General features: G+C 43.2%; 2 protein-coding genes across 4 annotated transcripts; both read left to right on the top strand.

The window, feature by feature from the left end:
• The first annotated feature begins 222 nt into the window (after positions 1-222).
• LOC149443754 (mucosa-associated lymphoid tissue lymphoma translocation protein 1-like) lies at positions 223-131845 on the top strand. 2 transcript variants are annotated; one of them, XM_089655274.1, is made up of 16 exons: positions 223-457; positions 69961-70059; positions 74470-74588; positions 78020-78173; positions 81855-82033; positions 85803-85899; positions 87536-87583; positions 93860-93886; positions 94918-95121; positions 99201-99378; positions 107624-107698; positions 114129-114256; positions 119893-120033; positions 123755-123906; positions 125694-125813; positions 125903-131845. In XM_089655274.1, the coding sequence occupies exons 2-16, from the start codon at positions 70050-70052 to the stop codon at positions 126218-126220; spliced, it is 1950 nt and encodes a 649-aa protein (XP_089511400.1). In that variant the 5' UTR covers positions 223-457; positions 69961-70049; the 3' UTR covers positions 126221-131845. The 2 variants fall into 2 exon arrangements, with proteins under 2 accessions (XP_089511400.1, XP_089511401.1); XM_089655275.1 differs by lacking the exon at positions 223-457 and adding an exon at positions 24327-24534.
• A 26344-nt stretch (positions 131846-158189) lies between these two features.
• On the top strand, positions 158190-224430 carry ZNF592 (zinc finger protein 592). Of its 2 annotated transcripts, XM_089655277.1 has the most exons (12): positions 158190-158344; positions 170895-171020; positions 171605-171763; positions 194296-194344; positions 195453-197767; positions 204693-204871; positions 207474-207650; positions 208945-209104; positions 215007-215270; positions 215536-215645; positions 220933-221083; positions 223829-224430. In XM_089655277.1, the coding sequence occupies exons 5-12, from the start codon at positions 195473-195475 to the stop codon at positions 224294-224296; spliced, it is 3804 nt and encodes a 1267-aa protein (XP_089511403.1). In that variant the 5' UTR covers positions 158190-158344; positions 170895-171020; positions 171605-171763; positions 194296-194344; positions 195453-195472; the 3' UTR covers positions 224297-224430. The 2 variants fall into 2 exon arrangements, with proteins under 2 accessions (XP_089511403.1, XP_089511402.1); XM_089655276.1 differs by lacking the exon at positions 171605-171763.
• The last annotated feature ends 39469 nt before the right edge of the window (positions 224431-263899 follow it).

A 263899-nucleotide genomic window follows, 5' to 3' on the forward strand; every position in this document is an offset into this window, starting at 1 on the left:
ATAAAGAAAGCCATAAAACAACAACAGTAGCATAAAACCTAAATATAGCGAGCTGTAATTATTTGTTCACACCCAGCTAATAGATGACAGATGCTACAAGTGCTTTATGTGGATCCTGAAGCAGGGACTTCACGCTGGGTCACATGCTCCACTTTGTTCTCTAGTTTCACTTTCACCAGGGGAAGCGAGCTCATTGGTCGGCCTGTCGCTCACTCTCAGTGAGACAGATGAGGAAGTCACACTGCTGTTTGAAGAATCATGATTTGTTGTCTGAACTGCTTTCTGGATCAGTCCTGGGGCGAGTCCTCTGTTCCCTGTAAATTGAGTGACAAGAAAAAGCTTGACGATAAATACGTACTGTATACAGTTTTGTTAGGGGCTGACGAAACAACCGGAGGAGAAGCAGGGAAAAGCCCCCAGCAATAATCAGGAACCAGCAAGAACCACAACACAACAGGTGAGGGGAATGTTGAATTTAATTTATTATTATTATTATTATACAGGATTTATATAGCGCCAACAGTTTACACAGCGCTTTACAACATAAGGGCAGACAGTACAATTACAACACAAAATAATACAGGAGGGATCAGAGGGCCCTGATCCATAGAGCTTACAGTCTAAGAGTTTTAAAATCAAAAGCCTGATGCAAACTGGGAATACAATTCAACAGTGTGCAAAGACACAACCAGATTTCAGTGGATGGCACATCCGATTGTGTTGGCCATAGACTACATTGTAGTTACAAGCGACCAATGTAGCACCTGATGATGCAATTATGTAACACAAGATCCTGAGCTTGAGGATCAGCTGAGAGCTGGAAAGGCCCTTGTGACAAATGTCACCATTCCTTTTCTATAGGTGAAGAAAGCAACAGTTGTTTCTCCTCCCTAAATCACAGATATCAGCTGAGAAACTAAAGCTTCATTCCCACTGGCACTGTCAAACCTGCATTTCTTTGAACAGAAGACATAGAACACATATAAGAATATGTAATGATATTTTAATGGTGCCATTCACACGGCGTTCACCAGCGTTTAAGTGTGGTCAGTTTGACTGATTTAAGACTACCTTCACAATTGTGAATGTGCCCAAGAGCGTTTACATGCGTGAACCCGGTGATTAGATGCTGAATGCAGCCCCATTGAAAGCCATGGAAGACTGCCAGCTCCCACAGTGGCAGCTTGCATGTAATTGCTATGCAGTGATCACCTGCAAGTGATTGACCCTGGGTGCAGATTTTCTGACACTCGTAGGTGATTGTTGCCTATTATATTTAATATTTTATATATGTAATTATATAGCGCTGTCATTTTACGCAGCGCTTTACATATATATATTCTGCATTCAAATCAGTCTCTGCCCTCAAGGAGTTTACAATCTATGGCAGTGTTTCTCAACCTCTTTTCAGTCAAGGCATCCTTTAAAATTATGAACAACCCCAAGGCACCCTTTAAAATTATGGACAGTCCTGAGGCATTCCATTCTAAAATGGGGTGCCTCTAGACTGTACATAATTTAAAAAAGGCACTCCATTCTAAAATGTGAAAAACTATTCTAATAGTTTTATATAGCCCGGCAACATCCACACATGTATGACACCCAACATTAGAGGTGATTTATTCTTCCAAAGCAAATACACTTTTGCACACGTGTACTGACTAGTATTCCAGTGTTTCTCCTGTCACTCTGTTTTTATCAATCACTGAGCTAATGTGACCCCAACACTGATGGAGAGGCAGGGAAGGGTCAAACTAGGATGCTGTGCAAGCAGATAACTTATCAACTGATGATGTCATTGGTTGTCAGGACGCTGGTGGCTAGAAGGTCATAATGGTGCACAATGAAAACCTGTGCCTTTGTGTAACTAAAAAGGCAGGCTTGTTCCACCCACTGGCTTGTATACAAGTTTTGGGCAATTTTTAGACATTTTGCCAAGGCACCCCTAAAGAAGCCTCAAGGCACCCCAGGGTGCCTGGGCACCCTGGTTGAGAAAGGTTGATCTATAGTAGCAATAACATGCAAGTGGCCACTATTAGCTGTGGGAACCAGCAGCCTCCTATTGCTTTGCTTTCAATGGGGCTGCCTCCTGCAGCTAACCGCGGGGAACCCTACTGGGGTTCTCCTATGTAAACTCTGTTGGGCACATCTGTGTGTGAATGTGACTTTAGAGAAAATAGAATTCTATGCATCCAGGATCTGATTAGAAAGCTAAGTGTGGCTAAAAACACCTAAACTCAAGTAAAAGCAGCAAAAACCTAGAAGTATGTAAAACGCAGGAAAAATTGATTTGGGAGGCCTACAAGTTTATACTTCCCAGACAATTTCTGCTGCATTTAGATTTTAAATGCCAGTGCCAGTGTGAAGGAGGTTTAGTGGTAAGTGTCAATCTTGTGAATTATCACTTTGACCCCTGGTTCACACTAGTCAGCCTGCATTTGCACGGGCATGGCAGTTCATTGATTTGAATGGGCTGCTGTGACCGTGTTTCATGCAAGGAAAATGTGCATGCACCTGTCCCAAAATGCATCAGTGCAGAAACCGCATGGTTGTTTTGACCATGAGGTTTCCATGCGGTTCTGCATTGCGAACTGCGGGATGAGATGCGTTAATCCACGTGTCTTGCAAGAGAAGCACAATGAGGTTGCAGCTATCGCATCGATACCCATGACCAGCTTGCAGTGTGTGGGCTAGTGTGCACCTAGCCTTAATAATAGAATCATGTAACTTTTTGCCAATCAGTTTTTTTCATGCACAGTGGCTAAATGGTTAGCATTTCCACGTGGCAGTACTAGGGTCATTGGTTCAAATCCCAGCCATGGCATGTTCTCCCTGTGCCTGTGTGGATTTCCTCTAAATACTCCGGTTTCCTCCCACACACCAAAGACATGCTGGTAGGTTAATTGGATCCTGTCTAAATTGGCCCTACTATGTGTATGCATGAATGTAAGCTAGGGATCTTAGATTGTACGCCCCTTGAGGCTTAGGGATTGATGTAAATGTACAATATATATGTAAAGTGCTGCATAAATTGACAATGCTATGTAATACCTGAAATAAATAATGAATTTATCAGGTTTACTAAGTCTAGGTTCACATCTGTGTGGGTGGTGCCGCTGCGGATCCGCACGAAAATCCGTGCAGCCACATCACCCGCACAGAGAAATGCGGACCTGCAGGCGGGTGCCATTAGTTCTAGTACCATGCTGCCCGCTTTAGAAAACACAACCGTACTGGGAACTGAGGTTCCCATGCGGGCTGCATTTTCAGAAGAAGTGCAGGGACTTCTTCCCTGCGCGTCACGGGGCATGGGAGTCCATTTAAATGGACGCACGTCCGCATATATGTGAACCGGGGCTAACCGCATAGGTAGATCCAGAAATGCCTCTCTGCTTTTGTATATACCAGTTGCTCGATAAGAGGTCTCTTCTTATCAGTTTCAGATAGCATATGGAATGGCAAAAATGTCTGTCCGTTTTTTTTATTGCTATCTGTCCCTGTTAGGGAGATTTATCCTCTTAATTTGTTCTGGTCACACTGTCACTGGGACAGATAGTGATGGAAAATCGAAAAATTTGAAATAGAAGACAAAGAGAGATCTTCCAGTGGAGACACTTGATCCAAAAACAACTTCCTTTAGTTTGTAGAGCATTTCTCTCTCTCTTAGGGCTCATTTACATATATAGCTGTCATTTCCACCACCAAAGCAATAGATTGCCTTTCAGAGGTATTTAGCAGGGAGACTGAAGGTGATATGTTTCCTCCTCACTGCCCGTGTTAACTACTGAAAACCTCCAACACTACGCAGAAACTGCATGCATTACACGTGGTTGCAGAGTGGTTGGGATGTAGTCCTACTCAGTTGAATAGGTTGTGTTTGGTAGTGATACTGCCTGCCACAACCACAACAGTGTGTACTTACATGGCCGCTGGTCATGTTAACCCACAGCCCTAATTAGTGAATGGACACACATTGGCTGTACATATATATTCCCACTGCCGAGTTTGACAGGTACAGGGGGATGGGTGCATGGACACTGAAACAGAGCCATTGCAACCAGGGCCTTTGTAACTGTTAAACTTGTTGAGGTGAGTCCCTAGAGCCAATGCAGGACCAGAGGCGGACTGACAGCTCATGGGGCCCCCGGGCAATAAGAGATCATGGGGCCCCTGTGTCCTTGCTCACACTCAAACCACGCCCAAATAAGCCTATGAAAGGTACCAGGGGCATCTCATGGGGCCCCTACTGACCCCGGGCCCTCGGGCACTGCCCGAGTTCCCAAATGGTCAGTGCGCCCCAGTGCAGGACCAAGGGTTGCTTGCACGCAGCTCAGCATTAGAACAGAAAGGTAAAAAAGGGATCCTTGCACTGTATGGAGCTGAGCTCTTGTGTAAATGAGAACAAAAGTAGACCTGCCCTCCCTTTCACTAAAATTCAAAGGCTGTCAAAGCCATACATTGTTTTAGCAGAGCAATGTCACTGCTGAGAAAACCTGTGAATTAAAATTTGGTTCTAATCTTCATAGTTCTGTCACGTGGGCTAGAAAACATCTATTTCTGTCTACATGGAAGACACATTTTGAAAATTAAATCTGGGAACACCCTGCTGACCATGTCCATGTTTACAACCATGCCCACAAAATCACTCTCCCATTTTTTTTGCCACACCCACAAAATTGGACCTTCATCTGTACCAATTGGTCACAAACGTTTGGTACAGGAGGCAAGACATTTATGGTGAGAAGACAAAATTCTTTGGGCATCAGGAATAGAGGAATGATGTGTGGGAAGGATTTAAAGGGGTATGGTTAAATCAGGTTCAGAGGTAAGTAATGCACAAATTACAGAGGTCAGGAGTAAGTAACACACAACAGAAAGTGGTCAGAATAAAGTAATGTAGACAGTGCAGGAGTCAGGATAAGTAACTCACACGTTGCAGGGATCTGGAGTAAGTAATGCACGGTTTGCACAGTTAGGGCCCTCTGTGGGAGGTCCCAATCATGTGATCACTGATTGGCCAATCAGTGATCACATGAATAGCAGTAAGCAAGATGTCACTTGCTGACATCATTGCTTACTACTAGTGAAATCTGTGAATGATCACAGAGATCACATGGTACAAGGCTATTCACAACAGCCTTGTACCATGTGACAAGCTGTGACCAATCACAACTCTCACAGTATTTCTCAATGGCTGCAAGAATGCAGCCAGAGAGAAGGAGAAATGATTGCTTTTACAGCCTTTATGGGTGTAACACCAATCAGTGTATAAAAAAAATAAATAAATCTTCATTACCCCCCACAAGTATTACTATGCTAGGGTGACAGCATGTTTAAAAAAAAAACAAACTAAATAATATTTTTTTAAAAAAAGATAATTTTCGATTATAAACTAATTTGGGTTATTCTTTTTTACTAATAAGATAGCTGAATACAAGATTTATGAAGAAAGATTATTTATTTGCAAAATGTTATAAGAAAAACACTTTTTTTTTCAAAATGTTTGGACTTTTTCATTTATATAGCAAAAAAATAAAAATCACAGTGGTGAATAAATACCACCAAAATAAAGTTTTATCTGTCTCAAAAAAATGCTAAAAAATTCATATGGGTAAGGGGTTGCATGACCGCGCAATTGTCATTCAAAGTCTGATAGCACTGAAAGCTGAAAAGTGGCCTAGGCGGGAAGGTGGTGAAAGTGTCCGGACTTGAAGTGGTTAAGATCTAGTAATAATTGAACTGGTGTGATAGAATGCTTCTACTATGCTTCACAGATGCTTGTTTTCATTGTTAGTTGCAGCTGTGAAATTGCCTGCCTACATCAACCTAATTTTCTGATTATGATTACCTGGGTTTAGCCAGTGAATTCTTGTAAAGGCCTTGGATTTCCAGGCTAATAAAATCACAGGCATTACAAGCTCTTATTGTGCTCAGTGACTGACAGTATTATGTGTATCTCTGCTGCTTATGATGTGTTGTTCAACTGACTTCTCTCTATGACTGCTCCAGTCTTTTCCCCATTCAAGTGACGAGATCAGGTCTAGCCTGATTAGAGAAAACCAGCCCATGTTACTCATTTCAGTATCAAAGTTTACCAACTGTAGAATGATGGAATTCTCTATTTATGATGTAGGCCAGTTCCTCAAAGAGCCCTATATTCAAAGAACAGGAAACCAAGTGAAAATCAGAAACCAAAGCATAGTGACTAAATCTGATCAAATACAGCTGACGTTTTGATGCATCACATTTCACATTTCAAGCATAGATCAGCAGAAACATTTTTGTGCTCCCAGTGCTGTATTTATACCCTCTAGGCATGCTTTGTTATGACATTGGTCAAATTCTACAAGTGTATTCAGAATTTAGTAACATTTGTGATAAATATTTGAGTGTGTACACTAGTGGACTGCCTGTTCCTAAGACCTCACCATTCCATCATTCGTGAAAAAAGTGCACTACCCAGTACTTCTAGGAAGATGCGTGCATGCTGGAAATGTTGGTTTCAGATGTATTCGTTCATTGAAGAATTTAATTTTCTTGTTGAACTGCTTTACTTTTGGTTACATATCTTTGGCATTCATTTCATTTGTTGGTCTGGGTGGATTTGAAAATTTAGCAGTTTTTCAAAAAGATTGCTATATATATGATATATAATTGAATTGGATGGATTTGAATCGGCAGGATTCAATATTTTAGGATGCTACTCCAACCCACCAAGATAAATGGCATGAGCAGATTGGACATGACTGGTGCCATGTGCATCCGAATTAATGAACGGAATCCATTCGTTATCCAAGTTATTGAACAAATTTGAAAATTAAATTTGTTACCCCATGGGCCTGAACTACTATCGCATCATGGGAAGTCATCCGAATGAAACAAATGCGTACATTCATTTTGTTTTGTTTTCCTTTTTTGTGGATTCGTTGACATTTGTTACTATGTCCGTTCAGAGATTCATATACATCAGAATCTCCGAAAATGAAATTTTCAGCCAAAAAATTAATCGAAACGAAACACACATGTCTACTTCTAGGTATGGGTGAGCATCGTAGCTCACTCCTCTTCTCCAATGTGACAATGCTAGTTGCCTCAAGATTCGGCCAGCATTGTCAAATGGGGTAATAGAAGGAGTCCATAGGCCTGTGTATGTTCCATCAAGTTGGTTTGAAGTAGGAGCACTAAAGATTATGATTGTGATCACTGTTTAGTTTTAATAAATACTATCACCATAAATCCCTAGTAGTGGCTTATGACTGACACCAGCTCTCAGTATACATACTATCAGAACTGAATGCATACAAAAATGGTAATGTATTAGTTCAAATATAAGTATTAAAAACACCTAAGTACACGTTTAAAATAAGAAATAGCTAACAAACTATTTAATATTCACAGTACTGCCTTCCATGTATGACCTCACTCAGAAACCCGCATTCAAATATACAAGTCTATAATATGGGAGGATGTAATCTACAAGTGGACATGTCCTTTTTGAAATGACAACTGCCAACACATATAATTATCATTATCTGTGACTTCACAGTATTCAAATATGGAAACAAATCCAACATATGCCAAAGTACACCAGATGTCTTATATGCACATATCCTCTTGGAGCAGTGACTGCTTCCACAGCCACAGAAAATGGAAATATTTCTGAAACTGCTTACAACCTTATGCCACTGCAACTATTGTTACTCCATATAAATGCAGTCAGACAGAGAAAAAAGTTGACATTTTCCAACTGAAATAGTTATCTCCACTTTAAAGACCCTTACTTATAAATAGATGTATAAAGAAATACATAATCTACCATCCAAGCATGTTTTGCTGTAGTAATTATAATATCACAAGAGTAGACTTGAGCTATCAAGCTGCTGGTAGCCTTGGTAATGTTAAAAAGTTGGCTATAGGCGATTACAAACCTTGTGGGTTTATATATCTGAAAATAATTAATCATATATGTGTATCTCATCCACCTATTTGGCTCTTTAAGGCCTCGTTCACCTGGGTGTACCTAAGTGTACACCCATGTGAGGGCCATGTTTGCCTGTAAAAGATGTACATAAGGTTGCCACCTCATCCCTTTAAAACCGAACACATATTAATTACACAGGTTCTGAGGCTAATTCAATGCAGATAAGGCCCTAAGTGAGTTTAATTACCACCTTAGGTGTCCGTTTATGAACCAGCAGTAATAGCTCGCTGCTCAGTTCTCCGGCATTCTCTGAGAACACAGTTCTCCTGTGAATGCCTTTTATGAAGCAGTTCTCCGAACGATGGGAGAACGGTCTCCAAACGCTGGAAAACGGTCTCCAAACGCTGGAAAACGGCTCATTTTAGTATAATCTTGTGAGATTACAGTAAAAGATCAGTTTACTAAGCAGAGATAAATTATTGCTGCTTAGTATGCGGTCCCTCCGATTCTCCAGCTCTGGGCTGGAGAATCTGGAGGGAGAACACAGATTGCCAGTGAAGAGCTGAACAGTTCTCCACTGATCTCCTGAGTGTCATAAACTGTGAATGACCAGAGAATAGCTGTGATCCCCTGAATTGCAGATATTCTCTGTGTCATAAACGGACACCTAAATCAGCCCCAGAACCTGAGTAATTAATATGTGTTTGGGTTTAAAGGGATGAGGTGGCAACCCTAGTCATGTACAGGTGTTCTGTGCATCCATGTGCAGGTAGTCTCATTCTTGTCAATTGGGATGCAATAGTCGCACGGGCACACTCCCAATTTGACATCCATGCACCTGTGTATCCCATACAGGCAAAACACAGCCTTCATATGGCATGTCACTTTGACTTCTCAAAAAATCTTAACTGGATATCTCTCTGTACTCGATATTCAAAGAGCCTGCTGGAGCCTATTATGTTTTCATAAAGTATACATTAAAGGTTTGAAGTGAAATCTGAATGGAATTTATACTCTTATTTCTCAATAAAACTACATCTATTCAATAAATCACATTAAACAGTATATTCCATATACAACTTTGATGTTGCAATGGTAATTAAATGCAGATATATAGTATACTACAGTAGGGGTGGTGTAGGAATAAATGTCAGTATCTATAGAGTAGTAGCAATTCCTCTGTTACATTAGGCTGTTCCGTCTAAAGCAAGTGGAGATTGCAACTGTTATATACTGGTTATTGTTGTGTTTCAGTAGGAACACTAGTGTGCTCTGTTAGTCATTGTCTGGTATCAACATGGCAAATTCTGCTGCAGAGAGTGACGGATATATGTTTAAAACAAATAGTCTACATGGCCTTGGCCACACATTTGTAGATATATTATAGTAGGGAAGAAATACCGAGTCCCACCAGAGAAGCTTGTTAAAGTGTTACTAAACCCAGGACCCTGCGTTCACTATATCTGGTCACCCACGGTACACAGAACATGGAAATGCAGTTATTTTAGTAAATATAAACTGCTAAATACCTTTTCTCATCAGCAGTTTGAGCAGTCTTGTGACTTCAGCAGAGCACTGGTTAAGGCTTGTAGGAGGAGTTTTCTCTCTGGTCTAGGAGGATGTGAAACCCCCTGACCCTCTGTCTGAACAGTGCTGATTGGCCCTGTGCTGGTCACATGCACTCTCCAAAGAGGAAGAAAACCTGTCTAGCAATACACACCAAACTGAGCATGTGTATGTGACTACGGATTCAGTCTGTATCAGGTGGTCATTTGAACAAGAGGAGGGTCAGAGAAGAAAGGACCAAACAGCCTTTTTACACAATGCAGAGGATTAACCCCTTAGGTTCCGCAGTGAGTATAACAAGCGTGCTTTACTGCATATACAGGCTGATTTTACTGTTGTGGGTTTATGACATGACGCTATGCTAATTGTGAAATAAAAAGAGTGATCTACATTATTAGCTGCATATGTGGAATGTTATACATTGGTAAAACAAACAGCATGTTCAAGGGGAGAATTTCAGGTCATCTTTACTATAATAATTCTGGCAATTTTTATGTCACCAGTGCCTATTTATGTGATCTTAAATCATGATGGACCACTTGAGAAAATAAGATTTTGTGTCCTGGACAGGATACAAAAGAGCAAATAAATGAACATTGAGATTGCCAAATTAGAAAATCTAATCTGCCATTTAAAAGCAAGTGAACCACCAGAGATAAATGAGACAATTAACATCAGCTACTTTATTTAAACTGGTAAAATGTTATTAATTAACACAGTTTGTCAGTTAATAATAAAACCAGAATGGAATAGTCTCTGACCTTTTCCTGTTCAGTCATTTTGTATCTTGACCAGTACTGAGATGTAGGATCATTATTGTTTTTTTAAGGAACCGATATAGTTTCCCATCATTTAGTCATTGATAAAATTAAAGTGATACCAGAGGCTATTTTTTTTATTTAAATAAAAAAAGATGTTGTACTGACCTGCTCTGTGCAAAGATATTAGCCACAGTGATCCCCTACCTCCTCTTTGGTGGTTCCCCACCAGTCCTGTCTGCTCCTTCTTCTTCCAAATACCTTCTCAACAAGCCGGGTGCTAAGGGGGCTCACTCATGATCCAGGCTGCGTGTGTCCACAGACCCAGATAGCCCAGGCCACGCCCCCACTCCCTATTAATAGGAGTTTGACTGACAGCAGCAGGAGCCTATGGCTCCTGAACAGGTGATTTTTTTTTTAACCTTAATTCAAGGAATGCATTAAGGTAAAAAACAGGTTGAGTTTAGAACCACTTTAACAACTTCCCATCTGCCTTATAGCAGAAATACTGCTACAGGGCGGCACGGATGCGCAAAATCACTTGTATATACGTGATTTCACATTTCTAGGTAGGGGGCGCGTGCGAGGCCTACCTGCACTGCCATTCAGTGCAGTCCAGGTCCCAGCCGGTGATTACCCACTGGTGCCCGGTGATTACCAAGGATCTCCGACGGTAAGGAGGGCTGCTTTGTTTACTAACAGTCCTCCTCCCTGTCAGCTTGGGCACACTGCTCTGGATGGCTGTGCACAGCCATCCAGGGCAGTGTGCTTTCAGTGAAGCACCAACACACCACCCCCCAGTAAAACACTCCCAGCACACAGTTAACCCTTTGACCGCCCCTCATGTTAACCCCTTCCTGGCCAGTGCCATTAGTACAGTGTCAGTGTTTTTTTTAACACTGATCACTGTATTGGTGTCAATGGGGATGTCAGTGACACCAAGTTGGTTCCCCCCAGTGTCAGAATGCCTGCTGCAGTCCTGCTATAAGTCGCTGATTGCCGCCATTACTAGTAAAAATACATTTTAAAATTCCAGTATATATACCGCCATTTGTAAACAATATAACTTTCATGTAAACCAATTAATTTACACGTATTGAATTTTTGTTTTAGCAAAGACATGTAGCAGAATACATTTTGGCCTAAATTTTTGATGAAATTAGATTTTTAAATTTTTTTTACTGGACTTGTTTATTAGCAAAAAGTTAAAAATATTGTTTTTTTTCTCAAAATTGTCAGTCTTTTTTTCCAGTAGTACAAAAAATAAAAAACGCACAGGCGATCAAATACCACCGAAAGAAAGCTCAATTCGTGGGAAAAAAGGACATAAATTTAATTTGGGTGCAGCTTTGCATGACCGCACAATTGTCAGTTAAAGTAATGCAGCGCCGTAACGCAAAAGATGGCCTGGTCAGGAAGGGGGGGAAATCCTCAGGAGGGCAAGTGGTTAATATGAAACTGTGTGTGTGTATGTATGTATGTGTATGTGTATGTATGTGTATGTGTATATATATATATATATATATACAGTCATGGCCGAAATTGTTGGCACCCTTGATATTTCTCCAGGAAATCATGTATTTCTCACGAAACGTATTGCATTAACACATGTTTTGCTATACACATGTTTATTCCCTTTGTGTGTATTGGGACAAAACAAAAAAAGGGAGGAAAGAAAGCAAATTCGACATAATGTCACACAAACCTCCAAAAATGGGCTGGACAAAAGTATTGGCACCCTTTCACAACTGCGGATAAATAAGAATGTTACAAGCATGTGATGCTCCTGTAAACTCACCTGGGGCAAGTAACAGGTGTGGGCAATATAGAAATCACACCTGAAAGCAGATAAAAAGGAGAGACGTTCACTTAACCTTTGCATTGTGTGTCTGTCTGTGCCACACTAAGCATGGACAACAGAAAGAGGAGACGAGAACTGTCTGAGGACCTGAGAACCAAAATTGTGGCAAAATATCAACAATCTCAAGGTTACAAGTCCATCTCCAGAGAACTAGATTTGCCTTTGTCCACAGTGCGCAACATTATCAAGAAGTTTGCAACCCATGGCACTGTAGCTAATCTCCCTGGTCGTGGACGGATGAGGAAAATTGATGAAAGATTGCAACGCAGAATAGTCCGGATGGTGGATAAGCAGCCCCAAACATGTTCCAAAGACATTCAAGCTGTCCTGCAGGCTCAGGGAGCATCAGTGTCAGCGCGAACTATCCGTCGACATTTAAATGAAATGAAACGCTATGGCAGGAGACCCAGGAGGACCCCACTGCTGACACAGAGACATAAAAAAGCAAGACTACAGTTTGCCAAAATGTACTTGAGTAAGCCAAAAGCCTTCTGGGAAAACGTCTTGTGGACAGATGAGACCAAGATAGAGCTTTTCGGTAAAGCACATCATTCTACTGTTTACCGAAAACGGAATGAGGCCTACAAAGAACAAAACACAGTACCTACGGTAAAATATGGTGGAGGTTCAATGATGTTTTGGGGTTGTTTTGCTGCCTCTGGCACTGGGTGCCTTGACTGTGTGCAAGGCATCATGAAATCTGAGGATTACCAAAGGATTTTGGGTCGCACTGTAGGGCCCAGTGTCAGAAAGCTGGGTTTGCGTCCAAGATCCTGGGTCTTCCAGCAGGACAATGACCCCAAACATACGTCAAAAAGCACTCAGAAATGGATGGCAAAGAAGCGCTGGAGAGTTCTGAAGTGGCCAGCAATGAGCCCAGATCTAAATCCCATTGAACACCTGTGGAGAGATCTTAAAATTGCTGTTGGGAAAAGGTGTCCTTCCAATAAGAGAGACCTGGAGCTGTTTGCAAAGGAAGAGTGGTCCAAAATTCCGGGTGAGAGGTGTCAGAAGCTTATTGATGGTTATAGGAAGCGACTGATTTCAGTTATGTTTTCCAAAGGGTGTGCAACCAAATATTAAGTTAAGGGTGCCAATACTTTTGTCCAGCCCATTTTTGGGGTTTTGTGTGACATTATGTCATATTTGCTTTTCTGCCTCTGTTTTATATTTGTTCCAATACATACAAAGGGAATAAACATGTGTATAGCAAAACATGTGTTAATGCAATACCTTTTTTGTGTGAAATACTTGATTTTCAGGAAAAATATCAAGGGTGCCAACAATTTCGGCCATGACTGTATATATATATACATACACACAGGGGTTAGACAAATCATTGAAATACTATATGATTTGCCAGTGTGAAAGTGATGACATGTTTCATATTGAAAGCTTAAGTGATGTAACTTCTTTTGCCGAAAACAGAAAACTAAAAAGAAACAATGTTTCATTTTGTATCTCTCTGTTTATTCATCTACAGATCAAAGGAATGAACTTCGATCTGCAGATGAAGTCAGTTAAAGTAACAAATACTGTAGATGCTGACTTTTAATATTAGAGCATTTACCTGTCCAGGGATCCAGTGGTGTCCTCACCCTGAGCCGATTCTTCAATCAGCTGTCAGGTGCTGGCGCTGCTAGCTTGACTAAGGAAAACCAGCAGTGAAGCCTTGCGGTTTCCTGCTGCATATGCGCAAAGCATGCTGCACTTTGTGAATGGGCCGCAGACTTTTCGGACCTGTGAAGTGTCCCAGAAGACTACATGGAGAAGGAGAAGGAACAAACTTTCGGCTCAATTCAATGTAGTGAACTCAGCCAGAAGTGGTAGAGGGTACCTGTCAAAAACAGGTACCTGATTTCCCCTCCTCCCTACAAGGTGCCAAATGTGGCAGTGGAGGGGGGCAGATAAGCAAAGATTTCAATTTTAGGTGGAATTCCGCTTTAAAAGCAACCTGACAAGTAAAAAAAAGTTGTTGTTTTTTAAATTAAATGTTCCTCTGTTTAACCCCTTATTAACCCTTAGTTTACGCTAATCAGCCCTAATTAACTCCTTTATTCTCAATTTCATTATTGTTTTTCTGCTGATTTTGTTTTTGTTCATTTCTATTTTCTAAACCATTAATAATTAAATAAAACATTTTTGTTTGCTTTGTTTGTTATTATTTTTACACCTTTAACATATATTTACCAGTTTGACATTAAAAAAGCGCAAAGTTGAAAAAAAAACTTCTTACAGCGCGGTTTTAGATTGGCTAGTCCTTCGGTCATGAGTTTGGTGAGAAGGGCTGGGGTCTGACGCCGCGATCGTCACATGTACTACTTTAGAAATTGGGGCAGTTCCGACCAAGTTTAGTGGATAATAGGGTGCGACTTGGCCTACGATTTGCAAGTCACCTGGCATGCAAATTGCATGCCAAATTGCACCCGATGTGACCGGAGGCTTATTGCTAAAGCTTAATTGAACAAGCTGAGGTTAGAAGCTGGTTGGCTACCATGCACGGGTGCACCAGATTCTGAATGAATCAGCTTTAGTAAATAAACCCCACAGTGACAGGGCAGAATATGGTAAGTCAGTAATGGGGAATGCTCAGCTGCAGGGAGACTACAAGCAATATTGGTGACTGGCCCTCTGTCTGCCTTTTGTGGTCACAGTTTTAAGAGTTCAGTTCCTCTTTAATTGCTAAGTCCATCCAGAAGTAAAAACTCGTTTAGATTAAAATGGGAATGTTAGAGCGTCTAATACCTAATTGGCAGCAGAAGAGAGATCTGTCCCAAACTGTCATACGAGAATCATTTTCTGTCTTACTTTAAGTTGGTGTACAGCAGTAACCCTCCACCCACTAATTTCTTTCTTTATCCCCATGATGCAAGGATTATTTCTTATTCCTAGTGTGACATGCATGAAATCAGCTTGGGTAACCATGATAGTATATTAAACGTACAGTCCATGAATAAGGCCAAATATGTTTTAGCTGGTAGAAAAGGCTATGTTGAGGTTTCTTTATTGATCAGGAATAGGAGACCAAAGGATCGGAATCTTTTTAAAACATTTTTTTAAGGTTCAGAAAGTACTGTTTGTCAGTTTATATTTTACTATGTCCCCTTGGGGAGTTTTCCTTTACTTCCAATCCTGGAATTGAGGGATTTCCCCTCTTGGGACAATTTTCATCTGAATAGTTGTCCTCATTGAAAGATTTTCCTTCACTGTTTGTTCGGGTGACAATATTGTAACATTTTATTTTTTCATTTCCTATCACTTTCCATCTAGGTGGTAATGGTCACCAACACAAATAAAGATAGTGAATCTACCCAGTGAAAACCCAGACATTTATAAACAAAGCTAGCAGTCTGCCAGTGTGCAAGCTTCACAATCTTTATAAAGCGGTACTAAAACAAAAAAAAAAAAAAAAAAAAATATGTTCAGAAAAAAAGACTGTTTCAATAATGCCATTGACAGTATTATACAGTGGATATAAAAAGTTTACACACCCCTGTTAAAATGTCTGGTTTCTGTGATGAAAAAAATGAGACAAAGATAAATAATTTCAGAACTGTTTCCACCTTTAATGTGAAACTGTACAACTCACTTGAACAACAAACTGAAATCTTTTAGGTGGAGGGAAGTAAAAATAAAAAACTAAAATAATATGGTTGCATAAGTGTGCACACCCTTGAACTAATACTTTGTTGAAGAACCTTTTGATTTTATTACAGCACTCAGTCTTTTTGGGTATGAGTCTATCAGCATGGTACCTCTTGGCTTGGTAATATTTGCCCACTCTGCCTTGCAAAAACATTCCAAATCTGTCAGATTGTGAGGGCAGCTCCTGTGCACAGCCCTCTTCAGATCACCTCACAGATTTTCGATTGGATTCAGGTCTGGGCTCTGGCTGGGCCATTCCAAAATTTTAATCTTCTTCTGGTGAAGCCATTCCTTTGTTGATTTGGAATTATGCTTTGGGTCGTTGTCATGCTGAAAGATGAAGTTCCTCTTCATCTTCAGCTTTCTAGCAGAAGCCTGAGGGTTTTGAACCAATATTGACTGGTATTTGGAACTGTTCATAATTCCCTCTACCTTGACTAAGGCCACAATTCCAGCTGAAGAAAAACAGCCCAAAAGCATGATGCTGCCACCATCATGCTTCACTGTGGATATGGTATTCTCTTGGTGATGTGTAGTGTTGTTTTTTCACAAAAAATATCTTTTGGAATTATGGCCAAAAAGTTCAACCTTGGTTTCATCAGACCATAACACATTCTCCCACATGCTTTTGTGAGACTTCAGATGTGTTTTTGCAAAATTTTGGGCTTGGATGTGTTTTTTTATAAGAAAAGGCTTCTATCTTGCCACTCTACCCCATAGCCCAGACATATGAAGTACACGGGAGATTGTTTTCACATGTACCACACAGCCAGTACTTGCCAGATATTCCTGCAGCTCCTTTAATGTTGCTGTAGGCCTATTGGCAGCCTGCCAGACCAGTTTTCTTCTCGTCTTTTCATCAATTTTGAAGGGACATCCAGTTCTTGGTAATGTCACGGTTGAGCCATATTTTGTCCACTTGATGATGACTGTCTTCCCTATGTTCCATGATATATCCTTTTCTACCCTTCTCCTGACTGATACCTTTTAACAATGAGATCCATCTGATGCTCTGAAAGCTCTCTGCGGACCATGGTTTTTGCTGTAGGATGCAACTAAGAAAATGTCAGGAAAGACCTACTAGAACAGCTGAACTTTATTTGGGGTTAATCAGAGGCTCTTGTATGTCAGATGACAGGTGTGTATGGACTCCTATTTAACATGATTTTGAATGTGATTGCTTAATTCTGAACACAGCTACATCTCCAGGTATAAGAGGCTGTGCACACTTATGCAACCACATTATTTTAGTATGCTTTTCAATTGAGTTGTACAGTTTATAGGTCACATTAAAGGTGGAAAAAGTTTTGACATGATTTATCTTTATCTCATTTTTTTACATCACAGAAACCTGACATTTTAACAGGGGTGTGTAGACTTTTTATATCCACTTTATATATGTAATTTTGCCTTTAGTACCACATTACCCTGGGTTCACACATATTCGGATTTCAGTACATTTTTCAGTTTGCAGAAACTCACTACAGTCCATACAGTACAGTTTCCTAAGGATGTAGTTCACATCTGTGCATTTTGGGCTGGTGTTATTTTTTAGAAAGGGTCAGTGACTTTTCTCCCACAGCAGATTGCATTTTACATGCAATAGACTTCAATGGACCTGACCAAAAATGTGTTGCATTTTGCTGGGTTTTTTTTTTTTTTGCTAATATGTAAAGTATGACAGTTCTGTTCATGTATGACTTTACATTCTCTGGTACTCAAAGTGGCATCAAAGTCACATCAAAGTTGCACCAGAGTAGTGCAGAAACCTGTGTCCAAAGTGGCACGTTAGAGTTAAGGACTAGGGTTTGGATTAAGGACATTTAACCCTAGCCTTAACATTTAGCCCTAACCCTAGCCCCTAACATGTGACTTTGGACACATAAAGGTTTCTGAACTTCTTTAATATGGCTTTGATGCGACTTTGATGCAACTTCAGTGCCAAAGAGTACAGTTGCATCAAAGTCACATTACATGAACAGAACTATCATACTTTCCTATTAGCAAAAAAAAAAAACCATTAAAAAAAGCATCAAAAACACATGTTCAAAAATTCAAATCACACTGGAAAAACTCATCAACCACAACCTGTATAGTTGTGAACCTAGCCTCAAAGGCCCTTTCATAATGATGCGCTTTTGATGCAATCTTATTGACTTACAATAGAAGATGATCTTTTGTTGCGCTTTTGAAAAACTGCACCTGCAGCATGTGATCTAGTGCAGAGCGGGGGCCCTGCCGCAGTAAAAGTACATAGAGTGGTCCGCATGTGATTAGTCTGAGTCGGTAAAAAGCTTTCAGGCTGAAATAAAGAAAGCCCAGCAGGCTTTGGATGCTATATAAAAGCTTAATAGGCTTTGCATATTAAGAGCGTCTAAAGCAGTGATTCTTAACCTTTTTGGAGGTACTGAACCCCACCAGTTTCATATGCGCATTCACCGAACCCTTCTTAATTGGAAAAATAAAATATGATTTTTAAAATTCAAAACATAGGTATATATTTATACATAGGTGCACAAAATGAACAAAACCATTAAGAACAAAGAACAAAACCATTAAAACATGATTTTCACACAAAAACAAAATAATGAATATTTACCGCAAATCAGTGTGACTTCTGCTGTTGTCTTTCAGAGGCCAGTTCAGAAATGCGCGGCATTACCTTGGCAAGTGCCACTCTCATGTCATTTTCGCAACAAAGTCTGTTCCTTTTCTTCGTCTTTATGTCCAGCATCCTCAAAAAGGATTGCTCGCAAAGATATGTTGTAACAAACGGTATGAAAATTCATCCCCCATAGTAATTCATCCCCCATATAGTAATTCATCCCCCATATAGTAATTCATCCCCCATATAGTAATTCATCCCCCATAGTAATTCATCCCCCATATAGTAATTCATCCTCCATATAGTAATTCATCCCTCATAGTAATTCATCCCCATATAGTAATTCATCCCCCATATAGTAATTCATCCCCCATAGTAATTCATCCCCCCATATAGTAATTCATCCCCCCATATAGTAATTCATCCCCCATATAGTAATTCATCCCCCCTATAGTAATTCCTTCCCCATATAGTAATTCATCCCCCATATAGTAATACATCCCTCATATAGTAATACATCCCCCATATAGTAATTCATCCCCCATATAGTAATTCATCCCCCATATAGTAATTCATCCCCCATATAGTAATTCATCCCCCATATAATAATTCATCCCCCCTATAGTAATTCATTCCCCATAGTAATTCATCCCCCCTATAGTAATTCATTCCCCATATTAATTCATCCCCCATATTAAGTCCCCAAGTCCCCCCTGTGTCAATTCACTTACCTTTGCTCCGCGCGTTCCTCTCGCTGTATTCCCGCGCCGTTCCGGTCTTCAGGGCGGACTGTGAGAGGAGCCTAGCTCCTCTCACGTTCGTCACGCTGCCCCGCCTACACACATCCTGACAGCCAATCACTGGCTATCAGGATGTGAGTGGCAGCGAGACTGGCCAATCATTGCATTTGAGTCCCTGCCGCCCGAGAGGAGGGAGGGGAGCGGGCGCCCGGCACACAAGAGCCGCGGCTTGCCGACCACTGGGCATGTCATCACAAATCATGAGTCGGGTGTGGGTCACCTCCGCCGAACCCCCGAGACTGACTCACCGAACCCCTGGGGTTTGATCGAACCCAGGTTAAGAACCACTGGTCTAAAGGGTTTATTAATATCAAGCATGCTCACTGTAATAGAAAGTTACAGTTACAGTTTGAAATTGAGCAAAAACCTCAGATTATAAGCTCATAATTATAAAAAAAATTAATTGAATAAACGATGTAAAGGGTGACAGATGGGTGTGGTTTGTAGAGCAGGAGGCATACAAGTGATTGCTTGGAGCTGTGTTCTGCCCCACTTGTATCTCATTTTTCTGTGTTGTATTGAATCACATCAGGTTATTTGTTCTTTTGTAGAATGCTGATATCTAGTGATGGTTTTGGGTCACTACAATGTTTACTAGCTTATTTTGGTACTGTCTTCCCATCCTGTTTAGTGCTAGGTAATTTAGTCTTAACTAGACCCTCCCCACTTCAACTATATTCTCTCAGTCTGTGTTAGTTATTCACAGAGACAGGGTTCTAGAAAGTCTGTCTTCTTACACTTCAAAAGGCTTCAAAAAGCATCCCCTCTACTGCAACTAGCTAAGGTAAATTTTGTTGGATTCAACTTCTGTGTCTTATTGAAGATATAAGCTGACTATGGATGGTGTCAATACTATGACCATACTGTTCGGACAGACTGGGTCAGTGCGTAAATTGTTTTTTCAAGCAGAACACCTTTCATGCATTTCTCATTGGTTTTGTGTGGTGAAATCATCAGGGGAGTGAAAGACGCCCAAGGGTGGGTGGAACATGGAGTGCCTGAATGATGGAAGAGGCCATTCATCTCCAGAGAAGTGGCATGATGGTAAGAGGAGTAGGACAAGGTAACCTGGGGGGAGAGAGGTGAGGCCAGGCTGAGTGCACAGCAGGTGCTACAGTTGGATGCAACACCCAGCATGACCAGGCTGGAGGACGACATGACAGTATGGTTCCCAGTGTGATTTCCAGTGCGGTCGGTGTGCTATTAAGAATAATGGTACCCAGCCGCAGGTCCTGTGTTTTGTGTGTTTGCAGCTGTGGGACGAAGTGCGACGAAGTGTCCTGCAGCTGCTTCCACCCGCACTAGTGTGAACTGAGGCTTACAGAAGACAGTGGTGTTACTTCCCCACCTGCACCCTGTTGATTGGACAACAAAGGAGCAGTAACACACTGATATGTTATTAACTGTGCTCACTCTGCTTTCTCCTCCTGTCAACCTGTATCCTATATCTACCCTTCTCTCACCTCACTCACAGTACTGTTGGGCAAAGCATAACTCAGGCTGAATATGCTAGTTGTATGCAATAATCATACCTGGGAATCACTGAAACTTATTATTCCTGGACAGGGCTAATAACAACAAATGTAGTGCACCTATGCGAATAGTGATTGTGGCAAAATTGTCAGGTGCTAAAAATGTGAACCTACATACAGTGTACAGGGGTCAAAAGGCAGTAATGTAGAGAGTGTAGGTGTCAGAAGTATGTAACATACATAATTTAGGGTTGTGAGGTGGATCATGTAAATAGTGCAGACTTCAGGTTCAGGAGTGGCTAATGCATAGAGAGAAGGGCTTAGGTGTATGCAACGTAATATAATGCAGTTTAGGATTCAGAAGTATATACAGGCCAGCACGCTGCTCCCACTTTGTTTCTTTTCACCACCACCCTCATATACATACACAGCAGTAGCACCTACACTATTGCCAAAAGAATTGGGATGCCTGCCTTTACACGCACATGAACTTTAATGGCATCCCAGTCTTAATCCATAGGGTTCAATATTGAGTTGGCCCACCCTTGGCAGCTATAACAGCTTCAACTCTTCTGGGAAGGCTGTCCACAAGGTTTAGGAGTGTATCTATGGGAATGTTTGGCCATTCTTCCAGAAGTGCATTTGTTAGGTCAGGCACTGATGTCGGACGAGAAGGCCTGGCTCACAGTCTCTGCTCTAATTCATCCCAAAGGTGTTCTGTTGGGTTGAGGTCAGGACTCTGTGCAGGCCAGTCAAGTTCCTCCACCCCATACTCCCTCATCCATGTCTTTATGGACCTTGCTTTGTGCACTGGTGTGCAGTCATGTTGGAACAGGAAGGGGCCATCCCCAAACTGTTCCCACAAAGTTGGGAGCATGAAATTGTCCAAAATGTCTTGGTATGCTGACGTCTTAAAAGCTCCCTTTTCTGGAACTAACAAGCCCAACTCTTGAAGAATAACCCTCCACCAAACTTTACACTTGGCACAATGCAGTCAGGCAAGTACCGTTCTCCTGGCAACCACCAAACCCAGACATGTCCATCGGATTGCCAGACAGAGAAACATGATTTGTCACTCCAGAGAACACGTCTCCACTGCTCTAGAGTCCAGTGGCAGCATGATTTACATCACTGCATCCTACACTGTTCATTGCGTTGTACAGTTTGCTTTGCAGGAGCAATAAAGATTATTGCTCCTGCAAAGCAAAGTATAAAAACAAAATCCCTGATAACCCCGCCAGAGTTGTACAATGTTACTAAGTTAACACTGTACCACTCTGATGAAAGTATTTTTTTTAATAATAACAAATAATGTAAAAAATAAATAACAAAGTATTGAGAAAAACATTTTTCTTACACATTCTTAACCACTTCCAGACCGGACACTTTTACCCCTTCCTGACCAGGGCAATTTTCCGTTTTCAGCGCTATCACACTTTGAATGACAATTGCGCAGTCATGCAACACTGTACCCAAATTAATTTTTTACCATTTTTTTGAGACAGATAAAGCTTTATTTTGATGGTATTTATTCACTGCTGGGATTTTTATTTTTTTTGCTATGTAAATGAAATGTCCAAAAATTTTGAACAAAAGTGTTTTTTTTATAAAATTTTGCAAATAAATAATATTTCATCATAAATATTTGCCAAAATGTATTCTGTTATCTTTTTAGTAAAAAAAAAACAAAACAAATTAGTTTATAACCAAAAATTATAATTTTTAAACATTTTTTTTACAGTTTTATTTTATTTGTTTATATTATTTTTTTTATTTATTTATTTTTTTTACATACTGTCACCCTAGCAGTACAGTGTCACCATGGTGACACTGTACTACTTGTGGGGGGTGATGAAGATTTGTTTTTTGTTTTTTTTACAATGATTGCTTTTACACCCATATAGGGTGTAAAAGCAATCATTTCTCTTTCTCTCTGTGTGCATTCCTGCACTCATTGAGAAGTACTGAGTGAGCTGTGATTGGTCACAGCTTGTCACATGGTACAAGGCTGTTGTGAATAGCCTCGTACCATGTGACCTCTGTGATCATTCACAGATTTCACACGTAGTAAGCAATGATGTCAGAAGTGACATCTTGCTTACTACTTTGCATGTGATCACTGATTGGCCAATCAGTGATCACATGATCGGGACCTCGTACAGAGGTCCCGTCCGACGATTGGTGTTTCACTGTGTCCGGAGGACACAGCGGGCACTGGATCGCGGTGCTGCGCGCTCCCAGGGAGCGCGCACAAGCAGGGTGCGGGGAGGCCGTTCATAAACGGCCACCCGACCCTGTACTGCCACCGTCCAGCCATTTATATGCAACGGCCGATCGGGAAGTGGTTAAGGTTTTTTTCTTTTTTAATTACTTGCCAACTACCCACCCACAATGTGCAGGCAAGCGACGGCTCTGGGCAAAGTGACATAGCCTTATGCCGATTTCTATCTCCGAGTTTGAGCGCGCGCCCCCTACTGCTCCCCTTGTTGGTCCAGAGAGAGAAGAGAGAACACCACACTGTAAGTAAAAGCACTACATTTTGCACACACATGTTAGATTAACACATTTAACCCTTTGATCGCCTTATTAACCCTTTGATCGCCCAGACAGTGCCATTAGTACAGTGTCATTATATAGAATTTTGCACTGATCACTGTATTAATGCCACTAGTGACATCAGATAGCGTAGGGGTCAGCTAGCATTAGATTGCCCACACATTATCGTACTTACGCTATAGGTCGCTGATCACCACCATTACTAGCATAGTGTTTGTATGGATCAATACATTGATCATGAACAGAACTATACTAGTGCCCCCTTAGTATAGTGTCCCCAAAAATGCAGGGTTAGCAGGATCAGCCCTGTTTGATGCCAGCACTAGCATTTAGCCACAATTAGCTAAATACGTAGCATTTAGCCTCTCCGCTGTTATTCACAGAAGATTTGTAACAATTGATTGTGGGAAAAGCAATTTATACTCACAACAATACTCACAACAATTTAGCTCTTGCCAGACAATTTGCATGGCAACCTATCACAGTTTTCAAATTTAAAACTTTTTTGGGCCTAACCATCAACATGGGCATTACAAAAAAGAATGCATTGTGGTCATATTGTTCCATAGACCCAACTCAACATACGCCAATGTTCTCTGTTGTTACATATATGCCCAACAAGGACCAACAACATATTGGTACGTCCCTGGACTTTAAGTGGCTGTACCAGGATGTTGCCTGCAGCTATAGGCATCATCTCCCATGCTTGCGCGCAAAGGTGAGAACGCAAGCATCGGTCCTGTGTCGGTATGTAAACAGAGATTGTGTAAGGGAATTCCCATGAGACCGCTGGTGAATAGATGTGCGCATGTGCACAGAAATGCTCGAACGCATCCGTGCACATGCACGGCAAACATTGGCGCCAGATGGACTATTTAAAAGGTGCCTCTGCCTGTGCTGAGTGCTGACTGGTCTTCAGCTGTTCCCCATTTCCTGCTCGTTCCTGTGTGATTTCCTTGTTGCTGACCAGGCTTGTTTCTGACCTGACTCTGATTGCTCTCCTGCTTGATACTTGTTCCTGACTTCGGCTCTGCTCCTGACTTTGGCTTGCTTATGATTTGGTACCTCGCTGTCTGCCCGTTGATGACCCCGGCTATTCCTAAGACATTGCTCATGTCTCCCATCCCAGCTTCCTGTCTTACTCTGGTGCACACCTGGCGACCTACCATACTAGCTCTGCATATCACTACTGTTCCTGAATCGGAGGTTCGCCAGTCTTTCAAAGTCTCCAACTGCAAGAGCTGCAAACAACATCTGCTGGTGCTCTTGTCCCCCTGGTCCCTAGACACCCTCTGTTCCACTTCTAGTGACACAAGTGAGGCTGACCTCGTCATTTCAGTCTCCAATCAGGTACGTGACAGTTTGCACCACGTATGTGCGGTATCACCACGAACATCAGATCAAGGGCAGTAATTCTAACACTAGCCCTCCTGGGTAAATCTAAAGTGATAACCTTTAAAGGCTTTTAAAGCGTTGCCTATGGATAATAAAAATGTTCATAATTTGTCGCCCTTGTATAGGTGTGCAAAATGTTAAAGCATGTCATGTTTGCTATCTGTATACTTGGTGTAACATCATTCTTTATATTTCATCAAACAGTTGGGTAATCTATTCTGTTTCTGTGCATCAAAATTAAAACATTTGTATTTTATTCAAAAAAAAATTGTGTTTGAAAAATCGTTGTGCAAATACTGTGTGACATAACAAAATTTCAACACCCACCATTTTAATGTCTAGGGCCTCTACTTTAAAAAAAAATATATAATGTTTGGGGGTTGAAAGTAATTTTCTAGCAAAAAAACTTTTTTCCATGTAAGCAAAAAGTGTCAGAAAAGGCTAGGTCTTCAAGTGGTTAGACGAGTGGGTGGTGTGTGGCATAAGCTTCTAATGTTGGCCCTGAAATGCCAGGATAGTAGAAGCACTCCCCCCAAATGATCCCTTTTTGGAAAGTAGACACTCCAAGGTATTTGCTAAGGCTCATGGTGAGTATTTTGTTGATCTCATTTGTTTCCACAAGTTTTTGGAAAATGAAGAAAGAAAACAAAAATGTTTTTTTTCTTTTTCAAAACCTTGTGACAAAAAATGATATCTGGAAAATGCTCACCATGCCTGTTTTCAAATTCCTTGGCATGTCTACATTCCAAAATGGGGTAATTTGCGGGGTGTTTGTACTATCCTGGCTTTTTAGGGCCTCCGAAACTGTGATAGGTAGTGAGGATGTGACTTGAAGAAATATGCTCTTTGAAAGCCTGAAGGTGGTCATTGGATTTTGGGTGCCTGTATGTGGTTAGACTTCCAAAAAGTATCTCCCATGTGGTACTCGGGAGAAGCAGCAGAATGTGTTTTGGGGTATTTTTCCACAAAAACCCATGGCATGTGTGGGCAATATATCATTTAAGTGACAACTTTGTGTAAAAAATAAATAAATAAATTTCTGTCATATTCCAAAAATTTGTGGCAAAAAAATAAAATCTTCCATGGACTCAGCATCCCTCTTAACAAATTCCTTGGGGTGTCTACTTTCCAAAAAGAGGTCTTTTGGGGGTGTTTGTACTGCCCTGGCATTTTAGCACCTCAAGAAATGTGATAGGCAGTCAGAAAGTAAAAGCTGTATAAATTCCAATATATATACAGTACCATAGATTCTAGATGCTAAAATTTTCACACATACCCGTATTAGGATTTTCTTTTTTTACCAAAGACCTGTAACAGAATACATGTTGGCCTAAAATGTATGACTAAATCTGAGTTTATTGGATATTTTTTATAACAGAAAAGAGAAAATATCATTTTTTTTTTAATTTTTCGGTCTTTTTTGTTTATATCACAAAAAATAAAAAACTCAGTGGTGATCAAATACTACCAAAAGAAAGCTCTGTTTGTGTGAAAAAAGGACATTTTGTTTGGTTACAGCGTTGCATTACCATGCAATTAGCAGTTGAAATAGCGCAGTAGCGATGTCCTGTCCAGGACGTAATGCGTACTCTGTCACCCGTGGCTTTCTACGGACCGGCTTCATCTCACTGTGTTTGTGAGCTCTTTATATGCACCTTTTAAGTGCCATCATTTGTAAGTGTGATTTTATCTTTGCCAATATTAAACTTTTATAGCAGAGACCTTTTTTTAAATTTCAAATTCCTGCGGAACACACTGCAAGCATTTGAGGAAACAGGAGACCATTCATCTACTCATGACTAGAGGAAATGCGCATTATGACTTACCTGTTAGTTCGGGGGTCATATTAGTGAGATGAGTGGCATAGTTACCCCTGGTGGTGGGATTGAGCGCCTTTACACCTGGATGTTTGATATGCCACTATTTTCAATCACTGGATCGCTGTTTCTCTCCTGTTGATTAGCAACATTTGGATTTTATATTGGACTTATTTTTATTTAGATTTATATATATATATCACTGCACTTTATATGTTTTATAGTACTGAATAAGAGGTTGTGAATTGTGCCTTGAAGTGTGCAGCTTACAATATAGATTTTATTTATTCTATTTTGTTTGCGCTGATTGGTCGTTTTTAGTTATATGAATAGCAAAAAATGGCCTGGTCAGGAATTGAGGGAAATCTTCTGGGACTGAAGTGGTTACGTTAATTCATATGTTTGGAGTTTAAGTGTGCTAAATGTTCTAAAGAGCTCTGGAGAACAAACAGCTATAAAAAGGAAGTGCACTAGTCTGAAACATAATGGAGATGGTGATTCAGGTTAACTGGTTGTTACACCATAAGGTAAACAAGGGAACTGTGAAAACATCAAACCACTGTAAGCATTTAATCACTGTGCTCTTATTGTTAATCTCCTTCACTCAACACTGAACATACTTGTTTCTGCAGCCAACCAAAATAGCCTGCTTTGCTCACTTTTTATTGTAGGTCTCATCCTCAAAGCAAAGTTAAACCCAAAATCAAAAATGTAACATATTGCAGCTTACCAATTATTTTACATAAATAAAAGAGGATCATTGTAAGGGTTTGTCTCAGTCCTTTAACTACTACTTCTGCAGGACAGCTTGTTCTCTTAAAAAAACAACACAGACTTACTGGCTGGATCACCAGGTAAAATAAAAGAAAGAAAGCCTAAAAAATAAAACTTGTGCAACCATCACATCTAAGAATTAGTAAGCTGTAATATAATACAAATTTTCTTTTGGCTTTAATACAGTTTAAAGCTACATGGTAGAGATCTGCATGTGGCTATATCTACAAAAGCATTCCATATTATGAACGTTCTATGTAACTTCAATTGCTTCACAGTAGGATAGCTTTTTGTAGACCCCCCTTGGAGTGGAAAGAAATGGCATTCAGTGACCTAGGATGAAGGATAAGGAGATTACAACTACACATGGCCCATATAGCTTACCTGGCCATGTCCCAACACTCTCTCCATCATTATCATTTTGAGATGATTATTAGAGATGAGCGAATCGAACTAGGCGAACCGGAATTCGAGTCGAATTTCAGGAAATATTCGATTCGTGTCGAAACCGAAATTTTGCCTACTTCGGGTGCGCGAATCGAACATTTCCCGATCAGCCGGCAAAAGTGTCCCTGCAGTGAGCTCCGCTATTTCTGACAGTTCTCTGACAGAAGGAACACATGTTTAGCGGTTGAAACATTGTATCTATTAGTTTACATTTAGGATACAGATGTTTCAACCACTGTACATGTGAAGAAGTTGTGAGAGAACTGTCAGAAATAGAGGAACTCTGCACATACACTTTTTGCCGGCTTGGAATTATTCTTCTTTTCATCCTACTTCTTCTTCTTCTTCATCCTCAGAAGAAGAGGATGAGGATGAGGATGAAGAAGAAGAAGAAGAAGAAGAAGAAGAAGAAGAAGTAGGATGAAAAGAAGAATAATTCCAAGCCGGCAAAAAGTGTATGTGCAGAGTTCCTCTATTTCTGACAGTTCTCTCACAGCTTCTTCACATGTACAGCGGTTGAAACATCTGTATCCTAAATGGAAACTAATAGATACAATTTGTATCTATTAGTTTCCATTTAGGATACAGATATTTCAACCGCTGTACATGTGAAGAAGCTGTGAGAGAACTGTCAGAAATAGAGGAACTCTGCACATACACTTTTTGCCGGCTTGGAATTATTCTTCTTTTCATTCTTCTTCTTCTTCCTCATCCTCATCCTCATCCTCATCCTCTTCTTCTGAGGATGAGGATGAAGAAGAAGAAGAAGAAGAAGTAGGATGAAAAGAAGAATAATTCCAAGCCGGCAAAAAGTGTATGTGCAGAGTTCCTCTATTCTGCAGATACACTTAGAGGAGCTCTGCAGATACACTTAGAGGAGCTCTGCACATACACTTTTTGCCGGCTTGGAATTAATCTTATTTTCATCCTACTTCTTCTTCTTCTTCTTCTTCATCCTCATCCTCAGAAGAAGAAGAGGATGAGGATGAGGATGAAGAAGAAGAAGAAGAAGTAGGATGAAAATAAGAATAATTCCAAACCGGAAAAAAGTGTATGTGCAGAGCTCCTCTAAGTGTATCTGCAGAGCTCCTCTAAGTGTATCTGCAGAATAGAGGAACTCTGCACATACACTTTTTGCCGGAAACCGCTGTATGGAGTGAATGTCCCAGAACTGTCAGAAATAGACTATTTATGACAGTTCTGGGACATTCACTGCATACAGCTGTTTTAACCGCTGTATGGAGGGAATGTCATGGAACTGTCAGAAATAGACTATTAATGACAGTTCTGGGACTGTCCTTCAATGCAGCGGTTGAAACATTGTATGTATTTGTTTCCATAAATGGATCCATTTATGGAAACAAATACATACAATGTTTCAACCGCTGCATGGAAGGACAGTCCCAGAACTGTCATTAATAGTCTATTTCTGACAGTTCCATGACATTCCCTCCATACAGCGGTTAAAACAGCTGTATGGAGTGAATGTCCCAGATCTATCAGAAATAGACTATTTATGACAGTTCTGGGACATTCACTGCATACAGCTGTTTTAACCGCTGTATGGAGGGAATGTCATGGAACTGTCAGAAATAGACTATTAATGACAGTTCTGGGACTGTCCTTCCATGCAGCGGTTGAAACATTGTATGTATTTGTTTCCATAAATGGATCCATTTATGGAAACAAATACATACAATGTTTCAACCGCTGTATGGAAGGACAGTCCCACAACTGTCATTAATAGTCTATTTCTGACAGTTCCATGACATTCCCTCCATACAGCGGTTAAAACAGCTGTATGGAGTGAATGTCCCAGATCTATCAGAAATAGACTATTTATGACAGTTCTGGGACATTCACTGCATACAGCTGTTTTAACCGCTGTATGGAGGGAATGTCATGGAACTGTCAGAAATAGACTATTAATGACAGTTCTGGGACTGTCCTTCAATGCAGCGGTTGAAACATTGTATGTATTTGTTTCCATAAATGGATCCATTTATGGAAACAAATACATACAATGTTTCAACCGCTGCATGGAAGGACAGTCCCAGAACTGTCATTAATAGTCTATTTCTGACAGTTCCATGACATTCCCTCCATACAGCGGTTAAAACAGCTGTATGCAGTGAATGTCCCAGATCTATCAGAAATAGACTATTTATGACAGTTCTGGGACATTCACTGCATACAGCTGTTTTAACCGCTGTATGGAGGGAATGTCATGGAACTGTCAGAAATAGACTATTAATGACAGTTCTGGGACTGTCCTTCAATGCAGCGGTTGAAACATTGTATGTATTTGTTTCCATAAATGGATCCATTTATGGAAACAAATACATACAATGTTTCAACCGCTGCATGGAAGGACAGTCCCAGAACTGTCATTAATAGTCTATTTCTGACAGTTCCATGACATTCCCTCCATACAGCGGTTAAAACAGCTGTATGCAGTGAATGTCCCAGATCTATCAGAAATAGACTATTTATGACAGTTCTGGGACATTCACTGCATACAGCTGTTTTAACCGCTGTATGGAGGGAATGTCATGGAACTGTCAGAAATAGACTATTAATGACAGTTCTGGGACTGTCCTTCAATGCAGCGGTTGAAACATTGTATGTATTTGTTTCCATAAATGGATCCATTTATGGAAACAAATACATACAATGTTTCAACCGCTGCATGGAAGGACAGTCCCAGAACTGTCATTAATAGTCTATTTCTGACAGTTCCATGACATTCCCTCCATACAGCGGTTAAAACAGCTGTATGGAGTGAATGTCCCAGATCTATCAGAAATAGACTATTTATGACAGTTCTGGGACATTCACTGCATACAGCTGTTTTAACCGCTGTATGGAGGGAATGTCATGGAACTGTCAGAAATAGACTATTAATGACAGTTCTGGGACTGTCCTTCCATGCAGCGGTTGAAACATTGTATGTATTTGTTTCCATAAATGGATCCATTTATGGAAACAAATACATACAATGTTTCAACCGCTGCATTGAAGGACAGTCCCAGAACTGTCATTAATAGTCTATTTCTGACAGTTCCATGACATTCCCTCCATACAGCGGTTAAAACAGCTGTATGGAGTGAATGTCCCAGATCTATCAGAAATAGACTATTTATGACAGTTCTGGGACATTCACTGCATACAGCTGTTTTAACCGCTGTATGGAGGGAATGTCATGGAACTGTCAGAAATAGACTATTAATGACAGTTCTGGGACTGTCCTTCAATGCAGCGGTTGAAACATTGTATGTATTTGTTTCCATAAATGGATCCATTTATGGAAACAAATACATACAATGTTTCAACCGCTGCATGGAAGGACAGTCCCAGAACTGTCATTAATAGTCTATTTCTGACAGTTCCATGACATTCCCTCCATACAGCGGTTAAAACAGCTGTATGCAGTGAATGTCCCAGATCTATCAGAAATAGACTATTTATGACAGTTCTGGGACATTCACTGCATACAGCTGTTTTAACCGCTGTATGGAGGGAATGTCATGGAACTGTCAGAAATAGACTATTAATGACAGTTCTGGGACTGTCCTTCAATGCAGCGGTTGAAACATTGTATGTATTTGTTTCCATAAATGGATCCATTTATGGAAACAAATACATACAATGTTTCAACCGCTGTATGGAAGGACAGTCCCACAACTGTCATTAATAGTCTATTTCTGACAGTTCCATGACATTCCCTCCATACAGCGGTTAAAACAGCTGTATGGAGTGAATGTCCCAGATCTATCAGAAATAGACTATTTATGACAGTTCTGGGACATTCACTGCATACAGCTGTTTTAACCGCTGTATGGAGGGAATGTCATGGAACTGTCAGAAATAGACTATTAATGACAGTTCTGGGACTGTCCTTCAATGCAGCGGTTGAAACATTGTATGTATTTGTTTCCATAAATGGATCCATTTATGGAAACAAATACATACAATGTTTCAACCGCTGCATGGAAGGACAGTCCCAGAACTGTCATTAATAGTCTATTTCTGACAGTTCCATGACATTCCCTCCATACAGCGGTTAAAACAGCTGTATGGAGTGAATGTCCCAGATCTATCAGAAATAGACTATTTATGACAGTTCTGGGACATTCACTGCATACAGCTGTTTTAACCGCTGTATGGAGGGAATGTCATGGAACTGTCAGAAATAGACTATTAATGACAGTTCTGGGACTGTCCTTCAATGCAGCGGTTGAAACATTGTATGTATTTGTTTCCATAAATGGATCCATTTATGGAAACAAATACATACAATGTTTCAACCGCTGCATGGAAGGACAGTCCCAGAACTGTCATTAATAGTCTATTTCTGACAGTTCCATGACATTCCCTCCATACAGCGGTTAAAACAGCTGTATGCAGTGAATGTCCCAGATCTATCAGAAATAGACTATTTATGACAGTTCTGGGACATTCACTGCATACAGCTGTTTTAACCGCTGTATGGAGGGAATGTCATGGAACTGTCAGAAATAGACTATTAATGACAGTTCTGGGACTGTCCTTCAATGCAGCGGTTGAAACATTGTATGTATTTGTTTCCATAAATGGATCCATTTATGGAAACAAATACATACAATGTTTCAACCGCTGTATGGAAGGACAGTCCCACAACTGTCATTAATAGTCTATTTCTGACAGTTCCATGACATTCCCTCCATACAGCGGTTAAAACAGCTGTATGGAGTGAATGTCCCAGATCTATCAGAAATAGACTATTTATGACAGTTCTGGGACATTCACTGCATACAGCTGTTTTAACCGCTGTATGGAGGGAATGTCATGGAACTGTCAGAAATAGACTATTAATGACAGTTCTGGGACTGTCCTTCAATGCAGCGGTTGAAACATTGTATGTATTTGTTTCCATAAATGGATCCATTTATGGAAACAAATACATACAATGTTTCAACCGCTGCATGGAAGGACAGTCCCAGAACTGTCATTAATAGTCTATTTCTGACAGTTCCATGACATTCCCTCCATACAGCGGTTAAAACAGCTGTATGGAGTGAATGTCCCAGATCTATCAGAAATAGACTATTTATGACAGTTCTGGGACATTCACTGCATACAGCTGTTTTAACCGCTGTATGGAGGGAATGTCATGGAACTGTCAGAAATAGACTATTAATGACAGTTCTGGGACTGTCCTTCAATGCAGCGGTTGAAACATTGTATGTATTTGTTTCCATAAATGGATCCATTTATGGAAACAAATACATACAATGTTTCAACCGCTGCATGGAAGGACAGTCCCAGAACTGTCATTAATAGTCTATTTCTGACAGTTCCATGACATTCCCTCCATACAGCGGTTAAAACAGCTGTATGGAGTGAATGTCCCAGATCTATCAGAAATAGACTATTTATGACAGTTCTGGGACATTCACTGCATACAGCTGTTTTAACCGCTGTATGGAGGGAATGTCATGGAACTGTCAGAAATAGACTATTAATGACAGTTCTGGGACTGTCCTTCAATGCAGCGGTTGAAACATTGTATGTATTTGTTTCCATAAATGGATCCATTTATGGAAACAAATACATACAATGTTTCAACCGCTGCATGGAAGGACAGTCCCAGAACTGTCATTAATAGTCTATTTCTGACAGTTCCATGACATTCCCTCCATACAGCGGTTAAAACAGCTGTATGCAGTGAATGTCCCAGATCTATCAGAAATAGACTATTTATGACAGTTCTGGGACATTCACTGCATACAGCTGTTTTAACCGCTGTATGGAGGGAATGTCATGGAACTGTCAGAAATAGACTATTAATGACAGTTCTGGGACTGTCCTTCAATGCAGCGGTTGAAACATTGTATGTATTTGTTTCCATAAATGGATCCATTTATGGAAACAAATACATACAATGTTTCAACCGCTGTATGGAAGGACAGTCCCACAACTGTCATTAATAGTCTATTTCTGACAGTTCCATGACATTCCCTCCATACAGCGGTTAAAACAGCTGTATGGAGTGAATGTCCCAGATCTATCAGAAATAGACTATTTATGACAGTTCTGGGACATTCACTGCATACAGCTGTTTTAACCGCTGTATGGAGGGAATGTCATGGAACTGTCAGAAATAGACTATTAATGACAGTTCTGGGACTGTCCTTCCATGCAGCGGTTGAAACATTGTATGTATTTGTTTCCATAAATGGATCCATTTATGGAAACAAATACATACAATGTTTCAACCGCTGCATGGAAGGACAGTCCCAGAACTGTCATTAATAGTCTATTTCTGACAGTTCCATGACATTCCCTCCATACAGCGGTTAAAACAGCTGTATGGAGTGAATGTCCCAGATCTATCAGAAATAGACTATTTATGACAGTTCTGGGACATTCACTGCATACAGCTGTTTTAACCGCTGTATGGAGGGAATGTCATGGAACTGTCAGAAATAGACTATTAATGACAGTTCTGGGACTGTCCTTCCATGCAGCGGTTGAAACATTGTATGTATTTGTTTCCATAAATGGATCCATTTATGGAAACAAATACATACAATGTTTCAACCGCTGCATGGAAGGACAGTCCCAGAACTGTCATTAATAGTCTATTTCTGACAGTTCTATGACATTCCCTCCATACAGCGGTTGAAACCGCTGTATGGAGTGAATGTCCCAGAACTGTCAGAAATAGACAGAAACTGTCACAGAACTGTCCTTCTTCTCATCCTTCTCCTTCTTCTCATCCTTCTTCTCATCCTTCTTCTCATCCTTCTCCTTCTTCTCATCCTTCTCCTTCTTCTCATCCTTCTCCTTCTGCTCATCCTTCTTCTCATCCTTCTCCTTCTTCTCATCCTTCTCCTTCTCCTTCTTCTCATCCTTCTCCTTCTCCTTCTTCTCATCCTTCTCCTTCTCATCCTTCTCCTTCTCCTTCTCATCCTTATCCTTCTTCTCATCCTTCTCCTTCTTCTCATCCTTCTCCTTCTCCTTCTTCTCATCCTTCTCCTTCTCCTTCTCATCCTTCTCTTTCTTCTCATCCTTCTCCTTCTCCTTCTTCTCATCCTTCTCCTTCTTCTCATCCTTCTCCTTCTTCTCATCCTTCTCCTTATTCTCAGCCTTCTTCTTCTCATCCTTCTCCTTCTCATCCTTCTCCTTCTCATCCTTCTCCTTCTTCTCATCCTTCTCCTTCTTCTCATCCTTCTCCTTCTCCTTCTTCTCATCCTTCTCCTTCTCCTTCTTCTCATCCTTCTCCTTCTCCTTCTTCTCATCCTTCTCCTTCTTCTCATCCTTCTCCTTCTTCTCATCCTTCTCCTTCTCCTTCTTCTCATCCTTCTCCTTCTCCTCATCCTTTTTCTTCTCATCCTTCTCCTTCTCCTTCTTCTCATCCTTCTCCTTCTTCTCATCCTTCTCCTTCTTCTCATCCTTCTCCTTCTTCTCATCCTTCTCCTTCTTCTCCTTCTTCTCATCATTCTCCTTCTTCTCATCCTTCTCCTTCTTCTCATCCTTCTCATCCTTCTTCTCATCCTTCTTCTTCTCATCCTTCTCCTTCTTCTCATCCTTCTCCTTCTCCTTCTTCTCATCCTTCTCCTTCTTCTCATCCTTCTCCTTCTCATCCTTCTCCTTCTCCTTCTTCTCTTCCTTCTCCTTCTTCTCATCCTTCTCCTTCTTCTCATCCTTCTTCTTCTCATCCTTCTCCTCCTTCTTCTCATCCTTCTTCTCATCCTTCTTCTTCTCATCCTTCTCCTTCTTCTCATCCTTCTCCTTCTCCTTCTTCTCATCCTTCTCCTTCTTCTCATCCTTCTCCTTCTTCTCATCCTTCTCCTTCTTCTCATCCTTCTCCTTCTTCTCATCCTTCTCCTTCTTCTCATCCTTCTCCTTCTCCTTCTTCTCTTCCTTGTCCTTCTTATCATCCTTCTCCTTCTTCTCATCATTCTCCTTCTTCTCATCCTTCTCCTTCTTCTCATCCTTCTTCTTCTCATCCTTTTCCTTCTTCTCATCCTTCTTCTTCTCATCCTTCTTCTTCTCATCCTTCTCCTTCTCATCCTTCTCTTTCTTCTCATCCTTCTCCTTCTCCTTCTTCTCATCCTTCTCCTTCTTCTCATCCTTCTCCTTCTCCTTCTTCTCATCCTTCTCCTTATTCTCAGCCTTCTTCTTCTCATCCTTCTCCTTCTCATCCTTCTCCTTCTCATCCTTCTCCTTCTTCTCATCCTTCTCCTTCTTCTCATCCTTCTCCTTCTCCTTCTTCTCATCCTTCTCCTTCTCCTTCTTCTCATCCTTCTCCTTCTCCTTCTTCTCATCCTTCTCCTTCTTCTCATCCTTCTCCTTCTTCTCACCCTTCTCCTTCTCCTTCTTCTCATCCTTCTCCTTCTCCTTCTTCTCATCCTTCTCCTTTTCCTTCTCCTTCCTCATCTCCAAGGGCATTTAAATTAAAGGTACAGTGTTCTGCACTAATTTAAAGGCTCTCTGAAGCCTAGAAACCCTTTAAATAAGTCATCTTCGTAGCGGAGAAATTCGCATCGAATCGAATTTCACACTGGAATTCGCCGAATCAGCCGAATCGAATTTTTCATTTCTTCGCTCATCTCTAATGATTATAGAAGTTGGGTGGGTTAGGAGCAGATTTGGGATTATGAGGATAGGTGATTTTAGCTGTTAATTGTAATGAAGTGGACATATTATCTAAGGAGCAAGTTACAGGGCTTCGGGATGTTAAAAGAACAGTGGGTAAGGAATTAAAGCTCAGGTCCCCTATCTCATACATTTTACCAAGATAAGGACCAGATTTATGGAAACTACACAATGAAAACCAGACATAAACCTAAGGAAAGAAATAGAGTTTATTATAAACACAAGTGACATAAAACATAAATACACAAACCAGTGAACACGTGAAAAGAGGAAAAACCAACTAACTACCTAACTAACCATATACAGATGAGAAGAGAATCAGACAGAGCAGGCAGAAGTAGGACGTATCAGGGAAAGACAGGTCAGGAACAGGGGCCAGACCAGGTAGCAGGTTCAGGGAGTAAAGCTGGGAATACATTGTTCAAAATTCATTGGATCCCTGCTGGCTGAGCTGAAATTGGAACAGTATATGGCCTTTCCAGCACCACTCATTTGACAAAAGTTAATTATTCAGTTGACTTTTGTCAAAAGATCTTGTTGCAAAATGGTAGGCCAAACAGCGTCTGCATCCAATTATTATTATTATTATTATACAGTATTTATAAAGCGCCAATAGTTCACTCAGCGCTGTACATTACAAAGGGGGACAGAACATGTGACAGAACAATACCAATACAATGCAAAACATGAGTGGATCGAGGGCCCTGCTCTTTCGAGCTTACAATCTAGAAGGGAGGGGATAGTGGTACAGGAGGAGATAGCTGTGGGGGATGGAGTGGTAGGAAGAGTGGAGGAGGTCAGCAAGTTAGCAGGGGGTGAGGTAGGCTTCCCTGAAGAGATGGGTTTTCAGGGTGCGCCTAAAGGAGAGGAGAGTAGGTGATAATCTGATGGGTTGGGGCAGGGAGTTCCAGAGGATGGGTGACACCCTGGAGAAGTCCTGGAGGCGGGCATGGGAGGAGGAGACCAGGGAACTAGAGAGAAGGAGGTCTTGTGAGGAGCGGAGTGTGCGTGCTGGGCGGTACTTGGATATTAGGTCAGTGATGTAGTTCGGGGCAGTATGGTGGACAGCTTTGTACGTCAGTGTTAGGATTTTAAATTTGATCCGTTGTGCAATCGGAAGCCAGTGGAGGGATTGGCAGAGGGGGGTGGCGGAAATGGAGCGGTTGGAAAGGTGAATGAGTCTGGCAGCCGTATTCAGGATCGACTGAAGCGGGGATAGCCAGCGGCGAGGCAGGCCAGTGAGGAGGGAGTTGCAGTAGTCGAGTCGTGATATGATGAGGGAGTGGATGAGCTGTTTAGTGGTTTCTGGGGTTAGGAACGTGCGGATTTTGGCGATGTTGCGGAGGTGGAGTCTGCACGAGTTTGTTAAAGATTGGACTTGGGGCTGGAAGGATAGGTTGGAGTCCAGAATGACACCAAGTACTCTGGCCTGCAGAGCGGGTTTGATATTGGCGTTGTTGGATGTGATGTAGAAGTCAATGGGGGGTGGGGTTCGGGCTGGGGGGAAGACAAGGAGCTCGGTTTTGGAGAGATTCAGTTTAAGGAAGTGGAGCGACATCCAATCTGATATGTCGCTCCGTAGGTGTGTGATTTGGGCAGAGACCGAGGGGGTGAGGTGGGGGGTTGAGAGATAGATTTGTGTGTCGTCGGCATAGAGGTGGTAGTTGAAGCCGTGAGAGTGTATGAGTTGGCCAAGAGAGGAGGTGTAGATGGAGAAGAGAAGGGGCCCAAGGACAGAGCCTTGAGGGACCCCAACAGAGAGGGGGAGTGAGGGGGAGGTGGTAGCATTATAGGTAACGCTGAAAGAGCGTTGTGACAGGTAGGATGAGAGCCAGGAGAGAGCAGAATCTCTGAGGCCGAGGGAGTGTAGTATTTTGAGGAGGAGGGGGTGGTCAACTGTGTCGAAGGCCGCAGAGAGGTCAAGGAGTAGGAGCATTGAATAGTGGCCATTAGCTTTGGCGGTTAGAAGGTAGTTGGAGAGTTTGAGTAAGGCGGTTTCGGTGGAGTGTAGGGGGCGGAAGCCAGACTGTAGGGGATCGAGGAGGTTGTTGTCGTTGAGGTGAGACCATAGGCGGGTGTAGACGAGGCGCTCGAGGAGTTTAGATGTAAGTGGGAGCAGGGAGATGGGTCTGAGGTTGTTCGGGTCATTGGGGTCCAGGGAGGGCTTTTTAAGTATGGGGTTGATGTGTGCATGCTTCAGTGGGGAGGGGAAAGTGCCGGAGGAGAGGGAGAGATTAAAGATGTGGGTGAGGGAGCATAGGATGGAGGGGGAGGGAGGTCGTAGGAATTGTGAGGGGATAGGGTCAAGGGGGCAGGTGGTGAGGCGGGCATCAGAGAGGATCTTGGAGACTTCCTCGATGGTAGTAAGGTCAAAGGTGTGGAGTGTTGGGGGAGCTTCAGTATGAGGAATGTAGGGTGGGGTGGGAGTGGAGGTCAGAGCAGTGGTGGGGCCGTGGGAGAGGGGTGATGAGGGGGTAGCTGAGTGAGGGGGAACGGGGTTGGAGGGAGTTTGAGCAGTGACGAAGTCCCTGCGGGTAATGTCGAGGGGGAGCGGGGATGATGGGGTAGCTGTGTGAGAGGGGACGGGTTGAGAGGGCGTGTGAGTTGCGGCAGTGTCCTTGCGAATTGTGTCAATCTTGTTTTTGAAGTGATTGGCAATCTCAAGGGCGGTGAGTGAGGTGCTGGGTGGAGGTGGGGGTGGAGAGAGTAGAGAGTTGAAGGTGGAGAAGAGTCGGCGAGGATTGGAGGAGAGGGCCTTGATGAGGGTCAGGAAATAGGCTTGTTTGGCTGCGTGGAGGGAGGAGGTGTAGGTGCGGAAGGCAGATTTGTAGCAGGTGAAAGCTTGTTGGGATTTTGTTTTGCGCCATAGTCGCTCCAGGGCACGACTGCGTCGTTTGAGGGTTTTGGTGTGATCAGTCTGCCAGGGCTGGAGCGGTCGGAGTCTGATGTTGCGTGTGGTTAAAGGCGCTAGTGAGTCAAGGGCTGCTGACAGCGCGTTGTTGTAGGCAGTCATAGCCAAGTCGGGGCAGGACAGGGGGAGGATACGGTCGTGGAGTTGATCAGCTGCAGAGTGGAGGGGGGCAGGGTTAAGGTTGCGGAGGTTACGGCTGGTAGTGGTGTGACATTGTCAAGGTCCTACCTTTTTCCTGTGGTTATGTTACTTCATGTGCTGGTGTCCATCTTGGATTCTGCTGTGCATGATGGGAGCCCTTTTATGCCTTCAGGTTTCTGTGGTCCATCCTCCAGAGGGGTGTGGCTGATGACATATAAGCCTGTGGCCCGCACATGCTCTTTGCACTTGTGTCTTGTGTCTTTGTGTTGCTGTTACTCTGTTCTGACTCTCGTGACTCTCCTGGTATCTGATTCGGCTTGTCTTGACTATTCTTTGTATTCTCCTTTGATCTGACCCTCTGTTGCTGAACCCGGCTCGTGACCTGTGATTCTCGTCTGCTGTCCTGTACTGTTCTGTCCTGTTGTTGTTGACCCCGGCTTGTCTGACTACTCTTTTGTCTCTTCCACCAGCTACACGCCATTGGCGGCGGCCATTACCGCAGCTGAGGTGTCTCGGGGGCCGCGACCTGGTTCCTGGCTGCGTCAAGTCCATCCCCACCATCAGGGGCCCTGGTGAAGGGCAGCCTGGGACTTAGACTCCGCGCCCTGAGGGACTTTGGTCTGTGGGTGGTGGTTGTCGTCAGCCAGTGCGTTACATTGTTAGGCCTGCCTGTCCGTTCCTCAGCTCCTGCCCTGACATTACACAAGTGCCATGAACCCTGACGGTGCAGGCACGCCTTCGCTCCCAATGCTAGTCGCCAGACTCGATCAACAGGATCACCTGTTGGATCAGTTCGCTCAGGCGTTGCAAACTCTGCTTGCACGCACCGCGCACCTTACTCCTGGTGTTATTAGGCCGGTTGTCGCTCCGGTGGTCGCTTCCGATGCCGTTCCGCTTGCTGTGCCTACCGCCGCGGCTGATGCGGCACCCGCGGTGTCCAGAGGTATGACCGGTTCAGCCCCTCTTCCACAGCGCTTTGGGGGTGAGCCGAGTCAGTGTCGTGGGTTCCTCAACCAGGTGGGTATTTATTTTGAATTAATACCCCACGCCTTTCCGTCTGAGAGGTCAAAGGTGGGGTTCCTCATCTCACTACTCTCAGACAAGGCCTTGGCCTGGGCAAATCCCTTATGGGAGAGGAACGACCCGGTGATTCAAGATTTTTCTGGTTTTGTCGATGCCTTCCGTAGGGTATTCGACGTACCGGCTCGTTCCGCCTCGGCGGCCAAGCTGCTCATGACCATGCATCAGGGTTCACGGACCGTGGCCGAGTACGCTATAGAGTTTCGTACCCTGGCGGCAGAGGTCGGTTGGAACAATGAGGCTCTGGTGGCTGCGTTTTCCCATGGTCTTTCTGACTCATTGAAGGACGAGATTGCAGCTAAGGAACTGCCTGTGGTGTTGGAGGAGCTCATCTCTTTCCTGATCCTGATTGACACCAGGCTCAGGGAGAGGCCTTCACTCAAGGAACGCCTGCGGAGGCCTTCCAATCGACTGGCACCTGCGTTTTCTGTCCCACCCGTTCCTCCCTCTCCTCCCACACCTCCTGGGGATGGCTTGTCTGGTGGGGAACCCATGCAGCTGGGGTTTGCTCGCCTTTCCGAGGGGGAGCGGGCCGCTCGGCGTCGGGAGGGTCGCTGCCTGTACTGTGGCCTCGGTGGGCACTTTCGGCAGTCTTGTCCGGTCCGTCCGGGAAACGCTCGCACCTGAGATCATGTCGGGGACAGATCTTGGGTGGAGTTTCCTCGTCCCCGGCGTCCCGCAAGGATAAGCCACTGATCACCGTGGTCCTTTCTTGGACAGGGGGCTCGGTGACGGCCCAGGCGTTGGTAGACTCTGGGGCCGGTGGGTTGTTCTTGGACTGCTCGTTTGCTGCGCAGCACTCCATTCCCCTGCAGGCTCGTGCTGCCCCATTGGTTCTCGAAGCAATAGATGGCAGGCCCCTGCAGCCGCCGCAGGTTACCCACGAGACCCTGCCAATAGAGGTAGCCATTGGGGCTGTTCACAGGGAGTTGGCCTGTTTTCAGGTGATTTCTTCCCCACACTATTCGGTGGTTTTGGGGTATCCCTGGCTCCAGAGGCACAATCCAACCTTCAATTGGCAAACAGCCGAGATTCTCTCATGGTCTCCACAGTGTGGGGCCGGGTGCATCCGGGGGCCGGTTAAGGTATTGTGTGCCTCCTCAGACTCTGCGTTGCCCACCGACTATGGGGAATACCGGGACGTGTTCGATAAGGTACGCGCTGGTACCTTACCACCGCATCGTCCTTACGACTGCGCCATATCCCTGCAACCCGGGGCCACTCCTCCACGTGGCAGGGTGTACCCTCTCTCGGTTGCGGAGAATAAGGCCATGGAGGAGTACGTGGTGGATGCGCTTTCCCGGGGGCACATTCGTAAGTCTACTTCCCCAGCAGGAGCGGGGTTTTTTTTCGTAAAGAAGAAAGGTGGGGAATTGAGGCCCTGCATCGATTATAGGGGTCTCAATCGGATTACCATTAAAAATGCATATCCAATTCCTTTGATTTCTGAGTTATTCGACCGCCTTAAGGGAGCAACGGTCTTTACCAAACTCGACCTTAGGGCGGCGTACAACCTCGTACGGATCAGACAGGGGGATGAGTGGAAGACCGCGTTTAACACTAGAACTGGGCACTACAAATACCTGGTGATGCCCTTCGGATTGTGTAACGCGCCCGCGGTCTTTCAGGAATTCATAAACGATGTCCTTCGTGATTTGTTGCAGCAATGCGTAGTGGTTTACCTGGATGACATCTTGGTTTACTCTACCTCCATGGAGTCCCATGTCCAGGATGTTAAGCAGGTGCTGCAACGATTGCGTGAGAACGGACTCTTTTGTAAACTCGAGAAGTGCGAGTTCCATCGATCCCAGGTTGCCTTTTTGGGCTACATAATTTCCGCGGAGGGATTTTCCATGGACCCTCAGAAGGTTGCGGCAGTTCTGCAGTGGCCTCGTCCCAATGGTCTTCGGCCCATTCAGCGCTTTCTGGGTTTTGCCAACTACTATCGGAAGTTCATCAGGAACTTCTCCACATTGGCAAAGCCTCTCTCTGACCTAACCAAGAAGGGGAGTAACCCTCACGAGTGGCCATCCGAGGCCATCAGAGCTTTAGAGGCTCTGAAAGCTGCCTTTGCTTCGGCTCCGATTCTTTCGCATCCCAATCCTGGGTTGCCCTTCGTCCTCGAAGTTGATGCTTCCGAGACGGGAGTAGGGGCTCTCCTGTCTCAGCGTCGGTCGCCCGATGGACCCCTACTTCCCTGCGGGTTCTACTCCAGGAAGCTTTCCTCGGCTGAGTGCAACTACCAGATTGGAGATCGGGAGTTGTTGGTCATCATTCTGGCTCTCAAGGAATGGAGGCACCTGCTCGAGGGTTCCGCGGTTCCGGTCCTCATTCTTACCGATCACAAGAACCTGACTTATCTTTCGGAGGCCAAGAGATTGACACCCCGCCAGGCCAGATGGGCTCTGTTCTTGTCACGCTTCAACTATGTGGTTTCATATTTGCCTGGTTCCAAGAATGTCAGGGCTGATGCGTTATCACTAGAGATGAGCGAAGAAATGAAAAATTCGATTCGACTGATTCGGCGAATTCGTGGACAATATTCGATTCGAGTCGAATAAATTCGCTGTGAATTTAACTTAAAAAAGGGTGTTTCTAGGCTTCAGAGAGACTTAATATTAGTGCAGAACACTGTACCTTTAATTTAAATGCCCTTGGAGTCTGCTGGGGAAGAGAAATAATACTGTCTGTCAGTATGACATGCAGATGAGTGCCGTCGATCTTAGAATCACTGCACACTTCACTCCTTTGGCCAGTCACGGGGCCAAAACCAGTGTTTGGAGCCACAGTGTGGCGGTGGAGGCAGCAGCAATGGGAGGCCATACAGCAACCTATGACAAAATGGAAACCAGCAGGAGCGTGAGGAGACCTGAAAGTGGCACATGGCAGAGTGGGAGCAATGGGAGGCGGTACAGGGACCCAGGTCACACTATGGGCCCAGCAGCAGCGTGACCAGGCGGTACGGGGGCCCATGGCCGATATGGGGCTTGGTGGCACCTATGGAAGGCCTGTAATCTGCCAGCAACCTATGACAAAATGGACAACCGCAGGAGTGTGAGGAGATTTCAAAGTGGCACATGGCAGAGTGGAAGCAATGGAAGGCCGTACAGGGACCCAGGTCACACTGTGGGACCAGCATCAGCGTGAACAGGCGGTACGGGGGCCCATGGCCGATTTGACCTCATTCATCCCATAGTCCTGCCGACTCACGAATAGCGTGGCCTCCTCAAAGGGCCTGAGCAAGCGCAGGTGTCACACATGAGCTGCCAATGGCTGACATCTAAGTTACACAGGGAGTACCTTTATCCGCTTTTAACATCAGGAAATCTGTGATGGCCTTTAGCTGTTCGTAAAGGCGGTCTAACATATGTAGGGTTGAATTCCACCTTGTTGCAACGTCACAGCATGAGGAGTCGGTACGGGGGCCCATGGCAGATTACATGTCTGGCAGCAGCTATGTGAGGCCCGTAATCTGCCTGCACCCTATGTCAAAAAATTTAACACACCAGCAGTGTGAAGAGACCTGAAAGTGGCACATGGCAGCAGAGTGTGGCGATGGAGACAGCAGCAATGGGAGGCCGTACAGGGACCCATGAGAGACTCTGGACTTGGCAGCAGCATGAGGAGGCGGTATATAGGGGCCCATGGCAGATTAGGGGCCTGGCAGCAGCTATGTGAGGCCCGTAATCTGCCTGCACCCTATGTCAAAAAATTTAACACACCAGCAGTGTGAAGAGACCTGAAAGTGGCACATGGCAGCAGAGTGTGGCGATGGAGACAGCAGCAATGGGAGGCCATACAGGGACCCATGACAGACTCTGGACTTGGCAGCAGCATGAGGAGGCGGTATATAGGGGCCCATGGCAGATTAGGGGCCTGGCAGCAGCTATGTGAGGCCCGTAATCTGCCTGCACCCTATGTCAAAAAATGTAACACACCAGCAGTGTGTGAGGAGACCTGAAAGTGGCACATGGCAGAGTGTGGCGATGGAGACAGCAGCAATGGGAGGCCGTACAGGGACCCATGAGAGACTCTGGACCTGGCAGCAGCATGAGGAAGCGGTATATAGGGGCCTATGGCAGATTAGGGGCCTGGCAGCAGCTATAGGAGGCCCATAATCTGCCAGCACCCTATGTCAAAAAATTCTACACACCAGCAGTGTGTGAGGAGACCTGAAAGTGGCACATGGCAGAGTGTGGCGATGGAGACAGCAGCAATGGGAGGCCGTACAGGGACCCATGAGAGACTCTGGACCTGGCAGCAGCATGAGGAGGCGGTATATAGGGGCCTATGGCAGATTAGGGGCCTGGCAGCAGCTATAGGAGGCCCATAATCTGCCAGCACCCTATGTCAAAAAATTCTACACACCAGCAGTGTGAGGAGACCTGAAAGTGGCACATGGCAGCAGAGTGTGGCGATGGAGACAGCAGCAATGGGAGGCCGTACAGGGACCCATGACAGACTCTAGACTTGGCAGCAGCATGAGGAGGCGGTATATAGGGGCCCATGGCAGATTAGGGGCCTGGCAGCAGCTATGTGAGGCCCGTAATCTGCCTGCACCCTATGTCAAAAAATTTAACACACCAGCAGTGTGAAGAGACCTGAAAGTGGCACATGGCAGCAGAGTGTGGCGATGGAGACAGCAGCAATGGGAGGCCATACAGGGACCCATGACAGACTCTGGACTTGGCAGCAGCATGAGGAGGCGGTATATAGGGGCCCATGGCAGATTAGGGGCCTGGCAGCAGCTATGTGAGGCCCGTAATCTGCCTGCACCCTATGTCAAAAAATTTAACACACCAGCAGTGTGAAGAGACCTGAAAGTGGCACATGGCAGCAGAGTGTGGCGATGGAGACAGCAGCAATGGGAGGCCGTACAGGGACCCATGAGAGACTCTGGACTTGGCAGCAGCATGAGGAGGCGGTATATAGGGGCCCATGGCAGATTAGGGGCCTGGCAGCAGCTATGTGAGGCCCGTAATCTGCCTGCACCCTATGTCAAAAAATTTAACACACCAGCAGTGTGAAGAGACCTGAAAGTGGCACATGGCAGCAGAGTGTGGCGATGGAGACAGCAGCAATGGGAGGCCATACAGGGACCCATGACAGACTCTGGACTTGGCAGCAGCATGAGGAGGCGGTATATAGGGGCCCATGGCAGATTAGGGGCCTGGCAGCAGCTATGTGAGGCCCGTAATCTGCCTGCACCCTATGTCAAAAAATTTAACACACCAGCAGTGTGAAGAGACCTGAAAGTGGCACATGGCAGCAGAGTGTGGCGATGGAGACAGCAGCAATGGGAGGCCGTACAGGGACCCATGAGAGACTCTGGACTTGGCAGCAGCATGAGGAGGCGGTATATAGGGGCCCATGGCAGATTAGGGGCCTGGCAGCAGCTATGTGAGGCCCGTAATCTGCCTGCACCCTATGTCAAAAAATTTAACACACCAGCAGTGTGAAGAGACCTGAAAGTGGCACATGGCAGCAGAGTGTGGCGATGGAGACAGCAGCAATGGGAGGCCATACAGGGACCCATGACAGACTCTGGACTTGGCAGCAGCATGAGGAGGCGGTATATAGGGGCCCATGGCAGATTAGGGGCCTGGCAGCAGCTATGTGAGGCCCGTAATCTGCCTGCACCCTATGTCAAAAAATGTAACACACCAGCAGTGTGTGAGGAGACCTGAAAGTGGCACATGGCAGAGTGTGGCGATGGAGACAGCAGCAATGGGAGGCCGTACAGGGACCCATGAGAGACTCTGGACCTGGCAGCAGCATGAGGAAGCGGTATATAGGGGCCTATGGCAGATTAGGGGCCTGGCAGCAGCTATAGGAGGCCCATAATCTGCCAGCACCCTATGTCAAAAAATTCTACACACCAGCAGTGTGTGAGGAGACCTGAAAGTGGCACATGGCAGAGTGTGGCGATGGAGACAGCAGCAATGGGAGGCCGTACAGGGACCCATGAGAGACTCTGGACCTGGCAGCAGCATGAGGAGGCGGTATATAGGGGCCTATGGCAGATTAGGGGCCTGGCAGCAGCTATAGGAGGCCCATAATCTGCCAGCACCCTATGTCAAAAAATTCTACACACCAGCAGTGTGAGGAGACCTGAAAGTGGCACATGGCAGCAGAGTGTGGCGATGGAGACAGCAGCAATGGGAGGCCGTACAGGGACCCATGACAGACTCTAGACTTGGCAGCAGCATGAGGAGGCGGTATATAGGGGCCCATGGCAGATTAGGGGCCTGGCAGCAGCTATGTGAGGCCCGTAATCTGCCTGCACCCTATGTCAAAAAATGTAACACACCAGCAGTGTGAAGAGACCTGAAAGTGGCACATGGCAGCAGAGTGTGGCGATGGAGACAGCAGCAATGGGAGGCCATACAGGGACCCATGACAGACTCTGGACTTGGCAGCAGCATGAGGAGGCGGTATATAGGGGCCCATGGCAGATTAGGGGCCTGGCAGCAGCTATGTGAGGCCCGTAATCTGCCTGCACCCTATGTCAAAAAATTTAACACACCAGCAGTGTGAAGAGACCTGAAAGTGGCACATGGCAGCAGAGTGTGGCGATGGAGACAGCAGCAATGGGAGGCCGTACAGGGACCCATGAGAGACTCTGGACTTGGCAGCAGCATGAGGAGGCGGTATATAGGGGCCCATGGCAGATTAGGGGCCTGGCAGCAGCTATGTGAGGCCCGTAATCTGCCTGCACCCTATGTCAAAAAATTTAACACACCAGCAGTGTGAAGAGACCTGAAAGTGGCACATGGCAGCAGAGTGTGGCGATGGAGACAGCAGCAATGGGAGGCCATACAGGGACCCATGACAGACTCTGGACTTGGCAGCAGCATGAGGAGGCGGTATATAGGGGCCCATGGCAGATTAGGGGCCTGGCAGCAGCTATGTGAGGCCCGTAATCTGCCTGCACCCTATGTCAAAAAATTTAACACACCAGCAGTGTGAAGAGACCTGAAAGTGGCACATGGCAGCAGAGTGTGGCGATGGAGACAGCAGCAATGGGAGGCCGTACAGGGACCCATGAGAGACTCTGGACTTGGCAGCAGCATGAGGAGGCGGTATATAGGGGCCCATGGCAGATTAGGGGCCTGGCAGCAGCTATGTGAGGCCCGTAATCTGCCTGCACCCTATGTCAAAAAATTTAACACACCAGCAGTGTGAAGAGACCTGAAAGTGGCACATGGCAGCAGAGTGTGGCGATGGAGACAGCAGCAATGGGAGGCCATACAGGGACCCATGACAGACTCTGGACTTGGCAGCAGCATGAGGAGGCGGTATATAGGGGCCCATGGCAGATTAGGGGCCTGGCAGCAGCTATGTGAGGCCCGTAATCTGCCTGCACCCTATGTCAAAAAATTTAACACACCAGCAGTGTGAAGAGACCTGAAAGTGGCACATGGCAGCAGAGTGTGGCGATGGAGACAGCAGCAATGGGAGGCCGTACAGGGACCCATGAGAGACTCTGGACTTGGCAGCAGCATGAGGAGGCGGTATATAGGGGCCCATGGCAGATTAGGGGCCTGGCAGCAGCTATGTGAGGCCCGTAATCTGCCTGCACCCTATGTCAAAAAATGTAACACACCAGCAGTGTGTGAGGAGACCTGAAAGTGGCACATGGCAGAGTGTGGCGATGGAGACAGCAGCAATGGGAGGCCGTACAGGGACCCATGAGAGACTCTGGACCTGGCAGCAGCATGAGGAGGCGGTATATAGGGGCCTATGGCAGATTAGGGGCCTGGCAGCAGCTATAGGAGGCCCATAATCTGCCAGCACCCTATGTCAAAAAATTCTACACACCAGCAGTGTGAGGAGACCTGAAAGTGGCACATGGCAGCAGAGTGTGGCGATGGAGACAGCAGCAATGGGAGGCCGTACAGGGACCCATGACAGACTCTAGACTTGGCAGCAGCATGAGGAGGCGGTATATAGGGGCCCATGGCAGATTAGGGGCCTGGCAGCAGCTATGTGAGGCCCGTAATCTGCCTGCACCCTATGTCAAAAAATTTAACACACCAGCAGTGTGAAGAGACCTGAAAGTGGCACATGGCAGCAGAGTGTGGCGATGGAGACAGCAGCAATGGGAGGCCATACAGGGACCCATGACAGACTCTGGACTTGGCAGCAGCATGAGGAGGCGGTATATAGGGGCCCATGGCAGATTAGGGGCCTGGCAGCAGCTATGTGAGGCCCATAATCTGCCAGCACCCTATGTCAAAAAATTCTACACACCAGCAGTGTGTGAGGAGACCTGAAAGTGGCACATGGCAGAGTGTGGCGATGGAGACAGCAGCAATGGGAGGCCGTACAGGGACCCATGAGAGACTCTGGACCTGGCAGCAGCATGAGGAGGCGGTATATAGGGGCCTATGGCAGATTAGGGGCCTGGCAGCAGCTATAGGAGGCCCATAATCTGCCAGCACCCTATGTCAAAAAATTCTACACACCAGCAGTGTGAGGAGACCTGAAAGTGGCACATGGCAGCAGAGTGTGGCGATGGAGACAGCAGCAATGGGAGGCCGTACAGGGACCCATGACAGACTCTAGACTTGGCAGCAGCATGAGGAGGCGGTATATAGGGGCCCATGGCAGATTAGGGGCCTGGCAGCAGCTATGTGAGGCCCGTAATCTGCCTGCACCCTATGTCAAAAAATTTAACACACCAGCAGTGTGAAGAGACCTGAAAGTGGCACATGGCAGCAGAGTGTGGCGATGGAGACAGCAGCAATGGGAGGCCGTACAGGGACCCATGAGAGACTCTGGACTTGGCAGCAGCATGAGGAGGCGGTATATAGGGGCCCATGGCAGATTAGGGGCCTGGCAGCAGCTATGTGAGGCCCGTAATCTGCCTGCACCCTATGTCAAAAAATGTAACACACCAGCAGTGTGTGAGGAGACCTGAAAGTGGCACATGGCAGAGTGTGGCGATGGAGACAGCAGCAATGGGAGGCCGTACAGGGACCCATGAGAGACTCTGGACCTGGCAGCAGCATGAGGAGGCGGTATATAGGGGCCTATGGCAGATTAGGGGCCTGGCAGCAGCTATAGGAGGCCCATAATCTGCCAGCACCCTATGTCAAAAAATTCTACACACCAGCAGTGTGAGGAGACCTGAAAGTGGCACATGGCAGCAGAGTGTGGCGATGGAGACAGCAGCAATGGGAGGCCGTACAGGGACCCATGACAGACTCTAGACTTGGCAGCAGCATGAGGAGGCGGTATATAGGGGCCCATGGCAGATTAGGGGCCTGGCAGCAGCTATGTGAGGCCCGTAATCTGCCTGCACCCTATGTCAAAAAATTTAACACACCAGCAGTGTGAAGAGACCTGAAAGTGGCACATGGCAGCAGAGTGTGGCGATGGAGACAGCAGCAATGGGAGGCCATACAGGGACCCATGACAGACTCTGGACTTGGCAGCAGCATGAGGAGGCGGTATATAGGGGCCCATGGCAGATTAGGGGCCTGGCAGCAGCTATGTGAGGCCCGTAATCTGCCTGCACCCTATGTCAAAAAATTTAACACACCAGCAGTGTGAAGAGACCTGAAAGTGGCACATGGCAGCAGAGTGTGGCGATGGAGACAGCAGCAATGGGAGGCCGTACAGGGACCCATGAGAGACTCTGGACTTGGCAGCAGCATGAGGAGGCGGTATATAGGGGCCCATGGCAGATTAGGGGCCTGGCAGCAGCTATGTGAGGCCCGTAATCTGCCTGCACCCTATGTCAAAAAATTTAACACACCAGCAGTGTGAAGAGACCTGAAAGTGGCACATGGCAGCAGAGTGTGGCGATGGAGACAGCAGCAATGGGAGGCCATACAGGGACCCATGACAGACTCTGGACTTGGCAGCAGCATGAGGAGGCGGTATATAGGGGCCCATGGCAGATTAGGGGCCTGGCAGCAGCTATGTGAGGCCCGTAATCTGCCTGCACCCTATGTCAAAAAATTTAACACACCAGCAGTGTGAAGAGACCTGAAAGTGGCACATGGCAGCAGAGTGTGGCGATGGAGACAGCAGCAATGGGAGGCCGTACAGGGACCCATGAGAGACTCTGGACTTGGCAGCAGCATGAGGAGGCGGTATATAGGGGCCCATGGCAGATTAGGGGCCTGGCAGCAGCTATGTGAGGCCCGTAATCTGCCTGCACCCTATGTCAAAAAATTTAACACACCAGCAGTGTGAAGAGACCTGAAAGTGGCACATGGCAGCAGAGTGTGGCGATGGAGACAGCAGCAATGGGAGGCCATACAGGGACCCATGACAGACTCTGGACTTGGCAGCAGCATGAGGAGGCGGTATATAGGGGCCCATGGCAGATTAGGGGCCTGGCAGCAGCTATGTGAGGCCCGTAATCTGCCTGCACCCTATGTCAAAAAATTTAACACACCAGCAGTGTGAAGAGACCTGAAAGTGGCACATGGCAGCAGAGTGTGGCGATGGAGACAGCAGCAATGGGAGGCCGTACAGGGACCCATGAGAGACTCTGGACTTGGCAGCAGCATGAGGAGGCGGTATATAGGGGCCCATGGCAGATTAGGGGCCTGGCAGCAGCTATGTGAGGCCCGTAATCTGCCTGCACCCTATGTCAAAAAATGTAACACACCAGCAGTGTGTGAGGAGACCTGAAAGTGGCACATGGCAGAGTGTGGCGATGGAGACAGCAGCAATGGGAGGCCGTACAGGGACCCATGAGAGACTCTGGACCTGGCAGCAGCATGAGGAGGCGGTATATAGGGGCCTATGGCAGATTAGGGGCCTGGCAGCAGCTATAGGAGGCCCATAATCTGCCAGCACCCTATGTCAAAAAATTCTACACACCAGCAGTGTGAGGAGACCTGAAAGTGGCACATGGCAGCAGAGTGTGGCGATGGAGACAGCAGCAATGGGAGGCCGTACAGGGACCCATGACAGACTCTAGACTTGGCAGCAGCATGAGGAGGCGGTATATAGGGGCCCATGGCAGATTAGGGGCCTGACAGCAGCTATGTGAGGCCCGTAATCTGCCTGCACCCTATGTCAAAAAATTTAACACACCAGCAGTGTGAAGAGACCTGAAAGTGGCACATGGCAGCAGAGTGTGGCGATGGAGACAGCAGCAATGGGAGGCCGTACAGGGACCCATGAGAGACTCTGGACTTGGCAGCAGCATGAGGAGGCGGTATATAGGGGCCCATGGCAGATTAGGGGCCTGGCAGCAGCTATGTGAGGCCCGTAATCTGCCTGCACCCTATGTCAAAAAATTTAACACACCAGCAGTGTGAAGAGACCTGAAAGTGGCACATGGCAGCAGAGTGTGGCGATGGAGACAGCAGCAATGGGAGGCCATACAGGGACCCATGACAGACTCTGGACTTGGCAGCAGCATGAGGAGGCGGTATATAGGGGCCCATGGCAGATTAGGGGCCTGGCAGCAGCTATGTGAGGCCCGTAATCTGCCTGCACCCTATGTCAAAAAATTTAACACACCAGCAGTGTGAAGAGACCTGAAAGTGGCACATGGCAGCAGAGTGTGGCGATGGAGACAGCAGCAATGGGAGGCCGTACAGGGACCCATGAGAGACTCTGGACTTGGCAGCAGCATGAGGAGGCGGTATATAGGGGCCCATGGCAGATTAGGGGCCTGGCAGCAGCTATGTGAGGCCCGTAATCTGCCTGCACCCTATGTCAAAAAATGTAACACACCAGCAGTGTGTGAGGAGACCTGAAAGTGGCACATGGCAGAGTGTGGCGATGGAGACAGCAGCAATGGGAGGCCGTACAGGGACCCATGAGAGACTCTGGACCTGGCAGCAGCATGAGGAGGCGGTATATAGGGGCCTATGGCAGATTAGGGGCCTGGCAGCAGCTATAGGAGGCCCATAATCTGCCAGCACCCTATGTCAAAAAATTCTACACACCAGCAGTGTGAGGAGACCTGAAAGTGGCACATGGCAGCAGAGTGTGGCGATGGAGACAGCAGCAATGGGAGGCCGTACAGGGACCCATGACAGACTCTAGACTTGGCAGCAGCATGAGGAGGCGGTATATAGGGGCCCATGGCAGATTAGGGGCCTGGCAGCAGCTATGTGAGGCCCGTAATCTGCCTGCACCCTATGTCAAAAAATTTAACACACCAGCAGTGTGAAGAGACCTGAAAGTGGCACATGGCAGCAGAGTGTGGCGATGGAGACAGCAGCAATGGGAGGCCGTACAGGGACCCATGAGAGACTCTGGACTTGGCAGCAGCATGAGGAGGCGGTATATAGGGGCCCATGGCAGATTAGGGGCCTGGCAGCAGCTATGTGAGGCCCGTAATCTGCCTGCACCCTATGTCAAAAAATTTAACACACCAGCAGTGTGAAGAGACCTGAAAGTGGCACATGGCAGCAGAGTGTGGCGATGGAGACAGCAGCAATGGGAGGCCATACAGGGACCCATGACAGACTCTGGACTTGGCAGCAGCATGAGGAGGCGGTATATAGGGGCCCATGGCAGATTAGGGGCCTGGCAGCAGCTATGTGAGGCCCGTAATCTGCCTGCACCCTATGTCAAAAAATTTAACACACCAGCAGTGTGAAGAGACCTGAAAGTGGCACATGGCAGCAGAGTGTGGCGATGGAGACAGCAGCAATGGGAGGCCGTACAGGGACCCATGAGAGACTCTGGACTTGGCAGCAGCATGAGGAGGCGGTATATAGGGGCCCATGGCAGATTAGGGGCCTGGCAGCAGCTATGTGAGGCCCGTAATCTGCCTGCACCCTATGTCAAAAAATGTAACACACCAGCAGTGTGTGAGGAGACCTGAAAGTGGCACATGGCAGAGTGTGGCGATGGAGACAGCAGCAATGGGAGGCCGTACAGGGACCCATGAGAGACTCTGGACCTGGCAGCAGCATGAGGAGGCGGTATATAGGGGCCTATGGCAGATTAGGGGCCTGGCAGCAGCTATAGGAGGCCCATAATCTGCCAGCACCCTATGTCAAAAAATTCTACACACCAGCAGTGTGAGGAGACCTGAAAGTGGCACATGGCAGCAGAGTGTGGCGATGGAGACAGCAGCAATGGGAGGCCGTACAGGGACCCATGACAGACTCTAGACTTGGCAGCAGCATGAGGAGGCGGTATATAGGGGCCCATGGCAGATTAGGGGCCTGGCAGCAGCTATGTGAGGCCCGTAATCTGCCTGCACCCTATGTCAAAAAATTTAACACACCAGCAGTGTGAAGAGACCTGAAAGTGGCACATGGCAGCAGAGTGTGGCGATGGAGACAGCAGCAATGGGAGGCCATACAGGGACCCATGACAGACTCTGGACTTGGCAGCAGCATGAGGAGGCGGTATATAGGGGCCCATGGCAGATTAGGGGCCTGGCAGCAGCTATGTGAGGCCCGTAATCTGCCTGCACCCTATGTCAAAAAATTTAACACACCAGCAGTGTGAAGAGACCTGAAAGTGGCACATGGCAGCAGAGTGTGGCGATGGAGACAGCAGCAATGGGAGGCCGTACAGGGACCCATGAGAGACTCTGGACTTGGCAGCAGCATGAGGAGGCGGTATATAGGGGCCCATGGCAGATTAGGGGCCTGGCAGCAGCTATGTGAGGCCCGTAATCTGCCTGCACCCTATATCAAAAAATGTAACACACCAGCAGTGTGTGAGGAGACCTGAAAGTGGCACATGGCAGAGTGTGGCGATGGAGACAGCAGCAATGGGAGGCCGTACAGGGACCCATGAGAGACTCTGGACCTGGCAGCAGCATGAGGAGGCGGTATATAGGGGCCTATGGCAGATTAGGGGCCTGGCAGCAGCTATAGGAGGCCCATAATCTGCCAGCACCCTATGTCAAAAAATTCTACACACCAGCAGTGTGAGGAGACCTGAAAGTGGCACATGGCAGCAGAGTGTGGCGATGGAGACAGCAGCAATGGGAGGCCGTACAGGGACCCATGACAGACTCTAGACTTGGCAGCAGCATGAGGAGGCGGTATATAGGGGCCCATGGCAGATTAGGGGCCTGGCAGCAGCTATGTGAGGCCCGTAATCTGCCTGCACCCTATGTCAAAAAATTTAACACACCAGCAGTGTGAAGAGACCTGAAAGTGGCACATGGCAGCAGAGTGTGGCGATGGAGACAGCAGCAATGGGAGGCCATACAGGGACCCATGACAGACTCTGGACTTGGCAGCAGCATGAGGAGGCGGTATATAGGGGCCCATGGCAGATTAGGGGCCTGGCAGCAGCTATGTGAGGCCCGTAATCTGCCTGCACCCTATGTCAAAAAATTTAACACACCAGCAGTGTGAAGAGACCTGAAAGTGGCACATGGCAGCAGAGTGTGGCGATGGAGACAGCAGCAATGGGAGGCCGTACAGGGACCCATGAGAGACTCTGGACTTGGCAGCAGCATGAGGAGGCGGTATATAGGGGCCCATGGCAGATTAGGGGCCTGGCAGCAGCTATGTGAGGCCCGTAATCTGCCTGCACCCTATGTCAAAAAATGTAACACACCAGCAGTGTGTGAGGAGACCTGAAAGTGGCACATGGCAGAGTGTGGCGATGGAGACAGCAGCAATGGGAGGCCGTACAGGGACCCATGAGAGACTCTGGACCTGGCAGCAGCATGAGGAGGCGGTATATAGGGGCCTATGGCAGATTAGGGGCCTGGCAGCAGCTATAGGAGGCCCATAATCTGCCAGCACCCTATGTCAAAAAATTCTACACACCAGCAGTGTGAGGAGACCTGAAAGTGGCACATGGCAGCAGAGTGTGGCGATGGAGACAGCAGCAATGGGAGGCCGTACAGGGACCCATGACAGACTCTAGACTTGGCAGCAGCATGAGGAGGCGGTATATAGGGGCCCATGGCAGATTAGGGGCCTGGCAGCAGCTATGTGAGGCCCGTAATCTGCCTGCACCCTATGTCAAAAAATTTAACACACCAGCAGTGTGAAGAGACCTGAAAGTGGCACATGGCAGCAGAGTGTGGCGATGGAGACAGCAGCAATGGGAGGCCATACAGGGACCCATGACAGACTCTGGACTTGGCAGCAGCATGAGGAGGCGGTATATAGGGGCCCATGGCAGATTAGGGGCCTGGCAGCAGCTATGTGAGGCCCATAATCTGCCAGCACCCTATGTCAAAAAATTCTACACACCAGCAGTGTGTGAGGAGACCTGAAAGTGGCACATGGCAGAGTGTGGCGATGGAGACAGCAGCAATGGGAGGCCGTACAGGGACCCATGAGAGACTCTGGACCTGGCAGCAGCATGAGGAGGCGGTATATAGGGGCCTATGGCAGATTAGGGGCCTGGCAGCAGCTATAGGAGGCCCATAATCTGCCAGCACCCTATGTCAAAAAATTCTACACACCAGCAGTGTGAGGAGACCTGAAAGTGGCACATGGCAGCAGAGTGTGGCGATGGAGACAGCAGCAATGGGAGGCCGTACAGGGACCCATGACAGACTCTAGACTTGGCAGCAGCATGAGGAGGCGGTATATAGGGGCCCATGGCAGATTAGGGGCCTGGCAGCAGCTATGTGAGGCCCGTAATCTGCCTGCACCCTATGTCAAAAAATTTAACACACCAGCAGTGTGAAGAGACCTGAAAGTGGCACATGGCAGCAGAGTGTGGCGATGGAGACAGCAGCAATGGGAGGCCATACAGGGACCCATGACAGACTCTGGACTTGGCAGCAGCATGAGGAGGCGGTATATAGGGGCCTATGGCAGATTAGGGGCCTGGCAGCAGCTATAGGAGGCCCGTAATCTGCCAGCACCCTATGTCAAAAAATTAAACACACCAGCAGTGTGAGGAGACCTGAAAGTGGCACATGTTTGAGGCATGATTCATGGCGGATTTAGTCAGTTGTGTCAGGAACTGGTGGTTTGAAATCCAGACTAATCCACGCCTGATTCATTTTCACAAACGTGAGTCTCTCCACACTTTGGGTGGACAGTCGTGTCCTCCGCGGAGTTACAATACCTCCTGCCGCACTAAACACGCGCTCCGATGCCACGCTACTGGCCGGGCATGACAGCCTTTCAAGGGCAAATTCAGCTAGTTGGGGCCAAAGGTCAAGTTTCGTTGCCCAGTAGTCAAGGGGATTGTCTACCTCAGTTGGCAGGGTGCTGTCCAAGTAGGCCCAAGCCTGTTGTTTGAGCTCCTGCTCCAGGTCCACCTGATGCTGCTGCTGCTGCTGCGGCTGGTTAGTAGTTTCCTCACTGCGCTGGTGAAGAAAGCTACTCATCATCGACTGCAGACTGAGGCAGCCGCTGCTGGTGGAGCTGCCACTGCTCCTACCACCCCACCCCTCCCCTGCTGCCATGCCAGCGGAACGCGAGCGCACAGGGCCCACAGTGTCTGAGGATGGACGTTGGCGCACAAAGGCAGAGACCAACTGACTACATAGGTGGTTTTTATAGTACGTAATTTTGGCCTCCCTCTCAGCAGGTGTGAAAAAGGCCACCATTTTGGACCGGTAGCGAGGGTCCAACAAGGTGGACAGCCAAAAGTCATCCCTCTGTCTGATGGTTATTATTCGGCTGTCGCTACGCAAGCAACCGAGCATGCTATGGGCCATTTGTGCCAAGGAATGCGAGGGACTCCCTGCCTCCATCTCCACAGCATACTGCCACGGTGCGTCTGGGTCCTCTGTCTCCTCCTCCTCCTCCTCTACCAGATGCTCCTGCTCCTCCACTCCTGTCCGCTGAGTGGAAAAACCACCCATTTCACTCAATAATTCCTGAGCACAAATGTCCTCCTCTACCTCCTCCTCTTCTTCCTGTCCTGCCCCCACAGGGGTCATGTGGCGTTGAGATCTGTGCGCCACGTCTACCGCACCCTGACCAGCCATTGTTAACAGCATTTGTTCCAGGACGTGCAACAGAGGAATGACGTCGTTCATCCCATAGTCCTGCCGACTCACGAATAGCGTGGCCTCCTCAAAGGGCCTGAGCAAGCGGCAGGTGTCACGCATGAGCTGCCAATGGCTGACATCTAAGTTACACAGGGGAGTACCTTTATCCGCTTGTAACATCAGGAAATCGGTGATGGCCTTTCGCTGCTCGTAAAGGCGGTCTAACATGTGTAGGGTTGAATTCCACCTTGTTGCAACGTCGCAGATCAGGCGATGCTGTGGAATTCCGTTCTGCCGCTGCAGCTCAATGAGGGTGTTCTTTGCGGTGTAGGAATGGCTGAAATGCATGCACAGTTTACGTGACATTTTAAGGATGTCTTGCAGTGGGATGGTGGATTTTAGGAACCGCTTGACAACCAGATTGAACACGTGAGCCATGCATGGCGCATGGCACAACCTTCCTTGACGCAGAGCAGACACCATGTTCTTTCCGTTGTCAGTCAACATGGTTCCGATTTTTAGTTTGCGCGGAGACAGCCATCTGTCGATTTCTCTGTTCATTACACTCAGCAGTTCCTCCCCTGTGTGACTACGTTCGCCAAGGCATACCAGGTGCAGCACAGCGTGACACCGTTGCGCCCTGCACATGTGATATGCCGGTCGGGTAATGGGACTTGGCACGGGGGTGGCGGCTGAGGACACGGCGGAAAAAGAGGTGGTAGAGGCGGACATGCTTGCTGGACCAAGGACGTGCAAACGTGGAGGCAAAAGCGTCGTGACCTGTCCAAGTTGCTGGTGCGGCTGTGCCGGCACCACGTTCACCCAGTGGGCCGTAAATGACATGTACTGTCCCTGACCGTAGTTACAGCTCCACACGTCGGCGCTGCCGTGCACTTTGGCAGAGACCGACATGCTCAAAGACTGGCCCACCATCTCTTCTACATGTGAATGCAGGGCTGGCACTGCCTTTTGGGCAAAGAAATGACGGCTTGGCACTCTCCACCGCGGCGCGGCACAAGCCATCATTTCTCGGAAAGGTGCTGAGTCCACCAGTTGGAAAGGGAGGGACTGCAGCACCAGCAACTTGGACAGGAGGACGTTCAGCTTTTGCACCGTCGGGTGCGTGCTCGCAAACTGTTGTCTCTTGGATACGGATTCCAAGAAAGACTGTTGACGGAATCCGAGAAGAGGAGTAGCAGGAGAAGGAGCATCTGAACGAGCGGAAGATGCCAATGAGCGACAACTCCCCTCAGCAGAGGTGTTGGAGCCTTGACTGGCTGATAGAGGGCGATTGACGACGTCGGGTGACGGAGCAAGTAACGGAGCGGGTGATGGAGCGGGGGCTGGGGCAGGCAGAACCGCCGTATGTTTATCACGGTTTTCCCAGGCCACCGAATGGTGACGCTGCATATGCTGACGCAACGCTGTAGTCCCAACATGGGCCCCCTGGCCACGCTTGCATTTCTGGCCACATAGTCGACATACGGCTACGTTTACTTCCTCGGGCGGCTTGAGGAAAAATTGCCACACCACCGAGTAGGAAACTTTGCCCCCGCTACTCTTCACTGGCTGACTGCTACTTCCTCCGTGCGCACCGGCACCACTACTGGCCGTGGTGGTAGGCTGCAGTGGAGCTGGTGCTCTACTCCGTGGACGTTTGGCTCCACTGACACTGATGCGACCCTGCTGCTGTCTCCTGGGCAACCCACCGACTGTTTTGCTCGCTGCCAAGCTGCCACCCTCTTCTCCTGATGATGCGGAAGAAATTGCCTGATGACGACGAGGCTGCCAAGTGCGATCAACCTCCTCATCATCAAGTAGGGTCTCCGCCTCACTACTAGCCCCCTCGGCTGCGTCTGGGTCAGGAGACAGACCTGTCTCTAGACCGGCTACCGAGCCACTCTCCTCGCCAGTACTTGTTCGCTTGGCTGCTGAAAAGGCCGATGTCTCCCCCCGTTCCTGACCGCCCTCTGTTAGCTCTTCCTCACTGTACAGTGGGGCTGAGCCCACAGCATGCGATACTTCGCTTGGTGAGGGAACAGCAAAGGACAGGGGCAGGTAGAGGACACGTGATTTCAGTGGGCTTGGTCCCGGGCCATGCCAACTAACGGTTGTGTCTGACGTACCCACCGACCGTTGGCTGTAGGTGTCAGAGGTGACCTGGGAAGAGGAAGACGACCGAGCCAACCAATCAATGACGGCAGGGTTGTCGGTGGAGACACGACCGCTGGATGACACCGGGAGCACTGGCCTCTGGCTGCGAATACTGCTGCCTCGACCCCTTCCTCTGCTGCCACGTCTGCTCGCTCCTAAAACATTGCCTCCTCTGCCACTCCTCTGCATGTTGTCTGACATACTATTTAATTCAACGATTAGGTGTCCCTGAGTAACAATTCTCTGGCACTCAGTAACAATTCTGTCTGTCCCTGAGTATGAATTCTGTGGCCCTGAGTAACAATTCTGTGTCTGTGCGAGTAACAATTCTGTGTCTGTGCAAGTAACAATTTTGTGTCTGTGCGAGTAACAAATCTCTGGCACTCAGTAACAATTCTGTCTGTCCCTGAGTAACAATTCTCTGGCACTCAGTAACAATTCTGTCTGTCCCTGAGTAACAATTCTCTGGCACTCAGTAACAATTCTGTCTGTCCCTGAGTATGAATTCTGTGGCCCTGAGTAACAATTCTGTGTCTGTGCGAGTAACAATTCTGTGTCTGTGCAAGTAACAATTTTGTGTCTGTGCGAGTAACAATTCTCTGGCACTCAGTAACAATTCTGTCTGTCCCTGAGTAACAATTCTCTGGCACTCAGTAACAATTCTGTCTGTCCCTGAGTATGAATTCTGTGGCCCTGAGTAACAATTCTGTGTCTGTGCGAGTAACAATTCTGTGTCTGTGCAAGTAACAATTTTGTGTCTGTGCGAGTAACAAATCTCTGGCACTCAGTAACAATTCTGTCTGTCCCTGAGTAACAATTCTCTGGCACTCAGTAACAATTCTGTCTGTCCCTGAGTAACAATTCTCTGGCACTCAGTAACAATTCTGTCTGTCCCTGAGTATGAATTCTGTGGCCCTGAGTAACAATTCTGTGTCTGTGCGAGTAACAATTCTGTGTCTGTGCAAGTAACAATTTTGTGTCTGTGCGAGTAACAAATCTCTGGCACTCAGTAACAATTCTGTCTGTCCCTGAGTAACAATTCTCTGGCACTCAGTAACAATTCTGTCTGTCCCTGAGTAACAATTCTCTGGCACTCAGTAACAATTCTGTCTGTCCCTGAGTATGAATTCTGTGGCCCTGAGTAACAATTCTGTGTCTGTGCGAGTAACAATTCTGTGTCTGTGCAAGTAACAATTTTGTGTCTGTGCGAGTAACAATTCTCTGGCACTCAGTAACAATTCTGTCTGTCCCTGAGTAACAATTCTCTGGCACTCAGTAACAATTCTGTCTGTCCCTGAGTATGAATTCTGTGGCCCTGAGTAACAATTCTGTGTCTGTGCGAGTAACAATTCTGTGTCTGTGCAAGTAACAATTTTGTGTCTGTGCGAGTAACAAATCTCTGGCACTCAGTAACAATTCTGTCTGTCCCTGAGTAACAATTCTCTGGCACTCAGTAACAATTCTGTCTGTCCCTGAGTAACAATTCTCTGGCACTCAGTAACAATTCTGTCTGTCCCTGAGTATGAATTCTGTGGCCCTGAGTAACAATTCTGTGTCTGTGCGAGTAACAATTCTGTGTCTGTGCAAGTAACAATTTTGTGTCTGTGCGAGTAACAAATCTCTGGCACTCAGTAACAATTCTGTCTGTCCCTGAGTAACAATTCTCTGGCACTCAGTAACAATTCTGTCTGTCCCTGAGTAACAATTCTCTGGCACTCAGTAACAATTCTGTCTGTCCCTGAGTATGAATTCTGTGGCCCTGAGTAACAATTCTGTGTCTGTGCGAGTAACAATTCTGTGTCTGTGCAAGTAACAATTTTGTGTCTGTGCGAGTAACAATTCTCTGGCACTCAGTAACAATTCTGTCTGTCCCTGAGTAACAATTCTCTGGCACTCAGTAACAATTCTGTCTGTCCCTGAGTAACAATTCTCTGGCACTCAGTAACAATTCTGTCTATCCCTGAGTATGAATTCTGTGGCCCTGAGTAACAATTCTGTGTCTGTGCGAGTAACAATTCTGTGTCTGTGCAAGTAACAATTTTGTGTCTGTGCGAGTAACAATTCTCTGGCACTCAGTAACAATTCTGTCTGTCCCTGAGTAACAATTCTCTGGCACTCAGTAACAATTCTGTCTGTCCCTGAGTAACAATTCTCTGGCACTCAGTAACAATTCTGTCTGTCCCTGAGTATGAATTCTGTGGCCCTGAGTAACAATTCTGTGTCTGTGCGAGTAACAATTCTGTGTCTGTGCAAGTAACAATTTTGTGTCTGTGCGAGTAACAATTCTCTGGCACTCAGTAACAATTCTGTCTGTCCCTGAGTAACAATTCTCTGGCACTCAGTAACAATTCTGTCTGTCCCTGAGTAACAATTCTCTGGCACTCAGTAACAATTCTGTCTGTCCCTGAGTAACAATTCTCTGGCACTCAGTAACAATTCTGTCTGTCCCTGAGTAACAATTCTCTGGCACTCAGTAACAATTCTGTCTGTCCCTGAGTATGAATTCTGTGGCCCTGAGTAACAATTCTGTGTCTGTGCGAGTAACAATTCTGTGTCTGTGCAAGTAACAATTTTGTGTCTGTGCGAGTAACAAATCTCTGGCACTCAGTAACAATTCTGTCTGTCCCTGAGTAACAATTCTCTGGCACTCAGTAACAATTCTGTCTGTCCCTGAGTAACAATTCTCTGGCACTCAGTAACAATTCTGTCTGTCCCTGAGTATGAATTCTGTGGCCCTGAGTAACAATTCTGTGTCTGTGCGAGTAACAATTCTGTGTCTGTGCAAGTAACAATTTTGTGTCTGTGCGAGTAACAATTCTCTGGCACTCAGTAACAATTCTGTCTGTCCCTGAGTAACAATTCTCTGGCACTCAGTAACAATTCTGTCTGTCCCTGAGTAACAATTCTCTGGCACTCAGTAACAATTCTGTCTGTCCCTGAGTAACAATTCTCTGGCACTCAGTAACAATTCTGTCTGTCCCTGAGTAACAATTCTCTGGCACTCAGTAACAATTCTGTCTGTCCCTGAGTATGAATTCTGTGGCCCTGAGTAACAATTCTGTGTCTGTGCGAGTAACAATTCTGTGTCTGTGCAAGTAACAATTTTGTGTCTGTGCGAGTAACAAATCTCTGGCACTCAGTAACAATTCTGTCTGTCCCTGAGTAACAATTCTCTGGCACTCAGTAACAATTCTGTCTGTCCCTGAGTAACAATTCTCTGGCACTCAGTAACAATTCTGTCTGTCCCTGAGTATGAATTCTGTGGCCCTGAGTAACAATTCTGTGTCTGTGCGAGTAACAATTCTGTGTCTGTGCAAGTAACAATTTTGTGTCTGTGCGAGTAACAATTCTCTGGCACTCAGTAACAATTCTGTCTGTCCCTGAGTAACAATTCTCTGGCACTCAGTAACAATTCTGTCTGTCCCTGAGTAACAATTCTCTGGCACTCAGTAACAATTCTGTCTATCCCTGAGTATGAATTCTGTGGCCCTGAGTAACAATTCTGTGTCTGTGCGAGTAACAATTCTGTGTCTGTGCAAGTAACAATTTTGTGTCTGTGCGAGTAACAATTCTCTGGCACTCAGTAACAATTCTGTCTGTCCCTGAGTAACAATTCTCTGGCACTCAGTAACAATTCTGTCTGTCCCTGAGTAACAATTCTCTGGCACTCAGTAACAATTCTGTCTGTCCCTGAGTAACAATTCTCTGGCACTCAGTAACAATTCTGTCTGTCCCTGAGTAACAATTCTCTGGCACTCAGTAACAATTCTGTCTGTCCCTGAGTAACAATTCTGTCTGTCCCTGAGAATGAATTCTGTGGCCCTAAGAATTCTCTGGCACTCAGTAACAATTCTGTCTGTCCCTGAGTAACAATTCTCTGGCACTCAGTAACAATTCTGTCTGTCCCTGAGTAAAAATTCTGTGGCCCTAATAACGTTTCTGTGGCCCTAAGTAACAATTCTCTGGCACTGAGTAACAATTCTGTCTGTCCCTGAGTATGAATTCTGTGGCCCTAACTAGCGTTTCTTTGTCCCTAAATAACGATTCTGTGGCCCTCATTAACAAGTCTGTGTCCCTGAGTAATGGTTCTCTGTCCCTAAGTAACTTCTCTCTGTCCCCAATTCTCGTTTCTGTGGCCCTAACTCTGTCCCTGTCCCTAGTACAGAGCGGTCTGCCTCTGTTCAATGACTGCAGGCAAATGAAGATTTCCAAAATGGCCGCTATATATACCTCGACCATTACACAGTGCTGGCTGGCTGGCTGCTGATTGGCTGATGCGATCACATGTCGTTGAGGAATGCATTATGGGGCAGCGCGCCTTGTCTGCGCGCCTTCCCCGACATCCCCGCTCCGTCGCCGCACATGTCAGCCGCCATTTTCGGAAAAATTTCGATTCGCGCGTCCGAATTAGGCTGTTTTTCGGATTCGGCACGAATCGAAATTTTTCCGATATTCGACTCGAATTCCACTTCGGATGCTTCGATTCGCTCATCTCTAGTTATCACGGCAATACTCTGAGTTGTCCAGGGAGGACTCTGAGCCAATCTCACTTATACCTCCAGATCAGATCCTGGCTGCCATTCGCACCAGTCTGACCTCTCTCCTTGGGGAGCAGATTTTGGCGGCTCAAACTGATGCTCCTCCCGGGAGGCCGGAGGGTAGATGTTTCGTACCCGAGGGATTGCGCACCCGCCTGCTGCGTACCTACCATAACGCCAAAACTGCCGGGCATCCAGGGAAGAACCAGCTGTGTTGGGTCGTCTCTCGCTTATTCTGGTGGCCAACCCTCCGTGCCGACATTGCCTCTTATGTAGCGGCATGTTCGATCTGTGCCCAGAATAAGTCTCCACGGCATCTCCCTTTGGGTCTTCTGCAACCCATTCCCAATGGGGAGCGTCCTTGGTCACATCTAGGGATGGACTTTATTGTAGACCTCCCGGTGTCTCGGGGTCATACGGTCATCCTCATGATCGTCGATCGGTTTTCCAAGATGTGCCATTGCATTCCACTCAGGAAATTACCCACAGCGCAGGAACTGGCCACGGTCTTTTCCAGGGAGATTTTTCGCCTGCATGGGTTACCTAAGGTGATTGTCTCAGACCGCGGGAGTCAGTTCGTGTCCAGATTCTGGCGTGCCTTCTGCTCCCAGTTGGGTATTAGTCTCTCCTTTTCATCAGCCTACCACCCGCAGTCCAATGGGGCTGCGGAGCGTTCCAATCAGGCCTTAGAACAATTCCTTCGGTGTTATATTTCAGACCATCAGGATGATTGGGCCGATCTCCTGCCGTGGGCAGAGTTTGCCAGGAACTCGGCGGTCAACTCCTCCACCGGGATGTCTCCCTTCATGGCCAACTATGGGTTTCAACCCGCGGTATTACCTGAGAGATTCTCACCACAGGACATTCCGGCTGTGGAGAACCATCTTGCTGCCCTGCGTTCTTCTTGGGGGCAGATCCAGAGGGCCTTGAGGGACTCAGCTCAGCGCCAGAAGTTCCAGGCTGATCGCAGACGGTTGCCCGCTCCTTCATACCAGGTCGGCGATCGGGTGTGGTTGTCTACTCGCAACCTCAATCTTCGGGTGCCCACACCCAAACTGGCTCCCCGTTTTGTCGGTCCTTTCCGCATTCTCCGCAAAGTGAATCCGGTGGCCTATGCACTTGCCCTTCCGTCTGGGATGCTGATCTCCAATATCTTTCATGTTTCCCTGTTGAAACCTCTGATCTGCAATCGCTTCACTACCTCTCTTCCTCGGCCCCGTCCTGTCCGGGTTGACGGTCATGAGGAGTATGAGGTGAGCCGGATCCTGGACTCTCGATTGGTGCGCGGTCAATTACAGTTCCTGGTTCATTGGCGCGGTTATGGTCCCGAGGAGCGTTCCTGGGTTCCTTCCGCGGATGTCCATGCTCCTGCCCTCCTCCGCGCTTTTCATACCCGCTTTCCTCAGAAACCTTTTGTTGAGCCGCGGAGGGGGAGGGGTCCTTGAGGGGGAGGTACTGTCAAGGTCCTACCTTTTTCCTGTGGTTATGTTACTTCATGTGCTGGTGTCCATCTTGGATTCTGCTGTGCATGATGGGAGCCCTTTTATGCCTTCAGGTTTCTGTGGTCCATCCTCCAGAGGGGTGTGGCTGATGACATATAAGCCTGTGGCCCGCACATGCTCTTTGCACTTGTGTCTTGTGTCTTTGTGTTGCTGTTACTCTGTTCTGACTCTCGTGACTCTCCTGGTATCTGATTCGGCTTGTCTTGACTATTCTTTGTATTCTCCTTTGATCTGACCCTCTGTTGCTGAACCCGGCTCGTGACCTGTGATTCTCGTCTGCTGTCCTGTACTGTTCTGTCCTGTTGTTGTTGACCCCGGCTTGTCTGACTACTCTTTTGTCTCTTCCACCAGCTACACGCCATTGGCGGCGGCCATTACCGCAGCTGAGGTGTCTCGGGGGCCGCGACCTGGTTCCTGGCTGCGTCAAGTCCATCCCCACCATCAGGGGCCCTGGTGAAGGGCAGCCTGGGACTTAGACTCCGCGCCCTGAGGGACTTTGGTCTGTGGGTGGTGGTTGTCGTCAGCCAGTGCGTTACATTGTTAGGCCTGCCTGTCCGTTCCTCAGCTCCTGCCCTGACAGACATTTGGAGGGGTAGGCGTTGGAGGACAAGGAGATAGAGAAGGTGATCAGGTTGTGGTCAGAGAGAGGGAAGGGGGTGTTAGTGAGGTTGTGGGGAGCGCAGCGGTTGGAGAAGACAAGATCAAGGATATTACCGTCGGAGTGGGTGGTGGATTGTATGCACTGTGCAAGTGCAAAGGAGGAGGTTAAGTGGAGGAGACGGGCTGTGTCCGGGTTGTCAAGGTTGACAGGGATGTTGAAATCCCCAAGAATGATGGTGGGTAGCTCCGAGGAGAGGAAGAAGGGTAGCCAGGAGGAGAAGTCTTCCAGGAAGCGGGGTATGGATCCAGGAGGCCGGTATATCACAGCAATCTTCAGGGGGGTTGGGGAGAATAGTCGGACGCAGTGGGCCTCGAAGGAGGAGAAGGATAGGGAGGGGGGGTTTGGGAGGACTCGGAAGGTGCTCTGCGGTGACAGGAGCAGACCAACCCCACCACCTTTACGACTGTTAGGTCTGGGTGAGTGGGTCCAGGTGAGACCTCCATAGGAGAGTGCAGCAGGGGAGGTAGAGTCAGTGGGCTGGATCCAGGTTTCCGTGATCGCCAGGAGGTTGAGGGAGCGGGAAACAAAGAGGTCGTGGATGGCGGTAAGCTTGTTGCACACCGATCGGGCGTTCAGGAGTGCACATGAAACCGGGGGGGAGATTTTAGGGAGCAGGGGGACAGATACTAGGTTGCGGTAGGACATGGAGGCGGGAGGGTGTTGTGCGGGTGAGGGAGGTGGTGGAGGGCCAGGATTCGGGGAGATGTCTCCCGCGGCTAGGAGGAGGAGAAGGGTGAGAAAGGTGGCATGGGAGCGGGATGTGCAGGAGCGTGAGAAACTCCTAGTGGAGGTGTTCGGGTCAGTGGGAGAGCGGAGTAATAGGAGGAGGTGGTGGGTGCCATAGAGGGGCGAAGGAAGCAGTGAGGACACAATATACAAATGTTTAGGAGGAGCAGAGGGATATAGTGAATGGATTTTGGGAATGGAGGAGAGGAAAATGAGGAGTAGAAGAGGCATTTTGGGGGGTGATGAGAGCAGTAGTAGGGAGATGATAGCAATGAGGGGGAGATGTGCAAGTTTTGGGGTGGAGCAGAGGGGTAAAGAAATGAGATTTGGGAACAGAGGATAGTAGTATGAAAATCTGATACAAGCACTGTTCGGGTACTCTGACAGTGGCTGCAGGTGGCTTTCAGAATACAATGGACCAGCAGGGGGTTTGTTCATCCTCACTGTTAGCGTGGATGGAGGAATCCTTGTAGATTTTTTTTGTTCAGCCATCAGGATGAACCTAAGAAATATACACGTAAGTGTATGGCCAGGTTAACAGATTCAGAGTACAAAGGCAAACAGTGGCATTGTGTACTGTGTGACACTGTGACACTATGTGACTCCTGGTGTAAAGCTAAATAGCCCCCCAGCAGCCAGCATCAAGTGGTGATTACTTGCTGGGACCTGCTGACTGCTTGGAGACAGCCACTGGTAGACACTGGAACTACACCATTCAAGTCTGGAGACCACACTGCCACCAGCAGGTGTTCTAGTACCTGACAATCCAAGTGCAGTTGTGCCAAGCTAATCCACTGACAGTACTTGTGTAACAGTGTGACAGGCAAATTTAGATTTTAGCTTGAGCTACCGTGTCTCCTTTTTTATGATGTTCAAATGGCAATGAAAATGAAATAACCTAAAGTAAACCTGTCACTTTGCTCACTGTGGGCAAAGTAACAGATCATTACAGCTCACCTATTTTACTAGTACTTGCCTTCCCTTTGCTCCCAGCTATAGTACTTGGAAATATCCAGTACTTCCAGGTATGGGGGAACATGTACCCTTCTTAGGCTATGACAGTGTGGTTATCATAAGTACATACTGTATATCTTGTAGTGCCAATGTGCAAAGTATTACTTCGCACGACACTTGATGGTTTACTTTTCATAACATTGGCTGACATAGCAACTAATGTTGCAACAATTTTATTGCTGACTTCTTACAGCATTTCCACAGTTAGAATAAATTATTATTTGAAACTCTGAAGTCATTGAAAGTAGCAATCAGCAGTGAAAATTATCTATTTGCTGCACATTAGGGAAATAAGCAGGCTTATTCAAATAGCAAAGTGCAGTAGTCAACTAGTCCTCAGAATTCACATTTTAGTGATCTCACGTCAGTAAAAAAAGATTGGTTTGCTATGGGTTATTGCACTTCGCACTAACGTTTGACTTTTGGTGTTGTTTAAGGAGTGGGCATGCTGTCTATCATATCATATGAAAACTCTGCTTCTGTACTATGTATATTCTATATTAGCATGCACCTTATTTTGTCTGAAGGCTAAGTTCATCTGTTATCAGTTCAGTTTCTTTCCATATTCCATAGTCTCTATGAGGGGACCTTTCTGAATTCCTAATTTTTATGAGAAAATAGAGAAAGATGATTAAGTCTTCTTTTTGAGCTTCATAACTGCTGCATTGGGGTGCAGATCGATAAACTACAATCAGGAATTCTGAACTTGTTAGTCTTTGATTCAGCACCCACACAAAACAAATATATTGGTTAGATTTTGGATATTGAGCTTATGGATGGGGCTCATTGGGACTCACCCAGTGCGCAAGGGGCCTTTCGCTGTCTTTGCTGTGTACAGGTGCCTCCTGCTCCCACAATATATACACCTGCTTAGGATGCGATATTTTGAAGAAGACACCACATTGCAGTGACCCATTCCACAAATCCAGCTAGACTCCGCCACCCAACTCCCAGTGACAGAGCAGGTCCTGCCAGAAACCAGCGTAGAACCCATGCACACGCATAATTAACTCTTCAGTACCATATGCCTAGGACCATAAGGTATCTGTCATGCAGGTCCAGTCCCCATTACTGACCGCTTGGAAGGTAGATTATGAACCCTCCCCTCACTATACCTGAGACCCGTCACCCCTGCCATTACCACTTGGTCTGGCTGTCATAACATCCTTTCCTTTGCTTGTTGCCCCTAGCAATGGCTTGTCACCACGTCACCTCGGTGTGCATCACAGCCCTGTTCTTCTATATGCTATTACCACCATGCACCCCTTTAGGTAACTTCAGACCAGGTATGGCAATGTTTCAAAACCTTTACTGGAATAACGTGAGATAACAGGACATCATGAACATCAATGCAGTCTTTCTCTAACATCTCTAGTCGCTAACTACAGCTGTGTGTACTGCCCGGCATACCTGCTTAGGAAAAAGTCTATGACTGACATAATTTGGGAGAACTGCCAGTCCCAGCAATCCCCCTACATGTGGAAGACTCCAGGACACAGGTTTGTAGCAGCTTTGCTGGAATCAGGAACAGAAGCACTCTCCTATATCTTGCTGGCTGTCAGTGTCTTTCCTTATCGTGCAGCAGGCTGTGTTTTGTAGGACCAGAAGGTTCAGCAGCCCCAGGCATGTTGGAAGGCTCCTCAGGCAGGCAATCTCCAGTGAGGAGAGATGTAAGAGAAGATAGCTGAAGCAGGGATAAGCAAAGCCCCTCTGTGGCTGGTAGTGTGCTGGAGGATGGGGTTACATATCAGCTGTCAGCCTGTCCTTTCTCCCACTTGGCTTGACCCCCTCTGAGCGGAGCTCCTTCTGGATTGTATATGCAGAGGGAGGGGAGCAGAGCCCAGCAGCAGCCCACCAAAAACAGAGACTGGGAAAATGAGATAATCCATCCATCCCTGCCTGGCAGCAGCTCACTAGCACTTTCCAACCTGCTTACAAGGTTACCAACATAAACCATCCAGCCAAGATGTTTCCAGGTTTCTAAAGGAAATAAACGGGGGTTTCAAAAACCTTTCAAAAATGAATGTGCTGTAGATCTGTTCTGTAACAATGTTTTTTTTTTACCATATTTATCAACTGACTTGAATATTCGTGTTCTTTCTTTGTCTCCAGCTGGCTAGAAGAATAGGATGGAGTAAGGTCGTGCAATGTCCTCTCTGTGATGACTTCCACATGTCCACAGGTCCAGCAGATGAGTAATCATGCTGAAAGGTAGGAATAGCAATTTAGTGCACTTTTTTCATGAATTTGCAGCAACAAATTAGTTTGGTTTAAAGTATTATATAATAAATTTTGATTGTCCCATTTTTAATGTGTATCAGTCTCCCTGTTTCATTGTTATAAGGAAAATTAAGCTTTTGTCAAAACAAAAATAATTTAAGTGTTAAAGTGAAACTAGACTGCATCTGAGAACCACAAACTAAAAACAATTAGTCAGTTAATAGTTTTTAATATTCAAAGCAAACTCACCTATCCATCCATGTCTCCATTCTTTATTTTACTGAGAAACCACTTTTAGGCACGCTTCACACCAAATGCAACATTGAAATCGTACTACTTTGAACTTCGGACCCATAGCGATTTCATATGTGGCTTGCCTGACATCTGTGCGACTTCATGCACAGATGTCAATGCAAGCCGCACCTGAAATCGCCAATAGTGTAGGAACTATTTTCAAAATTGGTGCAACTCCGCTGGATTTGAATGGTTCCATTGCCGACAATAGGGTGTGACAAATCACATGACAATTTGCACCTGTGTGAACGGGGCTTAAAAACACCCTACTAGCATTTTTGGCTACAGCAATCTTGAGTAAGGGAAAATAGTTTGTGTAGAACTTACTTCCTGGAATCCATCTGTACATAGCTCAGGCATGCAAGCAGAAGGGTGTGCCTAGCTGAGAATCCCCCCTCATGAAGACTCCTGTAAATTAAGAAGGCTTTTAGACATAAAAGTGCTAATAGTCTATTTTTATCAAATAACACAATGGAGAGTAAATGAACAAAAGAGAAATCCAAATCAAATCAATATTTGGCGTGACCACCATTTGCCTTCAAAACAGCATCCATTCTTCAGTTCGTCTAGGTACACTTGCACTCGGTTTTTGAAGAAGCTTGGCAGGTAGGTTGTTCAAAACGTCTTAGAGAACTAACCACAGATCTCCTGTGGATGTAGGCTGCCGCAAATCCATTTGTCTCTTCATGTAGTCCCAGGCAGACTCCATGGTGTTGAGATCAGGGCTCTGTGGGGACCAAACCATCACTCCTTATTCTTCTTTCACTGAAGATAGTTCTTAATGACATTGGCTGTATGTTTTGGGTCATGCCTCCTTGATGGTATGGCATGATAGATAAGTATCTGCCTATATCTCTCAGTATTGAGGACACCATTGATCCTTACCAAATTTCCAACTCCATTTGCAGAAATGCAGCCCCAAATTTGCAAGGAACCTCCATCTGCAGACACTCATTATTTTACCGCTCTCCAGCCCTTTCTGAACAAACTGCCTTTTGCTACAGCCAAATATTTGAAATTTTGACTCCGCAGTCCAGAGCACCTGTTTTTTATTTTTGCACCCCAGTTCCTGTGTTTTCGTACATAGGACATGGAAACAAGGCTAAACGACTCAACTATGCATGCAAACATAGGAACTGAGGTGCAGAAAATGGCAGCAGTGCTCTGGACTAATGAGACAAAGTATGAAATATTTGGCTGTGGAAAAAGGCAGCTTGTTTGCAGGGCTGGCGAGCGGTACAACAATGAGTGTCTTTGCTTGCAAGCACAGGGAGACGAAGGCACTTTAAGTTTTTCTTTTAAATATTAATGTTTTAAAATAATTTTTACACTGTCACTTTAAATTTTTTCAATAACTTTTATTGCTGTTACAAGGATTGTAAACATCCCCTGTGACCACAATAGACACGTGACAGGTGTTTTTATTTTATCCCTGCTCTGTACTTGAAAGCATTCAAAACACCAAAATTTTTGGTTTTGAATGGTTTCAGATTTTTAAAAATGAAGCCGAAAGTTTCCACGTAAAGTGGTAATGATGTCAGGTCAGTTTACCATAAAGGAGAGCCGATCAAGGCCAATTCTGGCTTTGTTCGGCTGTCCAGCCAGCCAGCGGACATGCCGGCTGGTCACTTTGGATTCCTGGTGGGATAGGAGATCCCAAGAGAGTGGCGGGAGGGGGGTGACATCCCCTCCCACTGCTTGCACAAGAAATTGAGCAACTAATGGCTGCTACTATTGCTTGTACAAGAGAGCCAACCATCAGCTCCAAAAAAACAGTACCAGGGTGATGCCTGCAGCTGCAGGTATTACTCCGGTACAACCACCGAAAGTACAGCGACATACGGGTAAGAATAAAAGTAAACTATTACCACAGTTTATAGTTTATTTTTGGTAAAAATAAATTTGGCAGGATTGGCTGACAACATTATGTTGTTATCACTAATGCCAGCTCTTGGAAGGAGCAATCACATAGCTAAAAAAAAAAAGAAAACAACTCCTGACTGCTAATGATTGTCCTAATAAATTCAAGAGTTCTCCTCCTCACTAATCTTCTCCCTTTAACTATCAATTCACATAAACTAGAACAAGCTTAGGGATAGCTCTGCCACTGAAATTTTGGGTCACAGGTCACATAAACATTCAATCGCTCCCTAAAGCAGGGCTGAACAAGAGGAATGTACACTATATTGCCTAAAGTATTGGGAAGCCTGCCTTTACACGCACATGAACTTTAAAGGCATCCCAGTCTTAGTCTGTAGGGTTCAATATTGAGTTGGCCCACCCTTTGCAGCTATAAAAGCTTCAACTCTTCTGGGAAGGCTGTCCACAAGGTTTAGGAGTGTGTCTATGGGAATGTTTGACCATTCTTCCAGAAGCGCATTTGTGAGGTCAGGCACTGAGGTTGAACGAGAGGGCCTGGCTCGCAGTCTCCACTCTACTTCATCCCAAAGGTGTTTTATTGAGTTGAGGTCAGGACTCTGTGCAGGCCAGTCACGTTCCTCCACCCCAAACTCACTTATCCATGTCTTTATGGACCTTGCTTTGTGCACTCGTGCACAGCCATATTGGAACAGGAAGGGGCCATCCCCAAACTGTTCCCACAAAGTTGGGAGCATGAAATTGTCCAAAATGTCTTGGTATGCTGATGCCATAAGAGTTCCCTTCACTGGAACTAAGGGGCAATGACCAGCTCCTCCACCAAACTTTACACTTGGCACAATGCAGTCAGGCAAGTACCGTTCTCTCGCCAAACCCAGACACGTCCATCAGATTGCCAGAAAGAGAAGCGTGATTCATCACTCCAGAGAGCATGTCTCTACTGCTCTAGAGTCCAGTGGCAGTGTGCTTTAGACCATTGTATCCGACTCGCTGCATTGCACTTGGTGATGTAAGGTTTGGATGCAGCTGCTTGGACATGGAAACCTATTCCATGAAGCTCTCTACGCACTGTTGTTGTGCTAATGTGAAGGCCACACAAAGTTTGGTGGTTTTTAGCTATTGACTCTGCAGACATAGTGAAAAAAAGCCCCTGCGCTTAGATGGTCCTAACAAAGCTGCTAGCACCTACTAAGTACCAATAAATACCTTAATCCAAAATAATTTTGACTCTGCAGACAGTTGGCAATTTCTGCACAATGTGCGCTTCAGCATGCACTGACCCCGTTCTGTCATTTTACGTGGCCTACCACTTCGTGGCCGAGTTGCTGTTGTTCCCAGTTGCTCCCACTTTGTTATAATACCACTAACAGTTGATTGTGGAATATTTAGTAGCAAGGAAATTTCATGGATGGACTTATTGCACAGGTGGCGACCTATCACAGTACCACGCTTGAATTCACTGAGCTCCTGACAGTGACCCATTCTTTTACAAATGTTTGTAGAAGCAGTCTGCATGCCTAGGTGCTTAATTTTATACATCTGTGGCCATGGAGGTGATTGTAACACTTGCATCCAATGATGTGGAGGGGTGTTTCAATACTTTTGGCAATATAGTGTATCTGTGTATGGCTAGCTTTACTGTCAAGTTAATCAACACATACTGATACTGCTAAATTTGGGTTGGGCATTCAGGCTTCAAAACCCTTTGGTCATAAAGGAGGAAATCATATAGCTATTTACAGAATTTTAAGGATAATTATTCAGTATATGTTAAAGTATGCAAAAGTGTATCTAAAGCCAATATTTTATTTTAGTTTTGGATGGCATGGGGAATGAGTTAGAAATCTGTCTGTTTTATATTGCTTTCTGTTTCCCGAGGCAGGGCAGTGATGTCATGACCTCCACCTTATCCAATCAGAGAATGCTTTGCATTCAATGAGTAAATGAATGGTACTAGTGGTGATCACTGTAGTTGTGGTGTTTACTACAGCGATTTCCAGCTTTGACAGGGATCATGCAGGTATGGAACATGCATACTTACATTGGTCCAAGCTGAACCAATCTAACTCTGCAAAAATATTAATACCTGGAATTCCGCTTTTACATAGGTTGTTGAATGTAAAAAACACTGGTATATTTTGGTGCATAAATATGTGTTTTTTGTGCCTGTGATGGGCTTGTTACATATGTTTGCCAATGGAAATAATATGCCTCTTCCTTTATTTGTAGAAATCCGAATCACAGAGCAACCTGTGTGTGCCTGTGTTCCCCCGGAATTTCCCCTCACCCTACGCTGTCGGGCCCAAGGTCCCACAAAGCTCTGTTATCAGTGGTTTGTGCAGTCAGAGGTAATAGTAACAGATTTACTTGCATAAGTAATCCACAGTGCTTATTAATAGAATGCTGACCTCATGGAGCAAACATGTTTGAAGAGTCACTTCCTTTTTTTGCAAAGCTTGTCTGAAAGAACCTACATTTCCACTGCAGAGAAAATGTGTTACTATAAATCACCCTCTTTCTCTGCTGGTTAGCTGCTTTGGGTTATTCACAGTTTTATTCATCTGTAAGCCATGCATTGTTAAGCAAGTTTTCCACCTTAATACACTGGGGGAATTTACCGACTTTAATTGTCAGCAATACATCCTTTCTACATGTTTTTGCCCTGGATTCAAGAACATACTGCCCACGATCCTCCAAGTTGGAACTGTGGCCCATCCTCCCTAGTGACTCAGAACCTATTTGGGGTATACCACTTTTCTGGCATTAATCCCTCTTGTTAATGTGTTGCAACCAAATTCATTAAGCATTTATGACACGTTTAGCTCTGACAGCAATTTGTGCACCAAATTCAAATAGTTCTAAAATGAACCACTTTTACATTGTGTCGCATTGAATGCACCAGATGTAAAAGTGGAGCTAATTAAAGAGGTTGTAAAAGCTTAAAGTTTTTTTACCATCATGCATTCTATGCATGAAGGTAAAACACCCTCTCTGTGCAGCAGCTGCCCCCCCCCCCCCCCAATTACTCACCTAATTCCCCTCTTGATTCACCACTAAAATGCATGAGAGACACTACAGGGATTGTGTGCACTACAGCAGCCAATAGATAGGGGGCCACTGTGGGTAGGGTGGGACTCCAACTTGGAAGATGGGAGATAGGCTGTTCCATGGTTCACTGAAGATATTATACTGACTAATGAAGGTACATACAGGCACTTTTTGTGTAGACTTTTTGGGAGATATATTGCATTTAAAATGTTAGTTCCATGTAATTTGTTTTACCTTTCTTCATTTATAATGTTTATTTTAGTACAAAGCATTGTGAATATATCATGAGAAAACAATATAAGGCACATTTGGTACATCAAACATCAATAGTGGCAATACAAGTTGTAGGCAGGCACTGTATGTGTAGACAAAGTGTGGCTCAGTCCCAAAATACAATATAAATAGAAAAAAAAGAAATAAGAAGACTAGTTATCATATGTTTGAACGATTCCAACATAAGAGGGCCAGGATATAGGTCATCATTCAATTTTTGTCTTTGAAATAGGGTGCAAATCCTGAGGTTCTCCTATCACATATAATCTCATAAATCCATATACATGGTTGTGAGTAGGTCAAGACATGGGTTCATCAGAGTCCAGTGCCTGGCGACTGTGATACAAGTCAATCTAGGGGAATTAACAGGGGTGACAGGGAACTGGGGGGTTAGGGGATGATGGGGATGGCTACTTCAAAGCAGGAGGCAAAGGGATTAATAGGCAGTAGTGGAAGGGGGCGGGGGAGTACACTAGGCAGAGAGGGAAGCCCTATTATCCCCTTAGACATGAATGGGTGAAGGCGTCTACAAGCAGCTATTCGCCACTAATTGCTTAAAGTGGCTGAAGCGCCACAGATAGTGCTGTTTTATTGAAGTTTGCACAGATAATGTCCCTGTTGTTCATTGCAACCAATCACATTAGGCCTCATGCACATGGGGTGTCTGTAAAAGCCCATCTGAATGCGAGAAATGCTGGCAGAAAAATGAGGTTTAATGTGCGTTTAGGTGCATATGGCATTTGAGCATACATGCATTCTGTTCATTTTTTGGGCCATTGGAATGCATTAACATGCATATGCTTTACACATCTAGCGTTTATGCAAGTTTAGACATGCTTAGGTGCATATAGTGTTTTTTCTGCTCTTCTCATTAACTCTTTTTCTCTGCTTGTAAACTTTTCTTATATGCTTGTAAACGCATATGTGTGCATGGGCACATAGACTTACATAGAGATGCTTTTATAGGCTGAAAAAAAGACACTTAAAGTGTTAGTAAACCCAAGACCCTGCTTTCACTATATCTGATCTCCCACAGTACACAGAATATGGAAATGCAATTAGTTTAGTAAATATAAACTGCTAAATACCTCTTCTCATCAGCAGTATACAGCAGTCTTGTGACTTCTACCAGTATCCAACTGAGCACTGGTTAAAGCTTGTAGAAGGAGTTTTCATTCTCCTGTGACTGCCTACATAACCCCTGACCCTCTGTCTGCACAGTGCTGATTGGCCCTGTGCTGATCACCCTCCCAAAGGAAAAAACCTTTCTAGCACATACACACTAAAATGGGCATGTGCAGAGTGGTTCCAGATACTCTGTGTTATCAGGAGATGAGTTGGGGACAATGGAAGAAGGGGAGGATCAGAGAAGCCAGGATCGAACACAATGCAGAGGATTAACCCCTTAGGTTCCACAGTAAGTATAACAAGCATGCTTGACTGCATATACAGACTGGATTTACCGCTGTGGGTTTAGTTACATTTTAACTCCTCTATACTTTTTAACCTTTAAAAAAAAATGTGAAAACAAATTTTAATTTCTTAATTTTCAAAATAATTGTGACAAAAAATTGGTACTTCAAAAAACTTACTATGCCTCTTAATAAATACCTCAGACTGTCTAATTTCCCAAAAGGGGTCATTTGGGGTTATTTATACTGTCCTGGCATTTTAAGGGCCTCAAGAAATGAGATGAGGCTTTCAGTACATCAGAATTGATCAATTTTCAGATCTATATACCATTGTTTGTAGATGCTTTAACTTTCACACAAACCAATTAATATGCACTTATTGGCATTTTATTTACCAAAGACATGTAGCAGAATACAGTTTGGCCTAAATTTATTGGATATGTTTTATAATAGAAAGTAGAAAATATCAGGGTTTTTTTCCAAATTTTTGGTCTTTTTTCATTTATGTAGCAAGAAATTAAAAACCCCGTAGTGATCAAATACCCCCAAAAGAAATCTCTATTTGTGTAAAAAAATTAATTTGCGTACAGTGTTGCATGACTGCGCAGTTGCCAATTACAGTTGCCAATTACAGTTGCACAGTGCCAAATAGAAAAAATTGGCCTGGTCATGAAGGGGTTAAAACCTTGTGGAGGTCAAGTGGTTAAGCTCTGTGTGCATGAGATCTTATGATTCTAGGGCAAGTAAGCAAACAAGAACAAACTTCAAACTGTCTGCTTTAGGCAGCACCCAAACTAAAAACCATTTAATGATTAGAGCTGGGTATTTACCTGCAAATCTGACTGTATAATTTTGTTTAGCTCTACCAATAACTATGTAGTACCTAACTGGGTGCAAATGTAGTAGATTGTTTAGTTAGAGCTTTTGCTACATAGTTTTGGTAGATCTAAAGGACTGTAGCTCCTTTTTAGGCCTATACAAAAATTTGCTTTCATTATATTTAAAGTTTTGTTGCTTCCAGTAACATGAATTCTTCCTATCATCAGTCCAGAGAGTCAAAAGAAATTCCAGGGGCCATCCTGCCTGATCTGCACATCGAGGCCAGACAAACACAGCTGTACATCTGTCGTATAAATGACCAGCACCACTTCTTGTTCAGTCATTGGGTGAAAGTAAAAGTGTTAAGAAACATTCCCGAGGGTAAGAATTATATGATTGTAGAAACAGCTGGATTTGCACACACAGAGATACGCCTCCAACCTTAGATTAGAAATGCATCTGCAGGTATACAGTGGGGAAAATAATTATTTGCAAATTTTGTAAGTTTGCCCACATACAAGGAAATGAAGGGTCTATAATTTTTATCATAGGTGTTTGTTTAAATGATAGAGACAGAATATCAACCAAAATCCAGAAAAAACACATTATACAAATGTTATAAGTTGATTTTCAGTTCAGTGACTAAAATAAGTATTTGATCCCCTACCAACCAACAATAATTCTGGCTCCCACAGACTGGTCCATGTGGTACACAGATGTGCCTATGTGGTGCACAGATTAGTCCTGTGAATTTAAGAAGGTGCTCCTAACAACAACTCGTTATGTGTATTAAAGACACCTGTCCACAGAATCACTTTCTTGTGCACCACCATTGGCAAGACCAAAGAGTTGTGAGAGGATGTCAGGGACAAGATTGTGGACCTGCACAAGGCTGGAATGGGCTACAAGAACATCATCAAGAAGCTTGGTGAGAAGGAGACAACCGTTGGAGCGATTATTTGTAAATAGGAGAAATACAAAATAACCATCAATTACCCGTGGTCTGGCGCTCCATGCAAGATTTCACCTCATGGGAAAAGGATGGTCATGAGAAAAGTGAGGGATCAGCCCAGAACTACACAGGAGGAGCTTGTGAATTATATCAAGGCAGTTGGGACCACAGTCACCCAACAAACCATTGATAACACAATACACCAACATGGATTGAAATCCTGCAGCACCTGCTAGGTCCCCCTCCTCAAGAAAGCACGTGTACAGGCCCGTCTGAAGTTTGCCAATAAACATCTAAATGATTCAAAGAAGGATTAGGAAAAAGTGCTGTGGTCAGATGAGACCACAATTAAGCTCTTTGACATTAACTTGATTCGCCGTGTTGGAGGAAGAAAAATGCTGACTATGACCATAACAACACCATCCCTACAGTCAAGCACAGAGGTTGGGCTGTTTCTTTGATAAAGGTACAGGCTAACTTTGCCACATTGAGGAGCCAATGTACAGGGCCATGTATTGTAAAATTTGGATGAGAACCTTCTTTCCTCAGCCAGAACACTGAAAATTGGTCATGGATGGGTTTTCCAGCATGACAATGACCCAAAACATACAGCCAAGGCAACGAAGACGTGGCTCAAGAAGAAGCACATTAAGGTTATGGCGTGGCCTAGCCAGTCTCCAGACTTTAATCCTATTAGAAAATTTATGGAGGGAGCTGAAACTTTGAGTTGCCAAGTGACAGCCAAGAAACCTTAAGGATTTAGAGAAGATCTGTTATGAAGAGTGGACTGGCCTGGTGACGCAGGATTACATATTGCGTATATTAAACGCACATCTGGTGAGTGCGTTTTTCACCTATTTGTGTGGTTCACACTTATCATCACACCTTGGATCAGGACGTCCACTCACCTGGAATTAGGATCTCTCCATGATCCGCACTATTATATTGAACTTTTGTATTTATGGATCACCATCAGAGTGATATCACGCATGTGCATATATTGTGTGTATAAACTGTGCTCTATTATTTAGCGCTGCACCATTCTATTTGACATATACGTTTGATTGGAGGTTTTCATTTGGTTACCTTTTCGGTGTATCAGCTGCTCAGTAGCGTTGTTGTGTATACATATTTATACACTTTTTCATCTAAGTCGCGCTCACTATAACATCTTTTATTACAAACCTGGTAACCAACTACAAGAAACGTCTTACCTGTGCTTGCCAACAAGGGTTTCTCCACCAAGTACTAAGTCATGTTTTGCTTGGAGATCAAATACTTGCACTATATATCCAAAAGTATTGGGACACCCCTCCAAATCATTGGATTCAGGTGTTCATATCACCTCCATGACCACAGGTGTATAAAATCAAGCACCTAGGCATGCAGACTGCTTCTACAAACATTTGTGAAAGAATGGGTCGTTCTCAGGAGTTCAGTGAAATAAAGCGTGGCACTGTGACAACTGTCTGCAGAGTCAATAGTTAAAGACCTCCAAACTTTGTGTGGCCTTCAGATTAGCACAACAACAATGCATAGAAAGCTTCATAGAATGGGTTTCCATGGCCGAGCAGCTGCATCCAAGCCTTACATCACCAAGTGCAATGCAAAGCGTCGGATGCCTTGGTGTAATGCACACCGCCACTGGACTCTAGAGCAGTGGAGATGTGTTCTCTGGAGTAACGAATCACGCTTCTCTGTCTGGCAATCTGATGAACGTGTCTGGGTTTGGCAGTTGTCAGGAGAACGGTACTTGCCTGACTGCATTGTGCCAAGTGTAAAGTTTGGTGGAGGGGGGATTATGGTGTGGGGTTGTTTTTCAGGGGATGGGTTTGGCCCTTTAGTTCCAGTGAAGGGAACTCTTAAGGAGTCAGCATACCAAGCATAACTGTTCCTTGTGGGAACAGTTTGGGGATGGCCCCTTCCTGCTCCAACATGACTACACACCAGTGCACAAAGCAAGGGCCATAAAGATATGGATGAGCGAGTTTGGGATAGAGGAACTTGATTGGCCTGACCTCAACTCAGTAGAACACCTTTGGGATGAACTGGAGCAGGGACCAAGAGCCAGGCCTTCTCGTCCAACATCAGTACCTGACCGTACAAATGCGCTTCTGGAAGAATGGTCAAACAGTCCTATAAACACACTCCTAAACCTTGTGGACAGCCTTCCCAGAAGAGTTGAAGTTGTTATAGCTGTAAAAGGTGGGCCAACTCAATATTGAACCCTAGGGACTGACTGGGATGCCATTAAAGTTCATGTGCGTGTAAAGGCAGGCGTTCCAATACTTCTGGCAGTATAGTGTATATTGATGTGACATTACAGACTATGAATGTGTGAAAGGCATACCAGAGCAGGACATTACATATTTCACTGAAACAGAATTTATAGAAAGGCAATACTTTTGGCAATAGAGTGTATTTTACTCACTGAACTGCAACTCAAACTTTTAGCATTGTATCATGTTTATTTCTGAATTTTAGGTATTTTTGATATTCTCTCTTTATCATTTAAAATACACCTATGATAAAAATTTATAGACCCTTCATTTCTTTGTAAGCGGGCAAACTTACAAAATCTGCGGGGGATCAAATAATTATTTTCCCCACTTTATTAAACATAAATTATGTTTCTAATATAAATAATATTGAATAATGAACCGATAAGGATCAGTGCCCATATCCAGCATTGCCAGGTATACAGAACGAGCATATATATGGTGTTCTGCTGAGTAAGCCTTTTTTCCTGTTCTTCTATGCATGTATTTTCCTTGTTCTAGATAGATGGAGTTATAGAGTAGGAAAAAGAATAAAGCCAAACCTAAAATGCAGTAACCCAGTAGTAAACTGTTAAATGTCTCATTGCTAAACATGAGATCTTTTTGGTTGCCATTTTACTAAACGTTATGGCAGATGTTAGTTTATTGGTTGAGCAATAATGGAACTCTAAGATAGTAGTGGAGGCAATAATATGTAAACAATAGTTAAGAGAGAAACATGTAGAAATTAATTTTTAATATTTTGTTTAAACAATGTGTAAGATGCATATGTTTTCTCCATATGGTTTACAGGTGAGCAAATCTGATTTATTATTTTACTTCTTATTTCAGGCTGCCTCCCCCACGACTGGAATGGTGAGCCTATCATAGTCACCAAACCAGTTTCTGCACATGTGAAATTCCGAAAACCTGCCAAGATCCAGTGCAGTTCTTTGGGAACTCCAGCACCTGAATACCAGTGGTACCACAATGGGCTCTGCCTGCCTCATCGAAGGGAGAAGCAAATCATGGTGAGACTTCAGTTTTTCAATTGTACTCCTTGTTGCCAAAAACTGTATATTATACTATACATAATATCATAACATTAATACAACAGAATGCAAAGACAGCAATTTGCAGACTACCTCAATTCATTGTGGCTTTTGTCATTTCAACTGGCGTGTGTGTGTATATGTATATATAATTTATTTATTTTATAAGGTAGTGGCACAAGACAGAGCTAGAAGTGTCTTGCTTGAAAAGTTGCTTCTAAGATCACAAAAATGGTGGCAAGGGAGTAACTGGTTTAAAGTATATGAAACAAGGCACCAGTGCTTTATCTGTAAGCATTTTCTTCATTTATGCATTAGACAGTCATTTATTCTATACATTTTATATTATTTCCATCTTGGAGCAGAGTCAAAGAGTAACTGCACTTTTGTTGAGAAAAAAAACAATTCCCTCTGGGTGATCTATGCAAGGATTTGAACAAACTTACAGTTTTGCAGATTCCTATCTGTTTCTGCTCTGAAGGAATAGTTCTTTCTTCTCTGTGTTTTACTGCTTATGAATGGGAGTGACTTTTTCAGTATTGTTCAGCTCATGCACTTGCAGAGTTCTAATGAGGAAAATTGCAGGGACTGAATCCCTTTAGAAGTGATTAACCCTTTAATAGCGTCTCACTAAAAATGAAATTTTTGTTGCAGAGGATGCCTAAAATCTGACTTGCATCTCAGTGCAGACTTCTTGGAAAAGTCAGTCAGCCAATCACTCAAGCATTTCTGGGGAAGTTCTGTACACCAACTGTGTTAATTTAATTGACGAAAATAATTTAGTCATCATTTTTGTCAACGGCATGTTTTCAGTGACAAAAATGAAAGGAAATCAAAGTCAATTAGAATTTTAGTCAGTTGATGAAATCTATGACAAAATAAAATTCCAATTTTCGTCAACAAATGAAAATGGAACGAAAATGTAAGGGATGGACGTATTGGTTTTACTCAAACGTTATATAACGACTAAATCTGTGTCTTTGTAATTTGTTCAAACCTTAATACCATAAATAATAACATGTTATTAGACTTTTACTCCAGGAGTATATAATGAGACTGGAAATTATAGAGAAATGCTTAAAGTGTTACTAAACCTAGGACCCTGCATTCATTCTATCTGGTCTCCCAAAGTACACAGAACATGGAAATGCAATTATTTTAGTAACTATAAACTGCTAAATACCTTTTCTGATCAGCAGTATATAGCAGTCTTGTGACTTCTATCAGTGTTCAGCAGAGCACTGGTTAAGCTTGTAGGAGGAGTTTTCTTTCTGCTCTAGGAGGATGCAGAACCCCTGACCTCTGAGTGCTGATTGGCCCTGTGCTGATCACATGCATTCTCCCAAGAAAAAAAAAACCTCTCTAGCAATACAGACCAGCCGGAGCACGTTCAGTGTCTCCACACAATATGTCTTATCAGGAGTTAAAAGGGGGACACTGGAAAAAAGGGAGGATCAGAGAAGTCAGGATCAAACAGCATTTTTACACAATGCAGAAGATTAACCCCTTAGGTTCCACAGTGAGTATAACAAGCATGTCTGGACAGTGCTGATTGGCCCTGTGCTGATCACATGCACTCTCCCAAAGAAATAAAACCTATCTAGCCATACACACTGAACTGAGCATCCTAGAGCTTTGTACCATCAGCAGATGGATTGGGTACAGTAAGAGAAAGGGAAGGATCAGAGAAGAGAGGGTCAAACAGCCTTTTTTACACAATGCAGAGGATTAACCCCTTAGGTTCCACAGTGAGTATATCAAGCATGCTTTACTGCATATACAGACTGATTTTAGTGTTGTGGGTTTAGTAACACTTTAAATAATGCATTACAGTTTAACTAAACCCATTCAATTTTAGTCGACTAAAATGTACTGTGGATTTTAATCGACTAAAATACGACTCAAAAAAAAAAGTTTTCAGATGACTGAAATATGACTAAAACTAAAATGGCATTTTAGTCAAAAGACTGACTAAAACTAAATCTAAATTTGACATCAAAATTGACGCTGGTACAGAAGGCCTCCAGTTTCCCATATTGCACTGAATTGTACCGAAAATTAAAGCGCTGCAGATTGAAAAGGAAATGTAATTTTTAAATAACATTTAGTTACAATATGTCATAATTCTATATGATATATATTATTATTTTTTTAATTGGCTAGTTTTTCCCACAAAAATGGTGTTGCCCTTTAAGTTTTGTAGGTACTTCTAATTTTTGGCTGATTTTTTGTTGGCTTTGGTAACATTTTTAATAACATAATCCAAAACATAAATCACAGGATCTTGTGTGCTTGTAACAGTGACAATGGTCTGAAGTAACTGTGTGTCTGTAATCCATAAAGAAGCAAAACAAAGACATTGCCAAATTGCATGTTTTATTTCACTCTCTGTACTGTTAAAGCAGAACTAAACTATCTCAATCAACATTAACTATGTGTAATCCTTATCCTGCTAGCAGGGCCATGGTACCACCAGTCCTCCTGTATGGGGCCCCGGCCAGCAAGGGGGCCCAGGCGGCTGGGTGAATCGGATATGGGCAGAGATGGTGAGCGGCTGGGCAATTATTGGAACTGATCCCCTGTATGGCTCTCTCTGCAGCAGTTGAAAGCTAGATTATTCTTCTCCTCCTCTCCCCCTTTCCGCTGGCTTTCAACTACTGCAGACAGATATACAGAGGATCGGTTCCAGTAATTTGCCAGCCCCTTCCTTTTGTGAATGAACACAATGAGTGATCAGTACCAATCACTCACGGTGTTCATAACTGAAGCATAGTAAACTTTTTTTTGTGGGGTGGGGGGCCCTGTTAGGTTGGCTTCTCTTGTCATTTGGGGGGCCCTGCCAGGATGGCTGTAAGGGGCCCGGTGGTTTCTAACGGCAGCCCTGGCTGCTAGCATTAGTAAATAAACAGGAAAATTTATTACATTTACATGTTTTAAACTTTTTTTTTTCTTTTAACCTTTCTTAAGTTACTTCCTTATTTTTGGCCCAAGCCAAAATGATGTCATACATCCCAGGGGTCTTCATGGGCATTTTATTCTTCATCTGGGGAAGGGGAGGAGGGGGAGGAGGGGGAGGAGATGGAGCAATGCTAGGGGGTGTTTTCCAAAGTGATTTCTCAACAGAATAAAGCGCGGAGACATGGAAAAATGGATGAGTTTGCTTGGAATATTAAAAATTAAATGAATAGTGTTTTCATTTCTGGTGCTCAAATACAAATGAAGTTCCGCTTTAACTTTTGGGAACCCCGGAGAAAAAAAGACATTACCTGCTTTTTTCAAAGCCATTTAAACTTCAGAGCACATTTATAATTTGCTTTACGTATATGTTGTACATTCACATCAGTCCCTAACCCTCAAGGGGTGCACAATCTATAAAGTTCCTAACTTACATTCATACATACACATATTAGGGCCAATTTAGACAGAATCCAGTTAACCTACCAGCATGTCTTTGGAGTGTGGGAGGAAACCCAGGCAGGCACAGGGAGAACATGCAAACTCCAGGCAGATGGTGCCGTGCTTGGGATTCAAACCAACAAATCCAGGCGGAAGTGCTAACCATCTAGCCACTGTGCTTTACTGGGAACTGTTTGCTCCATTAAAAAACTAAAGAAAAAGGTAACAGAAACACATAAAAAATGTATTTCATTAAATAGCAGAGTGTAATAGAAATAATAATTGGTATGAATAATTTTGTAATAGAATAATTAGTATAATAGAATAATTTATTTTGTATGCTTTGTTTTAGATCAAGTCAATGAAACCTACAGATTGTGGAAGCTACTTGTGTTGTGTGTCTAATGCCCATGGGGAAAGGTGGAGTGAACCTGCAGAACTAAACATAGGTAAAAATACATGGTGGAGGTTGTTTTGCTAAGCCCTGGTTCACACCGATGCGACTTCAGGTGCAACATGTAATTTCACCTGAAGTCATATCTAATGTATTTCTATGGCACTCTCTTATTCAGTGCAGTTTGAAGTAGTGTGATTTCAAAAATAGTTCCTGCACTACTTTTTTCCGATTTCATTGCGGCTTGCATTGACTTCTGGTAAATGAATTTGCAAGTCACAGTGAAATTGGAGGTACAAATCGCACTGATCTGTAGCTTTGAAATTGCGCTGCTTTAAAAGAAGTAGTGTGATTTCAAAGTTGCATTCAGTGTAAACTAGGGCTAAATCTGGAGAGTGCAAAATCTGGTGTAAGTCTGCATAGAAACCAGTCAGCTTCCAAACACAGGATGTTTTAACCACTTCCCATCCAGCCCATGTATATAAACGGCTCGATGAGAGCAGTGCAGGGGCAGGTGGGCATTTATAAACGTCCTCCCTGCTTCCCTGCTTGTGCGCACTTCCTGGGAGCGCGCAGCACCGCAATCCGGTGCCCGCTGTGTCCTGAGAACACCGATCGTTGTAAGGGACCTCTGTGTGAGGTCCCAATCATGTGATCACTGATTGGCCAATCAGTGATCACATGAAGAGTAGTAAGCAAGATGTCACTTCTGACATCATTGCTTGCTATGTGTGAAATCTGTGAATGATCACAGAGGTCACATGGTACAACGCAATTCACAGCAGCCTTGGACCATGTGACAAGCTGTGACCAATCACAGATCACACAGTATTTCTCAATGGCTGAAATAATGCTGCCAGAGAGAAGGAGAAATGATTGCTTTTACAGCCTTTATGGGTGTAAAAGCAATCAGTGTAAAAAAAAAAAATCTTCATCACCCCTCACTATGGTGACATTGTACTGCTTTTACTAAAAAGATAACTGAATAAATTGTGACCAATATTTATAAAGAAAGATTATTTATTTGCAAAATTTTATAAGAAAAACTTTTTTTCAAGATTTTTGGACTTTTTAATTTATATAGAAAAAAAAATAAAAATCCCAGTGGTGAATAAACTCCTCCTCTTGGCAGCAGCGTTTTGGCAGAAAAAACACCTGACGCTTGTCAAAGTGTCGAATGATTTACAAGCGTTTAGGCAGGTTTACAAGCATCAAGCACTTTGGCGTTAATTCGTTTAATTGGCCAGAATAATAATTTATTCTGGCCATTAAAGTGAATTAACATTCAAGCGCTAAACGAACCTAGTGCTAAAATGTTGCTGGTCCTGGATGCACTGGCCCTGGGTTTTTTTTCCTGCTGGTAAACGCTACTGCTACTAAAAGCTTCTAAAAGTCTATGTGTGCATGGATACATAGGATAACATGGAGGGCCATTTGGAAGTGGTAAAAAACACCTGGCACCCCTAAAAGTGGCTGCAAATACACCCTGTGTGCATGAGGCCTTCTTGAACAAGCTGAAGTTAGAAGCCAATTGGCTACCATGCACAGCTGCAGCAGATTTTGAGTGCACCCGTTTTAGTAAATCTACCCTATAATTCCATTTTGTTTAATAAAACATCAATTGATATACTGTATATGAGCTGTGAGGACCAACACAGAATTCTTGAAAATAAAATGTCTTTGTTTTTCAGAGGAAGACATTATTCTCCAGCAATCCCCGCTGAATTCTTTAAGAGCAGGTAATGAATGTGCTTTGCAGGGATCATAAGAGTTACAGACTATGCATTTGTGCAAGTTGTACCTCGAGCTGGAACTTTCTTGATTTAATAGGTTTAAACGGTTACTAAACCCACAACAGTAAAATCAGTCTGTATATGCAGTAAAGCATGCTTGATATACTCACTGTGGAACCTAAGGGGTTAATCCTCTGCATTGTGTAAAAAAGGCTGTATGACCCTGTCTTCTCTGATCCTTCCCTTTCTCTTACTGTAACCAGTCCATCTGCTGATGATACAAAGCTCTAGGATGCTCAGTTCAGTGTGTATGGCTAGATAGTTTTTATTTCTTTGGGAGAGTGCATGTGATCAGTACAGGGCCAATCAGCACTGTCCAGACAGAGGTCAGGGGTCTTGCATCCTCCTAGAACAGAATGAAAACTCCTCATACAAACTTTAACATGTGCTCGGTTGGACACTAATAGAAGTCACAAGACTGCTCTAACTGCTGATGAGAAAAGGTATTTAGCAGTTTATTTTTACTAAAATAATTGCATTTCCATGATCTGTGTACTGTGGGAGACAAGATATAGTGAATGCAGGGTCCGGGGTTTAGTAACACTTAAAGGCCTCTGTCAGGATTTTACTGTCATTTTTTTTTCCTTTTGGGAAGAATTTCTCCCACTTATTGCAATGACAGTGCTTATGGAGACAGGAAATGAGGGGAATCACTCCTTTGTAGAAGGGTGTAAAAGTGTTGAAACCTCCACCAGAGTTTTGCTGCTGTCTGTGTCCTAGTTGGGAAGGTTTCTAGACACTTTCTCTAAGGGGCCCATTTACACAGGGGACATCAGTTCAGTCACATTTTTTGCTATGAACAAACTGATCAATACGGATTCAGATTATATCAGTTTACACATCCATCTTCAGTTCAGTTCTGTTCAGTTTACATCTGTTTTTGCATTTATTTTTTTATTTGCTGAAGAAACTAATTATAGGCGACAAAAGTATAAACTCAAAATAGGTTCCTTGCTTAATCACTTCCTGACCGTCCTATAGCAGAAATACTGCTACAGGACGGCACAGGTGCGCAAAATCATGTGAATGAGGAAAGAACAAACAGAGGGAACACAGGCCTAGTGCATTACCATAAAAAATGTTTAATAAGAAATGAAGTAGGTGTTGTACTCACAAATGACAATAAAGTCAAGGCACATCATAAAAGAACAGCTGGGTCAACACCGCACTGAGTAACAGTCCGTAATAGGGAGTGTAGACATCCAATAGGCTTTCGAGGACTTACCTCTTCCTCAGAGCGCGGTGTTGACCCAGCTGTTCTTTTATGATGTGCCTTGACTTTATTGACTTTTTTATGGTAATGCACTAGGCCTGTGCGCCCTGTGTTTGTTCTTTCCTCATTCAATATATTTGGATTCCCCCGGTCTATTTGAGGGCAGCAAGGTGTGCATGTTCCAGGACATTCTTAATGTGGTTGTAGCCTGCATCGAGTCTATCCCCAAGCGCAGGAGCATTTGTGTTTGCTGGTTCTTTGCACAAAATCATGTGTATATATAAGTGATTTTGCATGTCCATGTAGGGGGCGCGCATGTGGCACGCTCCTCCATTTGTGGCTGCAGCTATCAATCACCGGGTCTGGTGATTACTCGCCGGCTCCCAGTGATTGCCGAGGATCTCTGATGGGGAGGAGAACTGTTTTGTTTACTAACAGTTCTCCTCCCTGTCAGCTTGAGCACACAGAACAGCCATCCAAAGCAGTGGGCTTACAGTGAAGCACACAGACACCGCCCCATAGTAAAACACACCCAGCACACAGTAAACCCTTTGATCAGTCCTCATGTTAACCCCTTCCTGCCCAGTGTCATTAGTACAGGGTCAGTGCTTTTTGTTTAGCACTGATCACTGTATTGGTGTAACTGGGGATGTTAGTGACACCAAGTCAGTTCCCCCCAGTGTCAGAATGTGTGCCGCAGTTCCGCAGTCCCGCAGTCCCGCTATAAGTCGCTGATCACCGCCATTACTAGTAAAAAAAAATAAATAAAAAATCACAGTATATATACCGCCAATTGAAAAAACGCTATAACTTTCACATAAACCAATTAATTTACACGTATTGGGATTTTTTTTTTAGCAAAGTCATGTAGTAGAATTCATTTTGGCATAAATTTATGCCCGAAATTTGATTTTTTTAAAAATTTTTTACTGGACATGTTTAATAGCAAAAAGTCAAATATATTGTTTTTTTGTCAAGATTGTCAGTCTTTTTTTTATAGCGCAAAAAATAAAAACTGCACAGGTGACCAAATACCACTAAACAAAAGCTCAATTCGTGGGAAAAAAGGATGTAAATAGAATTTGAGTGCAGCGTTGCATGACCGCGCAATTGTCAGTTGAAATAACGCAGCGCCGTAATGCAAAAAATGGACTGGTCAGGAAGGGGGGTAAATCCTCAGGAGGGCAAGTGGCTTAAAACGGACATAAACGGAATAGATATAAACAGAGGACATCCATTTACTTAAAGTGGTTGTAAAGGCTGAAGGTTTTTTACGTTCATGTATAGAATGAACATATAGAAAAACCGTCTGTGCAGCATTCCCCCCTAAGCCCCCTCACAATCCAGCGATGTGCACTGGAGTCTTGGCTATCCCGGGACTCTCTCTCCTCATTGGCTGAGACAGCAGCAGGAGCCATTGGCTCCTGCTGCTGTCAATCACAGCCAGTGAGCCAATGAGAAGAGAGAGGGGATGAGGCCAAGCCGCAGCTCTGTGTGTGAATAGACACACGGCACAGCAGCTGGGGAGTGCGCATGCTCAGGTTCCCCCATAGAAAGCTGCTTGCTGTGGAGGCACCAAACAGGAGGGAGGGCCCAGGAGCACTGGCAGGGGACCCGAGAAGAGGAGGATGTGGGCTGCTCTGTGCAAAACCACTGCACACAGCAAGTAAGTATAGACATGTTTGTTTGTTTTAGTTTTTTTTTTAATATTTAGGCCTTTAGAATCACTTTCAGCTCAGATCCACCTAAACAGAAAAAAACGCAGCCTGAATGGACATAGATGTAGTTGGGTGTAAACAAATGATCATCTCTTTCCATCTGTAAGTCCATAGGAATGAATGCTATACATTTTTCATACAAAAACAGACAGATGAAAAAGGGATGAATGGAACGCCCATGTAATAGGGTCCTTAATCATATAATTTTTATTCAGAAAGTTCTGATTTTTTTTGGAAAAAAAAAAAAAGCATATAAAAACTGAAAACAATGTTATAAGCAAACACGAAAGAAATAACATAATCATGTTGCATTCACCGTATAGAGACTGGAAATTCCTGAACAGTATCATTGAACTGATGAACCCATTTGAGCCATATATTCTGTAATCTAATGTGCTTTCTTTGCAAAGTAAAATGTCTATCAACGAGGTTGTTTTACTAATGGATTTGAGAATGTTCACATAATAAATTGTGTTAATGATCACCTCAGTTATTCAGTCACGTGCAGATAAAATATAAATAAGGATTTTCTTTTCATATGATTGGATAATTGAGGTGAATCTTCAAACATGTTAGGAAATTAGCATCAATGTCCCAAAAATGTGGAGCTCTGCTTCCTAATCTCTGCTTTGTTGTCATTTGTTACAAATACAGAACAATACAGTTAATGTAACTGAGATAAGCCATGAGTAGGGAGCATGCCATATAACAATAGGTCACAGTTTTCCATTTGCATGCAATCTCCCTTGGATGTTGTTTATCAGCCAAGTAATCTACGGAAAATAATTTCAGCTGGTGCTACTTCAGGTTTATGCAGCAATCCTGGCCTATTTTTTTATTTTCTGAGTCAGCCCCTCTTTCGAAACATAGATTTTTCAATCTAATATTAGAATTGGCTTCCCCTTTCCACATTGATAGAGCGGAAAAGGATGTTATAGCCTTTTTGTTTGCTATAGACTTTCTAGCTAAGAATGGAGTCTGTTAGTTGTTGTTATAACCATGTATTGGTCATCTATTTGTAGCTCAAAATAACCCAAAATATAAGTCATATGATTATTCTCTAAAAGCCTACAGTATATCCTAATGAGATCAATGTTTTGCTACCAGTATTTGAAAAATGTAGCGTATCTCTAGAGCAGGGGTCTCCAAACTTTCTAAACAAAGGGCCAATTTACTGTTCTTCAAACTTTTGGGGGGCCGGACTGTGGCCAGTGGAAGAAGAAAATGTCCTGGCATCAGTGGGAGTAAACAGTGCCCCATCGTTGGTATTAGAGGTAGTACTAGTTTTCTATTAGTGGTATCAATGGGAGATATAGTGCCCCATCATTGGTGTCAGTGGTAGGAATAGCATCCCATTGTTGGTGTTAGTGGGAGGAATAGTGCCCCATCGTTGGTGTCAATGGGAGGAATAGTGACCCATCATTGGTGTCATAGGAGGAATAGTTGACCATCATTGGTGTTAGTGGGAGAAATAAATATTGTGCCATCATTGGTGCCAATGAGAGGAATAGTGTGCCATCATTGGTGCCAATGAAAGGAATAGTGTCCCATCATTGGTATCAATTGGAGGAATAGTGCCCCATCATTGGTATCAATAGGAGGAATAGTGTTCCATCATTGGTATCAATAGGAGGAATATCTTCTTTTGTCAGTGTCAGTGGCAGGAATTGTGCCCCACTGTTGCTGACAATGGAGGGAATAATGGCCCAAGAGCCACATAAAAGCAAGCAAAGGGCCACATCTGGCCCCCGGGCCACAGTTTGGAGACCAATGCTCTAGACCATGTGAAACAGGATACCCAAATCAACATGACATCTGGGACACGAAGGAATTTCTTTATCCAATGTGGTAGAGCCACTGAAAACCAAAGAGTCTTCATAGATGGATGTATTTTCTTTCCTGGAACCACGGGTTCCAGGAAAGAAATTTGCTTGATTCCCCCATCAACACAGGAAGTGTTTAGGGGGGAATCCCTCCCATGGAGCCATCCCAGTCAAGAAAACACAGTGATTACTGCTATTGGCTATAATAGCTACTGCCAATAATCGCATGTAAAATCCAACAGGCTGGCTGTACCCAAGTTGATTGATCAACTTGGGTCTATTCAGCCTAGCCCTACATGGTTTGAATATCTCAGTCAGTCTCTGCTGAACCGGCTGAGAATGGAACCATCTATAGTCTGCTTAAGACATCACATTTTACAAAGTGGCTGAGTTCCTTGAGTTCAGCTTTAAATGGAAACTGTAAATATTGGCAAAATGTTCTTTTTGTAATTTGTTCTTTAATTGTAATAAAGGACTTCAAAATATTTTGCGTACAAACTTGATTGACATATTTGATTCCTAATACTTTCCAGGATTTGAACGTGCTCAGGTTTTGTATTTCCTATAAGATAGTGTAGACATTGTAGTCTGTGTAAAGTAGCAGACTTTCATAGCATTCCATATTTTTTGTACCCTGTCTCTTGTACAAAAAATATGGAATATTATGGAGGTCTGCTACTGGCAGTACATTTATTTCAAAAGAACAGGCCAGGAATCCTGCCCGAAGTATACACAGCATTTGGGCATATGTGGGATCAGCATTATCAGTATTGGCTCTACCAGCTAAATGTTGCAGCTGTTCTGCTATATAATACAGCCACAGATTCCAGACTGCTCACCCTCCCTCATCAGTAGACCATTCTAAATGTTCTAATTTATTTTCTAGTTTAACCTCTTCTGTAGATTATCTCACAAAACAAAATATCTATAGTTTTAGACTAACATTTAAATAATCATTTGGGTGCATTATGGGGGATAATAAGAATTCCTGTCACTTTCACCTGGATAGAAGGTAGGAGTGACTCTCCCCAATGAGAAGATGAAGAGCTAGACAGTAATAAAAGGCAGACTGAGGTTCAATTTCTTTCCTACTCTATCCAAAACGAAAGAGAAAAAGTTTTGGATAGAGTTACATTTTAAAGCATTTTACTTTGTAAGAATAAAGGGTTGATTTACTGAAATCAATTAAAAAAAATGCATGATGGGGGGAACCCAACCTCACTTAATGAAACCCCACTTCATCTCTGCTGACCTTACCTTAGTTATGGAAACAGTAGATTCACTGACATAGCACAAGCATGCAGCTGGTGCAGTCAGAAGTCAGAGTCAGCATTGGATACAATACTGTATGTATTTTCTTAGACTAGGTTTGCTTTAAATTATCCTCATTTGTGTAAGATACATCTGCAGTTCTGCAGCTTGCATGTCATATTATCTTCATATAATATTTCTATATGTCATCTTGTAGGTACAAAACCACCTGAAAGATACTTTGGTGAGTATTTTGTCAGAAAATTTGCTATCATATGGGATTATCCTAACATTCATCCCAAGCACCGAGGAACCAGATCAGTTTCTGATTGAAGCACTAAGGTGTGACAGGTCTGAACGTCCAGTACTTGGGCTGGGAAACAAACAACATACAGTATGTGGTGGTGGCAGATGAACAGCAACTGCTTTGCTTGCAGAACATGAACAAATTGCTTTCAATAAAAATTTTGTTTAGGTATAGTCGGTCTGGGGTTTTTCCACCAGATCTTTCCCTGCCACGAAGAAAGAAATCTAAATACTTAATCCACACCAGCACTTTACTATGAGACCCAAATTCATATGCACGCAGACACACAGGCATTCGATTATTTCAGTTGGGCTGTGTATTATTAACTTTGTCTATTGCTTATGGCACCATTTCCTTGCTAACCAGGAAAATAATAAGCTAAAGTTCTATTTATTCCAAACCAAGTACTGAAAGATTAGGCTTGTATTGTATATGGGGATCATAATGCAAAGATTAAAATGATTTAAGCATATTTGATATGACATTAAGAAAAGCACTTTAGCAAGTAGTTAGGTGGCGCATAAATCAATCTTCTGTGCAAAAAAACTATAAAAATATATAAAAGTGAATAAAAATATTCAACACAAAGAACATAATTCATATATTCAAATAATTGTTTATATTTGTATATAATCCAAAAAAAGTCCAAATAAATCAGTCCACAAGATGATCACCACGTGAGAAAAAACTTGTGCAAAATTAGTGAATACATATCTATGTGTGAAGTGCCCCCCTCTCAGGTGTGCACTCACCAACAAGTGTTGCCTCCCACTCTCATGGTTGGCACACTAGGCTTTATCAGATGATTTTCAAGAGATGAATCAGACCACTTATTTAATAGTGATAGTTATCACTTGTTTATATATTCAGCGCAGTTGTCATTCATACACCTTCATCACTTTTATATTTTATATGATGGCTACAGATGTAAATATTTTTTAAATTTAAACGTTTCCTTTTCTTGACAGCGGCTGAGAAAGTTGCTTTGCTGATTGGTAATAATGGGTACATCAGACATCCCAATCTTTTGGCCCCTATGGTTGATGTATGTGAGCTGTCGGCACTCCTCAGAAAATTGGGCTTCTGTGTAATCTCACTTGTAGACTTGACTCAGGAAGAAATGATAACAGCAGTCAATCAATTTCTACATCTCCTGGACATAGGGGCATATGGTGAGTCTATAGAGTGTATAAAATAAAAGTGACCTTGCTAAGGAAACTATTTAAAAGTAATAAATATTGTAACCTGTGATAATGTTTGTGAACTAGATTAGTTTTCTCTTGAGAGGCTTGGTTTTAAAGTATTGCTCATGCCTTGGCTTGTGCTGCTCCCTGGCCTGTTGCTGGTGTAGATATATATCTCCCTTCCAGGAACGTTTGCATCACCCGCTAATAATACCCACACACAGCCACAGCCAGCCCTAAATGACCTTGTGAAGGTCAAGGAACTTTGCTTTGTAACCAGCCTGGGTTTATAGAGAATGTTTGACCTGGTTTATCTGCATATACATTTCATGGTGAGCAATGAAACCTCTAACATCTGCATTCAGTCAATATGGAGAAGAAAAAATTGTCTGCCATAATAAAAGGAATGAAGCACTTTTGCTGCAGGTGCTGGACTGAATAATGCATGCTGTTTGTAGTCTGTGTAGTAAAAACTTTTGACAAAACCAGAAGTATCTTTATTTTCAGCTATGTGACTGCAATTTTTAAAGTGGAACTCCAGCCTTTCTTCTACCTGCTGCCACCACCTCCCTCCTTCACTGTTTTTGTAATTTAAAAAAATCTTATGCAATGCAATACTTCTCTTTCTTTTTCCTCTATGGGCGACAGGCAGTCTTTCAGGACTTAGTGGTGCTCGCTTAATGACATATAAGTGCTGCCCAGTCCATGGGTTCTGTAAGACCAGCCTGCATGATTACGCACCTCCTAGAGGGCATGAAAATGACAGGCTGGGCACACAGGAAACTGGCTTGAGTGCTTGCCTGAGAAGAAGTGCTGACATTAGATGGATTAGAGAGCTGGGGACAGCGATGGAGCATGGAGAGGGTAAGTACAATGCGGCAATGTTTTTTTTTATAAACAGGAAAAGGTAAGAAAAAAATGGAGTTATACTTTAATGCTCCACTTTTAAACTCAGGAGGCCAGACCATTTTTGTAATTTTTCCATTGCTTTTTTATTTTTCCCTTACAGCTTTCAGAGTTTGTAAAAGACCCACCAAACCATATATTTCTGAAAGCATATGACCTATAGAATAATAAAAAAAAGGTGCTACTGAATTTTAAGACCCCACAATATTTGCGCAAATGTTCATCAAAACAATATTTTTGCTAAAGATACACTAAAATCATTATTAGCAGACACAAAACACTGCAAATTTTACAAAATCCCTACTAAATATAATAACGTAACCTGTATTGATTTATAATAATAACAAATATTTGTAAATTTTAAATTGCGCCTTTTTGTGAAAAGGTAAAAATTGAATGTATGCAAACATTTCTTTCAAATTCTGGAGGTTTTAATTTTTACTTATAGCTTTCATAGTTTGTAAAAGACCCCCAAACTATATCATTTCTGAAAGCACATGACCAGTAGAATAAAAAGAAGGTGCTACTATTTTTTTTATGCCACGCAATAGTTGCGCAAATGTTTATTAAATCTCTGTTTTCACTAAAAGAACACTAAAATCCTAGGGGAAACATGGGGAAGCGCAGCAAATGCCCTGGACCGCGTGCAATGCATGTGGTTGCAGTGCATTTGTGTTAAAAATGGGGTTAAAAAACGTAGTGAGGAGGCGTCGCATCGCTTCCTCACTGCCTCTCAGCAGCCTTTGGAGCTTAGATACAAAGGATTTAGATCCTTAGGCCTGGTTCACACTAGCCCGCAGGCTGCAGGCTGGTTGCAAGTGCAGGAATCGCATCTGTTCCTGCACCCACAACCACCCCCACTCATCTCAGACCACAGCGTGATCATGGGTACGGGAACCAGAGGTGAACCAAAACCATTTTGGAAAAGGTACATGCACCTTTTGTTTGCGTGAAACGCCGGCATGGCAACCGGTTCAAATTAATGGGCTGCCATGCCCACGCAAACGCAGGCCACATGACCTGCACTTGTGTAAACCTAGCCTTACTATTTTTTTATTTTAATTTTTTTTTATTCATTCATAAAATAAACCATAGTACACATTGTTTACTATGTGTCATTCACATACTGAAGGGTAGTGGCAGCGAAAGTGTTAAATCTCAATTAAAAGTATACCTCCAGCTGAAAATAACTGTCACATTTTGAAAAGAAGAATCAAAGTCCTGGTGTGTTACCTTTGTGAATTGAACCTAAAGGCAATCTAAAGCTAAACTTAATATACACTGCTCAAAAAAAATTAAAGGAACATTTGTTAATCAGAGTATAGCATCAAGTTAATTAAACTCCTGGGATATTGATCTGGTCTGTTAAGCAGCAGAGGGGGTTGTTAATCAGTTTCAGCTGCTTTGCTGTTAATGAAATTAACAACAGGTGCACTAGATGGGCAACAATGAGATGACCCCTAAAACAATAACGGTTTTACAGGTGGAGGCCACTGAAATTTTTTCCCTACTCATCTTTTCTGACTGTTTTTCACTAGTTTTGTATTTGGCTAGGGTCAGTATCACTACTGGTAGCATGAGGTGATACCTGGACCCTACAGAGGTTGCACAGGCCATCCAAATCCTTCAGGATGGCACATCAATATGTGCCATTGCCAGATGGTTTGATGTGTCTCTCAGCACAGTCTCAAGAGTATGGAGGAGATTCCAGGAGACAGGCAATTACTCTAGGAGATCTGGACAGGGCCGCAGAAGGTCCTTAACCCATCAGCAGGACTGGTATCTGCTCCTTTGTGCAAGGAGTTACAGGCTGAGCACTGCCAGAGCCCTACAAAATAGCCACCAGCAGGCCACTGGCATGAATGTCTCTGAACAAACAATCAGAAGCAGACTTCAAGAGGGTGGTCTGAGGGCCCGACATGCTCTAGTGGGCACTGTGCTCACTGCCCTGCACCATAAAGTTTGATTGGCATTGAACACCAGAATTGGCAGGTCTGCCACTGGCGCCCTGTGCTTTTCACAGATAAGAGCAGGTTTACCCTAAGCACATGTGACAGATGTGAAAGGGTCTGGAGAAGCCATGCAGAATGTTATGCTGCCTGTAACATCATTCAGCATGACCATTTTGGTGGCAGCTCTAGGTAGGCATTTCCATGGAGAGATGCACAGACCTCTACAGGCTAGACAATAGCACCCTGACTGCCATTAGGTATTGGGATGAAATTGTTGGACCCATTGTTAGACCCTATGTTGGTGCAGTGGGTCCTGGGTTCCTCCTGGTGAATGACATTGCCCAGCCTCATGTGGCGAGAGTATGCAGGTAATTCCTGGAGGATGAAGGAATTGATAACATTGCATGGCCCCCATGCTCGCCTGACCTTAATCCAATAGAACACCTCAGGGATATCTTGTTTTGGTCCATCCTACCCTGCCAGGTTGCACCTCAGACTGTTCAGGAGCTCAGTGATGTCCTGGTCCAGATCTGGGAGGAAATACCCCAGGATATTATCCATCATCTCATTAGGAGCATGCCACAACGATGTCAGGCATGCATACAAGCACGTGGCGGCCATACAAACTACTGAGTATCATTTCGAGTTGCTGCAATGAAATTTCAGCAAAATGGACTAGCCTGCTGCATCATTTTTTCACTTTGATTTTCGGGGTGTCTATGAATTCAGTCCTCTGTAGGTTGATAATTTTCATTTCCATCAAACAATGGGGCATCCTTATGTTCCTAACACATTACCCAGTCCATATCAGCATAAATTTCCAGCATGATATTTTTCCCCATTGTGATCTGATGTGTTTTCAAAGAGTTCCTTTAATTTCTTTGAGAAGTGTATATAATAGAAATGTGCCTTGACAGTTTTTAAGAAAAGACAGTAATAGAATAAATTGAAAATATTTATCTCATGCAAAAATGATCAATTTTAGGGTGACCTTTGTTTCCCAAAAATAAAAAACATACATTTTTGGTATGTTAGGGCATTATAAAAAGCAGTATTGGGTTACATAGTCTACAAAACATTATATATATTTATTAAACAATGGATTTTCTACAATGCAACACAAAATGATAACACGCATAAAATTATACACCAATAACTTTTCATCACTTTGACATGTACCTAAATTGTGTTTTTTTTTTGTACACTCAGGGCTCTTTTATTATGCTGGTCATGGATATGAACGTTCTGGGAGGAACTACATGGTCCCCATTGATGCTCCCCAACCATACAGGCCTGAAAATTGCATCAGTGTACAAAGAATCCTACAGAAGATGCAGGAGAGAAGGACTGCCCTGAATGTGGTTCTTCTAGATACCTGCAGGAAGTGGTATGTGTTTCACTTACGAGGAACCTATGTTGTGCTTAAAACCATACATTGAAAAATATCAATGTATTAAAGCCTTTTGTGTTCCACTCGTTTCAATAGAAATATTCACTGCAGCCAGCACCATGTATGAATAATTCAGAAATAAATATAAGAAATCTGGTATCAGCAAAAAGGTGCTGCGCTGTCTCTGCAAGTTATAAATTCAACAGATATACAGTATAAAAAATAATTGTATAATAATCTGTCTACTATATCAAACACATAGGGGGAGATTTACTAAAACTGAAGCACTCAGAATGTGCTGCAGCTGTGCATGGTAGCCAATCAGCTTCTAACTTCAGCTTGTTCAATTAAGCTTTGACAATAAAACCTGAAAGCGGATTGGTTACTACGCAGAGCTGCACCAGATTCTGTGTCAACCAGTTTTAGTAAATCTTCCTCTTAGTGACAGAAGACCATCTGGTGTCAATGATTTTTTTATCGGCCCGCAAAGGTTTGCAATATATACAGTGTGCCCTCATATGGAGACCTCTGATCTAGAGATAGATAGAAAGATAGAGAGATGAGACATAAAGAAGTAACCCTTATGCAGGCCATAGACGGGGAGAAAAACGGCCGATTTTTTCTTTTAAAAATCGAAAAATCGGTCGTTCAAGCGGCCGACGTTACCAGCAATGGTAAAAAAAATCGGCCGATTTTCATCCCGTCTACAGCCGGCAAAAAGTGTCCCTGCAGAGAGCTCCACTATTTCTTTGACAGTTCCTTGACATTTATAGCGGTTGCAACATTGTATCTATTTGTATCCATTTCAGATACAGATGTTTTTATTCGGAAACAAATAGATACAATGTTGCAACCGCTATAAATGTCAAGGAACTGTCAAAGAAATAGTGGAGCTCTCTGCAGGGACACTTTTTGCCGGACTGGAATTCCTCTTATTTTTCATCCTCTTCTTCTTCTTCATCATCATCCTCTTCTTCTTCATCGTCATCCTCTTCTTCTTCTTCTTCTTCATCTTCTTCATCATCATCATCCTCTTCTTCATCATCATCATCATCATCCTCTTCTTCTTCTTCTTCATCATCATCCTCTTCTTCTTCATCATCCTCTTCTTCCTCTTCTTCTTCTTCATCATCCTCCTCTTCTTCTTTTTCTTCTTCATCATCCTCCTCTTCTTCTTCTTCTTCTTCATCATCCTCCTCTTCTTCTTCTTCTTCTTCATCATCCTCTTCTTCTTCTTCTTCTGCTTCCTCCTCCTCTTCTTCTTCTTCTTCATCCTCCTCCTCTTCTTCTTCTTCTTCTTCTTCCTCTTCCTCTTCCTCTTCCTCTTCCTCTTCCTCTTCCTCTTCCTCTTCCTCTTCCTCTTCCTCTTCTTCTTCTTCCTCTTCTTCTTCTTCTTCCTCATCTTCTTCTTCTTCCTCATCTTCTTCTTCTTCCTCATCTTCTTCTTCTTCCTCATCTTCTTCTTCATCCTCATCTTCTTCTTCTTCATCCTCTTCTTCTTCTTCATCCTCTTCTTCTTCTTCATCCTCTTCTTCTTCTTCATCCTCTTCTTCTTCATCTTCTTCATCTTCTTCATCTTCTTCTTTTTGTCTTCCTCTTGCAGGTCACTGCTCATGCGCAGATTTTTTTATCGGTACAAAATCGGCCGATTTGCCCATTATTGCCGCGAAAATCAGCCGATCGGCAAAATCGGACGATTTTTTTTCCAACTTTACCGATAAAAAAAATCAGCCAAAATACCGAAAAACGGCCGAACAAATAGCCCACTAACGATCCGAAAATCGGCCGATTTTATTTTCAGCCGAAAGATCGGCCGATTTTCGACCCATCTATGGCCTGCATAAGGGAGGGATTTACTAAAACTGGAGCGCTCAGAATCTGGTGCAGCTGTGTATGGTAGCCAATCAGTTTCAAACATCTGCTTGTTCAATTAGGCTTTGACAAAAAAAAAACTAGAAGCTGATTGGTTTATAGGCAGAGCTGCACCAGATTTTGCACTCTCCAGCTTTAGTAAATCACCCCTTTAGTAAAATCCAATCAATATGAATCACGGTGCTCAATATTCATCTGTGATACAACAAAATCAGGTGCAGCGCAATCTTAATAGATATACATTAACGTACAAAATATCTATTATACAGTACATCAGACAAAAAGCCTCAAAACATGCATTGTCTTTTTAAGGTGAAAGTGTAAAATACCATTCAAACATTGTCCATATATACCCAGTGCTCTATATTCCTTGTGCTTCATCTAACAAGTGTTCTACATGCTGTGTTTTCCCCTTTCCAACACACTACATACACGCAAGCTTCACGTGTTATCCCCCCTTAGAAACAGGCTCACCTTTAGAGTATTTGTGAACACACTGATACAAAGGCATATTGCAGCAAATAGTATGTTTTGTACTCACATTTTAATTTGTCTAAAAAATATGTATTTACATTTTTTTATGTTGTATTGTGCAGTCACATGACTGCATAGTCTTACGCAGCTCCTCTTCTGCTTATCTGGGGGTGTGTCTGTTTACCAGACAGGCAGTGAATTGTGTCACTCATACAGCACTGAGTGGAGAAAAACAAACAGAGGGTGCACTGGCCTAGTGCATTACCTTAAAAATGTATTTAGTAAACAATAAAAGTAGGTATTGTACGCACAAAATGACAATACAGTCAAAGGCGCATCAAAATGACAATACAGTCAAGAGTTGGCTCTGAGGAAGAGGCAGGTCCTCGAAACGCGTCAGCCTGTTGGAGGTCCAGAGTTCCCATTATGGACAAACACGTAGTGCGGATTGGACAGAGCTGTTCTTTCACGTTGTGCCTTTGCCTGTATTGTCATTTTGTGAGTACAATACCTACTTTTATTATTTAATAAATACATTTTTTAAGGTAATGCACTAGGTCGGTCCGCCCTCTGTTTGTTTTTCTCCACTCAGTAATTTGGACTTCCACGGTCATTTGAGGGCAGCAAGGTGTGCATATCCCAAGAAATTTGTGATGTAGTCCCATCTATACAGAGTCCATCTCTAAGCGCAGGAGTATCTGGGTTTGCCATTTCTTCACTCATAGATCACTGTTTTAGCACACTGGTGTTTGTTCACACTCCTCCCAGACAACATTGAATCTCACACTGGCTGAGGCCATTCAAAAGCACCTGTCTGGTTTTATCTTACAGGTGAAACTCGAAAAATTAGAATATCGTGCAAAAGTTCATTTATTTCAGTAATGCAACTTAAAAGGTGAAACTAATATATGAGATAGACTCATTACATGCAAAGCAAGATAGTTCAAGCCGTGATTTGTCATAATTGTGATGATTATGGCTTACAGCTCATGAAAACCCCAAATCCACAATCTCAGAAAATTAGAATATTACATGCAATCAATAAAACAAGGATTGTACATAGAACAATATCGGACCGCCAAAAAGTATAAGCATGCATATGTACTCAGTACTTGGTTTGGGCCCCTTTTGCAGCAATTACTGCCTCAATGCGGCGTGGCATGGAAGCTATCAGCCTGTGGCACTGCTGAGGTGTTATGGAAGACCAGGATGCTTCAATAGCGGCCTTCAGCTCTTCTGCATTGTTCGGTCTCATGTCTCTCATCTTTCTCTTGGCAATGCCCCATAGATTCTCTATGGGGTTCAGGTCAGGTGAGTTTGCTGGCCAATCAAGCACAGTAATCCCACGGTCACTGAACCAAGTTTTGGTGCTTTTGACAGTGTGGGCAGGTGCTAAGTCCTGCTGGAAAATGAAGTCAGCATCCCCATAAAACTCGTCTGCGGAAAGAAGCATGAAGTGCTCCAAAATCTCCTTGTAGATGGCTGCGTTGACCCTGGACTTAATGAAGCACAGTGGGCTAACACCAGTAGATGACATGGCTCCCCAAATCAACACAGACTGTGGAAACTTCACACTGGACTTCAAGCATCTTGCAGTGTGCGCCTCTCCATTCTTCTTCCATACTCTGGGTCCTTGGTTTCCAAATGAGATGCAAAAGTTGCTCTCATCAGAAAAGAGGACTTTGGACCACTGAGCGACAGACCAGGTCTGTTTTTCTTTGGCCCAGGTAAGACGCTTCTGATGTTGTTTGTTGTTCAGGAGCGGCTTGACAAGAGGAATACGACATTTGAAGCCCATGTCCAGGATCCGTCTGTGTGTGGTGGCTCTTGATCCACTGGCTCCAGCCTCAGTCCACTCCTTGTGAAAGTCCCCAACACTTTTGAATGGCCTTTTCCTGACAATCCTCTCCAGGCTGCGGTCAACCCTGCTGCTTGTGCATCTTTTTCTTCCACACTTTTCCCTTTCACATAACTTTCTATTAATGTGCTTTGATACAGCACTTTGGGAACATCCAACTTCTTTTGCAATTACCTTTTGAGGCTTTCCCTCCTTATGGAGGGTGTCAATGATGGTTTTCTGCACAACTGTCAGGTCAGCAGTTTTTCCCATGATTGTGATTCCTACTGAACCAGACTGAGAGACCATTTAAAGGCTCAGGAACCCTTTGCAGGTTTTATGGCTTAATTAGCTGATTAGAGTGGGACACTTTGAGCCTAGAATGTTGCACCTTTTCACAATATTCTAATTTCCTGAGATTGTGGATTTGGGGTTTTCATGAGCTGTAAGCCATAATCATCACAATTATGACAAATCATGGCTTGAACTATCTTGCTTTGCATGTAATGAGTCTATCTCATATATTAGTTTCACCTTTTAAGTTGTATTAGTGAATTAAATTAACTTTTGCACGATATTCAAATTTTTCGAGTTTCACCTGTACATTTTTTTTTTAGTTTTAAAAGTGTTTTTTTTTTTAGCAGTGAGCACTATGATTTGCATCTCTTCTTTTTGAGCTTGAGAGATGGACATCCTTTGTGGTCAATTTCATCAAGTAATGGGCTTGTGAAGCTGGGTCTTGTTAGTTCTTCTGACTGATTGCATATAGTCGGAATGAAGATATTCTGTGGGTGCTGGAGCCTGCCAACATGCTAAATTGACTTTTGTGGTGTAAGTGTCATTTTCTGGAGGTCAGTGTTCACCCTTTAGAGCAGTGTTTCTCAACCTTTTTGCAGTCAAGGCACCCTTTAAAACTATGAACAGTCCTGAGGTACCGTTTAAAATTATGAACAGTCCCGAGGCACCCTTTAAAATTATGGACAGTCTTGAGGCACCCCATGATAAAATGGGGTGCCTCAAGACTGTCCATAATTTTAAAAGGGCACCCCATTCTAAAATGTGACAAACTATTCTAATAGTTTTATATAACACAGCAACATCCACACATGTAGGACACCCAACATTAGAGGTGATTTATTCTTCCAAAGCAAATACACCTTTGTACACTGGTACTGACTAGTATTCCAGTGTTTCTCTTCTCCCTCAGTTTTTCTCCATCACTGAGCTAATGTGACCCCAGCACTGATGGAGTGGGGCAGGGGAGGGTCAAACTAGGATGCTGTGCAGGCAGCCAACATCCTCATCAACTGATGTCACTGGTTGTCAGGACGCTGGTGGCTAGAAGGTCATAATGGTACACAATGAAAACCTGTGGCTTTGTGTAACAATAAGGCAGGCTTGTTCCATCTGCTGGCTTGTATAAAAGTTTTGGACAATTTTTAGACATTTTTCCAAGGCACCCCTGAAGAAACCTCAAGGCACCCCAGGGTGCCTGGGCACCCTGGTTGAAAAAGGCTGCTTTAGAGGAAGGATGAGGATTGTGTCCTTTTTATATTTTCATTGAAGAACCATGAATTTGCACTACTGCCATTTTATAGATTTATTTTTTCATTTGGGACAATTTATACTTTTGGACTTTATTTTAATATTTTTTCAACAATTTATGTGCAGCATATGAGTTGTTTTGGGTAACATAGGAATTGTTTTTGGATAAATTATTGTAACTGCTATACACACACATTTACACATTTTTGATTTTGATTTTTATTGTAATGCTTTATACTGTATGACATTTATATAGATCCTTATGTAGTTTTCAGTGCAGTACATTCATAAACATTCTTATACTTTAGATGATTCAAGGTGCATGCAGCTATAGTTAGAAATATATAGGGGCTGTTTTGCTAATTTTTTCTTTATCACATGTCACTCATAAATCTAGGATGTACCTTCGCCATATGTGCCCTGCGATCCAAAGGTATGCCCCTTTTGCATTTCATATACCTACAGGCTGCAGCTGCAAAAGGTAGGCAGTGATTGACTATTGGTTCTCAGCCACTTTCCATCTGCAGTAGGAAACAGGGAAACACAAGCACACCATGTCCGTGTGTGTGTCACTGGTCATGCTCATACACACAGAGATGCTGGAATACAGATAGCTGAGATGTGTGACTTTGCTTGAGACATATTGTAGTTCATACTGCTGTTTATCACCTGTGCATGTGTGGAGTGCACTAGAGATGTAAGTGTGATTTTTAACTCATCAAAAAGTTGCTTTTAAATAGTTTTAAGCTATGTGTGTTTCAGATATGATTTTTTTTATAAGCCAGAAGAAGATAACCATTGAGTTGTGGATCATAGAGGAGGAGGACAAACAGTGCAGCCCCATTATTAGTGTTACTAAACCCATGACCCTGCATTTACTATATCTGGTCTCCCACAGTACACAGAGCATGGAAATGAAATTATTTTAGTAAATATAAACTGCTATATACCTTTTCTCATTAGCAGTTAGAGCAGTCTTGTGACTTCTATCAGTGTCCAGCAGATCACTGGTTAAAGCTTGGAGGAGGGGTTTTCATTTTGCTCTAGGAGGATGCAGAACCCCTGACCTCTGTCTGGACAGTGCTGATCACATGCACTCTCCCAAGAAGAAAAAACCCTCTCTAGCAATATACACCAAACTGAGCATGTGCAGCGTAACTCCACACTATATGTCTTATTAGGAGATAAGAGGGGGGCACTGGAAGAAGGGGTGGATCAGAGAAGTCAGGATCAAACACTGTTTTTACACAATGCAGAGGATTAACCCCTTAAGTTCCACAGTGAGTATAACAAGCATGCTTTACTGCATATACTGACTGATTTTACTGTTGTGGGTTAGTTAACACATTAAATGTGAGCCTGTTTCTTAAGAGATAGCATGTGAGGCTTGGGGATATGCACAGTGTGATGGAAAGAGGAAAACACAATGTGGAGAACACTTGTATTATATAAGAAAATTGCAGCACAAGGAATGCACAGCCTTGGGATAAGAAGATATATGGTCCTTATCTGAATTATAATTTACACTGTGGGATTCACCTTAAAGCGGAACTAAACTCCCAAAAGGAGGTTAGTTCTGCTTTAACACAAACATCATTAGCGCATCACCTGGAAGAGGCAGCCAGCTGAAAAGGACCAAGATTGTGGCACAAGATCCATTATGTAGCACCTGAACAGTGTATCGCAGTGGGACAACGTTGGATTCACTGTGCTGGTGGGTATGTGCTTTACAGAGAACAACAGCACTGCAGGTAAGTGAGTAAAAACATAGAAGGGTGGGGAGAGTCGAGTACGCTTTAAAAAGAGATTGCACGTGTAGTGTATATTTATCTGATGTATAACAGAGATATTGCATTATAATGTGTATTTATTAATTTGATAATAAGATAGTATTGCACCCAATTTCTTGTACAAACATGTTCAGAATGTAAGATGTGCAGCAACATGATACTTTTTATCAACTGAATGAGTAGTTTATAAGCACACATTTAATATGGATAACATTTTGACGTGCATTTTTTAAAAAATAACCAGTTTTTTTACTTACTGTAATTTGTGTCTATATACCTGGCATTGTTGAAAAGAAGAATGACATTGATAATTTCCTTAACGTTTGGTGGGTATTAATGCAGAATGGAAGTAAGGTTGTCAAAAAGATGGAGATGTGAAGAAGAGTCATGTTGTTATCCCACTGCCCATCCATGTTATTTAAGTGAGCGCACTCATCAGCCATATACTAGCAACACAGGATCTGATAGTATTGCATTAGGGAAGGTTGTGTAAATTAAAAGTCAGAACTTACATTTTTTTTTCCTATTCAGGTCAAGATTCCCTTTTTCTGTTTTCTGCAATTCCCCATCCTACTATCCTATGGTCCATAATTCCACACCTGAGTTTGCTACCACACTAGGCCCACTTGGCCCATTCCAGAGGCTTGTGAGCAAATGTGCATTTTATTTGTTGCATAAAGGTTTTGTTTTTCTAGCACATTTTAATATCACTTCTCTTCTATAGGTATAATTCTGACTGTGCAGTATCTACAGTGACTCCTCTGAAGCCTCTGGGGAACACTGTTTATGGATATGCCACGTAAGTAATTTAGTTTGCTATGGGAAGTAATGTTGGTTTTCGATAGTATATCAAGTTGTTCTACTTCATAGCTTCTATAACAGCCCATAGAGAATAGGATCAATAAGGCCCCTTTCACATGACCGTTCCGATCAGGTCCACCTGTCAGTTTTTCAGGCGGACCTGACTGGACAGTCCATTCATCTCTATAGACTCGCAGGTGTAAATGGACTTGTGTCTATTTACACCTGCCTACCTCCGATCCAGTCTGCTAAAAACAAATGAAAGAGGATCCATCCTCTTCCGTGTAGGCAGATCAGAGGTAGTCATGTGCAAATGGACAGTGGAGTCAGTTTACACCCAACTGCCCATAGAGCAGAGTGGGCTTGGTCCGTGTCTGCTCTGTATGAACTGAGCGGACAAAGATCTGTCATCAACCTGCTCTGCTAAGCAGGGGATCAGTGGATAGATCTCCTGCTGGGCAAAGTGGATGAGCCCTGTGTGAAAGGGGCCTAAGAACAAAGATTGTGTATAATATAATTGAGTGAACCAAAAAATGTGGAGAAATTTTGACCCACTCTCCTTTGCAGTATTGCTTTAATTCTTTTTTCAAGTTTAATTGTTTTAATTCAGCCACATTGGAGGGTTTTTGAGCATGAATGGCCTGTTTAAGGTCATGCCACAGCACCTCAGTTGGATTTAAGTCCAGACTATGGCTAGGCCACTCCAAAACTTTAATTTTGTTTTTCATTCACCATTCAAAGGTGGACTTGCTGGTGAATTGCAGATCATTATCCTGCTGCCACCCAAGTGCATTTGAGCTTGAGGCCACAAACTAATGGCCAGACATTCTCCTGTAGGATTTTTAATACAGCACAGTATTCTTGGTTCCATCAATTATGGCAAGTTGTCCAGATCCTGGAGCTGCAAAGCCGCCCAGGACCATCACATTACTACCACCATGTTTGACTGTTGGTATGATGTTTTTTTTATGAAATGTTGTGTTAGTTTTACCCCAGATGTAACAGGACGTACACCTTCCAAAAAGTTCAACTTTTGTCTCATCAGTCCACAGAATATTTGACCAAAGGTCTTGGGGATAATCAAGACTTTTTTTGACAAATGTGAGACGAGCCTTTGTGTTATTTTGGTAAACAGTGGCTTTTGCCTTGGAACTCTCTCATAGATGCCATTTTTGCCAAGTCTCTTTCCTATTGTTGAATCATGGACGCTGAACTTAACTGAGGCAAATGAGGCCTGCAGTTCTTTAGAAGTTGTTCTGGGTTCTTTTATGACCTCCTGGATGAGACATTTTGCTCTTGGAGTTATTTTGGAAGGCTAGCCACTCCTGGGAAGGTTCACCACTGTTCCAAGCTTTCTCCATTTACGGATACCCATATGGAAGAAAAATATATTTGAAATATATTTTAAAAATATTCTCCCCAAATATATTGACATATATTTGAAATACATATAAATTAAATTTTGGCCATATTCAATATTTTTCAAAATCCATTTCAATAAATATATAGATAGATATATATATATATACTGTATGTTGAAATGTGTTTTTATTTAAAACAAATTTTTTATTATTTTATTTTGAAAAATATTTGTAAAAATACATTTCAAATATACTATATGTCTTTAAAAATACAAATCTAGATTTTTTGACTGCATTTACAGATATATGTAAAAATATATGTTAAAATGACTTTTTTATATGTTAAAAAAAATCGAAAGAATATATTTAAAAAATATATATTTTTAAAAATATTTTTTATATATGTTGTAATATATAAAAAAAGCAACATGCAGTACATATATATATATATATATATATACACTGCATGTTGAAATGCGTTTTTTGTATATTACAAAATATATGAAAAATATATATTTTTTAAATAAATTCTTGAGATTTTTTTTTAACATTTAAAAAAATACTCTTCCACAGCACTGTGTGTAGCGTGAAGACACAGGTGGAATACTCAAGTAAAGTGGAGCAGTGATGAGAAATATTATTTCCAGGTTTCGTAAGCCAGCCCTGCCTTTATCACTCTTGCACTCAATCCCCTCTGCAAGCCCCAAGGTGCTTGTCTTCACATGTGAACTAACCCTGTGTGCTCATTGCAGGGATAAAAAGAAAACATTTCTTAGAAGTTGCATGTACTTTCTCCTTAAATGTATTTTCTGTTTGCCTTCAAACTTTGCATTTGATGCTGAGCTCTTACCACAATTGTTGGTTTAGCTTTCATGTGTCTAAATCTGCAGCTGTTGATGAGTTTCACAAAACGTGTTTGTTTCTGCTAGGTGGAAGTGTTGCTTCCTCTCTTCATATGTGGTCAAAGCTTCTGTTACCTTTCTCACTGGTTGGTTCCTCAAATACTAATGTGAGATGCTTAAACTGAGAATTTTAAACAACTAACACATTTCTGGGTATTAAAATGGCTTGTCAGCTTTTTTATACTGAACTGTTCATTTTCACCTAACAGTACTCAGAAATAAATACAGGGGACAATTTTAGAAAAACAAAAAGCAGAGTGATTTCCCTAGTGACCAATTAGGATTAATCTTTTATTCTCTGAGACATTTACTGTGTGCAGTGGGGGGGGGTTAGTACTCGGGACAACGTTAAATAGCACAATATAATAATTTTGCTTCTGACCGATGATGTTTTTATTATTGGTTGTTGCTTAAAGATCATCTCCAGCTTTTATGTTTTAATAATTATTTTTGAGGTTGGAGCCAGGCATTAGAACCAACCAATAAATGAAAGGCAATGTATCACATCCATTAAGCTGTCAGCAATAGTGAATAATAGACAGACGTCCACAGAAAAGAAACAGTGGTCCTGAGATATAGAGGATCAATATTCCTCATATATTCAGAGGAGACAAAGAAAATAGGAGACCAAGAAAATTGTCAAAGAAGAAAGCTTGCTTTGTTCAGCATGGTATCCAGTTTCCCACTTTGGCCTCTCGGATCATATAGGTGATTGTAATCTAATTAACGAGTTCCAGATATTCTCAAATATGGTGTGTTTGCCACATAGAATGGTTGGCAATTTTTCAGGAAGCATTATCCTATGTTTAGTTAAGGCCATGTTTACCAAGAAAGCTTTCCAAGATTTTGCACTAGATATCTTCGGAGCTAATAAAATGTAAAATATTAGGGATCAAGTGTGTGGGCAGAGTCTATCATGCTTCTGCACTAGGGGTACCTTTTCCCGAGGGTGTGCTCACCAATACCCGAGACTAGGCGGGAACTACGGTCATGTATTAAGGCAGTCTCCAGACTCAGAGGTGAGCTTGCACAACATACAGTAATAAAGCAGAGTTGTGTGTTAGGTGGTGTCCCATTGCTCTATAAACTGTGACTTCTCCTTTTTGAATTTAGAGTAGCAGGGCGAGCCATGCTACTTCCTCCAGCCAGCACACCTCTGTATCTCACTCTCAGTCACGGAATGAGATCCCACCAGACACATTTCGTGGATCTCTTGTGCGTCCTGCGTTAACTCTATTGTTCCCATTCCCTGTATCTAGGCTGAGGGCCTTCGTAATTCTGGTATGCTCCTGGTTGCTATGGGGGATGGACCCCTAGGGAGGGAGCCCAAGCAGAGTCCCCCCTCCCTTCTGGAGGACTTCTCACCTCGCCCAGGTACCATGCCTCGACTGCTGTACTTGGTTACCGTTAGTAGTGACCTTGTTCTCTTCTCCTTATATGCTGACTTGACACTGTAATGTGATGTACTTCATGTCCCTCTAGTGCTTTCCAGGTCCAGGTTCTTTTGGATACGCCAGCACCAGTATGCACCTCTTTGAATATTTTCAGACTAGGCTCAAGGGGACGTTTAACAGTCTTTACTGCAGTACAACCATGACAAAGTGCAAGCATTTCATTATTTCCTAACCCTGACTAACTGATAACTGGCCCAGGCATATCTTTTCAGGCGTTCATCCATAATGGCAGAGTCCATAGTTGGTGGCACCCTGGAATCTTTGGTAGAGAAAGCAGTAGAGACGGTTTCTCCTTGTCCTGGGATGAAACGAGAACAGGAGCAGCACAGCAGCACACTGGAGCGCACGGGGAAATCACTATGAAGTAGCTGGTGATTACATGCTGTGGCTTGATCTCTGTCTTCTTCCTGTGCAGCAGCTCTATGAGAGCAGAGCCCTTCCCCCTTTTGTTTACATCCCAGGGAGAAAGGCAGAGCCCAGAAAGAGCAGATACTGTAGAACTAGTGATAACCCATCCCTAACCTGGGCAGACTAGCTAGTTTACCAGACCCAGCATTCCAACCTGCTTATAGGTATGTCTGGGGAGGTCATCCACCAGGTCGTTAAAAAGCAAGATTGCAGTGTTTTTGATGAAGTTAACAGATATCACAGAATAGATCAGAGTAAACACTCTGGTCCAAAAGTGCTTGATTTTCGAACAAGTCCACCATACATGGTGCCTTCTTGTCCCAATGACACAAAACTTTATAATTCGTCTCAACGAGAGTAGTGTTAGGAATTCCCTTGTTCAGCATGGCAGACCACCTTGACCAGTCCTCCACTTCTATGTCTCTTCCCAAGTCTGCTTCCCATGGTAACTGATGATAACTTTGTCGCAGCTGTAGAAAGGAAAAGGTACATTGTCAAGATTGAAACTGAGTACTGGGATCGGAGGCAGAACATTTCCGACAGGGGCATCTTAAGGGTCTGAAGGACATGCTCTACCGCTTTAATTCCTTTACGGTCAAGAAAATTCCCTATCCTGTACAGACCATGGTTGATCGATCAGGATAAACAGTGGGGGGGGGGGGAAAGGCTCATCAGAAAAAAAGGACAGTTGAAAAGGGAGAGCCATTTGAATGCAGACTTGAGAGGACAAGTTATATGAATAGAGTCCCAGAGATGGAGAGAGTGGGACAGGGTTGGGCACAAAATCGCCCTGGGATCCTTGGGGGGTATCCACATTAGCAAATCAACTGGGAATGGGAATCGTGCCTGAGCATCCAGTAAGACCCAATCAGGTTGATAACAGTTAGAAAAGATTTGCGTCAACTGGATTAGTTAATCCTATTTCTAATATCTCTGAAACAGTGGGACCTACAGACTGCCAGATGGATTTGCGGCATATAAGGTTTTATGTACCACTCTGCAATCCTTTTGTGCCCCAAATGTATTTAGAAATGAGAACCAAACAGCTAAAGGAAAGGTGCTACTACCCAAATTATCCAGACCCGAAGAGGTAAATGCAACCAACATGCCAGACTAAGGCTTCTACATGCCCATGCAACTTGTAATCCAGTAAGAGATGAAGTTGGCAACCAGGTGGAGATGCAGCGATGAAAAATCTTTATTAACACATGCAGGATAAAAAGTTCCAGTACAAAAAACAAGCACTAACAGTTCAGCCTCACGTTGTGGGACCCCCAGACCACAGGGTGATTTAACGGCATATAAGGTTTTATGTACCACACTGCAACCATTCGAGTGCCAAATGTTAAAAATAAGAGACTGAAATCTCTTGAGGTGTAATGAGGGAACAATAAAAGTACAACATTTTTGGGGGCACTCGTGAGCAGCGGCCTAAGATGTTTGCACAGTAGGCCCGCTCCTACTGGACACATCGGCCTATCTGCTGGCTCCAGGGGGGGTAAGCTGCGCACCCTCCCATGGATTCTGCCTTTGGTATGGGGTCGCCTACTGGACTTGAGCCCTGAGACTTTCCACCACTGCAGAGTACCAGGGGGCCTGGGCCAGGGTGGTCGGGTTGGTGGGTATGGCTCGGGCCGATAGTTGCCTTGGGATCCAGGGAGGGAGATTGGCTTGAGTGAGCCCTAATTCGGTATTATGTTGACGGTCTTGTTGGGGTACTGGGGCAGAGGACCATCTGGGCTGAGTTGGTTGGGTTCCGCTGTGACCTGACGTTATCCCCCTGGAGGGGGTTGGGTCCCTAAGCCTAGCAAGCCTAGCTGGAGTTCATGAAGGAGGGCTTCCATGGGTGTGTCCCACTTTCTGGGGACTTCTAGTTCTATTGACGTGAAACTCAGTTATGTTATTGACCGTTTCATGTTTTATGTTTGTTGCCTTTTTATCCTCTGGGGGCCTATGTTATTGATGTATCTGTGGCCAAAGCACAGTGGATCAGTGTGAAGCTGCCCTAAAATGAATCTTGAGAGGGAGCTTGCACAGTACAGAGTAATGAAACAGTCCCACTGTACCCACAGTGAAAAATCTGATGCATCTGATTGCAAGGAATAACTTAAAAATTAGTTTAGGCGATAGTTGTGTGGATATTCTGAATGTGAATGTTCCTAAATAATATTAAAAATTGACTGGTTGATTTTATATATTGCCTAGAGTGTTGTTTAATACATATTGTTATTACTAATAATGTTTTTATTCCTGGTGTATAATATGTAACATAATTGAAGATATTTTTGCACCTCCATAAACAGGAGTGAAAATGCAGAAGCCTTTGAAGTTCAGGATGAGGAATTCAGCTCAGGGATCTTTATGACATATCTGAAGAAGCACATTCTGAAGGAAAAGAAAGTTACTCATATGCTGGAGGATGTACTTGAAGGTAAATCTTATTGGGTGGAAGGCATAGTAAGCCAGAGAAATAATTGTAATTACAATTACAAATCAAAACCACAGAATTTCTCTCTTCTTGTCTGCAACAAATTTTAAACTATACTTGTGCTTTGTCTATGCACGCCAAAGCAACATACACTATATTGCCAAAAGTATTGGGACACCTGCCTTTACACACACATGAACTTTAATGGCATCCCAGTCTTAGTCCGTAGGGTTCAATACTGAGGTGGCCCACCCTTTGCAGTTAGAACAGTTTCAACTCCTCTGGGAAGGCTGTCCACAAGGTTTAGGAGTGTGTCTATGGGAATGTTTGACCATATTGACATTTTAACAAAGTGGAAGCAACTGGGAACAAAGGCAACTCAGCCACAAAGTGGTAGGCCACGTAAAATAACAGAGTGGGGTTAGTGCATGCTGAAGCTCACAGTACCCAGAGGTCGCCAACTGTCTGCAGAGTCAATTGCTAAAGACCTCCAAACTTTGTGTGGCCTTCAGATTAGCACAACAGTGCGTAGAGAGCTTCATGGAATAGGTTTCCATGGCCGAGCAGCTGCATCCAAGGCTTACATCACCAAGTGCACAAACTGTGTTTAGGCTTTTGTCAATACTAGAGAGAATACCCAACACTTTCTGTCCTGACAGGAAGTAAGGTAAATCTCCCCAGTAGGGACACTAATAATGTAGTACACTCCCCAGATCTGACTTGCTGTTTAATTCCTGGGTTCCACTCCCTGATAGTCATACTGCAGCCAGGCACACAATAGTTCACAGTCACACATGTCAGAAAACATGTCTTTTACAGTTTATTTGCTGGTTTAACTTGGATAGGATGAAGGTGAGCCTTGGGATACTCCAAAAGGAACTAGCAGAAATGCAACAGAGGACACTAAAAACTGATATGCTCCTTCAGGGTGTAACCCCCCTCTTGAACATGAAGGTTTACTGAACTTCAATGCAGGAACCCCTCAACAGGAGTATATTCCTGAGGCAAACTGTAATGAGCTCTCCCAATGGTGGCTAGGAAAGTCTCTTGGATCCTTAAGGCTAGTACTCACTGTGCCCTGGTTTATGTAATGCCTCCAGTAGTACCAGCCAATCTCTGTACTTGGAACCTGTGGCCTGGATACCCTGTAGAGCTTCTTGCACTGCTTCAGGATACTCTGAATAGAGTTTCCTGAGCTCTAACTGGAGCTGGGACCCCAGAATTTATTCAGTGTTGTAACTGGCAACCCAGGGGTGCTTCAGCCTTCAGGCTGGGTCTTACTACCCCAGGAACAAAAGGCTGCTGTTATAGTCCCCAGCCTATTCGTACCCCTCTCAACCCCCTACTGGTCACTTACTCTCCTGATGAGGGATTGCCCAAGAGTGCATGAATATGCAGACCAGAGTCGGACTCTCCCACCCACTATATTTCACTAATTCAGTGGGATGTAGAGGAAAGTAGTTGGGCCTGCACCAGCAATACCCAGAACAGCCATTGAATATTGCTCTGCACTGCTACAGTGAAGCCAAGGACTAAATTTACCTAAACTCTAGCAGCCTAACTAGGAGTGTACTATAATAAAAACCTGATACAGTGGGGTAGATTTACTAAAACTAGTGCACTCAGAATCTGGTGCAGCTGTGTATTGTAGCCAATCAGCATCTAACTTCAGCTTGTTCAATTAAGCTTTGGCAATAAAACCCAGAAGCTGGTTGGTTTCTATTCAGAGCTGCACCAGATTTTGCACTCTTCAATTTTGGTAAATACCCCCAGAGTGTGCTAGCATGCCTGTGTGCTGCTTGCCCTTAGCAGCACACAGAATAACAACTCAGGAGCAAAATTGTTATTTAGTTGCCACCCCAACAGGAATTGCTTGACAAACAAAATATTATAACATGATCAGTACGTATTCATTTATTAAAAGCTGGAGATTTAGAAAGATTTTTTGATATTATATTTATACGTTAAAGGTTAAAAGAAATGTTAGTGATTGGGTTTAAATATACTTAAAATGGCATAAGCATGTTTTAAAATGTCATACAAAAAAACATAAAAACAACCAATAATCCAATATTTTATTACACATAGTAGGATTTTTGTACATACTGTAAAGATCCTTCTCATGGAGGGAGTGCACTGGGGGCACAGGAATTCAGTTACTGCTAGAGTCAGATGCTCTTTAGAAGGGGTATCTATGTCCAATACAGAGAGTGCTCTGCACATCTGTATGGACAACAGTCCTATGCAAGACAGCAGTTTATAAATGCTTGTAATAAGCAGTCAGTGTAAGGCTGGATTCATAGTTACATAGTTAATCTGGCTGAAAAAAAGACAAAAGTCCATCCAGTTCAACCATTTTATGAAAAAAAAAGTTATTGGTCCAGAGGAAGGCAAAAAAACCCAGGAAAGCACAATCCAATTTGCTCCTGCAGGGAGAAAAATTCCTTCCTGATCCCCCAAGAGGCACCTATAAATGTTATTATCCAGTTATATTCTGTGTATCTAAGAAAGAATCCAGGTCTTTTTTTAAGCAATCCACTGAGCTGGCCAGAATAAACTCTCGAGGGAGTCTATTCCACATTTTCACAGCTCTCACTGTGAAGAAACCTTTCCGTGTTTGGAGATTAAATTTCTTTTCCTCCAGATGTAAAGAGTGCCCCCTTGTCCTCTCTGATGACCTCAGGGTGAATAACTTTACACCGAGTTCACTATATGAACTTCTGATGTATTTATGCATGTTGATCATATCCCCCCTTGATCTCCTTTTCTCAAGAGAGAATAAATTCAGTTCCTCTAATCTTTCCTCATAGCTGAGCTCCTCCATTCCTCTTATCAGTTTGGTTGCCCTTCTCTGTACTTTCTCAAGTTCCCCAATGTTCTTTTTGTAAATTGGTGCCCAAAACTGAACTGCATATTCCAGATGAGGTTTTACTAATGAAAGATTAGTATAGGGATATAGGGATTATACAGGGATAAAATGATATCTCTCTCTTTCTGGAGTCTATACCTCTTTTAATACAAGAGAGGATTTTGCTCACTTTAGAAACCGCAGCTTGGCATTGCATGCCATTATTAAGGTTGTGATCTACCAGAACACCCAGATCCTTCTCCACCATTGATTCCTCCAGTTGTACTCCCCCCTAGTATGTATGATGCATGCATATTCTTAGCCCCCAAGTGCAGAACCTTACATTTATCAACATTAAACCTCATTTGCCAAATAGTTGCCCAAAATAACAGAGCATTGAGGTCGGCTTGTAAGCTGATTCACACCTGAGCGATTTCTAGCTTGAAGCTCGAAGATCAAAAACAGTTGAGTAGCAAAAATCAATTATTCTCAAAGGAGATGGTTCACATCTCCACTCCAAGCTGCCTGAAGCCAAATGTCCTAACCTCAAACAAGTTCTGGAGCATTTTCTGTCGCTAAATTCAGGCAGATTTTTGCATTTTTGAGTGTTTTTAATTCCAAAGAAATGAATGGAAACGCACAATTTGTGCTTTTATGTGTGATTTTCTGCTTAAATGGAAAAAAAATAGTAATAATATATGGTTAAAAAAATGTAAAGTAATACACAAATAAATTATTAATGATAATGATATATTAATAATAATTTATTCTGTGTTAGGGTGTTTTATTATTATTATTATTATTATTATTATCATAATTAATAATTATTATTTATGTAATTTTTTAAGAGAAGTAGTAGTAGTAGTAAGAGTAGTAGTAGAAATAAAAGCTGATGGAAAATCTAAAGAAGCAACAAATGAGGCAACAGATATTTTTCTCTACTGGCTAATAAAAAAACACCAAAGCTCAAAAACGCCTGAAAACTGCTGTATGGAAACGCGCAACAGTCACACAAAAATCGCTCAAAGACACTACGCTCAAGTGTGAATCCAGCCGAAGGCCTTCTGACATCCCTTTCACCCGCTTGCTCAGCTAAAGAGGTTTATACACAATGTGAGAACTAGCTTCAAACAGTAGAGCTTAAAAGGACACTGCCACTCGCTTTTATACTTGGTAGGGCTTTTCTTGCCCCATTTTATTAAAACAAAGTTCAACAAACTTCCAGAAAAGAAAATCGATGAATTTCCCTCACATGACATTTCTGTCTAAAGAAATACACATTCAGCCTCCAGGCTTATACTGTACATGCAGCACTCCTGCTCTGGCCTTACCTTTTAGGCCCTTTGTCTGCCTCCCACAAACAGTCTTCATACACAACTCCATGCACATAATTTGGAGCCCCCCGTGCTGCTTTGGCTCCCACATGGAGACCTCCTGGATGCAACCTCCTGCTGGGGTGAAGCCCAGAATCGTGGTCAGGTCACTACTAACACCCCAGTCACACCGGGTTCAAATTGCCATGCGATTTGCCATGCGACTTGCACAACACATGGCAAGTCGCACCCTATTGTCCACAATTAAAGCGATCATATCGGTGCAATTCCGACTTGGTCAGAACCGCACCGATTTCTAAAATAGTGCATACACTACTTTAGAAACCAGGGGTTAAAGCCCAGCACACACCTGAGCAATTAGTGTGCTGGTTGTTCACAAATCTGGACCCAGGATTGAAGATTTCATTGCTCCTGGATCACTTTGAAATCTCCAGGCTCCAGGTCCCAAAACCAACTTTATGAAAAAATTAGGAAACTGAGAAGCCACTTTTCTCTGCATTAAAGTGGAGTTCCACTCAAAAGTGGAAGCTCCGCTTATTTGCCTCCTCCCCCCCTCCACTGCCATATTTGACACCTTTTGGGGGGTTTTGACAGGTACCCACTCCCAGTTCTGGCTCAGTTCGCCATGGCGAAGTGATCCAGAAGTTTGGCCCCCTCCTCCCTCCCGCAATCTCCTTTCACAGGTCCCAGGAGACTGCCGGACCAATTAGGAAGCGCAACACAACTCGCATATGCGCAGTGGGCACCAGCCTATGAAGCCGCAAGCTGTCACAACCTGGTGCCCACAGTTGAGATGCCGGCGACATGGAGGGGAGAAGGGACCGTGCGGGTGAGAACATCGTTGGACTCCACAGATCCGATCCATCCTGCAGGGATCGTCAGCATGCAACCTATACAGGGTGACACTTGACCTGCTCCACGAAAAGGTAAATTGTAAAGAAAGCTGACAATCCCCACAGCATGGTTCCAATCCATCCTGCAGGGATCGTCTGCTTGCTTTACAACTTACCTTTTCGTGGAGCGGGTCCGGTGTCACCCCGTGTGGTAGGTGTCACCTGGTGCAGGCCGCACCCCCCGCACCTGCCTCGGGACGCCACTGGCTGTGGGGCAGATCTGTGTAAATCACAGGACTGGATGGACAGAAAAACAAATCATTTGCCCGGTAAAACAGATCTCATAGATATATTTTATCTGTGTATTTGGATGTTTGTCAGTTGTTCAGTTTTAAAAATTGCTTATAAAATCGCAAACAAGAAGGGCTTTTATTAAGATGATCAATGTTCACAACAAGTGGCGTTTTCAGGGACGAATATCTAAGCCCCAGGCGTTGGCAACAGTTGAACATTTCTTGACATCAACAAAACTTTTCTACCTGGTGACAGCAAAATAACTCAAAGGACAGGAACAGTGACATTTTTGTAACTGTATCTTTTTTTTTTTTCCTATACAACCTGAAGACATTGGCAAAGACCCTCTGGTAATTGGCAAGCAAGTTATGGAAATAAGGCACTCCCTTAAAGAGTGCCGCGCTCTGACTGACAAGATTTGCACCTCAGCCAGTGAACGGCTCCATAGGACTGTGTGGGATCACCGCAGCAGTAAGTATAGGAGATGGTGCCCTCTAGTGTCTGTACTTTACACCTCACTCTGTTTTCTATAAAAACTGACAACGCCGCTCATGCTGTGGCCATTTATGATTAAGTTCTAATTGCCTCATATTGTTTAGTATTGATTATGCTTCATCTTTTAGAACTCTGGGGAAAAAAAGAAAGCACTCAAAAATGGCAATTTGCACATTTGTGTCAATGTAGAAAAGTAACATCGTTGTCATGTCACACTAAGTCATAGTTGTAGTTATGCTTTGTTGGCTAGCAGCACTTTGCTTTACATACATGTCCGTTATGTCATGCTGCCAAGGATCTCATTCTACCGCTGTCTGCTATCCTCTAATGCCTTACTTTAGATCAGCTGCTACAAATAAATTAACCTGAAATCATTAAACAATCGTTACCTGTTTTGGTTGAATACAGTTAAGCTGGAAATACATTAATCATTTTTTTTTCCATTCAACCAGTTCATTGAATGACAAAAAATGACCCACTCCCCCCCATCCACACATTCGAGTTGGATGAGGGAATCCTTCCGCTGCACCAGATTCTGCTTCTGTCCCATCTCGCTGTGTTTGTGATATTAAAATTTGGATGGCCTATAATTACATGTCTTTGCTAAATAAAAATCCCAATACGTGTAAATTCATTGGTTTATGTGAAAGTTATAGCGTTTACAAATGGCAGTATATATACTGGAATTTTTTAAAAAAATTTTTACTAGTAATGGCAGCAATCAGTGACTTATAATTATAAGTCAGGACTGCAGGACTGCGGCGGGCATTCTGACACTGGGAGGAACTGACTTGGTGTCACTGACATCCCCAGAGACACCAATACAGTGATCAGTGCTAAAAAAAAGCACTGACTGTACTAATGACACTAGGGAGGAAGGAGTTAACATAAGGGGCGATCAAAGGTTAACTGTGTGCTGGGAGTGTTTTACTGGGGGGCGGTGTTGGTGCTTCATTGTAAGCACATTGCTCTGGATGGCTGTGCACAGCCATCCAGAGCAGTGTGCTGGAGCCGACAGGGAGGAGGACTGTTAGTAGACAAAGCAGCCCTCCTCCCTGTCGGAAATCCTTGGTAATCACGAGGCACCGACAGGTAATCACCGGTCGGTACCCAGTGATTGACAGGGAACGGCAGCTCAGATAGAATGGATGAGTTTTCAGGGATTGCCTAAAGGTGGATAGAGTAACTTATAGCCAGATAATTTGGGGTATAGATTTATATAGGCTGTGAGAGGCCTTTGGAGAAGTCCTGGAGGTGAGTATGGAGGAGGTGACAAGCAAGCTAGAGATCAGGAGGTCCTGAAAGAAGCGAAGAGAATGGTTTGGGTGATATTTTGGGCACTTTTTTCCACTGGTGTTACCACAGTGCAACTTTACCTAAACAGCATTACTGGCTCACTGAATCTTAGTTGCTACTGTTGGGAGCAGCATCTTGCTGGTCCAGCCAGTGAAGTAGTAATGCCATAAGAGAAAGTAAATTGAGCCTTAGTGATTCTGTCACTGGCAAGTTGTCACCAGCAACTGAATAGCTAGTGTGACTTGACCTTAACAGTTGCTCAGCAGAACCTTTCTCCACTTAACCGCACATCCACTTTTGCACCCCTTTCCACTATTTTGTGTACCCTCTGCCCATACCCTGAATAAGATTTGTTGCCAGTACACCAACAAAGTTGTTTCAGAATGCAAATCTCTTTATTGTATGATCACATCAAAAAGCAATGTTTTGGGACTGTGTGGTCCTGAAACAATGCTTTTCTATGTGAAAATATTATTATTATTATTATAATAATACAGGATTTATATAGCACCAACAGTTTGCGCAGCACTTTACAATATAAGGGAGACAGTACAATTACAATACATTTCAGTACAGAAGGAATATGAGGGTCCTGCTCGTGGAGCTTACAATCTAAAGGAAAGGGGAGGTGATAGCTGCGGGGGATGATCTAGTGGAGGTGATTCAAGTACAGTTCTTAGGTGGAGGTAGGGTAGGCTTCCCTGAATAAATGAGCTTTCAAAGATTGCCTAAAGGCAGACAGGGTGGGGGCTGACTGGACATACTGTGGTAGGGAGTTCCAGAGGATGGGAGAGGCTCTGGAGAAGTCCTGGAGGTGAGCATGGGAGGAGGCGATGAGGGAGCTAGAGAGGAAGATATCTTGGAAGGAGCGCAGTGGGCGATTTGGGTGGTATCTGTGGATGAGGTTGGCGATGTAGCTAGGGGCAGTGTTGTGGATGGCTTTGTAAGCTGTGGGTAGTATTTTGAATTTTATACGTTGGGTTAGTGGAAGCCAATGAAGGGATTGGCAGAGAGGGGCAGCAGTCTCTGATCAGTTGGTAAGGTGTATGAGTCTAGCAGCAGCATTCATAATAGACTGAAGGGGGGATAGCCTGTGTAACGGTAGACCAGTGAGGAGGCAGTTGCAGTAATCGAGGCGGGATATAACCAAGGCGTGGATGAGTTGTTTTTGTGGTGTCATTGGTCAAGAAGGGGCGGATTTTGGAAATGTTCCTGAGATTGAGGCGGCAGGATTTAGCCAGTGAGTGGATGTGGGGCCCAAAGGAGAGGTCAGAATCTAGGATTATGCCTAGCACTCTGGCATGAGGGGAAGGACCAATGGTTGTGCTGTTCATCTTAATGGTAAAGTCGTGAGTGGGCGATTGGGGGGTAGGAAATATTATAAGCTCAGTTTTGGAAAGACTGAGTTTGAGGTAGTGATGTGACATCCATGCTGATATGTTGCTTAGTAGACTTGTGATACGTGAGGAGATTGAGGGGGTGAGCTGGGGAGTAGAGAGATAGATCTGGGTGTCATCAGCGAAGAGGTGGTATTGGAAGCCATGGGAGGTTATCAGTTGACCCAGGGAGGAGGTGTAGAGAGAGAAAAGGAGAGGCCTAAGGACAGAACCTTGGGGTACCCCAACAGAAAGAGGAGCGGAGGAGGAGGAGTTGTATGTTACACTGAAAGTGCACTGAGAAAGGTAAGAGGAGAACCAGGAGAGAGCAGAGCCATGGAGGCCGATGGAGTGGAGTTTACTGAGGAGGAGCGGGTGCCATCTCTCCCTATATGCATCTCTACCTGTCTGCACCCCTCTTCACAACTTCTCAACTGTGCTAGGGAAATCTTTCTTTCACACAGCTGTAGAAACCAGGCCAGTGCTTCTAAAGCGCTGCCTGGCATTTTATGTTTGCAAGCCTCGAACTTCCTGAATTTAATCTAATAAAACACTGAAGCTCAGTTCCAGTGCAGTAACCAAATACAAGGAAACAGATTTAGCTGTTTTTATGCTTCCTAAAGTTGGAAGGCTCAGCAAACAAAAAATGCCAACAATGACTAATTCTTTGAATACACTTGGCTTTATGAAGTTTCTTAGAACTGAACAGAATTGTAATGAAGCTTTAATAATAGATTTTTTTTCATGTAGTAGACTTCCTTTCAGTAGTGAAGGACAATACAGGCTTTCTCACTAATTGTTAACATACAATAGGTTGTACTTACCAGTGCTGTTCTACATAAGTACAGAGAATCAAATATGTTTGTAAGAATATATTCATTGCTTAAGGCTTATTGACTTCACTAACAACTGTATATAGAGGGATATTTGTGGTAGCAGAATGTTGTCTCATCAGATGTACACTTTGAAAGATGGACTGATGTTCCTAGAACTTGTAACAGTCTCTGATCTATCCTGTTTTCCAGAAATCCCCAAACAAATGGTAAAGTTCTCATGTGGAGTTGAAGCAGAATTAAGATTCAAAACTGTGTTCTCAAACCTCATTCATACTTTTGCAAAACTGACACGTACTCCTGCTCATTTAAACGACATCAAGATTATTCTTTACAAACCATCCGTAAGTGTTCTTTTTACTTTGCCATGATCGAAAATCACTAAAAATGTAACGTGTTTTTTAAAAAAGCATATTCTTTTTTGTAAAAGAAGCAATTTACTATGTGTAACAGAGATATAAATGCACAAAATATAAATAGTTACCAATATGAATACTAAATTAAGTATCATTATAGAATATGATCTAGACCAGGGGTTTCCAATCTATGTAAACGAAGGGCTAATTTACTGTCCTTCAGGTTTTAGGGGGCCAGACTCTGGCCATTGGAAGTAAAAAATGCCCCTTTTGTTACTGGGAATAAACAAGCCGGAGGCTTGGGGGTCAATGGGAGTAAACAATACCCCATAATTGGTTTTAGTGGGATGTAAAATGCCCTATTATTGGTATCAGTGGGAGGAATGGTGGCTCATTGTTGATATCTGTTGGAGGAATAGGGTCCCATCATTGGTGTTTGTAGAGGAATGGTGCTGCAAGGGCCAGATAAAGAAAAGCTAAGGGCCACATCTGGCCCATGGGTCGCAGTTTGGAGACCATTGATCTAGACAGATTTGTGCATTTAAGAATAATAAAATATTTTTTTCCTTGTTAGAACAAATTTGGACCACACTTTATAGGATGTTTTGGCTTTTTCTGGATCAGCCATGAGTTCAGAGGATGCAGGATTCTCTCTTTTTCGGATGAACTCAATGGATATGCCTTTATTTTATTTTCTCAGCCTATGCAATAATAATCTTCATCCCAATGTTGTTCATAGTTATCTCATTGTGGACATTTCTTCTGTTTTTCCAAGTCCCATTGGGTAGGGAGCAAATGCAATACTGTGTGTGTGTGTGTGTGTGATGGGGGGGTTAATGGAAAAGCCCCATTAATGAAAGAAGTGTATGTGTGGTAAATTAAGTATGTGTATTCAAAAACAAGTGTGTAATGCAGCAGCATTAATAAATGCACATTTTTGGATCCTGTAGCCATGGGGTATGCTGGCCAGTACTGTACCATCAGACACAGTCAATTGAACGGCTAGTGTTATCCAGGCTTGTAGTAAACAGATTGATGCCACGTGTACAGGGGCGGACTGACAACTCATGGGGCCCCCGGGCAATAGGGGATCATGGGGCCCCTGTGTGCTTCCCAAACTCAAAAAAGCCTATGAAAAAGGTACCAGGGGCATCTCATGGGGCCCCCTACTGACCCCGGGCCCTCGGGCAGTGCCCGAGTTTCCAAATGATCAGTCCGCCCCTGCACGTGTAGGATTAGGCGTTACAGGACAGAACACTGGAAGCTAAGCAGGAGAGCAGCTAACTCCCGTTTCTTGCCCAAACTGGGTCAGTTGAGGCCAATGGCACAGTCCATGGACTGTACATTTTTGTAAATATATACAGTAATTTTACATATATACAGTCAGTGTGCATATGACTGTAGATGCTTTGTAAATAAAATTTACTGAAGAAAGCAAAGTTTGGTTTGAAGTCAAAACAATTAAATTTACCCTCTTGTTGGTTATTGGAGTCAGTATCTGCAGAAGTTTCTCTTTATTCTTCTGCCTTTCCCTGCAGAATTAAAAAATAAAATGGATAAAATTGCTAGCTCTTCTGCCAAATCAATCCACACAGGCAATTTCTTCCTGTAGGTAGAAACGATACTTATGACAGTTGGTGGAGAAATGCCACAATGTCACCTCTCCCTGCCCTTTACAATAAAATCTCTGATACTAAAACATCTCAGCCTGTTTCTCCTCCATATGTCCACTTGTGTCCCCTTTTTAAGACATCCATATACTGTGCTTTCTGTAGGACATGGCAGATCAATCAAACGCATGCAAACGTGACCCTGTACATTCTCTGGTGGCTCTGGAGGATGATGGTGAAGAAGCAGACTGCATGCTCAGGCTTTATAACCTACAGAAATGTCAGGTAAGTAAATGTAGATGTTTAGCCCTCATCAGTTTATCATATTTGTATTAATTACAATACTAATCATTTATATGTTGTTTTATGTGCAGAACAACATCATCATTAAGGTTGATCTGCATTTTACAAATCTTGATGGTGTCAGAATTCAGGAGAGTTTGGAGCATGTGATACCCAAGCCATGGATTGCTAAGTTATTCAACAGGACAAATCCACTGTGTTTGTTGAGAAGGCATAAAGCGGAAGATGTGGAAAGCATGCCTACCATGGAAACACAGATCAGTACAGACTCCTTGGACTCTCAGCCTGGAGCACATCTCAAAGATGCTGGGGAAATGCCCTTAAGTGGTCAGTCAAAATCCAGCAGTGAGCCTGAAGAGAACGATGAAAGTGATATATTACCTATCTAATGAAGAATGCATTAGAACATGTATGCTATACTTCCATTCAGAAGCTGATTCATTTTTGAATGGTCCTCTAGAGTTCAGAAACTGCAAAGCTGCACATGAATTCAAAAGGCGCTTAGTGACTTCTCATAGTCTTCATTTGCGGGAGACCAATGTTTATTATCTATATTTTACATATTAGGATGGTTGTTCTGATTACTGCTCTCTAGGAGAGATAGGCAATATTGTCAATTTATAACACTCTTAGCAAAGTTATTTAAAGAAAACATATATCTCAGAATTGGACTACATAGGCTCAGGAGCTGTACAACTTGATATAAAGCTTGTATGACCTGCATCTGTATGTGGCTATTACCTGGTGTCTGGTACTAAGACATCAGCAGAGCTAAGCAAAGATGTCTGCATTAATGCCAAACCTTCTAGAAAAATGGCAAGCCAAGAAACTGTATGGATTTTTTTTTTTTTAACTTAATTTTGAATAATACTGAAGGCAGCACCAAAGCACTAGTAGAAAATAATTCAACCCAAGTCTGTCTTTGCTAAGCAGATGAGAAAGGCACATGGATACATTTCTAGCAAAAATGCACTTGGTACCAGATATAGTATATAAAGAGTTCTCATAAACCAGGTTTGGTATAATTTATTTTGTACAGAATATTTTATTTTTTGGTGCACCTATTCACCAAAATTCTGCATTTTATAAGAATAAATGGAACACAATAATGTTAGAAAAAGTGTTACTAAACCCACAACAGTAAAATCAGGCTGTATTTGCAGTAAAGCATGCTTGTTATACTCACTGTGGAATCTAATGGGTTAATCCTCTCCATTATCTAGAAACTCTGTTTGATCCTGACTTCTTTGATCCTCCCCTTCTTCCAGTGTGCCCCTCTTATCTCCTGATAAGCCATATCATATTGTGTGGAGTCACTCTGCACATGCTTAGTTTGGTGTGTATTGCTAGAGAAGTTTTTTTTCTTTCTTGGGAGAGTGCATGTGATCAGTACAGGGCCAATCAGCACTCTCCAGACAGAAAGCAGGGGCCCTGCATCCTCTTAGAGCAAAATGAAAACTCCTCCTACAAGCTTTACCATATGCTCAGCTGGACACTGATAAAAGTCACAAGACTGCTCTAAGTACTGATGAGAAAAGGTATTTAGTAGTTTATATTTGCTAAAATAATTACATTTCCGTGTACTGTGTGAGACCAGATATAGTGAATGCAGGGTCCTGGGTTTAGTAACACTTTAAATGAACTAAATCTCACATCCTTAGCAGATCACAAGTTATATTACTGTCTATGTGTAGGGGTATAAAGGGAAACAGTCACTTATTGGGATGTTTAGAGGACAGAACGTGATATCACACTAGACGTTTATTTCATTTGTGCAAACTTATTTCTGTTCTAGGATAGCATTTCAAGTTCCTATATCACAAATTCTTTATAAAGAAAAAAAAATGGTTTATGTGACTGTGTAACAAATTTTGAAAACTGTAGTGGAATAAAAAATGTAACTGATTACTAAAATGCACAAGCATAGCACTAACGTATGGCAGCATTTCACAGACAGGAGATGCTAAAGCTGGCCAGCTGGATCTGCCAGTACCACTATCTTCGACAAAAGTCAATTATTTGATTGAGCCTGTTGGAAAATTGTCAGTTGAACACCACCCAGATGCAGGCACTGTTTGGGTATTTTCACAGCTGGCGGCACTAGTTGCCAGAAGACAATCGCCCAGCAGTGGGGATTCAGGATGGAGGAATATTCTAGAATATTGCGACAAATGTTAATATGAGATTACTGTACTGATGTTGGAAAAAAATGTGATTGATTACTGTACAGAGAAGAGCTGCCATTTTGCTTCTGTTACCACTTTGTTTCTATCTTAGATCCAAAAGAATTAGTGTGTACTGGTCTTGCTCATAAGAGAATATCCATATGGAGCCAACAAAACCTGAAAATGTTATCAGTTTTGAGTTTTAATAACCTTCTATAGTATGCAGTTTAATAAACCGATGATGTGGGACACCTAGTGTCTCTCAAACTGATTCTGTTATTCCATGGAAATTTTATGTCATAAGTATGCCAATATGCCAAAAATCTGAATAGATTTTCTAAAGTGTTACACGAGATGAAATTAGGTGAGCCTGTGTTCACATTAAAGCTGTATTAATCCCAAAGCCAAAATGAACATATTATAGTTTACCAATCATTAGATGTGATAGCTGCATTCATTTTCTTTTCATTTCTCCTGTATTAGAGTGCCCCCACTCTGGATGAATGAATACAGGGGGCAGCAGACATCCTAGAGAATAATATTGGTAGTTCCAATTTTTTATGTTAGGTAATATTACCGCAAAGGTCTAGGAAATGCAAAACATCGGTAAAAAACACACTAAAGTGAATTTTAGGGCAACCAAACACAAAAAAATTACCCACATTTATGGAAAAATATAAAAGACAAGGTTGCACCAAATAAATAGATAGCCAAGATGTCAAACCTTAAATTTGTATGCACATGTGAAATGGTGACACACCTCAGTACCCTATATTTTCTATAGGTGACGCTTCAAAAGCCCCTACAGATCAACAGTTCAGTGTTACAGAAGAGGCCTTGGGCTAGAAATACTGTTCTCATTCCGGCGTGCCCAGCGATATGTAACGTGTATCGCAAGCGGCATTCTCACGCTGAGGCGTCCTTGACGTTTGTACATGAATATATGTGGGGGCCTCAAAAAAAATTGGGGGGGGGGGGGTTATGTGTTTGGGTATAATTTTATTTTTTGCAAAAAAAACAATTTTTTTTTTATTTCACTTTTTTTTTTATCACATAGGGGACACAAAGTCCCCTATGTAATGATTTTTAGGTGACAGGTTCTCTTTAATGAATCATACAGGGCCTGCATGTCTCCTCTGGGCTCCACTGATCGCATTGAAATACATCTCTCCCTGGCTTTTCTAGCTGAGGAAAATGACGACGGTGACTGGGAAGTGACGTCATTATTATATTATTATTATACAGTATTTATAAAGCGCCAATAGTTTGCTCAGCGCTGTACATTACAAAGGGGGACAGAACATGTGACAGAACAATAACAATACAATGCAAAACATGAGGGGATCGAGGGCCCTGCTCTTTCGAGCTTACAATCTAAGAGGGAGGGGATGGTGGTACAGGAGGAGATAGCTGTGGGGGATGGAGTGGTAGGAAGAGTGGAGGAGGTCGGCAAGTTAGCAGGGGGTGGGGTAGGCTTCCCTAAAGAGATGGGTTTTCAGGGTGCGCCTAAAGGAGAGGAGAGGAGAGTAGGTGATAATCTGATGGGTTGGGGCAGGGAGTTCCAGAGGATGGGTGACACCCTGGAGAAGTCCTGGAGGCGGGCATGGGAGGAGGAGACCAGGGAACTAGAGAGAAGGAGGTCTTGTGAGGAGCGGAGTGTGCGTGCTGGGCGGTACTTGGATATTCGGTCGGTGATGTAGTTCGGGGCAGTATGGTGGACAGCTTTGTACGTCAGCGTTAGGATTTTGAATTTGATCCGTTGCGCAATCGGAAGCCAGTGGAGGGATTGGCAGAGGGGGGTGGCGGAAACGGAGCGGTTGGAAAGGTGAATGAGTCTGGCAGCCATATTCAGGATCGACTGAAGCAGGGATAGCCAGCGGCGAGGCAGGACAGTGAGGAGGGAGTTGCAGTAGTCGAGTCGTGATATGATGAGGGAGTGGATGAGCTGTTTAGTGGTTTCTGGAGTTAGGAACGCGCGTATTTTGGTGATGTTGCAGAGGTGGAGTCTGCACGAGTTTGTTAAAGATTGGACTTGGGGCTGGAAGGATAGGTTGGAGTCCAGAATGACACCAAGTACTCTGGCCTGCGGGGCGGGTTTGATGGTGGCGTTGTTGGATGTGATGGAGAAGTCAATGGGGGGTGGTGTCCGGGCTGGGGGGAAGACAAGAAACTCGGTTTTGGAGAGGTTCAGTTGAAGGAAGTGGAGCGACATCCAGTCTGATATGTCACTCAGTAGGTGTGTGATTCGGGCAGAGACTGGGGGGGTGAGGTGGGGGGTTGAGAGATAGATTTGTGTGTCGTCGGCATAGAGGTGGTAGTTGAAGCCGTGAGAGTGTATGAGTTGGCCAAGGGAGGAGGTGTAGATGGAGAAGAGAAGGGGCCCAAGGACAGAGCCTTGAGGGACCCCAACAGAGAGGAGGAGTGAGGGGGAGGTGGTAGCATTATAGGTAACGCTGAAGGAGCGTTGTGACAGGTAGGATGAGAGCCAGGAGAGAGCAGAATCTCTGAGGCCGAGAGAGTGTAGTTTTTTGAGGAGGAGGGGGTGGTCGACTGTGTCGAAGGCCGCAGAGAGGTCAAGGAGTAGGAGCACTGAATAGTGGCCATTAGCGTCATAAGCGTCACTTTCCAGGTCACAGTAAGAAGGGGAAGAGAGTGGATGTGTGTCTTCTCTAAACTCTCCCCGTCCCCCAACACATTGCCATGTCGGCCTCAGTCCCACAGATGGGCAAGCGGATTACATAGTGGGAGCCCGAATTGCATGGCAGGAGCCCATGCGTGCGAAGGGGCTGTGGAATTATTCTGTGGAATTAATCTGGCAGCAGTGCATTTGCCCGACTTCTTCCACCTGACAGCCAGGAGTCTGCCTGCCAGTTTTAGACACAATCCCAGTGGCTTCAGCCACTGGGTTGTGTGTAAAAACCCCCTCTGTCAGGGACATATGATGTATGGACCTGGCAGCAAAAGGGTTAAAGCACACAGTATTTTTCCTTTTGGGATAAAGATTTTACATAAATAAAAGCACACCTGCCAGTAATAAATGGTTTGTCTAATCCCTATGAACTGATACATCTGTAAGAGAGCTTGTTCTTTTGAAACCCAAATGGCTGGATCACCAGATGAAAATAGAAGAAAGTTTAAAAAAGAAATTGAATGCAACCATCACATTTAAGAAATGGTAAGCTGCAATATACAGTATTAAATATTTTTATATATTTAAATGTTTGTTTTTGGGTTTAATACAGCTTTAAACATCCAATCATGTATAGCAGAATTTAAGGAAACAGAACCTTTCCGTGCACTCAATTGTATGAATTGTACAGGTTCACTTTACCATATTTCGTACTTTGACTCAAAATTGCTTTGCTCTAGTATGACCATCAGATGGAGACATTATACTAGTTATGAACGTCTAGAGCAACCAAAAAAAGGATGGTTGATGGACAAAAACAGAATTGCCCTGGCATAGACTATGGCTTTCTATATTCTGCAATAACATATAGATAGACTTTTCAGAAGCGCTGTAAAAGGAAATCTGTGCAGAGTATAGACCCTGTCTGCAAACTACCCCAACCCACTATCATAAGCCATTGAATTTCAATCTTTCAAAGTCAGCCTACATTTTGCATGGAGTTGTGCTTTACATTAAATCAAGCAAAATTTTAAAATACAGAGTTACGCTCAAGGATTCATGGTGTAAGTAATGTAAATAGAAATTTTAAAATTAGTAAATTATGTATTTACATAGTAGGCCATCTGGGATTCCATACAATAAAAGAAATAAAGGTAATAAATACATAAAACATTATTTGGACACAACTGTGTGAATAAACAAAGAATCTGTAAACCCAACATTTTGTCTTCCTGATATGTGCCTGCTGTACCATGTACTTGTATGGAAAATTATCCTGTTCTCTTTGTATTTCCTCCTTTGTGTGAAATTTCTGGCGTTCCTGCCAGTCCCTCTGCTTTCCTATTAAAAACCTGACCACACTAAGCAGGAAAATACACTGTGGTCACTTCTCTAGCTATGCTGGTAACTCAGCCTGCTCTCCTCCAATGATCCCCCCCGCACAGCCATTCACTGGGAAGATAAGTGTGTTGCCGTTTATCCTCCCCTAGCTCATATGCAGCTGAGAACAGAGAGGATGTGGGGTATTTATAATGTATTTTTATATCTATACACACACGTTTTGGCATTCATTTTTATTTTAAACTAAATGGGTTGTTTTACAAGGTGAGGGTTTAAAATCACTTTAAACTGCAAGCATGAAGCCTCTCAACTGGGCGTGGACCAGCCAGGTCGCATTCCCGCTCCTCACTGTAGATGCTGTTGGCATTATCTAGCTAACAGACCACTGCTTCAGGTTCCATAAGTGGCTCCAGACAGTTCTGGTTACCCGCCAGGCCTAGTTGAAACATTCTGCAATAAACAGAAAGTTTCTGCATGCCACCAGATCACAATCCAGTGCAGGCAAACACACTGTATTTGGCTTGTCATTAACCTAACATTGACATCCACTACAGATCATAACTTAAATGTGGTGAAGAAAGAGTGAAAGGAACACAGATTTCCTGCACCATGTTCTGATGTGAATAGGGCCCTACAGGGTAAGTTCACCTTTTGTAACATGTTATACCCATATGCAGGGTGTAACATGTTACAAATGCCCCAGCCCTTTGAAACCCACCTCCCCCAGGTCCCCGTTTTGACAACGAACAGGGGATTTTCTCCCTCCGCACACTGTCACAATCTATAAAAATAATTTGTCCATGCAGAGCTCTGCCTGCAAGCCGCGCCATTCATTCACAGTGTTCTGTGAATGGTTAAACTACAAATCCCCACAGCCTTTGTTGGAGTTGTTGATCGCTCTAGGTAGTTCATTGAGCTTCCTGTCAGAATATAACTGCCTGTCCATAACAGAGGTATGGGCAGACAGCTACACAGTCTGAAGAACAGTGACATTACAGATTGTGGGTTCAATGCTTTACAGGTCCCTAACAAAAAAAAAACAAATGCATATTTTTTTTACCTGCGAAAAAAATGTGCACTTATCTATTTTTTTTTTTAAAAGTGTACTTAATTTTTAAAGTAAATGGGAAGCCGATTGTTGACATCTACAACGACATCTATGGTAAGTCACTTTCTCCTTCCCCTGAAATACAGTAGACCTCCTATCCATCCTACCAGGTTCCCTGCGGTGTCAGAAGTACATCATCCCTCCTTAATTGGGTATATATAATAAATGACATTATGCAAGTGGAAGAACGTCTCGCTCAAGAATGGGAAACCTCAGAAAAGTTCCTTACTCTATGGATGGCCTGGATCTTCTATTCCTCTGAATCCCTAAAACAAAAACTGTGTGAAGCGCAGAATTAAGGTGGGCATCATTGGCTCTCATATCATTCGATTAGTTACACCACATGTGTAATTCCACCAGGCTGCCCCAGATTCCTCCACACTCCTCTTTCTATTCTCTTTCTTTCCTTTCCATTACGTTTACATCGCTCTTCAAAATGTAGATTGTATTATAAGTATACTCTGAATCACATTTATTATATATGGCCCCCATTGGGATGGGCATATATGTTGCCATAACATTTCAGTCTAAATTGTATTACTCTGTCCATATATATTACATCAGAACCTTATATTTGAATTTTCAAACAGACTCTGCCCAACTAATTCATTGTTTTGTTGTTTTTTTTATATATACATGTTGTGAATGTTTTATTTGTACACTTTCCAATAAAAAATATATTCAACCATAAAGTAAATGGGAATCTGCTGACCAACAATTGATGAGTGGTTTAAATGCAGGGAAAAAAAATGTTCACCTATGCAAGTGAAATAAACATCCAAATAAAGCTTGGGGATCCCCTTTGAAAAGAATTTTAAACATAACGGTCTTTTTTTTATTTATATAGCGCCAACAGTTTGCTCAGCGCTTTACAATATAAAGGGAGACAATACAGCAACAATACAGTTCAATACAAGAGGGCTGAGGGGGCCCTGCTCCTTGGAGCTTACAATCTAAGAGCTATTTCACAGCAATGTGCCTTATCTTGCCTCTAAATTATTCTCCACTGTGCAGGGGCTGGAAATGGGATTAAGAAAACCAAATAAAATGAAGAAGACTGAAAAATAATGAATTATATGGATAACTGTAGGATCAGGCCACAACTACAGCTTTAATATTTAGTGTAAAGAAAATATGTAATTTTAAAAGACAGAGCAGTGATTCATCATGGCATACACCTCAGCAGAGGTAACATTTGTATACACATCAGAAATAAAAAAAAGAAAAAAACGCTGTCCCTGGAGTTTTGTTTTAAATTCACACAGTATCTTTACTGACAATCATCTGATAACAGATCTTAGGAGAAGCCAGTTTAATTACCACTTGCTTCTTTAGTTATAAAGTGTCACATAACAGGCAATGCGGTGATTCAGAATATGACGTCTTTTCCTTCCATTCCTGAACAGTTATAATGATAGCAAAAACACCCACACACAAAATAAACTCAGTGCAAAACTAAGACTACTTTTCCCTTTGCTGATCTGTCTATTAAAGAAAAGATTTGCTTAAAATAATAATAATGTACCTGATGTAGCTCCCTGCCCTAGTCAGGCTAAATTTAGTTTTAGCTCTGCTGTATTCAGTCGAGCAACAATCTTTTTTTTAGGATTGGCCAGGTTTCTCTAAGCTTGTTGGTTGGTTTCTCCTTTGTGCCTCTGAAAGAAGCTTCCATAGATGGAGTAGGAGGGTCAGCCACTGAAGTTATTAATATTTATCTGACCTAAGCCAATCCCTTGGAGGGGACACCCAGAAGCTGACTGAGGAAAAAGATAGGTGTTTGGGAGACTTTGAAGAAGAAGCTTATTCTCCTGGGGCTGCTGCCCCCTGGGAGGTAGTCAATGTACTGAAGAGCTGTTAGGCCTCAGCATGTGAATGGCTGAGGGCCTGAAGGAACTTGAACTGAAAGATATTTGCTAGAGGGCATCACCTGTGAAAGCTGAGCTGGAGAAGAACCCTTTCTTTCACTGAAGGGTGTCACACGGAAGCTGAGTAGACAACAGCTGTCCTTGGATATTGTGATTAAGGCCTTTGCCTAGGACTCCAGGTTTACATGTTCTTTTGGATTAATTCCAGAAGTTGCTATTAGGACTGGAACTGCTCATACAGAGGTTTATTTACTAAAGCTGGGGAGTGCAAAATCAGGCTCACTTCTACATAGAAACCAATTAGCTTCTAAACTCAGCTTGTTCAATTAAGCTTTGGCAATAAAACCTAAAAGCTGATTGGTTACTATGCAGACGTGATCCTGATTTTGCACTCGCCAGCTTTACTAAATTACTAAATAAACCCCACAGAGTCTCAGATAAGCTGGCTACCGCCTCTATCTTCAGAAAAGGCATCTGATAAAGGATTTGTGCTTGGGAATCTGTCTTTCTGTACCTGTTTTGCACTCTTGGAGTATACTGCACTCTTGTCACTCTCTACTGTAAGTTATGTGTAATAAAATGGAAAGACAAGCGGTAGTGCAGAAAGGTATGGAAAGCCAAGACACCAGTTGAAATCTATCAGTAATTAGGAAGCAATCCTGCCCCTTGTCAGTGCAAATTAATATCAGCTGGTTCAGTCTCACCTGATGGCCTATAAAAAGGTGTCTCATTACCAAGGAGTTACAAAAGAAACATCTCATCATAGGTAAAAGCAAAGACCTTCACAACCTTATTGTTGCAAAACATACTGATGGCATTGATTACAGAAGGATTTCTAAACTTGTGAATGTTCCAGTAAGCACTGTTGGGGCCATAATCCAAAAGTGGAAAGAACATAATTTCATCATAAATTATCCACTACTAGATGATCCTCCCAAGATTTCTGACAGAGGAGTGAAAATAATTATCAGAAGAGTTGTCCAAGAGCCAAGGATCACTTGTGCAGAAAGACCTGTGATTAGCAGGTACAATTATTTCAAAGAAAGCAATAAGTAATGGACTCAACTGCCATGGCCTGTATGTACACCCATCATGTAAAACTCCTTTGCTGAAGAAAAAGCACATTGAAGCTCGTTTAAAGTTTGCTGCAAAACATTAAGACAAGCCTGTGAAATACTGGGAGAATATAGTCTTGTCACGTGAGACCAAAATTGAACTCTTTGGATGCCATAATACACACCATGTTTGGAAGTCAATTGGCACTGCACATCACCCCAAAAACACCATACCAACAGTGAGGTTTGGAGGTGGGAACATCATGGTGTGGGGCTGTTTTTCAACATACAGTACTGGCAAACTTTGTTTCATTGAAGGAAGGATGGAAGGAAAAATGTACCAAGACATTCTTGATAAAAATCTGCTGCCATCTATAACGATGATGAAGATGACACGAGGGTGGACATTTCAGCAAGACAATGATCCCAAACACAAAGCCAAGGAAACTCTCAAATGGTTTCAAAGAAATAAAATAAAGCTGCAAGAATGGCCCAGCTAATCACCTGTCTTGAATCCAATAGAAAATCTATGGAAAGAACTAAAGAATAGAATTCACAGAAGATGCCCACAGAACCTTCAAGATTTGAAGACTATTTGTATGGAAGAATGGGCCAAAATCACACCTGAGCAATGCATGCAACTAGTTTCTCTATTCAGGAGGCGTCTTGAAGCTGTCATTACCAACAAAGGATTTTGTAGAAAGTAGTAAATAAATTTCAGTTAGTGTGTTCAATACTTTTTTCTTGTGGCATTTTATTTCACACAACTTCATTTCTGAACTTATTTGTTTTGGTTTCTTTGTATGTATGGATTGAATGGGTTTTTACCGAGATGTAGTGAAGATTTCATGTCAACAGCACCTTAGAAATATATTTACCTAGAAAAATGGTGATGTGTTCAATACTTATTTAACCCACTGTATATTTAAGTGTGGACTTTATGAAGCACCGAATGAATTTGTGTCGCATGAAGTGAAATGGATTGGATCATAGATTAAAGAATTTTTAAATAATGTTACCTTATTTCCACAGAATTTAACCAATATTGTTTGGGAGATAAGTGTATTTGTAGCACAAGGTGATTTCATATGTGTACAATAAAGGGAAACAATGAACTATGAAAAGTGAAAAAGAAAAGAAAAAACTCCAAAATCTCTTTAGCTCTCTGCCCTATACGTCACGTATTTCAGTTAAGCAGACCCCACCCCTTGCACAACCATGCCAAGAATCAGGCAAGAGTAGAATCACCAGCTATGCCTCAATACTGCAGTGCATTAGGTAGTTTGTAAGCAATCCAACCATGTCACCCAAATTTTATAGAACTTTACTGGACATCCTCAGCTCAAGTAAGTCGCTTTGCAAAGTAGCAAAGCATTGTTCACCATTCCCTTCCAGGAGAGCAAGGGAGGCTCAGATTGCTTCCATTTCAAGACTATATTTTTTTGAGCATCATAAAGCAGAATCTTGCAGACCTGAATGAATGGTTAACAATGCTTCTTGCCTCTCCTGCCAATCCCCGTGGGTTGGAAGAGGTCTGAATCAGCTCTTGAGTCTAGCCATCCTGGACTTGTTAACTTTACATGTGGTCTCCCCACTTTCAAGAGTTGGCATCCGTAGTTATCTTTATTGAGCCATGAGCCTACTGTAGGGCAGGCAGGTGACACTCCCCTCCTCGTTGGGCACCAACTGTGGGTCACATAGGAGGTCTAACCCAGGGTGGGTTCTTCTGGGTTATGCTGGGCACCTAGGACTGGTCACTGCCTTGCATATGGGGTACCTTTACTTGAAGGGATGACAGAACTCTAATAAACTCTGTAGATGTAAAAGCACTATTTCACTTGTTGCATTTAGAAGGGACAAGCATCGCCTATGCCCTCTCCACCTGTCCAGCATATCTCCACTACCTCACTCTTAGTAGGAATGAAGCCCCATTGTGCACCTAGCAAGGACTCCATGTGTGTACTCACTTAACTTCTGTACCTTTGCACAGTGTGGGGACCTCTGCGGTGCTAATCTGCTGCCATTGCTATGGGAGACTGGCCACTCGTGGAAGGAGTGCCGACAACATTTCCCTCGCTACAAGAGGCTGTCCCTCCCAACACAGTTACACACTTAGCGACAGGCTGCTTGATTGGCTGCTGGCTTCCATTACCCCTGGTAACCACTTGCTGTCGTCATACCCCAATGTTCTGTTGACCCAATTCTGGAGACTATGTGTGGTGCTGGTTACTTGCATTACACTCCTTTAAAAACTTCAGACCAGGCAAAGGGCAAAGGTTGAAAGCTTTACTGGAAATATTCTCAACATTACAAAGTACACAAAAACAGTTCCTTCCCTACATCCCTAAACCCTATCTCAGGCTTGTGTGCTGCCCCAGCATACCTGTGAAGGCAAAATCCATGTGTGGCAGTGTCCATTTCTTTGTAGAGTTCAGCAGCTGGCATCTTCAGGGTGAACTACAGGTCCCAGCAGTCCCCCTACATGGCTGAAGGGTCCTGAAGGCAGGCGACCTTGGACACAGAGTTCGGCAACAGTGGCAATATAAGACCCAGACAGCAATAGCAGCGGAGGAACTCCCCCGGGCTCCAGAGCACTGTCTGCAACATTAAAGAACAGGCACGGGACTACTCAATTACACAAAAAATTACAACCTTCCCAATCTATAACCAGCCTTAGCAGTAAGGTGCACCTGGAAGGGCAATGCATATCGCACACAAACAAAGGATTTCCCAGCACACTTACCAACCAGCCTGCAAAACAACCAATTTGGCTCTGTCTAACAGTTTGCGTTAAAAACAGAGGGTTTTGTTTGCACACATTTGCAAAATGCATGCATAAGCCAGAGTCCCACGGGTCTACTCAATTAGTGCAAATGCCGATAACTCTGGAGGAGGGTAGGTACAAACAGTAAAAAGAACTCCAGACCCAATAGCACAGTGTACTCTCTCTGGCCAACCACATAAGGTTTCACTCATCAGGCTGTAGCATATGCCCTGGCTGCAATATTCTGTGCTGGTTTGCCATTCTCTGCTACTTCGGTCTCCATAGCTAGGACATGTGCAGCTCTCCAAGCTATCCTGGAACAGTGTTGTATTCCAGGGCAGATGAAAATACTTTAACCTAGGATGCCGGAGGTAGCAATACAAGATTCAAAAGTGAAGATCTGAGTCTAATAGAGTGTTCAGTCCCACTGCACCAGCAGAAAACAACCTTCTCTGACTTGGAATGCAACTGTTGGTTGCACACTTGTTCCCAAGACGAGAAGACGGAAAATCCTAGAGTAAACCTAAACAGGTCTTTAGGAGTTATCCCCATCAAGAAAAAAGGGACAAGAACCTGGAAGCAATAAGATGGACTACTCCAGCAAATCTGCACCTAGATGGTGGACTGCTGACCCAACTGCTATCCTGTTAGGAAGAAAGCACCAAATGATTACTCCTGGACAATAGAAAACAAAATAAACTGAAGGATGAGCAGGAGGAATGTTTTTTTTCACCTGTTCCACGTGTGTTTTCTGCAGAAAGAGAAACAAATCATCTTTCATTTTGCTGTCCAGCATAACGACGGGGGAAACAGCATTGTTCTACCAAGCTGCTTTAGCCAGGTACGTTACTAGAAAATATGCATTAAATGACTGCTAATTGATAATGAAATTATTTTTAAGCATTTCTATCCAACTTTGCGATATCTCTGCTTTATACATGTTCCATAAGGTGTTATGGTGATTGATGTGCTTTTCATTTTAAAAATTTGGTCAAAAGGATATTCAGATAAATGTTCCTTATAACATGCACAGAAGAAAGAAGAATTTGAATTTTCTTTTTTCTTAGACACCTCATTCCAGACCTCTGACACTCCGCAGTGTGTGACTCTCCATGGAGTCAGCTCTCCCCTTTGCACATCTCTGGAGAAAGCTGTAAACTAGTCAGATATGTCAGGAACACATCAGCCGTTACGCACACATCTGACCAGATGAGAGATGTTAACCTCAGAACAGTCACAGCAGAAAGACGCAAGCAGCAGCAATGCTTTTCAGTGTCTCATTAGCATCTGAGATGAAATAAGGTGACATTTCAGCAGCTGCTTATCTTAAATATTAAATCTGATAAGAATGTTTTCTCTTTTTAATCCCTAATTGTGATCATTCCAAACATTGACAATTATTTCCAGTCCATTTTTATACTCAATATAGTAGTCTTCATATAAGAGAAAAATAAGACTTTCATACTTAAAGTGACACTAAACTGGTTTAAACTCTATTCAAGTATGCACTCTTACTTCAAAATCTTCTTTTGCTCTCAGCCTATGTTCGTTCTCCCACTGTACAGTACCTAGCCATCTTCTCCTGCTCGCTACTGAGATGGACTGTCAGGGCTCCCGGGTATGACCAGAGGTGTGTGACTGACGCAGGGAAACGCAGACTTCAGATATGTTATAAACAATATAATTTATTAACACTAACATACAAACATAAACGCAGTGCAATACTAAAACATAACACAGTGCAAACAAACCAAACCAACCACCCACAGATAACAGTACATACAATGCAAGCATCGTCAGGCAGGCCGGGTCAATATCAATCGGGCAGGTAGGTACAGGGGGAGCAAGCGGAGAATGGTCGGGGTCACAGGCCAGGTTCAGCAGGTAGCGGGCAGCGTGGTACAGAGGGTCAGGCAGAGGGATGGTCAGGGTCACAAGCCAGGGATCAGAACAGGAGAAGTCAGCAGAGGTCAGAATCAAGCAGGGTCAGCAACAAGACAGGAACAGGAACGCAGGTTTACAAGATACAGGGCCCAGGAAAAACACACACCAAGGCAGAGTCTGCAGGTCTGGCCATCCCTTAAATACACCAGTATAATTAGTTCCAGGTGTTTGACTGGCTGCAAGGTTGAGTCTCTGATTGCTGGGAGCACCCGCTGGCCAGCCCTGGTACTGCAGCTCATAAGGCAGGTGAGTCCCACTATTGCTGGCCAGTCCATTCCTGACATGGACTATGGGATTTGTAGTGTACATAGAGCAGTGCACATGATCTTAAATAAGGCAGGCCATAGATAATGCAATTTTTTTTTCCCGCAAGTCGTACAAACATTGAATAGGGTACAACCAACTTGGCCATAGATAGTTCGCATTTCGTTTGCAGGATATTGATTGACCATAAGATGCTGGTGTTTCACAGTTTAGCTATTACAGACTTGAGTATAGCAAAGCATTGTTGAACTTTTATGGTTGCTGAAGGCAGGACTGTGTAGCCCAGACAGGCTGAAAGCAGACTACATTTCCCAGAGGAATTGGTAAAGGGGAGGGAGTCTAAATAATCAAAAGCCTGGGAACTTCCTGTATGGAGGAAAGAGACTGTGTGAGGGTGAGTACGTGTGCTGGATGCTGGTGCAGGACTCAGAGGGCCCAGGCCAGATCAGGCCACATCAGAAAGCCAGACGAAAGTGTAAAAATTGTGCGCAACAGACACATGGAACCTGTGACAGCCATTTTTGTTTTTTCTTGTATGTTTTCTCCTCCCCTCCCACCTCCTGAAAACTGGAATTTGTAGCTGTAAGTTTTAACGAACATCAAATGAGCCTCCTATCTTAATAAAAACACAATAGATGCCAGAGCCTAGGCCTGGATGGTAGCTGCAAACAGCTAATTGGTCTTGGCAGGATGTCTTTTTCCATGAACCATGGAAAACACCTTCCTCTGCCCTATTGTAAAACAATAATAACGCAGATAAGCAGTCACACATAACCTGTAAGGCCATTAAGGTTCTAGGAATGCAGAGCGTGCCATAAAACGTCTATTCCACATGTAACAATTCCACATGCAATTCATAGAATTCAACAGGAACAGGGTAAATTAATATTACATACATTTTTAAATAGAGAATATTATACCAAACAAATCAAGGTCATACATGACTATGTTAGCACATAGGAAATGAAAGAAAGCAGTCTCTTCCCTCCTGGGTGACAAAGGTATATTGTGCTTGGTATCTCTGGGTTCGAAACATAATTCTGAATATTAATCTACCAGTTGCTAAAATACCACATGCAGGTATTGGAGGTTATTAATATTGGTGTAAAACTGTATTTGGGAATTAGTCGTAAAAGTAGTGGCCACCTAGCACCCATCCCATTAAGCTCTTGATTAACATCAACCAAAGAACATCTTAACGGATTTGGGAGTCAAGGCAATGTTTTTGCTTGGACAACTGGACTCTGCTAAAACCAGGAATTTGCAAGTATTCTGCCTTCTTAACTCCTTTCTTTTATTTCTCTGTTGCTTTATTGTTCTCTTTATTTCTTTGCAACATCCTTTTCTGTAAATATTTTAGTTGCACCATTTTGACCTTTTTAGTAATAAACCCTATTTTGAAAAGTGTTGAAACTGTCTCTAAAGCTTTTAATGCAAACTAAAGAATCCCTGTCTCTTGAAGAGTGCTACTGTATATAATAATCCTCTGAATATACTTGTCTGTGGTGACAGTGTGTGATACAGACGTTTATTGTTCACATTTGTTCTTGCTAGCATTGTGAAGAGTTGATAGGCCCAAAGCTATCTGGTGGCAGTTTGGAGTTTGAAGGGTTAATTGCGTAACCTAATTAATCTAACCCAGTGACAATTGCTCTCAGGCTGCTGGCATCTAGATCGTTGTCCTGCGAGCTGGAAAATCTTTGCGCAGGGTGCAGCTGAGAGTGGCATTGTTACGTAAGTGACAGCACGTTGTGAGATTGGATTGTCCTTTGTCATGAGTTGGTGAAAAGGGCAGTGGTTGGGCACCGCATTCATCACAGGAAGTACTACAGATCGCTGGTGTTGCTGACAAGCAGGGGAGTCGACCCTACATGCAGACAGATCATGGAATCATAACCAGGATCATTTAATTCTCAGAGGGACAAAGAGGACAAAGGACCCCCAACCAAGAGACTGTTCTTCACTCTGCTAAGACTACAGACTTGGTGAGAGGGTTCCACAACCCAAATTGTCTCCAGTTACGAACAAGTTATCCTGCTGTTTTTTTCAGTTACTTCAGTGCAGCACACTTTGCATCACAGTCTATCACTTGAAATACAGACTTCTTAGCCCAATTCAGTACTGCGGCCTAAAGTTTTAGTCTCTCTCCCCTCCCACTGTTCTGAACACAGGACTCCTCCTGCAGCACATGTGTATTGGGAGACAAGAACACAGTTAATACCTTGACTTCAATACATTACAACTGTAAAGGAACTTACTTCATCAAGCCAATTCCCTAATTATTGGAATACAAATCCTACTGAAGTCTACTCCTGCCCCTTCCTCATCTATATCAATCTGTGGTTTTACTTACTCCCACAAAGGGTCCCTTTCTAGTTCCACTACCATTAGTCAAGGGAAGTTTCCCTACTACTGTGGCTTTTCTTCTTCAGGAAATCTTGTTCCCAAACAAAAAAGGATCTCAACCTTAATGTGCACCAGCTAGGGCCCCAACAAGCGCAAAAAAGAGCTATTATTATATTCTTGGGTGGTACTAAAGGGGACATTACTATCTACATATCCATCTTTAGAGGTAAACCCTGTTCCCAGTCACTGAGAACCCAAGAAGTTAGTCCAAATTCTTGATATCCTAATTCAGCTTATTTTGGGAATATATCTCAGTGTGGGAATTGGCGTTTAAACTCTGGTCCTGGAGGACATTTTGGTTTTGTTCTAAAGTGGTACTGTGCTTGATCATTTGGCTGTGCCTTTCAGAGTGTCTAACTTTTGTACACGCTTACTGTTATCTCTTTTGTGCTTGTACTATTTTTTTTACTTTGATAGTAATACAATCAGAATATTGGTTCACTTTAAACTGTGTGATTACTTTGTGTATTAGGGCCAGGGGATTCTCCTGGTGAAGAATATTTTTTGCGGATGTCGGCTTTACGTTCTCAATGAACTACCACGCCACTGTTCAGCGCCGTGGTAATTCATTCAGTCTTCCTGTCAGTGTTAAACTGTCAGCTCGTACAAGATACAGGCAAGCAGATTAAACAGAAAATTTCTGGAGACCTGAATAGCACCAGCGATCTGCTATCTACAGATGTCCCGATCTCCTGATCGCTGGTGCAATGTTTTACAGGCTCAAAAAAGAAATAAATACATAATAATAATAGCACATTTTTTACCTGCAAATGTGCATTTATTGTTATTTTTTTTTCAAGTGAACTTATCCTTTAAAGAGCATCATATCTTCCACCAAAGGTGTACCACTCGCAGATTTGAAAAGATGTTCCATGGTTGCAGACTCCAGGCCTAGTTCTGCTGGCCCTATTGTCCTTTTGGATTTTTCAATGTTAATGCTTATAACAAATCATTTGGCTCATGCTTTTGTAATGCCAGTTCTATATGTACAGTACCTAGTCACTTAGTTTATATAACCATTTGTCAATTAAGTAGCAGTTGTGCATCAATTTTAAGGCACGTTTTGGTTGTTGTGAAATTCTTTTTTGTTCCCTGGTGGAGAAAGTGACACTTTTCTCCCTGGTACATTTGTTTTAGGTTATATCACAAACATTATTATTTACTTGTAGTCCTGTGCAAGAATTGAGTGAGTAATGCAGTGTACATATTTAGGATATATAGTGTGTCAAGAATGACATATTCTCAACTCTGATGTGATGTAATTACTGGTTGTTGTCATTATGCCTATGGCGGCCACTCATGGTTGGAGTTGGGCAGTTATATAAGGCTGCTGTCTCTTATAGTGTATTTTATCTTTTTTGTTTTTGGTTTTATAAGTGTATGTTTTTTTTTAAACCTACAAAACTTCAATAAAGAGATTCGTACTAAGCAAGAAAACACTGGGGAAAACCTGAGCATCATACCACTAACAAGTGATCCAGTAAAAAAAAACAACATGGAATATGGGGATGAGTCTGTGCAGAAGGTTGAACTGAAGTGGCCAAGGATTTATGGCTTCAAGATCTGCTACTTGAGTGGAAAAGAACTGAGTATGTCTTTGAGGATGCCTATGAGGAACTGCTGCAGATGAAGAATGAGGTCAAACAAACCTCATCAACATATCGCTTGCAGTGGGGTAGTTTACCTTCTAAGGATCAGAATCCTATTCACACATGTGCGGTGCTCAGGTTTCACAGCTAATGTCCTACAGTAGTTGTTTAGCAGTTCAGGTCAGGTTTACATCAGGTTCAGGACAGGTTTAGATCAGGTTTAGGTCATGATTTTATCCTGTTCACAAATGACATGTGCAGTTTAGAAACGGTTCCCATAGAAGTCAATAGCCTGCAATCTACACCTGAACTGGACCGCATTGCTCAGAAATCAGACATGACTCTTTTTTAATCCACACTGATTATGCACCGCCAGTGCACTGGACATATGTGAACAGACACTATTGGAAGCAATGTTATTTCACATGGATTGGATGCGGTTCAAACCATATATGTGAACAGACACTCATAGTGTGTACTTGCCTCAGTCCAAAACACTAAGTGTGAAATATGTCTGCAATCTGGTTCCTCTGATATCTACTCGAGTCATATCTGACAGGTTATGCTGACTCCAAGGGATCAGGAGGAGGGGGATGGGAACTCCAGCACACAATCTGTGATTGACATCCTCAACTATGTTAGTTTCCCTATGAGATTGTGTATAGGGGGATGTGTCTCTTCCTTCCATTCAGGTCTCAGATTACACTCACCTCTCTGAGCCATGCAGTGTGAGACATCAGATCCCCACCCCCTGCCCCCAGAAGCTCAGAAATCTGTGAAAATTCTTGACTTTAAACTGATATACGGAAGAGGTGGCTGAGGATGAACTGGTACAATTTATGTAGGAGGATTTGTTTTATCCCTGTGTCACCTGTGGCTAGTCACTTCACTGGGTATATGTAAGGGTTTGCACCCACTTTAAATGCACCTATGGGGCATTATCAGCTTCCCAGGTACAGAGCCAGGGTGCCATAAACATGTAAATTGACATTAAGTGCTTGTTCACACCATGGTGCACAGACATCAGTTTTTCTGCATGCGTTCTGCAAGGAAACAACAAAATCAATTGTTCATACCACAACACTCATGTGCAGATTTTTTCTGTGCAGGAATCTGCAACGTGTATAAAACTCTTTGGAGCGTGCATGAAAACTGATGTAAACTCATGTCTCTGTGCATCAGTTTCCATACATGTATGGTGTGAACGAGCCCTAAAGGGTTAGTTCACCTTTACCAAAAACTGTCTTTGCACATAAGGGTTACCTGTAGATAAAACAAACTGTGCAGCTTTGACCAAAGTTGAATAATGCCCTTGCTATAGGTGTAGGCCAGTTAGGTACCTCATAAAGCCCGACTATAAGTCCTCATGCACCCTGGGCATTTTAAAAACGCCAGTAGTGTTAGGTGTATTAAGTCACATTAAAAACGGCAGTTTTTCCGCATTTTTGCATTAGTGTTTAGCCGCTTGTTTTGCGTTTTTCCGCATTTGCGGGGTTTTTTTTTTTACACAAAAAAAAATTTTGCTAAAAAAACCCGCTGGTTTGCCACGTTTACCAGCGTTAGAGCATTTTTACAGCTAAAAACCTCCTCTAGAAACCCACTAGTTCTGGGAGGTTTTTCCAGCCAAAAAACAGTGACTAACCACTTGCCCACCGCAGATACAGTGGGGATCGAAAGTTTTGGGCACCCCAGCTAAAAATTTGTATTAATGTGCATAAAGAAGCCAAGGAAAGATGGAAAAATCTCCAAAAGGCATCAAATTACAGATTAGACATTCTTATAATATGTCAACAAAAGTTAGATTTTATTTCCATCATTTACACTTTCAAAATAACAGAAAACAAAAAAATGGCGTCTGCAAAAGTTTGGGCACCCTGCAGAGTTAATATCTTGTACTGCCCCCTTTGGCAAGTATCACAGCTTGTAAACGCTTTTTGTAGCCAGCCAAGAGTCTTTTAATTCTTGTTTGAGGTATCTTTGCCCATTCTTCCTTACAAAAGTCTTCCAGTTCTTTGAGATTTCTGGGCTGTCTGTCACGCACTGCTCTTTTAAGGTCTATCCATAGATTTTCAATTATGTTGAGGTCAGGAGATTGTGAAGGCCATGGCAAAACCTTCAGTTTACGCCTCTTGATGTAATCCCCCTTGGATTTCGAGGTGTGTTTAGGATCATTATCCATTTGTAGAAGCCATCCTCTCTTTAACTTCAGCTTTTTCACAGATGGCATCAAGTTACCATCCAAAATTTGCTGAAATTTTATTGAATCCATTTTTCCTTCTACTCGTGAGATGTTCCCTGTGCCACTGGCTGCAACACAACCCCAAAGCATGATTGATCCAACCCCATGCTTAACAGTTGGGCAGAGGTTCTTTTCATTAAATTCTGTGCCCCTTCTTCTCCAAACGTACCTTTGCTCATTCCGGCCAAAAAGTTCAATTTTAACCTCATCGGTCCACAGAACTTGTTTCCAAAATGCATCAGGCTTGTCTATATGTTCATTTGCAAAGTTCAAACGATGATTTTTGTGGTGAGGACGTAGAAGAGGTTTTCTTCTGATGACTCTTCCATGAAGACCATATTTGTACAAGTATCTCTTTATAGTGGAATAGTGTAGCACAACTCCAGTGTCTGCCAGATCTTTCTGGAGGGATTGTGCAGTCAAATGTGGGTTTTGAATTGTTTTTCTCACAATCCTGCGAGCTGTTCTGTCTGATATTTTTCTTGGTCTTCCAGATCTTGCTTTAACTTCCACTGTTCCTGATGACTGACATTTCTTAATTACATTCCGAACAGAGGATATTGAAATCTGAAAACGCTTTGCTATCTTCTTATAGCCTTCTCCAGCTTTGTGAGCGTCAACTATTTTCAGTTTCAGTTTTCTAGACAACTACTTAGAAGAACCCATGGTGCTGATTGTTGGGGCAAGGTCAGATGAGTCTGGACATTTAAAACCTTTGAGATTGACATAACCTGGTCTTCCCAGACGATGATTGAGAACAATCCATGTCACTGGCAGGTCTCAGCTTTGCAAAGGGGGCAGTGCATGGTATAAATTCTGCAGGGTGCCCAAACTTTTGCAGACGCCATTTTTTTGTTTTCTGTTATTTTGAAAGTGTAAATGATGGAAATAAAATCTAACTTTTGTTGACATATTATAAGAATGTCTAATCTGTAATTTGATGCCTTTTGGAGATTTTTCCATCTTTCCTTGGCTTCTTTATGCACATTAATACAAATTTTTAGCTGGGATGCCCAAACTTTCGATCCCCACTGTAGCTGAATGATGGCTTCACTGCAGCCAGCCAGTTCTGGATCTCCTACGGACACCACTGATCATGTGATGTGGTAAAAGGCTAATCACAGCAGCTTTTCACCACGTGATCAGCCGTGTCTAATGACACAGCAGACCACCGGTAAATGCAGTTGCCGGTTATCGGCTACACTTTCCTCTCGCTGTCAGAGCATGACGAAAGTATGGCCGATAACTGGCACCAATCATCAGTGCCCAGCAGTACCACCCACCTGTGCCCAGCAGTGCCAGCCATCAGTGCCCAGCAGTGCCATCAGTCAGTGCCACCTATCAGTGTCCATCATTGTTGCATATCAGTTCCACCTATCAGTGCCGCCATCAGTGCTGCCTATCAGTGTCCATCATTATTGCATATCAGTGCCAGGTCATCAGTGCCATCGCATCAGTGCCCATCAGTGCTGCCTATCAGTGCAGCCTCATCAGTAAAGGAGAAAAATTACCTGTTTGCAAAATTTTATAATAGAAACAAAGAAAAACTTTATTTTTTTTTTCAAAATTTTTGCTTTTTTTTGTTTAGAGTGCAAAAAATAAAACACAGAGCGGCAAGTAAATACCACAAAAGAAAGCTGTTTGTGTGAAAAAAAGGATAAAAATTTCATATGAGTACAGTGTTGCATGACCGCGCAATTGTAAGTCAAAGTGCGACAGCGCTGAAAGCTGAAAATTGGCCTGGGCATGAAGGGGGTATAAGTGCCCGGTAGGCAAGTGGTTAAAGCCCAAGTGTGCATGGACACATAGGATAACATGCTGGGGAGTTTACTGGCTTTAGATAAAAACCGCCAAATGCCAAAAACAGCTGCTGTAAAAATATCCAGTGTGCATAGACTAGACTAAAATGACTAGAACACTGCTAACGGACATCTAGCTGTTACTGTTCATCTTCACCATCACAGGAGCAAGCTCTGAAATGCTGAACTTAGAGATACTTGCATCAGAGCAGGGAGGGAGGTTGAATCAGAGAAAGAGCTACTCCTGTGATGGTGGAGGTGAACAGTAACAGCTAGGCTTCTTTTAGCAATGTCCTAGAAGTGTTTCAGGCACGCTTCACGAGGTACATACCCGTAAATGGCCTGCATCTATAGCAAGGGAATTATTCAACTTTGGTCAAAGTTGCACAGCTTGTGTTTTTATCAGATGTACTTTATCTGCATAGAAATGTTTTGGGTAATTGTGAACTATGCCTTTAAGTTCATGAAAGAGTAGCTTGTAGGAGACCATCACGGCTGAAGTGGAAGGCTTTAGATATTATTTCAAAACAGTCCAGGGTATGTGGGTTTGCTCTCGAGAAGGAATAATCTCTTTTAAAACAATCCTTTCAGACATGGATGCACAAATTTGAGTGACTGTCAATATGGGACAAACCGTAGTACCAGACAGCTCAAACTCATACCTTAGGACAAAGTCCAGGTGAAGAAGAGTGAAATCCTTAAACTGTTGTAAACCCTTAAACATGCCCTGTGAAGTGGCTGGTCTCAGGTAATACGCAGAGATGAAACAAATCCTCCTATATAAGTTGTACCTGCTTATCTACAGAAATATTTCCCCTACATCCATTCAAAGTGCAGAATTTACAAAGGAACCCTCAGCTCTGGAAATCCGGGGGCTGAAAGCTGAAGTTACATCAGTAAGGAGAGCTCTGAGAGCTGATTGGAAGGAAGGCACCCCCCCCTTCACAATGCACACAGGAACAGAGCTGAAGCTGTCAATCTGCTGGAGGTCCCTCCCCTCTCACCATTTTTCTCTTGTTGTTGGGAAAACTTGTCAGAAATGATTCATGCTGGTAGCAGCGGAATGAAGCAGCAGACAGAAATGACACTTAGTGCTCTTCCTTGAGATAAGTACACGCTATAGAAGGATATGCTTTGTCCATATTTTATGTCTATGTGGTTTATACCCCGGGGCGGACTGACCATTTGGAAACTTGGGCACTGCCCGAGGTCAGTAGGGGGCCCCATGAGATGCCCCTGGTACCTTTTTCATAGGCTTTTTTGAGTCTGGGCAAGGACACAGGGGCCCCATGATCCCCTATTGCCCAGGGGCCCCATGAGTTGTCAGTCCGCCCCTGCCTGGTACCTTTCATTGGCATTTTCATAGGGTTTTTTGCGTGTGGGCGAGGACAAAGGGGCCCCATGATTCCCTATTGCCCGGGGGCCCCATGAGTTGTCAGTCCGCCCCTGTTTATACCCACTTTAAATGTAAGAACATTGTCAACCTGTTTGGTAGCATGATTTTTAAATTTGATGAATGGATTGCCCACTGAGGGTAGTGACCATTTGTCAATAAATTCCCTTGGAAGGGGAGTCCTGTGACTTCAACAGTTGGTTCCTATCCTCATAATATGTTTTAGAAACAGAATGTAATAAGAAGGACTTTCCAGCCACAGCTCTATAAGAGCTAATGCTTGGAACAGCAGACTGAGTCCCTAATTGTAGTGCAGAATTCACTAATAATAGAGGTTCTTGTTGCAGATGTTGTTCCTGTCGTGATGATCCAAGAATGAGCTGAGGTCATCTGTTATGTTGGATTGTCCTCTGTACATCTATGTAAAGGCGTATTGCACCTCAAAGCACAGAGCAACTAGGGCCAGAGTGAAGAAAATCCTTCTGTATGCACAAACCCAAGCAACGGATGTTGGTGAGGGTAGCAGGCTGATTCTGTAGTAATGACGAACAGAAGCTTAAACAGGCAAGTGCTTCTTTCAGGCTAAAAAGGCAAAAGAAAGAATGTAGAATGGTTCAGGCCAGATGGTTTACATTTACTGATGTGTGTGAAGAGACTTGGTCACAGTGCGTGTTGTGCCACAGCTCAAGAGTAGGAGAGTGCTATGCTCTGTGGCCAACTCAAGAGTAGGAGAGTGCTATGCTCTGTGGCCAACACATACAGAACTGAAGAGCTCAGTGCCCCAAGATGATTTACTTGGTTTATTTTATTTTTTCCATGACCATAGTTTAATTCACAAAGTGAGGTTTCATACCCTGGATGACACCAAAGGCATGTTCCAAGGGTCAGGACCTGGCAAGCACTCTGCAGATAACTAACAGAGTACACGGAGGTCTAGTAAGCACCACAGGCAAAGCTCAGTACCCTAAGGAGTTACCAAACAAGAAACACTGTGCTGTTATAAACATCTTCAATTGAAGAGAATAAAATTGTAAAAAAATAAAAAACACAAATTATGATTTTTGACAGCAAAGTTGGAGTGTCCAACCTTCTAGGACACTACCAAGAAACTGAAGCATAATAGTTATGGCGGGGTTTTACGGGGGGCTGTCAAAATTTTTTTTTCTGTTTGCCAATGCCTCCCGCTGCCTCAGCAAGGCCTGTGAGAGTGGGGAGAGAAGACAGAGCTGGTACAGACAGGCACAGCGCTGGATTGAGTGAGGTAAGTATAGGAGTGGGGCGAGGGGGCGATCTTGATACCTAAACAGTTTTTACCTAAACTCAAGGAATGCATTAAGGTAAAAACAAGAGTTAGTTACCAGGTAACTTCATTTCCATGAATCTTCCAGGACAACACGAGAGAGAAGCTGCATCCACCTAAAACAGGAAACACATCATCCACAATCAAATAAAAAGAGCACAGCCACCTAGTGTCCTCAGTAGTAAGGAAGAACCGAAAGCAGCTAATGGAATAACGTGCTGTCCTGAAAGATTCACGAAAATGGAGTTACCAGGTAACTAACTCTTGCTTTTACCTTAATGCATTCCTTGCATTAAGGCAAAAAAATGTTTCTTCTTCCTCCATCTACCTCCAATGGGAAATGACTGGAACCATTTCCTCTATCCTTACCAGATTCAGGCATGGGGAGTGAACCTGGTAATGTGTGTTGAATTTAAGGGATTTGATTCTGTGCTGAATGAAGGCTCAGTGGCAAAAATCGTTGGGCCTTCCACGTACATTATTATTATTATTATACAGGATTTATATAGCGCCAATGGTTTGCACAGCGCTTTACAAAATGAAGGTAGACACAGTTACAATACAATTTGGTACAAGTGGAAACAGAGGGCACTGCTCGTTAGAGCTTATAATCTAGGAGGAAGGGATATGCAAGGACAAATACCCTCCAACACCATGTGCGTAAAATATAACATAAAATCAAAGTAACCTGTAGAACACACAGGACCAGCATTGAAATGTATTCATACAAGTAACAACAAATCTTGCAGAACCTTCTGCAACAAAGACCATCTCTCAAAGAAGACTAATGTAATAACAACTATCACATATATAATGTGATAGAGTGTGGAATTCATATGTATGGCCTGAGACATTGCATACAGATACTCTGGTAAAGTCTCCAGACCAGAGATTTTAAAAGTTTTAAAGGTTTCCGTTTAGTCTCCTTCCATCAACCACTCCACCTCATACAAACAGACTTGACATAGTGCTTTATCCTTTAAAGCTTTTTATTTGTGTTCCAAACATATAAAATATGCACTCACTTGTATCAGGTGCCCAATCACACCAAATGTAAACAGTGTGTCTATCGAGAGATCGGTGTTCCTGTGCAGTGCCGCCTCTACTGCCCATTCCGTAACCACATATGTTTACCCAGTAAAACATCTTGACGTCATCCAAGGCCCTGCCCTTGGATGGGGCGGGGCCTTGGATGACATTGAGGTGATAGTGGTACTGGTTTAGTAAGGGTGAGGTGATGGTGGTATTGGTTCAGTAAAGGTGGAGGCGATTGTGGTACTGGTTTGGTAAAGGTGAGGTGATGGTGGTACTGGTTAAGCAAAGGTTGAGGTGATGGTGGTACTGGTTTAGTAAATATTGAGGCGATGATGTACTGGTTTGGTAAAGGTGAGGCGATGGTGGTACTGGTTTGGTAAAGATTGAGGTGATGGTGGTACTGGTTTGGTAAAGGTGAGGTGATGGTGATACTGGTTTGGTAAAGGTGAGGCGATGGTGGTACTGGTTTGGTAAAGGTTGAGGCGATGGTGGTACTGGTTTAGTAAAGGTGAGGTGATGGTGGTACTGGTTTAGTAAAGGTTGAGGCGATGGTGGTACTGGTTTAGTAAAGGTTGAGGCGATGGTGGTACTGGTTTAGTAAAGGTGAGGTGATGGTGGTACTGGTTTAGTAAAGGTGAGGTGATGGGGGTACTGGTTTAGTAAAGGTGAGGTGATGGTAGTACTGGTTTAGTAAAGGTTAAGGCGATGGTGGTACTGGCTTAGTAAAGGTGAGGTGATGGTGGTACTGGTTTAGTAAAGGTGAGGTGATGGTGGTACTGGTTTAGTAAAGGTGAGGTGATGGTGGTACTGGTTTAGTAAAGGTTGAGGTGATGGTGGTACTGGTTTAATAAAGGTTGAGGTGATGGTGGTACTGGTTTAGTAAAGGTTAAGGCAACGGTGGTACTGTTTAGTGTGGGTTGAGGCGATGGTGGTACTGGTTTAGTAAAGGTTAAGGCAACGGTGGTACTGTTTAGTGTGGGTTGAGGCGATGGTGGTACTGGTTTAACCACTTCAATACCAGGCACTTTTCCCCCCTTCCTGCCCAGGCCAATTTTCAGCTTTCAGCGCTGTCACACTTTGAATGACAATTGCGTGGTTATGCAACACTGTACCCATATGAAATTTTTATCTTTTTTTTCACACAGAGCTTTCTTTTGGTGACATTTAATCAGCACTGAGTTTTTTTATTTTTTGCTAAATAAAACAAAAAATCCTGAAACTTTTGAAAAAAAAAAAAAACGCATTTTGTTTCTGTTATAACATTTTGCAAATAAATAACGTTTCTTCATAAATTTAGGTCAAAATGTATTCTGCTACATTTCTTTGGTGAAAATACACCAAATTAGTGTATATTATTTAGTATGTAGGAAAGTTATAGAGTCCACAAACCAAGGTATAAATATATGACAATAGATCAGTCCTGATGTACGTATGGCCCATCCCATTTCTTGAGGCCCAAAAACGCCAGGATAGTACAATTACCCCCCAAATCACTCATTTCTTGAAAATAGACAGTTCAAGGTATTTAGTAAGAGGTATGGTGAGTTTTTTCGAGGTTGTAATTTTATGTTACAATTTTTTGGAAAATGTAGAAATTAAAAAAAAAAAATATTTTTTTGTTTTATTTTTTTCTTACAATTTTTTTTTTCAACACACTGAGACCAAAGCAATACAATGTTACCATAGTAACATTGAACTACTCTGGGCAAGTGATCTTATTTTTTTTAAAAACACATTATGATTGCTAATACCAATGTATTTCATTGATATTTGCAATCATTGTTACTGAATGAAACTGATTCATTCAGTCTTTTGTTGTGATTAGCTTTGATTGGGCAAAGCGCATCACATGATACAGATGGGCTTTGATTGGCCCAGTCTGTATCATGTGACTGCTTTGACCAGTCACAGCTAACAAAATAATTGTACTGGTTTGGTAAAGAATGAGTTGATGGTTGTACTGGTTCGGTAAAGGTGGAGGTGATGGGGGTACTGGTTTGGTAAAGGTTGAGGTGATTGTGGTACTGGCTTGGTAAAGGTTGAGGTGATGGTGGTACCAGTTTGGTAAAGGTTGAGGTGATGGTGGTGCCGGTTCAGTAAAGGTGGAGGTGATGTTGGTAATGGTTCGGTAAAGGTGGAGGTAATGGTGGTATTGGCTCGGTGAAGGTAGAGGTAATGGTGGTACTGGCTCGATAAAGGTGGTGATGGTGGTACTGGCTCGGTAAAGGTGGAGGTGATGGTGGTACTGGTTCAGTAAAGGTGGAGGTAATGGTGGCATTGGCTCGGTAAAGGTAGAGGTAATGGTGGTACTGGCTCGGTAAAGGTGGAGGTGATGTTGGTACTGGTTCAGTAAAGGTGGAGATGATGAACTGGTTTGGTAAAGGTTGAGGTGATGATGTACTGGTTCAGTAAATGTTGAGGTGATGATGTACTGGTTCGGTAAAGGTTGAGATGATGATGTACTGGTTTGGTAATGGTTGAGGTGATGATGTACTAGTTTGGTAAAGGTGGAGGTGATGGTGGTACTGGTTTGGTAAAGGTGGAGGTGATAGTGGTACTGGTTCGGTAAAGGTGATGGTGGTACTGACTCGGTAAAGGTTGATGTGATGAACTAGTTTGGTAAACGTTGAGGTGATGATGTACTGGTTCGGGAAAGGTGGAGGTGATGGTGATACTGGTTCGGTAAAGGTGTAGGTGATGGTGGTACTGGCTCAGTAAAGGTTGAAGTGATGATGTACTGGTTTGGTAAAGGTTGAGGTGATGGTGGTAATGGTTTGGTAAATGGGGAGTTGATGGTGGTACTGGTTCAGTAAAGATGGAGGTGATGGTTGTACTGGTTCGGTAAAGTTTGAGGTGATGGTGGTACTGGCTCAGTAAAGGTTAAGGTGATGGTGATACTGGTTCGGTAAAGGTGATGGTGGTACTGGTTTGGTAAAGGTGGAGGTGATGGTGGTACTGGCTCAGTAAAGGTTGAGGTGATGGTGGTGCTGGTTCGGTAAAGGTGATGGTGGTAATGGTTTGGTAAAGGTGGAGGTGGTACTGGCTCAAGTAAAGGTTGAGGTGATGGTGTACTGGTTTGGTAAAGGTGGAGGTGATGATGTACTGGTTTGGTAAAGGGGGAGATGATGGTGGTACTGGCTCGGTAAAGGTTGAGGTGATGATGTACTGGTTTGATAAAGGGGGAGGTGATGGTGGTACTGGTTCAATAAAGGTTGAGGGGATGATGTACTGGTTCGGTAAAGGGGGAGATGATGGTGATACTGGCGCGGTAAAGGTTGAGGTGATGATGTACTGGTTTGGTAAAGGGGGAGGTGATGGTGGTACTGGTTTGGTAAAGGTTGAGGTGATGATGTACTGGTTCGGTAAAGGGGAGGTGATGGTGGTACTGGTTTGAAAAGGTTGAGGTGATGGTGGTACTGGTTTGGTAAAATGGGAGGTGATGGTGGTACTGGCTCAGTATAGGTTAAGGTGATGGTGGTACTGGTTTGGTAAAGGTTGAGGTGATGGTGGTACTGGCTCGGTAAAGGTTGAGGTGATGATGGTACTGGTTCGGTAAAGGTTGTGGTGATGATGTACTAGTTTGGTAAAGTTTGAGGTGATGGTGGTACTGGTTTGGTAAAGGTTGAGGTGATGGTGGTACTGGTTTGGTTTGGTAAAGGTTGAGGTGATGGTGGTACTGGTTCGGTAAAGGTTGAGGTGATGATGTACTGGTTCGGTAAAGGTTGAGGTGATGGTGGTACTGGTTCGGTAAAGGGGGAGGTGATGATGGTACTGGTTCGGTAAAGGTTGAAGCGATGGTGGTACTGGTTCGGTAAAGGTTGAAGCGATGGTGGTACTGGTTCGGTAAAGGTTGAAGCGATGGTGGTACTGGTTCGGTAAAGGTTGAAGCGATGGTGGTACTGGTTCGGTAAAGGTTGAAGCGATGGTGGTACTGGTTCGGTAAAGGTTGAAGCGATGGTGGTACTGGTTCGGTAAAGGTTGAAGCGATGGTGGTACTGGTTCGGTAAAGGTTGAAGCGATGGTGGCACTGGTTCGGTAAAGGTTGAAGCGATGGTGGTACTGGTTCGGTAAAGGTTGAGGCGATGGTGGTACTGGTTCGGTAAAGTGGGAGGTGATGGTGGTACTGGTTCGGTATAGGTTGAAGTGATGGTGGTACTGGTTCGGTAAAGATTGAGGTGATGGTGGTACTGGTTCGGTAAAGATTGAGGTGATGGTGGTACTGGTTCGGTAAAGATTGAGGTGATGGTGGTACTGGTTCGGTCAAGGTTGAGGTGATGGTGGTACTGGTTCGGTAAAGGTTGAGGTGATGGTGGTACTGGTTCGGTAAAGGTTGAGGTGATGGAGGTGATGGTGGTGCTGGTTCGGTAAAGGTTGAGGTGATGGTGGTGCTGGTTCGGTAAAGGGGGAGGTGATGGTGGTGCTGGTTCGGTAAAGGGGGAGGTGATGGTGGTGCTGGTTCGGTAAAGGGGGAGGTGATGGTGGTGCTGGTTCGGTAAAGGGGGAGGTGATGGTGGTGCTGGTTCGGTAAAGGGGGAGGTGATGGTGGTGCTGGTTCGGTAAAGGTTGAAGTGATGGTGGTGCTGGTTCGGTAAAGGTTGAAGTGATGGTGGTACTGGTTCGGTAAAGATTGAGGTGATGGTGGTACTGGTTCGGTAAAGGTTGAGGTGATGGTGGTACTGGTTCGGTAAAGTTGGAAGTGATGGTGGTACTGGTTCGGTAAAGGTTGAGGTGATGGTGGTGCTGGTTCGGTAAAGGTTGAGGTGATGGTGGTAAACGTTGAGGTGATGGTGGTAAACGTTGAGGTGATGGTGGTAAACGTTGAGGTGATGGTGGTACTGGTTTGGTAAAGGTTGAGGTGATGGTGGTAAACGTTGAGGTGATGGTGGTACTGGTTCGGTAAAGGTTGAGGTGATGGTGGTACTGGTTCGGTAAAGGTTGAGGTGATGGTGGTACTGGTTCGGTAAAGGTTGAGGTGATGGTGGTACTGGTTCGGTAAAGGTTGAGGTGATGGTGGTACTGGTTCGGTAAAGGTTGAGGTGATGGTGGTACTGGTTCGGTAAAGGTTGAGGTGATGGTGGTACTGGTTCGGTAAAGGTTGAGGTGATGGTGGTACTGGTTCGGTAAAGGTTGAGGTGATGGTGGTAATGGTTCGGTAAAGGCTGAGGTGATGGTGGTCACATAGAACTCTCCCTGAGAAGCTAAGGATGTAACGAATCCCCTCCCTATAGTGATGACTCAACGTCCCCTCTATGCTGGTTGTCTCTCCTCCATTGTTCCCTCCATGTCTACCAGTCATCTCCCCTCCACCCCGGAGCTCTGTGTCCCCTCTGTGGCCTCTCCTGGCCGGCTCCTTCATGCTCCTACATGGCGCAGCCTCAGTCCCTCCCGCTTCCCGCCGTGCTCGGAGCGGTGCTCTGCCAGGTCCAGGCTCCGCCTGTGTCAGGCCTCGTCCCCCTCCTCCAGTGATCAGACCCCTCCTCTTCCCCAGGCCCAGTCTCTGTCCGCCATGTTAGTGTCTCCCGGTCCCGGCCTACTAATCAGGCCAATTCTCGGCGCAGTGTGTGGTGGGTGGGCTCGGTGCCCGAAGGTGTGAGCGGTGGAGTCCGGCCTGTACGGGGTGAGTAGAGGCCGAGCACATCTCTAGCCCGGGGGGGATGGGGAGGACATGGACAGCACGGAGGAGGCTCCCCGCATAGAGATGAATGTGCCCCGTGCTCAGCATTGTATACACTCCGTGTACTTCCCATGTGTCACCACAGACACTGGGCCCGGGACCAGCACTATGGGGGAGACCAGAGAATGAATGGGGACATGAGGACCAGCTGGGAGAGCCGGACACCCCTCAGTCATCACATTGTATATGTGTACAGAGCGCCCCCCACTGCCAGGGACCATGTACTGTCCATACTGACCTCCTCATATTGGGACCATGTACAGTCCACACTGACCCCCTCCTGTCATAGAGGGACCATGTACAGTCCACACTGACCCCCTCCTGTCATAGAGGGACCATGTACAGTCCACACTGACCCCCTCCTGTCATAGAGGGACCATGTACAGTCCACACTGACCCCCTCCTGTCATAGAGGGACCATGTACAGTCCACACTGACCCCCTCCTGTCATAGAGGGACCATGTACAGTCCACACCCCCCCCCTCCTTCTGTCGTAGAGGGACCATGTACAGTCCATACCCCCCCCCAGTCTTAGATGGACTATATACAGTCCATACTTACCCCCTCATGTCATAGAGCGACTACAGTCTATACTGACCCCCTCCTATCATTGAGGGACCATATACAGTCCACACTGATCCCCTCCTATCATAGAGGGACTATATACAGTCCACACTGACCCCCTCCTGTCATAGAGGGACTATATACAGTCCACACTGACCCCCTCCTGGCATAGAGGGACTATATATAGTCCACACTGACCCTCTCATGTCATAGAGGGACTATATACAGTCCACACTGACCCCCTCCTGTCATAGAGGGGCAGCACAGTCCACACTGACCCCCTCCTGTCATAGAGGGGCAGCACAGTCCACACTGACCCCCTCCTGTCATAGAGGGACCATGTACAGTCCACACTGACCGCCCCCCTGTCATAGAGGGACTATATACAGTCCACATTGACCCCCTCCTGTCATAGAGGGACTATATACAGTCCACATTGACCCCCTCCTGTCATAGAGGGACTATATACAGTCCACACTGACCCCCTCCTGTCATAGAGGGACTACATACATTCCACATTGACCCCCTCCTGTCATAGAGGGACTATATACAGTCCACATTGACCCCCTCCTGTCATAGAGGGACTACATACGTTCCACACTGACCCCCTCCTGTCATAGAGGGACTACATACGTTCCACACTGACCCCCTCCTGTCATAGAGGGACTATATACAGTCCACACTGACCCTCTCCTGTCATAGAGGGACTATATACAGTCCACACTGACCCCCTCCTGTCATAGAGGGACTATATACAGTCCACACTGACCCCCTCCTGTCATAGAGGGACTATATACAGTCCACACTGACCCCTCCTGTCATAGAGGGACCTGCACAGTCCACACTGACCCCCTCCCGTCATAGAGGGTCCTGCACAGTCCACACTGACCCCCTCCCGTCATAGAGGGTCCTGCACAGTCCACACTGACCCCCTCCCGTCATAGAGGGTCCTGCACAGTCCACACTGACCCCCTCCCGTCATAGAGGGTCCTGCACAGTCCACACTGACCCCCTCCCGTCATAGAGGGTCCTGCACAGTCCACACTGACCCCCTCCCGTCATAGAGGGTCCTGCACAGTCCACACTGACCCCCTCCCGTCATAGAGGGTCCTGCACAGTCCACACTGACCCCCTCCCGTCATAGAGGGTCCTGCACAGTCCACACTGACCCCCTCCCGTCATAGAGGGTCCTGCACAGTCCACACTGACCCCCTCCCGTCATAGAGGGGCCTGCACAGTCCACACTGACCCCCTCCTGTCATAGAGGGACTATATACAGTCCACACTGACCCCCTCCTGTCATAGAGGGTCCTGCACAGTCCACACTGACCCCCTCCTGTCATAGAGGGACTATATACAGTCCACACTGACCCCCTCCCGTCATAGAGGGGCCTGCACAGTCCACACTGACCCCCTCCCGTCATAGAGGGGCCTGCACAGTCCACACTGACCCCCTCCCGTCATAGAGGGGCCTGCACAGTCCACACTGACCCCCTCCCGTCATAGAGGGGCCTGCACAGTCCACACTGACCCCCTCCCGTCATAGAGGGGCCTGCACAGTCCACACTGACCCCCTCCCGTCATAGAGGGGCCTGCACAGTCCACACTGACCCCCTCCCGTCATAGAGGGGCCTGCACAGTCCACACTGACCCCCTCCCGTCATAGAGGGGCCTGCACAGTCCACACTGACCCCCTCCCGTCATAGAGGGGCCTGCACAGTCCACACTGACCCCCTCCCGTCATAGAGGGGCCTGCACAGTCCACACTGACCCCCTCCCGTCATAGAGGGACTATATACAGTCCACACTGACCCCCTCCCGTCATAGAGGAACTATATACAGTCCACACTGACCCCCTCCCGTCATAGAGGGGCCTGCACAGTCCACGCTGACCCCCTCCCATCATAGAGGGACCATGTACAGTCCATACTAACCCCCCCCGTCATAGATGGACTATATATGGTTCATACTGACCCCCTCCTGTAATAGAGGGACTATATACAGTCCATACTGACCCCCTCCTGTAATAGAGGGACTATATGCAGTCCATACTGACCCCCTCTTGTCCTAGAGGGACCATGTACAGTCCATACTGACCCCCTTCCATCATAGAGGGACCATGTACAGTCCATACTGACCCTCTCCCGTCATAGAGGGACCATGTACAGTCCATACTGACGCCCTCCCGTCATAGAGGGACCATGTACAGTCCATATTGACGCCCTCCTGTCATAGAGGGACCATGTACAGTCTGCACTGACCTCCTCCTGTCACAGAGGGACCTGCATAGTCTATGTTGACCCCCTCCTACAACAGAGGGACCACATACAGTCCATACTGCCCACACACACTGCTTGACCCTTGGCATACAAGGACCATACACAGTCCGCACAGGCAAATCATTTGTGTGTACATATAAAAAGGTGAAAAACGTATTTATAATGTTTTCTTTAAGTGATCACATTCTCCGTCTGTTCTCAGCTGCATAAGGAGCTCAGATACCTAGGGTAGGAGAAACAGCACCGCACTGATCTTCCCAGTGAATAGCACGGAAGTCTGATCATTGGAGGAAAGCAGACAGTTCTCAACATAGCCAGAAAACTGACCATGCTGTGCTCTCATGCCTAGTGTGGTCAGTTTTTATGCACCCCTGCGCATTTGCTAAGCAGCAGCTGTTTATCTTGCGTGTTGCAAACGCATGCCAATGTGCACATGTTCCCGGCACCCAGCAGTGTGAACATGGCCTCGTTTGTATTGGGATTCATCCCTTTTAGGCCGCAGTCGCACCATATCTGTTGGGCTGCGTTGATCTGCACGAATCAATGCAGGCTCAGTGTAAGGACATACAGAAAAGGGCCATTTTGGGCCACAGCCAAATTACCTGCCAATATGTCTTTGGAGTGTTGGAGGAAACCCAAGCAAGCACAGGGAGAGCATACAGATTCCACTAGATAGTGTCTTGACCAACATTCGAACAGGGAACCCTAGTGTTTCAGGGCTGGAATTGCTATCCGCAGGGGCACTGTGATTGGCTGTCACAATGTTCATGGCTTCGGGAGCCTGCAGGTGATAGCAGTGGTCACTGTGCTGGAAGCTCTGAATGAGCATGCTCCCAGCACAAAGGAGGCTGGCTGTGTGTATATACAGTGTGCGGCAGTTCAGCATTAAAGCCCACCGTTATGGTGGTATTGTTATGGCAGGAGTGTGAAGCAGTTTTACTGTGTTTACTCAGTGCTATTTTCTTACCCTGTGGTATTCATTTATGTAAATTGAGACAGCGGTGAAACCCGTGACCCTGTCCTTGCAAGTTTAGGAAAATAAAGGCAGCCTGTAAACGAACATGAGGTGTGCTTACCTTTCCTGCAGCCTTTGTCTTGTATTGATGCTCTCTGGCCATCACTGGTTTCCAGGATTTCCGGGTGTGATAAATAACTGCTCTCTTGCCGTGGTTCCTCCCAAGAGCCTCCACTTCCAAGCACACTTCCTGTATGTGTACATGCGTGTATGTATTGATATACAGTTGTGTCCAAAATTATTCAACCCCCAATGCTGTAAAGGGGTTTAGGGACTATAGTGTACATTTGGAATTGTATTCAGAATCAAATCCTACAAGGACGTTGTAACTACCCAAATGCAACTAAAATGACATCAATTGTTTATGTAATACAGTAGTAAATGGTTCTTATGTGGTTTCTTCATTGCCACAATTATTCAACCCCTTAAAGACTACCACTCTGAAGAACAGAGGTTCATACAGGTGCTTTCCATCAGGTATTGAAAACACCTGTGGATGTCACCGAGCAGCAATCAAGCATAATAAGCACCAATTAGGCAGCTTTAAAATGACTGTGATACTCAGCTCCTTCTAGACATTTACTGGTGTGGTTACAAACATGGTGAAGGCAAGAGAATGGTCCAGGAAGACAAGAGAAGAGGTGATTTCTCTTCACAGGAAGGGCAATGGCTATAAGAAGATTGCAAAGATGTTAAACATACCAAGAGACACCTTAGGAAGCATCATTCGCAAATTCAAGGCAAAGGGCACTGTTGAAACGCTACCTGGTCGTGGCAGAAAGAAGATGCTGACTTCGACTGCTGTGCGCTACCTGAAGCGTAGAGTGGAGAGAAGTCCCCGTGTGACTGCTGAGGAACTGAGAAAAGATTTGTCAGATGTGGGTACAGAAGTTTCAGCCCAGACAATAAGACGCACACTGCGTAATGAAGGCCTCCGTGCCAGAACTCCCAGGCGTACCCCCTTGCTGTCTCCAAAGAATAAGAAGAGTCGACTGCAGTATGCCAAAAGCCATGTGGACAAACCACAAAAGTTGTGGGATAGTGTTCTGTGGACTGATGAAACAAAATTAGAACTGTTTGGGCCCATGGATCAACGCTATGTTTGGAGGAGGAAGAACAAGGCCTATGATGAAAAGAACACCTTGCCTACTGTGAAGCATGGTGGAGGGTCAATCATGCTTTGGGGCTGTTTTGCTTCTGCAGGTACAGGGAAGCTTCAGCGTGTGCAAGGTACCATGAATTCTCTTCAGTACCAGGAGATATTGGATGGAAACGTGATGCAGTCCGTCACACACCTGAGGCTTGGGAGACGTTGGACCTTTCAACAGGACAATGATCCCAAGCATACCTCCAAGTCCACTAGAGCATGGTTGCAGAGGAAAGGCTGGAACATTTTGGAGTGGCCATCGCAGTCACCAGACTTAAATCCGATTGAGAACCTCTGGTGGGACTTAAAGAAAGCAGTTGCAGTGCGCAAGCCTAAGAATGTGACTGAACTGGAGGCCTTTGCCCATGAAGAATGGGCGAAGATACCCGTAGATCGCTGCAAGACACTTGTGTCAAGCTATGCTTCACGTTTAAAAGCTGTTATAACTGTAAAAGGATGCTGTACTAAGTACTAAGATTGAATGTCACTTGGGGGTTGAATAAAACTGATAATGCTGTGAGCACAGAAAAGACATTTGTGGTTATTTCATTATAACTGTTATGTTATATTTGTCTGACCTACAAGTGCCTCTTTAATGTAAATGTAAGCAAGATGACTGAATGATCAAAAGCAATGTCAAACTGGCCAAAACACTCAATTTCAGTGGGGGTTGAATAATTTTGGACACAACTGTAACAGCCAATCAGGCTTCAACATTAAGATGAAGGGCAATGGGTGACTCCCCCACATTTAATTCTATTTGCAAATAATGTCCAGTGGCCGATAAGAATTGGACCACTAAGGGCCTGTTCACACTAGAATGCAGTGCAGGAGATCCGCGTTCCTGCGTGGCTTCCCTCACCGCATTCCAATCTGTGATCTGCTGCGGGGGTCAGTTCCAAGTTAAGACGCCCTAAACGCAGGTCGCAAGCACAGTGTGTTTGCCCACAGCAGATCGCATGGTACAAACGTTGCCATGCGTTTGCATGCACTACTTTTGGTGTGGTACATTTTCAGCTCATTTCTAAATTAATAGGGCTGAAATCTCACTGCACAGAACTGCATGTGAATCGTACAGGAACTGCACAGTATACCTGCGCAATTTACATGCAGTTCCTAGTGTTAGTGGGCCCTAAAATCTCACCCTATGTTTATTTGATCTCTACTGCATGTATGAGAATGAAACCTACTACCTTTCACTTCTCCACACATTATACTATTTCATTGGACGTACCTTTAGTCAGCTACCATTAAAGGCAATCTGTGGTCACAGCATACACTCTCATTTAGAACATGAGCATTGTAATAACAATACATACAATAGTTCTATTTGACAATCAAGTATGCGATTACTTGGAAAATCTCCTTTTATGTTGTGAGCTCTGCCTGTCTGCCGGCCATTTCTTTCCACAACTTCCTGGATTCAATGCATTCTTTGAAACTTCTCTGCTGTTTACTTTCCTTTTTTAAGGACTACATATCTCATGATTTTACATTTTGAGGATAGATATGCTTTAAAGTATGTGTCTGTGTGCCAGCGAGGAGATTTCTTTTTTTCTTCCTGTCCCATAGACACAGCAGGAAGTAGGAGGGGAACTCTCCAATGTAAGTTGGATATGTCTCCAAGAACCAAAATTTATTAAATATGAAATGATACTCACAAACAGTGAAATAATTTAGGCATGTAAGTCCTCAGAGGAACGTGAAAGTTAGGAAGCCTGCACAAGTCCCATCATAGGAGTAGATGCTCAGAGTACAGCTGACGTGTTTCGAAGGGCATCCCTTCTTCATCAGAGCTAACTGAACTATGAGTGCTCACTCCCATAGAATATATAAATAAACAATATGTATTTGTGATGCCATCATAGAAGTATGATGATTTCTATGATGGCATCACAAATACATATTGTTTATTTATTCTGATGACACCTTGGCCCCTCCTCCCAGCCTGAGACTGCCCAACCCAGAGGGGAGGGCCAAACTTCAGTCCTTGTGTATATATGGGAGTGAGCAATCTTAGTTCAGTTTAGTTCAGTTAGCTCTGATGAAGACTTTCAAGTTCCTCTGAGGACTTACATGCCTGAATTATTTCGCTGTTTGTGCGTATCATTTTGTATTTAATAAATTTTGGTTACTGAGGTAATGCGCAAGGTTGGTGCGCTTCTCGTTTTTGTTTCACTTTGCCTTACTGGTTGGGCTTCCCCAGCCTTGTTTGGAGCTGCACAACCCTATATTTTTATATATTTATATATTTTTTTATCGTATATACTTCAATTCCCACCACTTTTTTTTTTTTTTCTACATGCGTTTTTTGTGTTTTTTTTTTCTTTTTTTTTTTTTTTCCCCTGATTGTCTCCCCCCCCCCTTCATATTCCACCTTCTTACCTGCCCATCTTACCCTTTACAATCCACATCATAGTAATAACGTTTATAACTAAATATTTCCTGTGTAATCTTTTATCTTCCACATGCGTTTTTTTTTTTTTTTTTCCCCCATTTCTTTCTTTTCCTTCTATTCTTCCTATCTTTCACATGTTCTACAGAAAGCAGCTGCTCACCGTTTATTTCTTATGTTTTCCACCACTGCTTGTTAAGCCTGTATGCATTATACATTTTTTTTAATTTCACTACCCCGCCCTCAGTTGCCCCACCCCTTCCTCCTCTCCTTATTTATTGGCTCATTCCACTAGCCAATCAGGTCTGATGAAAAGGCAGGTTGCCTAGAAACGCGTCACCGCCCCCTTGGAGGATTTCCAGCAACGTTCTGATGTCATTTCCTGCCCGGTGGCCATCTTGGATGTGCCTCAAGCTGGCTACTGTACCCACGCTGATGTGAGAGATCAGCAGTGCCTGCCCTGGATCCCGGTTCTTATCTGCGCCGCGACTCCCGGTTACTGCGCCTGCCATCCTCGCTTCCTCCTGTGGGACCCGCCTAGAGCGCCAGCCACGCAACACCTTGACATTACAGCCATCCATTTGTGAGAGTCCGGTTTACTCTAGAAAGTGCAAGCCTCACGACGGTGTCTACATTGCAGCGTTGTATATATATGTATACACATATATATACCATCTATCTCAATCCAGTACTGTTTGCATCACAAGGCTTTTTTTCCCCTCCTTTCCCTACCCCCCTCCCCTCCCCCCTTCCCTCTCCTCACCACTAAAGCTGCATCATCTACTTGTTGCCCCTTTATTACTAGCATGTACGATTATATATCTTAATTTCTGTTTACTGGATTATTTTGTTTAAGGTTTGCTGAGTGAACCTTATGTCCACTACAAATTCTCTTGCGCCAATTGCATTTTTATTTTTGTCTTTTATACAACCCTATATGCACTGGTGGTCGAATCTTCCAGTTCTGGTTCCATCCATTCGCCACCCACCTAGGTCTCAGAGCGCAGGAGAGTTCGTTTCTGGGATACGTCTCCAAAACAGGTTTCCCCATTGGAAAATTTCCACTTGGCTCCAATTTCTGTGAGAAGCATTGAATTTCCCATGCTGGAGATGGTGGTCACCTGGGACATATAAAGAGGTTCACAGCAGGGACGCAGACATCCCTATTGGGATCTTCCATTCCTGTGACAAACATGTTGAATTTCATTTCACTTTCTATATTGGAGAAAGTTGTTTCCAGGACAAATTAAAAGGGCAAACCTTTCTAGTGGGGAAAGACAGTAATAAAAACTTGACCATTTATAAACATTCTATACTAAAAATAAAGACTTGTCTTTACGTACACTTAGTCTATGTAACCTCTCACCTTTTAAAGCAATCCATTTAGTTTACAATAGAAATGAAAGGCAAAACATTCGTGAGTAGATATAAAAAAAAAATGATAAATACCATTTTTATAAGTAATCACATAATCTCTGTTCTCTGCTGCTTAAGAGTGGGGAGAGAAGAAACAGCAGCACGCTGATTTTCCCAGTGAATTGCTAAGGAGGGGGGGCTTGTCAGCACAAGTCTGATCATTTTAGGAGAGCAGATTCACTTCTCAGCATAGCTAGATGACTGACCATGCTGTGCTCTCATGCCTAGTGTGGTGAGTTTTTTTTTAAATAGGAAAGCAGAACAGGGGTGTGGAAATTTTTGAAAAAAACTACTTGTCCAGGGACTAAATCGGGGCCCCCAATCTACTTGTCCCTTATAACAATCTACTTGTCCAGATGAAAAAAAAAAAATGTAACCAAAACCGTATTTAAATTGAAGGTGATTTTAGGAATATCTGGAGCTTTTAAAAGCAAAAGAGGCTTTATGGTGACTTAAACGTGTAATATTTTTAACATTGCACTGTTTATCTCCTCTTTCCCTCCGTCTCTCTCCAACATCGCACCCGGGGACTATCAGGGAGGAGAGAGACCTTGCAGTGTAATCAGCACTGATTGGCTGCTTGTCAGGAAAAGGTGGGTCAGGGTTTATACTTTATCTTTTTCGCTGCCAGAGCCGTTTTTGCGTTTTTTGCACACGTTTTAAAAAATTATTTTAGGCCTGAAGATTACATAAAACCCCCTAATATGATATATTTTCTGAAACCAGAGACACTAGAGAAAAAAATAATGGTAGTTCCAATTTTTTATGTTGCATGATGTTACTGCAAAATGTTAGTAAAAAATACAAGTAACTAATTTTAGGGCACAAAAAAAGCTATAAATTGCCCTATTTTTTTTGTAAACTATAAAAGCTGAAGTTGCATCGAGTCAATAGATATCCAACTTGTCAAACCTTAAATTTGTGCGTGCTCTTGAAATGGCGGCGGACTTCAGCACCCTATATTTTCTATAGGTTGACACATTTAAAATTCCTTATAGGTCACCAGTTTAGTGATATTTTTATTTATTTATTTCAGGTACTTATATAGTGCCGTCAATTTACGCAGTGCTTTACATATATATATTGTACATTCACATCAGTCCATAACCCTCAAGGGGCGTACAATCTAAGGTCTCACATTCATACATACACATACTAGGGCCAATTTAGACAGGATCCAATTCACCTACCAGCATGTCTTTGGAGTGTAGGAGGAACCCGGAGTACCCGGAGGAAACCCACGCAGGCACAGGGAGAACATGCAAACTCCAGGCAGGACGTGCCGTGGCTGGGATTCGAACTAACGACCCTAGTACTGCCAGGCAGAAGTGCTAACCATTTAGCCACTGTGCTGCCCGGTCTGGTGCTAGAATTGTTCTGGCGTGCGCGGCGATATGTAACGTGTGTTGCAATCAGCAGTTTCATGTGTAGGTGCCCCAGCGTGTGCATTTACATTTGTACGTGTGTATATGTGGGGGGCCTCAATATTTTTTTGGGGGGGGGGTGTTATATGCTTGGGTGTACATTTAATTTTTTACAATTTAAAAAAAAAAGTAAAAAAGAAAAATGTGATGATTTTTGGTGACCGGTTCTCTTTGAGATAGACCTTGGATGTCTCCACTCTGCTCCACTGAATGTAATGTGGTTTACATTGCACCATATTACATTCTTTCCTGGGGATTGCAATACAATCTTTTAACGGGGACCTGGAAGTGACATTGTAACGTCACTTCTGGGTCAGCATAAGAAGGGGAGGGGAGCGGACTTGTCTGCTTTTCTCCCTCCCCTCTAGCCGACTGCAAGCCGGGTCCGCAGATGGGCAAGCGGAGCCCGGGAGACCTCACGCCGGGGGAGTGGAGAGGCTGGCACTGTGTGTTGCAATCGGCGGCATCGCTGCCGCTAATTGCTTCACTTGACAGGTGAGCCCTGCTGCTTACCCGCAGCATGGCTAAAGGTAGGAAGAAACTACTTGCCCGGTGCCCAGAACTACATGTCCCGGGCGTCAGGCAATAGGAATCCAACATCCCTGGCAGAAGGACTGGTAGGAACAGCAGGGATTTCACACAAATGAAACAATACAAAGGGAATAGAATACTTTTTATAAAAGTCCATGGTACAGCAGGCACCTATCAGGAATATGAAATGTTGGCTTTACATATTCTTTAAGTAAAATGTATCTAATCCCAAGTACAAAAATATGTTGCAGTTTACCAGTCCTTGGATGTGGTGGCTGTATTCGTTTTTATTTTTTTGGTCTTTTCCCCTTAATTTTTATCTGGTTATTTTGCCAGTAACACACTTCCCGTCCTAAAGTGACTACAATAACTAGAAAAGCTACAATTTCTGGGGAAATTGTGTGAAGTGTTCTTGCCTCCACCAGTAGTCTACAACTCACACTCTAGCTTTTGTCACTCTGCTGCCTGCTCACACACCTGGGTTCCTATGGCAACTCACTCTACAGCAAGGGCAGAGAAGAGCGGTTAAAAACAAACTGCTCCAACTTGCTCACTTCACTGGCGGTTGCCATCTTCAAACGGTTGTAGTTTAAAAACTATAAATCCTACACCGAAGAGCTTTTTATTGTGAGAATCACAAGACCCAGACCTACATATTGATGCATAGTATGTTTCTGAAATATTAAAAATGAAGGCACAGTTGCAGTTTAGAAATTGCCCTTCAAATTTGAGGTGGCTAGAGTGGAGTTTCAGTGAATGTCAATGGGTGGCGTGAGTTGCAAACAAATGGTCATATTGTGAAAACTATCAGGACTATGGCTTAGCCGTGGACATTTTTAATGGCAGCAGGGATAGCTGAACGTTTTGATATAAGATTTGTGAAGGTGGACTTGAAAATGAGGGAGTGATGGCAGTTTAGAAATCATGTCCTGATTTTTCAGCTCACACTCTTTTCGGTATATTACTGTCTATGTAGTGTAAAAACTGTGGGAGGAGTTAGGGTGGTAAATTTGGCTATAATAATAAGAATATATATGTGAGATAACAGTAAGTGGTCTTGCCATGCAAGAACACTTAATTACTGTACTGTATCTATGGAGGAGCGTCGCTGTCACCTTAGGACAGCAAAATTAGGGAGTTGGGAGAGCGAAGTTCCTCTTTAAGTCACAGGATTTTTGGAAGGATCAACTTCTTTTCACTTATTAAACAATTATGACAAAACACATTCAATGATAAGTTATACAGAACCAAAAAGAGTAAATAATTGTTCATTTTTAGGGTTTACATACACCTTACCAGTCACTATTCTGTTTTATTCCACATTGTGGCAAACCTTTTGCCACACAATACCATTCAATAATATCATTATTTTCCCAACTGTTCTACAATCAGTATCTGTTGCAATTTTGTTTTGTTTGTTTTTAGCTCACGGCTGTAGTTCTTTCTGCTTTATGTGCTCCAGTGAACCCCAGTATTCAAAATATTCTGGTATTATCACGAAGGGAAATGTTGTCCAGCTCAAAATATGTCTGCATTAATTCACATATTATTGCCACATTGAATCTAATGATCATTAACAAAATACAGATAAAACAATAACCATTTTAACTGAAAAGTTCATGTACTTGGCTACAATTTAGCTTGGAATTAGTGTTGTAAATATATCCCATAGGCTCAGAAAGCATTCCCATAATTCACAACATTTTTTTTTTTCTTCGCCAGGTGGCATCTTTTAGTCTTGACTACCTCCTGTGGTTATTTGGACACCTGATGGGCATGTCAGGAGCAAAGCAGAAAACATCCTAGAGACAGTGGGCTGTAACGAATCTCAAACATAATCCACATAGGGTGAGCAGAGCTTTCATGTATTCTGCCTTTTACCACTCAATATGTTGTTTTTTTTTTTTCTTTAGTTTGGCAGGTGTTATACTATGTTGTTAGATTGTGTTTTAGATGAACATTACTGTACAATGTTTGAAAAGGAACTCCCTTCTTTTTTTTTCACCACCTTACCTATACCTCTGGTTGTCTTTTAAAAAAAAAAAAAACACCTAGCGTTGTCTATGTAAAGCAGCGTTAAACCCAAAAGCAATCATTTATTATGTTGCAGCTTACCAATTCTTAGATGTGATGGATGCTCTAGTTTTCTTTCTTTAGACTTTCTTTCCTCTGTTTTCATCTGGTGATCCAGCCAGTACGTCTATTGTTTTTCATCAGAAAAGCTCTCATGCAGTTTCAGGGAAGAGACAGACCATTTAATACTTGTAGAGGTGTTTAAAATGATCAGCTTCTATTTATTTATGTAAAAACTATTTCCCCAAATGGGAAAAAAATTGCTTTAACTGATTATAAAGTGTTTAGCTGGAGTTTTGGCTTCAATTTGTTACTGTATTGAAAATTTGCTAGTACATCTAACACTTCCCTCCCCCTAGACTAAGAATGCTGCTGTCCAAATCGTCCTCCTGTGCTCCTTCATTAGGAGTGGAGGAACTCTAATACAGGAGGTGTGTTGCTGGCCAGATCACCAGGTGAAAACAAAGGGAAAAAGCCTAAGAAAAGAAAACCGATGCAGCCACCACATCTAATGACTGGTAAGCTGCAATACGTCACATTTTTGGTTACAACTTTAATACCAGTTTAAACCTGCTGCTCTGCTGTCAAACAACGTGTCCCAACGCTGTTCTTTTAATTACTGATGTCATTAGACGACTGGGTGTCTGTTCTGGGTTCTTGAACCTAGCCTCCTGATAATACAACACTGCACATGTGCAGTGTCTCTGAGATTGCTCGGCATTGCCTTCTGGAATGCACATTGTTAGAATCTCAAGAGGCTCTGGGAAGGGGTGATATGTTGTCCTCACTTCATTTTTGCCTAGGGGAGAAAAGTCAGAAGAGCAGGTCCAAGTCCGACAGCATACCCTTAATGCCATACTGTTCAAAGCAAGACCTAACAATATCTCAGCATTTCTGTTATGTACATACAAAAAGTAAATATTCTACATCTTACAAAATTCATCTTACTATGTTCTCTGTTCATATTTGTCTGGGCCTGCATACAATAGACAATTTGCATTGCTGTAAATATTTAAAGAATTTTAAAGAGAGCATGAACTCTGTGAAAACTGTCATAGTGGTAGATTGACTGTATATTTTTCTGGATAAAGTGACATTTGACAAGGGGTAGAAGGGTAAGGTTTTAAATCTGGCAGGTCCACGTTGCCTATTTCAGCCTTGATTTTTCCCATACATGGCAGTGGGGCAAAAAGTCCTTCTTGGGCTTCATTCTTGTGGCCACATACACTATCAAGTATGGGTATATTTCTGAGCTCTGTAGTCACAAATGTTTGCGTACAGCTGTCACAAGCAACCTGCCAAATCAATGACAGGCTGACAGACGCTGAGGCTGTACACACATTAAAGAGGTTACACTCACACAGGGATGAAAGAGCCTTGCATTTTGCACACTGATTCTCATAGATTTTAGATACATTTTAAGCCAGTTTATAACCTGAAGCCTTCAAAACCTTTCATGTAGTTGCAGGGGTAAGAGTGAATAGGATTACTATAGATTTGAGTGACAGCTCCGTAGTCTGCTGACATCAATTCCAAGATGGAGGTGCCCAGCAACAGTCTCAGGGCTGCATCAATATGTAATAGAGACAATCCGTTTGACCAGCTGTGAGCGAGCACTGAGCTATGATAAGACTGCAAGTGGGTGGTAATATTATGCCATTGCAACATGAGTGACAGCTCTGCTGGGACCACCAGCATAATAAACAAGATGGTAGAGCCCAGGAGAGTAAAATGGGGGGCCAGTTCTCACTTGTGTGCACTATAAAACTCCAGTCACTGCTAGGACACAGAAAACAGTGCATTGTATTGCAGCACACTGGAGAGGATCTCATGTCACTGTACAGCAGAGCAGCATGAATGAAAGGTCACTTTTGTGTAGTTTTAACAATGTTTTAAAAAGAAAAAAGGAACCTGTGTGATGTTTCAAATCACAAACCACTGCTGCGGTTTATCTGAGTGGCAGCTGTCCGTCTAGTGTGAACAGCGACAGGGTCATGGGTTGCCAAGTCTTATTGATGCATGTAGAGAGCGAAGGCTGCCCTGTGTAGTCCAATCCAATGGAAGAGCTACTGTAGCTCAGATTACTGGAAAAGATATTGCTGGTTCCAAAAGTGTCAGAACACACAATGCATCACAGTTTGTTGCGTATGGGGCTGCGAAGCCGCAGACTAGTCATGGTGCCCATGCTGACTCGTGTCCACAGTCAAAAGTGCACACAGTGGCACATGAGCATCAGAACTTGACCACAGAGCAATGGAAGAAGGTGGCCTGGTTTAATGAGTCATCTTTTCTTTTACATTATGTGGATGGCTAGGTGTGTATGTATCACTTATCTGGGGAAGAGATGGCACCAGAATGTACTATGGGAAGGCAAGGTGATGGAAGCAGTGATATGCTTCTGACTGTTTGGTGCCAGATACCACAGCATACCTTCAGAGGAGGTAGTGAAGTCCATGCCTCAAAAGGTTAGGACTGTTTTGGTGGCAAAAGGGTGACCTACTCAATATTACGTGGGGGTCACTACGCATAAGCTTTTAATATATGACAAAGGATTCCCAGAGCAGTATTGATTGGCTAATAGTGCAGCCATTATCTTTTAAGGCAGGCTATTGCTGAAAAAAACAAAGAAAAAACTAAAAACAAAGTGGACAACTTCCAGTCTCGGCCAATTCTGACATTCCTATAAAAAGAAACCCCAACACACACACACACACACACACACACACACACACTTTTAGATTTTTTTCAGGTTTTTACCAAGACATATTCAAGCAATAGTTATATAATGGATGTGTGCTGAAAGTGCACACTCTCACGTTTAATTTGAGGGTATGTACATCCAAATTGGAAGAAGGGTTTAGGAATTACAGCTCTTAAGAGTAGCCACCCCCCCCCCTTTTTTTTCAAGGGTCCAATTACTTTTGGTCAATTGAATATAATGAACATTTTTAATATTTTGTTGAGAATACTTTACTGGCAATGACTGCCTGAAGTCTTGACATTACCAAAGACTGGGTTTCCACTTTCCTGATGCTTTGCCGGGCTCTAAGTGCAGCTGTCTTCAGTTCTTTGTTTGCAGGTCTTTCTGAGTGAAATGCATGCTCAATGGGGTTGAGATAAGGTGATTGACTCCCCTAACTGGCCATGGCAGAATAATTCACTTCGTTTCCTTCAAAAACTCATGGGTTGCTTTTGCAGTGTGTTTTGGATCATTGTCCATCTGTACTGTGAAGCGCCATCCAGTCAACTTTACTGCATTTGGCTGAATCTGGACTGACAGATCTCTAAACATTGCAGAATTCATCTGGCTGCTTCTGTCTTTTGTCACATCATCAATAAACACCAATGACCCAGTGCCACTGGAAGCCATGCATGCCCATGCCATCACACTGCCTCCACCATGTTTTACAGATGACGTTGTGTGCTTTGGATCATGAGCTGTCCCAAGCCTTCTCCACACTTTTTTTTTTCCATCATTCTGGTACAGATTAATCTTAGTTTCATCCATCCAAAGAATGCTTTTCCAGAACTGTTCTGGCTTTTTAGATTTTTTTTTTTTTGGCAAAGTCTAATCTGGCTTTTCTATTCTTCAGGCTTATAAATGGTTTGCACCTTGAGGTGAACCCTCTGTATTTTCTCTCGTGAAGTCTTCTCTTGATTGTAGACTTTGACAGTGATACGCCCACCTCCTGGAGAGTGTTCTTCATTGGTCTGGATGTTGTGAATGGGTTTTTCTTTACCATAGAGCGGATCCTGCGATCATCCACCACTGTTGTCTTCCGTGGACGTCCATGCCTTTTTATGTTGCTGAGCTCACCAGTGTATTCTTCTTTCCTCAGAATGTACCAAACTGTTGATTTGGCCACTCCTAATGTTGCTGCTATCTCTCTGATGGATTTGTTCATTTTTGAAGCCTTACAATGGCCTGTTTCACTTGCATGGACAGCTCCTTTTGAACGCACAATGTAGGTTCACAGCAATAGATTCCAGATGAAAATACCACACTTAGAATCAACTCCAGACCTTTTTACCTCCTTAATTGATGAAGAAATAACGAAAGATTAGCCCACACCTGGCCATGAGACAGCTTTTGATTCAATTGTCCAATTACTTTTGGTCCCTTGAAAAAGGGGGATGTCTACTCTTAAGAGCTGTAATTCCTAAACCCGTCCTCCAATTTTAATGTACATACCCTCAAATTAAATGTGAGAGTGAGCACTTTCAGCCCATAGCCATTATATAACTATAGCTTGAATATGTTATGGTAAATACCTGAAAAAAATCTAAAATTGTGCCTGTGTCCAAATATATATGGACCTAACTGTATATATTTTTAAGCAGAGACCCTGGAGAATGAAATGGTGGGTGTTGCATATTTTTATGTCACACTATATTAGCCCAGAGGTTTTTCAAGCTCAAATGTTTTGGGAAAAAAAAACGCTGAGTAAATAAATACCAAACATGTCATGCTTTAAAAGGAAGTACACCTGTGGAACAGTACCTAAAAATCTCCATAGGCAACAAGTCTTTACAGGTTACCAGTTTGGTAAGGTTGCATCCTTACCAGGCTCCCCATTGCTCGGGAGAGCCTGGTAAAGGCAGCAATGGGAGGCAGGAGGCACCCCCTTCCTCTGACTGACTGTAAAAGTATTCCTGCGGTTGTATTGTGGGAGAGTGTGTGTGTGTGTGTGTGTAAAAACACCTCGCTGTCACATATACACATATGACCTACATTAGTGGCAGTAAAAGGGGTAAAGGTATAGGGACACACCAGAAGCCCAGACTCTCTCAATGGCAGCTAAAGACCTCCATTGTGTCTGCACCAAATCCAACAAGTGAAAAAAATCTAACTAGCTTTTCATATAAGTTACACATGAGCAGGGTTGTTCTCAGAACAATACAATCCATTGCACATTTATCAGCCAGCCAAAAAAAAATACTCTAAACTAGTTGTGGCGAACCTATGGCACGCGTGCCATAGTGGGCACACAGAGCTCTCTCTGTCAGCATGCTAGCCAAGTTGCTCCGACCGACCGACTCATTACGGACGAGCCCTGACTCATTAACCGTGACTTGTCTGGTCCGTGCGCTGCCAACAAAATGATAGTTAGATATTTACTTGGAGTGGGATCACTGGACTGTGATTTTAGCAGAAGCCCCCACAGGCCCACAAGGTAGGAAATGCACTCCAATACCTTTTTCAGAGCACGCCAAAAGCTGGTGGTCTCTGGAACAACCTATGAGACTTATGCTCCAGAATATAGGAGAGTTTGTCTTTTTAAGAAGGAAATAAAAAAAGAAGAGGGATGCAAGATCAATTTTTGTAGAAGCAAGAAACTTTGGATTAGAGGGTAAGCGTAAGGGTGACAGATGTTGGAGTGTTATCACATGGTGGATAAGTTGACACATTTATGTGAGTTTTATACATAATTGGAATTGTGATTTAAGGAGATAATACACTATATGTGTTTTTTTTGTATGTATTTTTACATGGGGAGAGAGAAATATCTAAGAAGAGGAAAAGGGGTTCACATGTTTACAGATTCACATATAAATTGGAGAATTTGATCAACTTTATGTGGTGAGAATTTGTGGCGAATCAAAGAAAAACTTGCGGCATAAACAATCTCATATGACTGTGAAAAGGGACTAATAATTTCATGTTGGACTTGCATACCGGGCTCATACATATTCGCCAGCGCACCATGGATCTCCAAATAAGGACCAAAGAGGTTTTTATTGCAAAGAAGATCACATCACAGAAGAAAGTACATTTCGGAGCTGCGCGGGACCACTTCGTCAAGCATGTGAAATATGAGTGCAACAGTGACTATACACAAACCACCAATCAAAACCAAGAAAAACATCCCCACCCCCCTCCTCTGTTGTCTCATGATGTCATAATTCCGCCAAAATATACCAAATTTCATAGAGTTCCAATGCTATGTGCATATCCCTATGTATGTTAAAATTCACCTTATGGCAGGCCAAGCAGTTGTGGCTTAAATGCGTATTGTTGATCGGGCACACTAGCCAGATGTGCCCAATCGAAAAACACTGGCGAGACTAAGTGTTGCCATTGCTAGGCAATGGAGGGTGGCCACCAATCCAGGTGTGTTTTAGTGTGATGCTTTTGTGTCATGCGCACACAGTTACATGGTGATGGGAGATGCCAGGCCGCTTGCCGCCGCCGTCATGAAGACGAGTGACATCAGTTTGTTTGTCTGGCCGGAGGCAGGCTCAGCTCTGGAGTGGTAGCTGAATAGAACACCAGAGTCGGTGATAGCCATCAAGAGAAAAGAAAACAGATGAAAATACATAATGAAAGATGAAAAAATGAAACATGCCAGGGCAAAAACAATTGGGAAACAGAAAAAGGAACAAAAACAAGGGGGAAAAACATAATCCTTATAGAAGACGAGGGTGGGGGTATTGTGATCATGAATTACGCTGATTATAGGGATGGTATGCTCTCTATGTTGGCAGACACCATGAGCTATGCGGCATTAAAGAGGGATCCCTTACAAGGTACTAAGAATGGATTGAGGAACCTGATTGACATTGGGAGAGCTAACTGTTGGATAACCGATGGGATTGCTGAATTTTTGCTTAATGACCACCCCATATACCAGTGATTTATGGACTACCTAAAATCCATAAGGGGACTACTTCCCTGTAGTTCAGACCAATTGTTTCTGGCACTGAGGCTATTACCCAGCCATTATCCCAGTTTAAAAGACTCTCACTTGCAACCACTTGTCTAAAAACTACCAGCTTACATTTATGACACCAATGACTTTCAAGATAAGCGAAGGGCTTTTCCCTCATTTCAAGAAGGGTGGAAATTGGCCATGATGGACATTACATCTCTTTTATACATGCATACCCAATGACGCAGGTTTGCAGTTGGACATTTTCTGACCAAATGGGACTCCTCTGTCTTACCAAATTTATATATAATTGAATGCCTTGAGTTTATTCTTGCTAATAATCATTTTAAAGGGCAAGACATACATGCAAATCTGAGGTACTACCATGGGCAGCTCGGCGGCTCCCTCATTCGCAAACCTGTTTTTAGGTTACTTGGAGGAATGTCACATATATCCATCCACTTTGTTCACTTAGTGTTAGAACCACCTAGCAGGGCCTCTAGCAGTCCACAAGACAGGATTCCCCAGGGCGCGGAGTCTAAGCCCCAGTCTGCTTGTTCACCAGGGCCCCTGATGATGGGGATGGGCTTGGAGCAGACAGGGACCAGTTCGCGGCCCCTGAGTACACCCGCCTGTGGTAGAGGGATCCGCCAGAGGTATATGCAGGTAGAGAGCCTGACGTGAAGAGGCGGAAGGCTGAATCCGAGCAGGATGGATGGATGGCAGAGTAGTAAGCGGGGTCAGTAACAGTGGGATCAGCGTAGTACAAGGCGGCAGGCAGAAGAATAGTCAGGTCACTCGCTGGGGTCAGTAACAGGAGTTCAGATCAGGTATGGGGATATCCAGAAGAGAGGTCAACTAGCCAGGGGGTCAGAGCAGGAGAAGTCAGCGGAGGTCAGGTTCAGGCAAGTTCAGCAACGAATCTCAATAGCAGGAATACAGGAACACAGGAGCAAAGACCATACGGCAATGAGTGTCAGTGCAGGGCAGGTTTAAATAGTGCGCCCTGCCCTGCCATTGGTGCCAGGCGAGCGATCGCGAGTGTGCATGCGCGGCCACCGCCGTCCAGGTTTCAGTGTCCGCCGGATCGAATGGATCGGCACTCCGCGCATGCGCGGAGTCACTCGCTGCCGCGATCCCTGACACTTAGCATGTGACGGCCTGGATGAGGTATATAGATGACCTCTTTATTATGTGTTCTGGCAGTCATAATGATTTCTGTAAATTTGTTGGTTTCCTTAATTAGTTTTTTGCAGGGATAGTATGTAATTCTGAAATTTTAGCATGTCAGATGTGATTTTTCTTGATGTGATGATCACCAACACCCACAGTAACATTTGTTACATCCCTTTATACTAAACCCACGGATAGAAACACATTACTCCACTTTCATAGTGCACATCCTGCCCATCTACGCAGGAATTTGACTATTTCGCAGTTTGCAAGGGTTATGCATATTTGCCCAAACACTGATGGGCAACTACAGCTTGAGATGATGCACCAAGATCTAGATCATGGATACCCTTCTCAGGTGCTATATCGTGCTCTAGCCAAAGCTTTAACTGATCGACTTAGGACTATTAGTCCAATCGATCGGCCATTGTTTATTCAGACATTTAGCCAGGATTCCAGGCCAATAGCACTTTGGCACATACTATCAAGGTGAGACCCATGATGGCATGCAAGCATAGTAAAACACAAAGGGATCATTTGGTGCAGGTTGACCCAATACACACGTACACTAGGATTCCACCTAGGATATCCCAGAGAAAGGGTTGCTACAAATGTTTCATTTGCAATGTATGCAACTCGCTCATTTGTTGTGAGTTTTTTTCACACCCACACAGGGGTAACCAATATCGGACTATTTTAATTGCAACACTGATTTCTGTGTTTACATTCTTAAATGTCCTTGTGCATTAACCACTTGCCCTCCAGAGGATTTACCCCCCTTCCTGACCAGGCCATTTTTTGCAGTACAGCTCTGCTTTACTTGAACTGACAATTGCACAGTCATGCAACATTTTTTCCTACAAATTGAGCATTCTTTCGGTTATATTTAATTGCCTCTGTGTTTTTTTTTTTGTTTTTTTTTGCGCCATAAAAAAGACCAATTTTGAAAAAAACACAAACAATATTTTTGACTTTTTGCTATAAAACGTATCCAGTAAAAAAATAAAAATCAAATTTTGTCATAAATTTAGGCCAAAATGTATTCTGCCACATGTCTTTGCAAAAACAAAAACCCAATATATGTAAATTAATTGGTTTATGTGAAAGTTATAGCATCTACAAATGGCAGAATATATACGGGAATTCTTATTTTTTTTTAAAAAATTTATACTAGTAATGGCGGCGGTCAGTGACTTATAGTGGGGTTGCGGCGGGCATTATGAAACGGGTGGCTGAATAACTGCCACTGACATCCCCTTTGACATTTAATACAGTGATTAGTGCTAATAAAAAGCACTTACACTGTACTAATAGCACTGGGCAGAAAGGGGTTAACATCTGGTACAATCAAAGGGTTAACTGTGTGCTGTTTTACTGTGTGTGTGTTTTACTAGGGAAACATACTGCTTTGTATTGCTCTGCTATACAGAGCAATATAAAGCAGCATGTCTGTGCTGACAGGGGAGAGATCTATGTTGTTTATGCACACAGATCTCTCCCCTTTCACTGTTCCTCGCCGGTCTTTGGCCAGGACCCAGTGATAGAGAGCTGTAGCCAGCAATGGCAGCACGGGTAGAGCGTGCGCCCCCTACCCGGAAATGCAAAATCAGGCGTGTAAATATACGTGATTTTGTGCAGCCATGCCGCCCTGTTGCAGTAGTTCTGCTATAGGGTCGGCAGGGAACCAGTTAATCTACGTTGGCAAGACGAGGTCCGTTTTAAGAAACTTTCAAAAGCACAGAAGCAATATGAGGACCACCCTGGCAAAAACAGATGTGTAAAACGATCGATCTTAGTAAGCCTGTAGCTGTGTATTTTGTGACATTTGAACGCCAAACTCATGAACTACAGGGGATGGTGATCGAACATGTCAAACAACCCATCAGGGGAGGTGATTGCGATCGATTACTCCACCGTCGTGAGGCAAACTGGATATACACGGACACAGTTCAACCCGGTGGCCTCAACACTAATGTCATTGTGAAATGAAATGCTGTGCTGCCAATCCTGCTCCTTCTTCTTAGAAACCACAAAGTGTCCGTGTGAATGTGCTGCAAAACACCTACCCTCTTTCTGGGGAAGTGCTTATGTGAACAACTCTACCTACATACTAGCTACAGTTAAAAAAACTAAAATTTGTGTATGACTATGGTGGACGTGCAATAGTGCACCTCCCCCAGTTGTGAATATGTGTATGCTAAGTGAACCAATTCGTATGCCAAACACATCAACTAAATATTTATAAAAATACAACACATCAACTAAATGTATAAAACATCTGATCTGTGATATGGTACTACAATGCACCTCCACTGTCAAAATGTGCACAAATGTCCATATATCCAGAAACAATGTCCAGTAGTTAAACCAGTTCATTCCTTGTTATTGGATAAGCAATGTCCTCATACTATAAAATACCTTCCACATCCTACAGAAAAGTTGGTGAATTGGTGATAAGCGCAATGCCAAATAATATGACAAATGATCAGTGTTGACACTCATGCTCCCCCTCCAGAACTGCACTCACCGCAATATGTTGACCCCCCCTGTGAATAGGTAGGTCAGAAGGGTTTTATTAAATGAGGTCTTCCTGCTCTTCAGCCTTCCACTATAATTATAGGTCATCTTTTGCAATCGGATCCTCATAATGGTCCACTTTCTCCTCCTCCACCCAAGACATGCAATGGGAAAATCAAAGGGAAGCTTCCATAGCGTTATATTGTTTATTGTAGTTAAAATACACATAAAATTGCACATACAGGTATTCCATGTGTGGGCACTTTAAAACCAATGTGTTCTGGAACACCGATGTGCTCCACTTCCAGACGTGGACAAACCGGAAGTGACACAATTAGCCCCACCCAATGCGTTTCGTCATAATGACGTCATCAGGAGGAGGGCTAGTATTGGATAAGGAAACCTATGAAAAACTAACAGGAGACCCTAGAAACAAATTGAAAGCAAAATTGCTAAAAGTGATTAGAAAAGCTCAGAAATAAGGAATTTTACATCTCCTAGATTGTAAGCTCGAAAGATCAGGGCCCTCGAACCCCTCGTGTATCGCGCTGTCTCTGTCTTGTCTCATGTCTTGTCCCCCTGCCTTTGTACAGCACTGAGCAAGCCCTTTGGCGCTATATAAATACTGTATAATAATAACAAATGAGAAAGAAGCTAATTATCCCAGAAGCACCTAAAACACCCATTATTTACCAAGTTCCAAAAATTCACAAGGATATCAATAACCTACCTGGAAGACCCATTATCAACAGAGTCGATTCATTATTCTCCAGAACGGGAATATTTGGATCATTTTTTACAGCCTATAGTACAGAATTATCTCTCATTTATCAAAGATAGTAAAGAGCTCATCAATTTAATTAAGTCAGTAAAAATGATTGACAAATGTTTACTGGCTAGTATAATGTTAATTCGCTCTATACCAATATCAAACAAAAAGGTGCACTATCAGCTGTTGAATGGGCCCTAGAAGGAAACTCCTCTTTTAAAAACAGATTGTATTTATGCTTGAAATATTGGAACTAGCCATGAAAGGCAATTATTTCTGGCATGATGGACATTTTTTTGCACAAACAAAGGGAGTAGCTATGGGTGCGAAGTATGCACCTACAGTAGCGAACATATTTATCAGTAAATGGGGAGCTGAAACCATTTATCATCATAACAAAAGGAATTGTTGATGTACAAAAGGTACATTGACGACATATTCATTATATGGGAGGGATCAGAAGAAACCTTATTGGAATTTCTTGAAAAAATTAATATAAACAAATATGGCCTCTCATTACAGCAACTCATAGTAATATGAGGATCAACTACCTAGACTTGGAATTTTCATAAAAGGGGAAAATATAAATACCCACACATACTCTAAAGAGAGAGATCGTAAAGAGTACATTCCGGTGGCTAGGGGTTATCCCTAAGGGACAAGTGATGAGGATTAGGAAAAATTTTGATTGAGAAATAAACGGACATATTCATGTAAAAATTTATACAGAAAGGATATGAAAGATCAGACACTGAAAAATCCAAACAAGAGGCGCAGAAGATGAAAAGAGAGGAATTATTAAAGACTACACAAAAACAAGAAAGGGATTACGAAGTAACTTTCTGTACCACGTACAATAGACAATATAACCAATTCAAAAGGGCATTCAAAAAACACTGGCCCATTTTGATGGACCAGATACTAGCAAAGGTACTCCTTAACCACTTGCGCTCCTGAGGATTTACCCCCCTTTCTGACCAGGCCATTCTTTGCTTTATGGCGCTGTGTTACTTTAACTGACAATTGCGTGGTCACGCAACGCTGTACCCAAATGAAATTTACATTCTTCCCCCTGAATTGAGATTTTTTTTCGGTGGTATTTGATCACCTGTGCATTTTCTTTTTTTTTTTGTGCTATAAGCAAAAAAAGGCCGACAATTTTGAGAAAAAAAAACAATAGTTTGAACTTTTTGCTATTAAACATGTCCAGTAAACAAATGTAAAAAATCTAATTTCGTCATTAATTTAGGCCAAAATGTATTCTGCAACATGTCTTTGCTAAAAACAATCCCAATACGTGTAAATTAATTTGGTTTACGTGAAAGTTGTAGCGTTTACAAATGGTGGGGTCGATACTGGGATTTTAAATTTTTTTTTTCTACTAGTAATGACGGCGATCAGCTACTTTTAGTGGGACCGTGGCGGACATTCTGACACTGGGGGGGAACGAACTTGGTGTCACTGACATCCCCAGTGACATCAATACAGTGATCAGTGCTAAAAAAAAGCACCGACCACTGTATTAATGGCACTGGGCAGGAAGAGGTTAATGTGAGGGGTGATCAAATGGTTAACTATGTACAGGGAGTGTTTTACTAGGGGGCGGGGGTGTGTGATTTACTTTAAGCACACTGATCGGGATGGCTGTACTGTGCAGAGCCATCCTGAGCAGTGTGCTCGAGCTGACAGGGAGGAAGACTGTTGGCGATTGTCGGTAATTACCTGCCGGGGCCCGATGATTGTCATCCGCGAATGGTGGCACGGGTAGGGCGCGCGCCCCCTATCCGGAAATGCACAATCGTGTGTATATATACGTGATTTTGTGTACAAATGCCGCCCTGTAGCAGTATATCTGCTATAGGGTGATCCTTAAGCGGTTAAACACCCTAAATTTGTTTATAAACGTCTACCCACATTGAGAGAATTGGAAAAGAATGTACCTGATCAGCCTACTAAATGGGTAACCTTTCTGGATCAAACAGGTTTTTTTAACTAATATTGATTACAGGTGTGTAAATGCATCATGTAAAAATATACCACCTGATAAATATGCCCCGTCATTACATTTAAATTCTTATTAAACTAAAAAACGTTTAAAGCTCCCCCTATTGGTTAACATTGTTATGTTTTTCTCTCATAGATAAATACATAGTGTTGATGAATACAGTTGCAAGAAAAAGTATGTGAACCCCTTGGGATTACGTGGAGTTTTGCATGAATTGGGCATAAAATGTGCTCTGAACGTCATCTAAGTCACAACAATAGAAGAACGCAGTCTGCTGAACATAATACTACACAAACATTAGATGTTGCCATGGTTTAATTGCACATAACATGTAAACATTCACAGTGCAGTGAGGAAAAAGTATGTGAACCTTTGGACTTAATAACTGATTGACCCTCTTTTGGCAGCAATAACCTCAACCAAACGTTTCCTGTAGTTGCAGATTAGACCTGCACAACGATCTGGAGTAATTTTCGACCACTCCTCTTCACAAAACTGTTTCAGTGTAGCAATATTCTTGGGATGTCTGGTGGGAATCGCTCTCTTAAGGTCATGCCACAGCATTTCAATCAGGTTGAGGTCAGGACTCTGACTGGGCCACTCCAGAAGGCGTATTCTGTGCTGTTGCAGCCATTGTTTTGTTGAATTACTTGTATGCTTTGGGTCATTGTCCTGTTGCATCACCCATCCTCTGCAGAGCTTCAGTTGGCGGACAGATGGTCATACATTTCCTGCAAAATGTCTTGATAAACTCTGAAATTCATTTTCCCATCAATGACAACAATCTGTCCAGGCCCTGAGGCAGCAAAGCAGCCCCAAACCATGATGCTCCCTCCGCCATGTTTTACAGTGGGGGTGAGGTTTTGATGTTGGTTCTTCCCAAACAACTCAATCTTGGTTTCATCTGTCCACAGTATATTTTGCCAGTACAGTAATGCTGTGGAACATCCATGTGCTCTTTGGCTTCCTCCGTGGTGTCCTCCCATGTACTCCATTTTTGTTTAATGTTTTCCTTATTGTAGATGTGTCAACAAAAATGTTAGCATGTGCCAGAGATTTCTGTAGGTCTTTAGCTGACACTCTGGGATTCTTCTTTACCTCATGCAGCTGTTAGGAATGGACTGGCCAGCAATGGTGGGACTCACCTGCCTTTTGATCTGCAGTACCAGGGCTGGCCAGCGGGTGCTCCCAGCAATCAGAGACTCAACCTTTCAGCCAGCTAACACCTGGAACTGATGATGCTGGGGTATTTAAGGGATGGCCAGACTTGCAGACTCTGCCTTGGTGTTGTGTTTGTCCTGGGCCCTGTATCTGTCCTGCATCCTGTTTCTGTTCCTTTGCTGACTTCTCCTGCTCTGATCCTGGCTTGTGACCCTGACCATTCCTCTGTCTGACCCTCTGTACTATGCTGCTTGCTACCTGCTGAACCTGGCCTGTGACCCCGACTATTCTCCGCTTGCTCCCCCTGTACCTACCTGCCCAATTGATATTGACCCGGCCTGCCTGACGACGCTTGCTTGTATATACTGTTATCTGTGGGTGGTTTGGTTTGGTTTGTTTGCACTGTATTATGTTTTAGTATTGCACTGCGTTTATGTTTGTACTGTTAGTGTTAATAAATTATATTGTTTATAACATATCTGAGGTCTGCGTTTCCCTGCTTCAGTCACACACCTCTGGTCATACCTGGGAGCCCTGACATTACACCAAGGCCAATCCTGACCAGAAGTGGCTGCACAGGGAAGCCATCTTGGCTTGTTGATGGGAAGGATGGATCTGGATGAGGTTGAGTATTTATCTCTGCTAGTGCTTGATGACAGAGAGTATGCTTATCAGACTCTGAAGGAGTATACCCGGGATGAACTGCTAGAATGTATACGGCTCGCTCATGTTCTAGTAGATCAGGGCACAGTTTTCTCTATGGTGCAGCCATTGATTCAGGTTTGTGTTGAGTTGGTTTCATCTGGTTCCCCCGAATGCAGGGATGAATTTTTGCCACCATTTAGTGCAGACCAGGTAGAGTCCCTGGTGTGGTTATTAGAGGATGATGTGGGTTACTTTCTGGAGCGTTATTCCACATGTTCACCACAGACACTGAGAGATTGTATAAACGCAGTGCAGTCATTGACCAGACAGACTTTGTGTAAACTCAGCTTTGTTCAACCCCTACTGCAGACATGGACAGATTTGTTGCACCCAGCCTCAGTCAGCTTACAAAGACCCAGTCCTGCTTCTAACTCTACTCCTGTATTCCCAACAGCTCCTCCAGTTACAGCCCAGTATACTTGGCTATCTACCGCATGTCAGTACCCTGTTCCCACTCGCTGCACCTATCCTGCCTTTAACCCTGTAAAAAAGCCCTCTGTAGCAACTGCTCCCTCTCCTGTTCCATCCTCCAGTTCTTCTCTGTCTCCAGCTGCTCCATTCGTTTGCAGACCTGCGTTTACTTGCAGTGCTCCAGTAGTTAAAACCAGAAAAAAGCGAAAATTCTTTCCAACCAATACCATCCTGCCAGTATCCAAACCGGTGAGCCTGCCTTCCGTGGTTCAGACTGATGCCTGTACGCAGCCTGAAGCCTCTACTCGGCCTGAAGCCTCTACGCGGCCTGAAGCCTCTCCTCGGCCTGAAGCCTCTACTCGGCCTGATGCCTGTACTCGGCCTGATGCCTGTACTCGGCCTGATGCCTGTACTCGGCCTGATGCCTGTACTCGGCCTGATGCCTGTACTCGGCCTGATGCCTGTACTCGGCCTGATGCCTGTACTCGGCCTGATGCCTGTACTCGGCCTGATGCCTGTACTCGGCCTGAAGCCTCTACGCGGCCTGAAGCCTCTACGCGGCCTGAAGCCTCTATGCGGCCTGAAGCCTCTCCTCAGCCTGAAGCCTCTACGCGGCCCGATGCCTGTACTCGGCCTGATGCCTGTACTCGGCCTGATGCCTGTACTCGGCCTGATGCCTGTACTCGGCCTGATGCCTGTACTCGGCCTGATGCCTCTACTCGGCCTGAAGCCTCTACTCGGCCTGAAGCCTCTACTCGGCCTGAAGCCTCTACTCGGCCTGATGCCTCTACTCGGCCTGATGCCTGCATTCAGCCTGATGCCGCTACTCAGCAGGATGAACTGATCCAGCCCGACGATCCTATTAGGCCAGTTGACTCGATGCCCGCTGTTGATCCAGATGATCCGGTACCTGATCCAGTGCCCGCTGTCGTGCCAATTGACTCAGAGCCCGCTGTCATACCTGGTGACCCGGTGCCCACTGCCTTGCCAGATGACGCGGTGCCCGCTGGCAAGCCAAATGACCTGATGCCTGGTGACCCAGTGCCCGCTGTCATACCTGGTGACCCGATGCCCGCTGTCGAGCCAGACGATCCAATGCCTGGTGACGCGGTGCCCACTGCCTTGCCAGATGACCTGATGCCTGGCGACCCAGTGCCCGCTGTCATACCTGGTGACCCGATGCCCGCTGTCGAGCCAGACAATCCGGTACCTGATGCCCCGGTGCTCACTGTCGTGCCTGTTGACTCGGAGCCCACTGCCTTGCCAGATGACGCGGTGCCCGCTGTCGAGCCAAATGACCTGATGCCTGGTGACCCAGTGCCCGCTGTCCAGTCAGACGATCCAATGTCTGACCCAGTGCCCGCGGTCATACCAGTTGACTCGGAGCCCACTGCCTTGCCAGATGACGCGGTGCCCGCTGTCGAGCCAAATGACCTGATGCCTGGTGACCCAGTGCCCGCTGTCCAGTCAGACGATCCAATGTCTGACCCAGTGCCCGCGGTCATACCAGTTGACTCGGAGCCCACTGCCTTGCCAGATGACGCGGTGCCCGCTGTCGAGCCAAATGACCTGATGCCTGGTGACCCGATGCCCGCTGTCCAGCCAGACGATCCAATGTCTGACCCAGTGCCAGCGGTCATCCCAGTTGACTCGGAGCCCACTGTTGTGCCTGGTGACTCGGTGCCCGCCGCCCCGCCTGGGGGCCCGAGACCTGTCGTTCCGCCTAAGGGCCCGAGACCTGTCGCTCCGCCTGGGGGTCCGGCACCTGCCACTCCGCTTGAGGGCCCGAGACCTGTCGCTCCATCTGGGGGTCCGGCGCCCGCCGCTCCGCCTGAGGGCCCGAGACCTGTCGCTCCAGCTGGGGGTCCGGCGCCCGCCGCTCCGCCTGAGGGCCCGAGACCTATCGCTCCATCTGGGGGTCCGGCGCCCGCCGCTCCGCCTGAGGGCCCGAGACCTGTCGCTCCGCCTGGGGGTCCGGCACCCGCCGCTCCGCCTGGGGGCCCGAGACCTGTTGCTCCGCCTGGGGGTCCGGCGCCCGCCGCTCCGCCTGAGGGCCCGAGACCTGTCGCTCCAGCTGGGGGTCCGGCGCCCGCCGCTCCGCCTGAGGGCCCGAGACCTATCGCTCCATCTGGGGGTCCGGCGCCCGCCGCTCCGCCTGAGGGCCCGAGACCTGTCGCTCCGCCTGGGGGTCCGGCGCCCGCCGCTCCGCCTGGGGGCCCGATGCCTGTCGCCCCGCCTGGGGGCCCGATGCCTGTCGCCCCGCCTGGGGGCCCGGTGCCTGTCGCCCCGACTGGGGGCCCGGTGCCTGCTGCCCCGACTGGGGGCCCGGTGCCTGCTGCCCCGCCCGGGGGCCCGGTGCCTGCTGCCCCGCCCGGGGGCCCGGTGCCTGCTGCCCCGCCCGGGGGCCCGGTGCCTGCTGCCCCGCCCGGGGGCCCGGTGCCTGCTGCCCCGCCCGGGGGCCCGGTGCCTGCTGCCCCGCCCGGGGGCCCGGTGCCTGCTGCCCCGCCCGGGGGCCCGGTGCCTGCTGCCCCGCCCGGGGGCCCGGTGCCTGCTGCCCCGCCCGGGGGCCCGGTGCCTGCTGCCCCGTCTGGGGGCCCGGTGCCTGCTGCCCCGCCCGGGGGCCCGGTGCCTGCCGCTCCGCCCGGGGGCCCGGTGCCTGCCGCTCCGCCCGGGGGCCCGGCGCCTGCCGCTCCGCCCGGTGGCCCGCTGCCTGCCGCTTCGCCTGGTAATCCGATGTGCCTCTGCCCGGAGTCCTGCCCGATGTACCTCTGCCCGGAATCCTGCCCGATGTGCCTCTGCCCGGAGTCCTGCCCGATGTGCCTCTGCCCGGAGTCCTGCCCGATGTGCCTCTGCCCGGTGTGCCTCTGCCCGGAGTCCTGCCCGATGTGCCTCTGCCCGGAGTCCTGCCCGATGTGCCTCTGCCCGGTGTGCCTCTGCTCGATGTGCCTCTGCTCGATGTGCCTCTGCCCGGAGTCCAGCCCGGTGTGCCGCTGCCCGGAGTCCCGCCCGGTGTGCCAGTCTTTGATATCCCGCCAGTTGCCAGACCCGGGCGGTGGAACATTTTGCCCAGCTAGGACTGTTTGGAGCGTCCTGAGGCCGCTCCTTGAGGGGGGGGTACTGTTAGGAATGGACTGGCCAGCAATGGTGGGACTCACCTGCCTTTTGATCTGCAGTACCAGGGCTGGCCAGCGGGTGCTCCCAGCAATCAGAGACTCAACCTTTCAGCCAGCTAACACCTGGAACTGATGATGCTGGGGTATTTAAGGGATGGCCAGACTTGCAGACTCTGCCTTGGTGTTGTGTTTGTCCTGGGCCCTGTATCTGTCCTGCATCCTGTTTCTGTTCCTTTGCTGACTTCTCCTGCTCTGATCCTGGCTTGTGACCCTGACCATTCCTCTGTCTGACCCTCTGTACTATGCTGCTTGCTACCTGCTGAACCTGGCCTGTGACCCCGACTATTCTCCGCTTGCTCCCCCTGTACCTACCTGCCCAATTGATATTGACCCGGCCTGCCTGACGACGCTTGCTTGTATATACTGTTATCTGTGGGTGGTTTGGTTTGGTTTGTTTGCACTGTATTATGTTTTAGTATTGCACTGCGTTTATGTTTGTACTGTTAGTGTTAATAAATTATATTGTTTATAACATATCTGAGGTCTGCGTTTCCCTGCTTCAGTCACACACCTCTGGTCATACCTGGGAGCCCTGACAGCAGCATTCTGCGCTGTGCTCTTGCAGTCATTTTTACAGGACGACCACGCCTAGGGAGAGTAGCAACAGTGCTAAACTTTCTCCATTTGTAGACAGTCTGTCTTACCATGGACACATGAATATCAAGGCTTTTGGAGATACTTTTGTAACCCTTTCCAGCTTCATGCAAGTCAACAATTCTTGATCGTAGGTCTTCTGAGAGCTCTTTTCTGCGAGGCATGGTTCACATCAGACAGTGCTTCTTGAAACCAGTAAACCCAAAACAGGTGTGTGTTTTTTAAGGGCAGGACATCTGTCAGCAACACATCCAATATCATCACACTGATTGGAGTCAAGGTTGGCTCACTCCTGGCTCCAATTAGCTCTGGGAGAAGTCATTAAGCTAGGGCCTCACATACTTTTTCCTCCCTGCACTGTGAATGTTTACATGTTATGTACAATTAAACCATGGCAACATCTAATGTTTGTGTAGTATTATGTTCAGCAGACTGTGTTCTTCTATTGTTGCGACTTAGATGACGTTCAGAGCACATTTTATGCCCAATTCATGCAAAACTCCACGTAATCCCAAGGGGTTCACATACTTTTTCTTGCAACTGTATTCATCAACACTATGTATTTATCTATGAGAGAAAAACATAACAATGTTAACCAATAGGGGGAGCTTTAAAAGTTTTTTAGTTTAATAAGAATTTAAATGTAATGACGGGGAATATTTATCAGGTGGTATATTTTTACATGATGCATTTACACACCTGTAATCAATATTAGTTGTTATTGCATATAGCACTCTATTTTGCTTTGTAAACCAAGCCGGAGCCATAAACTAGGTAGGGGGAACTGAGGTGTATGCCCATGTGAGTACCAAGATGGCTGTGGGCACACATCCGGTCCATGGCATATCCGTTTTCCGAATATAGGAATGAGAATACCAAGATGCCCACAGCTATATATCCGGTTTAGGGCACATAGGGTTGAGTGTAGTAGGAGGGGTTATATTATATAAATCTGTCCGCCTATCACCACAGTTCCATACCTCTGAGGACACCCAGTGAGAGGGGCAAAATGGTGACGTATCTGGCAGTTGGAACGCACGGAAGTGCGTTGCTTCCTAGGCCACCGTTTTATGTCTGTTTTTTTTCTGGAGCTATGCGAGTGGAATATATATACATTTTTTTAAATCTTAATAAACGGTATTACACTATCTGAATACCTTCCTCCATTCCTTAAATGTGCGGACTCCATTGACACACCGGGATGATTGATGGTGACAAGTACAGCCGATCCTAGGAGGACTACAAGACTCAGCAGAACCAGATATTGCCCCACCAAAGCAAGCCAGACTTTTGTGTAAATATAAGAGTCCACAGCAGTTGGTGAGTGAGTGGGACCACTGGTGGGGAGCACAGAGCATGAATCACGGAGTTTAAATGGAAGCAGCACGTGCACTGTTTCAGGAATAAGTTTGACACCAAGGACTTTAATATAATATATGTATAATATGTGTTGGTTGGTTTTTTGCTTTGGCTTTACATGCTACACTAGGCAGCGCTCTTAAATGTATGATGGATAGTTGGTGAGGGTAGTACCCTTTATAGGAGCCGCAGCCCTTGTTTTAGCAATTTAATTAACATTAAGTTATATCACGTGGTGTATTGGGATATTCTGTATACACAGTTTTTTGGTTTTCACAGATCATTTATGTCACTAAGAATTACTGTCTTGAGTGCAGGTTAATAGTAATCTAATTGATATGTAATACCTATTTAATTTCTCTCTGACACCAGTTTCCCTTTGACCTGGATACACACGGTCGGCTATGTTTAGGCATTGTAGTGAATACAGTGTTTTCACTATGTCTGCCTCATTTTTCCTTTTCTCTCCTTGCCCACTAAATGAGTATTGGCCTGGCTATGCAGCCCCAACTCTGTTCCTCTACAGCTGATCGTGTTCCCTGTTTGGGCTGACAATAATTTCACTGGAATTATCCGCATACGGTTCTCTAACCTGATGACCAGTTTGACTGAATTAAATCATGAGGGAAGTGTTACAGGTATGTGAGGTCTTTAGTCCCTAGGGGCAAGTGTGTGTTTTTGTTATTGTTTTGTTTTTTTCCCCTAACCCCCCCCCACCCTCGTTTTTTGTTTTTGAGAGTTTTTTTTTTTTCGTTTTGTTGTTCTTCCATCTCACCCCCCTCTTGAGTTTTTTTCATACTTTTTTTATTTTGATGTATTTTATTTTTTTCTAGTAACTTTTTTATGTTTGTTTATGAATTTTGTTTTATTTTTTATTTATTTTGTGTGGCTTTTTTCACAATTTCTTCTTTTTCTTTTTTTTTTTTTTTCCTCCCCTTTTTTTCACCTTTTCCTTTACAACACCCCACCCCACCCCTCCCCCCTTCTTTCTTTTCTTTTTTTTTTTTTCTTGTCTTTATAACCCCCTTTGCATTCTTCTTCCTTTTTTTTTTTTTTCTTTGTCCTCTTGTCCCCCCCCCCCCCCCTTTTTTTTCCTTCATTGTTTTTTACCCCATTTCCCCTATATTTTTTGCAATGTATTTTGCTTATCTCCCTTTTTTCCTTTTTTTTTTTTTTTTTTTTTCACCCCACGTCCTTGTTTTATTTCTCAGCGCTGTCTGTCTTTTTCCTTTTTTTTTTGTTTCAGCCCTGGTATTTTTCAGTTTTCCATCTTTCATTATGTATTTTCACCTCCGTTTTCTCTTCTCTTCATGGCTATCACTGACTCTGGTGTTCTATTCAGCTACCACTCCGGAGCTGAGCCTGCCCCCAGTCAGACAAATGGACTGATTTTACTTGTCTTCATGACAACAGCAGCCTAGCATCTCCTACCGCCGTGTAACTGTGTGCGCATGACACGCATGCGTCGCACTAAACACACCCGGATTGGTGGCCGCCCTCCTTTGCCTAGCAAAGGCAACGCTGAGACTTGCCAGTGTTTTCCAATCTGGCACATCTGGCTAGTGTGCCCAATCAACAATACACATTTAAGCCACAACTGCTTGGCCTGCCATAGGTGATTTTTAACATGCATAGGGATATGAACATAGCATTGGGACTCTCCCTAACGAAATGTGGTATATTTTGGCGCGATTATGATGTAATGAGACAAGAGGATGGGGGGGTTCTTGGTTTTGATTGGTGGTTTGTGTATATATATTTTGTATAGTCACTGTTGCACTCTTATACGCCTGATGTAGTCCTGCGTGGCTCAGAAATGTTGCACTTTCTTCTGTGATGTGATTTCCTTTGCAATAAAAATCTCTTTGGACCATATTTGGAGATCCATGGCGTGTCGGCGAATATGTACATTTGCCTATGATGTTTCTAGTCCCAACTGGTAGTCGCTACAGCACCCACTGTTGATGAGTTGTTTCCAGGAAAGTGTGCGATGGGAATGTAGACAAGGAGCCTTTATATAAGTCGGCCCTTCTACTTTTTTTTTCTTCCAAATACGATTTTAACTTTTGTTAAGTTTTTACAGAGGGTAAAAAAAAAGTTTTTTTTTCTGCCTTCTTTGCATTAAGGTAAAAATGTCAGCTCCCCCCTCCCAGCCCCTCTTACCTGAGGCAGATCTCGATCGAGCACTTTGCCCATCTGCAGCAGTGCTGCTTTTCTTTCCTCTCTTCTCACTGGAGGCGTGGCAGAAGTGGGAGCCATTGAGAGAAGTGCCCCCATAGTATGCGGCTTACTATGTGGGCAGTCAGAGAAGAGGTGTCAGGAGTGCCTTCAGGGGACTCTAGAATGATTTGTTATTCTTGATGAGTTTAATTGTTTTAAGAAATAGAAATGGTATTTGGAAAAGGGATAGACGGATGTATTTGTGATATGCTGTATTAATATGTGATTATTGTACTTGAAGTTACTGTTTTCAGGTAAATTAAACATTTTATGTTAGAAATTACTTATTTTCTAATCTGGTATCCATTTATAGGCTTTGTGAGGTGTCTACTCAAAGTGGAGCCATGCAATAGACCCACTTGGTAAGTTCCTCTCCTTTTCATATTGTCATCGGTTTTTGGGGTATACATATATTTTAATGATGTTGTTATAATCATATTGCCATGCTTTTCATGATAGCGTTACAACAAATGTGGCTTTGATCAGAGTGGTTATGATTAATAGTAAACATGTAAAGTTAGTGTTACTAAACCCACAACAGTAAAATCAGTCTGTATATGAAGTAAAGTATGCTTGTTCTACTCCATGCGGAACCTGTGTAAAAAGGCTGTTTGATCCAGTCTTCTCTGATCCTCCCCTCCTACTGTTCCTAATCCATCTGCTGATAGTACAGAGCCCTAGGAGTCACTCTGCACATGCTCAGATTAGTGTGGATTGCTAGAGAGTTTTTTTTTTCTTTGGAAGGGTGTATGTTATCAGCACAGGACCAATCAGCACTGTCCAGACAGAGGGTCAAGAGTCATGCAGCCTCATAGGACAGTCAGAGCAGAATGAAAACTCCTCCAAGCCTTATCCAGTGCTCAACTGGACACTAATAGAAGTCACAAGACTGCTATATACTGCTGATGAAAAACGGTGTTTAGCAGTTTATATTTATTACAATAATTGCATTTTCATGCTGTGGGAGACTGGATATAGTGAATGCAGGGTTCTGGGATTAGTAACACATCTAATAATCTAGTTTTTGAAAGGCAGTTGGATCACTGGGGTCTGGGATTGAGCATGAAGTTGCTGAACAACTTCATCTGAGGAAATGTTTTTTCCACTAGAAGTGAACAAACCCTTTAATATAAGGGTGTACTCACACTAGCACCCCTTTTTTGTGGTTTGAGTGCTCCAAACCGTGCCCAAGACTGGTTAATTGAACCGTGCCCAGGACCATTTGGAAGAGGTGTTCCTGGGTGCGGTTCATGTGTGGAGTGGATGATTTGCTGCATTGTGAGTGTACTCTGCTGCACAGTTTTCTATGGAAAGAACTGCAGACTGTACCAAGCCGGGATCAATGGTCTGGTTAGCGGAAAAGTGTACACAGGAACACTTTTTAAGTGCTCTCAGAATATTTGAGAGCGTTGTTTTGATTACTTTTAGTTAAAACGTATGGCATAGTCATTTTGTTCACTTCCATTTCAGATCTTGTCATATTTCCAGTCATGGGGGACATGAAGACTCCGGACTTTGACGATCTACTTGCTGCCTTTGATATCCCTGATGCCACAAGCTTGGACCCAAAGGAAGCTATCCAGTCTACAAGTGATGAGCAGGAGAACCATCTCAAAAGTTCAGGAATGTGTTTGGATGAGAACCTGTCATTGGCTCAGTCTGTGTCAGCCCCTGATGTACCTGCAGTAAGTGTGATTGTGAAAAACACCAGTCGGCAGGAGTCATTTGAGGCAACAGAAAAAGAAGGAAATCACATGGGTCCAACGCTTCTTCAAAATGGGTTTCGTGGTCCAGAAGTGAGTCCTGAGCCACACACTGTTGGGCCAGGCTATGGAAAATTTGAGCCTGGTTTCATCAATGGGGATAACTCTAGAGGTTATGGTGAAAAAGAAGAGTCTCATAAAACAGAACCATTGCCAACTTTTAGCCAGTTCAGCCCTATTTCAAGCCCTGAACCTGAAGACTCAAAAGATGGGGTGCTGAACAAGCAAAAAGCAGCAGAATCTCCTTACTTTCCACAACCTTCTATGTATGTTCCTGAAGAAGGCTGCATGGTGGATTCATTAGGGAAATCTACAGAGCCTGAGCTTAGTATGTTTGATGAATATTGTAAAAAGGAACAAAAATCAGAATGCATGGAAGCAGAGAAAAATAAACCTGCTGAACAAAGCAAGGATATCGATAAAACCGACAGTTTCCTTGGATCTTCCCTGGCATTCGGGGATATTCAGGATGGCAGCATTTCTGAGGAGAAAGCCTTTTCAAGTGCAGGGGACACTTATAGCAATTTGGCTGGTACATCACCTGTGTGTTCCTCAGCTGTGCCACCTCGACAACGTATTAAGCCAGCGCACTCTAAATTATCTTCCTGTGTAGCTGCTTTAGTGGCATTGCAAGCCAAAAAAGTTGCCGTAGTCCCAAAGGAGGAGCCCTTGAATATTTCTAAAGATGTTAGTATGCCATTAAAGGACAGTATTAAAGGAAGCCCAAAAATGCCGAAGTCGCCAAAAAGCCCAAGGAGTCCACTTGAAGTAGTTAAAAAGGTAATAAAAAATCCAGATAGCCCAATGAGTGTCTGCAGTGACACCAGCAGCAAAGACTCTCCATCAGTCTGTGCTGGCTCACCTCCTGCAATACCAAAAGTCAGGATCAAGACTATAAAAATGTCATCTGGTGAGATCAAAAGAACTGTAACTAGAATTTTGCCAGAAGTTGAGCCAGATGATGTGGTAAAATCTCCCGAGGAATTCCTTGGTGAAAATTCATCTGGGGAAGATATTAAACCACTTGTGAATGTTGAAGAGAGTGCAGATTCAGAAAAGGAAAGGCCAAAGAACTCTGGAAAGTGTTCTGGTAGCAATCAAGAGCAAAATGCAGCAAGCGTTCAAGCAGTCAATGCTAAAGGAGATAAAAAGAAGAACACGCCAACGTCCGTTCCTCAGAACCCTGGCAGTAGTTCATCAAAGAACACTGGTTCATCACAGAACAAGAAGCAGTCATCCGCTCCTATCAAGGCCACGACCAGTTCAACCAGCTTACTCCCCAAAGCTGTCCACCTTGCCAGCCTTAACCTAGTCCCCAATAGTGTTGGCACTAGTATGGGGCAAAAGGCTACACCTTTGAGACAGACACACACACACAGTGCTCCTATGGCAGTGCCACTTGTACATCAAGTTAAAATTGCAGCTCCTGTAATAGTGGATGCTTTTAATAAACTATTACATAGTGCTAACCCTGTCCCAACATACACCCCAAATTTGAACCCCCCACCTGACTGTAATATTTCTCTACCAGCTTCTGGTTACACTTGCCTGGAATGTGGAGATTCATTTGCCTTGGAAAAGAGCCTTGTGCAGCACCAGAACAGGAGGAGTATCCATATTGAGGTCATGTGTACCCAGTGTTCTAAAACGGTTCAGTTCTATAACAAGTGCAGTCTGCTAAGTCATGCCAGGGAACACAAGAGTAAAGGACTGATTATGCAGTGCTCTCAGCTAATGATGAAGCCCATATCCTCAGAACAGATGCTGGCTTCACAACCTTTGGTTTCCACAGCACTTGCCTCTCAACCTTCCACTTCCACTCAACGAATCATAGCTCCAGCAACTTCACTTGGAGTGTGGTCTGGGACTTCTTCTTATGCTCCACCAGCCATGCCACTTTATGCAGACCCATATGGACTAATACGCCATGGATTCAAGTGTCTTGAGTGCAGTAAACAGGTTGAGGACTACACCAGTCTTGCAGGACATTATCAAAGAGTGGCAGAGGAAAAAGATGGACTGGTGAGTGAAACTTCACTCATTTATGACCAACTTGCTTTTTAAAATTAGGGTGTCTCGTAAATACATTGTCACAGCACAAGCTTCTAAGTGATAACAATGCTATGTTTGTGTGATTGTGTACATATTCTTGGACCATTTAAGCAAGGTCACCTATGTTATGACAATAAGCTGATAGTGGATTGAAAAATGTAGTCTTCGAATAATGAACTCCTTTTTCCATCATATACTGTTTCAGGGCTCATTCACACATCGCCTTCTCCATTCTATATTACTTTTCAGAAAGGCGCACATGTGAAGGAGCCTTCACACCTCATTCACACGTGCGCTGTGGCCTGTAAAGCTTGAATGAGCCTTTTGTTTGTGGCTGGAGCTGCATGCAAGCAGCCTATTATTCTGGGGGCTCAGAAGCATTATAAACATAGCTGCACATTTCAATTTGACATGCGTATAGGGGTCCCTCCAACTCTAGGCAACTCCAGCCACAAAAACAAAAAGCTAATTCGTTCTCTTAAGAGCCAGAGTGTGACTGAGGCCTAACTGATAAAGAAAAATTACAAAAAAATTTTTTTTTTTCAGATAATTCTACACCCACACACAAACAAATCTGAATTTGGAATTCAGCCTTCGAGCCTTGTTCATTCCTATTTTGTAATTTCAGTAAAGCTTCTGTTGTTGACAGTGCCCCTTTGTTGTAATGCACTCTCAGCTGTGCCCCCCTTTTAATTTTTTTTTTTTTTTTGAATATGCATTTGAAGCATTCTGTCCCTGAGCGTTCCATGCCATTGTGTTTTCATCAACCATGTGAGGTTATTTCTCCCATCCTCCGTATTACCACAGTAACCATATTTAAAAGTGCTTATCCTCCACAGTAGTACTATATAGAGTTCTTTTCTGCCCCCATTTCTACAGAGGCTGCATCGGCTATTGGGGGCATAGTGTTTAATTCTAATAATTGGTTGCCATTTTAAGCCTAATTCCAGTCAAATCTTATTTCATTTTTGCTAGTGCAGCAAATGTTTGGGGTCTGTGTCTACAGACTTTCATTTGCATCAGATAGGTTTTGCATGCCCTCATAAGTCTGGGAATTCAAATCACACTGAAGAGGTCCAGTGGAAGCCATGTACACCTCTCATTCAATTTTAAATGTTTTTAGAAGCATATCAAACTGATACCATCGTAACAAGCCCAAAGCCGATCAACACAGGCCCTTATAGTCTTTCTCAGGCTTTATTGCTTGGAGAGATTACCTCTAACCTGTCAGGGTAGGTCATAATGAGAAATCTCTCTAATGGAGACACAGCCAGTTTTTGTGCTATACTGCCGCTGCCTCAGTTCTTTTGCTAGTGTTGTAGGAGGATGGGTATCTTTTTCTTCAGCTCCACTGTTTTAATTACTAATTTTGTTTGTTTTTTTTTGGGGGGGGGGGTTCTCTCTCTTTTTTTTTTTTTTTTCCTAGCAGTCTCTTTTCTTCACTTTTTTCAAGACTATCCTGTATATTCCAACTTGCAGTTATCCAGCACAGCTGCTTGGCTGTCTGTACTACATCTAAACCCCATTTGACTAGATATTGCGGGGCTAGCTGACCTTCGGGCAAGGGGCTCTGTGGATAAATAAATCTTTAGGATCCTTCTTTTGCTTCTACCAGTGCTGTTTCCAGCCTGGGAACTTTTCCTTTGCACCAGTGTTTCTAAGATCGGAAGTCTCTTTTGATAGGTTGTTTGCTCCCCGTAAGAGCTTGCTGGCCTAGTATCTGGTGTGGATTTTGTTAATAAATGGTCTGTTCCTGCTGTGAATCAGGCAGTGTTCCGCCTTAAGGTAACTCCCATACCAGTGGAGAATACACCTGCTTTTAAGGACTAAACCAATAAGCGGTTGGAAGCCCTTTCCAAAACACTGTTCTCACGTTTTCAACAGAGCAAAATCCCTTAGAAGGGGTTTAACCGATGCTGCTGTTGACCCTCTGCACGAAGAACACACGGCACAGATAGCTGTGGCACTAAATTTTAGCCTTGCCAGCTTACTGGAAGCTTTTCTTGTATGTGTATCCTGTCAGGACATATAGTTATGTTCAAAATAAAAGCAGTGTGTTGAAAAAAGTGAATAAAGCTCAAAATCCTTCTAATAGCTTTTATTTCCATACACACAAATGCATTGGGAACACTACACATTCTATTCCAAATCAAAACATGAAGAAAAATATATCAAATTTGTGTTGTGTCTCTAACAAAATTGAAGAAAAGTGAATATTAGACTGTTCAAAAAAATAGCAGTGTTTGTATTCTTCTTTACAAACTCAAACATTCACTATATAAACTGAAAAATGTTTGAAGATTTTGCTTTCCTTTGAATCAATTAATATTTAGTTGTATAAGCACTGTTTCTTAGAACTGCTGTACATCTGTGTTGCATGGAGTCACCCAACTTCTGGCACCTGTGAACAGGTATTCCAGCCCAGGATGCACAGTTCTTCTCTATTTCTTGGTTTTGCCTAAGAAACTGCATTTTTTTATGTCACCCCACAAGTTTTCTTTTGGGTTAAGATCTGGGGATTGGGCTGGCCACGCCATAACGTCAATCTTGTTGGTCTGGAACTAAGATGTTGCACGTTTACTGGGGCGTTTGGGGTCGTTCTCTTGTTGGAACACCCATTTCAAGGGCATTTCCTCCTCAGCATAAGGCAGCATGACCTCTTCAAGTATTCTGATGTATTCAAACTGATCCATGATCCCTGGTATGCGATAAATAGGCCCAACACCGTAGTATGAGAAACATCTCCATATCATGATGCTTGCGCAACCATGCTTCACTGTCTTCACAGTGTACTGTGGCTTGAATTCAGTGTTTGGGGGTCATCTGACAAACTGTCTCCGGCCACTAGACTCAAAAAAAACAATCTTACTTTCATCTGTCCACAAAATGTTGCGCCATTTCTCTTTAGGCCAGTCAATGTGCTCTTTGGCAAATTGTAACCTCTTCAGCACATGTCTTTTTTTCAACAGTGGGACTTTGCGGGGGCTTCTTGCAGATAGCTTGGCTTCACATAGGCGTCTTCTAATTGTAACAGTACTCACAGGTAACTTTAGACCTTCTTTGATCTTCCTGGAGCTGATTGTTGGCTGAGTCCTTGCCATTTTGGCTATTCTTCTATCCATTGGAATGGTAGTTTTTCACTTTCTTCCACGTCTTTCAGGTTTTGGTTGCCATTTTAAAGCATTTGCAATCATTTTAGCTGAGCAGCCTATCATTTTCTGCACTTCTTTATATGTTTTCTCCTCTCCAATCAACTTTTTAATCAAGGTACGCTGTTCTTCTGAACAATGTCTGGAATGACCCATTTTCCTCAGAATTTCAGAGAGAAATACACTGTAACCAGCATGTACAACATTTGCTGCATTCCTTCCTTAAATAAGGGCAATAATTGCCACCTGTTTTTCAAAGAATGAATGACCTCACTAATAGAACTCCATACTGCTATTATTTTGAACATGCCCCTTTCAATTAGTGATTCAATTACGCAGAATCAGCAGCATGCATGTCATGACTGTTGGGTCTGTTGGATTTCTATTACTCTGCTACACCTGCTAGTAAATTATTTGCCATGTAGAAATATCATTTCTACCAAAAACAGTGATTGATCAGGTTAGTGAAGTCTGACTGCTATTATTTTGAACACAACTGTATGTGCAGGCACTTATAGCAAAAGTGTTGGATCTCAGGGCTGTGTTGTCAGAAGTGTTTAATCCACATGATCTTTAAGGGACAGCACCTCTTCTTATGAGTACAAGATTTTCTCATCAAGGATGTTACTGGTGGCTAGTACACACCTCTTCCACAACAGAGGGAAAACCTACAATGTTGTCTTACTCTGTGCGCATTTAAGAAGCATCCTTTTTGTTTATCCCCAATCTCAACTTTAGCATTCAGCCCCTCCAAATCTGGCTACCCGTCCACTAGCAAGGTCTGAACTCCAAGCCTTCCAAATCCTCATACAAGCCTTTCTTCACATTAAGGTGCACCCCCATTTTCCATAATGGGGGATGTTTGTTTACCTTAAAGAATGCTTGGACAACATGCATTCATTCTGTTTTTCTCCCTTCAAATCTTTCTGTTTCTCTCCCTTCAAATCTTTCTGTTTCTCCTCCTAGAGTGTTAAACTCCATCAGGCCCTCTCAGGCATCTGGATTTAGGAGCATGGCTTTGAAGTCAGGGAATTTCTTTCTTTCCATCTGTTGGAAGATTCTCATGATGGACGCCAGTTGTCAGGCTTGGAGTTTCTGGCAATGTTAGCTGCCTCTTCAGCAGTGGACTAACTTGCTAGTGGGTCAGCTGATGTGAATTTAACCAGACCGTGGCCATCTGGATTTTCAGGCTCAATGTACATTGGCTTAAAAATCATTGCTTCTACTGGAGTTTTGTGTTTCGCCTGTAGAAACATCTCAATGTTATCCTATGTGTCCACCAGCACATTAGGACATTTAGAGGCATATTTTAAGCTCACCGTTGAGGCAGGCAAAAAACCCTTCTGGTTTTGTGTTTTTGATTGGATTTTTGGAAAAAATGCTAAACACTCCTAAATGCACCTAAACATTGATCAAAAACGTTCTATAACCCTAGGTTCACACCTAAGCATTTTCTGCAGCGTTTTGCATAAACACAGTACAGTCCATTTTAACATGATTTCCTGTGGGACATGTTCACACCTGTGAGTTTTCACCTGGTGTGTTTTTTGGAAAGGGTCAGGGAGTTTTTTGAACGCAAAAAGTTGCGTTTTTGTTTCTATAGACTTCAATGGAAAAGCATGTATTGCGTTTTTGATGTGTTTTAATTCTGCCTAGCAACAAGAAAAAAAAAAATGGAAAAACTTCTCGCAAAACGTGGTAAAAACGCAATGCAGAAACGATTCAAACACAACCTGTATAGGTGTGAACCTAGCCTTACAGCGTTTTGTTTCTGCCAAGGGAACGGTTGTTTTTTTTTTTTTTTTTAAGCCCAGTATACATGGAGCCTCCGTTCCATGGGTAAACTTGCCATCCTGCTTGACTTTAATGGTATGGCTGTTAAAGACCAGGTTTTAAGGGACAGGTAAGTCTAAGTCTGTTATTTTGTAAAGTCTATCCTTAGACATGAAAAGCATTCATCACTTGGTGTGAGTCCCTGGGATGTATTCCTTCTTTCCTGCAGTTGAGGCTTGACCATTGTATGGCTCTTTTAAACCATCAAGGGTCAAAGCTCTCCACTTTTCCTTCTGTTTCAGGGACTGTTGACTTCATACTCTGTGAATTAGACCTTCATGCCGAGGGCCTCCCATGTGGTCCCTCCAGTCTAGTCACCTGTGATTCTGTTCAAATGGTGGCTTATAAAGTGTGGATAGAACGAGTTAAATCCCACAAAGACCTTCCTTTCCTACTCTCACTCACAAGTTTGTGTTCCTTGTAGCTGTTGCTTCTGTGAGTCTCTGAAATGGTAGCCTTATCTTGCAAAGGACCCTTTTTGCCCTTGCATGGGGGCAATATAGTGTTGTGGTACAAGACTTCCTTCTTGCCTAAGGCAATCTGTGCCTTTCACCTAAATCAAGACATTGTTCCCCCATTCTTTTGCCCAGTTCCAGTTTACTGAAAGGATTATTGGCTCCATTGTGTGGATGTGGTTCCGGCTGTTCAAGTCTGTCTGTCATCCAGGTTATGTCATTGCGGATGGGACCCAGCAAGGGCATCTGGCTTCTTGCTCCACCATTTCTAGGTGGCTCAGAAAATTGTTCAGGCTTATGGTCTCAATCCCCACATTCCAGCTAAGACTTGCTCCACTAGGGCAGTGAGTGCCTTTTCGTCTTATCAGCATCATGACCTTTGTTTCCCAGATTTGCAATGCTGCCAACTGATCTTCTGTTTGCACGTTCTCTAAGTTCTATCAGATGGATGTTTCTGCCTCATCTAATGCCAGCTTCAGACCTAAGGGTTTCAAGTGGCTATTTGAGCTTCAGGTGACTTTTGAAGTCCATTAGGGACACAGATTCCACCACTCTCTGTTTTGTGTACTGCTTTAGTACAAAACTGGGGCATGCTGGTAATAGGAGGGGGTTATACCTCTGGCTGGTTTATAGTTTTGTTTGGCATTGTTAAATCCTTCTGTGGCCAATAGTATAAGACCAAGGTCAAGACTTCTGTTATCCCAAAAAGGACACTCCAGTGACATCCACACACCAAGTTTCAGTATGGGAATCAGAGAGACAAGGATGTGTGTGGGTGGGGGGGTTAATCTCCCCAGTGCCATCACAGACCTAGAAAAGAACCTGACCTATATTTTCACTGTTTGCCAGTCTATTTAAAACAAAAACATTTTTGACTGGAGTTGTGCTTTACTTACAAAGCTCCCTCTCCCAATCCTACTTTTCAGATGATTGATTGATGTGCACTGCCAGAAATCAGTACCTGGCTATCCCCCTGTTCTTTAAAATATTATGTCACATCAAACTGAATGTAGGTGAACTTGGGTCCCGCTTCTCAGCAATGCACAACAATTGCATAGCAAGGTTTAACAATAATTATTTCACAATATAAACCAACAATGGTAATGTTGCTTGCCCCGGACCTGTATGCCCCTGTGGTCAGTTTGGTCTGGGCACCACTTTTCTTTTTTTTTTTTTGTCCAGTTTTCTCTGCCATTAAAAAATGTCATATTTGCATGGTTTTGCTGAGTGCTATGTAATTTATTGATGGGTATAAGATTTTCTTTCTTTCCATTTTTTTTGTCCCTTTTTTTTTTTCTTTGCAGCTTCTTTTTTTTCTAGTTTTGGTCACTCTGGTCCATGTTAGTCCACATTAAATTGTGTGCCTTTTTCTTTATGATCAGTTGTAGTATGATTACATATTATCCATTTTGAGTCATATATATTTACGGCAATTCATATTTTTTGTCCTCTGTGTAGACCTGCCAGGTGTGCCAGATGATGCTCCCAAATAAATGCAGCTATGGGGCTCACCAGCGTATCCATACTCACAAATCTCCTTATTGCTGCCCAGAATGTGGTGTGCTTTGTAGATCAGCCTATTTCCAGACCCATGTTAAAGAAAACTGCCTACACTATACACGCAAAGTGGCATTCCGGTGAGTGTAACACCATTGGTTTGATAGTATGTATTTTACACATATGTACAGTTCCAGAAATTGGAGTACTTTACACACTTACTTGGCTTTAATGAATTAAGTAGATGCCACCTCCTTGTGGCTATTATTCTATAAGTAATTTACTTTTGTATTGCATGCTACATACAGAAAGCAGTGTCCTGATCAGGCTGGTACTCCAGCAGCTCCCGATTTGTGTACTAAATAAAAGGTGTTGTTTGCTCCAACACTTCCACCAGTCAGGAGGAGCCTTGTGTTTTTGTTTTTTTCCTTCAGAAAGTACAAGGCTTCTGACTGGATAGTTTGAAAAAAAATATAATTCATCTCCTGTGCGGTGGAGATGCTGGTGCAAGTGGCGCTGTTTATTTAGTATACTGAGTCGCTGGAGCACCTGCTGGAAGAGGATGCCACGTCCTGTATATAGCATAGGCTAGAACAGTGTATAACCTATTAAAACATAGGCCACACAAAGGTACCATCTGTGTAATTTAAGAAAAGCTAGTCCACAGTAAACTTGAAAACTAATCAAATTCCTGCAGTTCTTTAACAACCACATACATGTAAAGAACAAGTAAACCCATCCGTTGTAATCACAAGGAAAGCTCTAAGTTGCACATTCTTCAGTCTTTGTTATTTTTAGGGGTTCATTCACACCATGGGGTAGAGTAACTAAAACTGGAGCACTCAGAAACTGGTGGAGCTGTGCATGGTAGCCAACCCATTTCTAACTTCAGCTTGTTCAATTAAGCTTTGACAATAAAACCTGGAAGCTGGTTGTTTTCTATGTAGAGCTGCACCAGATTTTACACTCTCCAGCTTTAGTAACACACCCCCCCCACGTGTTGTAGGGAGCAGTGCTTAGCACATATCCAATACAGTAAAAATGCATTGTTTTTAATGAGGCCAAATAGAGTGAAAATAGAACATACATTGTGTTGCAACATGCATTAGGAAATAGTAATTTGGCTCTTGCTATGAAAAGAACATAAACATACACACTTTCAGTTTCAAATTTAGGCTTTAAATCAGAACTCCAGGCACAAACATCTTTGTGTTCTCAAGGGGGGCAAAAGTTACCTCTAGCCAAATGTGTTAAGTGTGCAGATGTCTTCTGCGTACTGTACCATTCATGCATTTGTGTATGTCGGATATTTCAGCAAGCCTTGTACTTTCTGCCACTATGAGAGCTGTGCCTCTTGTACAGATCATTTTTATCCACCCCTCCTCTCCCCTTGGCCATTCACAGAGCGATGTGTATTCTGTGGATGTTCATAGAATACAAGACATTCTGTGAATGGCCAAGGAGAGAAGAAGGATGGATAATTTGACAAAATCACTTACCTATATGACAGTCCCAGCTGTCATACCAGCAGCAGGCCAAAAGCACAGCCCTGGCTGTAGTATCAATACAGATGTGTGAATGGTATAGTACGCAGGAGAGATCTGTAAAATATCTGTCCAGAGGTAACTTTTTTTTTTTTTCCCATAAGAATATTTTAAAGAAGTTTGCGCCTGGAGTATACTATGATTACTGCTGTAAATAGGGGTTTATTTGATTTATCATTAAGGTTCATGATTAATAAGTTTTGTTGTTTTTTTGTTTTTGTTTTGTTTTTCTTTATTTTATCACTATACCTTTAATCCAGTAGGTCAACATGCGTCATTGCTGCCTTAAATCTTTCTTTTTTTTGTATTAACAATTTTTATTGGTTTTCATGTGAGTACAAACAGTATATTTTTAAAAAAGATAAGGAAAAAAAAAAAAAAGCATATCAGAAAGGTACATCGATGGTAAAACTACATATGATCAGGACCAGTGGAATCATATAATAACAGTGCGAAAGTAATTTAAATCTTTCATTGTTATGGATGATTGTCATAATTGACTTTTTAGCAACTATAAAATAACTGGAAATGCTCTTTTTTTGTTTGTTACACCGTTACGTATTTAAAGCAGAGCTATACTTGCCTTCACTTCAGCGATGCTGCATCCCAGAGCTCCAGTCGGCTGCTAATATCTTCAGGTGACCGGCTTCCGAATACTGTTTGCCAGACACTTTCATTGGCCAGGCCGAGTAGACGTCATGTTATCTCATTATTACCGAACTCGTGCCATGAGCTTCATGTTTACAGGGACAGACAGGCATGTAAGTAACTTTTAATGTAGAGGAGACATAGTATGTCTCTTCTGCATTAAAAATCCTGCCTGTTCGCCAGCTTTATTTTCATAACGTTCCACTTTAAACCGTATCCACATGATCTTCCTACTGTAGCTTGAATAAGCTGTAGTGCTCCCTCCTCCAAAAGAACTTAATGATCTTCTGCTATCAGTTTCTGTAGGATGCTGCTTCCCATGATGCTGCATTTTACTAAAGACTTCAGCAAATATTTATCAGGATGAAATCATTTGGAAGATGTAGTTGTGGGAGTCCCACACTGCAAAGACCCATCCCATGAAAACTGCATGCTTGCATTGAATGCTGCTGTGGTTCCATTAGAGAGTTTTGAAAAGTGTTTGCCTTAGGAATGCATTTACAGAAAACTGTAATTTTTTTTGTGTTACTGATGTGGAATGTTTCTACAGGTGCATCCACTGTGGGGTGGTATTCATGTCACTAGGGATGCTGAAGGCTCACATCCAGGACAAACACTGCGAAGTTTTCCACAAGTGCTCCTTCTGCCCCATGGCCTTCAAGAGCACAGAAAGTACGACCGCTCACATCACTGCCCAACATCCAACTGCTAGCCACAAAAACGCACAGTATGTTATTTTATGTTTTCTATCTATGGAATATACTCTTTCTTCTCAAAGTTCTCAACCAGCCACCGACATTTACACTTACTACTCAAATGTAGCATTTTCTATATGATTCTATTTCCATTTGTAGCAGTTGCTTTTTTGAGTCGAATGTAACTATCTACTACTAGCTATATCATGACCTGGATGAATGAGAACCTTTACAGGTGTCTAAAGGCTAAACTGTTTTTATTACAAAGCTGGTCCTATGATATGATAAAAATAGAACATTCCAGCCTTCAGTCCATTACCAGAGAAACTGAACAATAAATATGTGGCAAGCTTTAGGCTCATCCAGGGGAATTCAGAATAACCCTAATGACAGATTTTTAGTAGTTTCCTTAAGAACTACCTGCTCCTAATTCAGGTAAGTATTTGCACCAGTGTTGGTAACATTGGCAACATGGCAAATTTAAGGTAGTTTTTACTACCGCCTGTTTAAGAACCTAATCACTATGGCATTGACCGATTCTAAAGAACTACCACCAGGTCTCAGATTAAGAAACTGGTGGTAATTAAGACCAACTCCGAGCTTACAAAGAGCAGGCCCTGCCTGTGCTGTGAAATTGTCATTAGTTTGACACCTTCCCACACAGAGCTCTAACCCTGGCCCCATTTAGCTGTCGGCCAGGAGAGCTAAATGTAAAGAAAGGTGATGTCATTACCCAAATATGGCAATGCTAATATTTGGAAAATTACTTGTCACTGGATGGGCGGAACCTGATGGGGAATTGAGAAACTAGTGTCCCATCAAGCCCACTTTACTTTTGACTGACAGTGCATGGCAGTGGGTGGGTTGAAAAGCTACTTTCAGCCTGAATAGCAGTTATGGATCTGCCCACTGCTGTTCTCTATCAATCAGAAGCAGAACAGACCTGATGGAAAACGAGTCTTTCAGTTCCCCATCAGCCATCAGGCTTCATCTACCCCTAGTTCAAAAGGGGAAGGAGGGTAGGTGCACTAAGGAGGGAATGTCCAGTGAAGATATGCCAACCTCAGTACAAACACGAACAGATTCATGTACCTGTCTGACAGGTACATGAATCTAGAGCAAACACTTTTTTCTTCTGCGCCCCAAAAGAATTTTCAAAGGATGTCCTCGACACCCTTCATGAATTCCCCCGATTATGTTTACTTCTGTAATTCTACAGAACCTATTTGTCAGTCTCTTTTTTAAGAATGATTCAGCACTGTCATTTCCTGTTTTCTTATTGTTCATATTGTGCATTAAAATGGAGTTATTTTTCTTGTGTTCCAGGATAATCTATAAATGTTCTTGTGAAACTGTATTCAATAAAAAGAGACTTTTGCACCAGCATTTCTACCAGAATACAAACACTCTTCTAGTGAGCGTGTTCAAGTGTCCCGAATGCCAGCTGGCATATATGCAGAAACAGCTGCTAGTGCAGCATCTGAAGGTGAGCATTAAAAGCATGAACAGGGAAAAAGATGCTTTTACATTCAATTTTGTATATGGTTTTTAAGAAATGCTATTATTTATATGGTTTATGCAGGGGTAGGCAACCTTAAAGAGGTAGAGGTCTACCTAAACAACATGGGAGAAGTCAAAGATCACAGAGGCACTGTGTCCCCTCCTCACACCTGATTTAGACCTCTAACGTGTCGCAATCGTGTGCATGCACGGCAGCCGTGAATTTAAATCAGGTGATGAGGAGGCAACATATCACCTTCTCATCACCTTGTGAATGAGCCCTTAGTAGCATTTGGCAGTAGCACCCTTGGGGCTCATTCACACGTAAAGTTTGAAGGTGGTAAATCCCTGCAGTTTAGTTGAAGTTTTTCCACCCCCAATCAGCCAGCAGCCGAAGGTGTACACATGGCCTGTTGCTTTTGGTGGGTGCTACCGCCTGCCACTCATGACCTATTCAAGTAAATGGGGCCACTCTGCAATTGCCCCACAACTCTGGAGTTTTGGCGCACTTTCAGAAAGTGCACCAAACCCACAGGATATAATAGAAGTCTATGGCTAAGTGCAGAAAACCCACAGAAAAGCTGCAGGTAAACTGCACTGCACCCGCGGTGTGGGTAAACTGCAGCGCATCAGTGTGAAAGCAAGTTTATTCTATAATGCCCATTGTACTGCTTCACATTAACCTGAAGATCTCTTTTTCCTGCTGCTGGCACCACTCTGGAGACCGTTAGCCGGGATAAGAGGTAGAGTGCAGTTGGTATCCCTCTGCATGGGACAGGATCCAGCACTACAGAGGAGGCATCGGCTTATGCAGCTCTTGCTCCCTACTACAAATCTAGCTTTACAAGTAGCCCCTCTGCATTACACTCTGATGTTCTGGGATGGCAGGTCAGCCAGCCCAGATCGCGATCTAGCAGACACTTGGCTGCAATCTACTGGTTGCTGACCCCTGGTTTATAGGCGTAGATGAAAGAGACATAACTTTATTTTTTTTCTCCTTATTGGAAGTCTGAAGTTCCATAACAAACTAATTTCCGATTCGAAGAAAGGCCTCATTCGCACAGGTGTAGGCTATAGTGCTCGCCTGCACAGGGATGTGCAAGTGTGCATCTGCATGCAGAAAGTTCCATTGATTCCAATTCTGACCCAGTGGCTGCATGGACACAGCCACTGCACCCTATTTGACAGCTATGTAGGTGCGTGGACCTATATGCAGACAGTGCCCAGATGGGCAGACATGGCAATTGCATGGGCGTACACTATAGTATACCCATTTGAACCATCCACTTGTTATAAAACAGTATACATATCATTTTGAAGCATTCTTGGCTGTTCATTATACACTTTTTTTCATCTCATCTAAGGGTCTATCTGCAGTTGGTGTGCTTTGCTGTGCAGGCAGTGCTAATGCACCGATTGGAGCACATCGCTCTGTTCACACCGTGACATTTCAAAGTTCGGTCAGCGTGCGGTGACTTTTTCTTGTTCACTGCACACCACCGCAACACAGTGGTATAAACTGACCATAAAGCATTTGTGTTGTCTTGCGGTGGGAGTGCAGTGGAACTGAGCTGGAATAGCCTCCCAGCACATTCCCACCACACAGGTTGTGAATGTACCCTAAAATATTTAGTGACTGGGAACCTTTGTGATACTGCTATTGTTTAAAATGCCAGGGATTTTGAAACAGATGTTTATGGCTGGGCAATAGAAATGTATTTTAAAGGAACTCAGATTGTGGCTTATCTTTCTTAACTTGGATTCCTAGCTAGCATTGTGTAGGCTGCCACCACTCAGTTCTGGGACTCATTTCAGGGCGTGATGCATCTCTGCAGCACAGTGCCACCAAACTAGCACTAGTCTCGTGAGCCAGATGATAACCTTCAGGACTGAATAGTGAATAGATGCCATTGCACGTAAAGGAAAATCTTAAAGGGTTTATTAAAATTGAAAGGTTCTTTATGTGGCTGAAAATTCAAAGCTAACTTTTCATGCTAGGGTTCATTTACCATGTACCTGTCACAAGAGCATCATGAAGGTGGCCATTACTTTCCTCCTTTTGTTCTGGGTCATTGACTTCTTGAGTAGTTGATCGAGAACAAATAGAGATAAAAGGAATCCCACCTTTTTTTTCTGACACATCTTCTCCTGCTGCTTGTGAAAGCAATCCTGCAGCTAATTAGACACTAGATTGGTTTTACATGAAAGCCGATCGCCGGCTGAAAAAGATACCAGGATGATGCCTGATATACCAGTACGTTGCTGGTCCTTGTTTGGGTATATACTATGTTCTTCTTGTTTTTTTTGTTTTTTTTTTATGCAGCTTGTGGGCTGAATGAAAAAAAAAAAAGAAATCTCTGCCAGAAAAAGTGTATTATGCCCACCATTAGAATATACCGCCCTGCATCCACCCACTTCTAATGGTGGGCATACATGAAATGTACCAAAAAATATTATAAAATTTATATTCCGAAGCATAGGGGCCATCCACCCACTGGCCACCCCAGGCCCCCATGCTTTGGCATATATGCTCTTTTTTTAACTGTGGATGAAAAATGTCATCCAACAGCACTGCACACACACCTACGTATGTATATTCTGAAAGCAAGGCCCTGTTGCTATCAGAATAAACAAGTCGGAGCTGCAGCTGAATTACATTCCTGCAAAGAAAACAGCAATACTTAATAATAAAACAGTAACTCAATAAAGCAACTGTTTTATTGAAATATGTGCCGAAAAATATTATAAAATATATATGCCGAAGCATAGGGGCCACATGCTATGTTCTTCTTTTTTTTTTTTCTTTATGCAGCCTGTGGGCTGAATGAAAAAAAGAGAAGAAATCTCTGCCAGAAAAAGTGTGTGGTATGTCCACCATTAGAACATACCTCCCTGCATCCACCTACTTTTAATGGTGGGCACATATGAAATGTTCAAAAAATATTATACAATATAAATGCAAAAGCATAGGGGCCATCCACCCACTGGCCACCCCAGACCCCCATGCTTCGACATATATGCTCTTTTTTTTTAACTGGATGAAAAATATCCAACAGCACTTGCACACACCTACTTATGTATATTCTGAGAGCAAGACCCTGTCGGTTCTGCAGCTGAATGACATTCCTGCAAAAAAAACAGCAATGGTTAACAATAAAACAGTAAAATCGTAACAGTAGAACAGTAACAACAATAAAAAAACTAATTATTTTTGGTTTTTAAAATTTTTTTTTTTTTTTCTTTTAACTTGAATTTTTTATTTTTTGGGGGGTTTTTACTTTTTTTTTTTTTTTTAACTTGAATTTTTTAAAACAGATTGTAGGGTCTCTCAAAATGCGATAGCCAGTTTCCTGACTACCTAACATCTTTCGAGACCCTGTGTAAATATGTACCCTGAACTGTGCCGTGGTGTACCGTATACTAATACTCCACTAGTGTATGGTAGCTACAGACACGACATCTTTTTTGGGGTGACCTTTGGGTTGGGGTACCAGAGAGGACATCCAGAAAATGCCTCTCATGCAGCCGGCTAACTGCATCTGGATTTAAGGATTGGGCTACAGCACCTTCTGGATGCAAAAGTGCTGTGACCTCTTCCTGGAATTGTAGGAAGGATCCACTTCATCCAGTTGGCTTTGTAAATTACAAAAGCATTCTATATAGCCAATTGAAATAAATAGACACCTTTTTGTACGAGTGTCGAGCTTTCCAGGAAACTAGGTACGGATTCATCATTTGGTCGTTGAAGTCCACCCTCCCATGTTAAAGTTATAGTCGTGGATGTAGAGGGGTTTCTCAATAATGCCAGATACCGTGTTAATTTGGACTGTCGCGTATGCGTGAATGGAAGACAGGACGAAAACATCCCGTTTTGTCCTTCCACTTCACTGCGAGCAATTCATCAGGCTTGCTCCCCCTTTCTAAGTCGGGTATTTACAAGCCGTTGGGGGAAGCCCCAGCGATTAGGTTGCATGGTTTAAATTTGGAAACCGTAATTGGTTTCCATGCGAATGGTCTGGCAAGGTTTGAATTTGGTTTTGCGGCGATATATTCTTGAGCATATAAATTGCTTTGGCCCACAATCAAATTGTACAAATCTTTTGTGAAAAACAGCTCCATAAAATCAAGGGGAGTTAAATTTGCTGTTTCCACCTGAATTCTGGGTTGGGCAGTGAATGGGGGAAGTACGGGTGCTGCAGAATCTGTGGGCTGCCAATTACAATTTGCAAGCACGTCCGGAAGGACACTAGGGGCTCTATGGGATTGTGTGCGAATTCTTGGTGGCTGCGGGATACTGCTTGTGCTCGCCACCACACCAGCTAGTACTGCACTTCTGGGACTCGCCACGTTACCAAGTGATACTGCAGTGCTGGTATGTGAAAGACCAGGATGTACTAGGCCACTGGTGCTCGCCAGTTCACCAAAAGGTAGTGTGGCACTAGTACTGGCACTCTGTTGCATATGAGACAAGTTATGCAATCCTAGCACTTCAGCTTCATGGGGTCAGGTACACCTGATCTTATCAGGGACCTCTTCTCCATGGACCGAGCTACCTCTCGGTGCCGCTGCTGTCTACAGGTTTGTATTCTGAGGCTGATTGTGTCAGGGAGTCTTCCGAGGCTGATTGTGTCAGGGAGTCTTCCCCTTCGCTCTCACCTGACATACTCAGACTCCTGTAGGCCTTTTCACTAGTGTACCTTTCGTTGGACATTTTGGACTCTAAATTTACAGGTACCTAGTGCGACTCATGGGAAAAAGAGCACCTGGCTGTCAGGGACTGCTTGAACTGCTACAAAAACATTTACCGGCAAGTGCTAGCAGAGATCAGGCCTGATTCTGTGAACACTGCGGTTTTGTGTGCAATGTATTACAGGTGACAGAGATCAGAAATTATACTGACACTGCACTTCTTGTTAGGGGTGAGGGGGAGCATTGGGGCTAAATGCTAGTGCTGGCAGCATACGGGGATGATCCTGCTAACACTGCGTTTTTGGGGACACTAAGGGGCACAGGTATAATTTTGTTCGTGATCAATATATAGATCCATACAAACATTATACTAGTAATGACTGTGATCAGTCGTAGTCATATAGTGTGCGGACAATCTAACGCTAGCTGACCCTAGCTGGGAGGGACGCTAACTGACCCTGACGCTATCTGACGTTGCTAGTGGCACTAATACGGTGATCAATACTGTACACTGACACTCTACTAATGGCAGTGGCAGGGGGCAATCAAAGGGTTAAATGTGGCAATCAAGGGGGTAAAATGTCTCTATCTAACATGTGGCTGCAGTGTGCTGCTTTTACTCACGTGTGATGTCATTCTTCTCTCTCTGGAACAAAATGGTTCCAGGGAGAGAAGAACCAGCTAGATCCTGTTCCGGTATGTACAAATACAGGCACAGCTCTGCATCTCCATTCACTGTAGGAGATTGACAGAGTCCCAGCCTAAATCACTGGTCGAGACCTGCTGACATACACCTTCTACAACAACTGACAGCAGTGGTCAGCGGGGGGGGGGGGGGGGTTAAGGTGTGCACTCTAAACCCGGAAGAGCAAAGCAATGTACGGGTACGTCACTTTGCCTGCAGCTACCGCCCATCTGCAGTACATTGCAGGCATGCGGTTGGGTAGCGGATCATATCATTTTAAAAGTAAACAATAAAGAAGTGGATGTCCGCAAACCTGGATATCTGCAGGAGATTCTCACCTTGCATTCCACATTAATTCACTTGGGATATTAGGGTCACTGTCACAGTATATCACATATCAAACTGAGTATTATCTTTGGTGCTTTCATTTTTAGCAGACATAGGCTCCTTTTAGTATTGATTCCAACTGATATTTTGTTTCTTACCAAATGTTTGGGGTTTTTTTTTTTGTTAGAGCGTCCATGGCCTTCCTAAATCACCTGAAGAATCTTCAGCCGCCCAGAAAAAGCCAGATGCTGCAGTGGAGAAGAATGATGACTCCACTTCGTCAAAGTCCACAGGAAAGACTGTGGGTAATTCCTCTTCTAACAAGAGAGACAACGAGTCTGCAGAGTCACAGCACAAGCAGAAGCTTGCAGGTTGGACGTGTCCAGAGTGTTCTGAGTGGATTCTGGATCGGGAAACTTATGTGTTCCACATGAAGAAAAGTCATGGGAAGGTAAGATTTTTCTTTTTATTCTGAAGACTAACATGCATTGCTAATGTTCAATGTCACTTTATCAGTTCCATTTAGTTGCCAAATACAGGGACATACAGACCGTACCACCAGTCCGCGTTTTGCTAACATACTGTATAAAACAAGATAAAGTAGTTTCAAGTGGAACTCCATTTACCCTCCCCTTCTAAAGTTATAGCATTACACGCTGATAAATCATGTTAAAGCATTTTGTGTTACAAATCTTTCAAATTGATTTATTTTGCAGAGTATGAAAAGATATCCATGCCGACAATGTGAGCGCTCCTTCAACTCTTCAGCCAGCTTACGACGACATGTTAAAAATGACCATGACACAAAGAAAGAGTACACCTGCTGGTAATATCTCAGTGAACACACTTTCAGTGCTAAGAAATACAGTATTTTTTTTTTTTGTCTTGACATAGTAGTAGTGCTCTGTTTACGACCATTTGCAGTCACTAGCTGTCTTTTTTTTGTATAGCATTTATGTAAAACTTAACCACAAAGGTACAATAATGGCAGTTTATATGCCAGTTTAAAAAAAAAAATAGCTTCACAAAAAATTGATTTACATTTTTAACTGCACTAAATTAGGGTGGTGTTCAGAGTCATGCCGGGCTTATTTCTATTCTTTAGATTTCTCTTTATTTAGCAGTTGAGGCAATTTGAGTTACAATTACTCATTTTTCTTTCTAATACAGTAGAAGGTATGCATTAGTGTAACACGTGCATAATTAAGCTAATTGTTCATTTTTGCTTAATTTTTATCAATTGGTATCCTAAGGGTTAGTAGACCTTTGAGATGGATGCTCTATTTCCCTCATTTATTTGGGAGCTGTCAGGGCTCCGGGTATGACCAGAGGTGTGTGGACTGACACAGGGAAACGCAGGCTTCAGATATGGTATAAACAATATGATTTATTAAGACTAACAATACAAAACGCAGTGCAAAACTAAACATAAACACAGTGCAAACAAACCAAACCAAACCACTGATAACAATACATACAATACAAAGAGTAGTCAGGCAGGCCGGGTCAGTAGCAAACGGGCAAACGGAGTACCAGGAACAGGCGGGAGAGTGGTCGGGGTCACAAGCTGGGTTCAGTAACTCACGGGCAGCGCGGTGCAGAGGGTCAGGCAGAGAATGGTCAGGGTCACAAGCCAGGGATCAAACCGGAAAAGTCAGCAGAGGTCAGGATCAGGCAGGGTCGGCAACAAGTCAGGCAGGAACAGGAACACAGGATACAAGATACAGGGGCCCATGGAAAAACACACACCAAGGCCCTGACTGTGAGTCTGGCCATTCCTTAAATACAACCTCTGCAATCGGCTTCAGGTGTTTGGCTGACTGCAGGGGTGAGTCTCTGATTGCTGAGAGCACCCGCTGGCCAGCCCTGGTACTGCAGCCTACAAGGCAGGTGAGTCCCACCATTATTGGCAAGTCCATTCCTGACAGGAGCACAGCATTACATCTGGGATATGTCCTGCCTATATGAGGTTAGTTACTTAGTTGCTCCTTCCTTTTAGGTTGCACCTCAACACAATCAGAAGGGTGGTCCAGAACATAATTTTGTGTGTCTGCATCAAACATTTTCACAGTGACAAGCATAAGCGGAACTCTGGCCTGATATAAAAAAAATATATATAATCTCAGTTATAAATTAAATATGTTGTTAAATGTATTTGACATTGGACTAGCATAGGTATCTGAATCAGTCATGATATCAGCCTCCTGTAGTTCCCTTTAGAGCAGCTCAAGGAATGGTAGAATAAGGGCCAGCACTCTGAGGCAATCAGTGCATTTGTTATTTGCTAGGTGCTGTCAATCAAAAACTAAAGCTGAGAAAAATACCTCATTAATGTTCTGCTACTCCTCCAGTGTGTCAGGCAGGACTGCCTGTATTGCAAGACTGGCTCAGCAGAATTACAGAACCTCTGACAGTTTGAACTTTTTTTTTCTTTCTTATTTAGCTGTTTGCTTGGTGTTAAAGCAAACTTTATGGTGTATGTACAGCATACTTGCACATACACCTTTTGCATGTGCTTAGCTTCAAAGAGGTCCAAGCTCACTGCTCCTGCTCCGTTGACATGGGCTCTTATCTTTTTTTTTCTCTTCCAATAATTTTTATTATTTAAACCAGTGATTCACAAACTGAACATAATATATATGCTTGACACATTACATTTCTCAAAGAAGTGTGACACAAGGTTTCTTGAGTCAATGCACATGCCCTACTGTGTAAAAAAAGAAAGAAACCCTTGTATGAAAAGGATTTGTTTACCTTATCTTCTTTTGTAAACTTCTCTTGTAAAGTGTGTGTACAATTGCTATCCTAGCAGCTAAAAATATAAAGGAAATATGAAAGCATTTTTTTCAGAATGTTTTGTCGCCTCCTGTATGGGATGGCCTAATAAGGCTTGCCAGGGGGATTTTTTGATTTTGGTCTGAGTCGAGAAGTATATAAAGTTAGACTTGAATACAAAATCTCTTGACTCCCGGGCAGGTCCACCATATTTGATATTTCATGCCCTCCTGTCCACAGCCCCTGAAATATGTAAGGGAGGCACCTTGGACATATGAAGCGAATTTTGTAGGTACCATATATCATCTTCAAAGCACTTTATAGTGGCTTCAATGATGAAATTATTATAACGGACTTAGAAGCCAATTAACGCCACTTGGAAATGATCTAGGTCTTCATCTAAATCTCGCTTCCATTTTATCAAATAAGCTCACTTATCTTGCCTCGAATTAAGGATAGAATATATCACAGAAATGTGGCATGGAATCTTGTCAATGTTTTTGCACAAATGTAGTGCTCCCATTTTTATTTTTTATTTCTTGGGCAGTGGGCAGCCACTGATGTAAGTTCTGTGCATGTGCTCTGGAGAGTTAATTATCTTGGCATCCATTCTCATCATCTTAAAGAAAAATATGTGCTGGCTTTTAAGGGATTTGTAAAGTCTTTTGTGAACAACATTTTTTAGAAAGTTTACTTCCACTTTAACATGTCATTAAAGGATAAGTTCACCTTTTGCCAAAAAATAATAAATGCACTTTGTTTTTTGCAGGTAACAAAAATGTGCATTTATTACTTCTGGTTGCAGGAGGCTGTAAAGCATTGCACCAGCAATCGCTGGTGCCGTGTAGGTCTCCTGCAGACCTGTTAGTATATCTGCTTGTCTGTATGGGATGTACGGGCAAGCAGATATACTGACAAGAAGATTCAGTGAACTTCCACAGCGCCATGGTAGTTCATTGAGAAATTCAAGCCGACAGCCGCTAAGGCTGTCAGGAATTTTAGTTAATTAATTCACAAAGCACTGTGAATGACGCGGCTGTGCTGTTTTTAAAAAATGACAGCTAGTACGGGGAGCTCCTCCCCATACTTCTGTCACAGGGACGGGGGCAGCAGGTAGTGGCTGCAGCATTGGGAACATGTTGCATGTTCCACCCTAAAAAACTGGTGGAACATGTAACGTGTTCCCAAAAGTGAACTTATCCTTTAAACTCATTAACACTATTTTCATATTTTTCACCTGGGACAATAACAATCCAATCAAGGGTTTCTAGACCATAATTTTTGCTGCTTTATCCCTTGGTCATTTGACACAATCTGCTTGCTTTACACTGCACTGAGAGTAATGGGTGTAACAAGCAATACAGTATATCCTGTGATGCAGCCTATGTTTTTCTGTGGTCGTACCGAGCCAGTTGGCACTGTTGTGGTCATGTGTGCTTGGAAAAAAAAAAAAGTATTACAGTGGTAAAAATGATAAATAAAAAACAGATGCTAGAAAGCATGCTGCTAATGCATTCATACAAGAAACTAGCAGCCAGGCTCTCTGCTGCAGCCCATCATGATCTGGGAGTCACCTCCTAAGACTCTGGAATGTGAGTCATTTGGGGTGGCTAGCAGGTGAGCCTCCATCAATCATCCCTGCTGGATTCACCCCACAAACAATGTAAATGTCATGTGGGATGGATGGAGGGGAGAGGAAGCCAATGCCAATCAGACAGTTGGAGCAGCCCCGCAAGTGACGGAAATGTAGAGAGGCTTCAAGGGGAGAAATGAAGTCAGTGGCTTCCCAACAGGCAGCAGACAGATTTGGTGCACCAAGAGTGGCAGCGCACAAGTCTGAAGCCATAGCCACTGCAATGGGAAAGTGCATGGAAAAGCAGGATCAACCAGATAATTGCAAAGACGCAACAGATGGGTGATAGCAAGCTTCTACACACAGTTATAGTACATCATTTTAAAGAAATATTTAAAAAAGTATTTTTGGAGGGTTTAATGACACTTTACGTTTTAATACATAAGGCGAGAGAGTTGACCGGTGTATTGCTTTACATTTTGATCCTTTTTTCTAAGCATGTTTTTATCCCCTTGGCTAATGCAGATTAAGAGTTTAATTCCATTTTCATTGCGTTAGGACTTCAGACTAGTAGAACAGGTGTATTGAAGTAGGTCCAACACACGATAGTTTCCCCACTGAATGCAGTTTAAATCTCCTTGACTCAACATTTTTGAAGTATGTAATTTTGGCCATTATTATCATTAACCACCTCCTGACCGGCCGTTGTATATAAACGGCCGGACGGTGGCAGTGCAGGGTCGGGTGGCCATTTATAAACGGTTTCCCCGTCCCCTGCTTGTGCGTGCTGCCCGGGAGCGTGCAGCACCACGATCCAGTGCCCGCTGTGTTCTCCGGACACAGTGGAACACCGATCGTCGTATGGTACCTCTGTACGAGGTCCCGATCATGTGATCACTGATTGGCCATTTCTGACATCGTTGCTTACTACGTGTGAAATCTGTAAATGATCACAGAGGTCACATGGTATAAGGCTATTCACAACAGCTTTGTACCATGTGACAAGCTATGACCAATCACAGCTCACACAGTAGTTCTCAATGGCTGCAAGAATGCAGCCAGAGAGAAGGAGAAATGATTGCTTTTACCGCCTTGGGTGTAAAAGCAGTCAGTGTAGAAAAAAAAAAATCTTCATCACCCCCCCCCCCCCCCCCCCACAAGTAGTACAGTGTCACCATGGTGACACTGTACTGCTAGGGTGACAGTATGTAAAAAAACAAGCAAACATAATGTAAAAAAATAAAATAAAAATGTTATAAACTAATTTGGGTTATTTTTTTTTTTAATAAAAAGATAACAAAATAAATTTTGCCCAAGATTTATGATTAAATATTTATTTGCAAAATTTTATAAGAAAAACACTTTTTTTTCAAAATTTGTGGACATTTTCATTTACATAGAAAAAAAAATAAAAATCCCAGTGGTGAATAAATACCGCCAAAATAAAGCTTTATCTGTCTCAAAAAAATGCTAAAAAATGAATATTCGTACAGTGTTGCATGACCGCGCAATTGTCATTCAAAGTGTGATAGCACTGAAAGCTGAAAATTGGCCTGGACAGGAAGGGGGTAAAAGTGTCCGGACTTGAAGTGGTTAATAGGAAATGTTTACTTTTGTTACATGTAAGTATGGAAATCACATTTGCCTAGACAGCATGGTTATGTCTACAGGTTAGGAAAAAAATCAGTATTCTGTTGATTAAAATGGTTTGTGTTTTTTGTTTTTTTTAAATGAAATGTTCATTGTATTTTCTTGTGTCTTTCAGCTACTGCACAGAGAAGCCCACTTTTGCCAAGCCGTCCATGCTGGCTAATCACATCATTTTAATGCACGGCATCAAAAACCCTGAACTTACCCAGGTGTCCTCTTCTATCGCAGCATCAGATGCAGCTTCGCAAAGCCGAGAACAAGATCAGGTATTATGCTCATATTTAGCAAAAATATTCTAAGAATATTTTCCACATTACAAAAACTAAGGGGAATTGGAAGTTAGGTAGCTGCCTGTTGTTAACTTCAGGAATGTTGTGGGTGCCTGCATATTTTTCAGTTTGTTTTAAGCAGTATAATTTTTTTGGTTTTCAGGGTACAGAAAGTAGATTGGGGTCAGTGAGAGTCAGGGTCTGATTAAACAAACGTAACAGGCTCACAGTTAAGTACAGTGCCTTGAAAAAGTATTCATACCCCTTAAAATTTTCCACATTTTCAGATATTTATTTGTAAAAACAATTTTAAAACCATTTTTGATTTTCCTTCCACGTCACAATTGTGCCACTTTGTGTTGGTCTATCTCATAAAATCCCAATAAAATACGTTTTGGTTGAAACATGACAGAATGTGGAAATTCTCAAAGGGTATGAATACTTTTTTTAAGGCACTGTAGTTGCAGTAAGATACAGAAAGACTTAGCCTATATTTAATAATAATGAAACACAATCTTGATAGCCTCACAGGGAAATTGCAAAAGAACTTAGCATGTGCATGAGTATGATTATAATATTTCATTGGGTAATCCTTGGTGATGTATGAAGGAAGGAAGGTGAGGGAGAGTCTGTAGATAGAAGTGAGCACAAGATAGATAGAAGGAAAACAGAACAGAGAAGAGGAGAGTGCCTGAATAGGGGAGTCCAACATTCCCACTTAGTAAAGTTTGTTTAGTCAATTAATTGTTCTTGGGTACATGTGGAAACTAAGGGAATAACCCAGACGCTACATGTGGTCATGTATGTAGAGTACCTTTTGTGAATAGATGCCATAAGAAGCTCTGTGAATTTAACTAAGTTCCCATAGCCTCTCCGAAACCGCTGTGGCTCATGTAGTGTTCCAGTGATAAGAGGATAACTGTTTGAGTTGCATGTAGATAAAAACTGAGGCCTTTTTTGGGTTTAAAAGTAGGGCCTGGTATTAAAAAAGAAGGGATATTTGGGATGCATACTGATTTCAGAGCTTGTGACCAGTTTGTAAAGATTCAATATTTTGATTTTAAAAAATGATATATGAACGCAATACCAACGTATGTGGAGCATGTTTCCTACTGCTCTGTTACATCTCCAGGAAAAGTTGGGGGTGAATGATTGTTGTTGTACGGCAGTGCTACCATCGTGTCACTATTTAGTCCTGTGCTGCATCAGCATAGTAGCTTTGTGGGTAAGAATAAATATCTTTTGGTAAATTATTTGCTTAAAAGCAATAGTCTAAGTCTTTTTCCCAAGCTAGAATAATGCTTGGAGTAGTAGTATATGAGCTGGTCAGTACATAAATAATAAGGTGCTCTGGTTTTCAGGTTTCTAGAACATTTTGATATGCCCCTTCCCATGCCTTGTTGGCTCTAGTAGTAATGAGCTGTAGGAAAAGTACCAACATCATATGTGTAGTGGTGTTTGGTGTTCATTTACTGACTTTCTCTCTCTTTGAGATCTGCTGTGAAACATGAAATTCAGGTAATAATGGTTTAACCAGTATGTGAAATGAATAATGGGATAGCTTAAAATGGTTGAAGTCAGCATATTTTTATCTTTGTCCCCATTGCACAGGGCAGGTAGCTATGCAATGTTTATTATTTCAAAAATAAGGAAGAAACTTTACATCCACTTTAAAAAGTTATATCTTAGAATTTGTCCTTTTTCATTTTGTTTTGTCTTCTTTTCTACACCTACTTTAAGTTAAAGAGGTATTAAACCAAACATGTAATATATTGTAGGTGGTATTGTGGTGGCTGCATTAGTTTGTTCTTCAGTTTTGGGTTTTTGTTTTTTCCCCTCTTTTGACCTAGTGATCTCACCAGTAACACACCACCTGTATTAGAGTGCCCCCACTCTGAATGAATGAGCACAGGGGCACCTTTGGACAGCAGCATGGTCAGTCTGGGGGGGAGGGGAGTGTTAAATGTACTAGCAGATTTAGGTACACTAACATTGTTTTAGGCTCTTAGAAGCTATTATGGGCATTTTTTTCTGCCTCTGGAAGCTAATGTTGTTGTCCTATGTGTCCATGCACACTATTATATGCTAGAAGCGTTTTTCAAGCAGAGTAAAAATGTTTTCGTAGTGTTTTTGATAGTGTTTTCCTGGCACATAAAAACAAATGCTACTAAAATGCTCCTAACGGGTGTTATTTTTTAATATTTTTTTGTGTACTGTAAAAACATGAATAAAATGCTAACACTCCTAGTGTTTTTGAGCTTGTAAAAAAATGCTAGTATGCATGGAGCCTTAAATATAATAAATAATTGAAACCGAGCACCAGTATCACAATGCACTTACATACGCAGTTACAGCAACAGGTTTTTTTTTTCTTTTGAAATAAAAGGATTTACATAAAAGCTGATCATTGTAAGCACCCCCTATCCATGGTAAATGTTTTGTCTCAACACTCTAAACTTACACATTTGTAGGACAGTGAGTTCTGTTGAAAAACAACAGTCCTACTGGCCAGATCACTAGGTGAAAATAAAGGTAAGAATACCTAATAAAGAAAACTAACGTTGACATCACATCTAAGAACTGGTAGGCTGTGAAATGAATACATGTTTGCGTTTTAATACCACTATATTTTATTAAATATAAAGAGCATTCCAATCACCATTGTTTTAGAAAGGCAAACATTAAGGACATTTTCTAAAACACATTTGTCCTTTTATTTCAATTCCATATGCGGCATTCCAGTCATCGGGTTCCAAGAAAGCTATTAAGAAAGAACTTGAGGACTCTGAAGCAAAAGCAGGTGGACCAGATGCTAAGAAAATGAAATCGATCTACAAATGTGCAAAATGTGGCTTTGCAGCAGACAGCAGCTCTGAATTTCTTGAGCACATACCTCAGCACAAGAGTGACAGCTCCTCATACCAGTGTGTACATTGTGGTTTATGTTACACATCCCAGATATCACTAAATAGACACCTTTTCATTGTACACAAGGTGAAGGAGGATGAGGAGGAAGATGAGGGGCCTCCAAGCCCTAACCCCAAAACATCAGAAAAGCAGATTTCAAGTTTTAAATCAGAGCAGGGAGGAACATGGGAATGCACTCAGTGCAATTTAACCTTTGATCTGGAGAGCGCACACGCTGCCCATGTACGGACACACAAAGACAGCACGGAGAACAGACAGAAGGCAGGATCTCTTGTGGCCTGATAAATACTGGACTTCAACAGCAAAATCAAAGTTTTGAAGCAAAAGCAAATCAGATGTTAATGAATAAAATAAATAACTATTTTTACTGAGAAACTGGGAGGAATGTTGATTAAAATTAAAAAGATAGAAATTAAGATGTAAGGTACTGTGTTTGTTTATGTGGACTGTTAGCCGTTCAATTAGGATATACTTGTCCATTGTACGGACCAACAATGCCTAGCAATGTAAGGGGACAGCAGAGAAACAAAAAAAAAAAAAGGGAAATGTAAGTTTTATTTTTCCAGTTCTTGCAAGTTACAGCGTTCACTTTTCAATATACATACATCATAGCATTCACTGTTCACATATATTCATTCTACCTTATTAGATACATGTGCTATCATGATATTTAAAGACCTGAAAGCTGGACCTTTCAAATGGTTTATTTTCCTTCTGGACAGACTTTCATTTAAATGATGCAGTGGCTAAAGTGATTCCATGCATATCAGAAATTTGTATCATTGCATTATAACTTGTGGCATACAGAGTTAAACTTCGTATATATTAACATGAAGGATAAATGTCAACAGATGAGTAGTTGCTTTGGTTTCACTAGACAACACTATGGGGAAATGCCTACAGCTGTTGATGTATGCAAGTTCCAACCAGTAGTAATAAAGGAATAGTGCTGTGCTTGACTTTCCTTTAGTAAATGGTGCTGGATCTGGTACCAATCACATGTTATGTTAAAAGGAAAGATCAAAATTCTGAAGAGCTCCTGCTCACTTACTCTGTTCAAGGGATGGGTATAGGGCAGGATGCAGTGCTAGAAAAAGCAAACTGGTGTAATGGTTAGTACCATGCCTAGAAGCTGGAGAAAATGGATGTTCTCTTACTGCTACAGGCCTAAAACTTTTATAAACAACTTTCTTCTAAGGAATGCATCCAGAAACTTAAATATTTTTCACCTGCATATATTTCACCATGTTTTGTATTTTTCAGGAGTTCACGGAATTTTAAATCAGCATAGCAATATTTTTTTTCCATTTCAATTCTATTCTGACCTGACATGAAATGACATGAACAAAGCACATTCCTCTGTAATGTGTACATGTCTCAGTCCAGAGCACAGTGTAATTTCTGCCTGCTGCTTCCTTCCTCTGCTCTCAGAATGAGTCACTCCTGACAAGTTTCCTGTCACCCAGTGTGTGTGTGTGTGGGGGGGGGAGATTGTGCACCCCTTCCCTCCAATCATGGCTCAGAGTGCTCCTCGCTGATGTAACTTCAGCTTCCCGCCTCCTGCTTTTCAAAACTGAGAGGTCCTGTGTAGATTTTGCACTTGGCTGTAGAGGACAGACCGCTCTAGATAAACAGGTATAACTTATGTAGGAGGATTTGTTTCATCTGTGTATCACCTGAGGCCATTCTCTTCAGTGGGTATATGTATAGGTTTACAACTACTTTAAGATATGTGATGCTAGAAAATAAAACAACTGATTGCTGTGAATTAAGTGATAGGATTCAATGCTGAAACTTTGTATTCTGTAATACTAAACCTAATTAGTCCAAAGGTGGCACTTTTTTGCAGTTGCTTGGGCTCGGCTTTGTATGCAGTTCAAAGATTTCAGTGCTGAATTACTAACAGTCACCTTTACCGCCAGCCTAATTCGTGGTTACCTGTATCGTTTGAGGAATTGCCTGGGTAGCATATGATTCCATATTTATAAACTTAATAGTATACTAAGTACCAGCAGTTTTGTTAATCTGCTGTATATGATTAGTAAGCATTTTCCTTCTGCTTGTTTGAAATTTGGTCAGACTGCATTGTTTGTATATGTAAGGTTCGCAAACATGATGAATCCTGAAGCAAATCATTTCTAAGATATTGATTACCCCTGAACCTAAGATTATCTTCGATGTTCAGTTATTTCAGATTTATTTATTAGCATGACACAAAAAGCAGTTATATGGTAGTCACTTTAGGTTGATTTTCTAAAGGAGTAGTAGATTAAACCCAATGTTTCGAATTAGCTTTCAGCTGTTTAGTGTGGTCTGATCAAAGGTACATCATTTTCTGTTTTAACCATTGCTGCATATTGCACATGGGTACTCGGCAGGTCTGCTGTATAGCTCATCCCTCCTGATTCAGCCACACAAGCTTCTGCTACCTCAGTGAGACTTGTCTTTGGAAAACCAAATTGAAAATAATGTATAGTCTGTATGAAATCATGATGGAGGTTACATCTCATTTGCTTTTCTCTTTTAGTTATCCAAAAGTTTAAAAAATTAATTTCAAGCTGTGCTAAAGTGGCCTTTCAAACAGTATTTGGTAAAACTGCTTGAGCAGCGAAGACTATTATTAATATTATTATTATTATTATAATACAGGGTTTATATAGCTCCAACAGTTTACAAAATAAGGGCAGACAAAATGACAATTCAGTTTAATACAGTAGGAATTAGAGGACCCTGCTCGTTAGAGCTTACAATCTAAGCAATGGTATACCTTAGGGGCACATTGGGCTTAAAACATGCTGCGTGTACAGGTCCTTTGCATTTTGCCTGTAGAAGCAAGGAAAAATGTCACCAGCACACCGAGGATTACCAATATGGGTCCAAAGGTTTTAATGAACGATCACATAGTTACAGCAAGGCAACGTTTTGGAGTCTCGCAGGACCCCTTCATCAGGCATGTGTCACATGCCTGATGAAGGGGTCCTGCGAGACTCCAAAACGTTGCCTTGCTGTTACTATGTGATCGTTCATTAAAACCTTTGGACCCATATTGGTAATCCTCGGTGTGCTGGTGACATTTTTCCTTGCTGATTTTGTTTGGTTCCAGCCGACGGTCGCTGCAGCACTCACTTATACACATCCATTTTTAATGCAGGAACGTGTGTGTTTGGATTGTACACTTGCCTGTAGAAGCAACTCAATGTTATCCTATGTGTCCATGTAGAATAAGAAAGAAAAAAACCCTTCTGGATTGCATATTTGAAATGAGCTTTCTGTTAGAAAAAAGCTCAACGCTTCTAAACGCCTTTACAAAAATGCTCTAATATGAGCAATTTTTTTTTCTGCCAAGAGAACTGGCATTTTTTGAAGCCCTGTGTGCATGGACCTCAAAAGGGAAATATAGTGTGTCCATAGTGAACACATCCATTGAACTGTTATTGTAGTGTTTACTTTAAAGTAATTTATCGTACTTTTACAAGCTTGCTCTTTTTATGTTTTTCTATTATTTTAATCAGTTTTTGAGATTTGCAAATCAGTTACTAGATGGAGGTCATGGTACAATTAGGAATTGTGTGCACAATCGTCAAAACACGGCATGTTTTCAAAAACTATCAGAGAGAAATTGCTTGCATTTGGACAGTTTCACTTGATTCTGACTTCCTTTTGCCTAGTTTCTGTTTGCATTTAGCTTACTGAATGTGATAAAAATTAATTTTGTAAACCATATTCAGGGTCTTACAAGAGAAATTATATTTACATTTTTGCTTGCACATGATTAGATGAGGGATGATAGTCAATAAAGCTTCACCTCATTCACTAAGAGAAAATTTCTTAAAGCAAACATTCCCTCCCTTGTAATGTGAACAACCTATGTAAGCAAGAGTTGGAGAAAAAACAACCACTGTAATGAAAGAAGTAGAGCCTGTATGTCATGAACAAGAATGACAGATGTTCATATTAACTGCAATTTGTTCCATTTTCACATGTCAAGCTAATCTCTTATTTAGAAAAAAAATAATTGGTCAACCTATATATCACCTTTTTTAAGTGCTATTGCAGCTGGATGAATGGAGACCATTGAATCCACTATCATCTGCAATTAAGAGTGTTATGAAACATTTTGGAAAGTATATTTTGCTACCATTTCGGATTATTTTTCATCCCAAGTGACTATGTGGTTTGTCTCTCTTAATTTTTTGGCAATTTTCAATAACTTTACATGGTGTAGGGCACTTGTACACTATGGGGGGATTTACTAAAACTGGAGCGGTGTATGGTAGCCAATCAGCTTCTAATGTCCACTTGTTCAATTAAGCTTTGACAGTAAAACATGGAAGCTGGTTGTTTTCTATGCAGAGCTGCTCCAGAATTTGCATGCTCTAGTTTTAGTAGATCCCCCCCCACACCATAATTCACAGAATGCCTCAACATATTTGACAGGTACCCTGAAAAGATGCTTGAGGCTTCTAAGCTGCATTCCTTATTTTTATCTTTGTTGTGTCACTGTGCGGTCTATTTAAATAACACAATCACACGAGATTCACACATTTTTCTATTTAGGTTCAATTGGAAAAATGTTTAAATCCTGGGTAAAAATTTTGTGTGAATCACTGGTGAAACCATAACTAAACTCTTGTGTGTTTTAAATATTGTCCCATTAAAGGTTCTATCAGTTGCAAAACCTCTCAGGGAAGATGAGTGTCACAAAGGTGAGTATCCACAGAAATCATTGGAAGGTAATACCGATTTCTTCTTTAAAGCGGAACTACACTGCATCTGAGCACCACAAAACAAAAACGCAATTTAACTTGTTACTAAACCCACAACAGTAAAATCAGTCTGTATATGCAGTAAAGCATGCTTGTTATACTTACTGGGGAAGCTAAGGGGTTAATCCTCTGCAGTGTGTAAAAAGGCTGTTTGATCCTGACCTCTCTGATCCTCCCCTTCCAGTTCTCCCCTCTTACCTCCTGATAAGACATACTGTGTGGAGACACTGCACATGATCATCACATGATGGTATGCATTGCTATAGGTTTTTTTTTTTTTTCTTGGGAGAGTGCATGTGATCAGCAAAGGGCCAATCAGCACTGGCCAGACAGAGGTCTGGGTTTCTGCATCCTCTTTAAGCTTGTAGGAGGAATTTTTTTTTTTTTTTTAACCAGTGCTTGGCCAGACACTGATAGAAGTAACAAGACTGCTATATACTGATGAGAAAATGTATTTAGCAGTTTATATTTACTAAAATGATTGCATTTCCATGTTGTGTGTACTGTGGGAGACCAGATCTAGTGAATACAGGGTCCTGGGTTTAGTAACACTTTAATTCATTTTTAATATTCAAATGTACCCATCCATACATGTCTCCATGCTTTATTTTGCTGAAACATCAATTTGAAAAACAGCCCCTAGCATTTCTGACCATAGTCATCTTGAGTAAGGGCAGATTTTTCATGTAGTGTTTACTTCTTGACTTTACTCCCATCTGCCCTTAGCTCAGGCATGCAGCCAGGAGGGTGTGCTTAACTGAGAGAACCCCCTCCTCGACTCCTGGGATTTATGACATCATTTGTCTAGGCCTGGAAGCCAGGAAGTAACTGAAGAAATGTAAAAGCAAAGTTTAAAACAAGTAAATATGATATACTTCTGTATCTGTTCACTAATGCTAGCAGCATAAGCATTACAAATGGTCAATGTTGATTGAGAGAGTGAAGTTCCACTTTAGTTAACAACACTTTCTGTATCAACTCTGTTTTCAAGGTGTAAAATGCAAAACTTTTTTTCATGATATAAAAATAACTTATTTAATTGCTCATTTAAAACGGTTAATGTTTTAGTATATTTTGTACCAGGCTTCATCTGTTTAGTATTGCCTCGGATTAAACTGTGAAAATGACTGTTCGATGGATCACTGTATAAATCTTATCAATTTTCACCCCCTGCTAACTTGCCGACCTCCTCCACTCTTCCTACCACTCCATCCCCCACAGCTATCTCCTCCTTTGCCACCATCCTCTCCCTCCTAGATTGTAAGCTCGAAAGAGCAGGGCCCTCGATCCCCTCATGTTTTGCATTGTATTGTTATTGTTCTGTCACATGTTCTGTCCCCCTTTATAATGTACAGCGCTGAGTGATCTATTGGCGCTTTATAAATACTGTATAATAATAATAATTTTCTTCATAATGTTTGGTCAGAATGGCTGAGGTGTCCTTGTTTAGAGGCCTTGCTTAGGTCAAAACAGGACAAAATCTTGGAGTAAGATGTTGAGTGCCTACAAAATTAGAGCTGGTGTCTACAATTTTGTTTAATCAATATGATCAATACAAGCACATGTCCTGCCTTATATACATGAGCCCTCAAGTCAGCTGTCTATTTCAACTATTACTCGCCACCACCTAGCACATTAGTCACTTGAGCTACATGGTGTAGAAACAGCATTTTGGAAAGCACTGGCTGTGCTTTGTGAACAGCTGTAGCATCGTAGATTGCCAAGTTCACCTGCGTTGACACTGCAATCTGTTCTTTAAACAACCCTTGTAGGTGGACCCACCATCAAGTGCATCACACTTGCAGTTCAGATTCCAGAGATTTGTGTCCATGAACCCTAAAATATATTTGTTCTCTTCTTGTTTGTATTGCTCTTCAGTTGTCTATCGCAGTGTAGGTGATCTGTTTGAACTGCTTCCAGGTGGGCTAAAACCCCAATCTCCTGACAACGCAGGTAACTGAAAGAGTTCTCTAGATTGCCCAGTGAACTGATCGGTCTAGAGTTACAGTTTCACTTTTCGTAATGTTATTTGTTGGCAACCCACAGACCAACATGGAGAATATCTGATCTATTTTCATTGTAGCCATAAATATTGTTTCATGTTATGAGGACAGTTTGCCTTTGTAGTTAAATGTTTATTTTATTCTTGTAACATTTTAGCTTTATCAGAACAATGTTAAAGGATATGTTCCCATGCTGCAACCTCTCCCTAATCCACTGCCTCTAGTGACAATGAGCTGGGGATCTTCTTCCTGAACTCGCTATCACAATTTGAAAACATTCTGTAAGTTCTGTAAATGGAAAGACTACAACTACCTTCAGCCTTTGTAGCTGACATCTTGTTTGCAGTGAACTACCAGAGCACTGGTGAGCACTCCAGGTAGTTCATTGATGGTTCCTTTCATTGTGTAACTGCCTGCCCGTATGAGCAGAGAGCTTGCACCGACAGTCTGCCGGAGCTTTGCATTGCACCCCAAATGGTCCTTTGCTTTACAGACTCCTAATAAATAAAATACATGCACATTTTTTTCCTGCAATAAAATGTGCATTTATTTATTTTTTTTTTAAAGGTGAAGGTGAACTTATCCTTTAACATTTAATTTTGTATCTTATTGATCTGCTTTAGATGCTTTATAGGCTACATATACCAATATGTGATGATCAGTCTTTTGAGGATGTTCAGATGCCAAAACTACAAAAACACAGGGGACAGAGCTGGAATACCTTACTAATGATGTACAGTGTAAGAACTGAAGCCTGCCATTTATGATAAGAATTACATGAAATTATTCTTCCTGCATCATTTTAATGTTAAAATCTGAAACCAGGATTGGTGTTGTTCCTCCTGTGTTTCTTTGGAACTATATGCAACGTTTGACTTTCCATTATACTGTGTTACTGTTTGCAATGTGTCGCTGCTGAATACATCTTGTCCCTTTTAGGCAGGGACCCCTAGCTAAGTATTTTGATGAGATTGTAGAATAGCCCATTCTCTCCCAGATTTCAATGTTCTAATGACTTATTAAAGATTGTTTTTATTGTATTTAAATGTAGTCATATTGACTATCTATAAATATATAAATAAATAAATATATATACTTTCACAAAACGTTTTTTTAAGGTGCTGTTCCACTGGCCATTATTACTATTATATCTTGTTATACATAGTTTTTTTTGTTTTTTTGGGGGGGAGGGCGTGTGTACATACATGCATGACCGTGTATATAGTAAATATATTTCTGTATTTATATATTATCTATCTTATAGGTAGAGAAATATAATTCATCATTCACAAACTGTTTATTTTCATTCTCACATGTTCCTGTGACCTTGGTATGATTTTATATCCATATCTATGTAATAAAGACATCATTATTTTATACCACCATACAGACTTGCTCAGTATGGTATTTGTTTTATACATTTCTCAACCCACTCAATGTAAATATATGTGAAAATGTTCTTGGGTTGGGAAATCTACATTGCTCCAAAAAGGAGTAATCCATGTTCCTTTGGCCCTTATGTAAGACCGTTTCATGCTCCCATCAACTAGAACTCTGTTTATCCAGGCCTTGTCATGGTTTCTACCCCTGTAACTCCTGTTTTTTTTTAACAGTTAGAAATCACATTATATTGGCTTTATTGCAATTTGAGATCCTGGCTTTAAAAAAAAGAATGGGCTTCTACAGAGATGCTGTGTGTTATAAGGTTGAATAGTTTGAGTACCACCAACAAAATCACACAAATGCAGATATTCTGGGACAAAGTTAAACCAGAACACAATGAAAATTTTCATACAGCTGTCCTATTTTGATACATTTCAGCAAACTAAAAACAGCATGATAAAAGCACATTTTAAAACATACCCGGTGTTCCATATATAGTATAGGTAGCTATTTTGTGGTCAGTTAATGCACTAAACATTTCTAACGTCTTTATGAGGTCACTGGTTTCTAAATAGTTTTAAAGTAGAACTAAAGGCAAAACTTTTTTTCCCCAGATAGTTAGGCTCGGTGCACACTACTGCATGTGCAGTTTTCAGTACCATTATGCAGTGCGACTTTGCTGAATTTTTGTATATTCTACGGGGGCAAGTTGCACTGTCAATCGCTCCAAAGTAGCACAGGAACCTTTTTTCAAAATCGCACTGCGCCGAGACATTGATTTGAACGAGCACCATTGAATATAATGTGATTTCACTTGTCAAGTGATTCTGTGTGAGTCGTATCAGAAGTCGCACTAGTTTGAACCAGCACTAAAGGAGGGTTATAACTAAGGGATGCACCGAAATTTCGGCCACCGAAACATAACGGCCGAAAATAGCTCTATTGGCATTTTGCCAATAGGAAACATTTTTCAGATTCAAGGGACTGTGTGTACTGCAGATGTGGCAGCGGAGAAAGGCAGGAGAGCAGTGTATTCAGAGCCTGGCTGTCACTGTATGTCAGTGCCAATTTTTAAATGCAATTGCTGTATTTTTTTTTTTCTTCACTATAGCTCAGAGAATCAGCTGTCACTTTCCCTGAGCTAAAAGAAACATTTTCATTCATTCTCTGACCTATGGTGAAGAAAAAAAAAAGCCAGCAATTGCATTTAAAAACCAGCACTGACCTAGAGCGACAGCCAGTGAGGGAGCCTCACTGTATACACTGCTCCTCTCCTGCCCCCTCCTTGCACACACTGCCTCCCCTACAAAGATGGCCTGTCACCCCCACATACGCAGACATTTCGGTTAAGTTTTCGGCCACATGCATTCTGAATTTTTGGTATCTGCTTTGGCCCCAGAATTCTTTTTTTGGTGCACCACTAGTTATAACCATGAAGGTTTATTTTGCCATCTGTGTATCATTGGGAAGATTCCCCTTCACTTCCTGTCCCATAGCCAAAACAAGAAGTGAGAGAAAATCCCTCTAAAGTGAGGAGATCCCTGGTTGTCACCAGAACTAGTGTTCCCATCCCCACTGGAAAATATCCCCACTATTCCTATTCTGGGGACAACCCAAAATTTGGGGTGGTTTTTTTACTTTATTTTTGGGTGATAGGGTGAATCTCTCAAAAGGGGGCACACACAGCAATAAAAACTGAAAGGTGTTCGAATTCCCCTCTACACTCTATCCAAAACTAAAAAAATAAAGTTTTGCCTTTTAGTTATGCTTTAAAGGATAAGTTCACCTTTGCGAACATGTTACATGTTCCACCTTAGCGGCTGTCAGCTTGTCCTCAATGAACTACCACGGCGCTGTGGTAGTGCATTGAGTCCTCCTGTCAGCAAGTATTATCGGCTTGTCTGTGCGAGTTGTACGGGCAAGCAGATACACGGACAGTGTGCAGGAGACCTGCATGGCATCAGCGATCTTTTTTGTGGAAAGGTGAACCTAGCCTTTAAGTACTGCATTCTAACATAACGATGTATTTGGCCAACAAGTGCAATGACTGCCGTTTCCTTTTTTTTTTTACAGAAATGGAGGCCACATTGTTAGACTGGGGAGTGTCAGAAAACTTGAAACTGCCTACTCAAACAAATATATTTTAGAGGTGTAGGATTGATTGAAATTAGTCGTCTTGGTCAAATCTAATCTGCCACTGAACTGAAGGCCAAGAGATTTTTTTCAGTAATGTGATAGATACATTTTGGGGATGACTAGAATTATGTCAGCTGCAATGTGTGAAATAACTGCAATAGTCAGATATATATGTAAACTGATAAAACAGAACAGCATTGTTTGCTATTCACATCTACCTTATTATTTTCTAAAACATAAAGTCTGGATGCAATGGAAAGAAACCAAATTGAAAACATGCAATTTCTGTCAAGAAGGTGCAGTTTTTACATATGTTTTTGTGAATGGGTTTCCATAGATCTATATTAAGTTTGATATAAAACCAGACTTGCTGCTAAGTGGTACTGGCCCTAACAGTAACATAAAAGGCCCATTAAAGGTCTTTTGACCATGCTGAGTACATTGGCCTGTACTGAATCCCAGAATAGAGTGCAGGACCCCAGTACCACAGCCCTGTCAAAAATGTCTTTTTGAGGTACAAGGCCTATTAGATTTTTAATTTGCAATATGTACCTATTTTTATGCTGAGCCAAGTTTTCCTTTATTTACTTGCTTTAAATAATTTAATGAAATACAGAAATAATTGATATTTATCTTGTCACGTTTACAAATTAGGAATTTTACTCTTGTCTCGTGTTTTGATACGAACAGATCTGAGTATTTCTACCCTCTTTTATAACAATGTGCATATTAGAATAATGTACAGAGTAGATTGTCCTCGTGGATTTTCTGTTATGAGAACATCCTCACATTTGTGTAATTCTCTGGGGATTGTATGTATGCTTCAGATTGTTTCAAATAAAAATTTCAAACAGTCGGCCTGACTGGCAGTCTGTGTGTATGTATTTATATACAGAGGATTCATAAATATATTTTCATTGCTATACCTAGTAATAGTTGGTCACATTCAACTGGACATGTTCTGTAATGTTGTAGAACATACGTAGCTTACCAAGCCACTTTGTCAGGAGCTATGAAACCTCTTCAACATTCTAGAATAAGTCTCGCTGAATGTGACTGTTATTAGCCTTAACATGACCTGGATAAATGAGAACGATCAAAGACATATGTACATTGCTGTGTTTTGAAAGTTTAGAAATGTAGTGTTGTATTTCATAGCAAAATGGATAGGATGAACTGTCCTAAAAAATGTGCTCGAGGGAAAAATGAAATTTTTTTTCCAAACTTGATTTAATTGAGAATTTACAGGTTTGTCTTTGCTGAAATTTCACTATGTGGATTACCCCACTATTGTCATGCTGCCTAAACCCTCCACTGATTTACACACTTGGTTTAGCTTTAGATTGTTATTGCTTCTCACTGTCTATCAAAATACTGGTCACAATTTTATCAAATAGACTAAACACTCTTCTTGGATTCCTAATCAACAGGAATCAGTTTGGCAAGCAGGCAACAATATAAACATATTCAATTGCTATATTTCTCCCAATCAAAATCTCGAACCATATTCTCAGAATTGAACAATGTTAGATGTACAGTACTGTGCAAAAGTCATAGGCAGTTGTAAAAATTGCTGTAAATTAAGAATTCTTGTCAGGGGTAGGCAACCTTAGAGAGGTGGAGATCTATCTGAAGAACATGGAAGAAGTCAAACAGCACTGGGCACAGTGTCACCTCCTCACACCCAATATACACCTTTAATTACCGCAATTGCATGCATTGCACTGCAGTCATAGGTTTTAATCAGGTGGTGAGGAGGCAACATATCTCCTCTTCACCACCTGTCAAACACACTGATTGCTTTTCAAAGTTGTGCAGTTTATACCAGGAGTCTATGACTAAGTGCAGCAAATCCACGGAAAAGCTGCAGGTACACTGCACTGCACCCGTGGTGTAGGTAAACCGTACGCAGCACATCAGTGTGAAAGCAACCCTATACTATTACACCCAGTGTATTGGTTCACACTGACCTGAGGATCTCTTCTTTCCTGCTGCTGGCACCACTCTGGAGACTCCTAACCGGGATAAGAGGTGGAGTGCAGTTGGTGTCACTCTGCTCTGTTCTTAGTACACACAGAGCTTGTGCACATAGTTTTTCAAGGAACTCGGCAGGTAAGTTGTTCCAAACATCTTGGAGGACTAACCACAGATCTTCTTGTTCTTTATGTGGAAGATAGTTCCTAATGACATTGGCTGTATGTTTGGTGTCATCCAGCTGCAGTATAAATTTAGGGCCAGTCAAACTCCTCTCTGATGGTAAGGCATGATGGATAAATATCTGCTTTAACCAGAATAGAGGCACGCATGCACCAGCACACAAGCTGACAGTCCCTGCCAGCATCAGCACATGTCCATGGACATCCCAAATGGTTTGTTTAAGAGAAGGAGTTGTGACTGCTCATTGCTGGATGATCCTCAGGTGTCCGTGTCCTTGTTCTTCTGATTTCTTGCTACCTGATTATCCGTTGCTGACCCACTTGTTCCTGGCAACTCTCTGCTGGACTCGTAATCGTGGCTTCGCCTTGTTGTTTGACCATGCTTTTATCTGATCTTCTGTGTATGACCTTGGCTCACCTACTCACTATATTCCAGCTGCTTTCCCGTGTATGACACCAGCTTGTCTCTAGACCAAGTCTCTCATCCTGGCTACTTACCTGTGCTTGACCCTGGCTTGGCATCTGGGCAATGGCTCTTCTTCCTAATGGTGTATAGTCTCCACACTGCTGCATCTAAGACCTGCCTCACAGGTCTTGCCTTGTATCACATTACCATTGGTATACAGACTACAGTTTCTCCTGGAGTATCTCTGAGACTCCCATCTGGACACTGCTTCGCTGACTAACTTCAGTCACATCAATGTACACAAACCAGATTTTTTTTTTATGTAAAATGTTGGCACAGAAAATGTTGGCACATATCCAAAATGAGGTGTGTAGATATTATATAGATAACATTGTGAAATTCTGAAATTGATTTGTCTCATTACATGAAACTTATTCAAACCCATGAGGCAATTGTGGTAATACAAATAAACAAGAAATTCCCTTATGTATGATCCATAAACAAGAAGAATACTGTATATCAAACCAATCCTGTCTGCAGAGGAGACAAATGATAATCAAAACCTTTTCCCTATCCCTTGGGGGGACAATAAGTTCCTCCAAAGTGTACTAGTGTCTCCTGAGAGGGCAAAAAGGCACAGCAACCTAAGCATAGTGGCCACAAACACCATGCAATGGTAATCTAAGATAAAACCACAAAGAAATGAGAAGAAAGAAGGAAACTAAAAGGAAAAAAAGGGGGCAGAGATCTCTGCAACAGGCTCCACATCATTGGTATTAAGTAGTAAATTGTGGCACACCACATGAATTCATAAGTGTATTGTTTATCATTCAATATGCTTGTCACTCATAATGACCCAGTTAAGCTTTTGTTTAACCTGGTCAAGAGCGATTGTAGACTTTTGTTAACTATGTGCAACTGCTATGCCTAATGCATAGAAGCTTCTCAAAGTCCTCCATATCTAGTGATCGACAGTAGATAAGATGTCCAGTTCACAAGTCATAAATGCGCAGGCACGTGACCATCATGACAAGATGGAACAAGATGGCTTATTTGTATAGAAAGTTCAGATACTATACCATCAGAGCAGATGGAACAGTTCAGGTATTTTACCATCATAGCAAATAAATTGCACAAATAGTTCAGCTGCTAAGTGGCAAAGTCTTTATAGATGCTTCTGGTTGAGTCAAGGCAGGTGTTATCAAGATTAATGGTCCAACATTTCATAATTAACAACAATGCCCATATAGCCCATTTTAGATTTCTGAACTGGCAAATCAATGATCACTAGTGGCCTGGCCTAACGTTAAAAGAAAAACAGCTTTCTATGTTTAGTGTAGATTCACACATGTGCAGTGCAAATTGAGGCTCCATTTTTAAAGCAATATCAGCATACTGTAGCAAAAGTGATAAATTTTTTTAACAAAGATGGAATTGCAACCATCTCACAGAGATGTTCAGGCCATCCATGGAGATTAATACCTTGACATGAGCGTCATCTGGTGAGAAGGGTTGAAGAAAATCACCATGCAAGTTCACTGCAGTTACCCAAAGAAGTAGAAAGCAAAACTGGGGTGATTGTTTTCAGTAACACAATACGGCATACACTGAAGAGGAATGGCATGCATTGGTGTTGTCCATGAAGAAAGCCTCTTCTAAAGCCCATACACAAAAAAGCCTGCCTTGAATTTGCCAGGGCCCATGCTAAAAAACAAGAAAACTACTGGGACTCTGTACTTTGAAGTGATGAGACCAAGATAAATGTTTTTGGAACTGATGGCTTCAAAACTATGGTGTAGCAAAGGTGAAGAGTACAAGAAAAATGCATGATGCCTACAGTGAAACGTGATGGCAGCATCCTTCTGTGGGGCTGCATAAGTGCTGCTGGTGTCAGGGAGCTGCATTTCATTGATGTTATCATGAATTCACAGATGTACTGTTCTATATTGAAAGATGCTACCATCACTCCGTGCTCCGTACTCGCCTACCCAGATTCCGGTTGTCTCTGCTTCAAAGTCCCTGGACTCGGGGTGGACTGACCTGCCCCGATTTCCACTCCTATTTCATTGCAGTGTTACTGATAGGATCAATTTCTGGCTGTAGCCCGACCTATCCTCGATTATCTCTATCTCTGGATCCAGGAGAAATAAAGCTTCAGACACCGAAGTGTAAAAGCTGTATCTCTGAAGTTTAACACACGACAAGAAATGTTATACAGAAACTCAACAGGCGTTTCCAGTCAGGATAACCAATGAAACATGAAACTCTTATCAATGTAGATATGTGAAGAACAGAAACTACAAATGGCTGACGAGTACCATATATGGTGAATACGTTTACACAGAAATGAAACTACAGTCAAGAAACTAGAGTGCAGTTAAGAAACGAAACTTAAGAACGAAACTGATTGCTTACATATCCAGAAATGGAGACATTATACAAAATGGATGCCAGCTAAAAAGATATACCTCCTTACAGTTCCTCTCTTTTCTCACTACATAACAACACACCAAATTTCACATTGTTTCCAATATGCATCTGGGTTCTTTAACCACTTGCCTACTGGGCACTTATACCCCCTTCCTGACCAGGCCAATTTTCAGCTTTCAGCGCTGTCACACTTTCAGTGACAATTGCAAGGTCATGCAACATTGTACCCATATGAAAGTTTTCTCTTTTTTTTAACACCAAAAGAAAGCTCTATTTGTGTAATTTACTCACCTCTGGGTGTTTCATTTTTTGCGCTATAAACAAAAAAAGAGCAAAAAATTTGAAAAAAAAAAGTTTTTCTTTGTTTCTATTATAAAATTTTGCAAACAGGTAATTTTTCTCCTTCACTGATATGCATTGATGATGCTGCACTGGTAGGTGGCACTGATGGGCACAGATAGGTGGCACTGATGAGGTGGCACGGATAGGCGGCACTGATGGGCACTGATAGGCTGCACTGATGGGCACTGATAGGTGGCACTGATGATGGGCACTGATAGTTGGCACTGCTGGGCGCTGACTGATAGCACTGACTGGTGGCATTGCTGGGCACTGATGGGTGGCACTGCTGGGCAGCACTGCATAACACCCAACACTTCAAATTTAGGCCTTGTAGTAACATTCATAAGGATAATAGTCAGATTACCAATAAACATTGATGTCACGTTTTTTGGTGCAGCATACAAAGGAATATTCATGGTTTGAGGGTGAAACATACTGCAACCCCAACAGCTCTCGAATCCTGAGAGCTTGGCATACCTGTATTTAACTTTCAACAGTGACATTTTCAGTCAATGATCTTTTCTGCTCCTTTTTTTCTTAGTTCATTGCCATTCTTAGTCTCACTGTTGTGGCCACAAATTGGTGATCATTCTTCTGGGTGATAGTGGCAGTGGCTAGCCCAGTAAGTCACTGAAAAAGTTATCAGAGAGAGACAACTTATCAAAAGGAAGTTCTTCCAAGCCATCTCTGAATGAAGCAGCATCCCGAAGATTGGAGGGCATTGATCAGTCTGTCTCCTTTCCTTGTTTTGTCTGTTGCTCCTGGTTCTTTGGTCTTTACTCTAGAACAATGGTCTCCAAACTGCAGCCCAGGGGCTGGATGCAGCCTTTTGATTGCTTTTATCTGGTCCTTGGGCACTACTCTTTCCACTAACACCAACATTGGGACATAATTCCTCCCACTGATATAAACTACAGAACACTATTACTTCCACTAACACTAAAGATGGTGCCATTTTCCTCCAACTGGTACCATCATTGGGGTACTGTTCCTGCCACTGACAATGGGGCATAATTCCATCCACGGATATAAAATATAGAGCACTATTACTACCGCTAACACTAAAGATGAGGCACTTTTCCTCCCACTGATACCATCGATGGTGCACTACTTCTGCCCCTGACACCAATGTTGGGGCACCAGTCCTTCCAATGACACCAGTATTGGGGCATATTTTCTTTCATTGATACCAGTGTTGGGGAGCCGTTTCCACTGACACTAAAGTTGGGGTACTATTCCTCTCACGGATACCAATAATAGGGCGCTATTCCTTCTACTGACACCAATGATTGATCACTACTGCATTTTCCACTCCAGCTGGTTACAGTCTGGCACCCCTAAAGTCAGAAGACCAGAAATCTGGCCCTTTGTTCAGAAAGTTTGGAGACCCCTGCTCTAGAAGCATGTATCCAGATGTTGGAATCAGCCGTCAGAACAGCAGTCCTCATCACTGCCGTCACTCTGTGGATTCCCCATATGGTGGATCAATGGTCTTGTGTCTATGAAGTTCCTTAACCACTACCCGATCTTCTGGCTTTTGCGGGTGGGTTGGATCATCTGTGGAAAAAGGAAACGAGAGAGAGAGACATCACCGTATACACCATTTAACACCTTAATCAATTCCTGGACATATCTTTCCTGGATTAATTCTAAATCACCTGCAATAACTACGAAAGGGCCTCTTGAGGTGAGGAATGACCTGCCCATAAGAATTTCAAAAGGGGAAAGTTTAGTGACTTTATTAGGTGTCATCCTCATCTCAGCCAGAACAGCTGGCAGCTACACCTCCCATCCCTTAAATGTCCCACCTGTTGCTTCCTTAGTTTTTTCTTCAGGGTCCTATTTGCCTGTTCTATCTGAGCAGAACTCTGTTGGTGGTAGGGTATGTGGAACTTCCAGCCAATGCTCATCAGTTTGGCTACCTGTTGTGTAACCTTTGAGGTAAACGCTGGTCCTTTGTCTGAGTCTATACTTACCAGACATCCCCATTGAGGGATGGTTTCCTTTTCAAAAAACCTGCCAAGCCCAATGTCCTATTCCATGGAACTGTAAGGGATTTCCGGCAAGGCGAATCGCAATCGGAAATGCGCATGCGCATAGGAATTCCCGGAGAAGAATTACTGGTTGTGCGCATGCGCGCACACGCACGTGCACACGCACGGCGAAGATTGGTGCCAGATGGCCTATTTAAAGAGTGTCTCTGCCCATGTTGAGTGCTGACTGGTCTTCAGCTCCCTCGTGTCCTGCTTCTTCCTGTGTGATTCCTTTTGTTGCTGACCCGGCTTGTTCCTCACCTGACTCTGATTGCTCTCCTGATTGATACTGGTTCCTGACTTCGGCTCTGCTCCTGACCTTGGCTTTCATTCTGATTCTGTACCATGCTGCCCGACTGTTAATGACCCTGGCTATTCCCATGACACTGCTCCTGTCTCTTACCCTCACTACCTGCCTTGCTCTGGAGCATGCCTGGCAATCTACAAGACCTGCTCTGCTTGTTACTACTGTTCCTGAATCAGAAGATCATCGGTCTTCCAGAGTCATCAACTGCAAGAGCTGCAAACAACAACTACTGGCACTCTTGTTCCCCTGGGTCCTAGACTCCCTCTGTTCCAACTCCAGTGGGGTCAGGGATAGTGACACAAGTGAGGCCGACCTCGTCATTTCAGTCTCCCATCAGGTACATGACAGGAACTGTGCTATAAGAGAAACGTGATGTGGGAGTCATATTATACCTCCCTTTGACATTAGACCATTTGGGGTTTATTTAGCTGGAGAGTGCAAAATCAGACTCACTTCTGCATAGAAACCAATCAGCTTCCAGGTTTCATTGCCAAAGCTCATTGAACAAACTGAGGTTAGAAGCTGATTGGTTTCTATGCAGAAGGGAGTCTGATTTTGGACTGTCCAGCTTTAGTAAATAAACCCCTTTGCGTCTAATGTCCACCCTTTTTGTTGCCAGTATTTTACATCCTCCTCAGTTGCTGTATATTGCAGTTCCTTAAGAAGAGAATGTTTTGGTAGCATAGGGGGGTCTAAAATGGCCATAGACGTTTGTGAGTTTTGTAAGAGTTGTTGCTGTAGGGCAGCATTCTTAGAAGTGCAGTAAGCAAGTGCATTGCCTTTGGCTACAAAATCAGAAGAAGATGTGTGTGCCTTACATTTGATTACCACTATGGACCTAGGTTTGTGAATGGCGTTTAAAAGATTATTTATTAGGTCTGCATGTGATATTCCTTTTCCATCTGCAGTAGTGAATCCCCATCTCTGCCATATTTTTCAAAAATCATAAAAAACCCAGAAAGTATACCTAGAATCTATGTAAATATTTACATCCTGATTCTCAAAAACTTCACAAACTCTGGTTAAGGCTATCAGCTCTGCTGCTTCTGCTGACTTGTGAGGGAAGGGTAGTGCCTAATGAACAATATCAGGTAACTGAACCACTGCATACCCTGTTACAAAGGTATCATCTGAAGGTCTGGAACAACAACCATCTACAAATATATCCAGAGCCTCCGGATTGGGTGTTTGTTACATGTCTATTCTGGGAGTGGTGTCCTCATGTTTTACCTGAACACAGTCATGTTCCTGAGGGAGATTATTTGTTTCACCCTTTATCCCTAACAAGCAATTTAGCCCAGCTAAGGGACTTGAGTTAGAACCTGCATATTTCACTTCCAAATTAGCAGTTGATGTCAAAATTGGTTCATAACCACTTTCCCTTTGTGCTGTTATGTGCTGCGTAGTAAGATTCATAAGGTCATTGTCAGGGATCCTGCCGCCGTGCGACAGCGACAGATCCCCTTGGACCGTGGCAGTACGAGTGTGGGGGCGCGCATGCGCAGGAGCGTGTGAGTGCGCACATGCGCAGTAGCATACACGTCACCGAAAGGCAGGTTATTTAAACCTGCAATACAGTGTAATCAATGCCTTCTGGTCTATAACGTCCTGCACTCCATAACCTGATTCTGTTGCCTGTATCTGATCTGATCCTGACTAAGAAAGAACTCCGCCTGTACCGACCCCGACTATCCCTGACTATCCGCTTGCCTACTCCCTTGTACTTGATTTGCTCGTTTGATCCTGACCCGGCTTGTCTGACTCTGCTGCACCTACTTACTTGTATCTGCACCTGGCTTGTATCCTGATTGCTGCCATACTTACCTGCTGCTGCACCCACGGTCCTGCACCTGGCCTGCATCCTGGTCACCGCCATACCTGCCTGCTGCCACATCCACGCTTCTGTGTCCAGTCCCAGTCTGCATTCTGTTTTCCGCCATACCTGACTGCTGCTGCACCTACGTTCCTGCATCCGCACCTGGCCTGCAACCCGATCTCCTGGGTCTTCACCTGCCTGCTACCAGCTCCAGATCCAGCCGGCACTCGTGCCACTCCTGACTTTGCGCCCTCTGTTCCCACCATCAGGGTCTCTGAGCGGGAGTAGTAGGAGGACGCCTCCTCTCCATGTCAGGCTCCCCAACCAGGTATGTGACAGACTTGCAGTACATGATGGGCAGTGTGAAGGATGGTTTTATGTCCCAGAGTCACACTTATTGAGTCCTCCACTGCTATGGCAGATGGCCAGGTTTCTCAAACATGCAGGCATGCCCTGTACTGGACTTGGTACTACTTTTGAAAAATAGACTACTGACCTCAGGTGTCCTCCATGATCCTGAGCGACCACAGCTGCCATGGTTTTACAACTGTCATAAGCATACACATGAAATTTGCTAAACCCAGAGCAGGAGAGGAAACTAGTGAAGACTTCAGGGTTTGGTAGGCATTGGTGGATTCTTGGTCCCACTTAATGAGGCCTGGAGCCTCAGTTTTAGTGTGCTGCCTGAGTACGTTGTCATAATAGGAGCAGACAGATATCCATTGGCAACGACAGTTAACCATACCAAGGAAGGGGAGCATTTCCTTTTTAGTTTTCGGGCGGGGCAGACCCATAATGGCTTGGATCCTCGACTGGCTCACCATTCTGGTGCCTTGTGACAGAGTGAAACCCAAGTAATTCACCATAGTTTGACAATATTGTACCATATGCCTTGCCACCATGTGTCCCTCTGTACCTAGAAAGCCTAACAGAGATATACTGTCCTGCCTACAAGCCTCCCTGTTGGGTGAACAAAGTAATAAGTCATCCATGTACTGGAGCAACATGGAACAATGGCGGGGTGCCCAACCCTTTAAGGATTCTCAGAGGGCTATGGAATAAACAGCCAGAGAATCCACGTAGCCTTGAGGCAATCTTGCCCAGGTTAACTGTTCGTTGGCCAGAGTAAAACTTAACAGTAGTTGTGTCTCTTCGTCAACTGGTATGGAATAAACAGCACTGCTTAAATTGATCATAGTGTAACCCTCTGTATCATGTGGAATGGAGGTAATCGAGGGCACATCTGGAACAATGGGTGACATTCTCCTCTTCCCCTATATCTGTTGCTACCTCTTTCTCTAGGATTGTAGCTATGTTGTAACCCCTGAAAGTGTGCTTTGTTGGTAGATTTGGGGATCTCAAAACATTCAGCAGTGTCTTTCTCCATCACTCATTTTTCAAATGTACCTACATTCATCTCTATCTAGTCTGAAATAAGCTGTTTTATTAACAGCGAAATTTCAGGTCTGAATCCTGCCATCAATTTTTGAATATATATAGTGCCCATTTCTGCACTATTCATATCCATCCGAGCTTCTTCCTTCCAGACCTTTCTAAATCTTTTTACATACTCTCTCACTGTATCCTTTGTTCCTTGTTTACAAGCTACAGCAGTTGCTAAAAATTTTCTAGCCTTCCATACTCGCTCCATCTCGGCTCTCATCTCCTTCCACACCTTTCTCTGAGTGTCTTCCTTCAACCATGCATGAGTGGATGCCGGAATTCCAGGATCAACTAGAATATTTATGGTAGGCACCTTTGTCCAGTCAAATCCTGAGTCCATGTCATATCCCAAAATTCCATCAATTATTAATTTATTCCATTTAGGGTCCCCGGAAAACCATGGGAAAGCTTCCTTATCTCCCAAACACAGTCCCCTTATCATGTCCATATGAAACTTATCATTAGACCCATCTCTAGGAAAGGGGCTACTGCTTTTCATACCCAAGGAAACACTATGCAAAGCCCTATTTTGCTGCGTTAAGGCTCCATTTTCCTTCACAAATTCTATGAAAATCGTTACCAGGGCTTAAAATTGAGTCACTCCTTCTGTTGTGAATTCCTTCAGGAGTTATTCTTCCAACACTCCTCATTAGATGAACCCATCACTCTCTGAATTTTTCACTGTCTCTGACCTGTCCCTTTTGGGCTGCTGGTGGCGTGCAATATTTGGCCCACGTTTGTGAGAATAGCATTTTAAAAACTTTTGACTCTTTGAAACAACAATTCAAATTGCCTAATTCCTACTTCTTCAGATTCCAACAAATTTGGCACTCTTTTTCTTCTCAATTTGGTAGTGCTCCGCCAAATGTATGAGAATTTGATATAGAATCTCTCCTGTGGAACAAGACACTTAAGAAACCCCTCTCGAATATTTATAAAAAACTTACAACTCACAATACATCATGGGTTAGATGCTTTGCGGACCTCCTGGGCGGTTGAGTTACCTGAACTAGATGGTGAGGACTGGGAGGACATTTCAGCAATTAGTATCCTCTGGGGGTTGGTTGATCCAGTTCCAAATACTGCATAGGTTTTATTTAACACCAAATAGATTATACAAGATCTATTCAGACTGCCCCTCTCATTGTTGGCAATGTAAAGCAACATTAGTAAACAGCAGAAGCAGTAGTGTCCAGCTCTTCAAGTCTTCTGGACAGATGTCCTCCAGTTTATTGCAGGTTTAACTGCTATCCCTATCCCTCAGCAGGTTGGTATATGTCTTCTTGGGCTGGTGGAGGTTTTGGCACCATCCAGGGCTACCTGTACATCACTATGGCTATTATTATTTTATGCTAGGAAATCAATTGTGCTTAAATGGAAATCGGAATTGGCTTCTACCCTGGAGTTTTGGAAAAGGCTGGTTAACACTGCTATACCTCTATACAAAGAAATATACTTATCACATGTTTGCCCACAACAATTCCAGAAGGTTTGGTACATGTGGTTAGAATAAAACGCCACCACTGAGGACCGACCACTCTGAGGCTGTGGCTGGTTTCGTCTGAGCACTGGTTTGTTTAGTTCTGCCTTAGAAAACTATGCCACAGCCTACCAGTCTGATTGGACATGGGGGGTAATCCCTTAGGATATTTGGAAACCTATTGTGTTAATGGAGGGGGTGGTAGGGGAGGGGAGTCTTGGGATTATCTACTCCTGTCAATGGCTGGAATATCGATGTAGCACTATGTGCCTAAATGGCAAGCATGGGAAGTTTACTTGTTTTTTATTTTGGTTTTACTGTGTCCTTCACTACAGTTGTATTACCTTGAGGTGGGGAATGCCCCAGAGGCTATGTTTTGTACACCACTTTCGTAAATCAAATAAAGAATAAATTCCCCCCAAAAAATGCAATCATTGCAATAACATGATAATCTTTGATTGAAACCAACAATCATGAGTAGACATTACAGTTCCACTACAATGACTTATGGCAGAATGTACCAAAGCACATTGGACTTGGACAGTCAAGCACAGAGGAAAAGACAATACAGGAAGATATACAACATTTTTAGTGTGAATATTTGGGTTTCTTACACCCTTCAAAGCATTAAAAAAAATATACCATCCCAGACGTGAAACAATCTTGCTTTTAATCAAACACTACATTTTTCTCTATTGTTTCAAAATCAACTTAATCAGAGAAAAACTTAAATATTCATCATGCAGCATCAAGATAATTAGCTACTCTGTTTACAATCAGCTCTAACAAAAACTTTCATTACATTCACATACTACATAAAAAATAACAACAACAATAAAACAAAGCAAATTATCCATGTAAGTTGTAATCTTTGTCTTTAGTTCTTGGACATCAAACCATATCAGACAGGTGGATTGATCCTGTTTTGTTTAGTTCCCAGATAGTACTAAATAAAAGGTCTTAGTGTGGTATCTTTACATTTCCCTCCAGAAATAAAAAAAAATGGTTAGCACAAAACATACAATACACAAAACGCTTTCTAAAAAATATAAAACATATGGCCATTATTTTGTTGACTCATGAGTGCACTCTCTATTACCCATATTTAATGAGCTCATATTGATTAATTATCACCACGTGGATTTTGCACAATCCTGCCACAACACATTCTCCAATTGGCATCTCTAGTTCACGCAAATCGAATACCCCACTTCTGGTACCAAATATTTAATCACAGATACGTGATAGTTTACGTTTTTGGGGTTGTATTTGAGATGTGCAAAGAGAGATCACACAAACACTTGTAGGTATAACATTTAATTAAGTAATGACAGATACAGATAACAAATGTAATAATATTAGAAAATGTAATAAGACTATTTAACTAAAGATGCTGTTTTGCCATGGAATCCTTCCTGCTTTCATATGACTTGGCATAGATGATCAGACTCAGGAGCATGCTTGCCCTGGTAGAGACTGAAAAGGGTTTTAGCTGTATATATAGGACTTGTGTGTAAGGAAATGGTCAACCCCCGTCCAACTCCCCTTGCAAGCAATATGACTTTTTAAGGACTTTCTTAGATTTCGTGAGACAACTTTATTAAGGAAATATGAAAGGTGCAATTTTCCCATCATATTCTTTTTTTTAAGAGTTTCCCCATGATATTCTTACAAACATTTTATAAGTGTACCCATGATCTGATTTTTTGTGAGGTATGTATGGGTTAAGAAAAGAGGGTTTGGTTAGAGCAAAAATACTTTGGTGTGAGGGAATTGTTGTTTAGAAGTCCAGCACACATATACCTTTGCGTGATCAAAAGTTTCCAATTTTTTAAAACCCTTTATTGATTCACCATTGATAAGGCTGAGATTGAGTCCCTAGGGGAAAAAAAGAGATGGCAAATAACAGTCTATGGAGTATGCAGTAAACTGAGGTGTTTAAAGATTGACTCACACAATATCAAGTAATGTGATAATGAAGGACATAAGATGAGTGGTCTAATCTTAGGTGTAAGCCACTGAAGAATAGTACTCAGCTGTGATCAATAAGAATGTGATTCCATGTGTATCCAGAGAGGGAAAATGACTTTATGCAAAGCAAGCTCAACTAAGCCGATTGTGTAGTTTGATACTATTATACAACGTTGTAACAGATGGGGCATTCCAAGTCCATCTCTAGGCTTTGGAGTGAAAAGCATCAGTCTGTTGACTTGATAGGCCTTGTTTACATGGGGCGTATGCATCCATGCCCTATTTTAGGGCCATGTATACCTGCATGGGGATACACAGGTGTTTCATGCATCCCTTGGAGGCAGTCTCATAGCTGTAAATTGGGATGTAGCCGCTGCTCTCAAACTGATATCCGTGCATGTGTAATGCCCCAAATGCACTCAGCAATATGTAGAGAAAGGAGACAGTCTTTTTGATAATAGAGATGATAGCTTCCAATGAGTCAAAGCAGAAAATTGTTACATCTAAAAATCTGTTCAGACACTTATAGTTGATTTACTAAAACTGGAGAGTGCAAATTTTTATTGTCAAAGCTTAATTGAACAAGCTGAAATTAGAAGCTGATTGGCTACCATGCAGAGCTGCACCAGATTCTGATTGCTCCAGTTTTAATAACTCTCCCCATAGTGCACAAGTGCCCTACACCATGTAAAGCTATCAAAAACTGCCAAAATTAATAGAGACAAACCAAATAGTCACTTGTCAAAGCTTAATTGAACAAGCTGAAATTAGAAGCAGATTGCCTACCATGCACAGCTGCACCAGATTTTGCACTCTCCAGTTTTAGTAAATCAACATTTTAAAGTCCAGAACTGAATAGTAACATTGTACATGAGGAAGACAGTTAGATAAAACCCCAATCTTTCTTCAGACATAGGAAACAGATGGTCCAAGTGGTCAATTATTTTTTTTTTTTAAATCCGATTTTATTTACACAAATTTTCTCTTTTTTTTTTTAAAAACATCACAAAAAAAGAACACAGACAAACTATACATATGGAAGGAGTCACAAAAGAGGAAAAAAAGACCACATACAGCTTTCATAATAAAAAATCTTTAGAGCATATTAATACATTAATGGAGGACCATAGCCATAATATGACTTCATCTATAACTGATCATCGAAACATAGCATCTATAGAATAAAATAAAAGTATATCATATTTCCCCATACATAGACACCAATACTTAAAACAGAAAATAGACCCAGGGCACTGGAGCAAGAAATGGTCCATTGTCTCCTCCACCCCACCACACTCCACTCTTGGACAACCACGGTTCTCCGCAGAGCTATGCTTCAGGTTGCCCTTCACATAGAGTCTGCCATGGAACGAGAGCCAGGCCAAATCCCAAAACTTTAAAGGGGTTCTCTCCAGATTCATCAAATGCAGACCATCCCTCATAACAGGGCCTGGGCAATCTCTCAAGGCCAATGACTCTCTAAAGGCAGATTCAACAACCCTCCTCTCCAGGGCCTTCCCAGGAAGAGACTTAATTTCCTCTGCCGTCACTTGCCATTGCCAAAGCATTTTCAGGCACGGGACAACATAACTCAGAGCCTACCATGTTGGACCCTCAGGCTTTTCACTGGCCCACTATTCTCCCAGCTCCGCAGAAAATACCTAAACCAGGACTGTAATATACCGACCCACCCAGGTGGTTCCTCTCCCCCCTCCCCTCCCTCAAAATAACAGCACATGGCTCTATATAATAACAAAAACAAACATCAAAGCTATTTGCAATTTAAGAATTTAAATGACAGTCCATCCAGTCCTGTGCTGCTTGAGGCAACTCACAAAATGTGACCACCCGGAGGCCAGCAGGATACAGCATAGAATATTTTAAACCCAAATGCTGCAGACGTTTCTTAACATCTTGAAAATGAGCTCGACTTTTCTGCACCTCTGGTGAAAAGTCAGGAAAGCACATCATTTTTAATCCATTATATTTAATATCTTTCAAAGCCCTGGCCCTTCAGAATATATTTTCCCTGTCTCTGTGATTCAAAAGGCAAATAAGAAAAGACTGGAGAGTTTCCAGGTAGCAAAGGCCGAGTGGGGACCCTGTGGGCACACTTCACTGCAAATATCAAAGAAAAATATTCTTTCCCAAAAGTATCCACAAGCCATTCTTCAGCAAATTTAACAGGGTCATCACCCTCAACCTTCTCTGGGAGGACTACTACATGCATACTGTTACAGTATAAACGGTTTTCAGAATCCTCTGTTTTAGTGATAGTAATATTCACCTTACACATGGCCTCTTTTACTTCAGCAGCAAGTGGGGAAACAGTATCCTCTATATAATTGACCCGATTTTCAGGGGTTGTCATGCGTTCTCGTATTTTTGAAGATCATGATGAATGAGAGCAACATCTTCATGTATAGCCTGCACTTGCCCAGTAAATAGTGAAAGAGAAGAGAAGCATTGTTGTACCAGGGAATAATAATCCCTCATTGTGGGCTCCTGTTCCCCCTCAACTATCTTGCATTTCTTTTGACTTTTTTGTTGCTATTCTGTCTCTCGGTGTTACAATACATCTACCATTCGATTTTTTAGACTGATCATTTCTTTGTGAGTGGGCAAACATTCAAAATCAGCAGGGGATCAAATACTTATTTCCTTCACTGTATAGAAAAATATGTCCCCGGCTATGATGTCAGAGGATGTAAGACCAAGGGCACCATATATGGTGGTCTTGCCTGGTGGTCCGTAGACTGTGGATATAACATGATCTACTCATTCACACCACTTAATCTATGTAAAAACCCAGGTGAGGCCCTCCTACTGCAAAAGATCGCAGAGGCTCCCTGGCACTCCCATGCTTTAATTGCGTTCATCTTTATGGCAACAAAACAGACAATAGCTTGTGCGTGGAGGACAACAGGTTTTTAATTTGATGAGGTTAAATCCAGAAATCAAGGTTTTCTTGTTAATGAAAAACTGATGACAATACTGGAAGACAAACATGATACATTTCTCTCTGGCAAGCCTGGTTGGATTACCAACTGGTACCCCACTTTACAACATGATTACTTCATCTTGGATCCTTGCACGCTTGAGCTCCCTCTCACTCCTGAACTTTTTTTTTCTTTCCCCTCCCTACCCCTTCTAGGGGCAGAAAAATTTCTTCTCACCCCATGGTGAACCCCCCCCTCTTCTTTCTGTTCGCTCTTTCCTTTTTCTGTTCTCACGCTTTCTCTGTGCCACTATTTGGTAGGATTCATAATAGGGCTCCCGTATTCCACATTCCAGGGGCCTTTACTCCTTCCTAGGAATTTAATTCTGAATTTAATTAATGAGATTAGGTAATGTTTCACAACATTTCAATATCTTTTGTTGAACTGCTCCAACTCCACATTTACATTTTCACATCCAAAAACACTTTTTCTTATTATTACTACTGTATGCGAGTGTACATCATGGGGACGCTACCATACTATCAGTAAATGGATTGTGACCCCTCTCTGCTTGACTCATTGTTACTACAGCCAAATAGGCCCCTGCGTGGGCCCATACTGTCATCATATACTATATGAACCGGATTCTGTGTTACACTTTAAGCTTGTGCTCTGTTGAGCTAATTTTGTACAAAAACTTTTTCAATAAAACTCTTTTGGTACCAGAAAATAAAGTACTAGAATAGAAAAGAATAGAGTAAAACAGAAAAGAATAAAATAGAATAGAAAAGAATAGAACAAAATAGAAAGAATATAACAGTCTTCTGAAATTTGAATTTCTATTAGAATAGAACCAGCTATTCTTCATAATGAATTTGGACTGATCCAATAATTTTGATTTGAATTAGATTAAAATACTGGAAAAATTAGAATTCGGTTGAAAAAAAAAATAAACTAAACAAACAAATTTTGTTATGAATGCAACAAAACAAAATTAGTGAGTTAACAAATCGATCCGAAACATAACTAATTTTTTTATTCTGCACATTTACTAGTAATATGGAGCCATATCAGAGCTTACTGAGCTTCAAGAAAGGCAAATTGTTGGTGCCCGCTTAGCTGGTGCCTCTGTGACTGAAGTTGCCAATTTATTTGCCATGTCACGAAGTACAGTATCAAAGCTTAGGACGGCATATGCCATTTCCGGGAAAACATCATTTGATAAGCATAAGTGCGGTTAACATGGTTAACTGACCAAAAAAGAGACAAAAGGACATTGCGCAGGATTGTGACCCGGAATAAGAAAGCAACTGCTGCATAAGTGATTGCAGAGCTCAATCTTAGTCCCGTGAAGTCCCACTGTGTGATGAGACACCTAGCTAACAGTTGGGAAGCCTCACTTTCGTCCTTCACTGCGTATGCTGTTAGTAATACAGAGTCATGTCAGAGCTTACTGAGCTTCAAAGAAGGCAAATTGTTCTTGCCCGCTTAGTTGGTGCTTCTGTGACTTAAAGCGGAGTTCCACCTGAAAAAAAAAAAAATAAAAGTCAGCATCTACAAAAACTGTAGCTGCTGACTTTTAAAATACAGCCACTTACCTGTCCCTCGGTCCCGCTGTGTCTTCACCACCATTGATTTCACCGTTGATTTCTCTCCCTGGTGCCAGCATCTTTAGTGTGGGCTCCCGGCTGTGACAGCTTGCAGCTTCACAGCCGGGTGCCCACTGTGCATGCACGAGAAGCGCTGCACTTTGTGCATGGCCCCATAATCTTCTCGGACCTGTCACGTGTCCCAGAAGACTACAGTGAAGGGGGGAGGAGAACTTCCACTTTCGATCGCCTAGGAGATCGAAGCGGAAGTGGGAGCGGGTACCTATCTAATTCGGGTATCCGCTCCCCAAAGGTGCCAATCCTTAATGGGGAGCGGGGGATAAAGGCTTAAATTGGAACTTCCCCTTTTGAGTGGAGCTCCACTTTAAGTTGCTAGTTTATTTATTTGTAAATCAACCCCTTTGTGTCATGCTTTCATAGGATACCAGAGTATATGTACACTTGTATTGCTTAAAGGCTATTTCACCAATCAATATACTATATAAGACTTGAATTTTAAATAACAGGAAACTAAACTTTTCCAGTACAGTTAACAAATGTATTACATTGTTCTATCAGCTGTCTGGTTTCCCCAGCAGAATAAACAATATACGCATTTCAGAAAGGAAATATGATTTTTCTAGGCACGTCCGTAATATAACAGAGAAGCAGCTCAGTGAAGCGAGGTAGAGGAGAACCACGCGACTGCCTTCTGTCCCACTGAACTTCTGGGAGATATACTCTTCTCTGCCTCCATTTCAGTCTGCTACCTATGCAAACTCCAGATGGGCTGCAAAATGTATATGGTTCACATTTATTTACCAATAAAATGTTTTTTTCTGATTTTAGAATTAGGTTTTCTTTTATATAGGCCTACTGTTCTAGTTAAAACCTTTTAGATGCAGATTACTTAATTTAAAGACAAAACATGACTCCTGCTCAGCACAAGATCTAAGGTGAAGATTTTGTCACAGATCAGAGAAAGCTAATTAAAGAAATACTCCAGTTTGCAGCTATAAAAATCACCATATGGAATATCACTATATTGTCAGTTGCTCAGCTTGCCAGTGCAAGACTCCTCATTACCTTGGAATAAAAGGTAAATCAATACCTGAGTTAAGAATGGCCATGGATACATTTTTTAAAGTGATACTAAAGCCTAATAGTTTTTTACCTTTAGCCCTGGTTCACACTGATGCGGTGCGGAATTTGCACCGGTTTCTGTGCGAATTCCGCACCACAACATAATCGAACCCTGTTCATGCGAACCGCTGCAGGTGTGTATGTTAAGTTAACAACACCCTGAAATCAGTTTGCAAAACGTGGTGCGATGTGCAGAATCGGATCACATGAGTGTGATTACCCATGCAATCTGATTCTAATGCTGAAAAAGAAAGGGTTCTGCACATTTTTGGTGCGTAAAAACACACACAAGAGGGCGCAGACTCCTCGTGCATTACTGTCATAAAATGTAATCAAATGTCAAAAGACAAAAACATGCTCATACTGTAAATGCATGGAAACAACAGGCATATATAAGAAACACAGCCTTAGAAGGCTCGTTCCATCTCAAAGCCATCTGGTAGGAAAGCTAACGTGTTTTGGGAGTCAAGCTCCCATCCTCAGAATATATGGCTCAGATCGCATCGCACGGAATTCGCATGTGATTTGCAGAGGAATATGGTGTGGTTCCTGTGCGAAACACATGCGATATGCTGCACCGCAGTAGTGTGAACCCAGGCTAAAGGATAAGTTCACCTTTTGGAAAAAAATAATAAATGCTCGTTTTTTTGCAGGTAAAAAAATGTGCATTTATTATTTTTGTCTACAGGAGCCTGGAAAGCATTGCTCCAGCGATCAGTAGATGGCTGATGCCATGCAGGTCTCCTGCAGACCTGTCAGAATATCTGCTTGCCGTACGGGATGTATGAGCAAGCAGATATACTGACAGGAAGCTTCACTGAAGTACCACGGCGCTCCACAGCACTGTGGTAGTTCATTGAAAAATACAAGCCTATAGCCACTAAAGCTGCCAAGACTTGTAGGCGCTCATTCACAGACCACTGTGAATGAGTGACGCAGCCATATGGGCGAGCCCCACATGGCCGTGCTGTTTTCAAATCTGACAGATAGTATGGGGAGAAGTTTTCCTGTGCTATCTGTCAGAGGGATGGGGGGCGGCGAGCGCAGCGGCGGCTTTGGGAACATGTTACATGCTCCACCCTAAAAAGGGTTGTAACATGAAACATGTTCCAAAGGTGAACTTATCCTTTAGTACATTCTCTGCATTAGGGTATAAAATGCCCCACTACCTGTCCTACTCCCCTCTATCCCTCAACACCTATCTTACTTCATGTAACCCCTCCATTGCTGTCTCCAGCTCCAGCACCATCCATTTTACTTACTGCTTGCTGGCTCTGTGTATATCTATGGAAACGCGTCTGGTTATGATGAAACGCGTTGGTCAGAGCCACCCTTCTGACATCATCGCTTAGGATCGCCATTTTAGTCTATCTCTGTGGATTGATGCTTTCATCTTCTGTGCTTGTAAGTGTTTTTTCGTCTGTTTAAATAAACCAGCTGTATTTTAGTGCACTATGAGAGGCACCTCTTTATTTTTCCATTATTAAACACTGACCCCAAAACACTGGGACGGCTCAGGTGGTGCATTTGGACCGATTTAAGACATATGAGTCTGGATGAGAATATATACATTGAGCATGTTTTGACCCCCTATAGCAAAGGGGTCTAAGGATCTAGTAAGCCTCCGATTTTATATTACGGTGGTGGAAATTCACGTTGGTGGTTATGTTGGAATAAAGATTTCATTACCTATCACAAGAATCAGGGGACTGGTTTATAATTTTATGGACTGTTTGTATGTAACTTTGACATTGATAGTTTACACTTAGTGCAACACGAATTTGTATATGGACACACATAGCCCAGCTTGGGACCCAACAGGATCACGCACACATTGGTGCCACCTTTGCACTCGACTTGCTACAAGAGTCACTCTAATTCCTATGCGCAGTATAAGTTATGTCTTCCCAGCATGGCCAATAAAAAAGGCCAAAGAAGCTCAACTTGATAGAGGACCAGGTGAACATGTCAGCGTTGCATCACTGGAGGGGCACTTTGGCTGGTAAGTCTGCCATAATGTGCAAATTTGCTGTGCATACTTGCCCATTATGGCAAAAATAACACGATTGGTTGTTCTATATGCTCTCTGCGTATAAAGATTTATTTTATTGATATATTACATAAATACATTTTTTTTTTTCAAATATTTTTCATTGAAGGGTAAACATACAAGTCATCAGGGAATATGCAAAAACAGTATAAGATATTAGCGACCTCCACGCAGTAAGGGACAGTGAACGTCTAAGTCAAATTGGCCATAAGTAAACAACCGCTTGTGTCAATACTAAGATTATGTTCCCTGAGGTTGACAGAAAAAGAGAGTCAAACCAAAATGTATGCATAAAATACAAAAAGAAATTTAAAGGTATCAGAATGGTAGCTAATTGTGCTTACCCAGCCATAGCTTGGGGTAAATTGTAAGGTAAGTAGATACCAGGGATAAAAGCAGTGGAAGACCAAAAGGTAGGGAAGGAGGAGGAGGGTTCCCAGATGTCATCAGAGCAGCAACATTATTATTATACAGGATTTATACAAAGCCAACAGTTTGCTCAGCACTTTACAATATAATGGGAGACAATACAGCAACAATACAGTTCAATACAAGAGGGATAGGAGGGCCCTGCAACTTGGAGCTTACAATCTAGGAGGGAGGGGCTAATGGTACAAAAGGTAGTAACTGTAGGGGATGGACTGGTAGGAAGAGTAGAAGATTTCATTGTTAGCTGACGGCAGGATAGGCTTCCCTGAAGAGATAGGTTTTCAGAGATCGCTTAAAAGTGAGCAGAGTAAGCGATAGTCTGATAAATTGGGGTAGAGAATTCCAGAGGATGGGGGAAGCTCTGGAGAAGTCCTGGAGACGAGCATGGGAGGAGGAGACAGGGGAGCTAGAGAGCAGGAGGTCGTGCGAGGAGCGGAGAGTACGGTTTGGGTGATATTTGGAGACAAGATTGGTGTTGTAATTTGGGGCAGAGTTATAAATGGCTTTATATGTTATTGTGAATGTTTTGAATTTTATCCATTGGGCAACGGGAAGCCAGTGGAGGGATTGGCAGAGAGGGGTGGCAGATACAGAACGGTTAGTAAGGTGGATGATTCTGGCAGCAGCATTCATGATAGACTGAAGAGGGGATAGCCTGCAACGAGGTAGGCCAATGAGGAGGAAGTTACAATAGTCAAGGCGAGAGATAACCAGGGAGTGAATAAGCTGCATAGTGGTTTCTGAGGTTAAGAACAGCCGTATCTTGGAGATGTTGTGGAGCTGAAGTCTACAAGATTTAGACAGCGATTGGATTTGGGGCTGAAAGGACAGATGGGAGTCTAGGATTACACCTAGTACCCTGGCATGAGGGGAGGGACTGATGATTGTGTTATTGATCTTGATGGAGAAGTCAGGGGAGGGGGCTGGAGGGAATACTAAGAGCTCAGTTTTGGAAAGATTGAGTTTGAGGAAGTGGAGTGACATCCATGCCAATATTTTGCTTAGTAGGTTAGTAATGCGAGAGGAGACTGAAGGGGTGAGGTGAGGAGTAGAAAGATAGATTTGTGTGTCATCAGCATAGAGATGGTACTTAAAGCCATGTGAGTTTATCAAGTGACCAAGGGAGGAGGTGTAGATGGAGAAGAGTAGTTGTCCAAGGACGGAACCTTGAGGGACCCCTACAGAAAGAGGAAGTGGAGAGGAGGAGGCAGAGTTATAGGTAACGCTGAAGGAGCGCTGTGATAGGTAGGAGGAGAAGCAAGAGAGAGCAGAGTCTCGGAGGCCAAGAGAGTGGAGTTTTTTGAGGAGGAGGGGATGGTCAACCGTATCAAAAGCCGCAGAGAGGTTGAGTAGTAAGAGTATGGAGTAGTGGTCATTGGTTTTAGCAGTTAGTAGATCATTAGTCAGTTTTAGTAGGGCAGTTTCAGTGGAGTGTAGTGAGCGAAAGCCAGACTGTAAAGGATCAAGAAGGTTGTTGTCAGTGAGGTAGGAGTAGGGGCGGACTGACAACTCATGGGGCCCCCGGGCAATAGGGGATCATGGGGCCCCTGTGTCTTTGCCCAAACTCAAAAAAGCCTATGAAAATGGTACCAGGGGCATCTCATGGGGCCCCCTACTGACCCTGGGCCCTCGGGCAGTGCCTGAGTTTCCAAATGGTCAGTCCGCCCCTGGGTAGGAGCTCAGGCGATTGTAGACTAAGCGTTCTAGGAGTTTAGAGGTAAATGGCAGCAGGGAGATGGGTCTTAAGTTGTTCACGGTGGTGGGATCCAGGGAGGGCTTTTTAAGTATGGGAGTGATGTGTGCATGCTCTAGGAGGGGAGGGGAGGGGAGGGGAAGGCACCGTTAGAGAGGGAGAGATTGAAGATGTGAGTGAGGGAGCATAGGATGGAAGAAGAGGGTGACCGTAGTAGTTGAGAGGGGACAGGATCCAGGGGGTAGGTAGTGAGACGGGCTTCTGAGAAAACCATAGTGACCTCTTCGGTCAAAAGAGGAAAGTGTTGAGGGAGGTTTAGTATAAGTTATGCTAAGTGGGATGGATGTCTGTGCAGTGGTGATGCCCCTACGAATTGCATCAATCTTGTTTTTGAAATGATTTGCAATCTCGTGAACAGTGAGTGAGGTGCTGGGTGGAGGTGGAGAATGTAGAGAGTTAAAAGTAGAGAAGAGACGACGAGGACTGGATGACAAGCTATTGATGAGAGTGCCAAAGTAGGCTTGTTTGGCAGCATGGAGGGAGGAATTGTATGTTATGAAAGCAGATTTATATAAGGTGAATGCTTGGTGAGATTTGGTTTTACGCCACAATCGCTCCAGCGCACGACTAGGTCACTCAAGATTTCTGGTGTCGTCAGTGTGCCAAGGTTGTAATGGTCGGGGCCTGGTGCTTCGTGTTGTTAGAGGAGCAAGTGAGTCTAATGTGGATGAAAGCGAACTGTTGTAGACAGCAGTGGCCAGGTCAGGGCAGGACAGGTGGAGATATTCTGTCATAGAGGCGGTCAGTTGCAGAGTGGAAAGGAGCAGGGTTCAAGTTGTGAAGGTTTCTGCAGATAATTGTTTGCTGCTTGGAGGGATAGGTGTTTGAAGACGAGAAGACTGTGAAGGTAATGAGATTGTGATCAGAGAGAGGAAAGGGGGTGTTTGTGAGGTTGTAGGGAGTGCAAAGATGGGGGGAAAACAAGTTCTAATGTATTCCCATCAGAGTGAGTGGAGGACTGTATACATTGTGCTAATGCAAAAGATGAGGTTAGGTTGAAGAGTTGGAATGTAGCTGGGTTGTTGACATTAATGGGGATGTTAAAATCTCCGAGAATGATAGTGGATATTTCAGAAGAGAGAAAGTAGGGTAGCCAGGTGGAGAAATCATCAAGAAAGTGGGACACTGGTCCAGGAGGCCGATAGATCACTGCAATCCTCAGAGAAATGGGAGAAAATAGCCGAATGCAGTGAGTCTCAAAAGAAAAGAAGGATAGAGAGGGAGGGTTAGGGAAGACTTAAATGGTGCTCAGTGGGGATAGAAGCAAACCAACCCCACCTCCTTTCCGACCACTGGGTCTGTGTGAGTGGGTCCAGAGGAGGCCTCCATAGGAAAGTGCTGCAGGAGAAGAAGAATCTGCTGCTTGAAGCCAGTTTTCTGTAATCGCTAGTAGGTTAAGGGAGTGGGAGACAAAAAGGTCATGGACAGAGGTGAGCTTATTACAGACAGAGCGGGCATTCCAGAGTGCACATGAAAAAGGGAGGGTGGTTTTGTGGAGCATGGGGATTGATATTAAATTGAGGGGATTGCGGCTATTTCTGGAAAAAAGAGGATGCCTGGTGTGGGGGTGCAATACTGAAGGACCAGGGTTTGGGGAGATATCCTCAGAGGTTAGGAGAAGAAGAAGGGTGAGGAAAGTAACATGGGAGCGGGATGTACACTAGTGCACATGCCTTCCAGTCCTGGTGTTTGGGTCAGCAGAAGAGTGAAGTATCAGCAGGAGGTGATGAGAGCAAACATTGACCAAAGTGAAAAATACACAAAGTAGCTCCAGGCTTTAGGGCTCCAAGATGGATTCACCAAAACCCAAGGTTGCCAAATTTTTGTGTACTTGTGGATTCTGTCCTGTAAGGTAGCTTCAATCTTAGCCTGCATCGTCACTTGGGTAACCCTATGTAACAAGAATGAAAACGTTCAGGCATTTTCCAAGATCTGGCAATTGTTTGCTTAGCAGTTGTAGTAATTTGGAGCAGGAGTTCAAATTGGTTTTGTTAAGTTCAACAGAGCAATTTGAGGGTCTGGTTACGGGTCAATACCAAAAGGACCTCTCAAACAAACTTCTCAAACAAAGGGCCAGTTTAATGTCCCTCAGACTTTATGGGGATGGATTGTGGCCAGTGGAGGTAGAAAATGTCCAGTCCCAGCATCAGTGAGATAAACATGGCCTCAGGGTTGGTGGTCAGCAGCAGGAGGAGTAGTGCTTCATCATTGATACTAGTTGGAGGAATAATTCCTAACCATTAGTGGCAATGGCTGGAATTACAGTTGCAAGAAAAAGTATGTGAACCCCTTGGGATTACGTGGAGTTTTGCATGAATTGGGCATAAAATGTGCTCTGAACGTCATCTAAGTCACAACAATAGAAGAACACAGTCTGCTGCACATAATACTACACAAACATTAGATGTTGCCATGGTTTAATTGCACATAACATGTAAACATTCATAGTGCAGGAAGGAAAAAGTATGTGAACCTTTGGACTTAATAACTGGTTGACCCTCCTTTGGCAGCAATAACCTCAACCAAACGTTTCCTGTAGTTGCAGATTAGACCTGCACAACGATCTGGAGTAATTTTGGACCATTCCTCTTCACAAAACTGTTTCAGTGTAGCAATATTCTTGGGATGTCTGGTGTGAATCGCTCTCTTAAGGTCATGCCACAGCATTTCAATCGGGTTGAGGTTAGGACTCTGGGCCACTCCAGAAGGCGTATTCTGTGCTGTTGCAGCCATTGTTTTGTTGAATTATTTGTATGCTTTGGGTCATTGTCCTGTTGCATCACCCATCCTCTGCGGAGCTTCAGTTGGCGGACAGATGGTCGTACGTTTTCCTGCAAAATGTTTTGATAAACTCTGAAATTCATTTTCCCATCAATGACAACAATCCGTCCAGGCCCTGAGGCAGTAAAGCAGCCCCAAACCATGATGCTCCCTCCGCCATGTTTTACAGTGGGGATGAGGTTTTGATGTTGGTGTGCTGTGCCTTTTTTTCTCTACACATAGTGTTGTGTGTTCTTCCCAAACAACTCAATCTTGGTTTCATCTGTCCACAGTATATTTTGCCAGTAGTGCTGTGGAACATCCAGGTGCTCTTTTGCAAACTTCAAACGTGCTGCAATATTCTTTTTGGACAGCAATGGCTTCCTCTGTGGTGTCCTCCCATGTACTCCATTCTTGTTTAATGTTTTCCTTATTGTAGATGTGTCAACAAAAATGTTAGCATGTGCCAGAGATTTCTGTAGGTCTTTAGCTGACACTCTGGAATTCTTCTTTACCTCATGTAGCATTCTGCGCTGTGCTCTTGCAGTCATTTTTACAGGACGACCACGCCTAGGGAGACTAGCAACAGTGCTAAACTTTCTCCATTTGTAGACAGTCTGTCTTACGATGGACACATGAACATCAAGGCTTTTGGAGATACTTTTGTAACCCTTTCCAGTTTCATGCAAGTCAACAATTCTTGATCGTAGGTCTTCTGAGAGCTCTTTTCTGCGAGGCATGGTTCACATCAGACAGTGCTTCTTGAAACCAGTAAACCCAAAACAGGTGTGTGTTTTTTAAGGGCAGGACAGCTGTCAGCAACACATCCAATATCATCACACTGATTGGAGTCAAGGTTGGCTCACTCCTGGCTCCAATTAGTTCTGGGAGAAGTCATTAAGCTAGGGCCTCACATACTTTTTCCTCCCTGCACTGTGAATGTTTACATGTTATGTGCAATTAAACCATGGCAACATCTAATGTTTGTGTAGTATTATGTTCAGCAGACTGTGTTCTTCTATTGTTGTGACTTAGCTGACAGAGCACATTTTATGCCCAATTCATGCAAAACTCCACGTAATCCCAAGGGGTTCACATACTTTTTCTTGCAACTGTACATCTTGTGGTGAACCCTCTGTATTCACACTGGTGAAGTCTTCTCTTGATTACTGACTTTGACACACATACACCTACCTCCTGGAGAGTGTTTTTGATCTGGCCAACTGTTGTGAAGGATGTTTTCTTCACCAGGGAAAGAATTCTTCGGTCATTCACCACAGTTGTTTTCCGTGGTCTTCCGGGTCTTTTGGTGTTGCTGAGCTCACCGGTGCATTCCTTCTTTTTAAGAATGTTCCAAACAGTTGTTTTGGCCACGCCTAATGTTTTTGCTATCTCTCTGATGGGTTGGTTTTGTCTTTTCAGCCTAATGATGGCTTGCTTCACTGATAGTGACAGCTCTTTGGATCTCATCTTGAGAGTTGACAGCAACAGATTCCAAATGCAAATAGCACACTTGAAAAGAACTCTGGACCTTTTATCTGCTCATTGCAATTGGGATAATGAGGGAATAACACACACCTGGCCATGGAACAGATGAGAAGCCAATTGCCCCATTACTTTTGGTCCCATAACAAGTGGGAGGCACATATGCAAACTGTTGTAATTCCCACACCGTTCACCTGATTTGGATGTAAATACCCTCAAATTAAAGCTGACAGTCTGCAGTTAAAGCATATCTTGTTCGTTTCATTTCAAATCCATTGTGGTGGTGTATAGAGCCAAAAATGTTAGAATTGTGTTCATGTCCCAATATTTATGGACCTGACTGTATATATATACAGTGAGGAAGAGAAGAATTTGAACACCCTGCGATTTCGCAGGTTCTCCCACTTAGAAATCATGGAGGGGTCTGAAATTCACATTGTAGGTGCATTCCCACTCTGAGAGACAGAATTAAAAAAAAATTCAGGAAATCACATTGTATGATTTTTAAAGAATTTATTTGTCTTGCACTGCTGAACAGAAGTATTTGAACACCTAAGAAACAGCAAGAATTCTGGCTCTCAAAGACCTGTTACTGTGCCTTTAAAAAGTCCACCTCTACTCCACTCATTAATTTAACTTAGTAGCACCTGTCTGAGCTCTTTAAAGACACCTGTCCACCCCACAGTCAGTCAGACGCCAACTACTACCATGGGCAAGACTATAGAGCTGTCAAAAGACACCAGAGACAAAATTGTGGACCTCCACAAGGCTGGAAAGGGCTACCGGGCAATTGCCAAGCAGCTTGGTGAAAATAGATCAACTGTTGGATCAATTGTTAGAAAATGGAAGAGGCTAAAGACGACTGTCAGTCTCCCTCGGACTGGGGCTCCATGCAAGATCTCACCTCATGGGGTATCACTGATGATAAGAAAGGTGAGGAATCAGCCCAGAACTACAAGGGAGGAGCTGGCCAATGACATGCAGAGAGCTGGGACCATAGTTTCAAAGGTCACTGTCGGTAGAACACTACGCCGTCAGGGTTTCAAATCATGCATTGCACGAAAG

This window comes from Staurois parvus, unplaced genomic scaffold, assembly GCF_062004578.1.
Source record: "Staurois parvus isolate SC_StPar_1 unplaced genomic scaffold, SC_StPar_1.0 ptg000832l, whole genome shotgun sequence".
NCBI classification, from domain to species: Eukaryota; Metazoa; Chordata; class Amphibia; order Anura; family Ranidae; genus Staurois; species Staurois parvus.

Coding starts and splice junctions, on each gene's coding strand:
- LOC149443754 (XM_089655274.1), top strand. Junction 87,584..93,859: donor GCTGAATTCTTTAAGAGCAG/GTAATGAATGTG, acceptor GTCATCTTGTAG/GTACAAAACCACCTGAAAGA. Junction 120,034..123,754: donor TGTGTGGGATCACCGCAGCA/GTAAGTATAGGA, acceptor CCTGTTTTCCAG/AAATCCCCAAACAAATGGTA.
- ZNF592 (XM_089655277.1), top strand. CDS start 195,473: ATGGGGGACATGAAGACTCCGGACTTTGACGATCTACTTGCTGCCTTT. Junction 197,768..204,692: donor CAGAGGAAAAAGATGGACTG/GTGAGTGAAACT, acceptor TCCTCTGTGTAG/ACCTGCCAGGTGTGCCAGAT. Junction 207,651..208,944: donor GCTAGCCACAAAAACGCACA/GTATGTTATTTT, acceptor CTTGTGTTCCAG/GATAATCTATAAATGTTCTT.